The sequence below is a fragment of the Perna viridis genome, chromosome 7 (assembly GCF_037379345.1).
Source record: "Perna viridis isolate PV_CMFRI_1.1 ecotype Kerala chromosome 7, ASM3737934v1, whole genome shotgun sequence".
Lineage (NCBI taxonomy): Eukaryota > Metazoa > Mollusca > Bivalvia > Mytilida > Mytilidae > Perna > Perna viridis.
In genome coordinates this window covers 10,369,472-10,631,700 of record NC_142451.1, presented here as the reverse complement: position 1 = coordinate 10,631,700, position 262,229 = coordinate 10,369,472, and the positions used below count along the sequence as shown (strand labels likewise).

General features: G+C 33.3%; 8 protein-coding genes, 2 long non-coding RNA genes and 1 pseudogene across 12 annotated transcripts; 5 read left to right on the top strand and 6 right to left on the bottom strand.

The window, feature by feature from the left end:
- Positions 1-21,107: 21,107 nt before the first annotated feature.
- LOC148611285 (uncharacterized) lies at positions 21,108-28,366 on the bottom strand. Of its 2 annotated transcripts, none has more exons than XM_088591683.1 (4): positions 28,193-28,366; positions 23,741-23,858; positions 22,666-22,845; positions 21,108-21,755 (listed from the first exon to the last, which is right to left on the bottom strand). In XM_088591683.1, exons 2-4 carry the CDS (start codon positions 23,754-23,756, stop codon positions 21,295-21,297), a joined length of 657 nt encoding a protein of 218 aa, XP_088447809.1. In that variant the 5' UTR covers positions 23,757-23,858; positions 28,193-28,366; the 3' UTR covers positions 21,108-21,294. The 2 variants fall into 2 exon arrangements, with proteins under 2 accessions (XP_088447809.1, XP_088447808.1); XM_088591682.1 differs by having other exon boundaries at positions 23,741-23,818.
- LOC148611286 (uncharacterized) lies at positions 21,534-22,483 on the top strand. Its single transcript, XR_015924100.1, has 2 exons — positions 21,534-21,675; positions 21,956-22,483. It is a non-coding gene; the product is annotated as an uncharacterized LOC148611286 (long non-coding RNA).
- A 43,060-nt stretch (positions 28,367-71,426) lies between the features above and the next one.
- Positions 71,427-90,253, top strand: LOC148611284 (uncharacterized). The gene is made up of 2 exons (XR_015924099.1): positions 71,427-72,369; positions 87,600-90,253. It is a non-coding gene; the product is annotated as an uncharacterized LOC148611284 (long non-coding RNA).
- Positions 90,254-126,637: 36,384 nt separating this feature from the next.
- Positions 126,638-163,230, bottom strand: LOC148611283 (uncharacterized). 2 transcript variants are annotated; one of them, XM_088591680.1, is made up of 12 exons: positions 163,091-163,230; positions 161,188-161,318; positions 150,814-150,886; positions 148,812-149,087; positions 145,662-145,799; positions 145,282-145,404; positions 141,117-141,413; positions 139,684-139,818; positions 137,779-137,879; positions 133,874-133,956; positions 130,668-130,722; positions 126,638-128,752 (listed from the first exon to the last, which is right to left on the bottom strand). In XM_088591680.1, the coding sequence occupies exons 3-12, from the start codon at positions 150,818-150,820 to the stop codon at positions 128,705-128,707; spliced, it is 1,263 nt and encodes a 420-aa protein (XP_088447806.1). In that variant the 5' UTR covers positions 150,821-150,886; positions 161,188-161,318; positions 163,091-163,230; the 3' UTR covers positions 126,638-128,704. The 2 variants fall into 2 exon arrangements, with proteins under 2 accessions (XP_088447806.1, XP_088447805.1); XM_088591679.1 differs by lacking the exon at positions 163,091-163,230 and adding an exon at positions 162,879-162,963.
- A 76-nt stretch (positions 163,231-163,306) lies between these two features.
- On the top strand, positions 163,307-194,735 carry LOC148611282 (uncharacterized). Its single transcript, XM_088591678.1, has 11 exons — positions 163,307-163,449; positions 166,086-166,235; positions 176,247-176,450; positions 176,957-177,163; positions 179,123-179,284; positions 180,488-181,048; positions 181,897-182,066; positions 185,064-185,211; positions 186,326-186,462; positions 186,946-187,078; positions 187,791-194,735. Exons 1-11 carry the CDS (start codon positions 163,404-163,406, stop codon positions 189,284-189,286), a joined length of 3,414 nt encoding a protein of 1,137 aa, XP_088447804.1. The 5' UTR covers positions 163,307-163,403; the 3' UTR covers positions 189,287-194,735.
- Positions 194,736-196,093: 1,358 nt separating this feature from the next.
- On the bottom strand, positions 196,094-205,812 carry LOC148611281 (uncharacterized). Its single transcript, XM_088591677.1, has 5 exons — positions 205,625-205,812; positions 204,277-204,389; positions 202,943-203,019; positions 201,403-201,550; positions 196,094-199,227 (listed from the first exon to the last, which is right to left on the bottom strand). The coding sequence occupies exons 1-5, from the start codon at positions 205,725-205,727 to the stop codon at positions 199,120-199,122; spliced, it is 549 nt and encodes a 182-aa protein (XP_088447803.1). The 5' UTR covers positions 205,728-205,812; the 3' UTR covers positions 196,094-199,119.
- Positions 205,813-218,762: 12,950 nt separating this feature from the next.
- LOC148611280 (protein CFDP2-like) lies at positions 218,763-226,877 on the top strand. Its single transcript, XM_088595236.1, has 3 exons — positions 218,763-219,692; positions 220,032-220,163; positions 226,815-226,877. The coding sequence occupies exons 1-3, from the start codon at positions 218,763-218,765 to the stop codon at positions 226,875-226,877; spliced, it is 1,125 nt and encodes a 374-aa protein (XP_088451362.1).
- Positions 226,878-227,229: 352 nt separating this feature from the next.
- Positions 227,230-229,181, bottom strand: LOC148611279 (uncharacterized). Its single transcript, XM_088595286.1, has 3 exons — positions 228,925-229,181; positions 228,227-228,373; positions 227,230-227,697 (listed from the first exon to the last, which is right to left on the bottom strand). Exons 1-3 carry the CDS (start codon positions 228,992-228,994, stop codon positions 227,477-227,479), a joined length of 438 nt encoding a protein of 145 aa, XP_088451412.1. The 5' UTR covers positions 228,995-229,181; the 3' UTR covers positions 227,230-227,476.
- A 1,590-nt stretch (positions 229,182-230,771) lies between these two features.
- On the bottom strand, positions 230,772-235,603 carry LOC148611278 (uncharacterized). Its single transcript, XM_088595235.1, has 3 exons — positions 235,531-235,603; positions 234,643-234,819; positions 230,772-231,487 (listed from the first exon to the last, which is right to left on the bottom strand). The coding sequence occupies exons 1-3, from the start codon at positions 235,601-235,603 to the stop codon at positions 231,222-231,224; spliced, it is 516 nt and encodes a 171-aa protein (XP_088451361.1). The 3' UTR covers positions 230,772-231,221.
- Positions 235,604-240,483: 4,880 nt separating this feature from the next.
- Positions 240,484-255,406, top strand: LOC148611277 (uncharacterized). Its single transcript, XM_088591676.1, has 13 exons — positions 240,484-240,594; positions 244,333-244,438; positions 245,002-248,453; positions 248,703-248,812; positions 249,099-249,166; positions 249,706-249,881; positions 250,578-250,692; positions 251,138-251,154; positions 251,635-251,764; positions 252,316-252,434; positions 253,103-253,140; positions 253,360-253,414; positions 254,364-255,406. The coding sequence occupies exons 3-12, from the start codon at positions 245,066-245,068 to the stop codon at positions 253,405-253,407; spliced, it is 4,209 nt and encodes a 1,402-aa protein (XP_088447802.1). The 5' UTR covers positions 240,484-240,594; positions 244,333-244,438; positions 245,002-245,065; the 3' UTR covers positions 253,408-253,414; positions 254,364-255,406.
- A 6,218-nt stretch (positions 255,407-261,624) lies between these two features.
- Positions 261,625-262,229, bottom strand: part of LOC148611276 (serine hydrolase RBBP9 pseudogene) — a 781-nt pseudogene continuing 176 nt past the window's right edge.

Here is a 262,229-nt window from a genome sequence, read left to right as displayed (position 1 = left end):
CTAGAGGTTTAGACGGAGTTGCGCTTAAAGATAATGTGGACAGACGAAATATGTTCATTTGACATAATCCGTTAACATAAATACTGTTAAAATGACTATTAAATTTAAACCTCAATGATTAGGATTATTTAAATAATAACACAAATTTTGTATCATCAGTTATCCTGACGGCGTTTTTTTCTATGATCATTGCGATAAATGTTTATATGGTATACCTCAAAAATTGCTTTTGGATTTTTGATCCGTGGAAAAAATATTACTGCCATATCCATTCATAAAACAAACATAGCAAATAAAGACACTTATGTCAAGGTATATCTCAAAAACTTTGACTCCTTTGCATGCATTTTGATAACAATAACCGACAGATAACAAATTCAATTGATTATATAATCCTTACAATAAGGCCAAATTCCTTATTTCGTAATTATAGAATAATTAACAAGTTTAAAAATAATGATGGTTGCAGTGTTTAGCCAATGTCATGAATGATAGATAGAAACTTCATACAGATGATATTACCTACAACAATCTCAAAGATAAGTCGAACGATATCTTCTTAGATGTAGAACCACTAAAATGTAAAACTGATCTTTCTGCATTATATGAAAATATTTTGAAACAACTGAAGATCGAGAAACATTTCGATTTGTGAAATAACCCTAGAGATTATCCCTAAATAAAACTAATTAAATCGTGATCAAAAAGACTGTTTCTGGCTTCTATTTAAACAACCAAACCTGTAAAGGAAAGGGTTACAATCGATGGAATTGTTTTTCATATTCCTAAATAATATTAAGGGGCAGACAAAATGGTTACAGGTGAGCAATTTAGTCTCAGGCTCTCAATGACCTCTAGTTTGTGAAATGTAAAATATTGCATTTGATTGAGTCAAACTCTTTCGAAAAGCCATGAGTTTTAGCAGAACATTATTATTTCCAATAGGAGTGTTGCAATTTACGTTGAACAAGAATTTGTGATTTACAATGAAAAAAATGAGAGTAGACAATGGAACTACGATTCTAGCGGAAATCAGAAGAATGTAATCAAGTGACCAGACAGAGAAACAGACACATACAACTAAGAACATTAAACAACCAAAATAATACATACAAAGCAAAATAGTAAATGAGCAACACGGACTCCACTAAAAATGTAAAGCATGGACCATGGGGCATGATAACAACTTACCTACAAACAATGATATTCATGTATTTTTTATAATGTTGTGCTTTCAAGTTCTATTAACTTTGCCAAATTCATTTATAATAAGTGAGTTAGTAGCTTGTTATCATTAGAAGTAAGTATGAATAACTAAAATAATGCAAAAGTTCGTGAGACATTGGAGGGATACCATAACAATCACTAATACAATGTAGGCTCGGCTAGGCTACAAAAATAATTACTTTATGTGAATTTTTCTTTTTTTTAAACCAATTCATTTAATTTTAGTTGAAACTGCTTAGGAACTTAACTGAAATACATTTAACTTATTAACACACCAATCAATAAAACCAATTTCTAAAGTTTTTGAAACCAGTTAAATGCATACAAAAGCTAGTAAAACCAATCCTTAAAATAATTTTTGACAATAAAAACTGAGCAAAGGTCACTAAATGCTCCTCATCACAATAACAGGTTGTCATGATATCTGCAAATATAAATCTGATATTGCTATGTACACTCTGAAATCAAATCCCACATGTTATAAAGCTTAATCTAAAATCCGCTCGAATCATAGTTCGCTTGATTACACTTTCAAAAAGATATATAAATTATTGTAGAATTGCAGAAAAGCTGTAACAAATCAGTTTGTTGGACGGAAGGACTAACCACGATCACTACATACCTCCCGGATCCGTGCAGGTCCGGGTGTCAGAAGAATAGGCCTGCAGCAGCGCTAAGCTTGTCGTAAAAGGCGACTAAATAGTGCTCAGAACCTTAGCCGTGGGTTAGGGCGCTCTGCCCACAGAGCAACTGGGTTGTGTGGCTCAGGTGGTGGAATGGGGTACCCCTGGTGTGTTACATGCTGGGGTTGTCAGGCTATAATACGGAAAACCTGACCGCAAACCATAGCGGTGCACCGTGTTGGGAAAGATGCCACGTTCCTTGCACGTTAAAAAACCCTACTGTGGTATTCTCCCGGAGTATGAACCATAGGGCTCGACAAATAAGATTTCATTTATTTTTTTACCAAATGCAATCATGACTCACTATTTTAGAAGACACTGTGTTTTTTTTTTCAACCAAGAACTGGTATCTGAAAATTTGGTAAGAGACCTTTTGATGCGCATTTCATCATACCCCTGATTCAGGAGTCTGTAAAGCAGATATTTATGGCGTTCTAGGAAATCAGAGTCGTCAGTACTTACTATAGTGTAGCGAATCAATTGTGAAGTATAGAGATGAAGATATATTGTTACATAGGTAAGGACAATTTCTGTTATTAAACTAAAGTCTTCTCTTTTTCTTAAATCTTAGTGCTGAGATGATCACAGTTGTCAAATTCGAGATGTAGGTAAAAAAAAAAGGTACAGAACAATCTGTTTCTGTAGACTTCTTTATATCGAGCTCTGGTGGATATATTGAAGGTAACCAATTAAAAAAAGAAGGTTTGTATATGGACAATTCATCATCAATATATCTGTATGTAAAGTTAAAAGATATAGCAACGAAATTCTGAAGAATTTCATGGTCGTAAAAAAATATAACCAAATAGACTAGCAAAGAAGCACATTTAGTGTCCATTGGAATGCCAACTTGTTGAAACATAACCCCTCCGAATATGACAAATATGTTATCAATGAGGAAAGCTTTTATAAAGAGATAGCTATTGAATAATATTAAATATGACTCACTAAAACAGCCACTCAGAGATAAATACTTGTGGAGTTGAAATGACTTATCCGTATTTCTCCGATGAATCTGGAATTTGACACTCAATTACACCCAAATGCAAACCTAAAATCTATTTAGTTCTACGATTTTCCTTTTTCTTTTAAATGACCTTAAAAATATCTGTTAAGTTTTTGCTTACAAGTGATTATACTTCAATGTGAATTCGAACGAAGTGCATTATTTAACATTTAGTTGAGGCAAATGGAAATGCTTCTTACTGCAATTTGGACCTTTTTTTTTTACAAAAAATCGTAAGAGTAAAATTAGTCCTAAGTTATGACGTCATAAAACTTTTAGTTACTATGATGTCATAACTTACGACTAATTTTACACTTACAATTTTTTGTTCTGTAGTAGATAAAACATAGAGTCTGTTTATAGCTTCTATATGGAGAATAAATTGAAGAGACAAATACAAAATTGATTTATAAAAGAGATAGCGGAAGCTCATCTATAAAAAAATGAAAGAAACTTTTTGAATCCATAAATCATTTAATTTTTATTTCGAATAGTGGTTGAAGTTTTTATAGATAGTATCGTTTACATGACAGGATAATAGCTTTTGTTGTTTCTTTTATCATGTGTTTCATCACAGCGTTGCATCACCGAGCAACAGAACCCCTGGCAATAGATACTTGTTTTGTTTCTGTTTGTATCGTGGGTAGATTCTATGTACATAAACTTGAACATTTGATTATGTAGTACTTTGTTTTAATTTTCAAGTCCCGATCGTTTTCAAGGAAAGGAAAATGTGTCAAACGAGCAATGAACATCCACATATCAAAGTTGTAAAATGAATGACAAATATAATTATTGCTTTAAATTTAATTCACTAGATATTTATATGCAGAAGGCATTTCAAGACGTTAATATTCTGTATCCGGTCGGACAATCAGTTGACAAAAAATAATATTACATCTGTCGTTGATCAAACGTGGTTTTCTGTCCTCATATGTATTTATATTGGTCTCACTTTGTTAAAATTTGGGCAGAGGTCCCCATGTCCAGTTCTACCACCTTTACTTAGAAGGCATTTTCCCAGTATACATTTTCTAAAAAAGAACATAATATGAAGATAACCCATGGCTATATAACACATTAATCATCAGCATTTAACTCAGAATACCATGTTTACTATATAGACCAAATATCGTTGAAATCAAAGCACGTATAAAAATTAGCAGGAAAATAGCAGCCCAGAACAAAATTCAGTCATCACCATTCAAATTAGAACACAATGTTTCTTTAGGTCTCACTGGGAATGCCTGGAAAAATGAAATCTCAAAGTTGCATACCATTAGGAAGCTTTGAAAACCCAAACAGTCATTTTTTGCAGGATACCCTAAGAAACAATCATACAATTTACATTGAATTCTGTACAATAGTTTCTGATGAGATTTTTGAAATGACATCAAAAACAGCCAAAAAAAATTCCAAAAAGGGTAATACATGTAGCTCCAACATGGTCAACAAAATTTCCCAACATTTGACCACAGACAGATCTCATCATGCTGAACACTTTTACCTGTGTCAAAATATAGTTAAACCTAACGGTTTTTGAGATATATGGAAGAGTAATCAAGGGAACCAAGATTAAAGCGACAATCAAAAGAACGCAATCCAGGGACAAAGACCAGACATGGAAAACAGACACACACAACAAAGAACATAAAGTAACTAAAATCATACATACAAAGTAACAAAAGTAAATGAGCAACTCGGACTCCTCTAAAAAACTGGGAGCATGGACCAGGTGCATGGAAAAATGCTGTCTGACTCCTATCTCCTATTTTCTATATTTATTAACATCGACCATGTTTTACGACGGATCAAAAATCCAAACAGTTAATTTTTTGCAGGATATCCTAAGGAACAGCCATACTAAGTTTAATTCAATTCCATACAGTAGTTTTACAGGGGAAGATGTTTGAAAATTGTTAACGACGACGACGAAGACGAATGTCAAGTGATTGCAATAGCTCACATGGCCTATGACCAGGTTAACTAAAAAAAAAAGGTTTTTGTGTTTTAGCATATAACCTGAAATTCGTGATAAAAAGCAATTTCCATTTTTAGGTTGAAATTTCCGGAAGGACAAGGCAAGACATTTTTGCGTTTGAAGTTAATAACTTGCAAACTGTTATAGGTTGAAATAAACTTAAATTGTTTAAACGATCCTGATAACAAGGCTTTAAAAGTTATCAAAACTTCAAATTGAGTGATAGCCTCTTATCAAAATGTTGCTTTCGTAGCAAAAAAAAAAGAATATTTCAATTTTGTGGTTAGCATTAGGTGGTAGCTATAACACTGCAATAAAGGACGAAGTCCTGTTCACTTCAACTAGAGAAACACTGAGAGTCCGATTTCAATCTGACAGGAAGTCAACGCGTAATACCGAATAAGGACTTTAACTTGTTTTGTATCTATTACAAAAACAAAATGATTAACTGTTTATAGTCAACATCTTAAAGTTATGTTACATTATGAAAATAAATAATGTTAGCCTTGATGAAAAACTGTAAAAGTCATGATATCTTCAAGATATTAATATGTTCAACTTCACCTTCTCATGTCTCATATTAGAAAGTTGGTACATTTTAGCTGTTATGTTGAAATAAAACTTGTGATCAGACATACACATTCTCCTTGTATTGTTAAAGTTGTTGCCCTTGAAAGACAAACAATGACGTGTTTGCAGTTGTTAGCTAGTAATTTGAAAACTATAATAGATAGAAAGAAACTTTCAATTGATAAATTGATCCTAATGATAAGGCCTGCAAATGTTTCAATAAGTCGAAGTTGTAGAACGTCTCTTTATTACAGTTATTAACCTCAAAATACTAGAAAGGATGTTTTACAGAGTTTAGCCAATATCATAAAAAACATATTCTACTGATGTATTGATCATCACGGTCAGCCCTACAAAAGATTTATCTGTTGTGATACGAAAAGACTTCTATTAGGACTAACTGGCATAGAGAGTTAAAAAAAATAGCCATTTTTGCAGTTCTTGACATTTATAAAAGAAACCGAAAGATATAGGGAAAAGTTTCAATTGGTAGAAAATTCAAACGTATGAGTTCAATGTTAGTGAGGCTGGTCTTGTAGGGCTTTATAATTTGAACTTATACGAGAAATGTTGTTTGATTGTGGTAACAATGGTTATGGCTATTACCACAATACTTATCGTCCATTCAATTTTACATGTGTTACAAAGTCATGCAATGGAATTGAGTTGGTTCAAAACAAATATGTGTTATTGAAAGTTTGTTCAGACATAAGGTTTGAAATAATATGCAAAATTACTAAAGATGTAATGCACTACTGACTATTAACGCAAAAGTGAATTGGTAAATTAGTTTTACATAAACTGGACCCAAGGTTTTCCCAAAGCAATTTAAAGAATAACGTTAACGAACGGACAATACATTGTTATTAAAAAGTGTTGTCGTTATAAGGGCGGTATCTCGATGAATGGGAGTTTCTGTTGGAAATAGAAACGACCTTGTAACAAATATTTTAGATCGTTTTTACCATTTATTTGTGTACATTTCAATAAAGTAGAATCACTTGTGAATTGATTATATCACTTAAAATAAATAGTTCAAACCTATCCTCCAGATAAAAAACAAACAAAGCAGAGTTGCAAACATTCTAATTGCCAATGGAATCCTTTTATTTCTCACAGGATTTATTGGTTTTCTAGAATGTAAATATCGAGCCAATTTATAAAATCAATTGTAAAATCATGCTGGAAAAGGGAAACGAATGTTTTAACCATAAGCCAAGTAAACGTGGTGTGTTATCCAAGGAAATGTTGTTTAGGTCTTTTTTTAATTATGTTTGTTCTTTCAAAATAATTTTGTTCGAAATGAAATTGATCAACTACATTTATTTTTCATTTTGATATATTTAAGTCCATTTATTGAGAACTATACATTTAGATACTTGAGTCGGAAGGGAAATGGTCTTTTTTAAAGATGACAGAAGCTTGTTACCAGATCTTATTTTTTTCCGATGTAGTCAGTATAGTTTCGCTTTTTACCCTTTGACCTTAAAGTCGTTCTTCCATGGAAACGCAAGTCACCTGACCACACTTCTGTTTCCCGATTGGCCAAATACAGATAACTTAGTGGCGTTCAAAAAGCCTGTATCGAAAATCCAAATTGCGTGCCATGTGTTATTTCCTGTATGTAATGTAGAAAATTATAAGTAAAAGGAACAAATTTTGTTGCGTCGGCTATCTTTATTTTTAAAGATAGTACTTGTTTGTTAAAATATATATTGTACTTTCGTGTTCTTTGATATTTTACAGTTCAATGTGTTTAAAATGACTGAAGAAGTAATAATTAAAACTTGTGAATTATTATTTTACGATACTAAAAAAAAGTAACTCAAACAAACAACGCCCATAAAAATGTAACCGTCGTATTTGACCATCAGGGATCTTGAAATTAGTAAAATCAACGACAAAGTGAAGTGAAAAAACATAATTCATTTTTATTATTTTATCATTGAAAGTCATACCACACCTCCTATTATTTATTCATAAGGAAATACGTTGTCCTTTCAATTCAACTCTTCAGTTGTAAGTAGATTGACATATATTGTTTTATAAAATGTATCTTTAAAATGTATCTCTAAAATAACAGTAACAACATCAAAGCATATCACGTTAAGAATATCTGTGGTAAATAGTATATTTTCAACACCAAACTAACAACAAAATATGAATATTAATTGCGTACAGTTAGATAATTGAACGGAGCTAAAAACAAAGTAGAAAAATCAACTGGCACCCTAAGAGCTGGAACGACAGTAACACAGTGTAATGACAGAAATATTTATTGCATCTGGGCATTTCTTTTCTGATGGTTTTAACAACCAAGAATATCGAAGAAAGCCGCATAAGATAGTTAGGATTGGTCAGAAAAATCTTTATATGATGCCTTAAAATTTCCAGAACTGCTTCTAAATCAATAACGAGAGCAAATGACCCACATGAAATACCATTAATATACATATTTCTTCTGACCTTCTATGTTTTGGCATCTATGGGCTGTGATTTGATTGGTCTTCGTTGAAGCAAATGAAAGTAGTTCTTTAAACTTTCTGTGTTTTTGCAATCGGAACCAATCTTTCAGCTAAAAAATTATCACCTTTTATAACTTTTTTTACAAAAGAAAAAAATGAAACAAATTAAATTTGACCTTGACTACGTTAACTTGTTTGCAAAACCCTAGTCAATTCCTGATCAAAATTATTTAAATTGTTTTCAAAAATGTGAAGTTCTCCAGCAAATGTCACCAACATTAAAAACATAAACGTATGATGAGCGATTCCCAATCAGCGAGGTAATTGATTGTGTTTTTGGCAGGAAGTGTATAGGAAGCCAATATACATTATTTATGTTTAAAAAGTAGAAAAAAAATATTAGTGAAATGTATAGAGGTTAAAGTAGACAGAACATATAAAAAAAAAACTAGGAGCTTACTGCTTGTAATCATTACATTATTTAACCATAAAAACTCTAGTGTATTCCTTCCGTTAATGTATATGAATCGAGCTTTCATTGTGAGTTCATTTTATTCCAAAAAAATTTCATTGTCAACTTCTCATAATAAAAATTACGTAAAAGCCTTATTCCCCGGGAAATATATCATGTTATGTAGTGTTTAAGAGTATTATCTAGCTATTACAAACACCAAAGACAATATTGATATTTTCCAGTTCTGAATAAACGTAACTATGCTCTAAAATAAAAAAAAAAATCTTCAGTCCTCGCTACTATTTAAACTAAATGAAACGCGATAAGAATGCAATGTACGGTCTGCGTTGGTGGATTGAAATCATTATTCCATACAAATTCATCATCGGAAATGAAAAGCTTCTTTGGAAATGCATTGCTTTGTTGTAAGGATAAAATGCTTGGTAGTGAAACGTAAAAACGACAAATGGCAATAGATTGGCCCTACAATAACTAGACACGTTTTCAGTGCACAATTCCTTTGATACCGGTTATATATAACGTTTTTTATATAAAAAACCTGGTTTTTTTTTTGTTCTCAATCGATTGCTTTTTGGAAATAAAATTCAGAACTAATTTGATGAGTAAGCACTTTAAAAATTTTTATCTTCTGATTTTTTTTTTTTTTTTTTTTTGGTTTGCTTTTTTGAAATTCTCAGACTTTGAGCTATATATGGTTAAGACACACAAAGCGGCGGTTGTTCGTCCCTTTCTTTATTTCCTCTGCATAAGGGTCTACGAAATGAAACATATCCAAAATTAAAACAACTGTTTCCGATTTTATGAACATGACCTTTCTTAGACCTCTTTGAAATTGTTGGAAGGTATATTGCCACTTTACTTAATCTCTACCCAATCTACCACATCACGATCTGGTTGGTTTTTAGGAAAAATTCAAAATGTTTGCTTTCATTTCAAGTGTGATGTACGTCCACCAAAACAATCGATAGGTTGAATAAAAATAAAAATTAAATTCCTACTTTATTTACCAGGCTAAGTATTCCAGTTTTCTCCCATGAAAAAAAATTCTTGACAAACTGCTTAATGAATGAGTACGTCCTTAAAATTTGACTAAAGTATATTCCCGGAAACTGTTCGTATCAAACGTAATTTGACAATCAGATTATGTTGTGTAAATCATTCCTATTCCTCAAAATATTAAGTTACCTGCAATTTCTGATTCATTATCATATTCGCAATCTTTCTCGAAACACATTACTCAGAAAATATGCGATGGTACTAATAGGATCAAAAACAATCAACACTTTTTCAAAGACCAAATATGTTTCCATTTTTTTTCTTACGTTTAAAAATCATACGGATTCAACGACTCATCATATATACTTTCCATGAAAACCCTTTAAACGCTAGAGAATTATGAAATTTTAAAACATATCATTTTTAAAAGATATCAGTCGAAATCAGTTTTGAGTAAGTGTTGCGGAGGAAAAAATATTGCCTTAATCGATTTAGAACGTTTACACGGAAATCGCGTCCTTATATGAAGTATACCCCCATCATTATCAAAGTCTTCCAATCACCTAAAATAGATATTTTTATACCACATAAAACGTTGCTATGACCGGCCTGGTTTTTACTACTTTTCTATTGATTCATTTACAAATCTCTTCTAATTTCTATTAATCAAAAGAGTTCGCTTCGTGTGCATCTTTAAACTTGGTTTTGTGTAATCAAGTTTTGGTATATATGACCCTCCAAGTTTCAGTCTGAATGAACATACTAATTTTAAATGTTTATGTCTAACTGAGTTTTACTGTTTAATTTTGTGGAATTGTTTACTTCTCGTAAATGAAGTATTTGCAGAAAAAAAGGTAATTTCAACAGTTGTATATCGTTTTATCATTTTCATAAAGGTTTCCTCTCCAAATATTTCTGTTATATGCAAATTTGACAAATAAAGCATTTACTTTTCCACCCCACCCCCCCCAAAAAAAAAATAAATAAAATTGTCTTTCATACGATAATGGTTTGTATCTTCTAAAAATATCAATAAATTTCTTAACATGTTTTTATTTTTAATGAAACATGCATTTTAAAACTGTATAGTCAATCGAAGTCGAATGCTTTAGCCATTTCAGTGTTCGTTCTATACGTCGCATACTGAATATCCCTTATTTATTTTCTATTTCTCGACCAAAACTCTTTTTATACTTTTCGATAGTAACAAATGAAAAAAATTATATATATTGTTTTACTCAAAATGCTCCCATCTAACCTTTCATATGTACCAAAAACAACCATCATATTTTTTTTCTTGTCCGCCTAACCTTGTTTCTCTGAAATAATGACATTTAACCTGGTTTAAAACCAATCGTCCATTCTACATTGTTGAAAAAGCACGAACACCATTGTCTGGTCAAAGTTTCCAATTAGCCCTCTTATTAGTTTAAAAATAAAATTAAGTAGGTACTGAGGTCAACCAAATAATATTTTCATTGTCAAATCAAAAACACGAAATTCCAATTAGGAATTGATTTTACAACAAAAGAAGCAAAATTTCTATCAACAGATGGAATAATTTAAAGCAGACCATTGGAAAGATGACTGGGAAGTAAGGTTCTCTAACATAGACTTAAATTATAACTAAGGAATTGATATCATGTATATCTAATAAATATTTTGAATTGCTTGAAAAATCCACCGAATCACGATGTCAATATGATCTTTTGACAATGTAATACGCTGTTATACAACAAGAAAAGAAGATGTTACATCTAAAAATTATTCAAATCATATTGTTCGATCGCTAAAAAGTAAGCCATTATTGATACGCCATTGCTAAAGAGTTCTAAAAATCGAATAAAGCAGACTTCAAAGAAGTAGGAGCAATACGAAAGAAGTTACAACCGATAGAAGTCCGATGATTAAGAGTAATCAAGGGAACCAAGATTCTAGTGGAAATCAAAAGAACGCAATCCAGGGAAAAGGCAAGATAGGAAAAACAGACACACACAGCATAAAATAACACGTTCAAAGAAACAAAAGTAAATGAGCAACTCGTACTCAACTAAAAACTGGGAGCATGAACCAGGTGGACCGGTATGATAAGTGTTCCCTGCTTTTCTAGAAATACCCACCGGGATGCTTATAAAAAGTCATATACCTTTTAAGTGGTGTATATTTTTAACATTTAGATTTAGTCATCTTTAAAAGAACGATTGTTTTATAGTTATTACTGGATAACAATTTTAAAAATAATGATGTTTAATGTTGACAAGCATTTATTGACAGTCACTTTTGTCTGTTTATTTTCTAGTGCGCATGGTGTATGCAATTGGGTATTTATGAATGTTCATTAAATAAATGAAAATATTATAAATTGTGTAAACATGTCTTCATGATGCTAGATTCTTATTTAACTGACAATCAGACGTATACATTAAAAGACATAAAAATGAATTAAAAAACCTCAGTTTTATATTGCTTAAGGAAATTGCGCTTTTAAGATATCTCGGTTTCTGAAGCTGACTAATGTTAACAATCAAAAACCATTTCCGTGTGTTAGAACATTTTAGTTGAATGAGTTACAAAGAAAACACAACATTTCAATTAGAAGTAAACGTTAATAACAAAGGAAAGCCTTAACAGAAAAAGTAGACGGTAAGTACACACGTAATCAAGATGAAGAGAAAGAAGTTATATTTATGCTTCTAGCATGACCGGTTTTAACATGTACAAGAAATCTAAAATAAGGATTATCTGTTTTTAATTGTTTAGCTGATTTTTAAAAAAGATATATATAGCAAAAAAAGATTTTTGATTTATCCACACGGGTTGAAAGAGTAATCAAGGGAACCAAGGCCACAGCGGTAATCAAAAGAATGTAATCCAGGGACAGAGACCAGACATGGAAAACAGACATACACAACAAAGAACATAAAGTAACTAAAATCATACATACAAAGTAACAAAAGCAAATGAGCAACTCGGACTCCACTAAAAACTGGGAGCATAGACCAGGTGCACCAGTAGGGTAAGCGTCCTCTGCTTTTCTAGAAACACCCGCCGAGTTGCTCATAAAAAGTCAAGTCAGGGGTAGACAGACGAGGAAAGGAAAACTATGAATATGAATAAATCAGTTTTCATGGTGCATATGGATACACCATAACGATCCACGAGTTCATAATGACGACCATAAAACCTCTGTAGTGATGCCTTCAGCCCTGTTCCAGAAGCCTATTTATTAGAGTTCTAGCGCGATACAAAAAGTCTGCGTAGTTTCGGCAAGCTCTGGCTCTGAGTTGTGATATGAACACTCCAATAGTGAAAAACAAGAAGTCGGAAATGCACTGTTTTTTATTTATAGATACAATACAATTAAAAACACACAAATGAATGTATAAAGTGACATCTTTCCTCTTCTACCGGTTTCACTGCTTCTGTAGATAATCATGGTTGAAGATGTTGTTAAGAGTTACTTGGCGACGTCGCGTTATAATTAAAGCGAAAGTGAAGGTGACGTTCACAAAAAAATTAAAATTTGTCCGATTTCGATGAAAATTGATATCTAGGTTCTTTGAGTCGTCCTCATTAATAATCTGCGGTTCAATTGGCGATTTAACCTACGTGCCGGACGCCATGTTTAAAATGGCCAAGACTGCGAGCGAATATTCAAAGTTGTTCTTTTTTTTATGAAAATTGATATCTAGGTTTTTTGAGTCGTCTCGATTAAAAATCTGCGGTTCAATCGATAATTTGAACTATGGATAGATCGCAATTTTCAAAATGGCCGGCACCGCGATAAAAATTTGAAGTTATTCGATTTCGTTGAAATTTGATATCCAGGTTCTTTACGCTGCCTCGATTAATAATAACCAGTTCAATGACAATATAATTCTCAAAAAGATAGATCAGGAAACGGGAATTCGCTTGTCATAAAAATAGTTGAAAGTGTCCGCCCTTTTTCTCAAAAGTGGCCTGTTTGATTGACATGAAACTTTTCAATAAGTTAGAACTATTCTTCGAAGGATGCAGAACTTTGAAAAAAACATTTCCAGCTGCCGCCATTTTTTACACCGGAAGTAACATCAAATATCTCATAAACTGCTGATCAGAAATTGACCAAACTTGGTATATATATTAAGCTCAATGGTCCAAACAAAATCAAGAAAAAAATCACGTGCGTCTCGGCCGCTATTTTCAAGATGGCCGGCAACGCTGTAGAAAATTAAAATTTGTCCAAATTCGATGAAAATTGATATCTGGGTTCTTTGAGCCGTCCTGATTGCAACTGGAGCTACAGGTTGGCCGACATTTTGAAAATGGCCGCCACCGCGGCGGAAAATTCGAAGTTATCAGATTTTGATGAAAATTTATATCTTGAGTTTTAAGACGCCACGATTAAGAATCTGCGGCCCAATCGATAATTTTAACTACGTATTGACCGCCATTTTCAAATTGGCCGCCACCGCGAGTAATAAAAACTCTAAAGTTAATCGATTTCGACGAAATTTGATATCCAGGTTCTCTACGCTGCCTCGATTAATTATAAGCAGTTCCATTGACGATATGTTTCTCAAAAAGATTAATCTATATACGGGAGGCGACTTCAACACGTTTCGTGGAAAAGTAAATTTCAATTGATAATGTATTTGTTAAGCATTCAGGTTATAGTATCATATTTAGAAGTCTGAAAAGCTAGGATTCTTATATAATATTATACAATAAAAATATATATATTTGTCAGTCCGGCGGCCATTTTTAAAAAATGGCGACAGCTAGAAATATTTTTTTTGAGGTTCTACATCCTTCAAAGAGTAGTTCTAACATCATGAAAAGTTTTATCTCAATTGGACTAGCCACATTTAAGAAAAAAGGCGGACACTTTTAACAATGTTTATGACAGGAGAATCAAAATAATAATAATAACAAGTGATACTGTGTTTGCAATCAAAACATAAAAGTCGCCAAAATCGGCAAATGGTCGGCTACGGCCAAATTCTAAAGCCGCCATTGAATTTAGAATGCAACGTTTACCCTAGAAATCAATTTTCATTGAAATTCAACACTGTTTACATTTTGCCGATTTTGGTGGCAATTTGAAAAAAAAATGGCGGCTATTAGACTAAAGCTGAAGCCGACATTGAATTAAGAATGTCATGTTTACCACAAATACCAATTTTCATTGAAATCGAACAATGTGGAAATTTTGCCGACTTTGGCGGCCATTTTGAAAAAAATGGCGGCATTCTAGAAATTGTTTTCAAGACTATGATGTCAGCAAGTCTAGAAAAGCGTTCTGAGTTATTTTCATACATCTAATAAGTCCCACTAATTTTATAGATTTTTTTTCATTCTTCCGGGTTTGATTTTGGCGGCCATTTTGAAATCGGCAGCCATTTTGAAATTCCAGAAAAGGCTTGCAGACCCCCTGAGCGTGCTTGATTTTTAAGCCAAGATTGGTATAAATCGAATAAACGTTCTCCGAGAAATCGCCAGCACATCTTTACGTGCTGAAGAAGAAGTATAATAATAATAATAAATGATATTGTGTTTGCAAGCAAAATGCAATAGTCGCCAAAACTGGCAAATGGTTCGGTTTGGCCAACTTCTGAAGACGCCATTGATTTTAGAATGTCATGTTTACCCTAGATATCAATTTTCATTGAAATCCAACAATGTTGAAATTTTTCCGTTTTTGGCGGCCATTTTGAAAAAAATGGCGGCTTTATAGAATTTCTTTTTTACGCCTATAATGTCAACAAATCTAGAGCAGCGTTCTGAGTTATTTTCATACATCTATTGAGTTCCACTAATTTTATAGAATTTTTTTTCATTTTTCCCGGTTTTGTTTTTGGCACCCGTCTTGAAATCGGCAGCCATTTTGAAATTTAATGAAGTGGCTTGCAGACCCCCTATGCATGCTTGACTTTTTAGTCAAGTTTGGTATGAAACAAGTAAACGGTCTCCGAGAAATCGTCAGGACATCTTTACGTGCAGAAGAAGAAGCATAATAATAATAATAAGAAGAAGAAGAAGAAGAAGAAGAAGGAGAAGAAGAAGAAGTAGAAGAAGAAGAAGAAGAAGAAGAAGAAGAAGAAGAAGAAGAAACGGAGCAAAAACAATAAGTCGCGAAACTTCGTTTTGGTGACTTAATAATAATAATAATAATAATAATAATAATAATCAGAAGAAGAAGAAGAAGAAGAAGAAGAAACGGAGCAAAAACAGTAAGTCGCAAAACTTCGTTTTGGCGACTTAATAAAAATAATAATAATAATAATAATAATAATAATGATGATGATAATAAAACAGAAGAAGAAGAAGAAGAAGAAACAGTAAGTCGCAAAATTCGTTTGAGCGACTTAATAATAATTAAAATTTACGTTTCCACGAAACGTGTACAAGTAGCCTCCCGTTTCCTGACCTGTCTTTTGAGAAATATATTGTCAGTGGAACTGCTATTATTAATCGAGGCAGCGTAAAGAATGTGGATACCAAATTTCAACGAAACAGAAACAGTTTGAATTTTCCACCGCGATGGCGGCCATTTTGAAAATGTCGGTCGATACGTAGCTCAAATTGCCAATTGAGTCGCAGATTCTTAAATGGGACGACTCAAACCCTAGATATTAATTTTCATCAAAATCTGACAAATTTGAATTTTCGGCCATTTTGAAAATGACGGCCGAGACGCACGCGATATTTTTTTTCGTGATCTTGTTTGGACCATTGAGATTAATTTATACACTAAGTTTCTTCTAAATCTGATCAGCGGTTTTCGAAATATATGATGTTCCAATTTCCGGTGTAAAAAAATGGGTAGCTTTAGTCCGGCGGCCATATTTAAAAAATGGCGGGGGCTGGAAATTTTTTTTTTGAGGTCCTGTATCCTTCGAAGAGTAGTTCTAACATCTTGAAAAGTTTCATCTCAATGGAACCAGCCACTTTTGAGAAAAAGGGCGGACATTTTCAACATTTAAATAATAATAATAACAAGTTTTAAGTTGTGCATGCAAGCAAGTCACGTAAGTCCCCTCACGTTCCCCAAATAGTCACAGAACCTAAAATTTTGAAATCTGCATATAATATAAAATAATATAAAATGTTATTAACCTTTCAATGTGCACTGCTTTGGTACATTCAAATTTGGAAAGCGTACTTGTTGGTATGATAACCTCTAAGAAGTACTCTGCAAGTTTTCCGCCATTACACTGAGATTCTATGTATTTATATATTCTGAAATTTCCTGACAGCCAATAGTAAACAAGAGTAGGATTCAAAAATTCCTGGTACCCAATAAATATGTACAATAAATAACCAAAGTCCAGGGTTCACTGTATTCCTTCAACAAATATTTCTCTCTGTATATTCCATAATTTGACAGACTAGTCACTCCCACAGGTAATACAATAGTTACTAACCCTTCTTAAGATAATACTACCAGAAGGCGTTTCACTGTTCCTGCTAAATGTGGTTTTATGGGCCAAGTGGTTTTCCGAGAAGAAGATAAAAATATGATTTCCCAATTTCTTTAATGTATTAACAAAATTGTTACAATATAGATTTGGTACTTTTAGTCAATCATATAAGACCAGTGAAAAGCACGTGCCGATTTAACTAGCGTAGATCCCGATTTAACCAGGTCCCGATTTGACCAGGTGTCGAAGTGACTATATCTGGTGCCGATTTAACCAGGTGCCGAAGTAACTAGAATTCACACAAACAGCATGACTGACAGCAAAGTGAAAGCAGGAAAGTTGCGATTGAGAAGTACACATTTCGCAACAGTAAGAGTGTGTGACAAACAATATCCGTGAAATATGTAAAATATCAAGTTATTGAATTGTAATGATTTCATTTATAGAACTATTAATTGTTATTTTAGTTCAAAATGTCAAATATCGTACATGTGAGTACTCATCCCTAACAAATCAATAGATAATTTTGAACCTCATGTTCAATTTCTTTTTCCACAGGTGTTTCTATAATAAATACTGATAAAATTAGTCGTTGTTATTTCCTCTGTTGTCAGTTCAAAGGTATATTACAGTATGAATTCAATCATACTTAGAAGAAAAACATCAGGAAAAGCACAAAAATCAACCAAATTTTTCGTTTTTTTTTGTTACTATGGCAATACATGAAATATCAAGTCACCTTTTTCGGATAATGTCATAGAGATCATCAAACTCTACCACCACACCAATGTTCGAGTTGATAGCTACTAGATTTATGAGATGGCACAATGTCATATATTATGACCTATACCCTTTTTCGACTGAAGCACCCCTCTTTTTAATTTTTCTGTGAAGTGGACAACTATGGGTTAAGATTCCAAAATATTTGAATTTAGCATACAATTTTAAGCCTAAATATTAAGTTTCATAAAATTCTAATGACATTTACATAATTTTCCTCGAGGGTACCTTAATTTGGATAGTGGCCAGTTTAAAATGGCGGCCAACTAAAAAAATCTGAAATGTGCAATCACATATATATGGTTATATATAAATCCCAAGTTTGGTAAAGATATCTCAAAGTATTTTTAATTTCATAAAATTTGGAGACCCTAGCAGGTTCGGGTGTCAAAAGACTGTAGCGGCGCTAAGCTTGTCGTAAAAGGCGACTAAATTGTGCTCAGAACCTTAGCCGGGGTCTAGGGCGCTCTGCCCACAGAGCAACTTGGTTGTGTGCCCCAGGTGGTGGAATGGGAAACCCCTGGTGTGTTATATGCTGGGTTTGTCAGGCTAAATACGGAAAACCTGACCGCAAACCATATTGGGAGACCGTGTTGGGAAAGATGCCACGTTCCTCGCACGTTGAAAACCCCTACTGTGGTATTCTCCCGGAGTAGGAACCATAGGGCTCCGCCACAGGAGGCTAAATTGCCCGACTCTACCCACCTCTCCCTATTTCCAGTGGCAATCAAACTTTGTCGACCCCATTGTCCTTGTTTCCCATCTCAATTTTCATTTCATCATCATTTCATATTCATTTTATCATCCACTTCATGTTCATCGCCTGAATATAGCTGAAATATTGCTGCTCGGGCGTTAAACCCCAACAAACAAACAAACAAACAAACATAAAATTTGGATAAATTTTCCACTGTTTTCCAGTGGGGCACTTTGTTTCACATGGCGGCCATCTTGAATGGCAGCCATCTTCAATAATCCAAATATGAAACTTATTCACACTTGGATCGTATTATATATCCTTTAAGTTTCGGTAAGATATCTCTAGTAATTTGTCCTACATGAAAGAAAAGCATCTGGAAAATCACAAAAATCAACCAAAGTTTTCGTTTGTTTTCGTTACCATGGCAACACATGAAATATCAATTCACTTTGTCTGATAATTTTATCGAGATCATCAAACTCTACAACCACACCAATTTTCAAGTTGATAGCTACTAAGATTTACGAGATATCACTATGTCCTATATTATGACCTTTACCCCTTTGCAACCGAAACACCACTCATTGTATTTTTGTGATGTGAACATCTATAGCTTAACATTCCCAAAATTTTGAATTTTAGCATTCGATTTTAAGCCTGTATAAAGTTTCATAAAATTCTAATGACATTTACACAATTTTTCAAGGGGGCACCATACTTTGGATGGCGGCCATCTAAAAAATCCGAAATAAGCATTCAATTACATTTAGATTATTTGACACACCTATTAAGTTTGGGGAAGATATCTAAAGTGATTTATCTACATAAAGAAAAAACATTTGATAAAGTACAAAAAAATGACAATTTATTTTGTGTTATTTTGTTACCATGGCAACACAATATCGAAGTAACCGCCACCTCGTTGTCGGCGACTTAATAATAATAATAAGAAACACAGAAAAAACAATAAGTCACCGCCACTTCGTAGTCGGCGACTTAATGAAAACATTACAAGTTAGAACACCGCATTGTCTGTTCATTTGCTGTTTCGGAATACGCCAAAAGCAAAAGCAAAAACAAACAAACAAACAAACAAACAAACAAATAAACAAACAAAAACCAACACATTACTTTATCAATAACTTGTAATCTTCTATTTATGTAACTGTAGAAATTTTTCTTTTTGAAACACGAAAAAAAGATGAAGTACTTACATTATGCAGCGAACCGAAAAAAAAAAGATTACGCATAAAAACTGAAAATGAGGGAAAAGGACATTACATTACTAAAGCATTACAATTTTATCTGAATCTTTAAAAAAAATAATAACCCTGCTAGTTTTTTTTCCTTTCCCATATCCTATTCAGAACTGATATGTAGAATTAATATGAGGAAGGTGAAATATGAAACGCTGCCGAAGAAACATACGAATTCAAAACCCTGAATCTTTTCATAATTTGTGTTAACCCTGTTATTATTAACTTCCAAATTGATAAAATGTGTTATGATATACAGTTCTTATTGTCCTTTTGAATTCTCCGATTTTCATGGTCTGAAATAGATAAGGACCGAAATGTCCAGCTTTGGTAAGGAACTGTGGGTTGTTATAATCCGAAATGTGCTAGGGTCGAACTGTCCAGTACTTATTACGTTATTTTCGTAAACATTCGGTGCCATTCGGTGCATTCCAATGGGAACAAATTGTGCTCCTTTACTTGCTGACCTATTCCTTCAGTCTTATAAGGCTGACTTTATAGCTGATCTGATCAGAAAGAAAGAATATCGTTTGGCTAGATCCTTCAATCTCAGTTTCCGCTATATAGATGACGTATTATCTTTAAACAATCCTAATTTCGGGGATTTGATACATCGCATCTACCCAAAAGAACTTGAGATAAAGGATACTACAGACACTGTGAAATCAGCCTCATATCTTGACCTACACTTTGAAATCGATGGTAAAGGAAAACTATTGACAAAATTTTACGACAAACGTGATGACATTTCATTCAGAATTGTCAACTTTCCTTTCATCTGTGGCAACATCCCTTCGGCACCTGCGTATGGAGTGTTCATATCACAAGTCATACGTTATGCCAGAGCTTGCCGAAACTACGCAGACTTTTTGTATCGCGCTAGAACTCTAACAAATAGGCTTATGGAACAGGGTTATGTTGCTACAAGATTGAAGTCATCACTACAGAAGTTTTATGGTCGTCATCATGAACTACTGGATCGTTATGGTGTATCCATATGCACCATGAAAACTGATTTATTCAACGGGTCATAGTTTTCCTTTCCTCGTTTGTCTACCCCTGACTTGACTTTTTTAAGAGCAACTCGGCGGATGTTTCTAGAAAAGCAGAGGACGCTTACCCTACCAGTGCACCTGGTCCATGCTCCAAGTTTTTAGTGGCGTCCGAGTTGTTCATTTGCTTTTGTTACTTTGTATGTTTGATTTTAGTTACTTTATGTTCTCTGTTGTGTATGTCTGTTTTCCATGTCTGGTCTTTGTCCCTGGATTACATTCTTTTGATTACCGCTATAACATTGGTTCCCTTGATTACTCTTTGACCATCCCTATATATGAAATGCTCAGATTCATATCTAAGCTTGTTTATGTTTCCTAGATTGGTGTGGTCCTCAATCACATTTACCAAGTTTACGAAAATGAAGCTGTCACTATACCGTTTTAAGCTCACGATTTTACATGCACAAACCAGATATTGCTTTTTTTACCCATTATTCACAGGACCCAGTCGATAATACAGCCATTTACGCTCTCTTTCGGAGCGTATCACAACATTGAATACGTTTGAAATAAAGTATCAGTATTAAATTTTAATAAAGTAATAATATAACACTATACATCAAAACCACATGTGTTACATATCAATCATAATTTAAAACAAACATCTGTAGCACTTATCACAATACAGTGGTAAATTACCAATGCAATAAGTAAACAAGAAAAATAATGGCACTTCATAACAATAACATTACATGAATTAAGTCACATGTATTGCATGGTGCAAGGACATATCTGCATTTGTACTATTGGGAGTTGGACTTTCCCCCTGACTTTGGTCTGAGGATTGTTCTTCATGTGTGAATGACGGTCTGACTGTGAAGTCGACCTCAAAGTCTTCATCGAAGCCATCATTTACAAATGGCTCACTTGTGTAATAATTTGATGATCTAGTTGGAGCATCATCGTCAAGAGTGTCATCTAACGGTGGTGGAGTTATGACAATTCTAATTTGGGAGGCCGGGACATTATTATTATTCAAGCTGTTTATTGCACCTGTTAAACTGTTTGTCGGCGAAGATAATTGGACAAAATTTCTCGGAACAGAAGGGCGATAGTTGATAAGAATGCAAGCCTGGCTGTAAGTTGGTGGTAATGTCTGAATAGAGAGATCAGAATATCTGGGTGGTGGATCTGTTAATTGTCGTGATCTTGATTCATCTACAAATATGATTTAAAATAATAAGTGAAAGGGAGACAAATGTAATTTCATATGATTTTATATTGCGATAAAGATTCAATTTTGCAATACTTCAATAATAATAATTCGTACAAGTCGGCATTCATGAGGTACATGTGATAATGATGTGAGTGTCTTTCAGACATTTATCTCAGCTCTTTTTAACTTATCATTAATACAGATATACGATGTTGATAATTCAAGAGAAAGACAGTGATGCATAAACAAGATATGCAGATTAGACGACTATTCCTTTAGCGGACTTTGTGAAATCTTTCAGAGACGGAAAGAATTATCTCATAACAATATAAAATATTATTGAATAAAAAATAATTTATTACTTCTAAGAAGTACTAACTTAACAGAAAGAAAATATGAAAATTAAAACAGTTCCAATCATAACATATATAAAGTTGTATTGTCAGATACATACTGAGTGTTAAAGTGTTTTTCATATAACGCCAAATATTAACAATTTTATTAACCTGAAAGGTTACTGAAATGTTTTTGATATATTTCAATGTATATCTTTTGGGAATGTAATTAATTTTATACATGTATTGCAACCGTTCTATTTGATCATTCAGAATACACTGACCGTAAATTAACAAATGGTATACGGTCACTCAATACATACAACTTTATGTTATAATGTCTTACATTTATTTTTCTTTTTAATTTTTGTTCCAGAATAAATATGTTAAAAGTGTATTGACTTGACAATAACTCTGAAAAAGAAATTCGTTTCGAATCGTTGAAAATTTTCGGTGAGGCCTCACATTTTCCCTTGGGCCTAAGCCTCATCCGTACATCTGTTCTATGATAAGTCAGTGCATTGTTATTGTTTTTTTTGATATTTGAGATATTTTTTGATAATTGTACATAACTTACGAATAGGAGAATTGTGTTGAAATCTCCGTCTTGCTCGTTGTATAAAAGCAATAATCAATCGTAAACTCAATATCACAAGAGCAAACGCAGTAGCACCCCACAAGATGTAGCTGAGAGTACTGCCATTCGTTAATACTTGAAAGGGAGGATTGTCCGGCTTAGGCGTTGGTGCTTCTGTCACTGGAATATTGAAGGAAGTTTCCCTATCATTGTTCTCATAAAGATTTGAAAAAAGAGATATATTTAGTTCGGCCCTGAAAAAAACTGTAAATCAACATGGATATTGCATAATATATAAATTGATTTTCTTATACCTCACAAACAAAACCTTTTGTGTTGTTTACTTATTTATAACTTGGAAAACCATAGTCAAACTGGTAGCAAATGCGTATTCTGCCTAATTTGTGAAATAACACTTAATTTTGTTTACCTTTTGTTTGTTTGCAGGTGATATGGGCAACTTTGATCGACAACTCTGAACACTTTTTGTATAAGGACAACTTTTGACAAAATGTTTCTCCAAATGTGTTTTAAATATGTCCGGACCGAAACCACTTTTGAATCTCCAATTTTTGTAGGATATTACAATGTATAAGTAATTGCATAAAACAATAATGTGACGTAATTTTGACACATCTATCATTTTTGTCCGGTTATAGTTATCTTTATAACATAAAAATATGACAATAAGTCCTTATCAAGTAAGCTTAAATTTTCACCGTATAACAGGACCGGAATCTGATATATTCGTATGTACCCCTCTAAATAATAGTAATTGTTAAAGACAAATATAACATAGCGAAAATGAAAGAAAATTCAAAAACAACCTTCATTTGCTTAATTTATTTTTCTTTCTTTTGTTTTGTAAATCTCTTGATAAATCTTTTACCATACACGTAAAATGAATAAAATGAATCAATTTTCGCTGTTAACAAATAAACACGAAAAATAGTGCTCGCGATATTGACTTTTAAGAATTATTTTTCCAAACCGGACCAGTTAATATCCGCTAACATGTTAATTTGCCAAGGTCCGCAAAAACTTGGTTAATATTACATTTTAATTTAAAACTTACCATTTACTCCAAACATGATACACTAAGTCCTTCCAGGTCATTGTTGTTCACCAATTGTGATACTGGATAATCTGTAAGCTGTTGTATTCAGAAACATGTTGGGATTAATTCAATGATACTAGGTTAAAATTGTGTTTAAATTATTATAAATAACATGAATACTTTATATATCAGTCTCGTCTCTTTTCGAATCGGGTAGTATATGGTTTCACCTACTGATGTCAATAACTCTTACAAGGAGTCATCCTATATCGTGATTACAGCACAAAGTATGTTCACATTCTTTTGTACCTATGAATTGTTGGTGATGCTAACGAAATACTTCAACAATCTTCCCGCATCTACGACCCTCTTGGACTATTAGGACCAGTTATAATAAGAGCTTAAATTCCTATCAAGGAACTATGGAAAAGTAAACTAAATTGGGGTGAACCTACTCTCAAAGACATGTATTCGTTATGGACAGATTTGGCGAAGACAACTAATACAATGGACTTTGAGAGATGTTACTTTACCGATTCAACATGAGACAAGAATGACTACAAACTACATGAATTTGTAGAATGACAGCATACGGAGCTGTAGCCTTCATATGCAACGAGAAGGAGTCAAATGGCAAAACATCGTGTAGCACCTGTGAAAACACTGACATTACCTCAAGTAGAGCTAATGACAGCCGCCTTGATTGGAGCACGTTTAGCACAAAACATAAAGCAAACCGTTAAGTAGAAACGGATAACATATTGGGATGACATCCGAACTGTAATACAGTGGCTAAATATAACAAAACAGATGAAGAGATTCGTTAAAAACAGGGTCGACGAGATCTAGACACTGATAAATACAGATTAATGGAGATATAGCCAAAACACCGATAACTTGTAGACTTGCAGACTCGAAGTACATTAGCTACAGAATTCATGCAAAATAAACGATGGTTCAAAGTACCGGATCGGAATGGTTACCAATTAGCGAAAAGTGGACGTCATGAAAATCAAAGAAAATTACAATATTATGCAGTATTTCGGAAATAGAGGATAACAAACGACCTGAAACTGAGCAAATGAACATTAATGAAGTAAGAGGACTAGAAAACATCATTCACATTCCGTCTCGGAAACAAAATCAACAAAAATTCGAAATAATCTATAGAAATATGAAACACAATGACAATTCATTCCAAAAAGAGCTTCTTGGTATGGCGGATTCTAGACGCGGATGACCAGCGTCGCAAAATCATGTTTAAGAAAGACAATCAGGCTATCATATTTAACAATACAGATGCTTCAAACCGTTATAATCGAAACAGAAGCAATAATTAATAACAGACCATTAACATATTATTCGTCAAATTTTTATGACGCTTCCACATCATCTCTTTTATTTTATTTGAGGAGGATAACAAAGTCGCCATATACCGCTATTGACATAGATTTTGATGTTTGGACTGACAAACGTGACATTCGTGCACAAACTCATATACTTATGGAATAGATAGGGTCCGGAATAACTCCTTTACGAGATTTCAACAATTTCCAACAAAAGAATAATAAGCATCGGAGACATTGTGCATATTAAATATGAGAAAAAGTAATCAAGGGAAGCAAGGTAATAGGGTAATCAAAAGAATGTAATCCAGGGACAAAGACGAGACATGGAAAACAGACATACACAACAAAGAAAAAATCATACATACAAAGTAACAAAAGTAAATGAGCAACTCGGACGCCACTAAAAACTGGGAGCATGGAGCAGGTACACCGGTAGGGTAAGCGTCCTCTGCTTTTCTAGAAACATCCGCCGAGTTGCTCATAAAAAAGTCAAGTCAGGGGTAGACAAACGAGGAAAGGAAAACTATGACCCGTTGAATAAATCAGTTTTCATGGTGCATATGGATACACCATAACGATCCACGGGTTCATGATGACGACCATAAAGTTTCTGTAGTGATGACTTCAATCTTGTAGCAACATAACCCTGTTCCAGAAGCCTATTTGTTAGAGTTCTAGCGCGATACAAAAAGTCTGCGTAGTTTCGGCAAGCTCTGGCATAACGTATGACTTGTGATATGAACACTCCATACGCAGGTGCCGAAGGGATGTTGCCACAGATGAAAGGAAAGTTGACAATTCTGAATGAAATGTCATCACGTTTGTCGTAAAATTTGGTCAATAGTTTTCCTTTACCATCGATTTCAAAGTGTAGGTCAAGATATGAGGCTGATTTCACAGTGTCTGTAGTATCCTTTATCTCAAGTTCTTTTGGGTAGATGCGATGTATCAAATCCCCGAAATTAGGATTGTTTAAAGATAACACGTCATCTATATAGCGGAAACTGAGATTGAAGGATCTAGCCAAACAATATTCTTTCTTTCTGATCAGATCAGCTATAAAGTCAGCCTCATAAGAGTGAAGGAATAGGTCAGCTAGTAAAGGAGCACAATTTGTTCCCATTGGAATGCCGACTTTTGTTGAAAAGCACGTCCACGAAGCCACGAAACGGATGGAAGTTAGTTTGTTAGAGAATCTTATCACAGGAAAGGATAGACATGTCCGAGTGCTGTGGTAAAAAAGAACAGTGGACTTACATTAAAAACGATCGTGAAACTGTACCCCATTGAACTGAAAAGCAAAAGTGAAACAGGAGACGATTAAAGTTCGCCAACTACAGATTAGACCATTCGAGCATCACCTCAGCGCAAAGCCTCTGAACGCGTTTAAAAGAATATTGACAAATGGACACATGACTTCTAATTTTTAAAGTGATTAGTGTGATAAGTAATAATAATGAGAAAAAAACAAAAATATATTGATTTGAAGGACAGCTAATTTCGAACTTTCATTGGTTACATTTCTCGTATTTTAATTCATTCATTTATTCAGACATTGATTATTTCTTTTACGGCCCCAAGAATGTATGTCGCAAATACAGTGCGAAATACGTTCACATTCTTTTGTGCCTTAGTATTGTTGGAACGCTAACGTCAGTGACGTCTCCGTGAACTATATTTTTGTATATAAAATGGTTGAACATGACTGTCGACTTGTTACGTTATTCCCTAACGGTACACCTGGTCCATACTCCCAGTTTTAGTGGAGTCCGAGTTGCTCATTCGCTTTTGTTACTTTGTATGTATGATTTTAGTTACTGTATGTTCTTTGTTGTGCATGTCTGTATTCCACGTCTGGTTTTTGTCCCTGGATTACATTCTTTTGATTACCGCTATAACCTTGGTTCCCTTGATTACACAATACCCTACAACTTCGAATGGACATGTTCGTGCGCCAAAACGTATGCCATATGTGAAGGATCATTTCATCAATAAAAGTATATTATTATTGTAAAGATACTAGCTACACTACAAAAAAGTTCATGTTTCGCCTTCCAGGGGCGAAAACAAGGTGTCATCCTACAACTAAATATTTACTACTCAATAGAGACCTTTGTCCAAAAACCAAAACGGAACACCGTTTTATGATTTACTATGAAACAAGTGCCTTATCCTTTATGTTCTTTAGGATAGGAATAAAAATCCAGAAGTAGTTTTTGCGCAGGATACCCCAAGAAACATTCTTGCAGAGTTTCATTAAATCTTGTCTAGTAGTTACATTGATTGATTGTTAGGGTTTAACGTCCGAGCAGCAATATTTCATCTATATTCAGACGATGAATATTAAATGGATAATAAAATGAACATGAAATGATGAAATGGAAACAAGTATGGGGCACAAGGATAATAGGGTTGACAAATTTTGATTGCCACAAGATAAAAGGGAGGGATGGGCAGGGTCGCGCAATCGAATACCACAGCAGGGTTCTTTAACGTGCGAGGAAGCGGGCATCTTTCCCAACACGGTGCACCACTATGGTTTGCGGTCAGGTTTTGCGTATTACAGCCTGACAACCCAAGCATGTAACACTCCAGGGGTTCCCCATTCCACCACCTGGGGCACATATCCCAGTTGCTCTGTGGGCAGAACGCCTAGCCCCCGGCCAGGTTTATGAGCACTATTTAGTCGCCTTTTACGACAAGCTTAGCGCTGCTGCAGGCCTATTCTTTTAACACCCGGACCTGCACGGGGTGTCTAGTAGTTATAGAGAAGACGACTGACGCCAAGTTGTGGTATAAGTTTACATGGACCTGTACAGATATGATATACATGTATATTCATTGTATATACATTTGAAATGTTTTATCAAGGATGTATGCTACGTTCAAAGTTTATCCCGGAAACAATATAAGACAACCCTTATGATATATAATTATCAATAATATTCAAGGTGTAATTTATATATAATGTATAAAACCTTATATTTGAAGGAAGATTTCCCCTTAAAACAATTGAATCACCTTGACCGTCCAATGGACATTTATTTACATGTAAATATAACATAGAATTTATACCTTAAATTTATAACATTGTAGATATGAATATAAACATAAAACTTACCGAGTTAAGATTTCAGTTTTGAAGGCATAAATAGTGTATTTATCACAGGTATTTAATGGCATTCACCGATACAGCGAGTGGGTATAAATAACACTTGTGTTTATATACTTTGTAACACGTAAACACACATCAGTCGTAAATATAATGTATGAACTCTTCCCTTGTCTTACAAAGTATACAAATACTCAATTAAAGGAACACAAACCGGAAGTTTATTAATGCAATATACATGAGAATAAATAAGCTATACTAACTACACGATTAACTTTTTACAGATTCCCGATAATAATTTTCACGGTTTTCTACCTGACAGCCTTACCTTTCCTTTATGTGCTTGTTATACCACTTTTACACTTTTTAAAACTAACTATTCTTCTTTTTTTAACGGACATGTTATAAATGCATGGCCAATCTTTCCGAATATGTACTTTTTAGCCATTTCGATTTCATTTTGAAACAGCCAAATATGTATATAAATATCCAATAGTATTACTTAATTACTGGTTCAATGCCACTGCTGGTTGACAAAGCGTCCACGACGGTCTTCACTAAACCAATAGTCAGAATTGTCTAACCCTGAATTAGATCAGATTTTGCAGTATTATCTTAAACACTGAGGCTTCAATCTTTGTATTGCACATGGTAGAACCTGTTGGTGACGGATTTGGCTTCGAATGTTTTGTTTTAATTATATCTTGTATACAATTAGTTTTTGGATTTAGATCTTCCTATATATTTGATTCTAATACTGTCGATTAGAAATTACTCCTGAAACACGTGTACAGCATGTTGAAATTTGAAATATATATAATTGGTATATTTGTATTTCATCAACTTGTTTATCACAATGAAAATCAGTTTCCTAAATGTGGTATCGGAAGAGCTACCTTTAATGCAAGTGAGGATTTTGTCATCTTAATAGAGGTCGAATTTTATAAAGGGTTTTTGTAAGCTTAATATTAGAATATGGCGTATTGTCTCCTTTACTGATTATGTGACTTACGAGAATAAACGTGAATTATTCATATCAAATTCTGTCCAAATATGTTTCAGCAGCACCAGGTATAGTAACATATTTTAAATCCGCACCATTTTTTGCAAGCTTTGTTGGTATATCAATAAATTGACTAAAAGTTTAGATTTTGTTTTGTTGTTCCTTACAAAAACAAACCCGGAGTTTGATAATGAAACATACTTAAAAATCTATGTTTTGCCTTTTCAACATTGTTTAGCATTTTATTTCATATATAAATTTCATCTTGCAAAATTTTTTTTTCTTTATTCACAAAAACATTCTTATAAACCTTTATACAACTATATTCAATGATAATTCTTTTTGAAATGTTTTAATACAAAATTACCAGACATGAAATATTGCAAATTTCGGTAAGGTGTATACGTATTTCAATGAAACACCTATCATACAACGAATGAACCTCAGAGCCGTTCCATTACAAGTGTCATCGACTCAGAGGTGTATTAATATAAAAATACCAATTATGTAAATATTGCAAATTTCGATATGGCATACATGTGCTTTAGAGAGTAACCTTTCATCAATAAATCTAGAAATCAAGGCAATCTTATCATCAATATTCAGATTAGTCAAAATACAAAATCGATATACTATTTGTATAAGGACGATAGACATTTTGTTTACGGGATAAAAACAACAATTAACTTGACTCATTATTTATTCATATTTATATATATTCACCCACGCAGTTTTTTTTTTTTGTTTTGTTTTTTTTGTTTTTTGTTTTTTGTAAATTTCAAAAGGACACAATTTTCTATTCGATTGGGGTATCATATTATGAAACAATGATGTAGATCATACCTAATATTTCTAGTGGATATTATTTCCGACGTAGTACTTGGTTTTTCTAGTTTTGATATTGAATGAACATTCTTTTGAATTTTAATGTAAACACATAGGTCACCGTACTTATTTCGATATAATTGGGCCTTAATAGAGGCAATATTTATAAAGATTCTGTGGGGAATTTCACTATTCCCCAAACTATAAAAAAAAATGGTAGAAGGTTTTCTTCTAAATTTATAAAAAGAACAGTTAACTGACATTCTGACCTATTAAAAAACAATTTGAGGTTACTAATTTTTTTCCCTATAACAATAAAAAAATATCTCCCGTTACTTTTCCCTGCTAATCATATCCCCTTAAAAAAAGCTTAATGCAATTAAAAAATAAATCGCGGAAAACATTTTATTATTGTTCAACCACGGGTTGGCCGTTTTTGTCGCATTGTTTTTGCCCCGAGCAATAGTGAGGTGTACAATGACGACATAAATGGCCAGCCCGTGGTGAAACAATGATAAAATGGAGTTTCCGTGATTTATTTCGAATCTAATAGGACTAGATTCTTCATATTTTTAAAAGACGCAGCCTATGCGTTGCATGAAATGCTTATCACTTTTTACCATGACTGTGGTCTAAAGAGTTTTGAAGCACGTCATATTAAAATTAATGTTTGTTATTTTACCATACAAAGTTTTATGTCAAACATTCTTTTTAAGTATTTTAAGCACACTGTTTTACATCATTTTAAGTATTATCAGTTCTTTGAAAATATATATGTCTGTATGATTTTGTAAGATGACAGAAACGAATGCTCAGTGTATTAGGTATGTCCATGTAGAAATTAGGCAGGTCCTTTGATATAACTGGTACATTGATTTATGTTTCCCACTATTTTTGTTGTTGCTGTGGAATGTAAAACTAATTCAGAATGTCAGGGATTTTTTGTATCAAAAATGGATAACTCGGAATATATGTAACCAATTCCCTAACAAATTGTCAAAATTATGAACATATCAAAGAGATATCTATCTTGATTTCATAATTTCAATTGCATTGTATGTATTTCATTTCCGTTCAATTTACAAAATTATGAACATATCAAACGAAATCTGGCTTGTGTCCCACGCGCCGAGGTCTTCTATGGTCACCTTTCGGGAAATATTTTAAAAACATTTTTTAAACATTATACTAGTTGTTAGTAATTTGTTTTATCATTCAACTAAAAAAGTAAGTACAACATTTTTACAATGAATTAAAAGAAAAAGATTTTGATACTTTTTTCCTGAATGAATTCAAATACGAAAATAGAGCAAATAACAAAATGTCAAAATATAGAATTTAAGTGAAAACAGTAAATCAAGTTTTGTTTCCAGGCTCCAAACCGAAGACGGATGGTAATGCAGATTGATACTGTAGTTATCTTTTTTCCTTTTGTCAAGAAGACACTGAATGAATTCAAATACACCAGTGAAAACAGAACAAATAATAACAAAATGTCAAAATATAGAATTTAAGTGAAAACAGTAAAGTTTTGTTTCCAGGCTCCAAACCGAAGACGGATGGTAATGCAGATTGATATTGTAGTTATCTTTCTTTTCATACTAAATATAGGTATTAAAGAATTACAAAAAATTATCATATTAATGCAAACAGACATGCACTAAACTATCGATAATACGGACAAATGAGTGAAGCTCAACATGTGTGTTCCTAAACTGATATAATGTCGAATATTTGGATGTTGCTGTAGACGGTACAAACTATTTTTTTTCCCAGGAATTGTCATTTAAACAGTTTTAAAAAAATCGTTTTGAAGTGTTTAACTACGTTGAAAGACAATATAAATAATTATACTGACGCAGAAAGAAAACAAAATTCCAGTTAAACAAGTAATGGTGTTAGGTAGAATGCTGTTGAATAAACCATCTCATCCGTTGTCCATTTTTATAAAAATGTATCTGACAAAAATGATTTCAACTGACGTCATATTTTTGTGTGTGATTGTGAAATCATTTGAATACAGATATTCACAAATTTCAAAACTAATGAAAAGTGTGAAATATAATTTACTATTTATAAATAAACAAAACATGATTCGAAGATCAAGTCTTTATCTTTAGAATGTATTGTTTCTATGATAACTTTTTCTAATTCATAGATAGTTTTGCTAAATTCAAATATTATTGTAGATTATCCGATATCAAAATATGTACCTTTGTTGCTTTTTAGAGCGATCATAGTCAAACTAATCCATTATGTTTTTCACAATCCTAGTTTCGGGTATTTTATACATCGCATCTATCTCAAGAATTTGAGATAAAAGACACTACAGATACTATTAAGTCAGCCTCAAATCTTGACCTACACTAAGAGATCGATGGAACAAGAAAACTCATGACCAACTATGTGACAAACGCGATGACTTCTCATTTCGTATTGTCAGTTTTTCTTTCATCTGTGCAACATCCCTTCATTACCTGCGTATGGAGTTTTCATAGCACAGCTTTTACGTTATGCCTCAGCTTGTCGTAACTACATAGACTTTTTGTACAGTGCAAGACTTCTAATAGTTAGGCAATTAGACCATCTGACTATGAAAACTGATTTGTGTCATGGATTTTCTGTCCTCTTTCGTCTACCCTGGAAGTTATATTTTATGAGCAACTTGGAACAACTTGGTGTTTCTGGAAACAAAATGTGTTGTCCTGAACTACCTTAGTATCTGATGGGATCAACTAATTTTGCATGTAGCATGAGAAATCAAAATTCATTAAGAATACATTCTAAAAGAATTTTGATTTCTTTTTTCTTTATTTACAAATGAAACTTATATAGGTATAATCCATCTTACGTACAGGGCGGTGTTGAATATGAATTGGAAATGGAGCGTATTAAATATGAAAAAAGGCATGAGGCAGTTATTGTGAACAATGAGGAGTTAAGACTGTGAAGTTACCCTACAGAGATGAGCTGTGTATCATTTTAAGCAAACCTAAGCTATGTTGCAGATGTATGTATGGCCTCAGTCTATTGTCGTAGCTTCCGCATTCTCACGATGTCCAGCGGTCCTTTTCACAAAAAAATCGTAAGTGTAAAATTAGTCGTAAGTTATGATGTCATAATAGAGTTAAGTATTGTGACTTTACAATTTACGACTTTTGTGAAAAGGGCTGCAGATTCCTTTGTCCATTTGTGTTTAAGCAAAAAAGGACACAGCTTCCTTGAAATAACGCCGCGTTTACAGGAAGCCAGGTCTTTTCGTATTTTTATATTGGTATGTCTATGTAGTTTGTTGCCTGACTTTTGTTTAATTTGCACCTCATTCGTTCTTTTACCTCAGACTTCATTGTATATCTTTTAAACCGTGATAGCCATTGATAACATTTTTTTCGGTAGTTGTTTCAATTCGGCTACCATTTTTTGCAGATACATCCAACTTTACAAGCTACAATGTATGTAGGTTAATCGTCTTAATCTTGATGTATATACAGATTATATGAAGATTGTGAGAAACAACAAAGAAACATTTTGCGTCATTTGGTCATTTATATTCTTTATGTTCCCAAAAGGATGACTAAAAAGATCGTTTTAAACCCCATAATTTGTGACCATATATTTTTCTTCAAACAGAACTGTCGAGTTCGCTTATGAGAAGATCAGCAATAACTCAGTGCAATCCTAGTTCCTATGTCACCTGATCACTATGCAATGAGAGAATTTACCACTCAGGTAATACTCTGATCCGGTGGCATAGAGACCTTTCTATTTCCCAGAGTCAGTTGTTTTCTGTAGTTCGAGAACTACAATAGTACTGGGTGGACAACCAAGTTTATCACATCATTACCGATTGATTAATAAACAACAAACACATTTATTGCATTTATTACATTCCAATGCATTATTCTTGGTGTTAAGTGTAAAGAAAAAGTATTTTTCCTTTATCAAAGTTAATAAATATTGAATGTTTAGAATTATAATCTTTTAATTTGGAGGATGGAATGGGAGGGGCTTTGTATAAAAGAACCTGGGGTTTAAAGTGATGAGTAGCACTAAGTTGATACCAGGGCTTGTTGACATCTTTTGTGATTAAGTATGGGGTGTGTAATCTTTGGAATGTTGACTTCTCTCACCATTTAAGCTATAATTGTTACAACTGTTTATTAATGTAATTTGCCAAATCGAAATAAGGATTTCACAACATGTCAAAGTTTAGGACTAGTACAGTAGTTAATCTTTCAGTACATCTATAGAAAAGTACATGTTTTTGCATTTTCACTTTATTTCCTTTTATGCTAGACTCGTGTTGATCTTTTTATAGGTGTGTTTTAGTTACATTACTGAAAGATCTTTTACGTACTTTGGATGATAAAACTGAATATGGACAACAACTATAGAAATACACTTTAAAATTTGCTTGTCTGTGCCACAGAATATTTATAATATGTGAAATAATGGGAAATTGAATGAAAAAAACAGCAAAATAATAAAATAGATATAACATATACAATTTAAAAATTTAAAAACCACACTGAAAATATATAACATTAGTAATTTGGGCTCTTTTAAAATGCCGATAACGCTTGTTAATTGTCATCATATGGTAAGTATGCATTGCTTAATGAAAAACAATGCACCACCTGCAAAAAAAAAATGTCTGTGGGAAGCAGCAAGGTCTCAATGCCAAGTGATGTGGACATAACCTGAATTTTTAAAAATACTGAAAACATACATCATTAGCAGTTAGCAACCTGAGCTTTATCAAAAATGTGATAGGACAGATTAATTTCAATGGTATGGTAAGCATCCGTTGCTCAAAAAAAGGAAAACAGAAAAGAATACTATAAATGTACGTTGACCATATGTCAAACTTCTATGCAGCTTCTGTTCCGTATCGTTGATGTTCTTCCACTATTATGGAATGGCAAAAGTAGTGGAAGAGACCAATTATCCGGAGTTTGACCATATGCATAAACATACATTATGTTACATGTAAATGTGAAAGGTGGATATCCATTGGTCGCAGAGACCTGTGAACGATTGTATGGTACGGAATGCTTAGTTGCCGTTTCCTCTACGTAACTACACCTTAATCCTATTGTATACGGTGTCCTGTTTTCTAATAATAAATTAAGGCCTTAGTCGGTTTACACTCATTCCATTTGTTTTTTTTAATATGCAGGTAGTGTGGCTTGTGGCGATAATTTTAGACATTGCCATTGCAGTCAAATATATGCGTTCCGCAGTAAAAGTTAGAAGACACCATCAACAGAGTATCAAGACTAGTATTAAAAGGTGTGAATGTTGCTACTTGAGAGGCAGAAGAAATTTTGAAAAGAATTATATTTAAAATGGTCGGAAACGATCTGGAAAACTTGGATAGAAACAGAATCAAATACTTAGCATCTCACAAACACATGTATTACCCCACAGTGCAGATTAATGTACATGATTCTAAGCTGAAATATTGACCAAATTTATTTTTATCTAGCCTTCAAAGAATAGATGTACGTCACAATATCATTACATCTGTACGTAAAAGGACTTTATTCAGCCTCTTTAATTTCCTTCTCAGTGGTTAACACAATGTTGTCGCTTTAATGTGTAAAGGATGCATTTGTGCATTGGAATAGAAAATATCGCATTCTTTAAAAATATCCGCTAATGTACCCAATTGCATTTCATACCATATATAACAATGCACTTGCATAGAATTTATAAGTAAGTTAACGCAAAAATCCGGTTATTTCCATTTATATCGAGGGAGTATATAGGCCTTGGACTTGGAATCGAAAACCCGAACAAAAAAAATATCGTATCATTTGTGTAGATGAAACAATACATAAAAGCTGTTTGATATTTTGCTATTTGAGACAATGTATTGTTAGTTAACACAAAAATACATAGATTTTAATTATACAACCACAATCCAACTCTTCATTGCCAAACTGTGTACGTGCGAAGTCACAAATTTTTGAAATCTACGATCCGCCCTTGAGAAACCTACAAAGGTTCTGGTTACAAAGTATCAGTGAGAAAATTGGTTGGTATCAAAATGAGACGACTACTTATTTACAAAAAGTATTTGCGGTTTGAAACGTATATCTATGGTGTCATTTAAAATAAGAGCACTTTCGCTCTTCTCCTTTTTTATTTGTAGAAACAATAAAATATCAAAAGGGTTTTTATCAATGGTTAACAAGACCCAATTACAATAAGTGATAAAATAACAGCTAGTTTCATTATCTGTATTCAACAAAGAAGGTCGAGCATTGTTTCACGATAGTTCAATTACAACATAGAGGACAAGAAACGAGTAAATAAAGATATTTATAAGGAAATGGGTGTAACGGGGCACTGTTGTTGATATATATAATAGTTCAGATAGACCAAACAATGAGCACCGACCAACGCCCCAACCGTTCCATTGTTAAACTGCAATAGATTTAATTAATAGCTTTGTCAAACTGTTATCAACGGTTCTACCTTATTCAGACAGGTTTTTGTCATGATTCCTCAACAAACCCAACGAACCCACAACCTATAATTAAGTCTTAAAGAGTGTAATCATATTCTGGCTAAAAATATTGAAATATACTTTAATAGGAATAATCTTATATTGAAAATATATTAAGAAAGAAGAAACGTTGCATACTTTGGTATATTTGTGAATTAAAAGTGAGAGCTTTTGTATACACCCTTTAAACCCATGCATTATACATGATGGATTAAATAGATACCATAATGCATAAAAAAGACTCAATATTTTTTGGCATGTTTATTTAAAGAAACAGACATTTTAACCCGGGAAATTTCATATTCTGGGATTACTGTGACGACTACTTTACATATAGTGTTCATTAATTAATAGTATTTAGATTATGCAGCTGCATATGTATCGCATCAAACTAAAGTAGCTTACAAGTGCAGCTGCAAAATAGCTTTAGTATGCAGGTAGATAACGAGATAGATAGCCTTCTGACTTGGTCAGGTGCTTACAGGTAGATTGACGGTATCGTCTAGTCTCGTTTACCGTCCTTTAAATCACCGAACACGATGTGTTGTATTATATTTTATATACATGAAACGTCTGGAATGTAACTCGACTGGACGTTACAATTCAGGGTCTAGTTAAGCAGGAAGTATTTGTAAAGAGTTTAATTCCCAGTTTTTGAAAACCTAAATGTCCAAATTTTGTTAGAAATTTTGATTTATAGTACTTTGCATTTAATTTGGCAATTCAAAACATTATATTTTTTAGTTTAGTTTAAACAATATTTTATTCAGTATAAGGCTGAATAGGATCCGGTAGCAGGTAAAGCCTATATCAACCCTCTCCATAAATACAAGGTACAATATTTATATCGATAAGCAGTACAATATAAACTGTTAGGTACATTATTTTTTTTCTTATGAATAAAAAATTAAAGACGGAGAAATTAAAAATAAGTAGGCAGGCATTATATTTTGTTCAAATAATGCAATGGACAACTTCCAAAGAATGAAAAAAATAAAAATGCTTCTTCTCGAGACAGAAGCACAATATATCATTCCTTATACGCATATGGTGTTTCCTTTTATATTGAAATATAACCATGCATTGTGTACCTCTGTAAACTGAAAACCTGCTGATAATGACAACTTATCAGCAGAAAGGAGATCAGTTTAAACAGGTTTTACTGCATCATTAGTAAAAACTTTAGATTTTTCTTAAAGTTCTTATTAAAAATTAGCTAAAATATTCAATATATAAAATGTCAAGGAATATTCCTACATGTATAATACATATGAAATAGTTTTCGATATAGCTCTTAAAAATATTGCTGAATTTAGCTTTGTAAAGGAAAACTTTATAAGTAAGTACAATTTACCATTATAAAATCATTTAGCATTATTTCATCGTGCTCGAAAAATTCTATAATTTTAATACATTTTTTCGTCATCCATTTATACAAATAAATATTCCAACTCAGCAACTGGGTGATATATTAGACCCACCTTATTAATTCATCCCCTACACCTAAAGGAAGTGGATATCAATCAGCACCAAAATCGCTTACAACGAAAACTGCATCTAAATAAAGCAATACATCAGATTTAAAACCAATCCAACCATTGGGAACCGAGACTTTAGTGACGAAAATTTGTCTATCATTCTATATAGCGGAAATTGGTCAACTCCCACAAAACAGGAAGTTGTATCGGACATCATGTAAATAGCTTACAACGTATGCCCTGTCTATAAAAAGCGACACACAAAATCTGAAATCAATCCATCTTTTGGGATCCGAGATAACTGTGACGATATTCGGACGTACGGTCGGCACGACGAACGGACGGACAATGTGATTTCAATATACCACCACTCGTTAAGTGGTGGTATCATTTGGTATGAGACTTTATATAGATGAATACGTTGTAAGTGATTTTGCTTGCCGAATGATATATCTTCCTGTTTCGTTGGTGATATACCCAGCACGATAACACGTGCAACTACATGTTCGTGTTATATTAAAATTTTAGGTAAAGTGAGCGAAATATACGAAATACATGGATAATCATTTCTTAATAATAGTTTGCCGACTCTGTTCTGTGTGGTGTAATTACTTGCGCAGAGGACTTATTAGCTATATTACTCTGCTGTACCACTTAAACACTCGGTACCAAACCACGCATTCTTATGCAAATGACAGTTTTTCGTATTCGTAATGGGTAGTGCTCATGTCTTATGAAAATATTCATGTCCTGTTGAGTAGAGCCTACAAGTTAGCGGGGTGATATGTAATAAATTAAGAGGCTGAAGAGGTTGCCACTTATGTGCTAAAAAAATCATAACAAAGTTCTGATGGTTAACTTCTATTCGTTATATTCAAAGAAATAAAAGTAACAAGTTTCGAGTCAACTCGATCAATTCTGATGCACACTTAATGAGCTCTATCATTTTTGAACTATCAAGTAAAGTCGCCTACAATCGTTTGAACAGTACGTGACAATCCATTTTATTATTTACAGTTTTGGCTTATTCATGAATGGTTACCAAAATCTCGTTTTCTTGATACAAACCTATCCCGTGCAGAATGGAATATTGTGTTGCACAGTCAGTTGATTTTATCAAAATGGTAATTGAACAAAAACTACTAGGTAATTATAGAAAGAGCGACGCAGACGACAGCACTATACCATCATACGACCGCAATTTTCTTTTTGCTGTCGAATAAAAGCTAACAGTGTTATAAAAGACACTTAGATATAAATGCACGCCTTATAAATACTAAGTGTTTTGGACCATTTAATTTTTCAAAATTTTCATTTACTTACACCGGTACCAAATCATTATTTTCTAATCCCATGCTTATGTTTTGTGTTTTGTGGTTGGAATTATATTTGAGGATCTTACTTTGATAAAAGTGTTTATACTTGAAAACAAAATATTACGCAAGAGTTACGTATACAGATTTTCTATTCTAGGTGGTTATAAAGAGATAGTATAAAGAATAATCTTAACCAAATAGGGTATAAAACCGAAATTTTGTAAACAGGACGGTATACTGTTCATTTGTTTATAAAGTGTATCAATGTTTACAGAATCCACGGGTAAACGTCGTGAAAACTATGAATGAATGAAGAGTTCATTCATTTTGTTAAGGGTCTCTTTAACCGTACACCATCGTTGCGGGTACCAAGGAATATGAAACGAGGGCTCTGTATTAGTTTGATTGATGAAACTTAATAACATAGAGTTTTTGTCTATTATCTAGTCCAATAACTCCATTTCATTTAATGTATATTGTGTTTTATATTCAATGAATTGAGAACCTAACACTTCGTTTATTGCTTTACGTTATCAGATCTTGGGATTTGTAAAGAAAAGATATCAAATAAACGCCAAGTACAATTTTCTTTAACTAATTTATGAACAGAATATAACGGGTCACATAACTGGTCGTTCTCATTCATAAAACTGTATGAGTGAAATTAAACCTGCTCCAAGTTCAATGGTTTATTTGACATTTTTTTCACCATATTCTTGTTTTGTTACTTACCTTTAAGAGTGAACGAATGAAAAAACAACATTCAGTTTTGTTTTGCCTCAAATAGAAGTACAACAAAAAATGCGGGGAGTGATTTTTTAATTTTTACAAAAGAAAACACTGAAAAGTGTCATGTTCTTCTGACTGCACGGGGATATTCGTGACCTCAGTTGTATAGAGGCAATGCTAAGTAATTGTTTAAAGCGCGCTCCGACACAATATGATCAGTCATACCCCAGTTTTTATTGCAACAAGTCAATTACTGAGTCTGAATAAAATCTATCAAAAATGGTGACCCTATCCAGGCAACAAACCTAAATCATCAATATTGACCTAAGTTCCGTCAAAAATAGTAGTCTACTTTGACAATCTCTTTGAAAATCAATCCCCTCTAGGATATTATTGACAATAACCAAAGCTGGAAGGAAACTAGTATTATAATGACAAATTGAGGCACTATCAATGCAACAGTCATAGATAATTCATTTTTTATTATTCTGAAAAAATCAATCCCATCCAACTACTACTTCTAACCGTTCACCAAAGTTTGAAGGAAATCTGTCAAAATGGAGGCGCTATCCAGGCAAAAAGTCAAAATTATTGATATTGGACCAAGTCGTCTCCCCCCCTCAAAAAAAAGTGGTATTCCTGGGGTGATCTCTGTGAATATAAATCCCATCCAAAACTATATTAGTACAATCCATTCATCAAAGTTTGAAGGGAAATTGTCAAAAATTTGTACGTCTTATCCAGGCGACAAAAAGTGACGGACGCACGGACGGGTCAAAAACATTATACCATCACATCTTTGTTGCGTTGGGTATAATGATTGTTGTCAACGAGTGTAATCCACAGTCCAAAGACAGCACCATTGGTTAATCGAAAAACCAACGTATTTATGCTGGTATATTTTCTGATCCTGAACTTGGTGTAGTTAATCATTAAGTTCAAAATTTAATTGTAGAAGATCTAAATATCAACAGAATTGTTGCATACCTCTTAAAGAATTACATTTTGAAAAAGTTTATATTCATCGTTATATGACCACATTCCATTTGAGAAAAGTTGAAGCAAATGCAATTTTTAGAATTCAGCTTCTTGTGAAATGTTGTCATTCAGGCATCATATGAACGCCACCTACGGAATTTTCCACACGGTGTATTTAATGGCCCCAAAGGGCAATCAGTAAACGAATGAACAAGTTTATCATTAAAATAGCTACAATATGTTACTAAAATCTAGTTCCATTGACTAATTCTGTTCTGTACCGCAGGAATAATACATCGCAGATGATTCACATTGTTAGAAATAGTGTATCACGAGCCATCATCATTCAATTAGTCAGATTTTCTGCATTCATCATAATGTGTATAACATTAGACATCCGATATTTCGGAAAAATAGATTGCTCTTTAACATTATGGTGTAGATGTTCGTGCCACCAGTCTTTTCGTTGATTGAGCTTTATATACTATGTTTAATGTTTATTCTTTTTTTTCCATTATCCTTTTTCTTATTGTCGCTTTCCATTGATTTGTTGAATATATAAGGGATTTTACGAGAGTGTCAGATTAAACTGGTTTTACGTATCTGTTTTACATAAATCAGACAGGAAGTGATTCATATATATCAAAAATCCACCAAATTACCCTTCTTATTTCTTATTTCTTATTCAGAAATATTTAAAGTCTTAGTTTTTCATTGGGTTGTTGCACTTTTTGAGATAAAAATTATATAGTTTGTACATTAAAATGACACTAAGCAGGAGTTATGGGACTTTTTTTTTTTTTGGTTGACGATGTAAGTGGGAGAAGATTTATAAATATTTTCTCCTAAAATGCAGAAAGGACTATAGTAACATATATAAAAATATGCATATGTAAACCCTAATAGCATTGTTTGTTCGATGGGTTTTTCTGCACCATGAATCACCTCAACCATAGACAGTATCTGAACTTTATATAGTTTAATACTAAACTCTTTGATTAGTTTGATGAATAAGGTAACTTTTTGATAAATTTGATGAACAAAAAGGTTGTTTTAAGTACATTCTCATTAGATTGTTATCTTTATTGATTTTGGTTGATGGCTTTACTTACTAAGACCGGAAACTTGGGACTTATGGTACTGAATCAATCAAAAGATTTGAGACCTATTTCCTCTTTTGTTCCTGGCAACGTTATAGACATCTGAAGTGGTTCTGTCACATGTTTTTATTTACATCAGATAGGACTTTATTAGGGGAAGTACAACACCTCCAGCACAGGTGTGGTGTAAAATAATATCTTCTCACAGATCTCATATGAGGGGCACCTGTCTCATCTATTAAAGACACCCTTTGAAACCATTTAAGATAAAATAAAATTGTTATATTAAATCGTTCTTCACATTACAATCAAATACATTATCAGTTAAATATGTTCATTTTATATGTCCATTGATGCAGGCGGTAATGTAACAAAAATAGAGCATTCATTATGTTTACTTTTTATGACAATCAATAATTACGTCTTTATTTTTCATTGGAACCTCCGAACTTTTCATTTTAGATATAATCTAAGAATTTCATAAAAATTAATATGCTTTTAACATATTTGATCACGCGTAAAATAAAAAGTACAGCTATTCTAAGGTCACTATGTACCTAGAAAAGAAAGTTATATCAAGTTCATTATCCTTCTGGCTGGCTTTTACTGTGTTACACTAACTGCATTTATGTCTATCTTGCGTTAATATCATTTGTTTGTAACATAGCCTTTTATACTAAATTGAGATTGTATGTACCAAAAGGGAACATATAGATTTGGATGCTTATAGTGCTGGACTTATTATAAGGAGTTCTAACGCCTTTCTGTGTTTAATTAAGTGCCAGTCTCGTTTAGAATCATGCAGTTGGGGAAATGTGGTTTAAAAAACATAATTTGGAAGTTTAGTTTGGTTGAAATTATAAATGGACATTTCAGGGGCAGATAACTCTGTCAAAATTCTCATTTTCTAACATTCTATTGACAAATTTCTGAGACATTGATGCAAGGGTCTTTCCAAATTATAGAGAAAGCATTCTTCAGTGAAATTATATTGTCAGATCGGTGTGTTTTTGACATGCATGCTTCTGATTTTTCCAATTTTGCTTGATTCATACAAAAACGTACACTTAATACAAACATACTAATAACATATATATATGTTTATTTCGATATGTGTGCTCGTGTTCTCATGAGTAACATCTCATCGGCAACTTTAAAATAAAATATGTAGGAAGATCATAAGCCAAAACTCAGTTGTATAGAAGTTCTCAAAACCAAAAATATCGAAATAGAAAACCAAATCCATCACCGGGAAGTTCTACCATTTGCAATACAAGGGGCAAAGCCTCAATCTGACGGAAATTTTGAAATTTGTAATATAGCAACGTATAAAATGTCAAAACTAATTGGAACCATACGTTCCTCGGTGGTTTTCCTATGATTCAACGGCTACATTGAAACTATTGTAGCCTGAATTGACAAACAGGGTAGTTAAACACTCCCTTGAAAGAGTAATCAAGGGAACCAAGGTTATAGCGGTAATTAAAAGAATGTAATCCAGGGACAAAGCCCAGACATGGAAAACAGACATACACAACAAAGAACATAAAGTAACTAAAATCATACATACAAAGTAACAAAAGTAAATGAGCAACTCGGACTCCACTAAAAACTGGGAGCATGGACCAGGTGCACCGGTAGGGTAAGCGTCCTCTGCTTTTCTAGAAACACCCGTCGAGTTGCTCATATAAAGTCAACTTCGTATACCAAACTTATTTAGAAATAAACTGATTATTACAGACAACGGACATTTATTACCCACAAAGATAACTCTGACCCTAAAATAATAGTACTCTAATCATCGGAAGGCGTTCTCAAGTTTTGTTTTGTTTTTGTTTTTGTTTTTTTTATCCATTATTTAACCTCACGACTTATTATAAAGAATATTTTTGTCCGAGTAATAATAATTTAAAGGGTTTTCCTGTAGAAAAAACTTGTCTCTATATATTTAAATATATGTTAAGTACTTGCCTAACCAATTCAGCATGTTAAGTAAATACAAGATTTTTTAATTTCAAAGTTATGGGTAAAAGTGGTTCGAGTTTTATAGTTAATGTTCTTAGTTTCTTGATCAAGATCGTCATTACATTCGCAAGTTAATTGCAGGGCTTTCCATGAAAAACCTCTCACAATGTTTAACTAAGCGTGGAAAATTCGCTTGTAATAGTTGTCGACTCTGATATAGCTTACCAAGCTATTATAACACATTTTGGCTTGCTTAAACAAATTTCAAAAATTCACAGGTCTTTGAGGTTAACTGTTTCCAGGATGACAAAATCCATAATAAAATTTTGCTGACATTGTAGCACTCTTTACCTATTTACCGGCAAAAGAGTTGTCTGTCGGTAAAATATTTTCTCATTTAAGTATCAGTATCATATCTTGTTTCCAACTTGTGTTTTTACATATATGAGAGTTTACATGAATAGATGAAATGATGGGTCAGCATTGAACTTTTTGTAATATAGCTGAGAAACGGGAGTTGTTTTGACTGAGAATCATTTGGGTCATCGCGGTTACGAAGTCACTCGATATCGCAACTTCGCTTGAAGTTTGCCGATCTTAAATCAGTGGCATAGAATATATGACAATTAGTGACTTTGTAGACTTCGGTTTTTGATTTTTTATGTATTTATTCTCACATCCTGCTGAAATAATGTAATATATGTTGAATTAAGACCTGATCTTTTCTTTAGTGACCGTGACATTGGTCAGATTAAGATACGGTGAAAGTTTTATTAAGAAAATACATATGTTTATGAACTTCTCGACCAAGCCACGAATTAAAATTGTCAGACATACATAGATGGTTAGGGAAATATTCAAAAATTGAAAATAAACGAATTTAGCAACGGAAATTTGCAAATTCGCTAGTATTGGTAAAAAAAAACAAGTAATTTGATTTAACTATATTTCTTTTCTAAAACTATAGTCGCCATTTTTTGAATTATTATTTTTTTATTTAATATTGTAATATGTCTATGTTAATAAGAATTCTAAAATTGTAAACAATCCTATTTACAGATATGATAATATTTCCACAAGTTTCTAGCATTGTCAGTCCAAATTGTTTTTTCTGCTTCGAGATCTTTGCTTTTAAAAAAAGTACAATATTTTTTTTAAGAGGTTCGTCGTATTTGAATTTTAAAGTTAACAACGGATAATCAGTTTTCTTAGGATTATCCACCCGTGTGGTATTTGTTAAACACGAATTATTTGATAGCACAATTTACTTGTATTCAATTACTTTAACCTTTGAATTTTATGCGTCTTCTCCACAAAGTGAGGTTTGGCAGCTGATGTCTAGTGCTATTTGCCCATGAAGAAGGCCGGAAATTTGGACCTCCTATTATTTGTTTTATTACATTTTTAAAGTTCTTTTTTACCTTCAAATGTGGCAATTTTTCATATATTTATCATTCATAATTTAATTTTCACCCAGTAACTTACCTCACCATAAAAATTTGTCTGATTTCTAACGAGATATATATATGGCAAGTGTTATTCTGACCACAATCTTTTTCAGTACAGTAACAATAACTATTGAACATTTAGATTTAGAAAATAAATAAGTCAAATGACATAATTTGTTAAAAAAAAACATCAGAAATTTGTCCATTTATGATTATTTTGGTAACCTTATAGTAGTTAGATATGCAGAAGGTCATTTTAGATCTCGGTTAGTTTTTTTGTACGCCCATCTTCTTTCATTCATTCAATATACTTCTAAAATACCAATTAACATTTATCTATGGCTATTGTTTAGTACAGAACAGCTGTATCAGTTAAAACAATGAAAGCTATCAGCCAGGAATGCGAAGGACACAACAACTCAACAAAGAAGAAATATTAAAAGTACCTTTCACATTGTAATAGATATACAAAGAAGGTGTATGGCACAACCTGACAAGGCGTGCCAGTAACTGTAGAACGTAGAGGCGTAGAGAGTATAAGTGTTTGGCTTGTTTTTTTTATTTATCTGTACTAAATCTTAAAAGAAAAAAAATGATAAGTACAAATGGCTATTATATTTATGTCTTCGTATAGAATAGGCCATTGGGGAAGCAGACAAAGGTGTCAGACAGAAAACACTGAAATATACATTACTGGTAACTACATAATATAAAATCATATGACTTTGGTTGGTAAACGGGCTGTTCTTATGTCCCGTTCATTACGATTTGTTTCAAGTAAAAATAACATTGTTCCTTTTTATGCAAAATTTTTCCCACTTTTTTGTAACTAATTTGATATTGGTACACATGAAATATCTTAGAAATCACTGCAAATATATAATTATGTTGGAAAGTGTCTAAAAATTGACACTACGAACTATTTATTTAAAAACTACAAATTGCGTTGTTTTAACGGCCCTCAACATTCTCAATCATCGGACCTGCATTATGAATTCTGCTAAACTGACAGAATATATGTATAGTACTACATTGACCATATTCGTTTCAGTGGAATTTCGGGTGATTTATGTAACTGTTGAAAGTTTTCTTTCCCTAATTCTTTTTGTTATAAAGGTAATGTGAAAAAGGGATTGGTGATAAAAATAAGCAAGATCAACTAAGCCTTAAAGAATAGGCACTCCCTGATAAGAATAATCTGAACATACATGATATTGGCACGGAAACTCGATCGTAAACACTGAAATTTTAAATTTAAGAATGCGATACACATTTTTTCTGGGTACGTGAATTCATAAACAGTCTTTATATATATATATTCTCCAGTTGCTGTTATTTGGAGCAGCTGATCACAATTTCTTAGTGTGTGAAATTTTATGGTATTTTCTATTATTCAATTTTTGAGATAACGCTTTGCATTGAAATCAAAACATTTTTATTGTTACTGGTGATAATAGGACTTGCTTGGCTGAAGAAATGTTAACTTTATAAATATATGTTGAATATTAGTGATACATGGTCATGCTCGTCACGTATCTAAATGTTTGAACTATTTTTGAATAAAAATATGATCAGCTAATTTGGAGGAAAACGGATTAAGAGATATGTGTATTTACTATGACATGGAACTTGAAGTACTGTTTATTGTGTAATGCGCATCATATTCACATGGAACCCAATCCATGTTTTATAAGACTTTTTTTAAATTGACCTTAAAAGTAAGAGACAAAGGATACACCTTTTCTGTTACATACTAATACCTTCACATATACAAAAGTGTAAAAAAAAAACTTGCGGAGCATGACATGCTTGCACCTTCCAGATCACCTTATGACACTTTTTGTTTTGTTTTGTTTTTTGATGTATCAGCATTTTTCTGTTATGATTTTTCCGGTAGATTTTGCCAATATTTAAGTCACTTTAAGAATTACGCAGAAGATGAAACATGGGATGAAAAACCCCAGTACTCTTAAAGTGTAATTTGACTTTTTGCGCCATCAGAATCAAGGAAATAAAGCGAGATTTTCCACCTCATTTTAGTAAATTCAGTTGGCACAGAAAATGGAAATTTCAAAAGGCAGATCACTGTCAAAGATCTCATTTTTCTAACATTTTATTGACAAATTTCTGAGCAGTGATACAAGTGTTTCTGATTTTTCCCATTTTTTTGCCTGATTCTTAGAAAAACTTACATTTAAGTACTCCATCATACCAAGAAAATTCCACTAAAAGTACTATTAAGATTTAACTAAGAGAATAATAAGGCAAACTTTCGATAGTAGAAAATGAATAACAAAACCATATTGAAAAGGTTTATTTCTCACAATCCTTGAATAAATCATATTTGACCCATTTCAAATCGATTTCATATAAGTGTCAGTCTTAAACGTTAGTATGAGGTTAATGCTGTGACATTCAAGACACAAGAGAATGCAAACAATATTGCTACCATCAAAATTAGGAAAAGTGAAGTTAAAAGACAAGTACAAAGATAATGTCAAATCTATACCACTGTGACACTTATCACCTAGATGAAATATTAAGTGTAGTTTCAATATGATAAATATGGCAATATTTGCATAGACTTAAAGAGACTGACAAAATATGAAATGAAAAATACTTCACGAATGAATATAGGTAATCTCTAATTTCTGTGACAAACGTATCACCTCGTTTATAATAGTTTACAAAGTACAATTGTGTTGTCTTTATTTGACACCTATGGAAATCATTTGTCCAAAGTAAGCATTTATATTGTTGACGAAAAGTTGTCAGAAAGTAATGTAAACTGGAAAAATGTCTGAAAACCAAAACGTATATATTGAACTAACACGAATTTTAAGATCTCATTGACTTTCTATTTACAGTTGTATATAACGTGAAGGTCATGTACCTGATTTGGTGACTATTACAAATCAAAGATTTTTATACTTTACATTATAAGTGCGTACAAGACTTTTTCTGACGTAATGTGCATAATCTAATCAATCAAAACAGTGAAACATATTAAGACACCCATGTTGAAAAGTTCCAATATCTGGCTTACATTGAGTTAATGGATAAAAGTTAAATAATTAATACAAGAGGAACCGTTTATATTGCATGCAAGAAATATGGGATTCTTGATTGCCAAACTCCTATTTGAAGTCTTACTTGTAAGTTTCAAATCAGCTATTTAAAATTTGTTTATTAAAAAATCATGGCTCCAAAGCATGTTTTGTCTTTCATAAGGGTAGTAAACTATTGCACTCACCAGCCTAGTAGTCAGACATGTCTGCCACGATTAAGTTTTCAGTGTCACACAGAAGCTTCATCTCGTGTATTTCACATAACAGAACTTGTCTTCCTATTTCAATATGTTCAGTGTTGTATATAAACATTCTTGTGTATATTTATTTTATTTAGATCTACCTTTGTATTTGGTTCTGATGTTTATGGTGTACACCTTGAAATGCATGTACAGCAAAGTTAATTTGCAATATTAATATAAGTGGTGTTGTATTTAGCATTTCCTGTAAAGTGACTAGAAACTTTGACGAAAGCATCATTTGAATGCAAAGATTAACACTGTAAAATCCATATTCTGATTATCCACACATATATATATAAATACAAGTCATTCATATATCACCAAAAGGGCTTCAGCTAGTTAAAACACACATTTAAGCAAGCACTGGAAGGCCCCAACAACATAACAATAAAATCCAAGGTAATTGAACGATGACAATTCTTCAAAATAAAAAAGTATAATGTAACGACACAAAAAAACATTAATGACCAACATTTCCCGACTGTGGACAGCATGAAATCTGCGGTTAAACTAGTAAACAATCAGACATTGAATAGAGCTGTAATATAAATTAAACATACTTTGTTGTTTGTGCATTAGCTAGGCTTTAGATATCAAATTTAGAAAAAAAACACCAACAGAAACATGATCTCCTTAATATTTAAGAAAATAGTTGGGAAAACTATAGGCAAAAAAAAGGATAGTTTCAAAAAGAAAAACAACTCAAGCACTGATTCTGCGAAGATTCGTTAAAGATAATTTGGTTAAATATGCATCTTTTTCTGCGCCTGTACGTTCCTAAAGGATACGAGTTAACCAGGTCATACTATTGACAAATTTTACGTTTTTTATTCTTGATTTATATGTTTCCCAATCATCAAGAGCATTTTATTTCAAAATTGTCAATTATTTTTCAATTCTGAATAGGTGCTGTTTTATGAAATTAGCCTCTAATATATCTCTTCTTCTCGTTACCCTTTTCACATTTAATGATAAAAACCTATATCGGTTAAACCTAATACTGTTCATGTCTTGCCCTCGATGTAAAACGTGTTATAAATATTGTGGTTTAACATGAATAATGGTGTAATTATAACATACGTTCTGTAATACGGTATGACATCTGAACTACACTTTATATAGACCTTATTACAAACGCATTTTACGGTCAATTACCGTCTGATTCATAGATTACATAATGAGAAAATCTATTTTAAAGTTATATATTTGTTTCTGATCGGACAACTATAATCATTAAAACATTGTCTTTATCACAAATAAAGGAGTAATGTAATAATGTAAACATGGGAATAATACTATGGTCTGTTTAAGGTTTTACAGGGTTCATTACATACAAATTTATTTAGAGATTGTTAAAAATTATATTGAAATCTTATTAAATTTTAACTTTTAATCAAGTAGCTATAGATAACTTTACGTTTATTTGTGACATCAAACCATTCAAAGAGAACAGGTTTTGTACTTTAAATGAATCTTCAGATCATGTGATAGTTTATTAGTCAGACAAAATTGCTAGCTAAGTTAAACGTTCGCATGCTCCTGATAAGGTTTAACGAAAGTTAAATATTTCAATTGTTCTGTTAAAAGTATACTTAGTTTGTTATAAAAGAAAATGTAAATAAAGAAGTTGTGTGTGAGCAATGGATACACTTTTCTCCTTTTTTTGTTCAACATCCAATTATATAAAAAAAAAAACGCAAAGAAGGTCAACTTTTTTCTTAAAATAAATTAATTATAAACAGTTTTTCATATCAATTAAAAATTCGGCTTATGTAATGATAAAATATATGGATGAACAATCTGAAGTTGTATTTGAAACAAGTTTTTTTAATAGTTTATTTAAGAGCCTACCCATGAGAAAACCATGCAAAGCATTCAAAAGAAATAAAAAAATGGTTAATAATGTCCCAGCATCCCTTTTTTCTGAGGAACTCCGCATGGCAGCCCTGAATAAGCCCCTGTGTAGAATACAAATACATCAACAGCTGAAGTGCTGCGTTTGCTTTATTTACACAATATAATATTTAATTAGTGAACGATTAGGTGACAGTAAAATAAATGGTAATTCGAATTTAATTTGATCGCGGAAACTTCGAATAAAACGGCCCAAAAATTGTCGTAATGTGGGAATTAAAAGAAATATAACAAGTTTTATACCGAAGCTTTTTTGACAGTTAATGCCAATGCAGCAGTCTTGGGTTTTCAGACAGGACTGATAAAAAACCAACTAAAACATTAAAATGAGAATTTAAGACTCAACTGTGATTTAGGTTCTGATTATTGCACAGATGGTAGAGATTTTTTTTCCCAAGAAAAGACAAAACTGTTTCATAACAATAGCTATGCCATTCGTGGAATTTGATTTCGGATGGAAGTTTCTTTAGGTGACTTTTTTTTAATTAAGACTATATGATTACTGGTGTAGGAGAGTGCGGTATCCCTTAATCAGATTTGCCCTCAAATTTGCTGGTTTATATTTAAAATTTCACGTATTCGGTAATGTAAAAACATTGGAAAGTAATGATATATAATTTACACCCGTATTTATTTGAATAGCCTGTAATTAGACTAATAGACTTAACTATTCTTTTTTATCCAAATAATGAGTACAACAATAATCGATAGACTATAGGAAAATGGTCTTTGAAGCCTGTAAGTACTCTTTGACAAGCTAATGTGACCTTAGGGGCAAAGCTATATATCTCTCGAGCTGATAAAATCTTCTAATTTCCGTCTTGCAAAGGATCGGGTTGACACTTCACAAAGAAGCCGTTTTTCGCAAAGATTTTCAAGATCACGAGGTCTAAATAAAGGTTAACCGACACGAACTATGGACGAGTAATATAGTCCACAACCGTTTAAATAATGTTGCACTTCAGATCATGTGAACTTCAAATAATTTAATTAATCTTGTTTATCAATGTAGTAAATATGACACCCCATAAATTTTTGCATTAGATATATCCAGTATAAAAAATTCTTATTAGGTTTTTGTAGATTAATTTGATCATTATTGACTGATTTCATAATTCATTCAATAATGAAATTAATGGCATGCACAGGAACATAGCTTTAAGATAGAACATTGATAATTGCTATTATATAAATAAAAACTTAAGCACTGAGTACATCTGTACAATGTCATACGTATTTTTGTGTATGTTATCTAAAGGTTTCTTCTCTTTTTGATGGTAACTTGTCAAAATTAAGTCTATAAATTAATAATAAAGTTATGATACCATTTCAAGAGTAGCCTCAAGCTTGCATCCAAGTCGTTTTCAACGACTTCAGTTAAATTCTGTAATAAATATTTCATCAAGAAAACTCCGTATGTTATTTCAATTGTACCATTTTTCTAAATTTTTACAATGACGAACAATATCCCTGTAATCTTCTTTTAACTGTAAGCACCACAGTATTGAAGCACTTCCAGTTTTGTCGTTAGTTTAATTATATATGTATATGAAGGAAGTTCTGTAATTCTTTTTCCACCACAAATTAAGCGTTAGTATGATATATTCACTAAGCACGTGACGAATTGTTACTAATTTCTTTTTTTTTCAACCAATGTTCATTGCCTAATGTCTTTAATTATTTGTGTCGTGTACTGTTCAGTATTTTCATATTTCATTTTAACTTCATAGAAAATGTAAAAAAATGGTTTAATATCTATTTTAATTTGCCTAGTAATATGGCACAATGTTGGTCTATACTCGATTTAATTATACTTCCAACTTTGCATTTGGACATGGCTCTATATGCCAACTTCATTTGTTCTTTTAATATGTGACCGTTTATGTACTACCATGGGATGTCAAAATATTGAATATGAAAAAAGTAGACATAAGCTCACACCCACAACTGCAATAAATTTGTCTCATTAATTCTGTTATTAATATAAACTTATGACCCCTCATCAAAAGTGCGTTTCATTCCGCTAATAAAACTCGACAGTTAAGCATATTATTAATATTTTATACATTGTATTCATAAAGGATTTTCCTCTTTGCTTTTGGGGGAGTCGTGGGTGGTTGTAACGTTGTCAATTATATTAAGTCTTTGTTTCTTTTATGTACAATCACATGGAATTTAATTACCATATTCAAGCATGATATGGTATGTATGAATGAACTAACATTTATGCTTCTAGAAACATTAAATAATTAATTTTAATTGTCTCTGTTACAGACAGTTGTGTTTTTCATTCTTTAAAAGAAAGCAAAACTACAGAATATATTATGTGACTTTTTGAAACATCCTCCCATCAATAGAAAACGTATAGTCAAATACATTTTAGCATTCAATTCTATTAAAATACTCTGTTTTTAAATATTGTTTTCTTTTTTTTTATCAAGAAACATGATAAAGGTTAGAGGTGAAGTCAAGGTTATGATATGATTTTTTTTTCAATTTTAAATGTCAGGGTACGTGTATTTTTAATAAGGTGAGACGATAGAGTGTTTCTACCTAAATAAGCTCAACTCCGCTAAACTGTCATCTTGAAAATAATGGTAGAGAATCCATGAAATGGGAAAATAGACAGCTAAATCCTGATGAGAACCTTGGTTTCTGTCAAATATTTAAAGAAGGGTGATAACAAAATTACCGTATTGATAAAATCTAAGTAGAAGTAGAAAAAAAAATAGAAGAAATAGCCCAAAGGAAAGTCCATATAACAAAAGGCAATATCAGGGTAAAAAACCACAATGATCCTGACTTGGTACAAAATATAGGGTGGATTAAACCAGGTTTTATTTCGCGCTAACGCTCCCGCGCCATTAGATTTAGAAACCGCAAGGGTTTTTTTTTTTTAGTTTTTTAGTAAACCTTGACCAAAAGTCCATGTGAGCTTTTGTCATCACTTTGCATCCGTCGCCGTAAACTTGTCTTTAAAAAAATTCTCCTCTTGAACTTTTCAGTTGACTGATACAAAATATGGCCGTGGCATTCTTGTAGTGTCTGCAATTAAAATTTTATCAGGTTAGCGACTCAGACTCTCTAGAGTATTTTTTTTTTCTTTCTTTTTTTTTCGTTTTAATTAACAGCATTTATTAATATCAGATAGGAGTTAATACACTTATGTCGAAAACCCATCAAATTCACTTTTATTTTTCTGCCAGTTTAATACCAAATAGCCAGATTTTTTCGTTCGGTTGTTGTCACTTTGAGAAAAAAAATATTTAACATGGAGTTATCATACTTTGTTGTTAAAAGGGAGATGAATATATGTTTTTTCTCCAAAACAGAAAGGACTATAGGTACGAAATTATGTTACGTATGTATACCAAAGAAAAACTTTGTAAGTTTGTTGGGTTTTTCTGAACCTTGTATCATCTTTATTATAAGCAGTGTCCGAAAAGACCAAACAGTACATTAAAGTGTAGCCGCATTTTAAGATTATAAAAACAAAGGTTGGAACAAGTATTTATTATAAAAATGTATTAAGCAAGCTTACATAATAATATATATATCACCACACTTTAGATTATAATCATGTGGTCCTTTTCTTCTTCTTCTTTTCTTCTTCAACTCGGTGGGTGTTTCTAGAAAAGCAGAGGACGCTTACCCTACTGGTGCACTTGGTCCATGCTCCCAGTTTTTAGTGGAGTCCGAGTTACTCATTTGCTTTTCTTACTTTGTATGTATGATTTTAGTTACTTTATGTTCTTTGTTGTATACGTCTGTTTTCCATGTCTGGTCCTTGTCCCTAAATTACATTCTTTTGATTACTGCTATAACCTTGGTTCTCTTGATTATTCTTTCTTCTTTTATCTGAAGATAATTTTGACAAACACGGTGCTGGTGCAAATTGTAAGAAATAATTTGATTCATATAATTAACAAAATATAGCAGGGGCTGATTCAGGCGTTGGCGTGGCGGGCGTGCGCCTTCCCTAAAATTTGCAAAGCATGGGTTGTCAGGGGTAGATTTAGGCGGTTTTAGGTTAAAACTTTAATTTCTCGCTAATTTTACCACCAAAGGTATCTACATTGCACCCACTCTAGAGAAAAATTTTAACTGTGCCCCCCCCCCCCCAGCCTAAAATCCTGGATCCGCCCCTGGATAGCACTGCATGACATACAAATTATTCTACTTGAAGTTGACTATAAAACGAAAGCATTTCCACATGCAAGAATTAAGACATTTTGACATTGTTATTTGTAAGGCATTTCATCCGAGATCATCAACTAAATACATTTTGTTGAACAACTGTTCTCAGAGTGAACTTAGATAAGCCTAAAGGAAATTAATACTACAAGTAATTTACCAATTGTCCTAACATTATGTTTAAGTTAAATAGGGTTATTACCAAAACCATTTTGGTTGCTCTAAACATATATTTAAATGTTCAAACAATCATAATGAAAACTGTCGAAAACGTTTAACCGCAGAAAAAATAGACAGACCTGAGATGTTATCACTTTTCTTATTAATATAACTAAATAGATTATTCGGGGTGTAAACAAATCACTGTCAGTATTTCTTTAGGAAATCTAGTGTTTAAGTCGTTCATTTTGTCAATTGATTACTTACCAATCTTCTGGCTGATCGGGCACGTGTAGAAGACTTTCACAGGGGAGCTCAATTTCCGTCTATCTATATAAAGTGTTTTAATCACTGTCGCCGGCTACAACAGGGAGACGTATTATATCTCTGACTGGTTACCTATACAGTATAATAGTAAGGCGTTTAACAAGTGACGCCTCTGATACTTGCTTGGTACCATTACTGGTGATCTGATTGCGGGAGATCCTTTATATCTGTGTACAGATTAATGTCAACATTGTCAAAAATGTTTTAAAGGGTGACGCATTGGAAGGCGAACGTTTTAAGACTTCCTTTACCGAGCATATTCTCCTTCGACTGCTGATAACTTAAAAACACATATGATGTATTTCAAAGAAAATGGTAAAATTGGTTAATTTATGATAAATACGGACGACCCACTCCCAAAAAGATACTTTACACTAAGAAAGTCATACAATACTTGTCATTCTTAATGTGACAACTTAAATGTATATAAGCAATTCAAAATCGTTCCATTTATTCCGCGCGAAAATAATTCATATTTCATTACTCGACAATATCTACATCGATAAATTGTAAACGTTCAATAAATAAACCATCAGTTTTGTGAAAACGTATACAGACTTAGAAAATAAAACACATATTAATCCAATGTAAAGTATAAAATTACGTCAAAAACTGTATTGTCAAACGTTATACCGTAACATGTCAAATCCCCTTAATCCAATAATAAAACGTAATATGTCAACAAGAGACAGCGTGAGACAGTATGTGTTCCTTTAAAACTTAAGTAGAAAATTTATACCGTACAGACTAAGCTAGATGAGCAAACGACAGTATTTTAAATTTATTTTCTTGTTTGAAATATTGGCCAATTTACTCTATTAAGTTGATGCCAATATATAAATGATTTTTTCAACATTTTAATTAAAATATTTTTCATATAAAAAACAGTATTTTATTACCTACGAATATCATAAAAATTATGATACCTCATGAATCATGCAAACATACTTCTCTAAAAACTAAAGTAAACCAATACTATCCCATATCAGGATTTGAATTTCCAAAGACTTCTCTTAAATTGGTCTCATTTAAAGTTTAAGGAAAGTTTGGATTTTGTTTGTTTTATTTTGGGTTGGTTATGGATGCTTGTACAGCATATGTATAGCATAGTAACAACTGAAACAAATACCGCATACATTTTTTTTCAGGAAATTATTAGTTCAAAAAGTACATGAATACTTTATGAACTTACCGATAAAAACGTTTATGAGTATCGACTTGTATTTGTAAAACGTGAAACTTTGAATGATTACCAAAATAGAAAATCACAAAAATATATTTCCTCTATGCGACTAGAGATGTTGCGGTTACCCATAATAATTTCTTAGATGGTAATTTTCATCATACGAAATACGTACAACTCATAAATATATTATAAAGACTACCATGTTCGTGATAAAATAAGATAATTGAAAGAAAGTGAGATCAAGTTTATATTTAATGATTGGACAAAAGTAAAATTTAAATTTGCCAGTCCTATTTATCAAGGTTGACACTGACAAGAGAAATGGTCATTTCTGATCACTTGATGCTTCCGAACGTCAACACTGTCCTTGTCAACGATAAGATCAATTGTTAAATAATTGTATACCTGTCGAAGTGTATTAAAGCAAAAATAAAATATGTAATTATGTATTTAATATCCAAGACTGTCACATAATCAAATGTTAATTTTCTGAAAATTTTACATTTTTACGAAAGAAACATTTAACTAAGAAATATTTTATAAAGGATAAGAACTTAAAATTAGTTTGTCTCCAAAACTATTCTTTAAGCGTGTTCAAATTTAAATAAGTATCGTTTATTTGTCACTTTCTACATAAGTAAAAGGAATTATGTAAACTTTTAAGTTAAACAATATGTATACTGTATGAACATATTGAAATTGTGAGCTGTTCTTTGGTTGCAGAATGAATTCTTTCTATTAATTAGTCGCAAAGTTTTCTTCAAAACATGATATATGAGCCGCATAAGCACAGTGTTGATTAATGAGCATAATGAATAAATCATCAGATAATAAGCATTTTAAAATATGACTTTATAATTAACTAATACAAACTATCAGTTGAACTATTATCTTCTACAAATGTAACACAACCATTGAGTTGCTATTTTAATGCTACTCGATTATATGTATGTTGTATGATTATCTTGAATTGTTTTGTTATTTTTTGTTTTTGTTTTGTTTTGTTTTGTTTTGTTTTTTTTTTTTTTTTTTTTGCTCACCAATTGTTCAAATTAGCTTTTTAATTGCTGATTTTCTTTGCTCGATTTTCTTTCGTTAAATTTGTTAGTTTTACTTTGCCGTTTTAGTACTCAAAGTTCAGAAAAGAATTTTGTTTACAAGGCGACAAAATATCCGAAGAACACCTGTTATTGTTATCAGAATAAATTATGTATATAGCATTGAAAAAGGTCACTTATAAATTTTATTAAGTGTGAAAAGTCTTTAAATATGCTACAAGTGACACTTTTCTGAACATTCCTTGGCCTTTCAAATACCAGTGTCAACAACTTGGTTTCAAAATTACGACTTCGGAGGATGGCTATGCTAAATATAGTATCGAGTATATCAAATAAGCTGAGACTTCCTGTCTCCAATTTTCTTAGATTCAACATCTCCTAATCAAACCCGTAATTTTTCGCACGAGGCGTATCTAAATTTAGAATAGCTGTAGAAATGACGCCATTAAAAAGTTTAATGCAATATAAAATGTTACTATTTTATCGTCGGAACTTTTGTCTGGAAAGGTGATGCCGTAGGAAATACAACAATAATCATTTCATCACCTACAATCAACGAAGTAGAAATGATAAAACCGCTCTGAACTGGACGGACATAGAAGTTATACTCTGTTATCGCACACACCAACGCCTTCTCTGCTGTCATGCCTAACATGTGGAAAGAAAGATATAGAGCAAAAATCAAGCAAAAGATAAACTACATCAAAATGTCAAAGATGAAAATGAATTATTTCAAATTTAGGTTAAAGATTCGGGGGATGATAAGAAAATAATTGTATTTTTTTAAATCTTTTTAATTGATTTAACAGCGTATTTTGTTTCCATGGGAGCAAATTGTTGAAGTTTTATAAATCCCATAAACTATGACGTTTCAAAATTATTTTGAAAACCATCATACAAAATAAACAACAACAAAAACACACAATGAAATAATCATTCATGTAACAAAAAAACAAAATAAAACAAAAAATATGTATATATTTTAAACGTTCCAATCGAGAGTTGACTGTAACAATTTACTCAATTGGCATTGCTTGAAACGTAAGAGTTTTGATCCAGGGAAACCTTTAAAAACGTTTTCTGTAACCATTTGTTGGATAAATAATGTCTGTTTTTTCATTTCCTATTTGTGGAAAGTGTCTTCTCGAAGACTGATTTTTGATTTGCTGATGGTCGACAGACAATGGCATGTGCATTGCCGATTTTTTTGGCATGTTTTACCATAACTCTATTTTTTATCATTTTATCTATGAAAATACAACAGAAGTGGTTCATATTCATATATATTTTCTTAAATTGATTGAATTATTTCCTGAGGGAAGTTTAGTGGTAGCGCACTCTCCACCAGTTCGAAGACTCGTGTGGTTTTGGTCAAATGAAAAGCGCGTGTGTTGTAAGAAAGAATTATGACTGTCATTTTGTTGGGTGATATTGACCATTCTGTGAACTGTAAATATCCGCTTGTATCAGTACTAACATATTGAAATACTAAAATATTTATTATTTATAGGACGTCAATGTGTGATTGAAGTAACAATTCAGAAAGAATTCTATGCAGGATGGTGCATGGCATTTTCACCGTTAAGACAATATTAACGCATAAACAGAAAAAAAAAACAGTTTAGAAGCCAAATGAAAAAATGTCACCATCAGCCCGATATTTCGAAATGTGATGTTATATGAAGATGTTCAAAGCTGACGTTATTTTGATTATCAACGATGTTTTGTTGATTTGACGTGACGTTGTCATTGGATATTGCCGGTTTAGTATGACGGAGGTAGAAAATAACAGGCAGTAATGATAATGATAAGTTGCTGAATAAAATAGGTATGTCGCTTTTATCGAGGTTTGTCCTTAGCCGAAATTATTAAGTGTGTGAACTTACACTTACAATAGTTAGTGAAAGTTTCTACAAGAATGTAAAATGCCGACCTTCATTGATCGTGGATATTGAGTAACTGGACAAATGATTGATAATAAAATATGTATGCAAAGAATCAAATTATAGGTCTGAGAATGTACTTGGTTGACTGCTGAGAGTTGTGAATTTGAGGACATTGAATTATTCGTTAGAGTGCTAACATTGATTGATTACAAAAAATAATAGAAGTCAGATATAGGGACTGAGCGTCTTCAACGTCCTTTATATGTAGATTCTCTGTCATAAATAGTTCTTTTTTTTTCTCTCGGAAATTATGTCAGCAGTAAGGATCTGTTTTAGCTTTAACGCAAACGTACAGCGTGCGTTCAATGAGGTCTCGCAAATTTTCGATGGTCGAGACATCAACAATATAACAACATAGAGGTGAATTATCCACAAAGTCGATGTTATTAGAGAAAAAATAGCTCGGTCTCTCATAGGCGCAACATGACTTCATATTAGATGAATTGTATGTGTAGACTTATTGTTTTTTCCCTGCGTTTAGTTCGATAATTTTGTTATTGCCCTTAATGAGTACAAATACTCTGTCCTTCATACCTAAACCTATGTGGCAGAGTAAAAAATTACGGTTTGTATATTTTAGTGGAGTCCGAGTTGCTCATTTGCTTTTGTTACTTTTTATGTTTGATTTTAGGTACTTTATGTTCTTTGTTGTGTATGTCTGGTCTTTGTCTCTGGATTACATTCTTATGATTACCGCTATAACCTTGGTTCCCTTGATTGCTCTTTAAGTATAAGATGTCTTTATTTCCGTAATATTCTATTTGTATTGATATTATTTATTGCTTTGCATATACTCGTATGATTAGAACATGATTACTTAATATTCATTTTTCTTCAGTGGTAGTCTAAGTTCAGTTTATTTGACTTATTTGATGAAGATGCTGGTAATAAATGATTGACAACACGGATTTTGGATATTTGGTTGAAATGCAAGAATGAAAATAAAGAATTGATTTTAAAAGAAAAACAAAGACTGAAGTCTTCAAAGTCGCTAATCGTCAAATATTCTTTGCCACTGATATTTGCTTACTTTCAACCTGGCACGCTATGCTCTAAACTCGGGTGACTTCCGCTAGAATCCTGCTTCCTTTGATATGATTACTCTTTCGTAACCGTGATATGCCGAATGTTTTCAATAAATACGACTGGTTACAAGGAACCAGATTAAATATATGGAAATATATATTTATATAGATATCGAAGCCCTTATGATGTACATGACATGTATATTCAATAGTAATAGGCCCTGCGTCAGAATCGGAAACTGGGTAAAGTTCAGTGCTAACCGATCATTTTATCTCTTGGCGTAAACTTTCCGTTCTTATATAAGCAAACAACACACTCACAACATTTGTGTATGATATTTAAGAGGTACATTTTGATCTCGTATGAAGCTAGAACTACGAAGCTATGACGGTAAACACGGCACCGATCAGCAGCTTAATGTGGAGTGGTAATATATAATTATGCAAATCATATGCGAATGTAAAGTACTGAAATAACGAGTGCAAGAAGTCGCTAACAATATTAGAAAAAAATGCAAGAAATAATACATCATCGTAGTAGAACATGCTTTTTCATTCTTAAATTTCGTGTATTAAAGTGAATTGAATATCGGTAATTTGTGAGATTGTGTTCTGCATTTAAGTATTGTAAGAATACTATAATATGGATGTGTCTTGAGGTAATAGACCTTGGTTACCCTCATTATTATCCCATAATTCAATTTTTTGAATTTGTACATTCACCGTGCAGACTGAATATAAGGACTCAAAAATTGCTATTTTCAGACATCTGAATCATTGGCTAAACTGAATATCTAGGGTCAGATTTGCTAGAGCATTTAAATAAACAACACAATGTTAAGTCAAATTTACTTAAAAAGGTTTAATATATAAGATCTAATATAAATTGTTTTATACTAGTTATATTTTTGGAAGAGAAACTGGGCTTTCATTTTACTAAAATAACAAAAAAAGGGGCCAATTTTGTGTTATTTGCTTATATAAAAACCTCTATTTTGCAAAAAAATCAATTTTCGTACAAAACTGATCTTATATGGACCATAATACATGTACGAAAATATAAAAGACATTTTAGAAAAGTTCACCGTGTAATTGTTTTAAATGTTTAAATGATCTTTAGGTACAGCAATGGAAACATTTCTTTACCTAATATCAAATTATGATTATTTATATTAGAGAAAGAGCATTGCCAAGCACAGATAATGCAAAATAATGTCAAACAAATATTCATTTTCTGTTTTTGGACAAATTTATATGACATGGTTAAATAATTGGATAGAGTCATATGCTGAACGCTTCTATATAATGAAAGCAGAAAGCTTTTAAATAAAATAGGATCTTTTTTCAACTCTAAAAGATTAAGGATTATTAAAACTGGTAATGTTATTGGTAAGCCGTACTGTTTTATATTTCACATTTTAATTTTAGGAAATTTATCTCAAGAAATCTTTGTATGCAATAGATGACGTCACTTCCAACATTTTCCAACCTAATGAAATATATATTCCTCAATGTATGCATTTGAAACATGTATCTCTTAGTTGCAGGAGGCTGATTTCTTTGTTCTAGAAGTTGAACCCTTGCCTGGATTTGTAGTATCATCTTGAGGCTTGAATATGAAGAGTCAATCAAACGTTCTAGTGACTGAAAACATTTCTTTCTGGATTACATCCCTTATTCAAGGTCTACCTTAATATGTAGGGAGTATGAGCACAGTGAAATACCCATTTTTGGGGTAGTTAACGCTTCATGAACCGCAAGGTTCAAGTTGATCAAAGATCAAAAATACATCTGAACCAAAATTAAGTTCGGGATATTTTTAATCGCGGACTGGGTACCAATCGAGCTGATGTCACAGTACCAAGGTAGTCTATATAAAATAACTGAGGTAGCCCATAGAACACCAACTAATCAAAAGGCATATTACAACTCAAATCAAATAATTTGAGAGAATCTGAGCATTAAATTACGGGTTGACTTTTAATGGTTGATGACAAAGTTGATGGTGGTTATTTGATGGCATGGTGGTCATTGTATGCTTTAAAATGTTGGTATAGATACTTGAAAGTAGTATAGGCATTAGAAATTATTCGGTAAAGGTGCTGACATTTTTAATATATGAGATTGTGAAAGGTATAAATGTTGATAAAATTTGGTAAACGAGATGGTAAAAAATAGTTATTACATTGAAACAGAGTGCCTGGTGTGTGTGGTTTAAAAATGAATTATAAAGATTGTTTTAAATAACAATTTGATTCGAATAAAAACATATACATTTTAAATCATAATAAAAACAAATTTCAAATTCGGATGTCACAGGGGGTTAAGGGAAAATCAAGGAATAACAACTAGACAAAGAAAACAGACACACAACCATATCAAAGAACATGAGCTAACCAAAATGACACGCATATATATGAAACAAATGTAAATGAGGCCCTCGAGCTCCACTAATTATGAACATGAACAAGGTACACCGGTAGGGTAAACGTCTTTCTCTTTTCTAGAAATACTCGTCGAGTTGTTCATAAAATGTTACGTCTAGGTTAACGAAAGTGGAAAACAATGACACGTCAAATAAACGAAATTACAATAGTTTCAATTTATAAAGAAAGTCTTTATGAATCGTTCTCTATACAATTCAAAAAACGCAAAGTGCTTTTGGAAATGACATGTTGTGGATTTTGCAACATATCGATATCCACGAGTTTGTGGTGGCAATCATTAAACTTTCGTATTGATGACTTGAAGCCTGATTGTATGAAGTCTAGCAAAAAGTCCGCTTACTGTAGTTTTGGCAAGCTCTGGCGGAACCAGAAGTCAAAAAGCGTTTGTCGTATAATTGAATCATGAGTTTTCATTTTCATCGATATATAAGAGTAGGTCAATAAGTAAGGCTGACTTCATAGAGTTTGTTGTATGTTTTATCTTAAGCTATTTAAGGTAAATGCGATGTATAAAATACTCGAATCTAGGATTGTTTAAAGACAAAACGTCTTCTGTATTAAGAAAACTGATATCAAAGGATCTGGATAAACAATTTTTTTTTTTTTTTTGGATGAGATCAACTATTAACTCAGACTGATAAAAAGTGAAGGAATAGAAGGAACAAAGCCAAAATGCATCAAAAAGATAACATGGAATCCGCATAATCACAGAGACTGAAGGCTTAAGCACAGAAAAATCAAACAGACTCCCCTTAACACTAGAAAAATAGATGATGTGCACCGGTAGGGTAGGTGACATGGACTTGGTATAGTCCACTATTTAACTGAGGACATATCTATAGGTAAAAATCATCTACTTCCACTTGCATACTTATTACATATCTTCAGTAATCCGTCGGATTTGAATATGAAATGACAAAAATCTTAATACGACCATGACAAAAGTAGTACAATGAGTTTTAAATTGACAAGATAATGACAAGAAATTATGATCATGTTTTAAGTACGATGTGCAAATCAAAATGAATAATAATTGCGTCAGTATTTTTTTTTAATGATGAGAAAAAAACAAATATTATTGAACATGAAATGTTTTATTACTGACAATTTAGTAAAACCAAACATTAATTTATAATTGAGTCTTCAAATGTATATCCTGTTGCACTAGCGAAGAACGGAAGAGAAGTAGTAGGGATACACCCTCGCATTCTACCAATTTACTATTAAAATAATTATCGTTGCGGGAGTTCTTTGTAGTGTATGAAAAAGAAAATACACTAACTAAATGTCGAATATGGTTTCTAAACATTCTAATTACTACCTTTTTTCTTTTCCTTTTTTCTTCTCTTTAGATTGTCATCAAACAACATTAAAGAACTGATATTAAAACCATGCTGAACTGTTTCACGAAACTACCATGATGACCTCTGTAAATCATTTGATATCCTTGATCGAGCAAAACGTACAACAGAATTGATTTTATTCGATAAATAAATTTTTAATGACGTAAAGACTATACATCATCTAAAATAATAAAAATGTAAAAAAAGAACTCTGTGCACAATTTAATTGATATAAATTATATCCAGCGGTATTTTGGAAAACCCGGACGTCCGAGCATTTTATTCTTTTAGTTTTTTCATTTCCTTTCACATGAATAAAAGTTCCAATTTATAGAGAAGAAGTTACGTGCTTCATTCTAAAGAGAACATTTCTATAAAAATCAAAGAATGTAACGTACCTTTGGAAATGGCATACCAGATTTTGCTCCAATTTTGTATATTTTACTGCTACCATATTTTGAGATAAAAAAGCTCCTGAAAATATTTTTAATCGGTTGCTATAGAAAGGTTGCTACCATATTTGGACCAGAAATGACGCTTAGAAAATTCACTTTATGTGATGTTTTCGATATTACACTTTCTTTTCACATAAAATGCTACAATGTAGCACAGAACTTTCTTGAAAGGTTATAGAAATTTGTGTATTTAATTAATATATAAATTTTGATTTTTTTTTCACAAAAAAATCATCCTTTGCAGAAGTAATGTCCTTATAGAATTTCGACTTTTTCTAATGTATTAATTTTCAAAGTCATAGATATTTAATTCTAAGCTATTGAATATTGCCATAATATCATCTATTACAAACAAACCTGGAGATATAAAATATCTAAATAATTTTCAGGACTGCCACAAATGCTGTCTTTTCGTTTACTGAATTTTCTTTTAATCTGTGGTAAATCCCTTCAGCACTTGCGTATGGAGTTCGGACTTGAAACTTTTTATGAGCAACTTGGCGAGTGTTTCTAGAAAAGCAGAGGACGCTTACCCTACCGGTGCATCTGATCCATGCTCGCAATTTTTAGTGGAGTCGAATTTGTTCATTTACTTTTGTTTCTTTGTACGTGCAATTTTGATTATTTCATGTTCTTTATTGGGAGTGCCTGTTTCCTCTGTCTTATCCCTGGATTGCATTTTTTATATCCGCCAGAGTCTTGGTTACGCTGATGCTCAATTTGTGCCTCCAGTGTGAGATGGTGCACGGTCGTGTACATTGAATGGATATCTGGGTTCGTTTTACTAAGTATAATGTACATATTGTGTCTTAGGTCAGTGGGCTACCTTATGTAAAGCGATGAGATACGTAACCATATTTATTTTGCTGGAAGTATCCTTGATTTTGAACTTAGTCAACATTGCCAATCCCATTACATATAGACAATTTTGATTTTACGATGGGAAAATAAAGGCGCCAGTATGTCGACAGATTTACATCGAATTTCACAAATTAATATAAAATGTATAAGATTTGCCTATAGTAGATTTTCGCAAGTAACACTGACTTTTGATGTTCAAATAATCACTAGTACAGAAAAACGACGTATTTGAAAAGATAAAATTCTTTTCAAATACGTCGTTTTTTCTGTACTAGTAATTAAGAAACTTAAAATCTGTGCAGGTTCATTCGGAAATGAACTACATGTATAAGTACCTGCAAAAGAGCATTTTAATTTTGTTTTCAAGTCGAAAGTTACCTTTTTGGAATCAATTAACGTCAGTATTGAAATTGTTCAGATTTAACGGACGTTAGAGGGTGTATGCACAATATAATTTGACTTTCGGAATTAGATCTGTCGCTTTAGAAGGTTTACATCATTCAGAGTGACCATCATGCCACAATCTGTATCCAGCATTTATACAGAAGAGGCAATAACAAGTTAATAGTTCGTAGTACAAGTTATAATCAGATTGGACTATGTAAACATGATAAGTACATGATAACACAAGTATAACTGTCAAATTGACTATATAGTTGTTATAAATTATCTTAGGGTATCATTTAGTTGGTTCTTAACATGGAGTATATTGATATGATAAAACTATATCACCTGCCAATCATTTCGTTATGACACGTTGAACGTTAAAGCTGCTACTTCAAGTAATAAACTTTCATTAGCCAACTTCGCTTATTTGCACTATAATACATTGACTTTTACATGTGCGGCGGTGCACGTATGTAAATGTATTCCTGGTGACTCAATGCTTCCATTTCCTGTATGTATCTGACCTCGACATGGGCATATTGCTAAATTTAATTATAGATTAAAATCAGGCACCTGTATGTATGTTTCTGTTGTGTTGACTTAGTTAGCTTTCATTGATCTCGACATTTAATGGAAGTGAGATTTTAGAGGCTAGTAGACAGATGGTTCAATTTTAGATTGTTCCGCTGGGAGAGCATTAGGTTTTTTAAGAGACAAATAGTTTTAATAAATTGATTTAACATTTAGCATTTTATACTCATATGTAAATACAATATGAATATATACATGTAATCAAAATTGTTTAAATAATGTGAATATCGGCAACGAATACTTATATATCGGGCAAAACGAATGACAAGAAAACTGATCTAAAAGAAAATCAGAAATTTGAACGATAAGGGACAAAGACAAGCAATTACATACAGTAATTGAAACAAAGAGAAGTGAATGAGCAACATGTCATTGTCGAACATGGATCATGCGGTTGTTATAATGCATTCAACAAAAGTTTTATTGAAAAAACGAAAAAAGGCACAAATGAGAAGCAAATTACATCTTCTGTTGGCAATTTTGATTAATGTACCCATATATCATAATCCTTGATTACAGACGTGATATCTACGAAAATCATTAAAAGTGGGGGGGGCGAACAGACGATACTATTAGAATTAAACGCGAATTTATCTATAACTCACATGGCATCATGTCCGTATTAACTATTTTAACTTATCTTATCCTAATGTCAAAACAGCGAACGACCTCGTTAGGAGGTATCCTCGCTGACATATTCAAAATAAAAGCAAACAAGATCATCCTGTGACGTCAACAGCGATTCCCAAAAATTTTGCATTTGACAATATTTGATAAAAATATGAAACGGGATATCCGGAGCTGTGACCACTCTTAAAAAGACTCTATTGTATTTGCCCGCTTCTTATCACACCATTTTACATTTAAGTATAATACCCCGACTGTACCATCAGTTCAGAAAGGTCATCAATATTCCTATGATAATAAAAAACGTTAACGCAAGGTTTCTAAGAACAATAGTTTTATGTTTAGGATTTTAAAATTGAACGAACGCATTCTGTTTTCAATGGAGAGTACATCATCACACAAAAGTAAAATGTCTCCCTCGACTTCGACTCAAGCGATATGAATCCTCGTGCAGAAATCTTGTCTAGCATTGATGATTGGTAAGGTAATTTTTGTGTCCTCTGCTTCTATAACAGCAGAAAGACAATCTGGCATCTTGATCTAAGAGAATTAAGTAGCAAAAAAAATTGTTAATTTTTAGATTACAGTACTGATATAATTATGCAAAAAATATGATACATTTTTATTTATAGTGCATGGAGGTAAACCAATTAACTAACTGCTATGCAAATAAAGTACTTTTTTAAATTGACGAAATCAAAAGCGAAAATCATTTAAATCGCGCGAACATTGAAATTTCATGAGGGTGAATCAAATAGTGCACTTGTGATTTATTCGGAAATCATGCCAATATCTTTGTCTAGTTCCAAGGTAGAAGGCTGTAGACCGACACCTGTCATCCATTTAGGTATAAACAGCTGACTATCTTTCAATTCACGTTCTGACACTACTTGTCAATGAGAAAATATAATGGCCACATACACATGATTTGGACATAGTCCAAACTTTTGAATTACTTCATTTAAACTTATGAAAATCAACTGAATTATCTATATGTTCATGTTTGTACAGGTATAAAATGTAAATTTCACTGCGATATATTATTATATAGGTTTTTATGTATTGGGAAATTTACGATACACGGGTAATATTAATGAATGAATCGAAAAGTAGGTCAGCCAACAACATATGAATGGCTGGTTTGTTATCTGTTAGCGGTAGTAAATATTTACGTTGAAGTAGACAACGTATTAGGGTGTGTTAAACTCATATAACTGCTCATATTTGTTATAAATACAATCTTAAATGGGCTGAATTTAACAAATTTAGTTTGTTGTTAGTATAGAAAATAACGTAGAACTACCGTAATAACTACCGTGTGGTCGTTCAACAAGGCACTTGTTATCTTAGACCACGATAGATAAGTCAGAGAAAGATGAGGACCGAAAAAAGCAAATCCATTTGATACCTAAGTAATACATGTAGAACAATGTCAAGACACACACATCATAGGTTGTATGGAGATCACCTTTCTGCAAATATACTACTTTCTCCCCCACACAAACCGAGGTACTGTCTACAAACATTAATTTTATTAACACTGTAAATGGTCAGCCTTAGATTCAAAGGCATATTTAATGTATGAGCAATTTGAAACATTGTAAATAAAAGCAGCTGGACTACCATCATTCTGGTGATTTCATGGGCTATCTCTATTCTCCCATACTATTAAATATATTTTCGTTTCATATTATACTCTTTGCTTCTTTTTGTATGCACCAATAAAACTACATTTTAATTTACTGCTTACTTTGCTAATTAAATATGAACCATTCATCCACGTTCCTTGACATTAAGAAAACCATTCTATCTTTTTAATGTACTGGCATGTTAATGCTAGAAAGTATCTAGTTTTTGATCAAATATCTAAAAAGTCAATTTTTGTAGATAACACGTATTATTGGGACTTACATGGGATTTCTAGACCAAATATTCATTAATAAAATGTTGATTTTATACTTTGGCTGTTTAAATGTAGATTTTGTTAGTCAATTCAATTTTAAATCTTAAAGTTATCAAATAATAGTACGTATGATTTTATTTTAAAACGGATATAGTTTTATCAATGTAATGAAAGTACCCACGAAAAGTTTTGCACGTACATCCGTGCAATATTATGAAAACTTATTTAACAATACTTGGAAATAATTATGAACAATAAGAAATGTTGAAGGTATCTATTCACTTTATGTATTTCAATTTAGTACGAACTTATGGCTTACTAACTCTAGGATAATACCCAATAGCCCGATCATGATAAACATGTCAGGAAGCCTACTGCAGTATATTTCACGCACAAAATTTGTTAGTATTTCAATATTCGAACTAAGTACAATTTACATAAACTTGATTAACATTTCTAGAAAAGAGGAAGGTAAAGCGTTGCTTTGGGACATTCAAGACAAGCACGTGCTCCTGAGAATATAGAGTTAGCACATTCTTTAGAGATTGCGTGACTAAAATTGTTAAAAGAATGCATGGCTATTAAAATGCCATGGCGGCCGAGTACGCGCAAAGTTCTTGCCTGTTATGTTTTAACCACAGATGCCAAGTTACTCACAATTCTAGGCGGGTTCAAAATAAAGAAAATTGTCACTAATCTACATTTTATTACGAGTATACATAAAATACATGTTACAGGATGAAAAGTTATCTTGACATCAGAAAATTATGAAAAACTCACATATACTCAATCAAATTATCATCTAAAAGTTCTCAAATTCCTTCATACGGATAGGATCCATATGGTACAGGGGAATAACACAACAGACATCAACAAATCGAGGAATTCTCCATATAGCGATAACTTCCTGTTAAGGCAAGTTACACTATCGTCAACACATACAATCTACGACCTCGGACCATTGTCCGGAACACGATAACTTCCTGTTAAGGCAAGTTATATTAACGTCAATAATTCACAATAGCATCGGACAATTGTCCGGAATACAAATACTTCCTGTTATTGCAAGTATACGTCAAAACGTCAAACAAACATCATCAACAACAACGAGTTAACTTCCAGTTACGGCAAGTTAGAACTCTCAAAAATAATATTCCTCTTGAATCACTTGTCTTGAAAAACACATCCCATAACCACATAAAAATAAATTCCAATCTTACATTCATTCTGCAACCGTATATTCCTAAACATAAAATCTGCAATCGTCCTCCTCTCTCTCTCCTTCTTCTCTCCTTTTTGGCCACCTATCCCATTTTATTCCACTACTAAACTTCAATCTCCAATCTTTTTTTAAAACTGAAAATCAAAGTCCGTATATACTTTTCAACACCAATTTTACACAAACTATGCACCAACTATTTTAATTATCACAACTTACATAAATGATCTAAATTAAGCACCAATTCAACACCAACATATCACCAATTTCCATTAAATCAAAAACCTTGACAACTACTTAAAAACATCCTACATGGGTAACATAATACTGTACTTCATCAGCTTTCCTATAGTAAAACACTTAAAATCATAATAAAGATTAACTTCTGGATATAAGACTAACCGTATAATGACTTAATCAAAATGTGCTTATCTAGACATGCAACTAATTATCATGAAAATATACACCTCTACAAAATGTTTTAGAGAATGCAGGGCTAGCATATTCTTTAGAGATTGCAGGGCTAGCACGTGTTTTAGAGAATGCAGGTCTTGCACATTTTTAAGACATTCTCTCTTCTAATATTTTCCTTAGAAACAACTAGCTCCGTCAGATATTTTTTAATGCGGAAGGTGATCCGTGTTCTTTGATACTTCAGTAGATTTTCAATTTGATACACAACCATAAACTTTGAACGTGAGAGACTAAAACTCAAAGACCAAGAACAACTGCAAGCCTTCGCGTCTTCACTATAACACTATATTTAGCTAAGTAAATAATAACACATTAGTTTTCTTCAATACGTTATTTGAGGATATAGATAAAAAATGTCCTTATACATAACAGTACTTATACGGAAATAAATTGTTGAAATAAGCTTAAAAATTAAGAATAACAAATGTTGACCTTTTAAAGATCGTCGCGGGTGGCGCACATAAAAACAATGAAGAAACTGTAAACCACAAAAAATGACCGAAGGTACATAGCCTATGTGCAGAAATCTACCTAGCTAGACCTGTCTCACAGGTGTTATCATTAAAAATCCAGGTGCATCGAGAAAAGATTGTTTACCAAACCGATATTGTGTAAATGTATACTTCTCATTAATGTCTTAGTAAACCGCAAACCACTCTCCGTTAGACGGACTGTGTCGCTAGAGTTTTTATTATCGAATAATGGAAGATTTATACCTAAATGCTCTTTACCATGGGATTTTTGGATTGAACTGAATATCTACCTTTCAACTCGGCCGCGTGTGCCGTACTTGTGGATATAACATTGAATGAAATCAGTGTTCCAGTTTAAATTAAGTTGAGCTAAGAACATCAAAGTAAAAATGAAATTCATTTACGTTTTAATTCATACAAATGTCATAAACAGACCTAAATGACACGAATTTACAACCTTCCATTCTAAAAGAAAATTTCATTGACAATCCTTGATTTGGGAATATGATTGACGTTTGGTAGTTTAATTTTAGCCACGCCCCTTTTGAGCTGACGTATGGATAAAGTGGCCGTTTGTCGACTAAAAAAGAAGCGTCGGAGTACCACGCTAATATTCAAAATGGAAAAATGATGAAAAAATGAAATTCGCAACTACAGATTTAGTGCAGAGAATTTATAACCTGTGCATGCCTGTGATTATATTTTACAAAGTTGCAAGGTGACAAACGTAGTAGCAGACATAATGTAAAAGACGAGGATTTTAAACTTTGCATTGATAAAAACATGTGGATACGCCAATTTCACATTTTTATATTATTGTTATTACCGCACGTATATTGCTCTTCTATTTTTATTCCGTCTGAAGAAACAAAGAACAAGGCTTTAGCAAACTACAGAAATTCTACAAAGGATAATACATCCGATCATAAAGGTAAGGCTCAGTCACTTTCAATACAAACTTTTAAATTCAAAACGGAAAGCAATAAAACCTGACTGCCATAACCTTCCAGTGTAAAAATAGGATTTCTGTGAACCTTGGATAAACGTTTTTTTTTTGTTTTTTTTTTATTATTATTATTATTATTATTATTATTTGTTTTGGTTTCTTTTTTATTTGCTAGTCATCTGTCTTTTCAAAATGCAAAAATGAAAAGCGCTTAAGGATTTGATAGCAAGTAAATCTTTTAACTGTATAGAGATTGAATGGAGGGTATTGTACATGGATTGGTGTACGTGAAAAAAAAACTTGTCAAAATGTAAAATCTATGAAAGAAGCTATATATTGCAGTGTGGTTTTAGTAGAGTTTTAATACAGTATATATTATCGGATTGATATTGAAAATTTATGTTTAATTCCTTTGTTGAAAGATATCAATGATGAAAAAATATATTGCTATCTGAAGTGACATCAGTGAATATGTAGTTCACAGTTATAAATTCTATTTTATCGCATGTATATTTGCAGCAATGATATGAAACAACTGCTTTTCTATATAAACATACACCTGTACAAAAAATAAATTGTAATCTAAAATTTATTTACTTGTTTAAGTCAACAACTATAATTTGGAAGCTTTGTCAAAACTTTGACAGATCTGCGTTTCTACTTTTTTTTTTAGTTTTTGCAATAAAATAAAACAGTCAATGACGTCTTTGGACTCTTCAAATTACATCCACGTGTTTAATTCAAACGTTTTTAATGACTTCTATCTCCTCAAACTGCTCACAGTTAGGTTCCAGAGTATCTAAATATTGTGTTGTTACCGTAGGAGTCTATCAAACTGAGCAGAATATAAAAACTATAACTAAACGTGAAGGTCATTGTCAAAACGATAAACATATACGCGCAACAGCACTTTTCAATTACAAAAACCTCTGTCACTTTAACCAATAATATACGAGTGTAAATATACACACAAATGTCAAAAGATCTATAAAGTCTAAAGAGTACACTTCATGAACCTATTATTTCGCCGAACGTGCCCTTTTTATACAACGTTTTTAATCAAATCCCAATTCACCTGACAACTGTCGTCAGATTAAATTAATATTAGCCAACACTGAAGTAACCTATCCCCGCTTGTTCTCTACAACAAAATTATGAGAAAAACTTTCCACTTACAATCATAGGGTGGTCCACAAATTTATATGAATATAGAACACAAATACACAGCTATCTCCCTCTTATAAACGTGCCAAATTTAATATGTTGTTCATTGATAGAAAAGGGTAGTACAGCGTTCATTATGCTAGGCCCCGTTTAAAGAATACTTGCTTTCGTTGTATGTACAATGTAACAGTAGTTAGCTACCAGTGTTCGTTTCTTACCTCGCGTTACCGAAAAAAGTGCTTGTTAAAAAACAGCTTATTTACAAATTTTACCTCTCTCAAAGTTTACTAATTAAGTTAAAGAAACAGTGGGCACATGGAGCTCACAAATCGAAATGAAAAAATATTTGGTTATTAATATCTGTATATTACACCATGGCGGGTATAACGCAGTAATTAATTGGAAGTTAGTAATGATCACCTACGGAAAATCACATCATACACGGTATAAAGCACTAGAACACTAATTAATTGTATGTTGTAGCTGTGTTAACCGGTGCCTAGTAGGTTAACAAGACATTTATACTTGTCTTGGTGCCCTTATACTCTTAGTTGAGTACAGAGTTTTCCAGTCAAGTTATATACAGTGAATAGATTCCCACAAGACGTGTTCGTGCCCTGTATAGTGCGAGTTGTATTAGAGGCGATTAAATGTCAACACATGTATATATATACTCTTGCAACAAACATACACAAACCAGTCAAAATGCAAACAAACCGATGTTTATAGTCCATCTGATAACAATATATTTGCTTGGTAGGTGAATTGAATCTATAAATGTATTTCTAGATAGCCTATTGCAACTTTGCACTACTTCTTGTATGCGCTGGTAGAACTAATGACCCAAATTAGGCCGGGCCAATGGCCTACGATAACTTAATGACCAAAACACTCATTTGTAAAAACAAAGAAAAGCTTGATTTAAACATAACAAAAATAATCCTTAGATGCTCATCGCATTCAAGATATTTTCTGGATTTGTTTAATAACTTTTGATTCATGCTTTATGTTAATAGCTTTAAAATGTTTCAATGTAAAGTATTTTAACATTTTGATGCAGCATTCGTTTTTCCGACGGTTTGTTTCTTCTTTGACACTATAGTACGATTAGGAGCTACATACGAGTTAGCTATGATATTTGTTTATTATGTTTGCACTGATGTTTCGTACGAAATTGTTATGGTACATGTAAGAGTTGTGCCGCTAGCGTTTGCTTACTTTTCGTAGTCTATACGCTTGTTTTCGAATGTTAAATGTATTTTCTCTTATTTCCTTGGTTTGTCTTCAATCTCTGGAGTTCCTGTGTTCTTCCATGTTTCCAGCTTTTAGTGGAGTCCGAGATGCTCATTAGCCTTTTTTCGCCTTGTACGTATTGTTTTGGTTCTGATTGTGCATATCTGTTTTCCCTGTCTGGTCTTTGTCCGTGGATTGCATTCTTTTGATTTCCGCTAGAATCTTGGTTCTCTTGATAAAACCTGAACATTCTTCGGTCCCCTGGTTCATGTAGAACTTCCACTTATGACAATTGCGATAATGTAATTATTCGATTCAATTACATTTGATATAGTGTCTCCACTATATATCATCCATGCTTGCGTAAAGACCCTTTTTATACCAAAGGACTATTAGCTAATTTTCAGGGGCAGGAATGAAATTCAAGGATCTATAAAGACTTTAAAACTATTTCAGAATCCTTTACAATTGATGTGTCCTCCATATTCAAACATGTACTTTTAGAATGATTAATTCATCCAATCTACACATGTATGAATTAATTTCTGCAGTATCAGGTAGACAAGGTTAAATACATACATATGCCTGCTACAGGTATACATTGTTTGACAAATACTTGGTCACCGATATTTCAGAAGACCGTCCAGTTACAACATTCTTGTTGAAATCAATGTATTATAGGATATAGGGATTTTCCCTCATTTTCTCGGTTTGATGCTATACCATAAGTTATAGTAAGTAGAAGAACAGAAACAGTGAACATCCAATTGAAAGACCCGTGAACCATCTATCATTCCATATGTCAACTACTTGAAATTTCTAGTTAAGAGTTTCATTCATTTCATACGATCAATCATTGCCGGTTTATACGTCTTTTGTTACTTATTGTGATTTATAACTGTGTGACATAAACAACCATATTCTGTATAAACTATTTCTTGTTCATCTTGCAGTACTGTCGAAATTTATAGTGCTAAATGCATCATCGTAAAATATGACCATACCTAACTATAACTTAGTTGCATTATGGCATTTGTTTACAAGTAGTAATAGTCTCACCAATACGATTTTGATATTGCATCATCTTAAATCACAAACAAAAAATAAACAATTCAATATCGTTTAGTTTGTCAATTATAGGAGGGTTAATCGACAACATTATTTTGCATCGTAAAATGACAGGAATAAAATATTTGAAATGAAAGGTTTAATCTCATATTATTGAAAGAAACTTAGGGAAGTGTGATTTAGGTAGATAAATCAATGCTTTTTTGGAGGTAACGCCCACCACTCTTACACTTATGGCGGGAAAAGTATTTGTAACGGTGTAAAATTACAATGTCGCGTGTCCACTGGCGCTGTTAATACTGTCCTAATGTCTATATGACAATTATATCACTTGTTAATATCTACTCGACAAAATCATGTTTTGTTTTACAAAATAAAGTCGGCTGCACTAGTCATGGTGAGTCAGCCGATGATTTAACCCCAATTGTTTTTCTGCTAAACGGGTCGATGATAACAGTTAAGCGATAAGTATTGTAATTTACGGGTAGTTTATTTCTATCCAGTCGTTCCCGTCAGGATATTGCAATGTTTGGTGCACTTCCTCTTCACTGTTTCCATGAGTCACTGACATGGTTCCAAGGAAGTTGAATCATTCAATTTGATTAGTTTCTATGATGAATTAACACGACATGTGTTTTACGTTGACACCAGTAACATCACACAAGTTTACCAGCATTTATTAAGCCACTATCGTTCAGTCTTGATCCAAAGTTATGATGTGGTGAAAGATCTCTAAGAGGAAATTAAATGCGCACTTATCTCGAAAAAAGTGCTTCGATCATCAATCTTGCATTTTAAAGGAGAGATTTCTATTTAGGTACTAAAACTGCTATTAATACACGTTATAATGTTGACAAAATATCAGATACGATTTTAGAAAAGGATCTATTTACAAACTTCCTTGTAAAATTCATCAATAATAGATTATATTCGTTCCATCTTCGTGTAGGATTTATTCTCTAGTAGTCTGTGTACAAATCACTACTACATTGAAAAAGACAAATTATAGGGTAAAAAAGTTAAAGGTCATAAAGATACAATACTTATTGTTTCACATGTTTTGTATGTGTACTGACAAATGTACAGTCAACGTTTGTAAATCGTGTATGTATTTTGTAGATTTTCCCATTGACATAAAAACTGTGCAATTGACTAAGCGTATCCTACTCTTATCACAATATTATTTCTTTACTACTTAGTTATTCATCCAATGAATAAAACGAATATGTAATTATCGCTTTAAAAATTTTCAATTTTTATGATATCCATAAAATTTCTCTTTAAAGAAAATGTCTTATTAAGAGTCAAAATAAATGTAAACATTATTCGATAGGTTAACTGTGAGATAGAGGGCAAATGTTACTCAACAAGCTTCTTAAAGCATATTTGTAAATAAAAATGACATTGGTTGTGTTGCGCGTTCATTATCCATTGTAGGGTGACGTCATTGGTTTTGTGATGGTTGCTTATATCCGTCATGGTATGTGCACTTGTCCTTATCCAACGATTCATCCGAGACAAAAATCCTTCTTATCGAATGGCAAGATACAATTTTCATTGTTTTCTTGAACTGTGTGGAGTTGCAATTTTGACCTCATCGACTGTTTCCATTGTTTTTATTTTTTGTGTGTTTTTCGAAGTTGATAAAAACATTACCCTCTGGTGGTATAATTCAAATAAGACCTCTTGTTGAGAACGGATAAATGTCTCCATTTCACGTCTCTAAAGAAATCTCACTTGCTCTTTTTTCCCTTAGATGTTTTTTAATTATTTTCTGTCATTGTTTTTGTTTAGTAATGTCTCGGTTCACAAAGTCTTCTTTGTTGATCTGGTTGAGTTTTCTTATAGGTGGTTGGTGGTTCTGTTGTTGTTTAGTTTTTGCTCGTTATGTTTGCTAAGTTTTGGTTTTGTTTGTTTTGTTTTCTCTTCTTTTGTTTAAAATAATTTAATCGAACGTATGTTTCACATGAATGAAAATTAAGTTATGAATCATCATAAATCTTACAGTATGTTGTTTTTTTTTTTTTTTTTTGCTTTTTTTTTTTTTTTTTTTTTTTTTTTTCGTTTTTTTTTACTTTTCTATGTGAATTCAGTCTTCTTCATGCTCTATTTCAACCCACCACAAGTCCATTAATTTTACTTAATACATTATATCTCATGCCTTTTTATGGTAAACATAAAAATTCCATTCATTTCTTTCTTCCTTTAAAAACAATTAAAGAGTATTTGGAAAGAATTTGAAATGACCCTTCTAATCATAAACTGTCTTTGATACATCTTCGAATGGAAAACGATTTTGCATCTTCAAATTTTCGGTGTCCTTAAAATTGCCGCAGATTTTACATTAACAAAACGTTGGTACCTCTGTCATTTGGATTCATCCTGCCACCAATGCTTACAATCTTTATTGGACAATATTCTAAATGTCAGCATACAATAGACAACAGTATCGTGACGTCGGTCAGAGCAGGAAAAGCAGCTAGTTGCATAATTATTCATCATCTCTCAGCAACATATACTGACATGATTGTGACCCAAATATCAGTAAATGTTCCAGTGTAAATAGACCTTGATGACAGAATGACAAGACGAGAGACAAATATTTACACAGCCGTTTCATAGTAGTGACGCCAACAAGTCCCTGCACTACAGTAGTATCTGACATATTTCAGTACGACATGCTTCGTTCTTAGTTTGGCACTACAAGTCGGCGCCCTTTCGTGCTTGTAGAATCTGGCATATTTCAGAATACACCATATTTGGAATGTTGTCATCATCAATACGTGTAACATGTCTCTTAATTGACTTTCCTCTCAGTACACATCGGTCCAACACTGCAAGTCAGTTAGATGTACACTGAAGTATCTTGAATAATGAAGTAACACCAATAAGATTGTAAGTTCCTTATCTGTCTCCAAAGTACCTGGCATATTTCTATACACTTAAGTATTGGTCGACCTTAGTAAAATTTTAGTTTGCATCATTAACTGTTCGATGAATCTATGTAAACTGACGTATTTTAGTACATATTGTTTCTTTCGCTTCATATTTTGGCAATGCATACGGATGTCCGCTGATGTTTATCTCACTGTAATATCACGTCTCCTACTCTACATGAATACAAAGTATCTTACTTATTTCAAACTCGCATTTTCAATTAGGTTCATAGCATCTATTGGCTATCCAAATTAATTCTGTTGAAAACGAAAACTTGCCCCATTGTCACCATATCTTATGTTCTTTGTATGATTACACCATGTTTTAGTATTGCCAGATAAATTAAAGCAAGTGGTTTGTTTTGGTATGTTTAAGAGGAATATTGCGACTTGTGATCTTAAATATTTTCGTTCCAAGCACAATTTGCACATTTCGAATACATTAGAGCAACAACTTTTAATATAAGACGTCATTTAGAACAGTGTATACTGAACTAACAGCTAGCTGTTACTATAATAATGCACGATATTTATTCAAACGCCGGTTTATTTTTTAGGAAATTTTCGTTTACACTTTTACATATACAACATTTAAGTTGGTTTGTATGGAAAAGGTCGAATGTAAATGCAGCAAAACACGACCAATGAACGACCAACTTGAATAGAATACAAATCTGGAATAAATGAATGTAGGTCAAAGGCATTGCCACAGTAAAACACCCGATGGGTTTCAAAAATCGTAATTCAGGCATTATAGTTAACGTTATTCTTCATCTGAATAAACACAAACTTGAAAAGACCAATCCGTATCATGTTGAAATACAGTCAAGGTATACACCACAAAGGTTTTGTTTGCGAGCTCAGATGTCTCAAGGTAGCGCATGTCAAAATGAAACCCATAAAATGTACACAAAACGACTGATAAATGATTAATCTGCAAATAGACGAGTATATCTTCTTCATAAATTTGATACACACATATGCAACTTAATATTGGGCAATGTTCCAAATCTTTGGAAAGTATATCTTTCCAAATACATACAAATCATTAATATTTGAATAACCTCCAACCATTACCTTATACAAGCTTTATATTCGTAATCTTAACCTAAATTTATCCTATCCCGTTCTGGATGAGATTATGGATGTTTATGGGTAGAATATTTACCGTGTATATGTGGGGTTTTATTTATCATATCTTGCAAGGTTACTTTTCAAACTTTATATAATACACCGTGCATTCACAACTACAGAAGGTCTTTTTCACCACCATCAAGGGGATGCAGAACGAGCATGTATTGACACACGATTTAGAATTGAGATATCGTAATTATAATAGTGTTATGTCAGTGTTCTATAAATGTATACTTTTGGTTACCAATGTTAGATGCGTGGTGAATAAATCGAATGACAGTGGTAAGGATAAGATATTATGAGTATTGGTGTTTCTGCTGAAATGCTCCGTGTTGTCTTACATTGCACCCTTAAGAGCTATAATTGTCATGTATGGATAAATATCAATAAATGATATTTATTCAAATTGAAATTTTACTTTATTTGCTTATTTTAGATCATAAGTTTACGCTATCGGTCGTGTTAAAGACCCGGATGATCGAAACAAGGTTATTATCAAAACCATGAATGGTACGTTATAAACACTTCAAGTCATTCATAAAACCTGAGTGAACAACAACCCTTTTATTCATTGATAAGTTGACGCGTGGATAAATACGTTGGTGTATTTACGCTTTAACGGAATTGTTTGCCTATGTTAGCGTAATGGAGATCTGATTTCATTGGTCCGCCATTGGTGATAAAGTGTACTATTGAATTTAATTCACATACAGTGGTGAACCTTGACTCTTTTCCATGTATATTATATTTGTTTAAAAAGTGGAAGGGGTCGAATCACCAAAACTTCTCATTTAATTGACTTTAATGTTTTATTTTGGAATAATCACGGGCAATGTTGTTAGGGTCTCGTCTATGTACTTATTCAACAAATATCAATAGGCATAATCAACAATTACACGAGTTTCACTTAAATATAGGTGTTTCAGAGGGGAAAATATTATACTCTATCCAGAAGAGTGATATTTTTTTATGAACGAAAGCGCACAACGTACGTTAGAATTCTGCAGTGATATCGAAACATTGGTCGCTTTTGTAAAAATACTTACACAATTTCAGAGAGGACAGTCATATGATGAATACTTGAAGAACACTTACTGTTACAAACCTGAAATTGATCACTACCAGATGCTATTGTTTTGTTGTCTTCATGCACACCCTGTAATCAGGCTACGTTCTCTTTGCAGTTGTATACCGTAATGGATTAAAGCAGAATAAAAGTAGTACAATGTTGAATCGACTCCTAAATTTCATTTCTGTAACGAATTATTTTTACTGCTATCATACGAGTCGTTCATACTTCATGAAGCTTGCTTATTATTGGAAATTGATGCATACTAAAATGTTTTAATATTATAATTTTTTTGCAATGTGACACTGTTGAATAATTGAAACTTGAGTGTGAAAAGACTAATTCTTAGAAAAAAATGCAAGGCAAACATATATGATTGATTCATACATGTAATTACCTTTATGATTAATTTTACACCTTCTCTTCCGATGGAACGAATTGATGTTAGAAGTTTTCCTTGTTTATTCTAGTTTTTATTGCTTCCGTTTTCTCTGTTTTCGACAACTACGAACAAGGTCTTGGGTTCTGATGTCACTCTATACGCCACAGACGTCCTCCGAAGAGGTTGCATGAATCATAAAGTATCAGAAGTGGTAAATGATTAACTCGATGTTTTCCAATAGTCAAAGAGTAATCAAGGGAATCAAAGTTATAGCGGTAATCAAAATAATGTAATCCAGGAACAAAGACCAGACATGGAAAACAGACATACACAACAAAGAACATAAAGTAACTAAAATCATACATACAAAGTAACAAAATCAAATGAACAACTCGGATTCCACTAAAAACTGGGAGCATAGACCAGGTGCACCAGTAGAGTAAGCGTCCTCTCCTTTTCTAGAAACACCCACCGAGTTGCTCATAAAAAGTCAAGTCTTGGGTAGACAAACGAGGAAAGGAAAACCATGACCCGTTGAATAAATCAGTTTTCACGGCGCAGATGGATACACCATAACGATCCACGAGTTCATGGTGACGACCATGAAACTTTTGTAGTGATGACTTCAATCTTGTAGCAACATAACCCTGTTCCAGAAGCCTATTTGTTAGAGTCCTATTGCGATACAAAAAGTCTGCGTAGTTTCGGCAAGCTCTGGCATAACGTATTAGTTGTGATATGAACACTCGATACGCAGGTGCTGAAGGGATGTTGCCACAGATGAAAGGAAAGTTGACAATTCTGAATGAAAAGTCATCACGTTTGTCAATAAAGTGTGGTCAATAGTTTTCCTTTACCATCGATTTCTAAGTGTAGGTCAAGATATGAGGCTGACTTCACAGTGTCTGTAGTATCCTTTATCTCAAGTTCTTTTGGGTAGATGCGATGTATCAAGTCCCCGACATTTGGATTGTTTAAAGATAATACGTCATCTATATAGCGGAAACTGAGATTGAAGGATCTAGCCAAACGATATTCTTTCTTTCTGATCAGATCAGCTATAAAGTAAGCCTCATAAGAGTGAAGGAATTGTTGAAAAACATGTCCACCACACTGGACAAATATGGTGTCGATTAAAAATTACAGCATTTTGTAAACATCTTCTCTGTATATTTGGAAGATGATTTGGAATTATTTCTTACAAAGTATGAGGAATCTCTACCAAGAACTATATATTTGTATTTAGGTGTACCATGTTTTTTTGAAAAACAACGATGTATAATGTTTCTAAGTTCGGATTTTAACTGAGTAAGCTACGTTTGTTTGCATACGGTCCTCGACTTTTGAAAGATCTGTCTGGAAAGAGAACGCACGTCTGCGGCTGCGTAGAGCTTATGTTTTATAATAATGGTGGTATTTGATAAAATTACGAACGTATAAAATTTTTAAGTGGGTTAGCCCTCAGAACACTATGTATACACGTACTAGATATGACCCGAGTTATTATATCAATCACACTGGGTGGCCCGAAACCTAGTGTCCATTGCAACTACTACCTATATTTTATTGAAACGAACTTTTATTACTATCGAGCTATGGTGACAATTGGAGAAAAAGATATAAAAATGTCAAAAGTAATAAGTTTCATTCTTTTCTAAATCGAAGACCTTGATGTGAAGTTTCAACATAATTTTCTAATAAAATATTACCATCTTTTTACAATCATTTAAATCTGGAAAATTTTAAAATGAACTCAATATATTGATGGTTATATTAGCATCGAAATAAATGATTTCCATTTACGGATAGTTGATATACAAATAATGAATGTATTTGTTACCATTTTAGGAGATACATAGTAGCTTTACATTGCACTATTAAGACGTTAGTGGAATATTTCAGGTTTCGACACACGGTAGTAACACTGTGATAGGAGAACTACATACCTGTAAGGGGGATATGCAGGAATCTTCTTAATTAACACACACATCTCGTATTTCGTGGCCTGCTCTATAGCCGTTTAAAAGCTGTGTTTTTAGTATCACAAGAATTGACATGAATAAATGACACCATTGCTGTTCTGAGGTCTGTTTTGTACTTAGGTATTAATTTTCCGGTAATTGCTGAAGATTAAGATATATGACTATCTTCGACTCCTCCGAGATCGAACCTATTATTGCACCTCAAGTAGAGTTAACTGTGTTATTTGTGGTCATTTCCGGTAAAAGTGTCATTTTCTGTACATCCCATTCCCCTGCATCGACAGCAAAATAACTGCTATACATAAACTAATCGTCATTTTTTTCTTTGGGAGATAACCTGTGGCGTAATACTTCAGACGGCGAGGCGGGTGGTGACATAGATGAATCGGTTCGTATTTTATAACGCACTGGTCAGTATTTGTTAACAATTTTTTGCACAGCTACCTGTAATTTACAGTAGACCATGGGGCACATATCCGTGATTGATTAGTGAGTGAACGAATAGGTTTAAACGAAGGAAAAATGTACTGTGCAAAAAACTTCAGTCTAGTATTAAAAAGATAGGAGCATGCTTACTATACATGTACCCTCGTTACATCAACAAAATACTCTATGCTGTTTTAAGAATCATCTCTTGCTCATAGGTCTGATGAAGTCTTTCTACTTTATATACCAGGAAACAAAAATAGATAAGGATATTGTTTATACAAGGCTGTGATGACTAAATGATGATCAAGTTCTTTCTTCCATATGCTTATCATGCAGATATATCCTTGTGGTGCGGTGATGCTTTCAATTTATTACTTTCCCTTTTTAGTAGAATGTATTTATTGTTCAAATCACGTACAAAAGGCAACCTAAATTCGATCTATGGAAGACGTAAAATCTACACGCTTCGATACGCAACGGAATATAGATTATGATAACAGAAGAAAAATTGTAAAAGTCTGTCAAAAAAAATAAATTCAATGGATAGAATCATTGTTGCGTATGCCATAGATCATCCTAGAACATAAATTACTATTTATATGGTATCGTACATTACTGCGTCTCAAAAGTTACTCTACAGGTCCGTTAAAGGTGCCTAAACCGTGTTACTTAAATGTATTTTAACCAAAACAAGCAGCTTTTGAATTAAGGTCATAATGCAGGCTAGTTGCGTTAAATAGATAATAGCATTAGACAAAAAATTACGAGCCTTCAGCGCCGCGCTACTGGTATTAGAGGAAACTTACACGTGAAGGGACGACGACAACGTGGCAAAACAGAGCCAAAATAATAGTACAAGACTAATTCAAAAACATGTACACAGAAAGGTGGAAAAATATAAACTCTGACTTAGTCTTTGTTCTATATATTTGACTCTCGAGTTTAAATTCTTGTTTTATCGTGGTTTCCTTGTTGGTTATTAAATCGTATTGGTGGCACGTTTTCTGTAAAAAAAAAGTCTTCCTTTCATTGTTCTTTAGTTATCTTTGCTATTGCCGTAGCGAAACAATGGTGGGAAAAGATAAGCCATTAACACTATAGAAAAATGAAAACGTGTCTCAAAGTAGCAATAATTAGCGATTTGTTGGGCTATTTCCTTTTCTATTTTACTTTTAATAATGTGAGCTATTGTAAATCACGTGTTTCACTCTACACTTAATTCAATTGAAGCGAATTTTAAAAAGCCAAAAGAGGGTTTCGATAGGAATCGTGATACAATTATCTAAAGATCTTTTCCCTACTTCTTTCTTGTTTGCTGAGAGAACGTCCCCAAAGGTCGAGAATAACATGGACTTATCTTCTTCCATAAAATATATTAGATAAAAAGTATAAGATGGGATTTATTGAAGGCTTAAAAAGAAACCTGTAATTTATAAACTCAAATTATATCAGAGTATTTTACATTCGGATGACATTGGTTTTGACACGAAAGGGGTACATGAGTTAGTTAGAGGGTTTCACAGAGTCAAAAGTGAATGGAAATGATTACGTTATTGAAATTTTAGGGGAAATTTCCCATTGTGATCTTTAAAAGTATTGAAGTCAATCACTGAAACTCATTATCAACTTTAATGCTTTTTCAATACCTTAACTGAATCAATAATATCCGTTCCCTTATCCGTGCCTCTTTCGAAAGGGAAAAAATCTTATTCACGCTGATTACGTCCGGCTGGGTAGCTATCAATTCAACGTATATGTAAATGGTATAGAAAATAAGCATGTGTATTCTTCCACTTTGCATTCACGATGTTGAGTCTACTTTAAAATTTTACTTAAATTATAAATTAATTCAATAAAAAGTATTGACATGGTAGAATAAAAAGATTACCTTTATAGATCTCCTTGCATTTAAATTAAGCGGGTAAGGGAAACTTTCTCAACAGCTTAATATCAAATCTTACATCTGAGCTCAAATGGGTCATTCAGGAGGACAATTTGGCACCCACCAAGATATTCTTCATACAAACATAACATGATATAACGAAATTTTTATATTATGTCAACAGTTGAAAATAATCGACAATAAATTGTACTAGTAACCATTCTACAAAATGTTTATGCCCTTTTACAGCTATTAGGTGCGATACGTGTATATACTGTAAGTTGACCATATGACTGATTATTTTTTTTACAAGAAATACCTAACATCGGCCCTTTTGAACCGACTTTGTTACTCACCTATATGATTAAACTGATCCATGTATTAAATCTAATACTATTATCATTTGTTTCGATGAGTGTGAATATTATATTAATGACTTCCGCTTTTTCACGTGAATCAAATTGAAAGTTTCTAATTGTGGTATTTGACGCTGATGTATTACTAATTCGATCCATACTTGTAAATACTAGTTAACTTAAAGTAGTATAACTTGTAAAACTGCCTACCAAAAGCAAACGAGCAAATTCCTGAAAAGTCACTTTTGTCCACTCAAAGGTGGATCCAGAGTTTTTGAGAAGTTAGAGAAAAAGGGGTTTCCAGCCAATTATTTGCCAATTTTTGCCCAACTTTTCCACGAAATGAAAAAAAAATCCATCGAAAGAGATATTTCAAACCCTGAAACTTCTGGATCCACCACAGTTACTTAACATCTTATCTTTATCCAGTTTTGTTTTATACGTGTGAATTTTCTTTAACGGTGATTTTTTGCTATTTGTCTGCACTTTCCTGTGTTCAAATAATGATTCGGGTTTAGTTTAATTGATTCATTTTCAATTTAGGCGTTTTTTTTTAAGTATACACAAATGTATGTATAGTGATATACTTGTTTAATGAGCAGCAATTCGGTCGCTTTTCTAAGGATTATTTCATTTGTATGTCCCTTTTTGTTACCCTAGACATCACAAGGTTAAATATACTTTCACGTGGATAGTGCATATATATGAGAACACTCCTATTACCAACCTTTGACTCGGATGGATTTAGTTGATATATTTATTAATAAAATTTTACACAGATCGCTGCACAACGATGGTTTGCATGAATATACTGAAATAGAATAGAAACCCTATAACCTTATTCGATAACAACTTATCTTGAAATTAAAAAAAATGATATTAAACTGTCACAAACTTTTATTCTGCGTTTCAAAGAACAAATGAAAAATTCATATGCAAATGGTCGTTTGATTTTTGATGTGTATGATACTATGCTCTAAGCGTTATTAGTGGGAAAAGAACGGCTTTATAGAAAAAAATCCTGACATAAGATATTAAGAAGTATACATGTATGCCACAACCACTTTTAACATAGTAACGAAGAAACTAAATCTGAAAGACAGGGTTAGGGCCCTTGAACAATGTCGGATAGTGACAGCGGTATAACGAACAAACAAACAAAAAGGCCACGCCCACTTCAGTGTAATTGTACCATTCAAGAGTTGCTCACAGTATCAGTAATACATATACTTTTTATCATCTTTGGATTCTTAGACCAGTAGAAACGAAAATAAGTGAGCTATTGTCATATGCCTTATTTGAAGATAGCTCAAAAGGTTTATTCGCTGTTCACTTTTGGTGTCGCTGTTACGAAGCTACACATATTGGCCATACTCTGTATTTGCCTTTCACAGTTTTATAATGAGTATAGTGCTCGTTAGTAGAAACCTTGTAAGAATTCTACATCTGGGATAACTCTTGCAAGCTTTCGAGTTTGCGTAAATCAGGGAACGGTTAATGAATCTAAGACGGGCAAACATGACTATTTAAAATATAATTTAAGAATTAGTATTGATCTTTTATCTGTTTCATATTTGCAGATACTGATTCCATGATGTGTGTTCAGAAGTTTCGGAAGAAATCTGTCATCAAAAGTTTGCAATGCAGTTTCGCAGAACCGGATTTCGTTATTACAGAACCTGTTTGTATAGGACGATGTGCTCCGAAGGGTACACACCCTATTGAATCAATAACAGGACAATACTACCGGTGTAAGCCTGGTGAAAAAGTGACAAAAGAGATTAAAATGTTGTGTCATCCGAAATCAACGTTAATGAAAATTAAAGTCAAAGTTGTGGAATCATGCAAGTGTGTATTGACTAAGAAGACAAAAGGTAATAAAAAGAGGCGTAAAAAGAAAAATCGACGACGGAAAGGGAAAAACAGGGAAAACAAAACAGACAAGAATAAAAATAAAGGTGATAGAAAAAGGCGGAGGAGAAAAAATAGACGGAGACATAATAAACACAAAAAATCAAGCAAATTAACGAATAACGATCGGTGAAACTTCGAGGCATCTTAGGGAAATTATTTCAATTTGTTGCCCCGAATTTCATTGGATGGGATGTACAGCACGAGCCGAGTGATTGGCCAGACACTGTTGTACTACACAGGGGTATCGAACTATATGTGTTCCGAGTGTACGGACTGGAGCCAGTAAAACGAATTGAATTCGTGCCTGATGGCGTATTAATCTGTGATCAAACTGAACGCTTTCCATTTGTTGCTATAAGGTCTCTAAAATTGGTTTGCTGTATCATATCCACTGTAAAGAATCATACGAGTTTATCTTTTCAAACCTAAAAAAAGTTTTCATTGACACATATTGGAAGATTTTAATGTAGACAATGAGTTAAACATTCTAAAGTTCTTGAAACGTCAGATTAAAAAAATATAAAGCTGTATATAATTTCAAACATTGAAGGCAGGACTTTTTGGGAGACCTTCTAGCAAGCTGTTAAAGTTATGTTTGTTTTATTGTTTTTTTTTGTTATGTAAAGAACATGTGTTTGCGCTGTTGTGCGTGGATGTGATCATTGCTTTCATTTATCATCTTAAAGGAGTAGATAATTATTAATCACTGGGAAATTTGTCGTTTTTGCTTCTACAAATTTTGTCCCTTTCCAAACCTGGAAGTTATGTTGGTTTTTATTTCAAAATCTACATGAAATTTCGAAATACGTTGACATAATCATGAAAGGTTCGAAGCTATTTTTATAGTTCCGTAGTTACAAAAGGTATCATCATACTATTGAGACGGTAACCTTTCAGTATACATTAGTAGAGAGTTAAATTCATTACTTACCATATACGAGTATTTATTGTCAAATTATTGCACATAAACCATTGGCAAGTGTGTCATTGCCATCTTATCGTCTTTCAATATCTCTGACCTTGCCAAGTTTATTTCTAGCTTGAATCGAGGTTATAAGCCCGAGTCGTTCCGTTGCTTCTAAATTGCTGAATTTTTATTAGCGATGGGAAATGATAGTAGTAATGGTGCTGATCATATGCACTCTGACAAATGTAATAATGCTATATCTGAAAATCTACAAAATATATCTCTGCCAGTTTAGGAATAAATGAATTTAAATTTGAAAAAAGTTAAATATCTTGATATAGAGTATATTTTTTTATAGAAACCCATTCATAAGCGTTGTAATAGCGTTTTAATAAACACTGCCAGATAGAAGCGGTCGACGTAAAAACAGCTTTATTACGGTAGATTTTAAAACTGTTAAAGAAAATTTATGATCTTACTGCCAACTGCATCGTACGAAAATAACAAGACAAACTGAGACACGCACAACAACAGTGAATATATCAAATTATTTTCAGCTCAAGTCCCTTTCTAACTTATTTTAATTGCAAAGTGTTACTGGCATTTTATATACCCAGTGAATTCAAAATAAGAAAGTGTCAATTTACACTGTTGACATTGGTCGGGAAATTCAATGGTTATGACTAATCAATTTGAAATATTAAAAAATAATGAAGTAAATGACCTGATTTCTCTCCTCCAATCCTCATTTTTTTCTATGGGGTCTTAAAAAAGAGTGATGATTTCATGTAACGTTTTAAGTTAACCATCATTTCTATTATTTATTTCATTGATTATTTTCCTCCACTTAATTTTGTTCGAGGTTTCATTGTAAATTAAGCGTGTATATATGTTAGCATCTCCAAATTGTTATGATATAAATTTCTAAAGAAAACCTCTGCTGTTGTATGGTTATTAAAATTGTAAACTGAACAAATTTGTTGTTACAATTGAAAAAAAAACAGAAATATAAATAATACCCACAAGAGTACAACTCGAACATTAAATTGTGTCTAATAAAAAAACAAACCAACAAAACTTGATCATATAACTTCATCAAGGGTGGGATTTACATGCACGAACTTCATCAACGGATGGGATTTACATGTACTAACTTCATCAACAGGTGGGATTTACATGCACGAACTTCATCAACGGGTGGGATTCACATGCACTAACTTCATCAACGGGTGGGATTTACATGCACTAACTTCATCAACGGGTGGGATTTACATGCACTAACTTCATCATCGGGTGAGATTTACATGCACTAACTTCATCATGGGGTGAGATTTACATGTACTTACTTCATCGGGTGAGATTAACATGTTCTGTTAGGAATTGTAATGCAAAATTATACGAGCTACATTTGTAGATTGTCTTGCTCTGTCGGTGCATTTTTCTCCATTTCTTGTTTCACTCGTTTCTCTATTTACGTCTTTTTACATTCGGTTTATTGGATGATTACAACTACTGCATTCTTATTGACCGTCGAAATCCAGGGACAAAGATATGGTTTTAAAAGATATCAGATGTATTCTATTCAAACGTTTTGTTTAGTTTGGTGTTTGGATTTCAATGTAAATACACTATTTTTTTTCACATTTTCACTTTATGTCTAGTTGCAACAAAAGGTAAACCTTACATTGTAGATATGGACAAAAAAGGCTCAGTGCAAGTAAAAGCAAGATTAGAACGAGGAACAATGCATCCGTAATGCGGAGACAAACAATAGTTTAAGAAATCAGACAAAACATTATAAATAACAAATATAAACTAAAAGAATACCCAAAGAAACTAAACAATAAGTGAATAAACCTGGATCGGGTGCCCCGGGAGGTTAAGCGACCTCGTTCTTTTTTCTAGAAACACCCGCCAAATTGCTCATATGAACTCCGGATTAAACCTAAAGAGGAACTTGCGGACAATGTGAACAAATATATGCACTTGTGATGAAACTACCAAAATGCAAAGGAAACTTTGTTTAATATTAGTCCTTTAATAATGCTTTTATTGGCAGATAGATATAAACTTGGGTAGATATAAATTTGCATGCAAATGTAAATATCACTCAAATAAGACATGGCTAAACTAGTGAAAAGGTTACAGCAAAAACCTTGAAAAAAACGCACAAAATGAACAAGACTAGCATTTAACGAATTCCTTAGAAAATGATTTATGTGTACTCGTGATGGCTAAAGGCTGTCAACCTTGCAACTTATAGTTCAATGGAAAAGGTCGATATTTACATCGCATTCTTAAGAGCATAGTAGAAAAGGACGTCAATGAAGGCTGATGTCAAACTACAAAATAAATAATTCAATACTCCATTTGAATAGTTACTTTATATTCGAACTACAGATTCGACTTTTCAATTTGTCTTCAATATACACTGACATTTGAAAAGGGGTAAACTAGCTAGACGATTATTTAGAAAAATCCATTAATTTCAAGATTAAGACTTCAACGTAAAAATAGAACCTGTCAAGCTATTAATTCAGAATAAAATTTCAACCCCCTTGTGAGCGATTAGACTCTATATGTATGTTAAGATCTCTACGCGGGGGAGATGGTTAACTGGACGATGTATATTCCATAAACAATTGTCCATTAAAATAGTTTTACTAAATTCTAATGCTAACTATTAAAGAACAAATGGATTTAAGTTTTAATGCCCTCTAAATCTTGACACCTGGCAAAGAAAAACCTTAAATAAGAGGTGTAATTTATCTAATACAACATGATGTCATAAAACCAAGGTTACAATGACACGGTGCCACTATCTCCAGGCTAGTTTAACTACGTAAACGGTTTTGAATTGAACACTAAATCTAAATATTCTAACACCAGAGGTACACCGTCCGTGGCCTGGTCATGTTGGCAGACTAACTGCAAGTTTTAGTCCTGTTGTACTCTAAATAAGGGTAACAACAAAATTACCGAACAATAATCCGATCCATAATTAGGTCAAGTCAAAAATAAATCGAGCAAATTAGATATTACACCGCCGGAGCAGCTGGTGAAGCAATGGTACTGACTTGGTACAGGCATTTCAAACAAACATTTCTAATTCAAGGAATATAAAGCATCGTTTGTTAAAAGAAAGACACTCATGGTTTCTTCCTCCGCAAGAAATGAATAAAACTGTATTAATAACGACTATAAAAAATGTCTAGAAATCTCAGTTCACGTATACACATCGCAGATAGTTACCATACTGCAATGAATAATACAATTTCCTTTTGAATGCAGATTTTGATTTATTTATAAGTACAAAATTTCAAAATCTTAATAGTTATGCTTTGTTTTGTTTGCAAATATATTTCGTTAACTGAGCACAATTCGGGTAAGCGTGTCTTTGTTGACAACGAGTTCAATGACAAAGTTTCTTTGGTGAAATATTCATTGTTTATATAGAAAGATTACATCAAAAGCAAAACTACGTCATTTGAAAAATCTTCTCTCCTTATATCCTGAAAATATTGCATCATCATGAAACCAATAATTAGAAAATATTCAATGTTTCCAGATATGCAGTTGAGCACGTTCTCAGGTCATTCGCACATATGTTATAATGCCATTAAAGAAAACATCGGGTCTAAGATCAAAGTAAAATGCAGCTGACAAGAGGTAAAGCCAAAATCTAGTTCCCTTCAGGTTCCAGTTTTCACACCGTAATGATGACAATGTAATTTTGTTTTCGGTACTCTAATCCGAACAACAATGACGGATTTAAATTCCGAATGTTCTGTAGTGGACGCATGCGGCGGGTTACGGCCATCATCATAATTTTAATAAAAAGGAAGGGTTCATCACTGTTTATGATAATAATCAAAAGAATTTATAATTATATAACTCGGATGAAAAATTTAAAAATAATTCCGATAAACAACCTTTTATAAGGCATAACAGCGCCCTACGTATGACCATCGTAATAAGTGGTAACACGTAAAAGCCAACGTCTTGGTTAGGGTTGATATCAGAATATAGTTGTCATGCAAGTTTACCTTTTTATATTATCTGAACTTCCAATTATAGAGGTAAAAAACTACTACGCCCAATACGGTAGGAATTACCACCGTCCTTGTTAATTAGGGCATAACTTTGTCTGCTGGTTTAATGGTTAATGAAACTCTCGAGTTTTAAGATGCCAAAAATATGTGGATCACGAGCTTCGATGAGACCTTGATACCTTGACCCTTGTTAAGATAGAAGCCACAATGAACCAGGGTTTCTCTATCCACCCGGCCTTTCCAAGTTTTATGGGAAAAGAATTATGTTTCCCAAAATCTTTTCAAATCTATACTTAAATACCTCTGGTTGTGCATTTGAAAATCTTTGGAACTTCATCTTCGTTGGTATAAGAAGATTTAGAATAAATATACTAAAATAATTTACATAGGCGGCGTGTAATAACCCATCTTGAGTATTTATAATATTGGTCAATTTAATTAAAGGCCGATCTCGTAGCTTCCGGTTTTCTGTTGTGTCGCCTGTGACATAACAGAAAACCGGGAACTGTGAGATCGGCTATTAATTAGATCGAGTATTGGTTCAACTCTCCTGAAAACTGTTTCATGACCTTTTTTTCAGTTTTTTTTTTTTTTTTTTTTTGCAAAATTGATTTGAGCTGCCTTTATGGTATAAGAATATACTCTGAAATTGTTAATTTAGGAAAAAGCCTACGGTTGTGCAACAGGGTATTATGTCATAGATTCTTCACTTTATCGTGCATGATTTGCTTTTTTTTTTAAATTGAAGTTCAAACTTAGGTAGCTCATAGACGGTAGAACTACTTATTATTCAAAAACAATTCCAAATAACTTCGCCTAACATTTTTAACTCACAAGCCAATATAAAAGATAATTTTGACCAGCCCTACTTCAGTTTATAATCGTTCACATGTGAAAACAGTATCATTTCTTATGACTAGCCTTAAGAAAATGTCGAACTTCCAAAAAGAGTATGTTGTATTATGGGTGGTAGATAGCTCTCCTTAAAATATGCTCAAGATCACAACTTGATTAATGAATGTCTTATTATTTGACAGTTATAGTTTACTACAAGTGCTTTAAGATCTGTTCAAGTACTACAACTGCTTGAAGTTTCATAACTTGTAAATAGGCATGGAATGTCAACCTTCACAACTCTTTTACCATCATAATTCGAGTTTCACTATCTAAGTTAGCATTATATTTTATGCACGAATATTTTTGAGAAAATTTCGAAATTAATGAAATAATAAATGCAGTGTGTTATTAAGAATAGAAGGGAACACATTATTCAGTCATACAACTTAGGGAAAGGTTTTGAAAAAAATAGATCGAAACTTACCTTCATACCATTAAAAGATTCAGACGGATATGTAAAAAGTGGAAAACTTTCAATATAGACGATAATTCGAAGGATTTATTTAAGTGTCTAGTTTAAGTATATCACTAAACTCTAACATTCTTGAAGGGACTATACTGTAAACGGATTAATTTTCGCGGATTCTATCAAGTGAGCATATTCGCGGGTATCAATGTTCGAATGTACCATTTTTGCCTTATCTGTTTTCTGCAAAAATAGCGAAAATCAATACGTTTACAGAAACCACTTACCCAGACGGACAGACGAACGAATGTTGATAAGTTAGTTTTCCACGTCATAACTATTTATTTTTACGGTTTGACGAACGGAATTTGATAAGTTGGTTTTTCCACGTCAAGGGAACTTTTGAGTGAGATGATATCGAATCTCTTTCTTTTACTCTCATGGGACTTCTGCATGTTACAAGAAATCTGAGCTTGATGCCAAACAATTATGAATACTAACAATAACGAGCGATTAGGTGCATTCTATAGCATGATATATATGACGTTACATATCTTGGTTCGCAAACTATCCTATAGATATTAAACAAAAGATTTTAAGGATGGTTTCCGTACTTATATCTATGCACTACTTTCATTATGTATGGATTGATAATGTTCTCTTTGTAGACTCTAGCTCATCTGTTATCATACGCAACATCCAACCTTAAGTATCACTGACATTAGATTAAATCATAATCATAATTACACAATGAATATAAAATACCTCTAACCTAGTTGCCTGTTTGCTACCTGTGTTGCTCATGACTGAAAAGGCAACCAAGCGACGATATTATGCAGTGGAGGAATAAAGCTTTGTGTCATTCGACACCTTTTATTTGATTTGTATAGTAGAAAGCTTTGTTGCAGGATAAAGTATTGAAAATGACTCCTACCAAAACCTTTCAAGAAAAAAGTCAGAAGTCAAAAGTCGTTTTAAAACCACAACGTAAAGATTAAAGATCTGAGTGCATCAAAAGTATACATTTAACTTAAAAATAAACAGAAATAATTTGGAAAATTTACCATATTTTCTTGCAAAAGATACAATTTGTCCAAATCAAAATTGTGCTGTAATCATCGACCAAAAACAAATATTTAATCAACCCTTAAATTTGTTTGCACAGAAACCAAGACGGTCTATCAGTTCTACACAAACATGTAAAGGTGTCCTTAAATCGTCTGAAATTAAATTACAATCATCTCGGAACGACAAGTAAAAAAACGTTAAATGTTAGCAGTGATATATGGACTTACTTTTACATGTTACTCGTATACTTCATTTCCAGGGATCTGCGACCAATGTAGAGAGAAAAAAAACTACATTCAATGTGTGCGTCCTTTCTTGTTGAGCCTTGATCTGTTGGATTCGTCATTTCAGTCATTCAAACGCGCTTAGTTTTGAAAAGAAATGACGTCATCAGTGAAGAATAAGAAGAAACAAAGCAATTCTTTTTAGATAAATGTCACAGTACCAACTTTTATCATAAGAACAGACCAATTTATTGTTTATAGTTTATTAAAAGGAAAATAACTCTTAAATAAAAATTGAGATGAATTTGACACGGTTCCAGCTCTCCCATTTATTGTCATTGCAGTCAGATAATGTGAATTACTGACACGAAGTATGTCAAATAAATACGACTGATACATTTATTAAACAGAGAAATATTACGATATGCGTAATTCATCTGATTCACAATTTTCGAAGAAGAAAAAATCCAAAAATAGCTTACAGGTCAATGACATCATGTGATGTTCATCTGCTAGGCGTATTGACAAAACATTAAAGTCTCTTTATTTGACAGCCAAAAAAAAGTTTCATATAAAAGGCAACATTTAAAATGGTACATTTAAAGAACATTTTGTGAATAGAGGTAAAAGAAGTTCCCCGTATCTATTAAAACATTGCGGTTTACCACAGAGTAGCATTTAGGTCACCAGTGAATCAATATCTAATATATCTGTCTGACTTAAAGAAAAAATATGATAATACAACGAAATAAATTTTAAAATTATTGGACCATTTTGAGACATATTTAAATAATACTCTGTAATTTTGATATGATTTTCTTTAATGAATTTCTCTGGTTACTGTTTGTTATAAGGATAATATTTAACAAGAAAGGGTAACAAAACACATATTGAGACATCGTTCTACGACTGCAGATTTATCTCCACGGCAGGTTTGAAAGGGAACAGTTATCATCACAACTTCATGAAGACAACAACAGTAGAACGATCGACGAAGACCAAGTCAAGCATAATAACCGAAACAAGAACCGAGGAAGCTACAATGTATCATTAAGACTGACAGTCCCTTAGCTTACTCAAAACTTGGAGTATTGTTCGGGTGTACCGACAATGTCCTCTGCAAGTAAACATTGACGAATTGCTTATGCTTTTTCTAGTGTTATAGAAATTTGTTCTTCTATCAATTTATATTTAGGTTGTGTGTTCTTTTTTCGTTGTTGTGCTGTGTTAAGAATGTGGTGTTTTGTCTATCCTTATTTGTTTCTGCTAGGGTCTTTCTTTCTAGTACCTGCATTCTTGAATTTTAAGTAAAAACGTAGAAAGTGTATGAAGAGATGTAAACAGAACTTCTAAAACTCGGCCATGTTATTTGGTTTTAAAAATGGTGGAGTGCGCATGTACAAGCAACAAGTGTTGAGATGTTGATGTTATTATTTCTGCTCCCGCTGAACGCCTCTATCTAAAACTACTTTAATATATAAAGAGGTGAAAATTGTATATGAATGCATCTGAAGTTTATATCTTAATGACTGTATCCAAGTTTATACCTAAATGACTGTATCCAAGTTTATACCTAAATGACTGTACTATATGTTTATATCTAAATGACTGTATCAAAGGTTAGTATCTAAATGATTGTACTAAGGGTTTATACTAACACAGTTGGTATTTAGTTCGCTTTGACATCACGTGACACCCATGATGCTTAACCATGGCAATACAACCGATGAAGCTTACAACCTCTCATTTTATTGGACAAAAGTGCTGGTCACCGTAAAATTTAAGGCTCCATTGGTGGCATCGGCGTCTGGAATAATCTCAGTCGCTTTTACATATTTTATAACCTTTTATATATTGAATAATTGGGAAGTTTTTTTTTTCTTGAACCAATGAGTTTATTGAAGTACGCATAGCACATTGATCACACAGTTCACCTAATAAAGTCTAATTAAAATCATATGTTTTTAACATAGAGAAGATGCGTCGGTTATCTTTATAAAGGTAGTACTTGTAAAGAATACTTTTTATAGTATCAAAAATAAGTTTGTATATGATTGAAACCAAAGTTTTGAAAGTATTAATTTGATCTAAAAAAATACGCAAATTGATTAAAGCACGTTTAAACGAAATGTAAATTTGTATAAGTGTATAAGACCAGTGTACTAAACGTCCAACCTTGTACTAGAAAGTAAGAGGACGGTTAGGTGGTGTCAAGAGCTTATTACACACAGCTGGCACGTTTCCTACATTTCTTTTGCATGACACTTACCAATAGTCCATTTAGATTTCGCTTTAATAAGAAAGGATTGGAATCCAGTTACCAATATGCTAAGATAGAAGAGAAAAGATAGATAAAGCAGAAAAATAAAGCCCATTCATAAATTACAACAGTTTAATCCTACTACCGAGATTCTAGAAACAATCAACAAAAAGACGTCATGTAGGTTTTGTTTACCCTGGTTTTTCTGAGGACTTCAGACAAATCTCTAAGTCTCTATATATAGATCTATGATACATACTGTCCTCTTTCGCATGGCATGGATAAAAGATTATTTGTACTACATAATCTTCAAATTGCTAAACAACCAACCTATTATTTAATTTCTTGATTTTCAGAGTCATAAAAATTGAAATAAATGGGTAATAGCTGAACTTTCTCTTCAAGTGTCAATTGAAAATCGATGAGAGGGTTTACAAGTTAAAATGGTTTTCTTGCTTAGCTACTTACAGGGAATTGGTGACGGCTCAATGTCAGTCTGCTTAAGTAGATTTAATAGTGATCCCATTCAAAATAAGGGAGCGGAGTTGTAATATATGTAAGACAAATACCATAGTTTCCGGACTTCAACGCTAGATCCCATTCGATAACAACTTAATACGTAATCCATAGGAAACTAAGACAATATCATGTTAAATTCCAAATCAAATACACCCATATTACATTTTGCAGTATTATTACCGATTTTTGGGTTCCCAATACGATAAGCCAAGAGAAATGCCAAATTAGTCATAAAACAAGGTCTAAAACGAGAAGTACGATGAACTTTACTGCTCCATTTATGCTGTAAAGTTCAAGGTAGTATAGAACATCAAAACACATAAATTGCTTCATGATTTTTTATTAACCAATTATTATCTTTGTTTCAGTAACATCGATGTTAAAAAAGCACAATGACAATCGTCAGTTCTCTCTGTATTTGATAGGTTTTAAGATAAAACGTAAGAAACCTTAACCACTGATCTACAGTCTAATATATAAGGAATATAAAAGGCAAATCATGAAACATTTAATACTGATAAAACACAGTGGCGGACACAGAGTTTTAGGTAAGGGGGCTCCAAAAAAATTTCTTGACAGGATCACCGGTGAGGATCACGAATTGATCCGAATTTACTAGGGGGGTTGGGGGTATGTCCCCAGAAAAGTTTTGAAATATTAAACCTTGGATCCGCCAATGAAACAAATATACTATGAATGAAAAAAATCGAAAGCAAACTAATGACAAAGTAAAGAAATTACAAACAAAGAAAGTTGTGAACAAAACAATGCAAGGGACACAAAAAGTGCAAACAAGGAAAACAAGCCGCTAAACAAAAAGAGTAATCAAGAGAACAAAAAATCTAGCGGAAATCAAAAGAATGTAAACCAAGGAAAAGACCAGACATGGAAAACAGACATACATAATTAAGGACATAAAATAACCAAAATAATACGTACAAAGCAACAAAAGTAAATGATCAACTCGGGTTCCACTAAAATCTGGTAGCATGGATCAGGTGCACCGGTAGGATAAGCGTCCTCTGAATTTCTAGTAACTCCCGCCGAGTTGCTCATAAAAAGTCAAGTCCGGAGTAGACGAAAGAGGAAAGGAAAAGTATGACACGTTGAACAAATCGGTCCTTATAGTACAAATGTATACCCCGTAACGATCCACGAGTTCATGGTGACGACCATTAAACTTCTTTAGTGATTACTTCAATCTCGAGCAACATAATGCTGTTCCAGAAGCTTAATTGTAAGAAGTCTTGCGCGGTACAAAAAGTCTGCGTAGTTACGGCAAACTCTGGCATAACGTATGAGTTGTGATATTAAAAATGCATACGCGGGTACTGAAGGGATGTTGCCACAGATGAAAGGAAAGTTGACATACGGTATGAAAAGTAATCACGTTTGTCGTATAGTGTGATCAATATTTTTCTTTACAATCGATCTCTCAGTGACCCTGTGCAGGTCCGGGTGTTAAAAGAATATGCATGCAGCAGCGCTAAGCTTGTCGTAAAAGGCGACTAAATAGTGCTCAAAACCCTAGCCGGGGGCTAGGGCGCTGTGCCCACAGAGCAACTGAAATGTGTGCCCCAGGTGGTGGAATGGGGTACCCCTAGCGTGTTGCATGCTGGGGTTGTCAGGCTATAATACGGAAAACCTGATCGCAAACCATAGTGGTGCACCGTGTTGGGAAAGATGCCATGTTCCTCGCACGTTAAAGAACCCTACTATGATATTCTCCCGGAGTAGGAACCATAGGTCTCCGCCACAGGAGGCTAAATTGCCCGACCCTACCCACCTCTCCCTATTTCCAGTGGCAATCAAAATTTGTCGACCCCATTGTCCTTGTGTCCCATCCTTTTTTCATTTCATCACCATTGCATCATCAATTTCATGTTTATCGTCTGAATATAGCTGAAATATTGCTGCTCGGACGTTAAACCCCAACAAACAAACAAACAAACAATCTATAAGTGTAGGTCAAAATATGAAGCTGACAAACGAAAAAGTAAAACAAACGAGAAGAACCCCACTAAAAGCCGTGATTTAACCTGGCTGCTTTGGAATTGTAAGAAGTACCTGCTTTCCTTGATAGACACCAGCAGTGCTATTCACAATACACAAGAAAATGGAATGATTTAAACGATATAAAAGTAAATATTGAACAACGCAGACATTTTTTGTTTCAAAATTTCTCTCAACTAGTTATTGCATGAAATTTGTTTAATTGGTGTCGATTTTAATGTGAGTAAAACCAATACCAGAGCGATATCAAAATGACAAAGTAGAGACACTGAAAAACAACCAACACAAAGAAATATAGGGACTTATAACTACAACCAACCACCAACATATCCAACCAAAAAAAAACACAAGAGAAGACGTAAATAAGCATCATGTGCTTTTCAAAACTTTGACACACATTGGTATAGGAAGACAGATTCATGGTGACAGTCGTAAAATCTTTCTTGAAAGTAGAAAGGCATCGACAAGCAATCGTTAAAAATAGTTAATCTTAGATAAATTTGATGAAATGGTGTTTGGAATTCAACTGGTCAATGTAAATGACCTACGCATCGTCTACTCACACGACTTTTATTATACGGGGATTATATAGTTATCGGCCCCTGTAAAAATTGGTTTACAAAGTTAACAAAATTGGAAACAAAATAAACGATTGACATTGTACAAATAGATATAAAGGGAAATAATACAATATAGCAAGTTCTGTAATTACAACCTAAGCTCAGTACAACAGCTAACGTAACTTTACCTAGGCCTTTAGAAGTGCAAATTAATGTAATTTGGACGAGATAAAGCAATAGTCTCTGCTTTGCTTACCTACACTCACCAAGCTTATGTCTTGTTCAACACGAAATGATATATACATTTGCGTACGATTAAGAACAACTATCGATGAAAACTAGTCTAACTTATGCCCGCCTAAAATGTCTCAAATCTTATACTTTCCTACACCATTATTGATTGGAAAATTGGCAACCATTCTATGTCGTATCAATTCAAAATGGGACCATTCAATCAAGTTCAGAACAGCGTCTGATGTTTTAAACTCAATTTAGACGCCATGCACAGATATTTCTAAGAGAAGTCAAGAATAAAGGGAATAATTTTACACGACACCACCCGACTGTCGAAGGACATTTGAGTTGAATAATGTCCGAGAATTTCGATAGGCGTTAGTAAGAACGGAATTGAACGTCTGCCATTGTGTTGAGTTACCAAGTACCGATAAACAGGAATTGTTTAGAAAAGATCGCATTTCGAGAATTTGTAGCAAGTAATCACAAATAAGTTGACGAAAAGAAAGGTATTGGTAACCTAAAGTCAATTAAAAAACACAAGTTATACTGTTAATGACAACGCATTTTGTATATTTCATCTTGAAATCAAGATTTCAATGAAGATTGGAAAATGCAAATGTACGACAAGTGAACGATCTAGCTGAAAGAAAACATTTACACGTCGTTTGAAAAGGCCAGCAAACTATCGGTGGAAAATCATGAAATAATAAAAGATCCACAATATATATGCAAAACATGTTGCATAAGTTATAGATAAGTGCGTAGAACGCAACCTTCACATCTAGTCCATTGTGTTTTCATGAAAAGATAGATTGAATTTTAAAATTGCTTTCAAAAATACGTCCAAATGAAAGTGCTGAAGTAAACATTTATTTTCACGGGATAAATAATATTTCATTGTAAAAAGTGGTAAAAACAACACCCAATGGAAAAACGCCAATTTATAACGTCAACCTATCGTTGAAGGTTATCGATCGGTCAAATTTTATGAATGAATATAGGGATAATTTTTCAAATAAATGACTGCCTTTACCAATATGAATGATACAATTGTAATTCAAATCACCACGATCGAAGTATTTGATTCAAAGCAATTTAAAAACGATTCATCTTTAACAAGTTATATTTAAGAAGCAGTGAGAATAAGTTACCGTTTAACTACGAATTGAACCCTGAAGATTAGATTTCTAAAATGATTGTCAACGCGTGTCTGTAGTTATAGATTAACAAAAAAAGCTTATGTCGGGGTATGAAATACAAGCTTATTTAGAAGACTAAAACATTAACAATCAAGATGTTCTCACGATAGTTGTCAAAAATTTGAAAAACAACAAAAGAAAATACCTCAAAATTATGACAGCAATCATACAAGCAAAACACATAAACAATGCCTTCAACAGACTGGTGTACATGCTATTGTCTCTAAATATTTAACGATATTAGATAGACAAAACCTAATTATAGTCATACAGTAAGATATTGAAAAATACAAATTGAATAGTTTAAAATGCATGAAAATTGTATCTAATGCTACATACATGTATACTAAACACATGAATCTAGTGCGATAAGACAGAATAATCAAGATTCGAGCAGAAATCAAAAGAATATAATCCAAGGATAAAGACCAGACAGGAAAAATAGCATTACATAGAACATGAAATAACCTATATAAGACGTACAAAGAAACAAAAGCAAATGAGCAGCTGGGACTCTACATATGATGATCATAGTATTTCACTCCTATACGATTATTACGCGTGGCTATGTACTTAACGCTTAGTTAATGAGTTGTACAATTAAGAAGGAAACCATATATATTTGATTATGTATAGTATATGTCCAGTGTAGATAAAGATGCGCCGTAAGGTTTCCATCTTTTGTCCTTGAAAACCGATTCGAACCATTATTATAGTTCAAAATTCAAAGTTTATTAGATTCAAATCAATGGCCCGCTAAGAACACAATAACAATACAAAAATATATGATTCAATAACAATAGGACGTATTTGACAAAATAAAAAAAAAATATGCGATTGTGTACATGCGTATGTTAATAAAGAAATTATAGAAGTTTCGTCATGGAGTGATAGGCAGAATATAGAAGTATCGTCATGGGATGATAGGCAGAATATAGATGTATCGTCATGGTGTGATAGGCAGAATATAGAAGTATTGTCATGGGGTGATAGGCAGAATATAGAAGCATCACCTTAGTTTCATATGTCTGTAACTTTTAACTGATAATACCAGTCCAATACCTTGCTTGTGAATATATCTTTAACGTTGTTTGCACTGTCACTTTTTTATCAATTTAGATCGAAGATCTATATGTTTTACAAAAGAGTAGCATAACCCCCGAAACCGTCCCGATGTATCGTCTCGTGACATCGGAAGCCTGGAGATAACAAATCAAAATGAAATTTTGCTTAGACGATGGAATAAGAATTTTGATAATGCATTTCTCGAGCATGGTGTCTGGTGATGTTGCTTTTTTGTCATAATCATTCTATTGGGCTATTTTGGCCATGCTTCAAAATAATAGAGCTGCAGGTTCTGCGGGTGCTCTATGGCCTTAAACGTGCATGGCTAGTGTTGTCTGCACCATACTTAATTGTTGAAATTGTATTCTAAGACTTTGGCACTTATGTTAATTAACTTGTATCTGGAACTAGATTCCTAAGAAACTAAACACTTTAAATGACACATAGATTTCTATGCGATAACTTGTAGCACTTGAGCTATAAAGCTTATCAACCGAGAAATGTAGTTAGTTGAGAGGGACATGTATCTAACTAAGGTCATGATTTATTTCAATGATTGTGGCGGTTTAAGTTTGAATGATTTTACAGACACAGTTTCGACCTGAAGGTCGATAAATTAAATTTCGACTCGAAAATATTTAGAAATTAGGAAAAGGCTAACTAGATGTTTGTAGTTAAATTACGGCAGTATGTCGGAGAGTTTTGCGTTCATTCATCTAGGTATTCCATGAAAACCGACATCGAACCTGAATATTACGCAAACTGGCCCACTGCAACGATGCATTGTGAAACTAGTGTGTGTGTGTGGTGTGAATTTAAAAAAAGGAACAAAATCAATACTGATTATTTATACCAATAAGCTTATTTCTAGACACATTTGAAGTCGATCTCCGTATTTTCCTTTTATCTCAAATTTTTGCAATTTGACGATTATTTGAGGCGTAAAAATTCAAATGATCGATATAAATTGATTCAGTACATGATTACTTTGATTTATGTTCATTCTGTAAAGCAATTATCAATAAAGTTTATATGTCATGCCAAAATCTGTTTCACATGCTATATCAACCTGAGATTCCTATGTCACCCCAAGGGCCACAGGCCCGCAGGGTGATATATGTCCAGGGTTGATACAGCATGTGATACAGATTTTAACATGTCATGTTCATTATATCATATATTTCAACCAAACTTCAAGTATGGTCTCAGAAGGGGTGTGATGTCTTGGGATGTGATATACGGTATGGAGTATAGGTCAAGTATGGTCTCAGAAGGGGTGTGATGTCTTGGGATGTGATATACGGTATGGAGTATAGGTCAAGTATGGTCTCAGAAGGGGTGTGATGTCTTGGGATGTGATATACGGTATGGAGTATAGGTCAAGTATGGTCTCAGAAGGGGTGTGATGTTTTGGGATGTGATATACGGTATGGAGTATAGGTCTTGAATGTGATTTAGGATAGACGATATAGGGTTTTAACAAACACTTATAATGCAGATACGAAAAAGTTATATTTTAATCTAAATATACGATATAAATCGATACCAATCGGAAAAAGAAAGTACAACCCAGTTTCATATATATTTATACATTACCCCCCCCCCCCAAAAAAAAATAAAATAAAATAAAATAAAATAAAATAAAATAAACATGGCAAAGAACAATGTCATTCTTAAAAACATAAATATGCGGCACATTTAATGCAATTTGACAAAATCGTTTTCCGACTTTCACGTTCATTAACAGAAAGTTATGGCATGACATAGATTTTACGAATCTAACAACTGAGAGAAAGCAAGACTAAGAATACTCAAGGTAAAAACGAATCTTTACCGAGTTTCTTCAAAGAAAGTGTCTAAGGTTTGGGCGGTATTTCATTCTTTTTATCACTCTTAAAAATACTAATTAGTGTCAAGCACGCCAATTCCAATTTACGATGCAATGTTTACTACTAACCCTTAGTATTTACAGGACGATGTGGCATTTAATTTCAAATAAAAAAATCTCGTATTAAAGTGGAAAAAAGACTTACACTATACTTAATAGCAGTTTTCGGCAAAACACGGGTTGTGTCCTGTTTGTATGGATTATGATGTAACCATGGTTCTTAACTCCGCATGGGAGTTACATACGATGGGACATAATTTTTAGGTTGAAACTGGTCTGGATAACCGTTTGTAACCCTTTGTTTGTGTATTTGTGTAATGTATAATCAGTTGTTTTTATTTCTGTTTTAACATGGCACTCAGACCATTTTGAACTGATTTTGACGTGTGTTTAATGGTGTAATATTTTATCACAGTGGCCAGAAGGGGATTGTTGTTTAAGTACTTTAACCACGCCGCATTTTTTTACGCCTGTCCAAAAGTCAGTGGTTTCTTGTCTCCGCATGTATTAATTCGTTTTCAATTCCAGGTTACTTTATATAAGGGCAACTATTTCGCTGTTGTTTTGGTTTGGGGTCATTTTTCACCCCGATGGGGTCTCTTTAGTGGAGTCCGAGATGCTCATTTTCTTTTGTTTCTTTATATGTATTATTTTTTTATGTTATGTTCTTTGTTGTGTATGTCTGTTTTTCATGTCTGGTTTTTGTCCCTGGATTACATTATTTTTATTTCCGCTAGAATCTTGGTTCCCTTGACTACATATTCTCGTTATATTTTGTTCTGGTTATTTTATTTAGGTCACATTTGATTGCTGGCTTTGTCCATATTTGTCTACCTTAATATTGCGTTTTAAGAGTTAATTCATACACTTTATGTTACATATTCACCAAAGTACCACACAAACTCACTTAAAGTACATATAATTTAATCTAAAAGGTACGAAGCTCCAAAAACATTTTACTAGTGTTTTTCATGGACCATCTATATTCAAGGGAATACACTGGTTCAACAACTCTAGTCATAAGACATTATTAGAGGAAAATAAACACCAATTTAAAACTTCAACTGATGACTTTTCATTCAAAATTGTCAACTTTCCTTTCATCTGTGGCAACATCCCTTCGGCTCCTGCGTATGGAGTGTTCATATCACAACTCGTACGTTATGCCAGAGCTTGCCGTAACTACGCAGACTTTTTGTATCGCGCTAGAACTCTAACAAATAGGCTTCTGGAACAGGGTTATGTTGCTACAAGATTGAAGTCAAGACTACAGAAGTTTTATGGTCGTCATCATGAACTCGTGGATCGTTATGATGTATCCATCAGCGCCATGAAAACTGATTTATTCAACGGGTCATAGTTTGCCTTTCCTCGTTTGTCTACCCCGGACTTGACTTTTTATGAACAACTCGGCGGGTGTTTCTAGAAAAGCAGAGGACGCTTACCCTACCGGTACACCTGGTCCACGCTCCCAGTTTTTAGTGGAGTACGAGTTGCTCATTTACTTTTGTTACTTTGTATATATGATTTTAGTTACTTTATGTTCTTTATTGTATGTGTCTGTTTTCCATGTCTGGTCTTTGTTCCTGGATTATATTCTTTTGATTACCGCTATAACCTTGGTTCCCTTGATTACTCTTTCAATAAAGTACAAAGGCATGCACAACAAACGTGCAAAATATCGAAATGGCAATGACAATGTTGACAGTAACATATAACGAAAAAAAGATAACAAAGTGGTATATAATAGTAAAATATCATAGTATATTGAAAGCAGTGAATCGAAGTCAAAACGTATATCTTCTGAAAATCATCAATTACCAAATAAAATTGTACAACTGTACAAACAATAACAAACATGTAAGATTGACTTATGTTTCCTGAAAAGAAAATGGGAGACTGGCGAAATGCAAATTTCAATAAAGTTAATATACATAAAAAAAACAAAGTATTTTATCTAAACCAATAAAACACAAAAATGCTAAAACCGTGTTCACCGTCATCAGCTAATGAAATAAAATGGGTCATTTCATCCACCCACATTAACAAATCAAGCTGATGATAAAATATTTTTTTCCTGTCTTGGAATAAATAGCCGTAATAACCAACTCTAAATTAGGAAGTATTTTTGTTGTGCGTAACGTTTCGGAAAATGTGATGACATCATATTTCACAGCATCTCCTTACACAAGAGTATCAAAACTAAGTAAGAATGGCTTCAAATAAATGAGCAATCTGATAACACAGTGGGCTACATATGATTCAAGTCGTTTGTACAACAATTTTCTGATTGTTATTTCCATGCACAGGAAACAGATAATTGCTTTACATGTGAAGAAATATTTTTTTCTGGAAAACAATAAAACAGCCCACAGCGTCTGATGACGGATGAGTGAAACCTTATCAACGTTACGTAACATTAACAGAATCTCAATTTATCACAAAACAGGAACAGAAAAATTGTAAGATACTTCTTGTTAAAATGTAAAATGTTTTACTGCAAAAGACAGGAGACCGGTAGCAAAGAGTTATCAAGGGAACCAATATTCTAGCGGAAATCAAAAGAATATGATCTAGGGTCAAAGACCAGACATGGAAAACAGACAAACTTAACAAATAACACAAATTCATCAAAATGATACATACAAAGTAGCAAAAGTAAATGAGCAACTCGGACGTCTCTACTAAAAACTGGGAGCATGGACCAGGTACACCGGTAGGGTAAGCGTCCTCTGCTTTTCTAGAAACATCCGCCGAGTTCTTCCTAAAACGTCGAGTACAAGATAGACGAAAGAGGAAAGGAAAATTATGAAACGTTGAACAAACAGTTTTCATGGTGCAGATGGATACAGTGTAACGAGTAAAACCACGAAATATTGGCTGTAAAGAGTAAAGTAATGCTGATAATTTATTAGAATCTTGTGGTTATTTCAGTTTTCACATTCGATCTACATGGGAATTTTAAACCCAAAGGTATATATTGCTGATGTTTTTCATGTGCATGACATTTTTTATTGAGTAAATGCCATATACATGCAGGAATGGTGTGATGTGTTCTAAAACCAGCATAACCTTTCAGAAAATTTGAAAAAAAAAACATGAAAAACATGTCCTCCTACGATACATATTTCTAAGGTGGTAATAAAGAAAAACAATATTGAAGAATATTGGAAAAAGCATATCAAGTCTAACTGGAGATCATCAGCCTACATATTTGTATTTACTATCATATATCATTGTAGGCATCCTTATAACTGCAAAAAAAGAACAGTGATATGACCGAAATTTAAAAAAAATAATTTACTGCTGATTAAAAATTTATATGATGTCTAAAAAGGGTTAGCCCAATAAGTGTATTGCAGAACAATTAAAAATTTAAAGCACAATATGATCTTAATATGATGTACTTATATATTTTGTAATTTCCGTCGTGGTGTAATTTTATCAATGAGTTGAGAGAATTCCTGAATCTGTACGCAAATAGAAATTACGTACATGCGCATAATCGATTCTTTTCTTCCAAACATCAATAACGCCATGCAGACACCAAATAGCAGATTATAGACAAAGTGGCACAGGCTGTCCTATTTTTATGTCGACTTAAAATTCACAAAAGGAGCATCAAAATTGTTTATAAAACATGTGTTGTATTGTTGTTTACGCCTACAATCTTATCTCGGCATGTTATCACAATTTGACTACAGGTTATAGCTTGAGTAGAGACACCAGAAACCTATTGTAAAACGAACCATTATTGTGACACTAACAGATGACCATCAACATAATAGATTTTGTAGAAATAACAAGCAAACAATTCATACCCTTTATTCGTGTACTTCATAGGGACCTGTTTGAGCTGTCAAACATTTGAAAAAGACTGACTTCTTGGTAATAAATGAGAAGATATCCCAGCATGTAACTACGTCAAAACGATAATACTAAAATACAAGTGAATTGTCCTCTGACAACTTGTACCCGTTCTTGCCTTACTCTAACTTGATCTATACCACTGCTACAAAGAATGGTCTTGTTTTCCATGTTACTTGAAAAGGCTATTGTTCACATTATAGTAAGGTGTGACCCATATAAACCTACAAATTATATCTATTGTGGAAAGTGTCAAAACAAATTCCACAGTTGGTATTCCATGTCTATAGTTGCAATTATCTACGTTTTACCATGGAGAGCGCGTGGCATAATATACATGACACGGGTAATGAATAGTTCGTTAGTTTAAGCCAAACATGTACTCAAGTAGAGTGAGTCGCGTGTTTATATACATGGAAAAGATCATTCAACTTTTTTGCAGGTATTAAATACATACTGTTCATTAGTAAGATGCCACAGCCATTCGACCTACTTCGTTGGTCATTATCTTCCAACATATACCACTATGACGCAGAAAATTGTGTCCGAGTACTTAAACTACGAAACAGAGATGACGTACTTTGCGTAAAGGCTCAACCATCTTCATTACCTTTACTTTTTTCTTCCATTTGATACCAGACAGACATTTCACCTATATTTTGTTGGTCAGTGGCGTTATTGGTAAGCAAGGGACATCAAATCCACTGGCAGTGTGTATGCTTTCATCAACCGAACAGTATATCATTTATAGTGATTATTTATATATTGCTGATCTTTTATTGCAAATGATGTTTTTATTTCAAAATGACATGGAGGAAAAGCGAAATTTATTTTTTTTTCCTTAAAGTAGTTGCATTTTCAGACAAGAAAATTAAACCATAAATTTTCTAGCATTTTGTAAGACTTTTGAAAGCTTTCGAGATTGTTGAAATTTAAATATTGAAGAAATGTCAATGATAATTTCTGTTGTTCATATTCTTACATATGTCTTATGTTATGTTTTGACTATGAAGTTACTACTAAGCACCATTTTGATGTGTTATTTGTGAATATTGATTTCTGCAGTTCTGTCGGCAATACAAAGACATTTAACATACCAATACCCGAGAACCTGACACGTCATTGCATCGGTCCAGGATATTTGTTGAATTACGAGATTCTTATCCAGTAATATCTAGATATGCATCTATGTAAAAATGTTTTATGTGAAAAATACATGAATTACTTTTCAAAACACGACATTATTTTTATACCAGTTTATATAGTCATTATCGGCTAATATTTGTTTTATACTGGGCACACCACTGTTAAGTTTGTCTCATTCGTTTCCAGATACAACTTGTCAAATACACTTGTTCTTTAGATGTCTCAAAAGCTAAGACTGATCTGCTACCGGTGCATATGTAATAATTATGGAAGCGATTTTCAAAACGTCAAAACTTTAACTCAAATATTCCGATATTTTTTAGTTTTTTCCCTTCAAAAGGTCAAAAGTTTCATTTAAAAAAATATTCGTATGGCCCTGGAATGCTTCCGTAAACACTGGCTCTACCACAACGAAAACATCTGTTTTATAGGATTGACGAGTTTTTCTGCATTTAATTTTAAAGTAATAATTATTTTGAACATTAAATAATGAACAAACTATACCAGCCTCATGAACAACACATAAAACTTACTAGACAAATAAGTAAGAAATATCTCGTGCTGATATCAAATATATAAACAGTAAAGTTATCTCTATCACTTTTCAATTGAAAAAAAAACGAATATAAAAAAAAGATCAGTACGAAATCATTCACAAACCACGGAGGGTAACCTTGTGCCCCATATCGCGGAAACATTGTAAGTTATCTAATAAGTGCGCATGTTCGCTCTCTTGGGTAGGCAAAATCACTGTCAAATTTCAATACCATTTTCATGATACAATAGCTGCCAATGACCATAATTACCACCCCTGTCGTGCGAATTTGATCGAAGAAAATACTGACACTAAACATTCTGCATGTTTTACCCCCAGCCAATGGCCATATAACCCCACGTAAAAAAGATGAATCTGCAATCGAATACAGGGGGTAAAACAAACAAAACGTCGGTTGTACACTCAATACAGTTAGCACCGAAAACCCATTAGGACTTATTGATCCATGATGAATTTATGTTGGTACGAACACTTAACCCAAAGACTTCAGAGACAAGACGGGGTCCATATAACTATAAGTGGTCCTTTGTCGACCAGTTGATTATGTAACAAAGATTTATGGTGGATCTTCTCTTGAGAATCTTGTGCATCCCAAAGTTTGATTTGTTTAGTTTAAAGTATTCATCGTAAAAAAAAGTTAATTGGTCTCTCGAATTCAGATATAAATGTCCGTAAACCAGATCATTACTCCAAAATAAACAATATAAAAATAACAAAACCTTCTGATATACTTATGTTCATATTTATTTATAAGTAGAGGGTACGATTATAACCCGATAACCGTATTTTTCCTATTATGATTTTGCTTTTTCAGTTTTTTTTAGCTATTGTCAATTAAATTAATGCAATTTGTGAAATGAGTTTCAATACCGTTTATATATTCAAGTCGTCTTGTTAAGAGGTAGTCACTACTCAAGAAACAAAATCGGTCATGTTAGAGGCAATAATAACTATATGAATGTATCACCCAGAATTATTAAATTTGAAAAAAAAACACGTGAAACGATATCCTAGTTTCCAAACTTAAAGCTCGAAAACAGAGATAAAAACAAAAGCAATTTGCAAGCAAGCACGCAAAAAAACCGAATAGACATATCTGTTGGACCAACGCAAATTAAGGCGAATTAGTTATATACCCATGGTTATCATGGTAAACAATAACAACATATACAGAGTGTTCAAGTTAGATTTATCGATGATAAAAACATAACGAGGCAATGAACAACTCCAAAGGAAGTACTGGACGGTCATTAGCACGTAACCCATAACACAATCGTTGATACAACGAGACACAACCTAGGTGCTGAACGGTTATGCCCTTGTACCCTAAATCAAGCATTCAATAAAATATAGATCTTTACACAAGAACGTGATAAATTGGGCCTTTTGACACCTGACATTTTGCATCTTCACGGATTTAAAAACTTGTCCACAATATTAAGTGCCGACACCTGGTTAATTTAAGGACAGGAACACGTGTTACATATAGAGGTATATAATATAAACCATTGATAGGGCCTAATGTTAGCCTGACCAGAATTGAGTAGATATCTATCACCATAACTGATAACTTTCACTGAGACCATTGAATTGTCGGTCGTGAAAATATAATCTACAGTATATGAATACGAATTTCGTCTTGAACTGAGTCAATGGCTTTTTTAAATGCTATATCAATAATATTATAAAATTACATGCGTTATATGAACAACGATATAATGCGTACTGAAAACAATTATCTCGGATTTCTGAGATAATGAAACCCAAATTTGAAGGACTGATATAAAACAATTTTTCAATGTCCATCACAATGTATTTTGTTGGAGATGAAGTTGCTAAATTATGTCTGGTGTTTTCTGGGTGTTGGTTGTTGTTTCGGTCTCTGAATCCTTCATTTTGTCTATGTTCTTAACATTTAGAGTAAATTTAATTAAAAATATCTGCATTTGTGATTTTCCGCTAACCCTTTAGTTTTACTCATATCTTTATTTCAAGTAATTTGGAGTTGAGGGCAGGAAACGAGGAAATATTTTCAATTTAAAATTTGTTTTGCCTTTATTTCACTTACAGTGAAGGACCGTTGATATCAATGAACCAGTGCAAAAAAGGTAAACAATGCAAACATTCGAAAGTCGAATTGATATCATAAAGTAATTGACCAATTACAACGCGAAAAACAAAATTTAATCATATCAGTTCCAATTTAGTATACTGCTATTTCTTAGCATTTTGTTAGCTTTGGTGTCTTTACTTCCGACATTGTAGAATTCAATACCTTTTGAGTGTGCAAAGAGACGATATTCTTCCTAATGGTAAATATTTCACTAATTCGGTTTTCTCTTTAAAATTATACGTTTTTTTTTCAAAACACTGTTTTAAGTACAGCTACGGAAACACCTTACTGATTTCATCAGACTTGCTATGATTGATCAAAAATTAATCTTAACAGAGGTTCATCATCATACCTTTCAATTGTTTTAGAATATTGGAGATAGGTTTAATAAGAAAATCTAATTTTATGTTCATTTCCTCCGTAAAATTTTAAACAAGAAAAACATAAAAACAAGAAAAAATGTAATTAAATGTACTTCGGATCTGAAGTTCTGAATCTGTTCACATTATTATGGTAAATCATATTTGATGACGTAACATAAAGTAAGTAAACATGTAAAACGTGATAGAATACTTTTGAAACAACTTTGGTTCATGCAGTCACAAAAGTTGCTTAATGTTTGAAAAAAATATATTTGTGCAAAGATGCTCCTGAAAACAAAATTCTAAGTAAACCTTCTCGCAATGTGTATCAGATTACAGTCGCCAAATAAAAAAAAACAACTAATTTTGTACAGTATTTAAATCCGTTTTGTGCAAACAACAAAGCAATAACTATTATTTCTTTATTATAAGAACATCCAATACACTTTCATACTCTTCTAAAGCTGTGTCAGATTTTATTCCTTTTTTTACTTTTTTGTATTAATATTTTATGGAATTATAAAAAAAAAATGTCATTCGTGTCAACAGTAAACTTGAGCATCTTCAGACATGATGGATCCAGCACTTTATTATGTGGCGTTCAGATGGACACTGACGCCCCTCGTGGTGGTCCGATTGTGATAAAACTTAGCCTATCTGCCGATTATATTTCTATAACCTCCCCGGTGATGGCATTTGACTTTCACATCGCAAAATATTTGGCACTTCTGATTGTATTATTATTGAACGCTTACATAAATTGGTATTAATTATGAGAAATGAAAGCATTGAAACGAGGATGGACATTTAAACGACGTCGTTGAATGTAAACAGTGAAATTAGTTAAAGTAAGCGTAAACAAACATTGTATTCCATTAATATGGATTTTAATTTAAGGACTATGATTTCAACAACAGATGTTTAGAATGTACATTCTTACATGAATGCCTTAAATTCACTAAAATCATTATTACTTTATCCCCACAATAAAAGTGCTTGTCAACGAAATTTTTACAAGGCTCCATGTTCGGTTCTCTTGATGGCATGTCCGCTAGTGGTTGTATTTATATATGACACAGCATAAATGAGAAGTCCCCTAGTCTTTATTGTTCTTTAGAATTGTAGCGAATACAAGTTAGCAATTAGGTGTTACACGACTAGGAGGTAACCTTCATACTTTACAAACAAGGGGTTACTGATATAACGTTACACTCTGTGAACATTAGAGTACCGTACCGTATTCTGAATATCAACAAAGGCCTTGACTATAAACCTTCAATACTGTATCCATCGTTTGAACAAGAATATAACAACATTCATAGGATTACTTCGTGGGAGTATTTTAGATTCGGTAATTGTATGTGGCATGCCGTTACTTTGAAAACTAGTGCACATATTTTGAAAAGGAGTTCAAGAGTAATCAAGGGAACCAAGGTTATAGCGGTAATCAAAAGAATATAATCCCGGGACAAAGACCAGACATGGAAAACAGACATACACAACAAAGAATATGAAGTAACTAAAATCATACATACAAAGTAACAAAAGCAAACGAGCAACTCGGACTCCACTAAAACCTGGGAGCATGGACCGGGTGCACCGGTAGGGTAAGCGTCCTCTGCTTTTCTAGAAACACCCGCCGAGTTACTCATAAAAAGTCAAGTCCGGGGTAGACAAACGAGGAAAGGCAAACTATGACCCGTTGAATAAATCAGTTTTCATGGCACAGATGGTTACACCATAACGATCCACGAGTTCATGATGACGACCATAAAACTTCTGTAGTGATGACTTCAATCTTGTAGCAACATAACCCTGTTCCAGAAGCCTATTTGTTAGAGTTCTAGCGCGATACAAAAAGTCTGCGTAGTTTCGGCAAGGTAATGTATGAGTTGTGATATGAACACTCCATACGCAGGTGCTGAAGGGATGTTGCCACAGATGAAAGGAAAATTGACAATTCTGAATGAAAAGTCATCACGTTTGTCGTAAAGTTTGGTCAATAGTTTTCCTTTACCATCGATTTCTAAGAGTATGTCAAGATATGAGGCTGACTTCACAGTGTCTGTAGTATCCTTTATCTCAAGTTCTTTTGGGTAGATGCGATGTATTAAATCCCCAAAATTAGGATTGTTTAAAGATAATACGTCATCTATATAGCGGAAACTGAGATTGAATGATCTAGCAAAACGATATTCTTTCTTTCTGATCAGATCAGCTATAAAGTCAGCCTCATAAGAGTGAATGAATAGGACGGCAAGTAAAGGAGCACAATTTGTTCCCATCGGGATGCAGACCGTTTGTTGAAAAACACGTCCACCACACTGAACAAATATGTTGTCGATTAAAATTTCCAGCATTTTGTTAACATCTTCCTCTGTATATTTGGAAGATGATTTGGAATTATTTCTTACAAAGTATGAGGAGTATCTACCAAGAACTATATATTTGTATCTAGGTGTACCATCTATTTTGGAAAAACAACGATGTATAATCTTTTTAAGTGGGGATTTTAACTGAATATGGAGAATAAAAGTACACAGTGTTGAAAAATCATAGGTTTTAATGCTATTATATTCAGATAATAGTCTTGAACTGATTGTCTCCAAAAGATCTTTCGAATTTTTCAGGATCCACATTGAATTAATACCACTACGGGAGTAACAAGTGTTATGGTAGGATTGCATCGACTAAACACTGCAAACAAAACCATCATTTTCGCCTATCTAGAGCAACTTCTAAAACAAAGAGTGGTCCCAAGACTTCGGACCTAAGAAAGTGTTTGTAGGACTTTTCATCATAAGATTAAGTGTATTAATAAAAAGATTCTACAACAACATTCTTAAAAAAACATCGTTTTTGCCTTTTAAGGGCAATATTTCTACCCAGGATTCGACCCCATATGGAATCGTTTGTAGGCCTAAGCACAAGGATCATTTCATCAGTGAAAGTTTTCTATCAATTTTTTTTATGGTTTTCTTGATATAAGCTTAAAGCTGCAAACAAACACCATTCAATGAATATAATGCTAAAAAGGATCATCCCGCAGATCATATGTAGACTTTTTATAGTTGTACAAGTCAGAAAGAGATTCATCTGTTAATTATATTTCTCTACATCTCATAGTTTATTATTAGATATACGTTGAAATCAGCGTTTCAACCTGTAACACTATAAAACAGACACGGCGGCCATGTTTGTAGCATTAACCGTGATTCATGCATGTCAAAAACCCACAAAATTCACTTTTATTTTTAATTCAGAAACAGTAACAGACCACATAACGAGTCTTAGTTTGTCATTTCTTACAGACCACAGAACCAGTCTTAGTTTGTCATTCTGATACAGACCACACAACCAATCTTTGTCATTCTGTTACAGACCACATAACCAGTCTTAGTTTGTCATTCTATCACAGACCACATAACCAATCTTAGTTTGTCATTCTGTTACAGACCAAAGAACCTGTCTTAGTTTGTCATTCTGTTACAGACCACATGACCAATCTTAGTTTGTCATTCTGATACAGACCATATAACCATCTTAGTTTGTCATTCTGTTACAGACCACATAACCTGTCTTAGTTTGTCATTCTGTTACAGACCACATAACCAATCTTAGTTTATCATTCTGTTACAGACCACATAACCTGTTTTAGTTTGTCATTCTGATACAGACCACATAACCAATATAAGTTTGTCATTCTGTTACAGACCACCTAAACAATCTTAGTTTGTCATTCTGTTACAGACCAAAGAACCTGTATTAGTTTGTCATTCTGTTACAGACCACATAACCAATCTTAGTTTGTCATTCTGTTACAGACCAAAGAACCTGTCTTAGTTTGTCATTCTGTTACAGACCACATCACCAATCTTAGTTTGTCATTCTGTTACAGACCATATAACCATCTTAGTTTGTCATTCTGTTACAGACCACATAACCTGTCTTAGTTTGTCATTCTGTTACAGACCACATAACCAATCTTAGTTTATCATTCTGTTACAGACCACATAACCTGTTTTAGTTTGTCATTCTGATACAGACCACATAACCAATATAAGTTTGTCATTCTGTTACAGACCACATGACCAGTCTTAGTTTGTCATTCTGTTACAGACCACAGAACCAGTCTTAGTCTGTCATTCTGTTACAGACCACATGACCAGTCTTAGTTTGTCATTCTGTTACAGACCACAGAACCAGTCTTAGTTTGTCATTCTGTTACGACCACATCACATGTCTGAGTTTGTCATTCTGTTACAGACCACATGACCAGTCTTAGTCTGTCATTCTGTTACAGGCCACATGACCAGTCTTAGTTTGTCATTCTGTTACAGACCACAGAACCAGTCTTAGTTTGTCATTCTGTTACAGACCACATCACATGTCTTAGTTTGTCATTCTGTTACAGACCACAGAACCAGTCTTAGTTTGTCATTCTGTTACAGACCACATGACCAGTCTGAGTTTGTCATTCTGTGACAGACCACATCACGTCGTAGTTTTTCATTCTGTTACAGACCACAGAACCAGTCTCAGTTTGTCATTCTGTTACAGACCACATAACATGTCTTAGTTTGTCATTCTGTTACAGACCACAGAACCTGTCTTAGTTTGTCATTCTGTTACAGACCACATAACCTGACTAAGTTTGTCATTCTGTTACAGACCACATAACCTGTTTTAGTTTGTCATTCTGTTAAAGACCACATAACCTGTCTTAGTTTGTCATTCTGTTACAGACCACATAACCAGTCTTAGTTTGTCATTTCGATTTTCAGATATGATAAGGCAGCACACTGAAGTGAGTTATGTTCATTGTTTCCGCAAGTGTGGATGGTTTAAAGCAATTGTCCATGCTGGGTGAGGTTTGACGGCGGGTGGATTTCTTTAAAACAGCTTAAGTCTATTTCATTCGTAATACAAAAAAGCAATTCATTTTGTTCATGTGATTTTATTGCATTTTTGACGATTGATTTCCAAACACGGCATTAACGAAGTCATCTAAGAATTCTAGCAGTTTGTGTTTTGCCAGTATTTCAAAATAAGTCCGCTGCAAAACCAAATGTATTGATATCACGGTCGATGAAACTGAAAAGTCTTAAAACTAAAACTGAATGATATTGAATTTTGTGGTTAATTGCAGATTCGACCGAAAAAAAAAGTTTCTTTTCACAAAGCATTGTCTCAAATGAAAATCATCCTAAGCTCACATTAATCGAGTGAGGTAACGACATAAAAGTATAATTAGACATGTGGTAAACTTGAAGTAAAAGAGTAGAATAAAGTCCAAGTGAACCAAGAACAGGAGATTTAGAAGTATGAATGAGGAGTAAAGACCTCAGGTCATGAGGATTTCTTTTGTAAATGAAACAAAGGCTGAAAAATCTACTATTATTTTTGAGAATTTTACTTATGAATTGACAGAAGCAACGGGGGATCAGTATGTTAGAGTTTCTCCTTGACAACAAATCTCACTTTCGGAGGGCCACTTTTCTAACAAATTATAGGCATTCCAATGGGCACTAATTGTGCACCTCTCCTAACCGATCTGTTTCATTGTACATATGATTCGGGGTGTCTTAAAAGTCTTGTCAACGATAAGAGGTTCAAAGAAGCTATCTAAATTCATTTTACATTTTCCCTTTCTTGTGTAGTACTGTACCAGCTTCCTATGCTTTTAGTGTTTATATTTCTCACATAAGGTATGTTAGAGCTAGTAGCTACTATTCTGAATTCTGTTCGAGCCATTGTTGCCATAGAGAACGTCTCATACATTGCCTAAAAGTTTTATTTCCGATATCCAGATCTTATCAACTCTCCAGAATTTAACGCTACTTCTCCATAAAGCCCATTTGAAGGCCTCATTTCTCCTTTGCTGCGTCTGCAATCGAGCCTTCTTTGTTTTATTTATATTTTGATTATATTTAGTTTCTTTTTGTCTTCTAAATGTGGCTATTTTCACTAATTTGTTCATATCTTCTGTCCTGGTTATATTACTGATTTTACCTACTTTGACCGCGGTGGCAATTTTATACTGCCCAATTATATTGTAAGATACCGAAAATAATGAACCGTAATTGAAGCGGGGTGTTAAGCGCGCTTTAAAACCTAGTTTAATCCACAATTTCAAATCGGAAATGCCTGTACGGAGACAGGACCATTTCCTTGATATTGCGATAGTTAGGCACCGATCTTTTTTATAGCGAGGGGCCTGTTGCTTAATATTTTTTTTTCTGCTCTTCTTAATATTATTTATTTAGTTTTCAATAGCAATCGAATTATAATTTTTTTCAGGAATCTGGCAGGTTTTTTTGGTTTTTTTTGCTGGTCAAATTTACGATAAACAATAAATGTAAAATATATATTATGTGTAAATATCAAAGGAGGGCATATGACAGTAAAGACTCAGATAATCAATTATTGTATTCTTGTTAAGACCAATAAAATTAATTAATAGGTTTACATCCCCTCCCGCTCCTAAAAATGACATTTTTTTTTAAATGGGACGGGAAGTCCACAATCCAATCAGGTCTTTTTTCACTTCAGTTTCTTGTATTTAGACACTATAATATACAAATCTTTCAATTCTTGGATACTAAAATAATAATGTTTCTTCCCTGAAACTGATGTGGCTATGGATTTAGAACATGTCTATACACCAAAAAGATAAAATTAGACCAGAAAATATCTGGTAAGGAGTGAAAAATAAAAAATAAAATCCTCCCAACCACCCCATATTTTTGGTGAAGGTTTAATGAAATTTACTTGGCCTAAACAAGACATGGCATTGTCTGTAGCCAGGAATTGATTAGGAGCTCCTTCTTTTTTTCTAAACCATACAGAGCATCAGAAAGCCTGGGACTCGTGCGGGCCGGGATTAGCTTCCCCTGCGATAGCACGAGAAAGTCTGAGACTCGTGCAGGCCGTAAAGTTTCCCCTGCGATAGCACGAGAAAGTCTGAACTTTTGCAGGGAAGCAGCCCAAGTCACAATCAATTATGCATGGCAAATCTAGAGTCGATAGCCCTTTAGCACCCCAAAATTATCAATTAGGCAAGAAGCAATCTATGAGTAAATTCATGTTTGTATATTATATCTAATTAAAATTCTTGCACACTTATATAGAAAATAAGGGGGACAGGAGACAACCTTGGAGTATTTCTTGTATGTTCATTGAAGGATGGTGAGAGTGTTGAATTGTGGATGACTTGGCATTTGGTGTTTTGTAGGAGTCCTAGGATAATCTTTACAATTTGACAGGGATTCCACAGTGTCTTAGTACCTTCCAAAGTGCATTTCTATGCTAAGGCCTTCTTGAAGTCCCCGAAGTTTATGTAGAGGCTGATTGCCATTCAATTTGGTCAATACATGATCGACCTCATCAGAATCTGGAGAGTACCTCAATCAATCAATCGAGATGTTGAAGGTTATTTTTTTGTTGATCATCAAGACCTCAGGTGGAAATTTGGTTCGGTTCTGGGGCTTTTCCAGTCCTTATTCGTAGGGCTTTTATGATTTCATCCTTAGACATTAGGCCAGTATCAAATCAAGGTCTTCTCCAAGACGTAGATCAGAAGCATCTGATATATCTTCTCCATTAAAAAGTGGTCGATCTAGGTTTGTTATCACATTGCCATATTTGTCTTTCACTGGTTTGGATGTGTTGGTCTTCCTACCTGTCAGTTGGCGTGTGATGTTTACTCAGTTTGTGTTATTTCTGCATTCTTTGCTTTTGAAGCGAGCTCGTTGATGTAGGTTCTTTTATCCTGTCTGTTCCTTTCTCTTTACTTCTTTCCTAATGCTTATATGTTCGCTCGTCAACCATCTTGTCTTGACCTGGTCGAGTTATATCTTAACAGACCTACGCTTCTCAGTTGTCTCGATTGTATTGTCAGATAACCATGGCTTGTATTCCTTCTTTGAGAATCCAAATTCTTCTTGGCATGTGGTGTTGTATGTGGATTTTACTCTTTTCAATTATTCTACTACTGTGCCTCTTTCTTATGTTATACTTTTGACTTCTAATCTGATCTTGTCTGGTTGCCATGGCTAACTTGATCTTAAATTTAGCCACCACAAGTTGATCGGATGCTATATCAGTACCTCGATAAGAACAGCTGTCATTTTCTTTCTCCATCTCCTGGCGACTGTAATATGGTCTATCTGGTTTCTAGTTTTCATCTCTGGAGACACAAAGTGTTTGTTTTGTTTATATCATTGTGGGGGAGTTGGAATGTCGTACCTCCTATCACCAGATCGTTCTGGGAGAAAAAAAATACATTCTGAGTTCTCCATTTTCGTTGATGTTACCAATTCACTCCTTCTCCGTGATCAGTTCTCTCCATGTGTAATCTTTTCAAACTTTGGCATTCATGTCACCCATTACAATCAAGATGCCCCAAGTGTTATTCAATCTTTGGTAGCTTGGAGCTGGTTGTAAAACTCTTCTTTGTCTTCTGCCTCTGCTGCGTAGGTAGGAGCGTAACATTGAATGACTGCTACTTTTTGTATCTCTGACATAAATCTTGCCGCGATAAATCTTCCACTCACAGGATTACATTCAATGAAATTAATGATGATTTGGCCTTCATGTTGAGTGAGATTTCTACTCCATATTGATCCACGTTTTGTGGTCCAGAGTACAGTAGAGTTTGCCCTGAATATAGTATGACCGCTCCAGATGATGTCCATCTAACTTCGTCCCAAAATATCAAGTTGTAGCGCTCCATTTCTATTGCAGCCTGGGCAGCTTTTCCGGTTTCGTATAATGTTTCCACGCTCCAGCTTGCAATCATTGAGGCAGTCTTAAGGGAGAAAATTTTCATCGGCGGATGAAAATTATAGTTAAGTGAAACCGAATGTATTTTGTAATACATATACACATATCACAAGTACTGGTATATTTCAGGAATGTTGCATTGGTTTCAAATCACATAGTTAAAATATTAATTAGTTTCTCGTAATAAAATGTATTATGTAAAAGATGCATATATAAAGAACGGAATTTACATGTGATGATTTTATCTTCAACAGATAAAAAGTGCTATGGAGTGAGATAGTATTTTGTTACAAATGTTAATAGCTTTTTATTTTTTATTGACTTTTAAGTCTGAGAGCACACTCTCTGCTAGTAGGCAGCATAAGCTGTATATTTTGCAGTCGAGTAACTTTTTAATGAACTAAAATTTTTGAGGTTGTGCATTTGGCACATTGGACAACTATTAAGTCTTAAGTGTCGTAAGGTTTCATCCTATTCCATTTGGATTTAATTACACTTTCTCTAAGAAATTTACTGAGGACTTAAATAATGTACAAATAAATTTTAGTAGTTCAGGTTCTTACAAGCAATGTTAAATAACATTTGAAGTTGATCAAAAGACCCATTAAAGACATTAAAGCCATCATCTCGGAGCTATTTATGTTGTGCTTGTTTGGGAACTTTTCAACCAAAAAGTTAACAAGTTCTTACACTTGTATGTCACATATGTCAGGGCAAGGGACTGTCCTCATTGCACATCGCATGAAGAACTAATTCTAATAGAATGTATGATATTAGAAGTAAGTTATCATTACTCAAAACTATAGCATAGTCTTCTTTTTTCATTTCAAAGTGAACGTATGCAGCCGCCTTAATTAGTTCATTACTGAACATGCTTGTATACATGCGTACATCCAAGTTCCTTGGTCTTTAACTATAGGTAGCAAAAAATAGTCAAGAAGTCTACGCACTTTCCCCAATGGGGAATAATCGGACGGCATGGTTTTCTCATCTTTTCTCTATTGGAGATAAAATCTAAATTGGTTATAATGTTTAGTTGTAGTTCGTATTTTTTTTTTTTTTTTTTGGTCAACATACTAATAGTTTGTTTAACAAACTGGATTAATATAATACAAAAGTCTTTAGATATTGATATCCATTTAGTTGCTCATATAACATTATCAATTTTTTGACTATAAACCGTAAAATGCTAATATTAAAGACATTTGTGACATACTTCTTCATACATAATGTAACATGTTGAATGGCAGTTTATGGTACATTCACTATATGTACATGAGATTCCTCTCCTTTCCTTTTCTTTTTTTTTTTTTTATTTTTTTTCTACCTTAACTTTTTTTAATGAAAAACAGAATACAACATCATTTTTTTTTCACCATTAAAGCAACTTCATTTATTTTTTTCTTGCCACAACAAAAATATTTTTTCTATTTTTCTTCAAAAAGATTTTTTTTTCAAAAACATCCCAGCCCCCCCCCCCTTTCAATATAAAAATGGTCAGTGCCTTATATAGACTATCCTTTTGACTACAATTGCTTAGAGCTTATCAATTCGGTGATTTAAATATTGCCCTACAATTCTTTCCATATGTTATCAATTGAATTTTCGAATGAATCTACATCTAAGTATAGGTTTTTTTCATAACTTTTAAAAATTCAATGTTTATTAATAAAAGGTTCTGAATGTGATTTTCCCTTGAAAGTCCAAAAAGAACTTTAAGCTGAATGATATTTGCCTCTACATTGGAATTAGTCAAAGAAATAATATACATATACATATTATAATTCATGACTTATATAAAGATTGAAAATTGTTTAAGACTAGTGAATGTTTTGATTCCTTTTGTGGAAAAAATAACTGAATTAAATTTCCTTTATGGTGTTTTCTTGTAAATGTGACAATGTTTTGTATTTTCAATAAAACGAGCGACATAAAAGCATCCCGATTATTTCATTTCCCAAGTTTTCCTGGCATATGATGAATCCAAAGCCGAATTTATCTTTACCAAGCTTTTGACCACACCTAGAATTTTAGGCGAAGAGAACGAACCTGCATACAGATGCAAAGCGAGATAACTCAAACCACATTAAATAATTATCTTTCACCAAGAGCTTTTAAACAAAAACAAAAACAATCACTATCTTTTCAGGGTGTAGCATAAACCGTATTTTTTCAATGCACCTCAATTGATCCTGAAAAATGTTTAATCAGTTGTCTTTAAATTCGGGTGGTTGTAATAATCACTCTTAATCATGCTTATTTAATTTGTCAATCCTCATATTACTACCTATTTAAACATTCCATAAAAACAGCTACACTACACATAAAATAATTGAAAAAAAATCCTTTTCCCATTGAAACTATTGGAGAGTTCGCCAATCTTATTAGTGATGTCATATTCACTAATTAGCATATCTTTAAATGTCAAGGTGGTTGCTAAATAAACAATTGACAATTTCATGATTAGAATCCCAATATTCAAAACTTTTATAACTTTGTTATTTTATATCCTATTCTGGTTTTATAAAATGTTTCATTTTGATAAAATTATTCATACTTTGTGTGTGTATTATCATTAAACAATCCTAGTGTATTATTTTGGTTATTTAATGTTCTTTGTTGTGTGTGTCCAGCTGTTTTCCATGTCTGGGTTTTGTCCCTGGATTACATTCTTTTGATTTCCGCTAAAATCTTGGTTCCCTTGATTACTCTTTTACTTGAAAAATAAATTTGAAATGATATTTATATGTAAACCTCAGTCTATTTTATTTAATAAAATTGTTTTTGAAATTTTACGCTCATAGTCGAATTGCCGAATATTTATTTAAAAGTTACATGGATAAAAAGAGTTCTATTGGCAGTGTAGGAACCAAATGAATTTTTTCAATTATATTTAAAATAAAAAAGTTGTGATGATTTAAAGTTGATGTCCCATACCACTCCAAGAATGTTTTGCTAACCGTAACCAAATCAGGTACATGTAAATTGTAACATCGCAAAGGACTCTCCTATTTGACAGTTCATCCGTAACTCTAGATCTACAACTGTGCAAAATTATTTCATCAACACGGATAAAAAGCGTGCGAATCAAATCTGTATTCTCTTTTTAAAACTCAATTAATCATCCAAGAGTGCCAGTATTTTTTTTCCATAAAAAGGTAACGCTTCAATGTATCAATCGCATACCAACAGATCATCTATTGGTTTAATCCCGGTTTGCAGAGGCGTAGCTAGGCCTGTTTTAGTTGTACGCAAAATTACGGCGAGGGGTCTTGGGGGGGGGGTTGCTCAAGGCCCCCAGTGAGTCCGGCAAGGCAAAGCCCTGAGGGAAACTCCTGAATTTTAACAATTATGGCCAGTTTTTCAGAGCCTATACTACGTTCATAGTATGCACATGTGATAAATAACCTTTATTTCATCTTTAAAATATGTGTTTTTATTTTTGTTACTTTTTCCGAAAGTACGCAACTGCGTATTTGCTTATAGGCAGCTACGCCCCTGGTTTACCTACTTTTAATTACACCAATTATCAATATTAAATAAACAAAAAAGACAGAGTTTACTGACCGTAAGATTGTATAGTCTGTTCCAAATATATAGGTTCTATTAAGCAATCCAAGAAAGATAACTCCAATAGAAAAACTTTAAACTTCGCATATTCTTATTCCAGAACGAGAAATCAAGGGAACCATGATTCACAAGGTGATCAAATATAAATAATTCCAGGATAACAACAGACAAGGAAAATAGAAACGCATAACAAATAACATGAAATAACATACGTAGCACGTATATAGAAACCAAATTAAATGAGCCGACTAACTCCACTAAACAGTGATTTCATCCCATGTGTAAATTATTTCTTACAAGTACTTCACAGGTGAGTATTAATTTTGTTACAATGATGAATTATATGTTACAAGTCATTTTCCCCTTGTGTGTATTATTTCTGTTACAAGTGGTTTTTGGGGTTTTTTTTTCAAGTGTAGAAATCTTTTAATTCGTTTTAATGTACAACAATTATCATTTCTAAAGTATATATGTACAAATTACTTTCTTTTCAGAAGTAAATTGTTGAAATACTTGAACACAGATAACTTTCTGATAATCCTGGTTCTATTCCTTACACAAATGTGATAAAATATACTTGCTAATAACTGGACAAGGGGGCAATTTTTTTTCAAGCAGTTGCATAAGTTGCATTGATGATTCAACAGGTGTATGTTCATATTGTAATGCAATTTCTAATGGTAATAATCAAAACTAAGTTTGTTTAATTGTTATACAACATGGGTCATTTGTTTTGCTCTGGTTATACCACTTTGAAACTTAAAGGGTTAATGCTGATTGTTTGATGAGAAAACTTGATGTTGGGTTTGATTTTCTTCTCTTTTGACTCTAAAATTGCCTAGATAAGATCGGACATTGTGCAATCTTGAATTTTCCACAATTAAAATTAAAATAAGGAAAACCTTGGCCTTACCCTAAAAAAAATCCAGCATTAGTTTTTGCTGAAAATTTTTGACATTATTTTTTTTTATTAATAGCTTTCTGAACTATATACAGAAAATTCGCATATTCAGTTTATTTTGACTACTATTCTTTGCTTTTCTATTTAAATATATGTTAGAGTGCCCAACTCTTGAAACAGTTTACTACATGTACAGAAAAATATACATACTGTATTTGGAAATTTGAACAGCCCATAATATAAAATACTAGTACATAGTGATCACGATTGAGGATTTCTGTTGGTCTGTATGTTTGTCTGTCCATGCACCCACTGACCCATCATTAACTCTTCCAAAATCCCTAAATGTTTTGTTTTTTATATAAAACTTTCAGGGCAAGATATTATTGGGTACTGATATTTTGATTTTTTACCTGAATGAATTTGTGAGTTATATTCCCTAAAGATGGACTTTAGCATTGACTTGGTTAAATGTCAATTTTACTCATTTTATTTCTATTACTTCTCCTAAACAGATTGATGAATTATCATGAAACTTTCAGGGGATGATAAATAGGTAATGTCACCATGCACATGGTGTTTTCTATTTTAATATAAATTAAGGACCTAACCATTTTGTCAAGGATTCTAACCACAAGTAAGACCAATTTCAAAAATAGATCAAATGTTTGAAATTTTCATTTGAATTGGTAAAAAAAAAACCTTTTTGTTCTAAAAATGTGAAATTGTGAAAAAAAAATTAGATGGAGGAATAGTACAAAAATCAGCAACAAAAGTCATTGAAAATTGAAATTTGACATTTTTCCTCTAAATTGAACACTTTGAGTCTACAATTTCCAAAGAGGCACCATTGCAATCATTACAATGTATTGGACTATGCGTTTTGAAATATAACACAAATACATCATCTATTAGGGCAAGAGAGTTGGTAATATGTGTATCTTTTTGATGAAAAAAATTAAACACAGAAACATAAAACCTTAAGGAGCTTATTAAGACACAATTGTAATGTATTCGTTGTTTGTAGCTAGCCCAATTGAACAATGTAGTATTTCATTGTTAGATAAAAGGTTATTTGTGCAAGCCTGACCTTTGAATATTTTTATTTTGTTATGTTTTTGGTTTAAGTTTTATCATCATAATGTCATTGCTCAGTGTCATTATTAATTAGATTCAATTTGTCATAGGACAATCCCAGTGTTTCCCAATCAGCCAAATATAATATTGATTCCTGAAGTATTTAAATGACTAATTTTAGCATTAACTCCTGAATACTAAATACCAATAAAGTTGACCCATGTCCTTTGTGGTTTATATTTTCATAACCTTTATTTTGCCAGTCACACATATAGATAGTAAGAGTACTCATATTCATCCCTTATAAATCAATTGATCTAAATGCTTTTTTAGAGAATGGTTATTTGATAGTGCATCTTCTTATCTGATTGTCATCAAAATGCTTTTAGGTTTTCATATAAGATTAGATGAAATTTCTATAGTTTTTTTACAAACATGACAAATGGAAGCTAGTGTATCCTTTTGTGGGGGGTATGCTGACAGTAATTCCTGTTTAATTTGGTACATGACCAACAAAAATACTTTAATTGCTATGTAAGTTTTATTCATGAGGTAGAAACTTCCTAAACTGATAACAATGAAGAAACTTTCAATAACATTAATTATCAATTGAGCATTGATGAAATAATATCACACAAGAATAAGGCCAATCAAATCAAGTTTTTGTTCTTTCAGACATTTAAGATATAATAGTGTCCTAGCAACCAATATGTTTTTTTTCTAATTTGTCAAGATTTGTGTGAAAATTAAAAGTTATGGTAAAGTAAGCACAATTTTTCTTCAAAATATATGTTTTCAATAATATTTCAAAAGAAATATTTCAACCAGAAGAGGAAAAACTCTTTGAATTAAAATGGAAGTTGTAATGATAAAAAGAATGGACTCAGAAAAAAAAAAAGTTTTGTTCGTTTTCAAGTGCAAAAGATTCCAAAGAACGAAAAATTTATTTGGAGTGGCCTTGAGTGATACAAAAACATCATGGTCATTATTCACATAATTAACATATCTGTGCCTTCTTAATGGACAAGTCAATCCATGTGGACATGAGATCTAGAAATATGTGAGTTGATTTACTCTACAGTTAGTATAGTTCTTCATATTTATTTTGTCCCCAGTTCGTCTTCATTGATAGGCTTTTCATGATACATCTGCAACAAACAACCATTCTTGTTATCACTAAAGCCAGGGCGGATCCAGGATTTTGATTGGGGTGGGGGGGGGGAGGTGCACAGTTATTTTGAGGTTGAATTTTTGAAATATCCTTCTAGAGTGGGTGCAATGTAGATATCTCTTGAGGTAAAACTAGCGAGAAATTAAAGTTTCAATCTAAAACCGCCTTAATCTACCCCTGACAACCCATGCTTGGCAAATTTGTTTTGGGGGAGGGGGGCAAGGGGCACATCCGCCACGCCCTCGCCTGAATCTGCCCCAGAACTTAAGGTTCAAAAGAATCTGATTTGCTCATCTGGTGAAAAAACTCTTCTTTAGCCTTTCAAAAGCAACAACTCAAATAAAGAGCTGCTATTTAACCAGGATCCTTCAAGTTTTTTTTATATGGATTGTTTATATTTTGTGCTATAACCAAATGTCCCAATTTTTTTCATTTTTGTCATTTTAAGGGAACAACTCAAACAAGGAATCATCATACTAACTATTACAGTTTTCCAGTTAAAACCAAATGACAACAAAAGATTACTCTAATAAATGCAAATTGATGACAACAGCTCAAATGGACTTTTAATCCAGGTAAGCTAAAAAATTAAAATCCTCATGCACAATCCCCCTTTCTTGCAAATCTATTTTTAGTGTTGATGACCTTTACCTGTGACCTAAAATCAACAAGTGTTTTAAACATCAGAAAAGATTCCTTCAGTGCAAGTTTTATTACAATCTAAGACTACTATACAGAGTTAGAAATAGTAGTCTGCCCGCCAGCCCACGACTGGCTATTTTTTGGCAGGGCTGGCTAATTTTATCAAAAATTTATATAGCCATATAGTAAAAATATTTAAAAATTGTATTCAGGACTGTCTAGAATTTGAGTGAGTTTCCTACCCTGCTACTATAATCATCAAGGCAGTCTGCACTGTGTAAGCCACCAAGCTTTTAAGACTTATGTATACAATTTCATTTTTAATTTATTTTTATGTTACTTGAGTTTAAAGGGGAAACTATTTTGCTGTAGCAGTGTATGAAGATGTTTTGGGGCCAGCTGCAGCCTGTCCTGTGGTGTGAGGGTTTCCTAGTCATTCACTGAAGACCAATGGGTGGCCTTGGGCTGATATTTTCATCCTGGTAGGGTTGTTGTCTCTTTGATATATTCACCATACTTATTCTACTAAAGACTAAAAAAAAGCTATGTCCCAAAGATGGAAAAGTGGTCTTACTACTTGGTGGTAGAAAGAGGAAAAAGTGTATTCAGTGATAACAGTTTAAATTATGTGACAGAAACAAGTTTTCCTATCAAGTCTTTTGTTATATTGACCTTTGACCATCAAACCTCAGAATCAACAGGTTTATTCCTTGTAAGCTTATCTTCTAGATGCGCAAGTTCAGTTTTTCCAAAACTGAACATCAAGGTAACTTTGCATTCATTTATTATTCCTGTCCCTATTGTGGTAAAATTTTGACTTGTTTTACAAGAGGCTTGTTAATCCAGTGCACAAGTTCACATAAAGAATACCCAACGCTTTAAATGGACTTGAACATTAAATTGTAAACCTTTAATTTAGATTTGAAGGTCATTAACAACTCATGATATTCCTAAATGAATATACGACACTGACCCTTTCTTAAAACAATTCTATCAAAATCCAATATGTAGTTTAGGAGGAGTTGTGCTTTATTGGTTTAAACATGTAAACCTTCAAGTAGGATTTTTCCCAAACCTTTCTACAAAATATAAAAATCCCTTGTGTGGATAAGGAGGAGTAGCAATTACAAGACGTGGACAGACAGATAGATAAACAGACATACAGACATACAAGGTTATTCCTATATATCCCAAAACTTTCTGTGAGGTACATGTACAATACATTCTCAAATAAAAAATCTAATAGTTACTTGAATAAGGCGCTGTTCTTCTTCTCTTTTCTGTTTTATTTTTTTCTGCGTGGAGCTGAAAATAAATTTATTACTCAATGATAGGTACACAAAATTTGAGGTGAGGACAACAGATATTCCAGCCATTCACTTTTATGACAAGTGAACTCAAAAAAAATTTACAAATGGGTCTGAGACAGAAATGGCTGTGTTGCCAAATACACCAAGTCAGTTAACTGAAAGCAGAAGTGTGGTGGACCTGAAATCACACCCCATGTTATGGGACATCATATTGAAGTTGCTTAACAAATATCTTGTGACTGTGATTTATGATTGCTGAGAAAATGTTATGAAAATATTTTCCCCAATTACCAACATTCACCATCCTTCAAGCTGTTTTGCTAGAGTACAAACTAACCAAAAATGACTTGAGGTGCTTTTCATGATGTGTTTATTCTTCTTAAACCATAGATGTATGTTCCATTATTGGTTTGTACCCAGTAGTTTATCTAAGACAATGGAAAAGAATTATTAAAAGCTTTAAGCCAGTTTGTACCGGTTAATGTTCTAATGATTTTTTAAGAGTTGTGTCCCTTACCCTAGGTCTACCTTCTTAAGCCAGTTTGTACCGGTTAATGTTCCAATTATTTTTAAGAGTTGTGTCCCTTACCCTAGGTCTACCTTCTTAAGCCAGTTTGTACCGGTTAATGTTCCAATGATTTTTAAGAGTTGTGTCCCTTACCCTAGGTCTACCTCCTTAAGCCAGTTTGTACCAGTTAATGTAAATCAAGAATGTATTTTAGTGCTGAAATTTGGGTTGTCTCATATGTACTACATGTAGTAATCAATGAAATGTATCTTACTTATACACAGTACAAAGATCAATGTTACCCATAATTACTATTCTAAATTGCACTTTTTCAGATTTAGAACTATCGAAAAATATTTTTCTGTTTTTGAAGATGTACCAATTTTTCATGTGTGTTTCTTTGCATGAAAATGTACTCACCACAAAAGTAGTAAATATAAATTCATCAATTAAGTACAAGTCCATATAAAATTCAGACACTGTCCATATTAAAGTTATTCATGATGAAGATAAACCCAACAATATAACAATGCTTTTCCAATCTGCAAATGCTATATTTTTCTGAAAAATTTGTTTTTCCAAATTCAGATCTGCACTTTTGAGAAAATCATACATTTATCACCCACTAAAATCAACCAACGAGAACAAAATCAAGAACGATAACTCTTGCAAAGTGCTAATTTCATGTATAATCTATATAAATTTTATCACAAAAGTGCAACACCAAAATGAAAAACAAAGACTGGTTATGTGATCTACATGGGTTTCTGAACAAGAAATAAAAGTGAATTTGGTGGGTTTTTGACATGCATGAATCACCTCCAGTCTGATTTTACAAATACTGATACTTAAAATCTAGAAAAACTTTGAACTAACTTGATACCACACTCTCACATATGATAACATGCATCTATTGACCTCAATATTCATTTGGATTAAAATCTAAAATAGGAGGTACACAATGGGTGCATGTAATAAAGATTCTGTGAAAGTTTCATTTCAACTCCAATCAGTGGTGTAGAAGGAGTAAAAAATGAGATACGGGTCCACAATGTCCCCATATTCATCAATGACAAAGTCTATGATACCCAAAGTGATTTGGATGAACATCTAAAATAGGTGGTGCATAATGGGAACATCTATTAAAGATCCCTGTGAAAGTTGTCTGTAGATCTCTTCCATTAACCCAATTTTCCAATGAGTCTGTGAAATCAAAATCCATCAAGGAATTCTAAGGTTATGATGTGAACCAATTTTGAATTAAAATCTATTTTTTAAGTAATTCCAGTACTTTACATTAACATATGATTTACATAATTATATATTACAATACCACTTTATGCTGCTGATAAGTGCCATTAAGCTGTCATTTCTAGACTAACAGGAGATGAAATGTACCTCTTAAATACCATACACATGTATTTTATGTGTGTTTTTTACATACATATGAGAACAGGAAGTTTACATTAAAAGATGAAATGATTGATTAACATTGAACTTTCTGTAATACTACTGAGAAACGCCTAGTCTCAGAGGTTGCCAGTTCTTTAATCTGGTTTCTAATTTGTTTCCCTGGTCAATATCATAAGTAATGCAAAAATCGCTAAAAATTCGAAAGAAACTTAAGGAACAAAAACATTACCCACACTTCCTGGTTATAAGTTGTTTTGATCGATTCAGGTCATCAAGGTTATGAAAGAGTAATCAAGATCATGCGAACCAAGATTCTAGCAGAAGTCACCTTATTTTAGAGCATATTGCAACTTCGCTTGAGTTGTGCCATTTTGGATGTTGAAAGCAAGCCAAATTCAGTGGCACAGAATATTTGATGATTGGCAACTTTAAAGACTTCAGTCTTTGATTTTGATAATGATAACCATTACCTATTACCTAAAAATCAATAGGATTTTACCTTGCCAGATAAACATTTTTTTCAAAATTCACAAAGTAAAAGATACATTTTATGTAACATGCAAAATCAATTTTTGACAGGTGGATATAGGGTATGTAAGTATTGTCACATGACTCCGTGATTTCATGAGAATGGGTCCTCATCTCCCATTCAAATGCATAGAGATTCGTCATTAACATAGCACTGAGTTCATTGTTAAAAGCAAAATATATTTTTGTGAAAAACTACTGAAATATCTAGTTCTACTGAATAAAAATGTTAAGAAAAGCAGAAATAGAAGATTTTGCATAGTGATACAGCGTTTTCATTTCCCGGATGTGAAAAATAAAATGCAGACCGGCCTTCGGATTTCAATACGTTCTACATCTAATATTCCAGAAGAAAAACTGAAACTAGAATGAGACTTACAAGCCCTATAGGAGCAAATTTAAGGAGGCAGACCTAGGGTAAGGGACACATCTCTTACAAATCATTGGAATGTTTTTGTATTCACCATTTTACATCAAGTTCATGTAAGCATCAAAGTAACTCTCACTGATTTCACTCCATTTCAAAGGAGAGCTTGAAAGACTGATGAAATTGAATATGATACAAACATATATCACTGATTTCATGAGTTATTTCCCTTACCCTGGGTCCACCTCCTTGAATGGAGATAGAACAAACATACAAACTCAACAAAAGTTATGCCTATAAAAAAATTTTCGTCTGATATTATATACTTACTACCCAAGGAAGCCAGCTATCAGTAATATCAGAGCAGTAAAGCTGATTACTATTATCAAACCAGTTGGTGATTCTGATTCTTTCTAAAAATAAACAATAAAAAAAAGGATTAATAAAATTTATTTGTTCATCAATGTAGAGATGCCAATCTGATATTTTCCTATTTCCATGGTGGTTCTGTTTGAAACATAAGTACTTTGTAACTGTTTTTTTTTTAGGAATCCTACTAGTAGGACTATCAGAATGATCATTTCAGTGATAGAAAGTTTCTTTCTATCTATTATAGTTTCCAAGATATTGGCTGAAAACTGTAAAAAAAAAAAATCTGTCATTTTTTCATCTTTCAAGGGCAATAACTCTTACAAGAAGTCAACTGACAATTTTAATACCTCCAACATGGCTTCACAGATAAAAATGAAAATTTGACCACAGATAGATCTCATCTTGCTGAACACTTTTATCTCGTCAGAAATTGGCTAAACCTAAACGAAAAACTACTGTCTGACCTATAAGTTATATTTTTAATAAAGGCGACCATGTTTTTCGACAGATCAAAAATCCCCATATCAGTTCTATGCAAAATACCCCAAGGATCATTCATACCAAGTTTGGTTCAAATTGGTCAAGTAGTGACAGAGAAGAAGATTTTTGAAAGAGATAACATTAAAAACAACAAAAAAACGTTGAAAAAGGTCAGCAACTCCAACATGGCTAAACAGATTAAAATGAAAATTTGACCACAGATAGATCTCATCATGCTGAACACTTTTATCCCGTCAGAATTTGGCTTAACCAAACGTTTTTTTGGAGATATATGCTAAAAACTACTGTCTGACCTACAAGCTATATTTCTAGTAAAGGCGACCATTTTTTTTTGACAGATAAAAAATCCCCACATCAGTTCTATGCAGGATATCCCAAAAAACATTCAACCCAAGTTTGGTTCCAATTGGTCAAGTAGTGTCAGAGGAGAAGAGTTTTAAAAAATCGTTAACGACGGATGACAATGACAAACAATGATGACGACGGACACCAAGTGATGTCAATAGCTCAAATGGTCTTGGCCAGGTGAGCTAAAAAAACATCCAAAAAGGGCAATAACTCAAACATGGCTTAACAGAGTAAAATGAAAAATTTTACCACAGATAAATCTCATCATGCTGACCACTTTTACCCATGGCAGAAGTTGGCTAAACCTAATGGTTTTGGAGATATATGCGAAAAAACTACTGTCTGACCCCTGTGTTCTATTTTTAGTAACGGTGGCCATGTTTTTTGGACAGATAAAATATCCCCACATCAGTTCTATGCACAATACTCAGCGATCATTCATACCAAGTTTGGTTCCAATTGGTCAGGTATTGACAAAGGAGAAGATTTTTGAAAGAGATAACATTAAAAACAACAAAAAAACGTCGAAAAAGGGCAATAACTCCAACATGGCTTAACAAATTGAAATGAAAATTTGACCACAGATAGAACTCATCAGTTCTATGCAGGATACCCCAAGGAAGGTTCATACCAAGTTTGGTTCCAATTGATCAAGTAGTGACAGAGAAGATTTTTGAAAGAGATAACATTAAAAACAAAAAAAAATGTCGAAAAAAGGCAATACATATGTAACTCAACATGGCTTAACAGATAAAAATGAAAATTTGGCCACAGCTAGACCTCATCATGCTGAACACTTTAACACCATGTCAGAATTTGGCTAAACCTAACAGTTTTAGGGATGTATGCAAAAAACTACTCTCTGACCCCTATGTTCTATTTTTAGTAACAGCAGCCATGTTTTTCGACAGATCAAAAATCCCCACATCAGTTCTATGCACAATACTCAGCGATCATTCATACCAAGTTTGGTTCCAATTGGTCAGGTATTGACAAAGGAGAAGATTTTTGAAAGAGATAACATTAAAAACAACAAAAAAACGTCGAAAAAAGGCAATAACTCCAACATGGCTTAACAAATTGAAATGAAAATTTGACCACAGATAGAACTCATCATGCTAAATACTTTTACCCACAGTAGAAGTTGGCTAAACCTAATGGTTTTGGAGATATATGCGAAAAACTACTATCTGATCCCCTATGTTCTATTTTTAGTAATGGCAGCCATGTTTTTCAACAGATCGAAAATGCCCACATCAGTTCTATGCACGATTCCCAAAGGAACATTCTTACCAAGTTTGGTTCAAATTGGTCAAGTAGTGTCAGAGAAGAAGATGTTTTAAAGAAATAATATTAAAAATAGCAAAAAAAAAACGTTGAAAAAGGGCAATTACTCCAACATGGCTTCACAGATTAAAATGAAAATTTGACCACAGATAGATTTCATCATGCTGAACACTTTTACCACATGTCAGAATTTGGCTAAACCTAACAGTTTTGGAGATATATGCGAAAAAATACTGTCTGTCCTATAAGATATTTTTAGTAAAGGCGACCATGTTTTTCGACAGATCAAAAATCCCCACAGTAGTTCTATGCAGCATACCCCAAAGAACATTCATACCAAGTTTGGTTCAAATTGGTCAAGTAGTGTCAGAGTTTTAAAAAAATTGTTAACGACAACGTACGACAATCACAGACAACGACAATGACGGACACCAAGTAATGGCAATAGCTCAAATGGCCTTTGGCCAGGTGAGCTAAAAATAATGTCGAAAAAGGGCAATAACTCCAACATGGCTTAACAGATCAAAATGAAAATTTGACCACAGATAGATCTCTTTTACCCCATGTCGGAATTTGGCTAAACCTAACAGTTTTAGTACCATTTTTGTCATTTTTCAGACAAATAACATACCATCTAGTATGCACTTGGTAAATTTAACACTTTGAACAGCTGATTACTTCTCAGGTAATCTCTAGACTTTTCCCTCTTGATAAGGAAACCCCAATAGTTTATGATTTGGAGTGGATAGTTAAGTGAAGATGGGTGATTGAAAGAAATTCTTCAGCCATTTTTTAACCAAAAGGATGTCTCACTTTCAAGGAAAATAAAATGATGGCATTTGAGATTGGCTACTTCCAACACTCCCACAAAAAAGAAACATTCTTGCAACTATTCACCAGAACATACTACATTGCACACATTGTCACATGGCTCAAATCTTGTCCATTAGCCAAAGACTCAGCAAACTACCAACCATTCAAATATCAGTGTTATACATGTAGAAACAAATGATGTAAAAGGCATGCAGAAAATGCTGGTCATAAAAAGGCTATTTCTGTTACTCAAGGTCTTGGTCTTGCCACTTTTATTCCATCTAGAATGAGGTAATAAGATGGTGCAGCTGTTGCGTTTCATCACATCTCTTCCTTTTTCTATCGATGTCGAAGCATTCCATAAATCCCCAGAATTAGAGCAGGGACTCTATTCTGTAATTTTGTTGCCGAGCATGACTTACCGGCATATTGTTTGGTAGTGGATCATTTAACTGACTTGTAAAAAAAAAATGTCACCGGATAGTAAAATTGTTGAGAAATTTCTTACAAGGCTTAACTTCTGTGATTCTCATTGTAAAAACTGCATAAAATATAGCAATTCATATTGTTATGTACTGACTTGTATATACACATGAAATATATACAAAATATTGAAAATGTCACAAAAAATCTCATGATTTCCTGCATGGACAGTACAAAAGGTTAACAGGTATTGTTAAAGTATTCATTTTTGCTGTTTTCACTGTGGACAAAAGATCTAAAAAAAATAGTACATGTACCTGCAAAATTTATTTTAAAAATTATACAAGGTAACCATTTTTTAAACCATAAAAATTGATATCCGCCAACATGTTTACTTGACAGAATCCGCAAAAATTAATACACTCACATAATGCCAAAACCATAAACCCAAAACGGTTATTTATATATGATACTTATACAATTATATATACCTCTTTCACTTCAGCAGGTAACGAAGTATTATATATAACGAAATCGTTTTCCTTCTCCTCTTCTTTATTTTCCTGATTTGTAACTGTTTCATCACTTTTACCTACATGAACAAATAGAAAAAATTATATCATTCTCATATAATTCACAAATACTGCAAAATAAATTAATTTTAGTATCGGCTTTTTGTGTGAATTTGAATGGATATCAAAAGAACATATTCCAATGATAAAGACTAAGCAGAGGAAATAGAAAAACACAACAAAGAACATAACATAACCAAAAGAATATGTAAAGTAAATTAGAAATATTAGAATGAATAGGTCAGCAATAAGCAGAGCACAATTTGTTCCAAAAGGAATGCTGACAGTCTGTTGATAAAATTTCCACCACACTAGACAAATATGTTGTCCGATAAAAAATTCTAGCATTCTGACAACATTTTCTTAAGTACATTTACAAAATGTTTTGAAATTGTTTTTTTACAAAGTATGGAGACTCACTACCAAGCACTTCATATTTATATCAAGGTGTTTCAACCAAAAACAACCAAAAATGAATAATATTTTGAGTCAGAACTTCAACTCAGTATGTGGAATAGTAGTATACAATGCTGAAAAATGAGAGGCTCTTATATCCCAATAATAATCTAGCATGTTTCCAGAAGATCTTTTGAATTTTTCAGGATCCACATAAAACACAGCACAGTATTAGCCTGGGCATAACACCTTTAAAATTTTCAATTACACAGGAATAATTATAACATATGTTTCCATATGTTTTTCATATGTATTTGAACATATGAAAAACATGTAAAATTTGATATTGCAATTTGTCCCATGTAAAGTGATAAATTTGAATTTTCTGTGAGCTAAAATAACCAAGTCTTGAGTCGAACCTGAAAATATACAAGTATAAAAGTATTTTTTATATGTTTAAGGAATAGTCTGATGCCAATTACACTGAACTGGTTTATCATGTTAGGGGCCGGTCAAAGGCAAAAGGTCCATGGGCTGTTTGTCTCTTAAACATATTTCCTATTTCCTTTCTTGTAAAATTGTATAAAATTATACAGTATTTGTGATTCAACATTTAAGAAACAACAATGAACTTACTAAGGAAAAGGGAATGCTGTGAATTGAATGCATTGTAATTTGGACATAAATCAACTATAAATATGATCTTAACCTCACCCAAACAACTAGAATCAGAAGTCGATAATTTGAACATTTAAATTAACCATCCTAACATAATTCCTACCATACTTAGAAAGACGTAATACTATCCTCTAGATATTGTTTCACATTAACTTTTTTTCCAGAGGATGAAAAATTTTCCGTACCTATTAAATTATTTCCACTGCTTGATTTATAATATTACTATAAGTTATTATGTTGTCCGATAAAAAATTCTAGCATTTTGACAACATTTTCTTAAGTACATTTACAAAATGTTTTGAAATTGTTTTTTTACAAAGTATGGAGACTCACTACCAAGCACTTCATATTTATATCAAGGTGTTTCAACCAAAAACAACCAAAAATGAATAATATTTTGAGTCAGAACTTCAACTCAGTATGTGGAATAGTAGTATACAATGCTGAAAAATGAGAGGCTCTTATATCCCAATAATAATCTAGCATGTTTCCAGAAGATCTTTTGAATTTTTCAGGATCCACATAAAACACAGCACAGTATTAGCCTGGGCATAACACCTTTAAAATTTTCAATTACACAGGAATAATTATAACATATGTTTCCATATGTTTTTCATATGTATTTGAACATATGAAAAACATGTAAAATTTGATATTGCAATTTGTCCCATGTAAAGTGATAAATTTGAATTTGATTTTTTTTTGGTAGCCAGACATCTTAATTTGCAACATTAAAATAGCAAAACTTACATGTATCTTCTACTACTGAAAAATCTGCCTCTGTTTCTTCTGATGCTGGAGAGCCAGCCAACTGAACAAACACATGACATTTATATAATCCAAGATTCCTCATGCAATCATCAATGTACATCACAATGTGTGGATCTATATATTAAAACAAAAATAATTCATGGATGTTTGACAGATCCATTATCGTAAAGTATACCTGCCAACACTCTGCATTTCATGGTAGGCTCCTGCATTTGAGCCCCATGTCCAACAAAGAGTTGCCTCCCCATAAACTCCCTGGTTAAAAGATTTCTCCCGTATAATAACCTGCAACTGAAAATTTGAAAATATGGTCACCATTTTTAATCTTCGATACTATACTGCAATGCCACCTCACTCAGACAAATTATTCTGACTCTGATTTAACCACTCACCACACTGCAAGTATCCTAAATGCTGTGTGTTGAGATAAATTTGAAGTAAAGCATTTGAACTTTTACTCATAATATCATATCAGTACCATTGCATATAAAATTCAGACACTGCCAGTGGTAGAGATGATAAACAGTAATGGAAGCCTCAATAAACCAATGTTGCTTCTTTTGGTCTTTTACCTAACATCCAGAGCTGCCAACCTGAAGTTAAGAAAAATTGTAAAACTGTGGGTCTGCTGGAGATTTTTTGTGAGGAACAGACATTTTTGTTTTATAAAGCTTCTATGCAAGCTCGATCAAAAAACTGTAAGGTTCATTTTGTATTGTAAAATACATGTACATTATTGGCAAATGCCCAAGACTTTGAAGTGGATTTTACTCTTTTCAAAACCAAAGCAGTCTTGACGATGACAAAAATCCCGATTTTCATTTTTTTTCCTGCTAATTAGTAGCATGAACTTTTGCCAACATTGGGAGACTTACGCTTAAATAGTAGGAGTTGGCAGCTCTGTAAAAAGTCTTTCCCACATACAGATCTGTATTTTGGAAAAAACCATACATTAATTTGCCACTTAATATCAATAAAATCATGAATCAAGAATGATAACTCTTGTAAAGTCCAATTTCATAAGCATATATTATCTCAAAAGTGCAAAAACTAAATGAAAAACTATGACACGTTATTTGGTCTGTAACTGTTTCTGAAATAAAAGTGATTTTCTGACATGCATAAATCTTCTCTTGTCTGACATTTATTAAGGATGTTGGCTGCTTGTGTTCAGCCATTCTTGCCAGTTTTTTTTAATCCTCTGGTTTTAATAATTTCAAAGCATTAATATTTTTTTTGCCCAGTGACCCCCCTCTTTTCTTTTCATTACTCACCTTAAAATGTTATTTGGGAAGTTTTTTTTTATGAAATCCTTGTTGTCTCTTCAATGGTTTTAACAGATAGAACCTACTAAGACAAAACCTATGGAACATCTAGAGAAATCCTTTCACAATCAAACCTCATAAATTTACCATCAACTACAGAACCAAATCCCATTGGACATCTCGTCTTAGGACCACACAGATAGGACTGTCTCCAATATGTTATATCTGACCATACAGTATCCCCTCTATCATTGATTCCACATATTGGCAAAGAGTAATCTTTGGCATATTGTTGGAGCTCAATGACAAAACCAAGAACAAATGTCACTCGCTCCATTAGTCCTTTTGATGGTCTGCATTCTAAGGCATCAAAGGTTCTCTTCTTCCCTTTATAAGAATAAGTGAATTTTCTGTGAGCTAAAATAACCAAGTCTTGAGTCGAACCTGAAAATATACAAGTATAAAAGTATTTTTTATATGTTTAAGGAATAGTCTGATGCCAATTACACTGAACTGGTTTATCATGTTAGGGGCCGGTCAAAGGCAAAAGGTCCATGGGCTGTTTGTCTCTTAAACATATTTCCTATTTCCTTTCTTGTAAAATTGTATAAAATTATACAGTATTTGTGATTCAACATTTAAGAAACAACAATGAACTTACTAAGGAAAAGGGAATGCTGTGAATTGAATGCATTGTAATTTGGACATAAATCAACTATAAATATGATCTTAACCTCACCCAAACAACTAGAATCAGAAGTCGATAATTTGAACATTTAAATTAACCATCCTAACATAATTCCTACCATACTTAGAAAGACGTAATACTATCCTCTAGATATTGTTTCACATTAACTTTTTTTCCAGAGGATGAAAAATTTTCCGTACCTATTAAATTATTTCCACTGCTTGATTTATAATATTACTGTAAGTTATTATAAACCAGCCAGAGGTATTCCTAATTGTAATTAGGGAATTATTTCATATTATTATACTTCAGTGCTTACTTAACTATATAAAAGTAATACAGTAATTTTGCTGTTTCATTCTTTTAAGTCGTCTAGATAACTATTTCCCTATCCGGTGAAATAGTTTTGAATATTTTCCCTCTACGGTAAATTTCACGATCAAATTTCCTGGACTTTTTTTGTCACATTTATTTCATTGGTTTAAATCGAATGACATCATAGGAGAGAACTCAGGAGTTTTCATTGTAGGATAAAATAACGTAACAGCAGAGGACAACAACAAAATGTCTGAGGGATGTAGGTTCGCTTCCCTAGATGAAGGCGATTTGATTAAGATAATCGATGAAAAAGTTGCAAAGGCAACAAAGGAAGTAATAATTGGAGTTGTTCTTACATTACAAGAATATTTACAAGTGAAAGACAATCAATTTAAATCACTAGAGGCTTTGGAGACCACTGACATAAGTGATGTTGCAGGGGTACTGAAGAAGTTTTATGGCGGAACTTGTAAAACGGATGGCCACTTGTATGCCCCTAAATCCTTCACGGCTATTTGTTTCTGCCTTCAAAAACATTTCATTAAAACAAGAAAAGAGGACATTATAAATGATGCAGGCACATATATGCATCATAATATTGGTTCAGGTCAGTTTTAACAGTGCTAATGAAAAACATGCACACAAACTGCATACCAGTAGTTTTTCAGTATAATAAAACACTTATTAACTGGATGTGAGGGTAATAGCAGTTGTATTGTCCCTGAGGTACTAACTATTGTCTGAAGCAATGCTGAGAACAATAGTTAGTACCTCGGTAACAATAAAAACCCATATACTTTACATAGTAACACCCAAAGAGAAATGTGTTAAAAAATCAAAATAGCAGTCTTTATCTGTCCTATTAATAAATTTGGCTGGATTTACTTGTGAATTATTGCTAATAGATAAAGAAAATTATCCTGTCAATTTGGTTGGAATTCAGGCAGTACTTAAAAACAAAAATGGATACAGTATGTTTTTAAAATGTTTTGTCATTGAAAATATTATCCATAATAATATTTTACTGTTTTATAATATCCTGGCAATTAATTACTTTTCTCATATACTTGTACACGTAGGCATATTTTTTCTAAGATAACATTTAACCACAGAATAATATCCTGGACAAAAAAGGTGTTGCATGATAGGACATGCTAGGGCATGCTAAGAATACCCCTATCAACCCTTCCAATCAAAGCTGGGAACGTGATACACTGTACAAGTCATCATGAGAAAGTAATATACCAAGTATTAAAGCAATCCCTCAAGTAGAATCTCAGAAATCTGTTACCAAAATTTCCAATATGCAGCATTTAAAAACTATGAAGTCAATCAGTAAACAGGAAATAGATAGCAACTAACCTGAATGGGGGAGACAAGGTACCAGTCATCATGATAAAGCAATATATCAAATATGTAAGTATTCCTTCCAATAGAAGCTGAGAAATTTGTTATGAAAATTTCCATCATTCAGCAACTAAATAACTAAAAAACATGAAATAGATGAGGGACGATCCTGAAAAGGGGAGACATAGTACTAGTCATGAGAAATCAATATACCATATATTTAAGCATTCTCTCCAGCAGAAGCTGAGAAATCTGTTACAATAAAAAGTGTAACAAGACTGACAGACTGAAGGACAGACAAGGTGAGTGCAGGGGGTATAAAAGTAATTTACAAAACATCCCATAAAATAATGTCCTGATTACTAATTAAAACTACAAAAACTTAATACCCCATTACCCCATTGGATAACTGTACAGTGATCTCCCAAAGGCCATATAGCATCACATTGCCTTGATGCTATATTTTTTACCAGGATGCTATCCAAAAAGAACTTCTCATAAGGTCCAAAATAAATCTGATGATATTATAATTTTTTGATGCAAGATGCTTTATCAAAATTCAGAGGTAACCAGGATGCCATCTGTAAATTTTAGGGAAAACACTGTGTCATGCACCTTTTAACCTTCATTTTGCTTTGGATCAAAATCTAAAGCAGGAGGTGCACAATGGGAACATGTAATAATGATTCTGTGAAAATTTCATTAAATTCCTTACATTAGTATAGAAAGGGTAATGGATAAGATACAGGTCCCCCCTTGTCTCCATACTATCAAATGATTAAGCCCATATTTTGCTAGACAGAAGCCCTAAATTGAGTCAGATCAAAATCTACAAAGGAGGTGCACAATTGGCACTTGCAATAAAAAATCTGTGAAAGTTTCATTCAATTCAATTCTGTGGTATAAGGGAAGTAACAGATATATAGATGGGTCCCCCCATTTAAGTCCATTTTTTGCTATGTGAAACCCCCAAAATTGATTGGGATTAAATTATAAAATAGGAGGTGCACAATAGGAACATTTTAAAAAAAGATTCTATTAAAGTTTCATTCAATTCTTTTCAGTGGTGTTACAGATAAGAGATGAGTCTCCTTGTGTAACAGAAGGACAGACAGACGGACACCCCTATCACTATATACTCCCCACCTGCAGGGTATAAAAATCTCCTGGATACTAATTAATATCTAAAAATATCCTGTCACATCAAAAACTGAATCATAATCACCTAACTTTGTGAACTCTTTTACCCAACAAAAAACCATGCCCCAGTTTTTAAATGGTAATTGTGACCCTAAAGAAAACCCCATCAGACCCATGAATGTTAATCATGATAAGGTTTTGTATATCAACAATCTAGCAGCCAAGGAAAATATTTAACCATTATAAAATATCTGCAGATTAAATATGAAATGAATTTTTTTTTCAGTGTAAAGTATTTTACACAGGATGCTGGTACTACTGGATGTAACATATATTGCCCTGTCTTTCAAAAAAAAGCTGATGACAACCAACAGTTGGAAACAACCAAAACAAAATGCTTACACAAGCGAACTCAACCGTTTGGTCAGGTTGAGTACAAGAACCAAAAATATATTCCCTTGGGTAAAATATGAGCAGAGAAAATAATTTTTTTTTATTTTCTTAGTCAAAATCTACTGGCGGAGAGCACTTCCCTGTTGAGTGTTATATTGGAATTTATATAACCACAGGCACTAATTCAATGCAAACATACAAACAATTATATTACCGGTTACTAACTTTTTTGCCGGATTATGAACACAACATCTATCATTAAAAAATAATTGAATAATAATAAATATTTTTTACACATTTTGTTGGTTATCTAACAAGCTTGGTGCCTTGAGTAAAAACAAATATTTCAAATATCTAACAACTGCTCATGGCATATTTAGAGCTAGGTGAACTTAAAGTGATATAGCAATACTCTGAACTACACACTCTGAGCTAAATTGTCACCAGACACTTCTTGCATTTCAAAAAAGTACTGTTCAAGTTGTTCTGAGTCAGAGCCTCCTTCTCCCCATGCTATCTTGGACTTCAATCTACCATACTCATGCATACCTAAGAAAAAAAATATGGCCATAATGATTGTATACTTATCAATTCATAATAACCTTTATCACATTTCACCTAAAAAATTCACAATAAAATCAGAACATTTTATAAGAATATAATTGCATCAGAAAATTACCCATTCACAAAATTTTACTTTAATTGACTCTGTTACATGACTTATACCCAGTGTCAAAATAATATGATGGCATCATTGGAAAAATAGCTTTAGAGCATGATGCTAAATGGCTACATTTTGCACTTACATGGGATAGTCATCCACTTTTTATGAGCATTGTAGAAGCGAATCTTTCTTCCAGGTTGTCGTATAACGCTAATGGTACATCTATAAAATCCCTGTTGAGTAGCACAACTCTTATTAGTTGCATAGAGATCCAAATGTGCTATAAGGAATAAAGAAAAAAGCAAGGCATCTAATTTAATTGGACATCTAGTGTCAGCCAGTCACATTGCAAAAAAAATTTGGGAAACACAAAAGACATAAAATGGCCTTAACTTTGTGTAAATGATCCAATAAAATCCAGCTGGATATGTATTCTATGAGAGTCAATAACAATACAAAATTTGAAAAGATTCTTGAATATCTTCTCAAGTTATAATCTTTAAATTATCAGGAATGGACAGACAGACTTACCTCACGGAAGTGTATAATGAGCATGCTCATCAACCAACCACACAAGGGTCTATTTCATAAAAAAATCCCTTGAACAGTTTATGAGGAGTTGCACTTACTAGGTTTTAACATGTAATAACCTCAATTTGGATTATCTCCCTTTGGAGTCCTCCAATAGTAATTACATCTATGTATGATACCCAACCTTCCTATAAAATAAAAAAAAATATCTTTACCCGTTTCACAGGAGTGACACTCACAAGGTTTTAACATGTAAAATCCTTAATTTGAATCATCTCCCTTTGGATCCCTCCAAGAGTAATTATATGCCTTCATATAAATCTACATTTGATACTCAACCTCCCATCAAAATCCCATTAGCAGTTTAGGAGGAGTTACAAGAAATGTGGACAGACAGGATAATTCCAATATACCCCTAAACTATGTTTGCTGGGGTATAATAAGATTTGATCCTTCATTTTTGAAACAAGGATCAGGGATTAATTGATGTTAATGATGTCACAGTACCAAGGAAGTTTATATAAAATAAACTCTAATGCCCAAAGAACCAACCAAGAAAGCTTGTTACAAATCAAATCAAATGTTTTCAACAATAAATGTAAAATTTATTCATACCACCACAAATGTGACCAGAATGCCATTCAATTTGCTTCTTCTTTCATGAAATGATTTAAAAAGAACATAAGGGTAACCCAAAGAGATTCTTGGTTAATATAGGTTTATAGAGTTAGGTTTGGATAAGTTTCACTGTACAAAAGTAATCAAGGGAACCAAGATTCAAGTGAAACTCAAAAGAATTCCAAAAATCAAAACCAGACAAGGAAAACAGTACACACAACAAAGTATATGAAATAACCATACATGTACAAAGAAATAAAGTAAATGAGTAATCCTGATTCCACTAAAAACTGGGAGCATAGACCAAGTGCATCGGTAAAGTAAGTTATGTCTGCCTTTCTAGAAACACCCCCTAAATTGCTCATAAAATGTCAAGTCTGGGGTAGACAAAATAGGAAAGGAAAACTATGACACAGTGAAAAAAACGGTTCTAATGGTGCAGATGGATAACCATAGCAATCCACAAATCCATGAAAAGTAAAATCCAGCTGTGAGTAGAATAAAAGTGTTGTGTATCACAGAAAGTTGGAAGGTTACCAACATGCATATGCTGAACAAAATCCATAACATTAAAGACCTGATAAAAAAACAAAACATCCAAAATAAGTAAATATTTATGGACATAAGAAAACATGATTATACATATGAATGGACAGTAGTTAAACCTTCATATCTCCATTACCTAAAAATAGGGCATCTAATGGGACATGATACCTTGCCATGTTGTGTTGTATTTAATAAGGTAAACCCATTAATTTTCACAGTTCAAGAGTTGCTAATTTTTTCTTGTCAAGTAAACATAATTGCAGGTATCAATTTTTGTGCTTTCAAGCATATTATTAGCGTTAAATAGTATAAATAATAAATTTCGTGTTTATCATTTTTGTGGTTTTTGGTCAACCAAGAAAATAGCGAGATTAGTACCTTTACAGCATCCATGGACACATGCTTAATACAAATCATCACTTGGGAACAACAGATCAATGATCTGAAATTCGTATTTCCATTTTTTACTCGGAAGTCATGTGAGTGGCTTCGAGAATTGTAAGTATAAGAATGACAAAAGGGCTTCCGGCAGATAATCTCACGGACAGAAATGCTTTCTTCAAATTAATGTGTGATTCCCTTTTAAACTTTAAATATTTCACTGATATCCAAAATGAATGATATTTCAAACATTTTAAGTGTTAATTTTCAGCTAAATTTTGTCGAACTGGTAAATCGAGACGCCAAACTATTTTTTTGCCATTTGGCCACGTAGTAATTTCATAGAAGATAGTTAAAACCCTATACAATTTAATTGGAGTTATCTCTCTTTGGGTGGTGTTGGATTTTAACTACACCCTGTGAACGGTATTATAATCAAAATCATTTTATCAAGCAGCGTCACAATCAACATCATCAGCCGCCTTTTTTTCAAGTTTAAGGTCTCAAGAACATAAACAAAAGCAATAATCTTATTTTCATGATATTTGTGTACATCTTTGTTTTGTTTTGCTGCAGGTTGCAAGGGAAATATGGGTTAAACACCAAAACATTCTCAAACCTTGGTCCATGTCATGACTGGCACTCTAGCACATTGCTTAAAAAATAACCATCGGGAACCTATCTTGCAGGTTGCACGCCAAGCGACTTTCGAGCTTCAGCACCTTCGGTGCTTTGATTTTAGGATTTGTAGAAAGATAACTCCCAATTAATTGAAGAAAAAATATAAATTCACCTAATCACATTCTAAGAAAGATAGCTCTTAATTCATGGATGAGAAAAAATTGGCAGGGAAAAAAGGAACTGTATTTGTCTAGACTCCATAATACCCACAATTCTCTAACATTCAAAGAAAGATAACTTCATTTCGTCAAAACATTTTTGGGGTAAAAACAATTTAAAATAACCACAACATCTGCGTAAATAATTCTATCAAACTGGAATTCAAACTTGATCTGTATCTTATGATACTCAGTGACTAATAAAAGCTTAAAAAAGATCTTTTGACTTCTACTAAATGTATCATATGGAAGCTGTTGGGTGGCGGACAGAGGAACAGACTGATATGCTCCTGCAAGGAGTTAGATTTAGATTTACAGTATTTCACATAGTCCACTTTCTCCTTAAATGTGAAATAGGAATTCCATACTCTATATACCTGATTTTGCATGGACTTCCCCTGTACCTGCGGCACGATCATCATCCATTATATGTTCCCATTCAGGTCTATTTGACCATAGTACAGTCTTATTACGGAGCATGGCAACCACTCGTTTATAATCTCTATGAAACCCTTTCAAGGTAGCTAATTTAAACTCAATAAAAGCTGCAAGAAATCCTTCCTGAAATTCATTGTTTTTGTCCCATGAACACCTAACTTTCATTGGTCCCTCTTTTGTAATTTGTGTTGATACCTTTGCTGAAACAGTGTGGTCTAAAAGAAATGAAAATAAAAAAATAAGAAATTATGTAACAAAAACGTGTATTTAAAGAAACAAACGATACCTCTTCCATTCACCAGATAACTGTTTCCCCATGCTCATCAACAAGGAAGGGATAGGAGGTCTTCAAGCAGAATATTCATTTTATTTTATGAAAACAAAAAGTTTAAAAGTTAGTACAAAAATTACCTTGAATATGATACTGTAATTTAATATTGTAACTAAAATGAGAAAAAGCTATATGTTAAAATAAGCACAAATAATTAAGTTACAGTTGTAGGCATTCTTGTACATAATGCATGGTACACAACCAAAAGTGCTGATATCATTTTTGCAGGTTAATGTATTGATCAACAATGTAGTCAATGTTTCTTTACAGATAACGGTACAAGCTTTATTCTTATACAACTAGAGGCCCCTTGCATAAACATCTGCAAGGAATACACATATGTGGTGCAAGATTAATATTATATACATTGGAAGTATTATTGTCGGTGGGGTACCAATTTTTGTGGTTTTCATGGGTTTTGTAATTCATGAAAATTGTTTCCCGGCAAAAAGGAACTATTCCATTAGTTTGTATGACAGAGTTGTCAAATCCACAAATTTAAGAATCCATGAGCTGATAAATTTTCCCTAAACCATGAAAATTGGTAACCACAAATAAAAGTACTTTCACAAACAGTAATTTTAAAAATCATGGCACAAAAGTAAGACACCCAATACCTGGAATTGTAATTACTATAAATTTTGAAAAGGTAAACATCGAAAATTCCTGTAATTTTCAAAAATGTTATTTCCCCATTGAAAGTATCATAGTTCTGCACAATGGCTAAAATATGATCAGATCATGCTATATTGCTTAAAAAAACAGAAATAAGCAGAATCCATGTTATTTTAAAATGCAGAAGAAAATTACTGGTATATATGTTTTAATTTCAACTGAAACTGAAATCAAAGCAGTATTTTTGGAAAGAAAAAAGGAGATTTTTGAAGGACAATTGTTGATGGATTGAAAGATATAACTTTACACTACTTTTGCAAAATTGCTTTGAAGCTGCCCAGTCTGACTAACACTCAATTTCGGATTTTTTTTCTTAAAACCTGTAACCAATCAAACTATCTAAAAAATTCTGTTTGACTTAAGGATGTGTGACATGAATTTTCCCATGACTGTTTTAGGTCAAGGCAGACTAAATTACCAAAGGACTATAATCCCCCCAAACCAATCCATAGATAAAGGCAACAAAAATAAGTCTTGTTTCCTTCTACCAACAGAACAAACAGAGTAGGCAGGTATGGAAACAATTATATTTTTTCAAAACATTTTATACTGAGAAAATTAGGAATTACAAGACCACAGACATGGTAAAAAAGTGATAAACACATGACCAACATTTCGAGCAACATATAGGCTGCATCAATTAAAAAGTATGAAGAAACTAGTACTATTAGAATGGAAATAAATCACTAAAACGAAATGGCTGGCCATTTATGTCATTTAACTCCTCGCTATCCCTCTGGATAAAACAATGGGACATAAATGACCAGACCGTGGTAAAACAATGATAAAATGGAGCTTCTGTGATTTATTTCTTAAACAGTCTAGAATTTAAGGGTGTTTCAGCCAAAATGGCCATAAAATGTTTAGGATAGGCACCAAAAAAATAATGTAAAGTAGAATAAGGTAGGGTAGACATATTATAACAACATTCATACCTTTCATTCCTTGTGCTTCTACTTCATACCAAAGATCTTCAATGTCATGTATTGTATGGCTTGATCTCTTAACCTAATAAATTTTAAGTAGGATAAAATTAGGAATAGGATGGATGTCAAATCAATAGCCTTTATTTAGTTCTCACAGCTCTTACATAGTGGATCAAATTGTTGTCTTCCTTGCTAAATTAGGCTCCAAAATATGTGTCTCCTCTGACTAGACAGTGTATCAATATTAAGATATTACATTTTATGGTAGCATTCAATTTTAGAGTTTTGTATTGAGCTCTTTGACTACCACAATTAACAACATTAAAATTTTATGATACTTAAGCTTTCTTGAACACTATTCTTTACAATATTCATGTGGCCTACAGCCTGCAGATATAAGGAAAAAATACTTGAAATTACAATTATTCAACATCCTGAGACGGGCCTGTAAAAATTTAAGACATTTTCAAAGCTTTACCCATATGAACAAGTTCTATTGAGCCTACATTTTGTATTTAACAGTGTTTTTGAAATTTTCGCTATTTTGAGTTTTCACAGGAGTCAATAGTATCTTCCTACAGGGTATGATGTTAAAGATTGTCCTATTTCCTACAGGGTATGATTTTAAAGATTGTCCTATTTCCTACAGGGTATGATGTTAAAGATTGTCTTATTTCCTACAGGGTATGACATTAAAGATTGTCCTATTTCCTACAAGGTATGAAGATTGTCCTATTACCTACAGGGTATGACGTTAAAGATTGTACTATTTCCTACAGGGTATAACGTTAAAGATTGTCCTATTTCCCACAGGGTATGACGTTAAAGATTGTCCTATTTCCCACAGGGTATGACATTAAAGATTGTCCTATTTCCTACAGGGTATGAAGATTGTCCTATTGCCTGGTACAAGTTTAACTACCATTTGGACAAGTAAAAGTTATATTATACAAAACAAAATTTTATCAATTTTTCAACATTCATTTACTAAAGGACAATCTAGATTTCAATTTGGGCAAGTAGAATTTCAAGCCTTAGACCAGAGGCCATAATGTTGAGAACCTGTTGACGTCTGATAGTCAAAAAACAAACAGAAAACATTCTTTGACGACACTGACAGCAGAATTAGAGACGTGTACGAAAGTGTTAGAAACAAGAGTTGACAATCATTTTGACCAATTTTTCGTCCTGTTGAAGGCAGGTAAAGCTTCTAGTTCTATGGAAACTTCAATTTCTTAAATTGGTGGTTTAGCCAGGCAGGAGAATGAAGTCGGGGGGGAAATTTCAAGCAGGGAATGTATGCCTATTTTACCATAAGTCCTTAACTAAGAGGAAGATTTGGGCAGCCCCAGAATTAGAGTCAGAGACACTGATGAACACACTATTCTTTCTTTGCACCTTGATAATCTGGAGAGAGAGCTAATGTACTGGATTAATTGATGTAAGACAAAGACAGTTGTACAAAGTAGAAATCATTGAGATGGAATCCATCTCTGTGGGCCCTGCCATGGTAATTATACTATAAATATGTTTTTAAGAAGCTGATCAACCCACATGCTAAATATCAAAAGCCCACATCAAAAAGACAAAAAAGTTACAGCCTGGATAAGAGTTTGTCAACAAAAAATCAGGAAGTTGACCTTGAGATCAAAGTTCAACGCCGTAGGCCCAAAACCATGGTAAGTGACACGTCTTTATGAGATCTACCCACATGCCAAATATCAAAAGCCCATATCAAATGACAAAAAAGTTATAGCCTGGATACAAATTTGTCTGCAAAAAAACAGGAATTAAAATTTGTGGTTAAAGTTCAAGGCCAATATCTATGTGTGCGACACATCGTCTTTAGGTGATCTACCCACATATATCAAAGGCACACATTGAAAGAAAAATAAGTTACAGTCTGGACACAAGTTTGTCCTTTGACCTTGCGGTCAAAGATTAAGATCATTGGCCAACATCCATGGTGTGTGGGCCTTTAGGTGATCTACATACACAACAAAATATCAAAAGTTTACAACGGAAGACAAAAAAGTTACTGCCTCGGATGGAGTTTGTCAGTGAAAAACAGAATTTGACCTTGAGGTCAAAGTTCAAGGTCATATGCTAACGTGCATTGTACACAATGCATTGTCTTTAGATAATCTACCCATATACAAAATATCAAAAGCCTACATCGAAAGACAAAAAAAATACAGTGTGTACACAATTTACAACAGACGCACAGACAGAGTGATCAAACACCAATTTTAGTGGGGAGGGGCTAATGACTTTGGGAGTACAGATAGTCATAAACAATTTGTCAATTCTAGTAACAAGTCTGATAGGTTTCACCAATTATTACCTTATGATAATTATGTTGAAGTTGTTAAGTGTAAGTGTTTGTAAGAATCAGGCAAATCAGAAAAAATCAGAAACATGCATTTCTAAACTCCATCGATCTGACTATGTAATATCACTCAAGGATACTTTCTCTATTTGGAAAGACTATAATTTGATATCTGCATCACTGGCTTTGCTCAGAAATTTTTCAATAGAATCTTAGAAAAATAAGGTTTTTGACAGAGTTATCTGCCCTTGAAATGTTCATTTTCAGTGCATTCCTATGAAAGTATAACTCAATGCACCAACATGATAAGGAAAATATTGTCTGTTTTCCCTGATTCTGATGGTGCAAATAGTCATATTACATCATCAAAATGATGGGGTTTTTTTTCATACCATGTTTCATCCAATGCCTGATTCTTACAGAGACTGACACTTAAAGGTGGCAATGATCAAAGATTTTCATCAAAGATGAAATTCAAACTGATAATTGTGATTCATATGTTGGGAAAATTTTTGAAGATTCACAAATTAAGATGTTAGCTAAATCATGGAGAACTGATAATCCTAAATATTGAACTTCTTTCAGAGAAGAATGTAGACAAATGTTCCTAATAAGTCTTTATCAGAGTTGCAAGTTCCAGGACTTGATGACATTTTAGAACCTATGATAAGACATTTACATCGGAATAGATGAATAGCTGGTGTAATGGAAATCAATTGTTTTCTGATCCCTTGAAACAAATTGAAACATTTTCTTTTTCTGGTCAGAAATGGCACAATGGGTCTTTCATACATTTCTTTATTTACAGCAGGCTTTAGTGACACTGTTTAATAAATTAGGATCTGACAATGGTGGTGAAGATAGTTAAAGACTTATTTTCAATTTCAATGAAGTCACTTGATCAAAAGGGTTGTGCAGGAGTGTTCCATTACATGGTGAGAAGGAAATGTGCAGCAGCTAATGCAGGTATCAATAAAAACCTTAAAGATATTCAGCTTTAAGTTTTATATTTGCCTCCCACAGGAGAGGGTGTATTTGGTAAGGCTCTAAGAAGAACCCTCAGAAAAACAGATGGAACAAAATGATCAATTACAAGATTGGCTTCCTAAATTTTCTTCTGCTTCTGTAGTTTCGGACAATTCCAACAAATGCGAGTTAGAATATGACAGCTGTGAAGGTTGATCAAATAAAAATCCTAAATATTCAGGAAATCAAGGGGATGCAGTGATGGGCCCAGAAAGAATATGGGGGTGGTCCAAAGTGAAGTTCAACGTTAACGTCAATTTGCCTGATTTGTTTCACCCCAAATCCATACAAAAGCTGTGTTCCAAATAATGGTGTGTTTAGTCTCAACACCAACAAAGGATTTCAGTATTTGTTCATGATTTCTGCATTGTGTGATAAAGTAATACATGGTGCCATTTTTAGTATTACCACATTAAGACAATCAAGTGCCCTATTCTAATAACTTTACATTTGTTTCTTTTATATATTTCCAAATATCATTTGTGAGCTGGTATTGTGCATGGACCATGTATAATTATCAGTCAATGTGGTTATTTATAATGACACCATCTTATCAAAATAAGAAACAGTACATGTAATTGCAAATACATCAACTTTTAAAGGAGGTTAATATTTGAGTCAGCATCTCTTTCTCACCAACTGCAAGAACACTGAGATGTTCTCTTGGGCCCCATACCTAGGAACATCAAAATTTATTTCTGGGACAGATCAAAGAAATTACTTTCTAGAAGCATGGATTTCATGGAAGGTAGAAGTTGGTATTTCTGTTCATCAAAGAGTTGCTGTATACATGCCATGTTTAGCAGGAATCAACAACATGAAGGTTTTATTTTTTTTAAAGTGATGCTTAAACAGATGAGTATTTTAGCTATCAAAAAATTCTATTAAGTTTGAACATTGTGAAATCTTGATTAAGAATACTATCATTTGGGTATTTGTAGAAGTTTTGGGTCTAATCAACTGCATCTGAAGTTTTCTTTGATGAGTTGTATTGACAATGAACTACAAGGTAAAACTCACTGATACCTATACTGTCATTTTGATACTTCTAGGTATAGCAATTAAATCAATTATAACAATGAAAAACTGATACTGTTACTTAAATCATCACCTTTAAAACAACCCCCAGGATCCACTAGTGGGGTGGTTCTCATTCACACCAGAATACCAAGTCAGGAAAGAACTTTCTTCAAAGTTATCAAGACTGACAAGACAGTACATTTGTCTAAGATATGAAGAACAAGAGACTCAAATATGGCAAGAGTGGTGGCATTAGCAGTAAAGGGTCTAGGAGAAATTCTTTTCAAATCCCCACAAAGAAATCTGGTTGACTTTGAAACAGGTAATTCAAGAAGACGCAATAGAGCTGGTTTCAAATGACCAAATGCTTTCAGGTTTTTACGATACATTTTTTCTGTAAAACAAAAAATGCCAAAATGAGACCAGTGATAAATCTGAGACCCCTCAACAGGTATCTCATGAAGAAACACTTCAAAAAGGAAACTATGAGCAAAGTGTAGAACAGGATTGGGCAGTAAGTCTAGATCTCAGTGATGTGTATCTTTATATATTCCAATATTCCCAAAAATTTTTGTGATTTTCAATTTAAGGCAGAGCTTATCAATTCAAAACTTTTAGCCCAATGTCTGCTCCCAGAGTTTTCAGAAAAGTTGTCTCTGTAGTTGCAGCTTATCTGAGAGCAAGAAACATTCACCTAGTAGTATATTCAGACAATTGGTTATTAGTAAATCTAAAGAGATCGCATCTGATATTAGATTGAAACCAATGTTTCAATCTCCTGACCTAACTAGGGTTCTTTGTGAAAAAAGAAAAGTCCAGTATATTACCAAGTCAGGGGTTCATATACTGAATTTAGCAATGCAGGTCTAGTCAAAAGGAGAGACTGCAACAGCATTGGAATTCCTTCATTTGTTAGGGATAATGGCTTCATGCATAGAATTAATTCCTCATACTTGTCTTCTATGAGACCAATTCAATTACATATTTTGGTTTTGGGAACCTACATCTCAAAATTTGACAAGAGGCTCCCAGGAGCTTGAATGGCTCACCTGGTTAAATATTTGCATTTTAAGGGCAATAACTCTAACAAGAAGTTATACAACAATTTTGACTCCATGGTCAGACTTATCATCAGTATCATTTCATCAATTGAAAGTTTCATTCTATCAATTATAGTTTTCAAGATATTGACTGAAAACTGCTAAAAACATAATTTTTTTGCCTGTCAAGGGCAATAACTCTTATATGGAGTCGTTTGACAACTTTGATCCCCAAAGACTTTTGTAGGCCTTGTAATAAGAATCATTTCAGCATTGAAAGTTTCATTCTATCTATCATAGTTTTCAAGATATAGGCTGAAAACTGTAAAAAAAAAAAAGTCATTTTTCACCTCTCAAGGGCAATACCCTTACATGGAGTCATCTGACAACCTTGATCCCTGGAGACTTGTAGGCCTTATAATAAGGATATTTCAGCAATTGAAAGATATTAGCCAAACCTAACAGTTTTGGAGATATACGTAAAAATCTGCTGTCTTCTTCTTCTTTAGTTATACAGCATAACTTCATCATGCCAAAGATTACTTGCTTTCGCATGCATGGAGTAAGAATATAAAAATTAAAGTAACTATTTCAGAATACAATTAGCAAGTTACATCATCAAAAAGGAATTTTTTATACACAAGTTAAAACTATTTACAGTATAGACTTTTGTGTTTATATTATATTGGAGAGAACAGCTGGAGTGAGCTGTTCTCTGAAGGTGTCAACTGTAGTGCATGAAATAACTGTTTGTGGTAGTAGGTTCCATTGAACTATTGTTTGTGGAAAAAATGACCATTTGTAGGTATCTTTTGAGGCTGCTATATGCCTAAATGTTTGATTGTGGTTTTTTCTTGTTCTGGTATCTGATGTAATTAACACAGTCGATAGTATGGCTATTAGCTGGTGTGAAATTTTATATATCATGATTAATTGGGTTTTAAGACGGCGCTCCACTAGCATAGGCCAACCAAGATTGTCAATCATGTTGGTGACACTACTGATGTTGTGGTAGCTATTGCACACATACCGGGCAGCTTGTCTCTGAACCATTTCAATTTTATTTTTTTGTTCCGAAGTCTGTGGATCCCATATAGTGCAACTGTACTCTAGTTTAGGTCTTACTATTGATAGATATGCCTTTGATTTAAGATCTTTATTAGTTAGTTTAAGGTTATGTTTTAAAAAACCAAGTGATTTGTTTCCATTTGATACAATATTTTCATGATGTTGGTTCCATTTGAGGTCTGACTGTAGTGTTACACCGAGGTATTTAGCTGATGTGGCTGGTTCAAGTATGTGATCATGGAAAATGTAATTGTGCTTGAATGGTACTTTTTTCAGCATTACTGACAAGACAGTACATTTGTCTGGATGGAAGGCCATACGCCAATCAGCATCCCATCTTGCAGCAGCATCAAGATCAGACTGTAATTTTATGCAGTTGTCTTGGTTTTTGATTTCTCTGTAAATAATGCTGTTGTCGGCAAAGAGTCTTAATTTGCTGTGTGTCAGGTATTCCAAGAAGTCATTGATGTAAACAAGAAACAGTATCGGCCCAAGGACAGTGCCTTGGGGTACGCCAGATGTTACTGATACTGAGTTAGACTGTATTCCGTCAATTACAACTGTTTGTGTTCTGTCTGTTAGAAAGGCATTTACCCATTTTAATGTGCTGTTTTGGATGCCATAGTATTTCAATTTATAAAGAAGGCATTTGTGGGGGACCTTATCAAAGGCCTTCGCAAAATCCAAAATAACTAAATCAGTTTGGATGTTTTTGTTGTTGTTCTGTGCTAGTTCTTGTATAAATTGGAGGAGCTGACATTCACATGATTTGTTTTTTTCTAAAGCCATGTTGTAGGTCATAAAGTATATTGTTTGTTTCAAGATGTTTTATGATGTTACTTGTGATGATATGTTCCATTAATTTGCATGATATACAGGTTAATGAGATTGGTCTATAATTTTCCAGTTTGTATTTTTCTCCTTTTTTACATACTGGGGCTACCTTTGCATGTTTCCAGTCTTTTGGTATTACACCTGTTGTTAGTGACTTTTGGAAAATGAAGGTTAAGATTTGTGATATTTCTGACTTCAATTCTTTCAGTACTCTCCCATCTATGTTGTCTGGGCCGCATGCTTTGTGTGGATTTAGCTTTTGTAACAGTTTTTTCAACTCCGTTGGTGGTTATTTGTATTTCTGGCATTATTGGGTGAGGGCTTTGTCCTTTATCTGGTATATTTGTAGGTGGTTCCTTAGTGAAGACTGATTGAAATTGGTTGTTAAGGATGTCAGCTTTTTTCAATGGTGCTATGCCAGATTTATCACCTCTGATGCTTTTGATAAAAGGAAATAATTTCTAGGGTGATGACTCATTTTGTGTGTTAGTTTGCCTCATTTATTGGCAATCATATATAACTTGTTCAATATAGTCCCAGTAAGCTTTGCGTAGTTCTTTCTGTACTAGTTGTTTCAGTTGTTTGAATTTCTTCGGATTTTCTTTTTGTTTTTTGTATATTTTATTTTTTTGTTGATCAGTTTCCTTATAGAGTTGATTATCCAAGGTAATCGCTGTTTATATGTCAACATTTTGTGTGGTATATTTATATCTATAGATTTTAGTAGGTCAAACTTGAATGTGTTCCAGAGTGAGTCTGTATCACTTAGGGTGTAATTTGTTTTAATTGTGTTTAGGGTGTTTATTAGGTCTGATCTTATATTTTCCCAGTTTGCTTTATTGAATTTTAGTACTTTTCTAGGTGTTTCACGTATTCTTTTTAGCCATATGTCTGACCCTTATGTTCTATGTTTAGTAACGGAAGCCATATTTTTTAACCAATCAAAAATCCAAACAATGATTTTGTTAAGGGTACCCTAAAAAACAAAAATACCAACTTTCATTGAATTCTGTATATTAGTTTTTGAGAAGAAGATTTTTTAAAGTAATAACATCAAAACCAGCAAAAAATGTCCAAAAAGGGCAATAACTCTTACACTGATTAACAGATTTTCACCAAAATTTGACCACAGATAGATCTCATCTTGCTGAATACTTTCATCCCCATGTCAGAATTTGGCTAAACCTAGTGGTTTTGGATTATATGCAAAAATCAGCTGTCTGACCCGTATGTTCTATTTTTAGTAACAGTGGCCATGTTTTTTAACCCATCAAAAATTCAAACTTTTTTTGTGCAGGATACTTTAAGGAACAAACATTATAAGTTTCATGCAAATCTGTTCAGTAGTTTCAGAGGAGAAGATGTTTGAAGAAATTGTTGACATGATGGACGCCAAGTGATGGCAATAGATTACATGGCCTATGGCCAGGTGAGTGAAAAATGAAAATTCCTGTCACTCCACATCGATTATCAGATCTGACTCGGAAAATTTTAGTGAACACGCTGAGAGACCCATCTTCACAATCTCTGTCAATGTCAATAACCATAACAACGGAAGCTTCAAAAATATGTTATAGGGGTGTTTTGAACAACAAAATTTTCCAGGGAGAGTGAAAGGCTTCAGAAGTCCAAAAGTGCATTAGTTGGTTAGAGATGGAGGCAGTTATCAGAACTATCAAATTTTCAGGAACACAGTCAACACTGATCACATCCAAGAACACAACTGTTGACCAGTACAAAAACAAACAGGGTGGGACAAAATCTCCTCAGTTGTTTTCTGGCCTGGGATCTTTGAAATCTGGCGATTTCAAATAAAATGACATTGAAAGTTGCTCATATAGTAGGAAAGAAAAATGTCATAATGAATAATCATATTATTGAAGCACAAGCAGTTTTTTGTAGTGGTTATTCCACGATTGATGATATATTTATACTTACAAGTATTATTATGAAATATTTATCAAAGAAAGATGGTGTCTTATACTGTTCGTTTATAGATTTCTCAAAAGCGTTCAATGGCATTAACTGATCAAAACTTATTTATTTACTTGGTGTAAAAATTTACATGGAAAAATTAATTGTAATTCTGGTGTAAAGCAAGGTCGTATGCTAAGCCTGTGGTTATTTGTTATGTATATTAATGAACTTGCAAGTGAAATGGAAAAAAATGGAGGAAATGGTATTTTTATCCATAAGGACTTTCATGACATTATGATAGTTCTATTTGCGGATGACCTTGCACTTATAGCCGATACCCCAATTGATCTACAGAGACATTTTAACTGTTTAGAACTTATTGTGACAGATGGAATATATATGTTAATATGGACAAATCAAATATAGTGGTTTTTAAGAATGGAGGTAATTTATCAAGAAAGGAGAGATGGTATTTTAAGAGGGAACTTGTGACTGTTGTTAGTTACTATAAATACTTAGTACTATACTTTTTTAATACTTTAATTGAATGTACATTATAGAACATTAACCACACAGAGTGAAAAAGCTTTGAATATGATAAAGCAGTGTTTATGCAGACTAGGAGCAAGAGACATTAATCTTGGATTTAAACTGTTTGACTCTATGGTATCGCCAATTCTTTACTATGGTGCTGAAGTGTGGGGAATGAGTAAAGTAAAAGACGATGATATAGGTCCTTAAGGTGTTTAGTATAGATCATCTGTGTGTTTGGGAGTTATGGACTGACTCAAGCGAATAATCCATATTGTATTAGTGACAAGTAAGTATTGATATTTAATAAAATTTTAACTTGATTACAAATTTTGATATTTTCAGAAACTTGCCCAATAGGACATAAAATATTTACATCATACCCTGACCTAGTATTAAGCTTTCCAATGCCTAGTTGCAGATTGTTCCTCAAATTTCATCAGAAATTCATAACATTATTTCCAAGGGATAGAGATGTATGTTAGACCATAAAGTCAATATGCAATTGTTAGAACATCTTGAAATGCAAAGGGGAATAATTCAACTTAATACAGTAGCAAATGGAGCATGAGAGAAACATTTATGATCTTAATGACATAACTACTATCTTAATATTACCCTCTTTGTGACTGCTTCTTTGTCTGTAATTCTGGAATCCGAAATATTACCAGTAGTAGATACTAAGTTCAACAGAGTGAGTATTTGGGTAAAGGTGCTGGTGAGTATCAAAGCTTTCTTTGCAAACAGCACTAAAAAACATAAATGTTAGGTTATTTAGAACCAAATTAGAATACATTGACCAACATTGCATGATCAACAAATTGTAAATAACACTACTTTTCCATTGCAAGTAATCAATAGAAAAATAACATGTTTCCTGCTACCCTACATACCCCTTTTGTGCCTAACATAAACACTTTATTGTCCTTTTAGCTCGAGTATCATTAAAGTATAATTGCTTCCACAATACCTCAATGTTAAATGTTTTTGAAAAATGACATTATTTCCCTACCTATACTTTATTTTATTTTTTTAATAATAATAAAAAAAATGTGTATAGATGTACAGATGTAGTTTGAATTTGACAATACAGCATATCAATCAAATATAAAGTGACTTACAGGTACATTCTAAGAGGAATTAATCAATATGTTTAGAAAGGCATAAATTTATACAAGACAAACAATTATCAATGGCCTCATTTATGCTTCTGATTTGAGGAATTGTGTTAATTAAACAGACATACTCTATTGAAACAATCTAGACTTCAACAGTTTTTGAGCCAAAATAAACCTACAATATTTAGGGTAGGCAAGAAACAGACATTTTTAGTAATCCAGTTGAACTGGCAGGACAGAAAAAAAAACAGAAGCTGATAAAACAAAATGCCCCCAACTTTTAGTTGCAGGGTCATAATAAAAACCAAGAGATCAGGGCACTCGTAAGACTTATGTATACACAAATCCTTAACAAACCAATGGGACTTACATGTAGTAAGTCATGCATAAGTTTTATGAAACCAGGGGTAAAAATTAGGAAATACAAGCTGGTAGCCCAGACCATATTTTTGTGCAAAATTTTCCATATGTTCAGCTAAATTTTACCCTAAAACTATGGTAGCCCAGTTCAAAATCTAGTAGTCATGGGCAACTGGGTGACTGCTAATTTTTATCCCTGGAAACAGGGTTGTAGGAAATTCTGACTAACAATGTACCTGTGAACCAAATATTGGAGATGCATGTAAAATTATGAAGATTGTAACTAAACTAATTTATTATAAACAAAATTCAGTTTTGCCTTCAAATTAATTTGCAGGTTAGTTACATTTACACCCATGGCTTCAAGTGCATACTAAAATTTTAGTGCATTGACTATGACATTGTGGTAGTTTCTTACTTCATCAAAAAGTCATGTTATAGGGAAATGGGCCACATAGGGGAAATTGTGAAAATTTAGGTTTGCATAGTATGGCATAGCCGTCATAGTGTTTTGGGTTTTTTTTTTTATTGTTTTCTTTTTTTACTTCCGAAATAATATTGAGGTGCATCAGCTGCATCTGTATGAGTAAATACCATTTTAGTTACCAGGACTATAGACAGAGACATAAAGAAGACTGGAAAGACATAGGAAAGAAGTAGAAAAGATGTCTATGCTATGCCTATGGACAGACACTAATGAGGGATCTGGTACAAGCCTTTTGTGACAAAGGGCACCAAGAGGATAGGTATACTTGCTAAATTTACAAATAGATTTTAATGAAAATATTACAAAAAATATTGAGAAGACATCGGTAAAAAAAATCAGTTTACTATTATAAATCGTGTGATTATCTAGTTTTCGTCTGCTTCAAAGGGGAGTAATTTCAAAATGTAATAACAAAATCGTCCCGGACAAGGTAACGTTTCCGACCTAAATATACTGATACACGCATTTGAACGCGTTTGGAATGGTAGATGTGCTAGTATTAATCGAAATACACATAATGTGAATCAAACAAACTCTGTTAAGAGGAAAAAATCACCTGACAATTAGTGGATAACAAATTATACTGAATCGCCAAGAATCAATCTCACATGTCTGAGTAAATGGAATCGTCCGTTTTAACTTCAATTCGCGTGATTATTATACAGGCGTCTCACGTAATCTGATCATGGTGCTCTTGTGAGCGGATACTGCATAACTTCGATTAATTAACTACAAGGGGACTAAATCAAAAATTGATGGGACCTCGCGTCAGCAACAGGTGCGCTGAAAGCGCATGAAGGACCAAGACAGACAAGTGCCTGAGTTCGCTTACTTTGCACTGCTCACAGAAAAATGAAGCAGCCTGGAAAATGAAAGTAACTCGGCTATGTGTGATTTTATTCACAACGATCATCGGTAAGTTCTGTGTAGATTAAAAATTTAGGTCTTAAGCGATGAAATATCTATCTTCTTTATTTTGATCGTCTTTAATGAGAAGGAATGTATATAATATGCAGTGGAATGCACTTGATTACTGTTGTTGACTGCAGTGCAGTTGCTGCATTTTACCCTTCCACATTGAGTGAGCAGCTGATTCTTGTATGTTAGGAATTTGTTACTTATCAATTTATTTAACTTAACTATTTTATGAACTTAATTTGTGAATAAGAGAAAATTTAAATATTTAGGACCGTAATATTTTGTGTATTGGTTTCTGATCAGACAGGTAAACATTGAAAGGTCACAGATTGTCTCCTGTCTAGACGGTTGTTCGGAACATCTTTACATTTTACATACATTAACCTACATGTAATCAATAATTTAAGATTTCACAAGGAATACTAAAAAAATGTTAGTTTTAATTTACTGTGTAAATAGTGTTTTAATCTTCATAATTTTACACTCCTTTATTTCTCTTAAACAGCTTAATGTGCCTCTCCTAATTTTCTACATTATCACTTAATTTTCATTTTGTGAAGAAATTACTCATTATATATGTTCTATTTTTGTCTTAGATTACATAATAGTAATAAAATCTTTGTGCTGGTGCAAATTATATCACATTGCCTTTACATTTGAAATGTCAATTGCACTTGAATTTCATAAGTTCCTTTATTAATATATAATCTTCACATGTACCTCCTGCAGTTTGAAGTCCATCAACATCATTTTTAGAGCGAATGAATTTTTAACACCCAAAAATGGTATATATTTTTTTCAAATATTAGACAGAGGGTGTTTATTTAAAGTTATCAAATACCTTGTCAGATGAGTTGAAATATTGAATTTTTATTTGTTGATTAAATTAGGTTAATTATCACAGCTAGAGATTGTAGTCCTACTCCCCCTTATCATACTTATTATCTTTGGAGTTTATGGTTTTACACCATTGATCTGTCATAACCCTAACAATCTTATTATCACCCCTAACTTAGGTGATAAAAAACAAAGAAATTACATGTTAAAATCTTTAATCACACAGGTGTGTTGTAATTCATGTTTGTACAATAACTGTGTCAGTAAATCTCCTGTTTATTCTTCAGAATTATCATGTCACATATGCCAAAATTGCAATATGCATCTTATTAGGTTTGATAAGGATTGTTTTATTACATAACATCCAATTTACTACTTTAAATAGAATTAATAACATGTTCATGTAGATCTCTTTTTATCCCAGTTACATTGTTATATATTTTTTTGCAATAAAATTTATTTCCAAAAGTGTACAAACCAAGTTCTGAAAACTCCAAATTGTCCCCTAAAGGTGATATGTTCTAAAATTGTAATATTTTTACAGTTTCCCAAAAAAAAAAAACTTACAGAAAATGTACATGTACATGAATGCAATCTTAATAGAAGGTTTTGTTACTTGACACCACATGGACTCTGTTACAAAGGACAGTGGTTGACAAAACTGGCGTTTTACTATTGCGCCAAATAAAATTATTTGTGTTTCAATGTAATACTTTTGCACCATAGAACAGGTAAAATATAGGTAAATTAGAATATATGAAAGAAACATACAATGCTTAGTATTTCAGTTGTCTTCTTGATGTTGAACTAAAATTAAATTTGTTCTAGTCAGTTGCAACATTTATAAGAAACAGTACTGAAACATGTGACAACAGGTGTAAGTTAGTTCTTATGAGGTCTTCAGGAACCCAAGTTAATGTGGATCTGTTTGAATTCTTCTTGTTAGATATCTGTCATAAAGTTCTTGATAATAAAGGAAACCTTCTTTTATTCACTTTAACATCAACAAGTAGCACTATGAATAAGATGACTTTTCTTCTGAAAAGTGTTACATTTATACACACTTGATCAAATGTTTATTTTATTCACTAAAACATAAGAATGCAGTACTAGAAGTTAATGTCATATTTTTTCTTCAAACATGTTGCATTTATACACTCTTGATAAAATGTTCTTTTATTAATTAATATAGGAATGTAGCATTAAGAATAAATTATCAATATTTTCAAGTTGTCATGGCACCAAGTTTGTATTTGATTGTTCAGATGTATTCCTTCCTGTTTATCTCCTGCTGAGAAAACTATGCATATATGTCCGTTTGAGGAAGTCTGTTCTGTCTTTTTCGCATTTATGGACAATGGCTGTGCATTTTGATATAGATTGTAAGTTGTTGTTTGGACTTTTTTTCATTATGTCTAAATGTTTGGATGGTGAGAGTAACATTGCTCATTAAAATGGCATGGAAAGATTCAGGACTGTTATTGGTCCTTGTAAGTTCCCATTTGGTGCAGATGCCCAAAATGTTTGAGGATATCTACATGAAGCTGTAGCTGGAGAAATTTATGTATTAACGACATGATAGTCCGCAAACTTTATGCACCTCTCATCATTTGGATCCTGACTCCATATTAATGAAAAATAATGAACACCTGTGGCACAAAAGTAATATAGCTTTATTACAAATTAGATGCAAAACAGGTGCCCTACAAATATCATGTTGCATTATGACTTCATTCATCAAAATTTAGTGATACAAATCTAGTAAGTTAATTGAACATGTAAACACCAATTTTCAGAGGTTAGCTGGACCAGAGTGTGTATATCTAGTCACAATGAGAGAGAATTAATGTCAGTAAAGTTGCCAACTGTAAGATGCCATAGTGATTATCAGGCTTGCTACACCAGATGGACTGCTGTCAATGGAACTGATAAAGTTACTGAGCAAGGTGAGTAATGTTGTCAACAGTAAGTTGTCACGATTGTTGTTACTGGTACATCAAATGAACTGCTAACTAATTAAGTTGCTGAGTCTGGTAAGTATAGGTACAGAAAATACAGGTAAGTTGGCCAGTCTTGCCTAGTAGGACAAAGTATTAATGGCAAAACTGATAAAACATTTTGTTGTTACACAAGAAACAGTTAGTAAAGGTGAAAGTAATCTATGTCATAACCACAATGGAAACATGAGGAAACCTCAGGATTTCAAAAGAAAATGCTAATAAAGTCAGGACTAGTTTTACAAATTTTGTTTTTACTTTGATATTGCCATTTGTTATGCAGACTTTCCATTTGTTTATGCTTTTGACTATTTGTTGTCTGTGTATCATCCTTAGAAATATGGTTTTTATATGACCGCAAAATTGCAGTCATATCATTTTATGGTGTTGTCATCAGGGTTGCTATTAAATATTTAATTTCCATGTGATAACATAAGTTGAAGTTGACCAAATGTCATAAAATTTTAATATATTGTTACTTGCTGCTTGAGGAAGATTGCGATTTTAAATGGGTCACTGGCCCCTAACGTTCTGTGAAAAAGTGCCCAAGAGGGGTAAAATAGGTGTTTATTTAATTTTGATGTAGAAAAAGGTTTACATGTATTTCCCATTCAATTTTGACAGTTCTTTATTTTTTTTATTATTTGTTTCTTATAAAATTCTGTTTTAAGAAAATTAAACAGAATTTAAATAGCATTAAGTTTTGCCATTCTATTGGGGGCCAAAGTGGGACCTAACCCTGAAAAGTAAACTTTATTGTTTCTGGTCTGATTTTGAAAATTTTTTGTATCTGATTCCTAATGAAAATTCCTGCCTGCATTTTACAATCATATTTCAGATATCTCTTTAGATTTTTGAGATGTATGAGATCAAAGGTCCCATGTCCCAAAAATCAACTTTTTTAAAATTTTTGATACAATTTAAAAAAAAAAATATTGGATGTCCTTATGAAAATCCTTGCCTTTACATGAGCTTTGAAAAGTGTGCTTTAGCAAATTTACTCTCTCATTTACTGATTTGAGATAATGAGATACAAAAGGTTTCATGAAAGCAACCTGAAACAGAAGTTCTTAAATTGAATTACAAAATATTGTTCAATATTGTATCCAAATGAATTGTGTGAGTAATGAACTGTAAGTGCCTATGTTAAAGTGTGTCAAAAGCTAATATTGTGTTAATTTCCAATAAACAATTGGGGGACAGGTAGACAAGAAGTTTACATGAATAAAACCAAGCAGACTGTGATTTAGAAGGGTTGACAATTTTTTATGTCCGATATTAGAAAATGGTCATCAGTCATTTGCAAAATTTGTCTGTCAATGACCGGCATTTTTTACCATTTCCAGACCCTTGTTGTGTACACTTTCAGCATACTGCAGTTGTATCACGCTGCGTCCAGTAAAGCTTTTTATTGTAATAAAAATGTAGGTCATGGGTCTTGATAATATCTTACAACAACTTGTCAAGGTTCTAAAATACATTTGGAAGATTTGTATTGATTTTAGGGCCAAAAACAAACATTTTCTGGTTTCTGGTAATAACTGGATTTTTATGAAATTGTAAATACATAAAGGAAGTTACGCATTTATTAAAAAGGTTATGACCCTTACCTTTCAGGAATTACGGGTACTGACCAAAATTAAGCATTTTCAAAAACTTTCGGAATATTGATTACCGTCTATGTCTAGTTCCAAAAGATGCAAATTTTAAAGAGTTTATTACCACTTTCATTCTTTTTAGAAACTTAATCAATGTTAAACATTTTGAACCACAAACTCAAAGCTGTATCATACATGTAAATGAAAGACAGTGTCTACATGGATTGTCCAAGTTATTCTCAATTTAACCTTTGTGTTTGTACCAAACTGCCCCCCTTCACAGCATTTTATTTATAGAATTATTCTGTCCTTACTTTTTGAAGATCATTGATTCTGAAAAAGATATCTTATAAATTATTGAAATCTGGTTATAAAACTTAAGTTTCGTAGTGGTACACTCTTTGGAACATTCACGTTTCCCATTTTAGCGTTCAGGCATCGTTTATCTTGTATTTATACATCGTTCAGCCTTCATTTAAACGCACGATAGAAGCATTCATTTAAATGCAAGATACGAGTGTTCGTTTAAACGCATGACAGAAGCATTAATTTAATTTTGTACTTTGATTATTTCCATGATTAAACTTTTATTTATTTATTTTTTGCTATTACTAATCTCTATATTTTCATTAATTTCATTTTCTGTTTTTTCTTCTTCATTATTTGTTAATATTATTATTTTTCATTGTTCGTCTATAATGTGTTTAATCGCATGTGAGTGCCTTCATCTGTTGTGCATTTAAACACACGCAAGGAGCGTTCATTTATTGTGCATTTAAACGCATGTTTCGAGCGTTTAAATACACAATAGAACTGTTTGGTGAGCGTTTAGCGTGCATTTAGGTATTATGCGTGCAGGAAATCTAAACATCTCAAGGAATGTATCTAATTTAGTAAAATGATAAATTCAGATAGAATAGTGGTTTTGGTGTTTCCTCTATTTTGCAAATTCATGTATATATTTACATGTACATTTGTGAAAAAAAGAAGACTAAATTCACCAATATTTTTGAGATCCTCAATACTTATTACTCATTTCCAAGACAGTAACTTCATTGAAACAGCAGTTAGTCATTCATCCTAAATGATATCTTATTCAAACCCACAACTTCTGAGGAAGTAGGATGTAATTGAGATGCTAAATTATACAACAATAACCTGCACTTATATAACCACATAGTTAGAAGTGCAATGATCAATGAATGATTAAATGTGATGAACAAATATAAATTTATCTCTTTTAATTGAGTTTTCAATAGCACAGTGTTTACTGGCATAGGATAGTTCATTAGGTTACAAAAAAAATAATTTTAAAATGTTTGAACAAAAGCAAATTCATCTATACAAATGTATTTACATTTATTGAATGTTCAATTGCACAGTACTTATTGGCATATCAGAGCTCATTAGGTTTTGCCCTAAAAAAATACATAGAAAAAAAATAAGTACATTGTATATGGTATATTATAGTGCTACTTAACTGTAAGTGCCTTTTTTGCTAATAGGGAGAAAGCTGGTTTTAAATCTCTTTTCTGAGATATTTTTTTATTATATCAGTTGACTTCTTTTTCTTACGATGTACATGTACAATGTAACTATACATGCAGATGTATACTGTACATATACATTTGTACATACACTGTAAATTTGTTTCTGAATCCTCCAGCTGACCTTGCTGGTAAAAATGCCACTATCATACATTTCAAGGGATCTGTGGTGAATGAATGAATGAAGGAATGTAAATGTGAATTAATTAGTGTATAATTTGAGCTTAAAGAATAAATAAGTAACTTAAAATTAACAGCAGTTCAAAAATTTTGAATAACACAGGAATTTCTGTTGTCTAGAAATTTTGGAAAATTTTGGGGAAAACTTTGATGTAACATTCTATATTTGCTTTGGATTTATTCATGGAGAGTCTGCTCCTCTTGTTCACCCCATTATCTACCCTCATCTTTCCTTTTTGTGATGTTATCACTGTGAAAAACAAGTCCCACTACAAAAACCAGTATACTTGAAATATCATGTGACATGAAATTGACTGCATACCAGTATATAATGGATGAAATGATGATATGTTTACATGTTTTAGATGTAATGTATGCCATACATGTACATGCACTTGGTAACATAGAAACAGGACACTTATACATGTGTATTATGTAATCCTGCTTCTACTGGTGTTTTAAGTAGTAGGTTATTATCATATTACAGTCATCGCAATAGGATTTTGTTCAATTTTATAATGATTTTCTTTTGCATGAACACAAAATATTTCAATGAAAGTTATTTTGCTTGATTTAAAACAATTGTTTTGACTTCGTTTTTCCTCTTGTATACACACTGTCATAACACAAAACATATCTGAAACTAAATTGTTCCCATTATTCGTCTTATCTGTCAGTCTGTTCGTATGTTTGCACATTTATTGCAAAAAATGAATATTTTGAAATTTCACAAACATTCTGTGAAAAAAATACTACACATTTGGAACTAGCTTTTTTCAACTAATGACATGTAGTGTTCCCTGCAGCTTTTGAAAAGGGTAGGATAATCCATGTTAGCATGGAAGGCACATCATGCAAGCATTATTTGTAACATTGACAAATAGGCAGGGGGATTATTAAACCAATGAAAAAGGGCAGGCTATCCAGGCCCTCCCAAATAGTCTTTACTGACTAACATGGCTATAAATCTGTCATGATAACTGGTCATTTTATGCGGATGTCCTATGTGAACTCAGTAAAAGTCCAGCTAAGTATGTCATGAGATTGATTGATCAACATCCATACAACTACATCCAATCGGTCTATATACATGTATATTGTAACCTATTTAAATAAGAATCCTTTCAAACCAAGATGTTATATCTTTAGTCACCAAAGAGTATAATTTATTTCTACTGTTGGTGGTGGTTCATTATAATATTTCCCAGACAATATGTTTTACAATTTGTTTAACCTAATTCTGCATTCTTGTGCATTTAAGGCCCCTTTTTTTTAATTCAAGAATATTCATAGCCTTATTGTTTTACAAATCCTGTGCATCTTGAGCCAGAAATAAGGTAAACATTTTGAAAAATTTTATTGATTAAAGATGTCATCATGCAAGGTTTACTGTCTTACCCCTTTACAAAATCAGTCACAGATTTTTCAATTCAACAATTCATGTTCATAATTGTATACCCTAACAGTAAGGAAATGGAATGTTTTGTTTTCTAGGTTAATTGCCAGAATATTAAAATTAACAATAATGGACAGTTTAGACCCTATTGTGTTCAGATTTTGAATTGGAGAGCACACATATACACATTGATCTAGGCTGTCTCTTATCTGCACTTTAATTTACAGTTGCACAATAAGTTGTTGGTATATATACTAGAAGGAAGGTTTAACAATCAATAGGAGTCTGTATTATGTTCAGATCAATAGTCTATTGAACTATACAGCAATGACTCATTGTCAACAGTCTACATAAATATCCTCGTTATGCAATTTTCCTGTTTTTATAGCCAATTGTGTAGGATTGAGCCCAATGCAGTGAAATTATTTCCTAGACATTTCATTTTTTTTGTCTTAAATAACATTTGCAATTGTGCAATTCAATTTCTTTGAGAATTAGGAATAAAAAGGGAATGGCTGTTGAGAATTACTAAGAATAGCTGCAATTTCTTAAAGGAACCAAATTGGTCTCTCTGGGCTTATATATAATCCCAATTTGTGTTTTTATTTTAAATTATTCCATGAAGTATTTCCTGTGTATTATGTGTCCCTGTTCTTCAGTCACGAAAAAAAAATAACAAAATGCAAAAATGGTGGACTGTTTTGATGTTTACATGAAAAAATAATGTTACCGAAATTTGTATTTGCTTAGTTAACCCAATTTAAAAAGTCTGCTTAGTATTTTTCCATTCAAGCTCCTAACAGGCTAAATATATTCATTTTCAAATTACAAAGCTAAAATTTAGGCATGGCATCATGAAAATATGGTACAATCAAAATATGTTATTGATGAAAGAGTATGGAAGTTATTGTTTTTTGTAAAATATTTGATATTTCTAAAAGTTTTCACTTTTTAAACAAACCATTTGCCTTAATTATTGGTATCTTTGCTAAATAATAAAATACAAATTTATGGTAATTTTTTTTTTTTTTTTTTTTTTTTTTGGGGGGGGGGGTGGGGGGCTGTCACAGGCTGTTACTTTTATAGAAATATCAATTGTTTGTTACTAAGCATGTCACTATAAACAGAAAGAATACTGGTTAAACATACATTGAATTTTAAGATCAAGGGAGATAAGTTGCTTTGTTAAATTGAGGGGTAGATCTCAGATTTAGGTGCTATGGTGGGAGTAAAAATAGAATTTAAGGCTTAGGGAATCCAGACTAGAATAATGTTTTAAATGAAATTTGCATAAATGCACAAGTACTTCTACCCAATTTTAAGGCGCATTACACTGGGTCCACCCCTGTCAAATCCCACCTTGTTAATGACTTGATAGGAAATATGAAGTTGACTACTTGGGTTATTAGTGGAAACATTTTTTTAAGAGTATGTACCTTTCCTAAATCAATATCAGAAGTATGATAGATATGTTTGTTAATAATTTATGTTCAAATAAATATCTTCTTATATCACATGCCTTTGTCTATTCTTGTCTTAATATTTCTTTTTCTCCGAAAACCACATAAGGTACAGAGAAACATATATGGAAAAAAATATTTGTGCTTGAAAATGTATGAAACGTATAAAGGATCACATAAATGTTTTCAGTTGAAATTACAACTTTAGAAAATAGAATAACATTGACTACCCAGAGGATTCTAATTTTGTGTAGATGCAACATATAAATTTGAACAAGTTGTTAAGATCTGGTAGCCATTGGCTGTTCATTTTATAGTATTCAGTTGGTCATTAAATCAAGATTTCAGATATAGTTTCCTTTCATTACAAAGTGACCTGCATATGTGTATATAGCAATATTCATTGCCAATTTTTTTCCGGCTGGAATAGAATACATTTCCTAATTACTTGGGGAGTGTTATGCCATCTACCAGATTCTATAGGCAACTTATGATGAAGTGTTCTAAATGTGCAAAAAGCCTTATAACATCCATCATCCAAAATTCTACAATAGTTTTGAAACTTTAAGTTTTCCTTAAAAAGTTTATAATTAAGAGCTTTTAGTGAGTTGTATACCTTTGAAACCAGTTTTATTTTAAATGGTCTATAACTGTAAGCTTAATTGAACTACTTAATTATGATATACTTGGTAAGTTTTTATTGTAACATTCATCTAAAATCAATGTCACATATTTAAGCCAAGTGATATTTTCATATTTCTTATGTGACCTGCTATATAAAATAAAAGGTAATTTTCCCTTTTTGCCATGCAGTTACCATTTTTTGCCCAGTATTTGATGATCCAAAGTTTTTTACAATTCCAAAAGGGCATCTTCCCAGTTCACCATAAACCATGAAATCTGGTATAGATTTTTTCATCTTCATCAAAAGTTTGCAATATGTATTTTCTCTGTAACAGAATTATTTCCTGTTGCCCACACTTCACACCTTTAAAGTAAGATAGGATAGACAATCTTATCAAATAGATCTAGCTGACTTTCCAGTGTTATAAAGTTACTGCAAGACTTCGTGCATAGTAAAAGTAGCTTTATAAGCATGGTATTTTTTTGCTTTAAGAAAGCTACCATATCTGGGAAAAAGTACTCCTAAATATGTGAAATCGTTAACGATTTCCATTTCTTTACCATCATAGTTGAATATATTATACAATCTTCCCTTAGAAAATACAACATTAACTTTAAGTTTCCATGATGTACAAAATTCATGCAGCAAGTCGAGTTTCCTTTGTAAGTCTATTTCTGATTCTGATAAAAGAACAGTATCGTCTGCATATGATATTTACAGGGCTCAAGCCACTTGAGAAAAACAGGGAGAAGTGAACATGTATGTGCATCCATCATTCACTAATGCTTTTTAAAAAGTTATAATATATGTGTTATACGATGTTACATGCATGCATAAAATAGTGAAGCATTTTATATGTACATTTTCTTTAATTGAGATACTTGTAATTGTAAATGTTACCTTTTCTTGAAGCTACTTACATGTGTGTGTAAATACATGTAACTTTATTTTTTGACAAAATGAAATCAGACTATTGACTGAATGACTGACTGTATTATATAGACATTGTATATACATGTACATGTAATTGAATTTCTAGCCCCGTGCAGGTCCGGGTGTTAAAAGAATAGGCCTGCAGCAGCGCTAAGCTTGTCGTAAAAGGCGACTAAATAGTGCTCAGAAACCTAGCCAGGGGCTAGGCGCTCTGCCCACAGAGCAACTGGGATGTGTGCCCCAGGTGGTGGAATGGGGTACCCCTGGCGTGTTACATGCTGGGGTTGTCAGGCTATAATATAGAAAACCTGACCGCAAACCATAGTGGTGCACCGTGTTGGGAAAGATGCCACGTTCCTCGCACGTTAAAGAACCCTGCTGTGGTATTCGATACAAGTAGGAACCTTTGCGCTGCGCCACAGGAGGCTAAATTGCCCGACCTTACCCATCCCCCCTTTTTCCAGTGGCAATCAAAATTTGTCGACCCTATTGTCCTCGTGACCCATTCTTTTTTTTTTTCATTTCATGTTCATTTTATCATCCATTTCATGTTCATCGTCTGAATATAGCTGAAATATTGCTGCTCGGACGTTAAACCCCAACAAACAAACAAACAAATTGAATTTCTATACCTTACCCCTTGCCAAATTTATTACGGCAAAATTGATATATGAATGAGCAAGGCAAAGCTTCTTGCAATGCATTGTTTATGACTTATTGATTTTGTCTTTTTAGCACCACTGTCTTGTAAAATTTAAGGCAGAGACAATTCTATTAGAATTTCATTTGTTTTTTGTTTTGTTTATTTTTTTTCTCTTGGTCCCTGTTTATCCATAATGATTTCTTGATCAAATGTCCAGTCTCTTGATATAAGTTGATCAAATCAAGATGGAAACTTTGACACATACTGTAGTGGTTGGTACAAACTGAAGAAATGTTGAAATGGAGATTGACTGCATAATTGTGAAACCAGAAGATCAAATTAAATGCTTTGTGTCTTGTACCAAATTATCAATATTTAGATAAATTAACCCCAAGAGGCCACATTAAAATGTTGCACATTTTTTAAATGAAGTATGAACAATAAAACATCAATTATCATAAGCTGGAGTGAAAATGTGAATTCTGTATCTTGACTTAAACAATTGCTTTGAAAAGCTGATTAAAATACTTGCTTGTAACTGAATGTTCATAGATTTCAAAGATTTTGACAATTTTAGGTATCAGATCTCAATTAACTCCCCTTGACTTTTCGTTGTATACAGATACAGTTCATTTTTTTAGTGTGTTTCTTCTGATTTTTTACTTTGCTCTTCTAAACTTTATTGCTTAGTGTTTGCTGCAGAAATGTAGGGCAAGGATCAAATTTACAAGGGATTGTTTTTCATTTATTAATTTTATGTGAAAGAAGTGATTTGGTTCTGTGGAAGAAAGTAAAAATTTAGGACATTTGACAGTGGTCACTTTTCATGTCTACTGGTCTGTGTAGCATAGGTGCTAAAAATAAAAAATGATGGTGAATTTTCAGACACACCTATAGACATTTACATGGATGAAGTTTTATTGAGTTTGAAGCCGTGGAATTTTTTTAATGTCAAAATGGGTCTGTTGAAATGCACTAAGAAGTTAATTGTGGTCTAGTATCTTTATTTTCTCAAAGGGGCACCATTTTTATTATTGGAAGAGAGACAACTCTAGTCAAAGTGTCACTAAAAGACGGAGTACAGTCCATGTCAGAAAATGAGAGGGCAAATTCACTTCACTTTTCATGTCGTTAGGGTAAAGTGAGCAACCTCATGATGACTATTTCTCCAAAATCACCCAGTAGTGGAAGCCCTGTATTTAGAAAAGGTTTACAAAAATATCAAGTTCTCTAGCTATTTTGTCAGGGAAACATTTGAGGCCATAAACATTACTGGACATAAAATTTTTCTAATCATTAAAATATGAAGAAAACAGAACAGAGGATAAATTTTTCACTCATTCCAATTTCCAAATCCCTGAAAAATTTTTCTTGTAAATGATGCAATGTGCAGTATAATAATACGGAAAACGGTACATGCCAAGTAAGTCAATTTTTTATGTCATGTAAGATTTTAGGTTGTTTAGAAAAAGTTTTCAACTTGTATATACATGTACTATATTTTTCTGTATTTTCATAATTCTTTGGTCAACCCATATAACTGTAACACTTTTCAAATTGAATATGTCCTCTTTTTAGGGTGTTTGAATGTAGGATCCAGTAGGATTTGTTCCAAGACTGATTGTATTGAGAAGACTGATGGGACAGAAGGGCGGAATTTCTGTTGTTGCTACAAAGATCTTTGTAATCAGAATTATACCGGGGCCTTGACTAAAGGGAACCAGGTCACTGGGAGGAAGAAATTAGTCAAATGGTCCAATACAGGCAGAGATGCAAGTTATGGTAAGGGTATTACTGGAGAGCATTGCTTTCCATTTTTTTTTTCACATATACCATTTTAAGTTAAGTAAAAGATTGGCAAGTAGGCAAATGCATATAAAGGCGGCTTACCAATTGTTAGAATAAAAATGCTCTTCCTTAAAATGTTATTATAACCAAGTTTTGCTGAAACTTCATAGATAAGTGAAAAATTATGAATTTTTATAATTGTTATTTACATTTAGTGAAATTGTTCATTCTTTTTGCAATGGAGTATATAATATTGCTTAATTCTGCAGCATGATATGGTATATTTTATATGTAATCTTTATTCGTTGATATAAATACAAAGTTCAAGCAACCTTTCACGGTCAGAGTGAGTTGGAAGTTGTACTCGTAACCTTTCACGATCAGAGTGAGTTTGAAGTTGCACTCATAACCTTTCACGGTCAGTGTGAGTTGGAAGTTGCACTCAGTGAGCTTACTCACAGTTCTGTCCTAGTTTCTCTCAGTTACACTTTATTTATTAGATACTGCTGTGATGGAAAGAACAAGGTGTAGTTACCATGACAGCAACAGGCTCTCTAGTAACACAACAGATGAGTATGAGGTTGATCCTTTGCCTGGTTCCATGCTGGACCATAATACTGTTCTCTGTCCTGGAAATGATAACTGTTTCTCAGTCTGGCAGGTTGTGGAGAAAGGAAATGACTCAGAAATTGTTATTATTAAACAAGGTACATACCGTTTTTATTTACTTTTGAGTCAATATTTTTTTCAGCAAGTTTTGAGCCTTAATTATCAGCCACTTCGGTTTAAGTAAGGATTTTTCAAGAAAATGTTTGTCTTCAATGCATTGCTTTCAATCATAATTTCTTTATCAGGTTTTACAGACGCAAAGAATTTATTTTATAAAGCACTATTTTCAAACAAGTTAATTATTAAGGGCCTGACATTTGTTTTGTCAACCTTTGAACTTTCAAACCCATTTTTGCCGACCTGTACTTGGGTCTTTGCATTGTAAAATGATTTGATATCAATAGATGGATTGTGTTTAATGCTAGTTTGGGGTAAACTGCAATCACTTGTCTCTGGAAAAGAAGAGCAGTCCATTAAAGAAGCTATCAAAGATAATTGATCCACATCCCTATCCAATTATGACAATGTTATATAAAATCATCCCTGAGGGCTTTATTATTACCAGAAAACACAACTTTAAAACTGTTGAAATATTATAAAAAAAAAAAAAAAACTCTCTAAGACGCTTTTACAATATTCTTTACTGGTAAAACATAATCGGATTTAGCATTCCCAAGTTATTGGTCCTTATTCTCTTAAGGTATGTCTGAACATATTCACACATTTTGCTACTTTTTCAACTATAGAAGAATCATAAAGATGAAAGCTACTCATAAGATAAACATGATATTATGAGTGGACCAGCAGCAGTGAAATTTTTTTAGGCAGTTATTTTGCAACCATTTTTACCAGTTGCTCCGATTCCAATGATTTTTGGTTTCTTCAGGAAACATTGTGTTCTAAGTTGAATGGTGATGACGAAAGTTTGTTCTGGGCAGCCATTTTCCCACTAATTTTATTCTTGCTTTGATTTAATAATATTTGACTTACATAATAAACATGGTCTTCTGAGTTGAATGGTGATGATGAAAATGTTGTATAGCAGTGTTTAACTTCATTTTATGTTCTTTTTCATCAAATTTATACTGAGCTAATGTCCCCTTAGACCCCATGGAATAAAGGGCATAGGGGAACCCTGCCCAAATATTTCCCAGTGGTTCTTAAACACTTTGAAGGCATTTCCAACATTTTCCTGTGCATTAGGTACTCAGTTGAACTTACAGCAATCATCAATATATGCTGTTTTTCAGCAATTTTTTGTCAAACATGGTAATAAAACATAATATCTTTACTTACTTAGTTAATCGGGCATGGTTTGCCAGATGAGCGATTCAGGCGCCTTGAGAGCCTCTTGTTTTTTTTTTTATTAATTACCAGTTGTAGTTATGACCGATTCATCAGACTACCATAATTTCTGACCTTGGTGCCCAAGCGTGACATGATTAAAATTTTGTACACTTAATCTAAGCACTTTAGATCAATTGACACCCATTTGAATACAAAAACTAAAACTCACGTTCTAATTATACTTGATTAAAAATATAAACAAACTTAACGATACCATTTTTTAAAGTTATTTCACTGGAATGATATGTTTGGGAAAGATACTTATCTTGGATCTCTGCTGACAGTGTATACCAGTGACTTACAATGCTTGTCTGACCCTCGGTTTATCTTGCAAATTCAAGTTATTCCTATTTTTTTGTTGATTTTGGTAAAAAAAATCAGTAATTTAACTAATACTTCTCATTGACTTTAGGTTGAAAAATATGGTATATTTATTCAGTTTGGTTTATTTGTTTGTTCTTTTTTTTGTATGCTTAGTTAATATATATATTTATTTATTTATATTTTTAATCCTATGTTATATATTTATATGAATCTAAGTGTTTGTATACAATGCTTCAAAATCAGCTTATTCGTCTACAAAATTTGAAAAAAAACTGCCCAAAAATTAATAAAATTAGCATAATTTTCCAAAGAAAGGGTTTTTTGCCTCTTGAACCTGTCAGTGATTGGCCAACCATTATTTTGTTTTGCCACTTTATTATTTTCAGGTTGTTGGCAAAAGACAGAAGAATGCTCATCAGATGGATTGTGTACTGCTAACCGACGGTCAACCAAAGCTAAATATTGTTGTTGCTATGGCAACATGTGTAATGTAAATATTTCAGATGTAGATTCATCACAATTCACTTCAGAAAATCCATTGTCTCATGGTAAGATATTACAGACAGTGTTGTTAATTTTAAAAATTTTGCCAAAGGTTATGAATTAATTTACAAGATTAATTGAGCAAGTGTAGTTCTTCATTGTTCTTCATTCTTTAAAACTGATTTATTCAACGGGTCATAGTTTTCCTTTCCTCGTTTGTCTACCCCAGACTTGACTTTTTATGATCAACTCGGCGGGTGTTTCTAGAAAAGCAGAGGACACTTACCCTACCGGTGCACCTGGTCCATGCTCCCAGTTTTTAGTGGAGTCCAAGTTGCTCATTTGCTTTAGTTACTATGTATGTATAAGTTTAGTTACTTTATGTTCTTTGTTGTGTATGTCTGTTTTCCATGTCTGGTCTTTGTCCCTGGATTACATTCTTTTGATTACCACTATAACCTTGGTTCCCTTGATTACTCTTTGATTGGTCCAAAGTACCATTACCTATTTCTTCAATCTTAAGCCATATGCATCTCTGTAATGATTAAAGTATTACAAAGTAAATGCTGAAAATAAAATATTGTTTTAATGAATTGCATGTACAATGTACACTCATGTAGTCAAATTACAGTACATGTACATGTATCCGTATCATGGCCTATCATCTATCATATTATAGCAATTGGCAAGAAATATTTGTTCTCATACAGAATGAAAAACCCTGAATAATTTTATTACCAGTATTACTTGTTGTTTCTGAGTCAAATGCTTGCAGATTTGCTATTTACAGAGGGTTGAGTTCAGTATTAGAAACAAAACAACTTTTTGTGTAAAAATACTGATAAAAAGCACAAATACCCAGTTTTACATGATAAAAATATTTTTTAAACAAGCATAAAAATAGAAGACTTTGTATTTTAATGCAGTGTTTCGAGATCCTGGAAGTAAACAATAAGATGCAGATAGGTCTTAGGATTTCAGTACATTCTTCATGTACATTGGAATTTTCAGGAAGGAAAATGAAACTAGAATTTGACTTACAAACCCTGTATGAACATGTATGCATGTAGTTTGGATGGACTTGAAAAACAGCTTCTTTCATTTGTTAATTACTGTTTATTCATAATTTTTTGTAAGCATGATTCACTATTATGAAGATGTTTTATTAATGTTGAATCAGGTTTTATTAGGTTTAATAGATCAAAGCTTTTTAAGGAAGCTAGGATACTATTACATGATATGAATTCCATCCATTTCTTTTATTTCAGGTGCTAAACTACTGTCTGAGGCCTACAGCCAATACAAAGAAAAGACTATAATTATCTCCCTTGTCTCAGTTGTTTCTGCCGCTTTGATCATTATGGGTGTCTACTTATTGTACAGACTTTGTTTAGTCTCTAAAAAAACATCAACTGATTCACTCCACCTGGTGGAAGCTCCGCCTCCAAGAGGCTTAGATTTAGAAGGGCTTGAAGTGGAGAAACAAATTTGTCGTGGACGAAACAGTAATGTTTGGCAGGGTACCCTGGGTAATATAGATGTCGCTGTAAAGATGTTTGCTTCTAATCATAAACAGTTGTATTTAAATGAAAAATGTATATATTCATTACCATTCATGGAACACGAGAATTTGTTGAAATTTTATGGCAGTGAGGAACGCCTTACCATGGAAGGATATAAACAATATTGGATGGTTTTGTCCTATTGTCCTGTGGGGAATCTCCAGTGCTATTTAAAGAACAACCTCATTGATTGGTCAACATTTTGTAAGATGGCTTTAACTGCAATCAGGGGTTTGTCACATCTTCACACAGAATTTAGAAAAGGAGGTATGATTATTATGGAAATACACTTTCATTTTCACTTACAATGCTATAAAATTCAGAAATTAATGCCAGCTATTATTTTAGCAGTATATGTATCAAGGGTGAAATGAAACTTTTAATTTTCAAAACTATTACAAAATCTATTGGATTGCTTGAAGTTTAAATTTTTATTGATGCAATTTGCAGTTGCAATTTTTTTATTTTTTTTTCTTAAAAAAATCACTGCCATTTTCCAATTATAGTATTGGTTTCTTGTTATACTCTTCTTAAGCACCTGATGTCACTGCTGTTTTTTTGTGGGAGTTCATATGGCTTGTGCTTTAGTTTTTTGTGTGACATTTTGTTTTCCTGTATTTTTTATGTGCAATCTATTTTATTTGATTCAGTACATTGTGTATTTAGTATGTACAATTTAGATTATCTTGTTTCCTGTGTTCACATTCAGGCCATGTTTGTATTTGAATTATCCAATTGCTGATGATCAGTATTTTTTTGCCGATACCCGGTACCTTATACCCCACACAATAAAGTTGTGAAGGGTGAAGTGATCAGTCTCCAGGATACAACCTTTATATTCATCAGAATTCTTTCAAACATGAGTTAAGAGTTGGTAATCGTAAAAGCTGGCATATGAGTATTCACAGGTACTCCATATTTGTTTCTATCAAATATATAAAGTATGTACAAGGAGAACCATTGCACAAAAACATTTTTTCTCTTAATTTAGTCAATTTTGTTTTCAAATTTGCCAGTTATGTAGGAAATACTGATGATAAAAGTACATGTATGCATGTCTACCTTTACACAGAGTCCAGGGACGATATGTTATATGCTTTTGTATATAATTTCAGATCAATTCAAACCTACAGTTGCCCATAGAGATATCAACACAAGAAATATACTAGTCACTCCAGATAACAGTTGTATTGTTGGAGATCTTGGATTTGCTATAGCCACAGTTGGCTCTAAACTTATGAAAAATGGGCATTATGAGAGTGCTGAGCAGGCATCATTGCAAGACGTATGTGTTTTTTTTTTAATTTTTTTACTCTTTCTTGATAACACAAATTTAAATAATGGTTTATAGTTGGCATACAGAATTATATTTAGAAAGAGAAAATGGCTGTACTCTTAATGAATCTGACAGTAATAGATTTCATTTTTTAAAAATATATACCATATTTTCCGGACTATCAGCAGTGATTTAGCTAGCGCTCATCATTTTCGCCATTTACGAAATGATTTCATAAATGATGAAAAGGCTTAAGATCGTTTTCGTCATTTAAAATTTGAAAAGTGTATTAAAAAAATCCATTCAAAAAGTATTTCAGATAAATTTTCGTCACCTTAAAAAAAAATGTTAAAAACTGTCAATCGTCACTCAGCTTTACACTCTGAAAAGTTTATGACAAGCTTGGTAATTACCTGGTCAACCAGGTGTGAAATACATTTTATTGTTGTTAAACTGGCATCCCTGATATGTGCATCGATAATAATCCTTTAAAATAACAACAATTTATCAATTGTTTGATCATTAGGACCACAAAAGATAATCCGAGGGTTCTCACTCAACTTTAAGCGGTTGTTTTCGACCGCCGAAAAAAAGCCTTGAGTTGACTCAAGACATTTCTGCTTTTAAGTACGTTTAAAATATAACATATATATATATATCCTTATTTTAAGGATTAGTCGTGTTAAACGATTTCGATCTTTAACGGATACCGACCGATTTTACTCCCATATAAAAAACCCTTCAGGAACCTCGCAACGTATATATAGCTATCTATTTTTAGAAATTTAAATGCACACACAAAAACAACGTCTCCGATGTGTGACTGGTCATCTCATGGATTTCAATTCATTTTAACGCAGTAGCGCAATAACCAGTTAGGAAGTATTAATCAACGATGAATATTTATTTTACGATTCTCTTTTCTTCTTGAAACGAGATCACAATGATTACGAACGTCTTAAATTGTACTCATGATCTGGGGACAAAGGTCACTAAAAAATTACCACACAGCAGTAAGATATCACGCAGCAACCGCTTACAGAGTGCAACATTCTACAGTTGACTATGCCAATGTGACCAACCTCCTTTCTATCTGTCTAGTTTCTGTGTTATCTTCTGGTGACTGAGAGGGGATTTAGTAGGTACTATCTGATCAAGACCTATCTTAGAAACAGTCTCAAGGTGTCATCAATCAATTCTCTTCTAAAAGATCTGTCTCTGTCCTTCTGATTTGAGGAGTTTTAGGTCGAAAAGGGCTTTTGAGGTGTGGTATTTGGCAAAGGACAGGAGGATTTTCGCTTATTAGTTGAGCTATTTTTAGACTGAATACATCAAAGCTTTGTCATGATGTAAAAAATTTCTATTTTACTATTTTTCAAATAGTAACTATTTTATTTTATTAAGTAAAACACGTTTTCTAATAGAAAATAATAGTTATTTTGTTGTAATATTTCTTGTTATTCCTGTATCTGTAAACTTAAAATGAATATATTAAGAGTGTTTATGTCTTTAGTTAATGATACTATTGACTATTTACAAAATTCTGCTGCCCATAATATGTCGTTCGTGCTCTACGCAAAAGTGACTAAAGCCCTCAAAATCCTAGCTAAAACCCTGCTATCAGTCGATGTGGAGTATAAGTTGAATTGCCTAATTTTGACCAAAATCGACGAAAAAAACATAGATAAGTCGAAGATCAGAAGTGTACAGTCATAGGTGTCAGTGGAGATTAGAGTTGAGCAGTTTGTTTTTTGTTACAGCATATTATTCCTTGTTTAGTATTTCTGAATTAAATTAATATTTGTATTTTTGTTAAAGTGTACTTTGTGAGTTCAATTTTTTTATTGCATTGTGTGTCAATTGCTCTGAAGCCTTAGACCATCAGGTTTTCAAAATTGTAAACATGTCAGGCGTGGGCACCCAGGTGTGAAATTAGTGAGAAATTAATTTGATGAATACAATAAAAACAGATTGTTACCTTTAAATTTGGTTGCAATTAGCCATTTAGATAACACTTTAACTGATTATGATTTGAGCAACATGTGAATGTGTTACGACATACCGTGAATGGGTATAAAATTAGCATATTAAAGGATTGATAACTTCTGAACACTCGATAATGTCTTACTAATAAAAAAGAGTTTTGTTAACGTTTCTTCTAGACTTTGTTTATATATTTTAATGGTTTTAAAGTTTTTTTTTAACATCGTCGTATTCATTCACAAAGGATATCGGCACTGATCAATGATCTTTGGATTTGATCGCCTGTTTGACTGAGTTACTGCTTTCGTTGATTGTTTACCCAAAATTTTGAATTTCAAAAATGAAATAAACAAATCTAATGAAATGCATTGCAGATGAACATTTTTTCTTGAAAAATCCCTAAGTAAGTCAAATTGGACGATAAGTTGATGCTGACACTTTGCTGAAAAAAGTATTGACAAATAGTCCAGATAATACGGTTAAAGTTAAATCGTACAAGAAATAGAAAGTATCAGGTTAATTTGTTCTCATTATGTAAGTTTGCCTAAAGTATCAAGGAACATAAAAAAACCATCTTCACAAGTAATATGGAGGGAAAAAAACCTGAAGCAATGAAAAGAATTAACTAATGGTACTTTCAGTTTTAATCAGAAGCTAGGAAGGAAATGAAATGTAACATTCTTTGCAAAAGCTGATCAAGGGCCTTTCTTCTAAGAAACAATATTTAATACTGTGAAAGTATTATTGTTTGTGGGGTACCAATTTTAATGGTTTTCGTGGGTCTGGTAAACCACAAAATTTGGTTCCCAGCGAAGAGGAAATTTCCCATTGGTTTGTGTGATAGAGTTTAAAATCCACGAATTCAAGAATCCATGAACTGGTATTTTTCCCTAAACCACAAAAATTGGTACCCACAAATAAAAGTACCTTCACAGTAGTTAATTTGATCTTCCATACTTCATTTTAATTTGTAGCATAATATACCTTCAAATTTTATTTACATATTATAAAAAATGCTTTCAGGTTGGAACCTTGCGATACATGGCACCAGAGTTACTAGATGGTGCAGCAAACCTGAGAGAATCAGAAACATCACTGAAACAGATAGATATTTATGCTTTTGGTCTTGTTCTCTGGGAGATGTCTACTAGGTGTACCTGTCTCTATAGTGGTAACTTCTTATTCTTAATTCAATGTTGCATTTTTTTTTACACCTGTCTTTTTAGAGAGGACATTTAAGGTATTTATGGTGTCCATTGTTCACACTTTGCATGGTAACCCAAAAATGCTGCCTGCAATGTTTGTGAAAGTAGGGGACATTTTTTATATTGATTTAAGCTTTTTTATATTGATTTTTGGAATAAGGGGCCAGAACAAGTTACCGAAAACGGTAAAAAATGCTGGTCATTAACAAATTTCGCAAATGTCCGACAAACCGTTTCCAATATCGGACATAAAAAATTGTCAACCCTTAGAAATTACAATCTGCATGGTTTTATTAGTGCCTAAACATCCTGTTTACCTGTCTCTTAATTGTTTATTGGAAATTAATTGACAGATGTGCATCAATATTAGCCTATGCACAGCCACCTGTGACTGTGATTTACCTGTAACTGATTAGTTGATTGCATAATTAAATTAACAGTTCACTTGCAGCACCATTTCCTATATGAATGAATTGAAGTGACTCAAATGTTTTTTACATTTTATACTTGATTTTTAAAATTCAGATAAAGATTAACAAATCCATCATTTTCCCGCCAATCTTTCAGTTGTAACAAAAGCATGTGGTGCTGAGACTACAAATCAATTTGTAATTATCAATTTATCGATTGTATCCTTTTAACACAGAAGTCAACCACCCATTTAAATCAATATACAAAATTTATTCGCAATTTTCTTTTATTTATCCACATTTTATATCACTCTGAAGTTCTCCGCTGTTAGCCAATGTGATAAAAAAAAGTCATTGAGATACTTGTTAGAATGTCCCATTTGTGTTCAAAACTTGTTCAGATATTTTGGGCATATCAAACTGCATTTCAAGAAGCATTTTATTGTCTATCTGTTTATCATATACATGTAGAATGCCAACACACCTCCTTTGAAACTATTGAACGGAATTTTATGAAACTTGGTGGTGGGTGAGAAGGTCACCATATGTAATTTTGAAATTTTCGTGAAATTTTATTGCCTGTATCCACCCAGAGTAGCCAATTTACAATTTAGTTTGCAACAAGTTATTTAAGATCTATGATAGTAGAGTAATACTTTATATGTTGTAGGTGTACCTGTACCAGATTATTCTTTACCTTACCAGAAAGAGGCAGGTATTCATCCAACATTTGAAGAAATGCAGATACTTGTATCCAGAAACAAAGTCAGACCGAAGTTCCCTGAAGTCTGGAAAGACTATAATCAGGTATTCAATGGCCATTTAATATTTTGGGAATTTTACTGATTTTATGTGAATATCTGTTTGGTGGGAATCATAGACAAAATCATTAACAGACACAGTGTATGTTTGATGGGTCCATGATTCTTTGCTAACATGATTTAGTATATTCCCCTATAAAGTTTGAGGATCTATATCACCATGTCTGTCAGTTTGTTAGCTCATCTTTCCACATTGTTGTAAGCCAACCTCCTCCTGAACTGCTAATGGGATTTTGAAGAAATTTTGTAGGAAGGTTTGGCTTCATATGCTGATCTGCATAAAGGAAAATAGTTTTGGTCTGAATACTCCAGAAGAAAATAATTCAAATTAAGTGTTTAACTTAGCATTTAAGTCCTTTTGAAGAAAGGGGGTTATTCTCTTTGTGAGCTTTATGTATAACAACATTTGTTTCTTAAAAGGGCTTTGCTGTACCATTGTTATTGGCTAACTTGATTTCTATTTATTTAGGCTGTGAGAGCATTGAAAGACACTATGGAAGATTGTTGGGACCATGATGCTGAAGCAAGGCTTACATCAATGTGTGTAGAAGAGCGTATACTGGATATGATGATTCTCTGGACTCATGATTCTAAACATAAAGGTAAAAGAACTGTCACTCAGGACAAGACCTTTTTAGGGATGCTTACCCTACTGGTGCACCTGGTCCATGCTCCCAGTTTTTAGTGGAGTCCGAGTTGCTCATTTACTTTTGTTACTTTGTATGTATGATTTTAGTTACTTTATGTTCTTTGTTGTGTATGTCTGTTTTCCATGTCAGGTCTTTGTCCCTGGATTACATTCTTTTGATTACCGCTATAACCTTGGTTCCCTTGATTGCTCTTTTATCTTAGCTGCAGGAGAGTCATCATGTGCAAGATATACCTCTGGAGTTACATTAGTTTTGAGTAAAAAAAAAGAATTTTTAATTGTAATCTTCTGAAAGGGAAATAAAGCCATACCAACTGAAGGGATATCTGATATATTTTGATCTTGTAAAAAAGGTTAAGGAAAAAAACAGATAAAAACAGGGGACTCAAAACATAGAATCCTGAAATGGACACTCAGAAAACTTGAAGGAAAGGGTACTCTTGGGCTCCCAATGAAGATTATTACTAGCATATAAGAAATCAAAAGATTTAGCATTTATTTATAGATATCACAGCATTCTTACTTCAATTACAGGAGATTCAAACCAGTATTAGTTGTATCATACCTCCGCCTATTGACAAAATATACCTCCTGCTTATAAATACTTTTAAAGTAGTTCATGTTACATGTAAAAATGCCATTTCCATGTATTTCTATTTTTACAGCAACCACTCCTATGTTGAATACAACCAGTAATCTGTTCAGTAACCCAGTAGATGATGAAGTTGAACCCGTCTCGGCTGCAGAACCAGTCATATCTCGGCATGAAATGTCTGATCTGACTGATAGTAGTACAGCCCATTTTATTGTCAACTCTCCACCAAATACTAATGTAAGTCGTGATGTCACTGGGTCATATCCTCAAAGAGGAATGAGTGTATCTAATTCTACAGTGGAGACATTTGTACCCCCATCAACCCCTTCTGAAGGGGAAACATTCCAGAAAAATTACAAAATGATGTTGGAGAAAAATAACTGTGTGCTTCAACCTCACCAGGGTCGTAACCCAACTGTAGAGAGAAATACACACAAGAGGAGTGATGAGGAACTTGCTGTGTCAGGAAATACGCTGCTTTATGGGAATGAAATTCCCGAAAATAATCTGGCGTCTCTAAATGATACTCTTATGGACAATGTAAATGAGAATTTGGATACTTCATTAGTCCAGAGTGATGTTCTAAATATGAACACACGGCACACCAATACCCCAATTCCTTATCTTCAGAACCAAGTTCACAGAACAGATTCAGGAACTCGGCCAAAGAATGCCAATATGAAAAATGCTTGCAATGTGTCTGCAAACAATACAGAAACAAAGAGTAAGTTTCTAACAAAACTATTTGGACCTAAGGGTTACATACCTATTGGTCTTTTCCATCTGGGTTCAAAATCCAGTGGGAAGTCATCTAGCAGTGGGAATGTGCAATCTCAGAATAAAGACAATGGTGTTCCATTAAATGACAGGTATACTACAGAGCAGTCTGATGGAAGACTTAATTTAACTAGTGCCAATATAACTAATCAAACACATAAACCTTCAAATCCATCCCTCTCTGGACAGATGGTACCGAAAGATTTTATGGTTAGTTTACAGAATGGAAAGCCAGTCGCCAGACCTACAAATATAAATTTACTGTATGGGAGTGAGATGTCTGAGGAGTCATCTGAGGGGGACGATCTTCAACTACCGAGTCTGAGTGACGAACTTGGTATTGCTCACTTAGAGTTGTCTCAAATTCCACAACAATTTAAACTTATAATTAAAGACAAAGACAATGTGGAACAGTATTCGAAAAGTACATCTGACCTTTATCCATTCGATCCTAATAAGGATTCAGATGACAGTGGAAGTTTTAAACGAAGTCGTCCAGATTCACTCAAATTAAAGGGACATAACTACACTGTGAGCTCTAGTCAAACATATCCACAGAACAACACACGAGATAAAAAGTTCAAGATCAAACGTAGAGTGAAAACACCATTAAATTTGATCAAGCATGGTCGCTTCTCTCTGTATGATGATAGACTTATGACTCAATATGTGAATGAGGACTCAATGGAAGGCAACTGCTTAAAGCAGTCTGGTGGTAATTTATATGAAATCAAAAAGTGCTGTGATGGTAATGCTAATTCTGTAAGCCTTGCTGATCGAAATTGTTAATATTTCTGTTAATTCACCTTTATATAAGGACTTTGATCATGTGATTCTTACTGAAAACATATGTGATTATTTTTTCCATACTTTCCTTTCTGTACACACTACAGCACAGTGTTTATGGTTGTTTCCATATTCTCATTTTGTTAAAACTGAAAATACAAACATGTACATTTAAGTAAGATTTACTGAATAATATTCCAAATTTGCCAGGTTACAGAATGAATCAGATAGATAGTTATTTTCTTTAAAATTGTCTGCCTATGGTGGCAGCATACTTATAAAATCATGTGTAGTTACTATACATAGTAAAATACTAATTTAATTTGGGTGTTAGATATGCCATAAAATGTCCAAAAGTTAACTCTTCCAAGTATGGGAGATAACTCCTGTACACCACAAGTTGGAAATACTTTTTTTTAAATACCAGTTGAAATAGGCAGCATAACCTCAGTGCTCCGAGTGTGGCCTATAAACAAATCCACATTGAAAAATTTTCCTTATGATTATGTGCTGTCTTTTGCCAGTGGAATTAGATTTTTTTAAAATCACCATGCTGCAGTGTACAGAAACTGTTGCTCCTGAGAAAGTTTGTTTATATGTAAACTTGTATGCTGCTTGTGAAAAGACTCTTTAGATAAATTAATTTTAAATGTAAAGAACTTCTAGAAAACGTTTATTTAATCAGGCATTTTATTGATACAGTAGTGTATAACATTATATCAAAGTTTATATATTTTAATTAACTTAAGATTTTCTTATTTTTATTTCATTGGCAAACCTTTATATTCAACTTGATTTACCAAATCTTATTCTAGTTTCTCTTTAACATATGTCTCTGTTATCTGAGTAATCAGTGCTTTTTCAGACTATAAGAATCTATCAGTCCTTTGCAATCCTGTTTTGATGAATTTGTAGCTAATCCCATTTGTACATGTATATTTGTTAGTTTGATCTCACAGAACTTACTGGATGACTTAAGAGGTAGACCCATGGTAAGGGACACAACCCATACAAATCATCAGAACGTTTGTATTCAGCGTTTTACATCAATATCATGTAAGTGTCAAAGTAACCTGGACTGATTTCATTTGGTGTCAAATGAAAACTTGACAGGCTATGGTGAAACTGAATATGATACAAACATGAGTTATGTCCCTTACCCTAGGTCTACCTCCTTAATTTACATCCACTGTTTAAGCTTTTTATGTTTTAGTACCATTCTGTGTAAGAATCAGGCAGTGAGTGACACATCATTGTTCTCAATTTGGTCTTTTTTACTCATATTCTATACATCTAGGAAACAACAGAAAAGCTATTTAAATTTATCCTGAAGCATCATTGACTTTGATTTTTTTTTTACAGCTTACCGGTATATAGGGAATATGAGCGGGAAAATTATCCTGTCATTTTTCCACTCTGCATCTCAACTAAATTTGACCTATCAATATTTTAAAAAGGCAAACTTCACATACACTTTGATAGTAGTTTCTGGAGGTTATGAGGTATAAACACTTTGATAATGCAATAAAATTGAGGTGTTCTTTCTTCATGTGCCAAATGTTGTACACATTTTGCCTGATTCTTCGACAGAGAAGTACTTAAAGATTATTATGATCTGACAAAAGTTTGTGCTTGTAGAACAAAGTCTTTCAAAATTATTTTTTGAAAACTTCACTTGAATATTACATAAAAAATCAGATCTTTTTTTACTTAAGTTTTATTGCTAAATTCTAAAACAGATTGCCTAAGACTTTAACATCATAGTAAGAATCAATCTGTAATGTTTCTCAGGCTGTCTCTCATGAAAATTTATGTGAGAGGGGGGCATATGTATATACAAATGGGTACATTGTATCTCTCAGAAAGGGACAAGAGTGCTTTTATAGCGAGTTAAACAATAATGAGGAAGGAGAAAATGTAGTACTTTATGTTTTTAATATGGCTACAAAAATGGATAATGTAGTTTAGACACTGAGAACTAGAACATTATACTGTGAAAATACTATTGTTCGTGGGATCCCAATTTTAGTGGTTTTTGTGGATAGGCCAAACCACAAAATTTGGTTCCCAACGAAAAGGAGATTTCCATTGATGTGTATACTGAAAACATCCAAACCACAAATTTAAAATTCCACGAACTTGTACTTCTTCCCTTATCCTTAAAAATTGGTATCCACAAATTAAAGTATGTTCACAGTATTAAGGTTGCCTAAGACTAATTTTTTGTACGGTTTTTTCAGATGTGTCATTCTCACAATAGCAATGCTTTGTGATGGCAAGAAAATTTGTCATTAAGTCATTATAATTACTTACTTAAGTTTGTGCCTAAAGATTTCTCTGATCTACTGGTAAGTTAAGATATCTCTCTTAGGTACATGTATGGTATGTTTAATATACTGCATTGAATGTACATGTATATGATGATGAAATTTTCTGTGGTATTTCTTTTCTCGTGGATATGATTTTTTTTTTTTACGTCTATCATGTATGAACTCAAACTATTGAAACAAGTGATTTTTTATATCCATTGGAGTTATTACCTTGTTTTGAATTGAGCTTATTGCTTTAAATATGACCATGTGATATTTTGTGTAGACAGGACCATTTCTAAGTTCTGTGAGTTATGTATTCTCTTCTATGTGGAAGGTTTGAATGGAAACAGATGTAATGTATTAACTCTTAAAACTATGATACCTTCTCTGTATTTCTCTTCCAAGCTGGTTGTGATTATTCCGGACTTAATTCTTATGCTATTTATTGCAATGTTGCTTTCATGTTTTGCATATTGTCTTAACAGTGGAACCTGTTTTATCTGATACACTTCATGTAGAAGTAGGCCATCATAAAAAATCTTGGATTCTCATCTACATTTTGACTTGGAATTTTATTTATTTTTTTAACAAATTAAGTGAAACATGACCTAAATTGGGAAAAAATCAAATTAAAATTGTTTATGCACGATGAAAAATTGGGTAATTAGGGGATGAGAATCCAGGATATTTTGGAGGGCCATAAGACAGATCGGAGAGAATACGATAACAACAGTTGTATGTAAAACCTTCTAAACTTTAACTCAAATAAACCTGAAACCTGTCTAAAACAAATTTTTTTCTGAAGTTCATCTATTTCAGTGAGAATTGTCTTCTTTGTTATCTTTTAAGACTAAAAATTTCCTGTGTAAACCAAAAAGAATGTTCTGTTTAGAACTATTGGTTTAGTCAGATTCACTGTACTATCAATCGGTCAGTGGGTAAGACATGGAAAACCCCACCATTTTGAAAGTTTATTTGACTATTTGCATCATCAGAATCAAGGGAAAGAGACAAGATTTCCCATATCATTTTTGGTAAACTGAGTTATAATTTCATTGAAATGCACTGAACATGAACATTTCAAGGGGAGATAACTCATTTTTCTAACATTCTATTGGCAAATTTCTGAGCAAATCAAGTGATGCAGAAATCAAATAGTTGTCTTTTCAGAAAGAGACAGCAACCTTGAGTGAAATTATATTGTCAGATCAGTGGATTTTTGACATGCATGTTTCTGAATTTTCCCATTTTGCCTCACATTCATTGGGAGATGGCATTTTTAAGTTGAAATAACTTTTGTCCAATCCGTTTGAACTTTATGCACTAAAATATGTTCATTTCAAACTTAAACTTAATACATAAGAATGTCAGGTACAACAGGAAAGAATACTTCAGTGTCAGTTAAACAGGTTCATCTGTACTAAGAACTTGAAATTATCAGTGTTTTCCTTGGTCCTTTAAAGTATAGTTCACAAGAAGTACCTACTGAATATTTTATTTAATTGTAAAATATGTTACAGTCTGTTACATTTTCTTGTCCTTATATTTAAAAATTATTCAATTATGATCATTATAGAAAACCCAAAACTTTGAACCTCCCCCCTCCTCCTTTCATACTTTTTTTATTGTTCTTTCTATCTTACCTGATTATCAAGTTTAATGTACTTATATGTGATTGATGCATCACCTGCACCTTGATGTGCTTTAGAAATGTAAGTTCAATCTCTGCATTGCTCCTGATGATACGTACAGTATATCATTAAACAAGTTATAGACACTTTGTAGACAGACATGATTTTCATTTAAAATAACAAATAAAACATTGTCAATAAGTCAAACAAGTCAGTTATCAATGATCCTGCAAACTTATCTTTTTTATCAGCAGGGAGGGATCCAGAAATTTATAAAAAGAGGGAGTGTCAATGCATCAATTTATTAAAAAGATTAATTTATTGGCACCTCCTTATGCTTTTTGCTGTAAAAAAAAAAAAAAAACATTAATTCAAGGGCACCAATTTTCATGGTTCAGCTTTTTATTATTCTGCTAGGCTTTTAATTTGTGGATTTCAGAAGCACCTATTAAGATAGCAATTAAAACCACATATTGTTGGAAATTTGTCAGAGGAGTGTCCAGGATTTTAGGTTATGGAGGGACATAAATATAATTAAATGCCAAGCAAAGCCAAACAAGAACATTTTGTAAAAAACATTCAAAATTTCAAGATTTCATGCAAAAAAATTTCCACAATTCTAGGGGGGAGTGAACATCACCTCTGCCCCTCTGGATCTGCCTCAGTGTTTTTTCTTAAACTTTGAAAACCACAAAAAAGTAACACCTATGAACAATATTTCTTCCATAATAAGTAATTGAACTTTACTGACTGAAGACTGCCTACTTGAAAATATTGAAATTAATTTTATTGATTGACAGTAAAACAATCACTAGCTTAGCACATGTTTTACTGTAAATCATTTATTTTTTTTAATATTTTGCAAATTTCACAAGCAAGAAAAAGTGCCATGAATATGTCCAATCATTATGAGTGTTAGTTACAAAAATAAATACTAATGGAATAGAATTAATATCCTGAAAATAAAAAATTATGTTATTTTGTGTTTTGTTAACCAATACACATTTTTGTAATATGTACTGATCCTCATTTCTTTGTCTTTAGAACAGTATTTGTACCTACAGTTTATTGAAAGCATCAGTTTTTATGCCCTTTTGTTTTGTTTGAGAAAGGGAACAACCATTTGATTTTATAAGAGTAGGATCAACTTCTGATCACATGTAAATTTTATCCCATTTTTTTTTAATTTCATTTTAAAGTAATAAGACTAGTTGTATTTGTCCTACATTTGTTTACCACCACAAGTTCATATTCTTCTTAAATGTACAAAATTTGATCCTCCTTTTTATAAATTAAATGGTTGCTCCCTAATAGCACTACTTAATAAATATTGACAAGTTAATGTCTATGAGTACAGTGTATGTCTAAATGGTTGTATGACTAATAATTGTTATAAGTCATTCCCGAGAACTTTCAGTATGACATTTGTGCCATGTTGTTGTGAACAAATATTTTTTGTTATTAGCCATATGCTGCAAGCTATTTAATGCATTAAAGTAGTCAGTTGAAGATTTTGGTTTTTTTTCTTTTATGTTCTGTTTGATTATTTGGAAATCCACTGATTGGTTGTACAGTCATGAGGTATGAAGAGCAGTCAGCTTTGGGTTTCCGATGATGTATTTGATTAAGTCTCAAATTTTATTAATGGTTGTTCAAACGAAAACTTGAGAATTATAATGTCATTGCCATGTTAAGAACCATGTTCATTGAAGCCAAATCAGAGTTCGGAAATTCATAAGTCAGGAGAGATAGTGTATGAAAACAGAAACAATAGAATTATCTACTGTGCAGTTTGATAGGACTACAGGGGTCAAATCCTGAACAATTGTGGCTCTTTGATAGGACTACAGGGGTCAAATTCTGGACAATTGTGGCTCATAATTGTCACTACATTCAAGCTTAATGCAGCTGTGAATCTGGATCGTTACTAATCTTAAACACATATGGACATTTAATTCTAAATATGTGGATTGATTTAGCATAGAATATAACATATGTTGAAAGCAAACAAACTGGAATCTTGATACTGTCACACCAGTCAGATTTTTTTTTAAATTAATAAGTTCATGGTTGCTTTGAACTTATCAACAAACCCTTAATATTATAATTTTGTTGAAATAAACCAAAGATGAATCTTTACCATATTTTTCTCAATTTGAACTATTTCAAAATAGAATCAAAAAGATATCTCATTACATGACTTGCTGCGGCATATGAACCACGAAGAATCAATTGTTTTCTAAAATTCTATATTCTATATAAAAAAATCAAAATTCTACTGGTAAATAACAGGGATATTTAGAGAATTTCTATAATTCAAGACTTCATTGGAATTGTTAAAAAAATGAGCAATTAATACAAGCATCTATTTACAGTTAATTCTGAAACAGTTTAAGTCATGACCCCAAAAATCAGTTCCTTTCTTCCATTGGTGGTATAGAACCTTGTGGTGCTATTTCATAGAATCACATATTCATTCACTAGTTATTTTTTGGAGAAAAATCTGTATGGGCCACAAATACCTACATGGAACATATTTGTACAATTCCACAGAGCTCCATAAACTCTACTCCAGCAATGCTAGAGGTTGTCTGGCAAGCTATTTTCTGACTTGGTGCCATCCTAACGTCGCAACGAGCGTTATGCAATATGGCACTTGGAAGTAAGAGGTTGGGGTATGGAGGAACGGAATTCCAACCTCTTATGTTGTAGGAGTACATAAACTCTTACTCAGTTATGGTGTTGAGGTCTATGAACTATGACAACATTGCCACAAACGTTTTGCAGGCATACAATAAATCATACATGAATGAACCTCAACTAAATGCCTCATTCTGGAATGGATTTAATAAAACAAAAATAACAAGTGATTTTTATTATTTTTAATGTTGTTTTTATTTTTTTCCCATTATATATAATCAAATTTTAACAAATAAACATAATAGATATCATTAATTAACAAACCTTTCAAACATAGGGTATATACTCATCCTAAAAATAGACAAACTATGAAGAAAATCGCCAATATACACTTACTGAAGTTCATGATTAGTAAATTACTGTAAATGTATTAATTTTTTGAGGTGGACATAAAACTGTGAAAAATAGTACCTGCAAAATGGATTTCTAATACTATATAATGCAACTCAAATTTTGAAACTGCAAAATACCCACAATCTAATATGTTTACAGTCCTGGATACTCAAAGTAGCAATACCACCAGAAAACTTCATGTTGTATATAAAGTAGTCTGATGACGTTAGTGAAAGGTAAAATAAATTAAAATTTCAATTCTACAAAGGCTTAATGCAATAAAGTTTCAGATTTACCCAATGATACTGATTAAAAGTCATTGCAATATACAATTTGGCGCTCTCAATAAATGTAATGTTTCAAACCATTGTCAATAATTTAGAGTTTTGTATATCATCCAAGTATGTATGCAAATAGCTTAAATATAAGTGTTTATATGAAACTATGTTCAGCATTGCTGTGTTAATCTACAAAAAAACAGGCTGTGATAAGGATTTTTTTTTCATATCAAACCCCATATCAACCCACAACCCTTCGGGTTAATATGAGGGTCTTTAGTTGATATAGGGAATGATATGAAGAAAAAAAAACATATAGTTTTCAATGTATATTAAAATATCTGAACATTTTTAATCAACTTCACAATTATCTTTGAAAATATTAAATACAATGTAAATTTAATCTACATGAAAACAAAAAAAAAAGCAAAAATAAAATGCCAATATAAAGCACTGCAGTTCTATCAACATAAGAATTACATAAAATTACAATTACAATTTCTAATAGAAACTGATTATAAATGTGCTTCAATAAACAGTTAACTGAAAAAATTATTCACACTGAGTTAAAGCCAAAATGTGCAATAAGATATTTAAAAATAAGAAAAAGACAGAAAAGCAGTAAATTATTTTAGTTTAAATACTCATAACTTACCTTGACCAATATAAATGTTTGTAGAGAATGTAAGATCATATTGCCTATAAATATCTCAAATAATATTTATATTCTACTGAAATGTAACGATTAAATCTATTTTAATAATATTTCTATATTTCCCAAACAAATTAATTTCACCATCAGTCTCTTTGGACACTCGGGACATTTATGAATTCTCGTATCAACACCTTTTATGATTTTTTTTCTAAAATTACCCAAACTGTTATTCTAAATGATGTTGACCTCTTAAATAAATATTATGAGACACTTATTCTAATTCCATTTAAAAAAAACACACACACACACATTTGATCCAATTTTCATACCCCTATATTTCAATGTCAGGTTGACCAATCAAATAACAGGATTACCAGGCATTTTTCAATCCAGTAGAATATTACATCATATGGGATCATATAGAAACAAAGTGAGAGATCCATGATTTACAAATTTGAGTTTTCTCTCTACAGAAAAAAGATATATCTTTTGATCTATATAAAAATTAAATTGAGATTCCTTTGGATATAAGTCCTAAAAAACTTAAAATACAAAAGAAACACTATACAAGTAGTTCTTTTAAGCTGAAACAAATGGCTTTCAATTTACACTACCAACTACTTTTTACAAATTGCCCTATTCATTGTAATACCTAAGAATTTGTACAAAACATGTTAAAGTTTTAATTTAATCAATTACACATTTGTATTGCATTTTATCCACAAAATATCTCTCCATAATAAGGCCATGTGCACCATATATCTTTATAAAAAAATCTTGTTTCAATAATTTGAAATAGAAACATATCTAAAAAATATATAAACACAAATAACTCATAAGTGTTTCATAGTTAATGTTATTTTGAAGACTTCATACCAAACAAATACAAAAAACACTAACTTGAAGTATTTAGGGGTGAATACATTCTACATTAACAACATTTTACTGGCAGAGTACAAATGTGTGCAGACAACCTTTAAGTCTGGGCAAAATAAAACAGGGCAAATTCAGTTGCCTCCCTTTTGAAAAAGTTTCACTGAATTTCCACCTCCTTACCAATTTTTGCTGGTCTTCATCATAGGACTAATGGCTATAAATAGCAAGTGCCTTTATGCACATAAATTTTAAACATGAAGTAAAAAAATGAAAATATATATTGTCTTAGTCATATTACACAGAAAAAAAAATGTATAGCTCAGTAACTTATGTTTCTTTATTTACAAACAGTTTAAAGAATTTGGATTTTTTTTTTTAAACCTGATAAGGTTCAACGGCTTCTTCATGAAAAAATGTAAATGAAATTTCAAAACACACACAACAAAACTTAACTCTTTCAGTACAAGTATATGAAAAAAAAAATTACAAATTGTCTTCTGTCACCATTCTTTATCCTAGTGCAAATACATTCATTCAAGAATGCATTAGGCTTAATGAAAATATATACTTGTTTCACAACTCAATAGATGGACAGGTTTATTTTATTCCCCTAAAAATACTTGTAAAAGAGACATAATAATGAATGTCTCCTTGCCTAAAAAACTAGGGTAGGATTCCATTTATTATTTCTAGGCTTGTTCTTTGAAAGAAAATGTATTTGGGTTAAATCAAATCAAAATGTTGATAAGTGGATTCTGTGACTTCAGTGGCACACTTGTCATGAAGAAGGAGGCAAACAATTAGTTTGGTTTGGCCCTAACTTAAAATGTATCTTCTATTCAGTGTCTTTAATTTGTTAAGAAACTGTCATATCAAAGTATCAAATAATCAAACAATTTTCTACATCCTTAATACACTGAGTTACAAGTAGTGTTTCAATCAAACAAAACAAAGATTTAAACAGTATGATGACATAAGTGTACTTCATCATTGTCTACATGAGGACATATAGTAACAAGTCACATGTTAACATTTTAAAAACCAATCAGAATTATGCACGTTTTTTAGGCTGGAACAACAAAGACCTACTGTTGATACAGAATCTTTGTCCAGAAGGTTCTGGTCCATCAGGAAATACATGTCCTAAATGGGAATCACACTGAAATTAAAAAGACACATGAACACATAACATTGCACATGAATCATTACAAAATACATCTGTAATCTCAGACATTCTAACTAAAATCAAGTAAGAAAAAATAATTCTCAAGTGAGTTTGTTCACATTTCACAAAAATGGTGGGTATAATTTCTTTGCTTGGCAGAGTGTTGTTTGATACAACCACAGAGATCATACCCTGAACAATTGGGGCAAGTATGGACACATTCAAAATTGATACAGCTATAAATTTTGATTACAATTATATATACTGGTATGACACAGGATAAAAATTTGACAAAAATCAAAGTGGTCACTTGGCACTTTCTTTCTAAATGGTTCCTTTAGAAACTCCAAAATCAACCCCAACTTTTCTTTGAGAGTAAGACACTAAGTGGTACAAATTCAAAGTGATCCATTCTTTCTTACTGAAAGAAATAAAAAAAAAAAACTTGTTTCTGACCCCTTTTTATTAATTGGCTCAAGCTACAACCCCTAAATTCAATTCCAGTCTTTCTTTTGTGATGTGACACTTTGTACTACAATTTCAAAGATATCCATTCAGTTGTCTGGTAAATGCTTGTTTCAGAACCCTTTTTGGTTCCTAATTTCTAAAATGTTCAAGTCTTAACCCTCAAAATCAATCCCAGTCTTTCTTTTTTACAGCACCTTGTAATACAATTTCAAATAGATCCATTCACTATTAGTCAAGTTATTGTCTGGACATAATGAAAATGCTTGTTTCCTATCCCCCTTTTTTACCCTTAATTTCTAAAATGTCTAAACCCCAAAATTAAAACCATTGTGGTAAAGAATATTGTGGAACAATATCATATACATTCCTATACTCTTACTGGTGTTGTATATATAAATTCTATGAAATGCTTCTTTCTAGTCACTTTTTGGGCCCTAATTCTGAAATGGTTGGGCCCATAACCCCCAAAAACAATGCCAACCTTCCTTTTGTGGTTTGGAACCTTGTTAAAATTTTAATAAAGATTGACCAACTGATATTCAAGTTGTAGCAAGAAAACCAAGTGTCTACAGACGACAACATTATAACATTATTTGACCATAATTTTGATAGTTGATAATATATTGCATGTAAATTTGATACTGTTTATAAGATTTTAAAAATGTTTGGAAAATTAAATATTAATGTCTCATGATTTTTATAGATAATGCATTTTCTAAGTGGTTATTTGCCATATGGATTCTCCTCCTCAAAGATTTAAGAGGAAATCAAAAGAATATAATCCACCGCAAAATCAGACTCAACAAAGAACATGAAATAACTGAAGTTAATGTAATATGAAACAAAGGTAAATGAGCAACTCGTTCTCCACTCAAAACTGGGAGTTTGGACCAGGTTAACCATTAGGGTAAGCTTCCTCTTCTAAAAACAACTGCTGATTTACTTATAAAATGTCAAGTCCTGGGAAGACAAAAGAGAAAAAGAAAAGTAAGACAGGGTGAACAAATCAGTTCTCATGGTACAGATGGATACACCACAACAATGCAGAACCAAAAAACTTCTGAAGTGATTACTTCAATCTTGTAGCAACATAACCTTGTTCAAGAAGCCTAATAGTAAAAAGTCTATCACATGGTGAAAAAAATCAGCATAGTTAAGCAAGATCTGGAATAATGTACTAGTTGCGATATGAAATGCTGAAGGGATATTGCTACAGGTGAAAAAGAAAGTTGAAGATATGGAATTAGAAGTCATTACATTTGTCAATAGTTTTCCTTTACCATAAATCTATAACTTAACAGTGTTATAAAAAAATTTTTCTATTGTAAAATAACATAAATTTTCCATGTGCATATTGTTTATTGCCCTAAGTGCAATAAACAAAATACCGGTATGCACACGGAAAATTTATGTTATTTTTCAATAGACAAAATTTTTATCATGGCCAATTCTTATACATTAATTTTAAAACATATTTTCATCTTAAAACTTGAGAAAACTAGCTCTGAATTTAACTGAATAGGGGCGTGTCAATATTTTTTTAATCCATTGAGTTATAACAAAACTATTTTAACCAATTAGATTACAGTATTTATCTCAAATTAATTTATTTCAAATTAAAAGCCGATATCTTTTTAATCACATAAATGATAAAAATTTGTTTAAGTGCATAGGAATTCACAATACTTGTGAAAAGCATACCTTTTTGCAGATAACCTCCGTTCTAATCATTCCATGACTGGTGTCAGTGACTCTCAAAACATTTGTGTTTTCCTCGTTTTCTCCATTAGCACCAAGGGGCTCGGTAAAAGATGGCCATCCTGTACCAGAATCATACTTGGTTTCAGAACTAAAAATTGTATATAACAAGTTTGTATTATACCATTTTTGTTCCTGAGTTCCTGCCCTTGGGTAGACACAATCAATAATTTGAGAACTGTATCAAAAGCCATTTTGAAATTTAGCTGCATCATACTATAACCTTATAATAGTTGATTAAGAGTTCCCTATAAAATTTTTGGTACATATAGAATAGCAAAGCAAAGATAAGTGGAAAGTGGACAACCCATTAGAAAGCCACGCTAATACATTAGGTCACTAATTTTATTAAATACAATATATTTATGATAGAACAAACTTAAAAGTTGGTAAAGGCAATTTGTTGGTTAATTTAATATTTTTATTTCGCAAATTTCAAAATCCGTAATTATATCAACCAGTTGTACACATTCAAAAGGCTGAAACCAAATGTAAAGTTCATTTAAACTGCTTTTACAAAGGATTTCCAGGATGGCTGGATTTTCTCATCAGGTAGGTCATTTGTTTTTCTTCAGTTTTGTCACCTTCTCCCATGTTATGGTAAAGAAACTGTATAAAATGTTTTAAATGGTAAATATTTTACTATAATTCTGCCAATTTCAACGAACATCAGAATGAGCAGTATGCAATATGGCACTTGAAAGTAAGAGAGTGGGGTATGGAGGAACAAAATTCCAACCTCTAATGCTGTAGGAGTAGGAGAAGAACTCGCTGTTAATAATATGTTCATTCTCTAAATGAGAAAGTTAACTATTATTGATTATATTTTTTGTTTGTTTGTTGGGGTTTAACGTCCGAGCAGCAATATTTCAGCTATATTCAGACAATGAACATGAAATGGATGACAAAATGAACATGAAATGATGAAAATAATGAAAAAGGGATGGGACACAAGGACAATGGGGTCGACAAATTTTGATTGCCACTGGAAATAGGGAGAGGTGGGTAGGGTCGGGCAATTTAGCCTCCTGTGGAGGAGCCCTATGGTTCCTACTCCGGGAGAATACCACAGTAGGGTTCTTTTACATGTTAGGAACGTGGCATCTTTCCCAACACGTTGTACCACTATGGTTTGCGGTCAGGTTTTCCGTATTATAGCCTGACAACCCCAGCATGTAACACGCCAGGGGTACCCCATTCCATCACCTGGGGCACACATCCCAGTTGCTTTGTAGGCAAAGCGCCCTAGCCCCCGGCTAGGGTTCATAGCACTATTTAGTCGCCTTTTACGACAAGCTTAGCGCTGCTGCAGGCCTATTCTTTTAACACCCAGACCTGCACGGGGCTTATTGATTATAACATTTCCATACAAAAACAATAGAAATATGGCTAACAAAATGTATTTATATGCAACTACAAAATAACCATACTGTACATTTGTTGTTGTTATCTTTTTTTATTATGCTATATGTTTACTATATACCTGAATAATCCTGCCCCACAACATAAGCAGTTGTACACTCCTTCTTCATAATTGTTGACATAAATTCCACTGAATGGCTAAAATTATAAACAAAAACGAACTAAAAATTATATGGTACTGTTTTTAATTTGCCATAGAAGTGACATTTTCTGTAACTTTATGTAGTCAAACCTAGGTAACTCCAAGTGACCATTGAAATGTGTTCGAGTCATCAAGAGTACGAGAAATTGAAGTTCGTATATTTCCGGATTTTTTTCATTACTGGTCTGAGTTAGACTTTTATCATTAGAAATTACTTACTATCTACGAAGTTTTCTTTGGTTGTGGATCTTTTTTATTTACGTTTGGAAGATTATGTTGATTAGTGGATATTAAAATGCTGTGTTCGCTTTTAAAATGTTTAGAGTGCGAATTCCTTGAATTGGTCAATAATATGTTTTCATCTGATTTTCTTTGATGCTTTCATCATACCGAAAATTTTGATACTTTGAATTGTGTTAGAAAAATCCTGAGTGTTCAAGCCATCTGAGTTTGAGCCAGTAAAGTTTGACTGTACACTGGTATTTTCAACTTCCATTGTAGAAGCAGTGGCATTTGAAATTTTTTTTTACTGTAAGTCATTTCTATTAAAACATCTATTTTTAACATACACAGGCAAAATTATTTCACAAGATTTTCACACAAATTTCACATGAATTTGACCTGAACTGAGCAAATAAACTAAGTGACAGAGTTCACGTGAAATTCGTGTTTAGTGAATTTCACATGAAAATCATGTTAATTTCATGTGAATTTCACATGAAGTTCGATTAACATGAATTTCATGTGAAAAATATTTGCTTGTGTACTAGTGGTGATGCTATGTGTTTAGTTCTTTATTGACGAGCAAACTACATGTACAAAATGACATTTTTCCTCCAAACACAGAAATTAATAACCACATGTAGGAACCCTAGATAAACTGTGAGTAAAGCTCACTAAAAGATACCCTAGTAACCATGTATGTAACATGTGCATGTTCAAAATTAAAGTTATCAAACAAGAAGTTGATGTTGCTTCAGTCTGAAATTGAATCCCACGATTTGGCACACTCAAAAAAAGGCTTTTTATCAAAATATCAAGTGGCTGTGATAATGATAAGTAGCTGCAGAGAAATCTATAATGAAAAAGTTGTGGATAACCAAGAGACTCAAAGATTACACATCTGGTGTATTAAGTTTGTCAGGAAAGGGGAAACAAACATTGTTTTAAATGTGGCCTTAGAAGCTGTTGATTGTGGAAAATAATGAAAAAAGTTTTGAAATCATGTCTGATGCAGTGTTAGACAAACATACAGGCTCAGTGAACTTTTCTCTGGTTGTTGAATACTGTTCTGGAGTAAGGCGTTTTTCCCACTCTGAATTTGGCACTGTCCTTGGATCTGATGGGTCAATTTGAGCTGAATACACTGCGATAAATAAAGTGCATATCAAGTTATACAATTATACATTATCAAATTAATACATATTTTTACTTATGCATATACTATAGTATGGAGTGTGCCTATCAGCGAGCACATCATTTCTTTTGGACAAGTATATATTAAAAACGTATTAGGCTTCACTGTGTCTGAAATGACACTTTGTTTTGAAAAGGCCAAAATAAAGATAATTAAGCTAATTATAATCACTTATAAACAAAAATCAGGGAAATTTATTGGATAATAGACTGCCATATCAAGACGCAGTCATTCACTTATCAATTTAAATTATAACTATCAATTATTTAAAAATAATTTCATTAAACAATGAACATTGACATGTAAACATACATGGACATGCATGTCTGTGCAGGTTGATTTGTGCTTTCTATCAATTACAATACAAGTGTACTCATCATCATGTCAGAACAGAGTTAATTTACATAAAATATCTTTACTTATTAATATGCAAGTATAGAAAATGGAATTACACTATTAAACTTATTTGTTTATTATTTAATAGAATAAATGTCCTTGAGATATCAACTTCATATCAATGCAATAAAATATTCAAGCAGTGAAGAATGATTTCTCCCCATTCCAGACTCACTTCTCCCTATTACTCCCGGACGGGAGAAGTCACTTCTCCTATAGGGTATGTGAGTCTCATCATGTGACCGTTGTTTCATGAGTATGGGTTCTAGTCTATCGTTCAAATGCCTTGACATTTTCCATTTACAAAGCATTGAGTTCAATGTTAAAAGCAAAACATCTTCTTATGTAAAAATGCAGATAAAAAATGACAAATTTCAATTTTTTACATGATAAAAGTGTTAAGAAAAAGCATTCAATAGAATATTTTGCATTGCAAAACAGCGTTTCGAGATCCCAGAAGTAGACAATAAAATGCAGATCAGTCTTTGAATTTCAATACCTTGCACATCGGATATTCTGGTAAGGGAAATTGAAACTAGAACGAGACTTGCAGGCCCAATTCACTGAATCCTATATCAATATTAATATTATGCCCTGCTATGGGTCACACCTGTTTTCTGTAATATATTTTTAAAGAAAATATGCTTTAACAGATTAACGCCATATAGAAGGAATACTGTCATGCTGCAAAATAAAGGAATTGATTGAAGAAAAAAAAACGGGAGTTAACCGCATTTTAAGTTTTAAGAAAAAGTTGCTTGATATATCAATTATCATACCGCACGTACCTCTTGCGCATTGCACACGCTGGTTATCCAATACACGTGTGGCAAATATTCGCCTAGAAGCAAATGGTGCAAAACGACGAAGTGACTGTAAAACTTTTGCCATCTTTGAAATAAAACGTACTTAAAATAAGTGGAAAATTTCGATGGAAAAGTACCGGAAACCCCTTCAAACTGGTTTAGAGAGGTCACAAAAAAGAACCAGTTGCAATGTTTGGGGAAATCTAAAAACCGACACATATCATAACTAAGCATTTGAAACTAAAAGCGCAACGAACTCTTTTTCAATTTCAGATATTTCAAAAATTACTGATATGCTAATGTTTCCGTGTGCTAGTATTTCCATATCTGGTCGTTTATGCATTTTTTTTATTATCATAAGGTAAAATTGAACATGTTCAGGGCAAAAGCAAAATGAAAAATAATTTTAAGTTATTAAAGTTGTATAGGGACTTTATATTATTAGCTATACTAATTTAGTTATCTATAGTATTATGTAGTCGTATGAGTTGTAGAATAGCTGATTAAGCGACAATCAGATCAAAACCAACAAAAAGAAGACACAAAAGGTAAAGGTTTAATCACGTTTCTCTGGAACATTTTGATTATTCATACCTCAGATGTTCTTGGTGTAGTTCTTTCAAAATGGAACTGTATAAAAAAAATATCAATCAACGCTGTTTTTGTTTCGTGGCGATAGAGGCCAACAGCTAGACAGAGTTACCTGCCTTGGTGGTTATGAACTATATACATATGATCAATATTTGTGATAATTATGGACATATTACTTGTGATATAGATTTTTATGGACATTGTTTTATATTTTTGATGCTAAGAATTGTTTTGATATAGCATTGATGATAACTTTGCATTTAAAATATGCAATGATACCATTTGATACACTCACATTGAATTTCAACATTATATCAAATTCATCAGTAGTACAGTGCCTTTAATGAAGAACCATATTTGCTAAAATTAAGCTATTCGTCTTATCAGATAGAAAGATACAGTGTATTTACGAAGATCCATATTTGCTTAGGTATCTGTTTTTTTTTTTTGGTTTTTTTTTTTGGTTTTTTTTTTCAGACTAAGGTTTATACAGACTTAGCCTATTTCGCTTTACAAATGTTTGTTCAAACACACTAATCCTGTGCATGTCTTTTACCGACTTCTTTGAAATTAATTTAGTTTACACTGCTATTTTCATAGCTACCTTTTCAATTTTAATAATTGCTACTACTTTACTTGACTTCGTCTCCTTTAGCCATGTGCAATAATGAGGGTACAAAGACTAAGGTCCCCATGTTCGAATCCGAACAAACGCACAAAGTATTGCGAAGTAGTTGATTGCCTGGAGTTGTGAGTGTATATCGTAGCCACTGGAGAAGAAGCTTTGCAGAGATTGAAACTATTAATATGAAATATTTGGCTTGACAGCTCGTTCTCCAGACGTTCAAATGTTACAGTTTGTTTGTTTGTTTGTTTTGTGTCAAACATAATTATCGTGTTTAATGACAATATATCTATTTGATTTGATTTGACTTGAGAAATATATATATATATATTTATATATATAGAAGGATCTGAAAAATTCCCAACGATGTTAGAACTGTCAAATTTGCGAAGCAAATTTTTTGGTCGTTCCCTCCGCGGACTCGAACTCGTACCGCCGTGACATCTATGGCAACACCGCCTGCACTAAGTCCAGCGCCCCAGACCAATCGGCCAGCTAGGCTATATAAAAAATATAGCTTTCGCTGACCGGGTCATTCCTCATCGTAGGACCCTAGGACGTTATTTTCCCTGTATCAATTTGATCCGATGGAGCAGTGTAGCGAATAGAGTCGTCACATTCTGAGACATTATATATATATTTGTATTCACCATTCTTGTTTTCCTAATGATCTTAGTTGACTGGTCCCTCTTTAAATGACAGCCCTTTTGCATAGTTGTGAGGTTCTGTACACGTGTGGAAGATTATGGCAACACGTGTAAGTGGTGGTAGACTTTGATTTATCTGGTGAAAAGACAGCCGCAAGAATTGCATTTGACACTGATATTTACTTGGTCACAAATATTGTCTTATCTTAAATCAGTAACACATAAAACCCATCCTTTGCCTTTGAATTGGGTAAATAATTTTCAATTACTTGGAAATTTCACATGGTTTAAATTTTAGCTGAAGTTACCTATATAAAGCTACACAAACCGCGTAAGACATATTTTGTATCTTTAAATGTTTCAACTTATAGAGACGAATCTAATATGTAATAACAATGTACAATGTGGTAAAAAAAAAATCCAAATCGCTTCTTGAGATTTTTACAAGCTGTAGACTAATATGCATTCAATAAATAATTGTACAGACAAGTCAAATCATTTATAACAATAAACTGTAAACCAACATACAGACAATCTACTCTTAGCTTCTGTATTGGGATACCATAGGCTTGTTGAAAGAAAACATGTCACGCAATCTTACAAGTAAACTAGTTTTTTTTATATAAAATAGACGCAGACCTATTGTTGAACATTTTGCAGGTGGTCCTAATTCATGAACAAAATATAGAATGATGGCGGCCGCAAAAATTGGCGTTGATCTATAAAACTAAGCCTCATATATAGCTTAATTAATTGTTGACAAAGATACAATAGTTTCTAAAAGTTTTGTTCGCTGTTTTCATACTGTCATTTCGTATATTCTGAAGTTCCGATTGACTGGCAATGAAACAAATATTATGTACAATCTATTGACAAATGTTAGGGTCACTGGTTCTATACTATGTACCGTTATGGCACTTAAATTTAATACGTTTCCATTTCACTAACGCTAATTACATTAACTTCAAACCAAATTAGTTTCGAATATAAGTCTCGTGTCGAAAAAAATGGCCCGCGACAAAGAAGTTTTCATCTGCTCTTTTTGTCAATCTCGACCTTCTAAGTGTTTTCGGTGTTTAGATTGTAATGCTTACATGTGTATTGATTGTGAACGAACGATTCATTCGAAGGTAAGAGGGTCTGATAGTCATTCTGGAATTTTTATAAATAATTATACCAAGAGGAGCGTGAGAGAATCCCGCTGGAGAAAATTTGGACTGTCAAGCTTGTCGTTCCTAAAATGTTGTCGATCGGGAAAGCACCACGAAGGAGAGAGAACTATTATACGCACTTTGAGTTTTTCGGATGCTTTGCTTGGTACAAATAAAGTACGAAAGCATCAAGAAAATTTTAACGAAGATCATAACTCTAAAAGTGTAACTCTAGACGAAGAATGTGTCTATCATGATGAAATGAACTATTATGCTAAAACCGACAGAGAACATAAACAGCCAGTAAAAGTGGTGGCGGAATTCCAAGTTGACTTGCCCGTTATAAACCGTCTCGTTTATTGTTCTGATAGCTCAATTTGGCTCACCAGGGCGACACAGTCTTCTCTTCATTGTGTGACCACTGCAAATGGATATGGACTACAGACTTCCACCAATTATGATATAAAAGCTTTTGACATAGCAGCTTTATCAACAGGGGACATACTTATTGCGTCTTCGGATTCTTTAATAAAACAAATAAAGATGGGCGAAAAAAGTATAGAGAATTCAAAATATAGCATAGAACCGTTTCTACCTACTGCTATTCACGTATCTTTGCGCGGTAAAATCATCATCGGCGCGATGAGTGCGGGACAGGCGTTTCCTCCGAATGGAAAACGACAGTTAATGTCTCTGGGTATGAGCGGACAAATCGAGTTTATTGTGGACCAGATTTCTGACGGAAAAATGATTAAAGACAATTTTTCGTATTTGTTTGATATAACATCTGACAATGATGACTTCATGTATATTTTGGACCGATTAAGTACTAATTGTGAAGGTAGAATTGTTATTTTGAATCAACAAGGTTTTTGTAGAGCTCTTTACCAAGGCCATCCTGTGTTTAACATCGAAATGAAATTCAAACCAAAAGGAATTATTGTAACCCGTCAGGGCTCTGTTATCATCAGCGAGGCTCATAACCACACTCTCCATTTTATCAATTCCAGAGGAGACCTAATGCAGTACCTTAACACATTTGATCAGTGGTCTCTGTCATTTCCACAATCTCTCGCATGTGACTTTAGGAACAATTTATTAGTCGGAACTAGCAGGAGAAAGGGAAGCCAAGACAAATCAAAGCTATATTTCATAAAACTTTAAACTTGTAGATATTTCAGTCTTGATCATAAGGATTTTCATCATCTTTTTCAATAGTCTGTCTATTCTTTAGAACATAGGATACAAATACTATATATTGAAGACAAAACAGGATATTAGTATAAAATATATAAAATTAGTAGAATGTCATCCCCACAACTGACCAACAAATATTGTAGGTCAGTGCATGGAACTTAAGTGTAAGTCTTCGTATGAATCAGGCAAGTTGGGCAAAAAAATCAGAAACATGAATGTCAAAACCCACCGATCTGACTATATAATTTCACCATGGATGATTTGATAAGATCACGATTTGATCTCTACATCATTGGATTTGTTCAGAAATTTTTCAATGAAAGGTTCGAAAAATGATGTTTTTGACAGAATTATCTGAAATGTCCATTTTCAACGCATTTCAAATTACACTAAAATAAACTCTCTGTTTTCAATGAAATAAAACTTCACTAAAATGATTTGGAAAATTGTGTCTTTTTTCCTTGATTCTGATGGTGCAAGGAATCAAATAAAACTTTCAAAATGGTGGGTTTTTATTCAATGTTTCACTCATTGCCTGATTCTTAGAGATAAACATTTAATGACCAGTCTTTCTAAAAATCAGACAAGAGGTGATTCATGAATGTCATAAACCCACCAGCTTTACTTTTATTTCCTATTCAGAATCAGTTACAGATCACATAACAAGTCTGAGTTTTTTATTTGGATGTTGCGCTTTTGAGATCGAATTTATATAGGTTGTACATAAAAATTAGCACTTTGCAAGAGTTAGCGTTTTTGATTTGGTTAGATTTGGTTAGATTTAGTGGGAAATAAAGGTATATATATATACACAATTGTACCAAGAAAGTTACGGTAATACTTACGATTTTACCCCTACCCCAACTTGTGTGTTGGTGGCTTAAAAACCACAGGGTAGTGATATGCGTCTAGTGCAGTAGTGATCGAACGTCTCTAGATCGCTACTGACGCTGGCTAGTCTACTTGTAGACGAAAAGGGGAGCAGCGCAAGCAGAAGCCTTCCTCTGCCAGTACATAGCCTCTACACTACCAAGACTCCTTCAATTTGCCTCCCCGAGGTAACACACGGTAACTTGGGTCTAGTACTCAAGGCTAACATGAAGGGGATCTCGGAGTAACAAGGACCCTAGAGGTGCAGAGTGCAGGCCCACCGGCGCGTGGAACACGCCCTGGCTCTCACCAACCTTGCCCCACCTATGGGTTAAATAGATCGCTGCCTTGTGATGGACTGTTGAGTCAAAGGCTACGGGAGACAACCCAGACAGAAAACGATGGTCAGATTGGGATCAAACCTTTGGAAGGGAACCTGTCTAGGAGAGGAAACTCTGATGTAAAACCCGGCTAGAAAGGAGTCGTCACCCATGGTAGGGAACCTATCTAGGAGAGCAAACTCTGATACAAAAGCATGTGAGGGACTTGCTGACCACCACATTAAAATAAAGCTGAAGCTAGAGGGCCAACCCCCCACTAGTGGATACAAATGGTTACAGAAACGATTACAGTAAAAGTCATTCCTCGGACTCGTCAACGACTAGAGAAAGAGAACCAAACCAAACATCGAGGACAGCAAATGACGCGAAAGCCGATGAAGTTGTTCTCACTAAAACAACCAACAACCATAGGCACTTGGAATGTTAGAACAATGTATCAAAGTGGCAAAAGCTTGCAAATTGCGAACGAAATAGATAGATACAATATCGAAATTCTAGGACTCAGCGAAGTAAGATGGAATACAGTTGGAATGACAACACTATCTTCAGGTCATACGGTCATATTCTCAGGAAATCCAAATGAAGACGACATACATGACAAAGGCGTGGGATTCATGCTTACAAAGAAAGCCAAGAAATCGCTTTTGGAGTGGAATCCTATATCTGCAAGAGTGATATCAGCTAGATTTGACACTCGATTCCAGAAAACAACATTTATACAGGTGTATGCACCAACAAACACCGCAGACGAAGATGATAAAAATGACTTCTACAACTTATTACAATCAGTTGTTGATGCCGTTCCTAAAAGAGACATCCTTATCATCTTAGGAGATCTGAATGCCAAAGTAGGTGATGACAGAGGAGGTAGAGAAAGGGAGATAGGACCACATGGAATAGGGCAAATGAATGAGAACGGAGAGATGTTTGCTGACTTTTGCGCTATAAACAGTCTAGTAATTGGCGGTACTTGGTTTCTACATAAATCTCGTCATAAAACCACCTGGATTTCACCATCTGGAGATACTGAAAACCAAATAGACCACATAACAATAAGCCGTCGATGGAGATCTTCATTACAAGATGTACGAACAAAACGTGGAGCAGACGCAGCAGCAGATCACCACCTTGTAATTGGAAAAATTAAACTCAATCTTTTAACAACAAAGAAAAGAGAGACTACAAAAAGGAAGTTTAATGTTGAGAAGTTTAAAGATCAGAAAGTGAAAGAAAACTTCCAAATTACACTCAGGAACAGATTTAGTACTTTATTAGATCTTGACAACGAAGAAATGAACAATGATATTGATGACATCTGGAACTCAACAAAGACAGCCATTCTGGAAGCATGCGAAGAAACAGTTGGTTTCCTTCAAGTGAAAAGAAAGAAATGGATGTCAGATCAAACATGGGATACAATATCTGAAAGAAGGGAAATAAAAGAAAAGTTGATGAGTGCCAAAACCAGACAGCAAAAGAAAAACCTGCAAGACCTTTACAGCGCAAAAGACAGAGAAGTGAAGAAAAGCTGTAAAAGAGATAAAAGAAACCATGCTGAAAAGTTAGCAGTAGAAGTTGAAAACGCCTGCTTAAAAGGAGACATCAAAACATTGTATAACATCACAAGACAACTCAGTGGAAAGATCTCTCAAAATGAAAATTTACCAGTCAAAGATAAAAACAACAATACCCTCACAAAGCTAGAAGATCAGCTTGACAGATGGAAAGAACACTTTAATGAGGTATTGAACAGACCACCACCAACAAATCCACCAATACTTGAAGAAGGTCCAACACTTAACATAGAGACTGACAAAATTACCGAAAATGAAGTAAGAAAAGCCCTAAAACATCTTAAGAATGGGAAAGCAGCGGGAATCGATGGCATACCACCAGAAGCCCTCAAGTCCATGAATGACACTACCATTCAATATCTTCTTGGGCTATTAAACCAGATATGGGAAAAAGAAAAAATTCCAAAAGACTGGCAAAAGGGACTCTTGGTAAAACTACCTAAAAAGGGGGACAAATCCAATTGCAACAACTGGAGAGGAATAACTCTTTTGTCCATTCCTAGTAAAATCCTATGCAGTATAATCTTACAAAGAATGAAAGAAGAGATTGATAGCAAGCTGAGAGATGAACAAGCTGGATTTAGACAAGAACGATCATGTGTCGACCAGATTGCTACACTCAGAATAATTATTGAGCAAACGATCGAATGGCAGTCATCCCTATATCTAAACTTTATTGACTTCCAGAAAGCATTCGACAGCATAGATCATCAGGTCTTGTGGAACATTCTAGGACACTATGGGATTCCACCTAAGATTATTTCCATGATTAAGTTACTGTATGAAGAATTCTCTTGTCAGGTCATACATGCTGGTACATTGACGGATCCTTTCCCTGTAACAACTGGCGTAAGGCAAGGATGCATTCTCTCTCCCCTTCTCTTTCTCATAGTCATCGACTGGATAGCAACAACAGCTTACAACGACCCTCATGGTATACAATGGACACTAACATCTCGTCTAGAAGACCTCGAATTTGCAGACGACATATGCACACTATCGCATCGTCTTCAAGATTCCCAACACCAGGTCAACCATCTCGAAGAAACAGCTAAAAGAACAGGATTGTATATCAACACAGCCAACACCAAAGCCATGAGAATCCAACAAAACCAGATGGATCCAATATTGGTAAATAACCAACAGATAGAGAATGTAGATAAATTTACGTACCTTGGAAGTGTCATGAGTACAACTGGAGGCACTGACGAAGATGTACAAGCCAGAAAGATGAAAGCATTACAGGCTTTTTCCATTCTAAAGCAAGTATGGAAAAGTAGAACACTGAGAACGGCTACTAAGATCAGAATTTTCAACAGCAATGTTAAGTCTGTCCTGTTATATGGTTGCGAGACCTGGAGAGAAACAGAAAACACCATGAAATCTATACAAGTCTTTGTTAACAAGTGCCTAAGAAATATACTGAATATCAGATGGCCAGAAAAAATAACAAACAAGAAACTCTGGCAAAGAACAAAACAACAACCAATAGAAAACACCATTCGAACCCGAAAATGGAAATGGATTGGTCATACTTTAAGGAAGAACAATAAAAACACTACAAAGCAAGCTTTAGATTGGAATCCCCAAGGGCAAAGAAAAAGCGGAAGACCAAAGAACACCTGGAGGAGGGGTTTGAACTCTGAACTGAAGAGAGTAGGACTAACGTGGAAGAATTGTAACACCATCGCCCAAAACCGAAGCGAATGGAGAGAAACTGTAGTCGCCCTATGTCTACCCATGGACGAAGTGGAATAAATCAAAAATCCACTGAAAAATCGCTTAAATTGACACATTTTTCAATGTCAAAACCCCTAAAATATCTATACTTCAGTAAAAAATCGCTTATTTGATATTTTCTGTTTAGTATTATCACAAATAATACTTTCGGGATTCTTCTGATGAATTTTGGCGATCATTCCTGGTCAGAATTTATCCCAAAAAGTGAAAAATGTGATTTTCGATTTTTCCCTTTAAAGTCATATAAATTCAACTCTTCAAGTCATTGTTCAACTAAAACGTCTCAAATTTGGCATCATTTGATAGATAATTCACTTTTCTACATAAATCAACCACGAAAAGCTAATTTTCAAGAAAGAATTTCTCAAAAATGTTCAAAATATTACCCCTACCCCTAGAAAACTTATCTCACTATGAAACAGAATTCTCACAGCATACCGACACCGTAAAACTCATATTTTAGGCATTCCTAATTAAGATAATAGTACCCAATATAACTAAACAATTCAGGCACTTAGACTTTTTTTTTGGGGGGGGAGGGGTACAATTACTGTAATTGTAAAAAGAGCAATATTCAGAATTTCAGAATTTCCTCTATATCACCAGTTATTTCCTTTTTTTCTGAGAACTGTATTTTTAAACAAGCTTTTGTTGTGATACATTTAATTGTGCTCGTTTTGAAGCTAAGACAGTACAATAGTATAGTATCTTAGCTTCAAAATGAGCACAAGTAATAAATATTTTGAATTTTTCCAAGTTAAGTGAAAAATTGCCACCCATACCCATGAAAAAAATGCCTCACCATTAACTAAAATGTTTACTTTTTTTTGGCATATGAACGTATATACTAGACATGTTGGGTACTGTTGTTTTAATTATGGATGCATCCAACATATCTTCTCATTTCAGGCGCGTATTTTTCAGTTTCAATGTGACAATGGTGAGTTTTGTCATGAAAAGGGAATTTTCGAAATTTCATATTTTCTTCCATTTCACTTACAATTTGCATTTTTTTAAATGACCGTACTCCAAACTTTAGTACATTCAAATACAATTATATAGTGAACATGAACAAAATATAGAATGATGGCGGCCGCAAAAATTGGCGTTGATCTATAAAACTAAGCCTCATATATAGCTTAATTAATTGTTGACAAAGATACAATAGTTTCTAAAAGTTTTGTTCGCTGTTTTCATACTGTCATTTCGTATATTCTGAAGTTCCGATTGACTGGCAATGAAACAAATATTATGTACAATCTATTGACAAATGTTAGGGTCACTGGTTCTATACTATGTACCGTTATGGCACTTAAATTTAATACGTTTCCATTTCACTAACGCTAATTACATTAACTTCAAACCAAATTAGTTTCGAATATAAGTCTCGTGTCGAAAAAAATGGCCCGCGACAAAGAAGTTTTCATCTGCTCTTTTTGTCAATCTCGACCTTCTAAGTGTTTTCGGTGTTTAGATTGTAATGCTTACATGTGTATTGATTGTGAACGAACGATTCATTCGAAGGTAAGAGGGTCTGATAGTCATTCTGGAATTTTTATAAATAATTATACCAAGAGGAGCGTGAGAGAATCCCGCTGGAGAAAATTTGGACTGTCAAGCTTGTCGTTCCTAAAATGTTGTCGATCGGGAAAGCACCACGAAGGAGAGAGAACTATTATACGCACTTTGAGTTTTTCGGATGCTTTGCTTGGTACAAATAAAGTACGAAAGCATCAAGAAAATTTTAACGAAGATCATAACTCTAAAAGTGTAACTCTAGACGAAGAATGTGTCTATCATGATGAAATGAACTATTATGCTAAAACCGACAGAGAACATAAACAGCCAGTAAAAGTGGTGGCGGAATTCCAAGTTGACTTGCCCGTTATAAACCGTCTCGTTTATTGTTCTGATAGCTCAATTTGGCTCACCAGGGCGACACAGTCTTCTCTTCATTGTGTGACCACTGCAAATGGATATGGACTACAGACTTCCACCAATTATGATATAAAAGCTTTTGACATAGCAGCTTTATCAACAGGGGACATACTTATTGCGTCTTCGGATTCTTTAATAAAACAAATAAAGATGGGCGAAAAAAGTATAGAGAATTCAAAATATAGCATAGAACCGTTTCTACCTACTGCTATTCACGTATCTTTGCGCGGTAAAATCATCATCGGCGCGATGAGTGCGGGACAGGCGTTTCCTCCGAATGGAAAACGACAGTTAATGTCTCTGGGTATGAGCGGACAAATCGAGTTTACTGTGGACCAGATTTCTGACGGAAAAATGATTAAAGACAATTTTTCGTATTTGTTTGATATAACATCTGACAATGATGACTTCATGTATATTTTGGACCGATTAAGTACTAATTGTGAAGGTAGAATTGTTATTTTGAATCAACAAGGTTTTTGTAGAGCTCTTTACCAAGGCCATCCTGTGTTTAACATCGAAATGAAATTCAAACCAAAAGGAATTATTGTAACCCGTCAGGGCTCTGTTATCATCAGCGAGGCTCATAACCACACTCTCCATTTTATCAATTCCAGAGGAGACCTAATGCAGTACCTTAACACATTTGATCAGTGGTCTCTGTCATTTCCACAATCTCTCGCATGTGACTTTAGGAACAATTTATTAGTCGGAACTAGCAGGAGAAAGGGAAGCCAAGACAAATCAAAGCTATATTTCATAAAACTTTAAACTTGTAGATATTTCAGTCTTGATCATAAGGATTTTCATCATCTTTTTCAATAGTCTGTCTATTCTTTAGAACATAGGATACAAATACTACATATTGAAGACAAAACAGGATATTAGTATAAAATATATAAAATTAGTAGAATGTCATCCCCACAACTGACCAACAAATATTGTAGGTCAGTGCATGGAACTTAAGTGTAAGTCTTCGTATGAATCAGGCAAGTTGGGCAAAAAAATCAGAAACATGAATGTCAAAACCCACCGATCTGACTATATAATTTCACCATGGATGATTTGATAAGATCACGATTTGATCTCTACATCATTGGATTTGTTCAGAAATTTTTCAATGAAAGGTTCGAAAAATGATGTTTTTGACAGAATTATCTGAAATGTCCATTTTCAACGCATTTCAAATTACACTAAAATAAACTCTCTGTTTTCAATGAAATAAAACTTCACTAAAATGATTTGGAAAATTGTGTCTTTTTTCCTTGATTCTGATGGTGCAAGGAATCAAATAAAACTTTCAAAATGGTGGGTTTTTATTCAATGTTTCACTCATTGCCTGATTCTTAGAGATAAACATTTAATGACCAGTCTTTCTAAAAATCAGACAAGAGGTGATTCATGAATGTCATAAACCCACCAGCTTTACTTTTATTTCCTATTCAGAATCAGTTACAGATCACATAACAAGTCTGAGTTTTTTATTTGGATGTTGCGCTTTTGAGATCGAATTTATATAGGTTGTACATAAAAATTAGCACTTTGCAAGAGTTAGCGTTTTTGATTTGGTTAGATTTGGTTAGATTTAGTGGGAAATAAAGGTATATATATATACACAATTGTACCAAGAAAGTTACGGTAATACTTACGATTTTACCCCTACCCCAACTTGTGTGTTGGTGGCTTAAAAACCACAGGGTAGTGATATGCGTCTAGTACAGTAGTGATCGAACGTCTCTAGATCGCTACTGACGCTGGCTAGTCTACTTGTAGACGAAAAGGGGAGCAGCGCAAGCAGAAGCCTTCCTCTGCCAGTACATAGCCTCTACACTACCAAGACTCCTTCAATTTGCCTCCCCGAGGTAACACACGGTAACTTGGGTCTAGTACTCAAGGCTAACATGAAGGGGATCTCGGAGTAACAAGGACCCTAGAGGTGCAGAGTGCAGGCCCACCGGCGCGTGGAACACGCCCTGGCTCTCACCAACCTTGCCCCACCTATGGGTTAAATAGATCGCTGCCTTGTGATGGACTGTTGAGTCAAAGGCTACGGGAGACAACCCAGACAGAAAACGATGGTCAGATTGGGATCAAACCTTTGGAAGGGAACCTGTCTAGGAGAGGAAACTCTGATGTAAAACCCGGCTAGAAAGGAGTCGTCACCCATGGTAGGGAACCTATCTAGGAGAGCAAACTCTGATACAAAAGCATGTGAGGGACTTGCTGACCACCACATTAAAATAAAGCTGAAGCTAGAGGGCCAACCCCCCACTAGTGGATACAAATGGTTACAGAAACGATTACAGTAAAAGTCATTCCTCGGACTCGTCAACGACTAGAGAAAGAGAACCAAACCAAACATCGAGGACAGCAAATGACGCGAAAGCCGATGAAGTTGTTCTCACTAAAACAACCAACAACCATAGGCACTTGGAATGTTAGAACAATGTATCAAAGTGGCAAAAGCTTGCAAATTGCGAACGAAATAGATAGATACAATATCGAAATTCTAGGACTCAGCGAAGTAAGATGGAATACAGTTGGAATGACAACACTATCTTCAGGTCATACGGTCATATTCTCAGGAAATCCAAATGAAGACGACATACATGACAAAGGCGTGGGATTCATGCTTACAAAGAAAGCCAAGAAATCGCTTTTGGAGTGGAATCCTATATCTGCAAGAGTGATATCAGCTAGATTTGACACTCGATTCCAGAAAACAACATTTATACAGGTGTATGCACCAACAAACACCGCAGACGAAGATGATAAAAATGACTTCTACAACTTATTACAATCAGTTGTTGATGCCGTTCCTAAAAGAGACATCCTTATCATCTTAGGAGATCTGAATGCCAAAGTAGGTGATGACAGAGGAGGTAGAGAAAGGGAGATAGGACCACATGGAATAGGGCAAATGAATGAGAACGGAGAGATGTTTGCTGACTTTTGCGCTATAAACAGTCTAGTAATTGGCGGTACTTGGTTTCTACATAAATCTCGTCATAAAACCACCTGGATTTCACCATCTGGAGATACTGAAAACCAAATAGACCACATAACAATAAGCCGTCGATGGAGATCTTCATTACAAGATGTACGAACAAAACGTGGAGCAGACGCAGCAGCAGATCACCACCTTGTAATTGGAAAAATTAAACTCAATCTTTTAACAACAAAGAAAAGAGAGACTACAAAAAGGAAGTTTAATGTTGAGAAGTTTAAAGATCAGAAAGTGAAAGAAAACTTCCAAATTACACTCAGGAACAGATTTAGTACTTTATTAGATCTTGACAACGAAGAAATGAACAATGATATTGATGACATCTGGAACTCAACAAAGACAGCCATTCTGGAAGCATGCGAAGAAACAGTTGGTTTCCTTCAAGTGAAAAGAAAGAAATGGATGTCAGATCAAACATGGGATACAATATCTGAAAGAAGGGAAATAAAAGAAAAGTTGATGAGTGCCAAAACCAGACAGCAAAAGAAAAACCTGCAAGACCTTTACAGCGCAAAAGACAGAGAAGTGAAGAAAAGCTGTAAAAGAGATAAAAGAAACCATGCTGAAAAGTTAGCAGTAGAAGTTGAAAACGCCTGCTTAAAAGGAGACATCAAAACATTGTATAACATCACAAGACAACTCAGTGGAAAGATCTCTCAAAATGAAAATTTACCAGTCAAAGATAAAAACAACAATACCCTCACAAAGCTAGAAGATCAGCTTGACAGATGGAAAGAACACTTTAATGAGGTATTGAACAGACCACCACCAACAAATCCACCAATACTTGAAGAAGGTCCAACACTTAACATAGAGACTGACAAAATTACCGAAAATGAAGTAAGAAAAGCCCTAAAACATCTTAAGAATGGGAAAGCAGCGGGAATCGATGGCATACCACCAGAAGCCCTCAAGTCCATGAATGACACTACCATTCAATATCTTCTTGGGCTATTAAACCAGATATGGGAAAAAGAAAAAATTCCAAAAGACTGGCAAAAGGGACTCTTGGTAAAACTACCTAAAAAGGGGGACAAATCCAATTGCAACAACTGGAGAGGAATAACTCTTTTGTCCATTCCTAGTAAAATCCTATGCAGTATAATCTTACAAAGAATGAAAGAAGAGATTGATAGCAAGCTGAGAGATGAACAAGCTGGATTTAGACAAGAACGATCATGTGTCGACCAGATTGCTACACTCAGAATAATTATTGAGCAAACGATCGAATGGCAGTCATCCCTATATCTAAACTTTATTGACTTCCAGAAAGCATTCGACAGCATAGATCATCAGGTCTTGTGGAACATTCTAGGACACTATGGGATTCCACCTAAGATTATTTCCATGATTAAGTTACTGTATGAAGAATTCTCTTGTCAGGTCATACATGCTGGTACATTGACGGATCCTTTCCCTGTAACAACTGGCGTAAGGCAAGGATGCATTCTCTCTCCCCTTCTCTTTCTCATAGTCATCGACTGGATAGCAACAACAGCTTACAACGACCCTCATGGTATACAATGGACACTAACATCTCGTCTAGAAGACCTCGAATTTGCAGACGACATATGCACACTATCGCATCGTCTTCAAGATTCCCAACACCAGGTCAACCATCTCGAAGAAACAGCTAAAAGAACAGGATTGTATATCAACACAGCCAACACCAAAGCCATGAGAATCCAACAAAACCAGATGGATCCAATATTGGTAAATAACCAACAGATAGAGAATGTAGATAAATTTACGTACCTTGGAAGTGTCATGAGTACAACTGGAGGCACTGACGAAGATGTACAAGCCAGAAAGATGAAAGCATTACAGGCTTTTTCCATTCTAAAGCAAGTATGGAAAAGTAGAACACTGAGAACGGCTACTAAGATCAGAATTTTCAACAGCAATGTTAAGTCTGTCCTGTTATATGGTTGCGAGACCTGGAGAGAAACAGAAAACACCATGAAATCTATACAAGTCTTTGTTAACAAGTGCCTAAGAAATATACTGAATATCAGATGGCCAGAAAAAATAACAAACAAGAAACTCTGGCAAAGAACAAAACAACAACCAATAGAAAACACCATTCGAACCCGAAAATGGAAATGGATTGGTCATACTTTAAGGAAGAACAATAAAAACACTACAAAGCAAGCTTTAGATTGGAATCCCCAAGGGCAAAGAAAAAGCGGAAGACCAAAGAACACCTGGAGGAGGGGTTTGAACTCTGAACTGAAGAGAGTAGGACTAACGTGGAAGAATTGTAACACCATCGCCCAAAACCGAAGCGAATGGAGAGAAACTGTAGTCGCCCTATGTCTACCCATGGACGAAGTGGAATAAATCAAAAATCCACTGAAAAATCGCTTAAATTGACACATTTTTCAATGTCAAAACCCCTAAAATATCTATACTTCAGTAAAAAATCGCTTATTTGATATTTTCTGTTTAGTATTATCACAAATAATACTTTCGGGATTCTTCTGATGAATTTTGGCGATCATTCCTGGTCAGAATTTATCCCAAAAAGTGAAAAATGTGATTTTCGATTTTTCCCTTTAAAGTCATATAAATTCAACTCTTCAAGTCATTGTTCAACTAAAACGTCTCAAATTTGGCATCATTTGATAGATAATTCACTTTTCTACATAAATCAACCACGAAAAGCTAATTTTCAAGAAAGAATTTCTCAAAAATGTTCAAAATATTACCCCTACCCCTAGAAAACTTATCTCACTATGAAACAGAATTCTCACAGCATACCGACACCGTAAAACTCATATTTTAGGCATTCCTAATTAAGATAATAGTACCCAATATAACAAAACAATTCAGGCACTTAAACTTTTTTTTTTGGGGGGGGGGAGGGGTACAATTACTGTAATGTAAAAAGAGCAATTTTCAGAATTTCAGAATTTCCTCTATATCACCAGTTATTTCCTTTTTTTCTGAGAACTGTATTTTTAAACAAGCTTTTGTTGTGATACATTTAATTGTGCTCGTTTTGAAGCTAAGACAGTACAATAGTATAGTATCTTAGCTTCAAAATGAGCACAAGTAATAAATATTTTGAACTTTTCCAAGTTAAGTGAAAAATTGCCACCCATACCCATGAAAAAAATGCCTCACCATTAACTAAAATGTTTATGTTTTTTTTGGCATATAAACGTATATACTAGACATGTTGGGTACTGTTGTTTTAATTATGGATGTATCCAACATATCTTCTCATTTCAGGCGCGTATTTTTCAGTTTCAATGTGACAATAGTGAGTTTTGTCATGAAAAGGGAATTTTCGAAATTTCATATTTTCTTCCATTTCACTTACAATTTGCATTTTTTTAAATTACCGTACTCCAAACTTTAGTATATTCAAATACAACTATATAGTGTCTTAGTTTTCTAATGAGCCCGAGTAATAAATATTTGAACTTTTCCAAGTCCAATTAGGTGAAAAATTGCCACTTCCACCCTTGAAAAGAATATAAGTACCTCAACATGAACTAAAATGTTAATTTTTAGCATATAACCAATGCAAAAAAAAAGAAATATTTAGTATATCGATGTATTCAACATATTTTTTTTTCATTTCAGGCGCGCATTTTTCAGTTTCAAGCGGACAATAGTGAGTTTTTCATAAAGTGAGGAATTTTCGGAATTTCACATTTTCTTCCATTTCTCCTTGCCATTTGTGCAAAAGAAAGGCATGGGGGGCAATTTTCCACCTAACTACACTTGGAAAGGTCAAATATTTATTACTTGGGCTCATTTTGAAGCTAAGACGCTATATTGATGTATCGTATCACACAAAAGCTTGTTGAACTACGGTATTCTGAAAAAAAGACAATAACGGGTTATATAGAAGAAATTCCAAAAATTCCATTTTTTCGATTTTATAGTAATTGTCAAGTTAAAAGGAAAATCTAAGCGGCTGAATTGATCAAATATATTGCTACATAATTATCTTAATTATAAATGCCTAAAATATGAGTTTTACGGTGTCAGTATGCCGTGAGTCAGTTTTCTAGGAGGTAGGGGTAATATTTTTAACATCGAAAAAATTTAATATGTCAACATCGAAAATCCCATTTTTTTTCATTTTTATAAGTTCTGACTACGAAAATCGCCGAAATTCACAAAAGAACCCAAGAAGTATTATATCTGATACTATTAAACAGGAAATACCAAATAAGCAATTTTTTACAGAAACATAAATATTTGAGGGGTTATGACATTGAAAAATATGTCAATTTAAGCGATTTTCAGGTACATTTTTTTCGTTTTATCCCAAAACCCTACGTGTTATCGTAATGTTCATGGTACCATTGTAATGCTGAGACATTTGGCTATATGATGATACATAAATTTGTTGAGTTTGTTTACACATGCTGTCCTAGAAAGGCTTAGACACTTGAGTCACAAAAATCTTGGCTTTTTGGTCCAGTTGGGTACAATATATATAGGCTTAGACTGAAAAGGAATCCGAGAATATCCTTTGGCGATAAATTGCTCCGGTAATAGGAGGTATAAAGGTACTTAAAAATCACCATGAAGTTGATGAGTATGGGGGTGCAAGGTGGACCCTCCCAGCCTAGGACTAAGTCAAGATAAAAAGCAGACTTTAAGTTCAAGGCCTCAAATACTACAATGTTACAACGAAAATACAACTATATGATCCCTATAAAATGAAATGTTAGCAAACCGATCTTTTTGACAGATTTCATAGTTCATTTGCATTATTTTAATGAAATATGAAATTATAACTCATTTTAACAATCACTATGAAATATCTTAATTCATTAGTAATTGTGGTACAAATACTTAGTAGTGAAATAGTGTTTGTATGAAGATTTTTTTAACTTTTCCTTCTCAAAAATGATGTCGGATGAGCATACTTTAGAACTTTAATTAAAATCTTAACCTACACGTAAGAGATCGAAGGTAAAGGAAAACTATTGACCAAACTATACGACAAACGCGATGACTTTTCATCCCGTATTGTAAACTTTCCTTCCATCTGTGGAAACGTTCCTTAAAGGTCTGCGTATGCAATTTTCATATCCCAACTCATACGTTATGTCAGAGCTTGACATAACTATGCAGACTTTTTTGTACGGCGCTAGACTCCTTACAACGTTATGCCAGAATTAATGAAGATTAAACTAGTTCGAAAAAAAAAATATTTCGGAAAATGTGAAACGGTCATAAATTTCACGCACTCTTTGGCTAGCTTAGTGTTATAGTAAATCAATTTTTTACTGCAACCATTATAGTTTTATGACAAATATGTGTCATGAAATTTGAAGTTATGATTAAAAATTGTTGGATTACTTAATCTTAGCACTTATTAAAACTGAAAAGAATTGGTTCGAATACACAATATCAAACTTTCAAAGTTACATTTTATAGGAATTGTATAAATATCAAGTACAGTTATCGTAAAAGTAAAACCAACGTGGCTAAATAACAATATAAAAAATGCAAAGGTTTCACCTTACATTTTTTCTGTACCTATTTAGGATGCTTATCGGATGCGAGATCGGCTTTTAATTAGATTGCAGTCTGATTAAGCGGTACACAACTTGAAGCTTTCCAAAAATAGCTTGCACACCGACATTACTTCTATTTTTGCAGTTCAGGATTGTTTTTTCAACATGACTGGATGTTTTTGTTGTATGCACATGGGAGTTTGGTCATTGGTCATTATTTACCAAATCATATACTCGGAGATGACTATTGAAGGCTGTGAGAATATTTACAACATAAGATGAGTCACGAAACTCAGTATGATTGGTTTTGCAATAGATTTTACATATACATGCATACATGTACTTGTTATTAGTAACTCAAAATAGTGGTAATAAATTTTTTTGTGAATATACGAATGGCTGTCGCAATTTCTATGCCGTAACGAACCTCTTATTTTATTTTCTATCTGAATGACATTTGGGGTTTGATTCAAAACATACACTATGTCATATTAGACTAAGGGTGAGATTTCTTCTAATCCGGAGCTCCTCTGTTCTAAAACCACAGAATAAAATATAATGGAACTCACAAATTCTTTACCACATGATGACACTGTGAACCTATTTCCTTTTCCATCTCTATGACTTTTTGGATTTACTAATGCGATACATAGACAATGACTAATTTGCAACTCCTCTATGAATGCTGAATTGAAGTTGATAAATGTTTCGCAAATTATTTATCAAATGGTGGCATTGCGCACCTCCTATTATTATTATTTTTTCGTCTGAGTGACTTTTGAGGTTTCCTGATGCAAACATGGACTTTGTCATTAGTCTACCAAGTGGGCATCTACTAATCCACAGCTCACTTAAAGACGCTTGATTTTTATGACATGATGTCTTGTCTAGACGTTTATATAAGCAGATTCGGTGTGTTATCTTAAACTGTATCTAATACATGCTTGGTATAATTTATTTGTTTAGAAGTTAATGTGTCACGATTTAGTCTTTTTATCTTTTTTGCACAACCTGTAATCCTAATTATAAGTATGACTGAAGGATCACCCACTCTCATCGCGTAATTTAACATGCGCGCAACTTTATAACCACGGGTGGTGATAAAATTTCCGCGAGAAGTTTTCTTTTATTTAATCATATTTTCCTAGTTTTCTTCAAGTTAAGGGGCTCAAGGAAACTTAACGTCAAGGAAAAACAAGTTCATTTGGCCTTCGTCTAGCATTCGCTTTGCCTTCTTTCTTATTCGTTGTATAACTTGTTTGATAACTTTTTAATTCGTTCTTGACATTAAGAATTTATGTGCAAGCATGAAAATTCTCAACGAACACCTTCGAATTGATGAAAACGTTCAGAAAACGTTTGGTGATCGTTTAGCACGTTATCAAAACGGTTTCTATTCGTTGTGTATGTTAGGTGCTTGTTATCAAAAAGTTAAACCCGTTTACTATACGCTTACAACATGTTTACCATTCGTTCCCATTTTCGTAAGTAAAAAATGGATTTTGAAATATAAGGGTTACTTTCAGTATCTTTATACACCGGATTCATGATACCAGTGTTAGTGGAGATGTAGTTTTTCATGTGTTTTCTTTTGGTTTTTTATGTTGTGTGTCGTTTCAATGTCTGTCTGCGTTGCTGTGTGTGTTCCTTCATTCCCAAAATTTTATATCGCAATAAGTTTGCTTGTACAATGCTAGGTTCCAAACTGGTCAATTATATCAATGAGATTATCTGAAAGACTACTTCTGTTTTTGTTTTAAACAGACAATATATTACACTGGATCTGCATCTACACATAGAACGATTTGTCAGTTTTTTCCTGCATTTCTTGTGAATAGCAAAGGTGGTCGCAATTTCTTCAAAAATGGTCAAACATGTTGGAAGCAAGTCAATGGAATATACTTTCTCATGGTTTCATCTTAATATATAAAGTAAACAACAACAAAAAAATAGAAGCAAAAACAAACATGAATTGATGAGTATTGTTTTTGGTCCATTACCTTAGGAAAACAACAACCTTGCCATCCAACCGGAAGTTAGGCACCCACACCCACAAACAGGTGATTAGTTAACGTAGTGATTCGGCGACTGTACACAGAATGTTGTTTTGTGCTTTTTTTTTTAGAAAAAAGAACAGATATGGCGCAACGCGATAAATACATCGGCATATAACCTAAATCCAAAATAGTAATTACTTTCCAAGATCACCAAAATCTTCAACAAGTATAAACACACCTTTAAGTAAACTCGGAAAGGCCCCGGCAAAAAAAAATCCCGACCCCAAGTACCTGTGGTCAGACTGAAATCAGGCTCTCAATGCTTCCTAGCTATGACTTTATCTCGCATTAAATACCGTTAGGAGGACTTCATACGATTAACCTTAAGGTAAAATATACGAGACAAAATGCATAACAATGTCGAAATTGAAAAGATTTGTCTTTGAAAATAATTTGTGGTTAATAATGTTCGTAGAAAGGGTTGCAGTGTGATTTAGTGGTACATTAACAAATACCGTATATAAATAGCACATGTTCTGTGATTAGTATGGATTTCGCTGTAACCCGTTGCAATACAGTGCAATCCAAAATCAATTGCCAACATTTTAAAATCTCTTTTTTTCGCTTCAAATAATATAGCCATTATCCATTGAGAAATTCCATGTTCATCCTACAGAAGAATAAATGTCAGTAAAGTAAGAATAGGTAATGTTACAGTGTGAATCCGGGTTCCAGCTGATGCATCATCACCATAGAGCTTGGCATTGGTATTGCAGTAGTCATCTTGACAGGTCTCAATGCATACTAGTTTGGCTGGACCAGGGGGATAACACTGAGTCCCTAAATCCTTAATCTGGCATCTTCTAAGCATCGAGACAATCTTGAGGTTGTCTGAAATTTGCGAAAGTACACATCGTTTGTACATGTATTTTTTTTTTATTAATTCAGGTGACACAAGAGCCAGAAGTGCTAATATCTTCAATCTTGAAAACGTTCTTCTGTTCTTAAAAACTGTTTTGATAATGCACTGATGTGTTTTTATACCTCAACCAACGGAAATATGCAAGACTTCCTATAACATTTAACACGCGTTTGCCGGTTAAAAGTTCAACTGCAGACTTCATTTCCAAATACTTTATTTCAGAAAGAGCATCTATAAGTCAATAATATTGCGAGCAAATAAATTTTAGGAAACACTTTGAATACTATGTCACTACAGAGGTACATAACGGATAGTTTAAAAATAAGTCTTTGTATACTAAAAATGCGAGACCGAAATGTATCAATTATAAATTCAGTTAATAGCTGGCCCGAATTCACAACTTGTTATAAGGTTCATTGTGAAGGTTTAAACTGAATTTCGGTATTCAGCTGAAGTTGAGATAGATGACGATTAATTCAATGAAAGCAAAATTTATACCTTTATCGTACTCTATATATGAATAACAGAAACCAGTAGAACAATTCATGACCAAGCTTGTGTCTGTGGCGTTAATACAGGCTGTTGACGGACTAGACTCGCTATGACTACACGAGTAGCAGTAATGCCAGGAACAAGCCCCAAACTCTAGAATTATATAAAGTAATGAAATTTAGATAAACTTTTTCTTGAAATATTTATCGAGTATGTTCGTTAATTCAAACTTGAAATATGAAGCCAATTTACCAAAAACATCGAATATTTTAAGACAGCAAAATAATCTCGGCTGATTTCTTTCCATAAAATGAATAGGTTGAGATTAATCTGTTTAGCAAAATTATTCGTGATTCAAAGAATGGATGAAATCTCTATTTATTCGATCATGAATCAGTTGCAGTTAAATATATCTAAATTGTCGTCTATATGTATAATGTAGTTTAATACAGTGGTAGATTTTTTTTCTAATTAAATATGATGCCCTTGACTACCCTTATGAGCCTCAAAGGGACTTTACATGTCATTATACATTTTCCCAGAAGTTTAGAAAACGTAATCTTTCGCTCAATAAACTGATTTCCATTTTCACAGACCTGTTGTAACAGTATCTGGCAGGCATAACGCACTTGTCACTTGTCAATGATTCAGGAGGACAGAACTCACTGGTCTGTACACGATTAATGAACAAAAAAATAACTTACCAACTTGTAGAAGTCCAACCAGTATGATAAAAGTAACCAGATGTACGGAAGCCACCATAGTTGAACACATAGTAATATCCTTTTGTCGATTCTCTTATGTTTGTTTGTTAGTTTGAAAGGAATTCAACCTTAATGGATGTTTAACTTAATTGATGAAAAGATTACCACAGTCACAGAAGAGACCAATAATACAGAATTATCTTTTATAAATGAATGATCAACTTTCTAAAATATGAAATTAAAGAAAAATCTTCTAAGCTATTATTTAAAAGACCTGAGTGTATCTATGATGACGTTAATATAAATAGTTTCGGTGTGTTATTTAAAACTGTATCGAATACGTGTTTGGTATAATTTATTTGTTTAGAAGGCTACTGTTTTAGACTCTCTTGTTAATGGGTCTCGATTTGGTCTCGTTATCTTCAAAGACATTTTGAATAAAGTTGCACAACCTTAAATCCTATAGTCTTTTCCCATATAACCGACTTTATAATTTAACATGCACACAACTTTATAACCCCGGGTGGTGATTTCCGCGAGCAGTTTTCTTATATTTCATCATGTTTTTCTAGTTTTCTCGACGTGAAACTGATTCTTTTTCAATCAAGTCTTGTTCCACTCTTAACTGTAAAATTTAGATACCAAAAAGTGTTATGAATAGAAGTTTACCAAAATCTAAGGTGGATAAATAATTCGAAGTTGAAACCACTACTACATGATATATAAAAATATATATCAACTGTTGTATACCAGTAAATGACTGCATTCTTTCTATTTCCTTCGAGTAACAATTAGTAGTTCACTCAGAGCAGAGCTTCTGCATTTGTGTTCATACGATGCATATCACTTCGTCTTGAACAAAACAGGCATATAGTGTTAAGAAAATATAATTCATGTTTTTTTTGGTATCAACCACCTAGCCCAATTAACAAATGTTTAAGTTTCAATGTTAGTTTTTCAAAACCTTTCAAAAAGACATGGACCAGGTTCATATTAAAGCACAGCATCATGAATATAAGCTGAAATTATACGGCATGTTTTACCAGACATTATACAGTTTGTTTTACCAGACATTTTGAACTAAATTCTCTGATTTTGTTTTCTACTTTGCTTTTTTTTTTTTAAAGATTTAAGTACTTTTCCCTCTAAGAATCGGGCAAAATGTATATAAGGTGTGGCACATGAAGGAAAAAAAAGCAGATATTTTATTGCATTAACCAATTATACCTGATAACGACCAGAAATAACCATCAAAGTGCTTGTAAAATTTGCCATTTTAAGATATGGAAAGGTCAAATTTAGTTGAAATGCACTACGGAAATATGGCGGGAGAATTTTCCTGCACTCTTTCCCTATACAAGAAATAAAAAAATATCTATTCCACAGATTTAAGTAGCTTTTTGGTTGATGTCTAGATGCACTGAATATATTTTAGGCAAATATGACTGAATTTGGGAAAATGATGTGCCACCCATTACCCGATTCATACGCAGAATGGTACTTAATAAATTTATACAGTTAATATATAGTCTGTACTGTGATATCCTGGGGAAATACATCCCATATAAGCGAATACAATTAAATGATCGTTTCAAACAACTGCATCAATTAACGTATTAACAATAAAGTAAAATCTTTCCGAAATTTAAAATACATTGCAGTGGCTTGTTTACATGCATTTGCTTCAGCATTGCAATTTGTTTAAAATGCAACTACAATGTAATTCTTAAATCTCCTGTAAAGTTAATAGCTAACAATTCTAAAGAAATATATTAAGTATAGATTTATATGATAGTTCTTGCCTGTATTTATCAAGTTGATCGTTTTCAACAATATACTTCTGTAGATCTAATCGTTATTATGTGTAATACCGAAGCAAATTTAGAATCTATATTTTACATCAATAAAAAAAAATCCCAGTTTTGTAATAATTAAATCATCATTTAATAAAAAAAATTACAGTTTTTAATAACCCTACACTAAAACCCATGCTTGTAACTGCTTCGACATTACTGCATGAAAGAGAATAAATACAAATCATATCAATATGTGCTTCAGAGGAATTTCATGACAAATAAAATGTTTTGTACGAAAAATAAAGTAAACTAAATAGTCAATACTGCAGAAACCAACAAGTGGAGTTATGTAAAAGTCTACTGTACATGGATACAGAAAACTGCATGACAAAGAGAAAGTACACAAGGGGACATAATTCAATGTGATTTTTTGGATTACACTCTGTAATAATGTCATGATGTTCGAAACAAAGTAAAAATGAAGTCAATATTAGTGGCAAACTATAAAACAGATGACAAGATGATGAAAGTCAACACTATAAAATGGAGAGTCAGTAGGGAGTATAAGTTGAATGTAGACTGTCCCTTTCCACAATCAAATCTGTTACAGATACTGTCTATATGCTCCTCATCCACTGTAAAGTTATTACAGTAACCCCCTTTGCATGACGTTTTACAGTTGACCACACCAGTGTATGGATCGTCCGTACAATCATTTCCCCAGAAGACACTACAGCTCCGGAATAAAGAGGTTATTCTCTTCGTTTCTAGAAAGCAAAGTTTTAACATGAATTTAGTTTTGTTTACCCATAAATACGATAGATTCAGTTGGTCATTTTTACGATAAGATATTAAAACTATATATACACTGTCATCGTAATCTCTTTAACATAAATGAAAAAAAAATTGAACCGTATTTGTTAGTATTGTCACTTATTCGCAATAAGACCAAACGGAAAGAATAGCACATTTTATGTTTCATGTTTTTACTTCATTTCAATTTCCTGTGAATCGTATGTATAAAAAGAAGATTCTGCATGACCTAAACCATCTTTTTTTTTTCTCTGCTCAAATTTTCAATTCTGTGAAGTACAATGAATTAATGTCTAACATTTCCATCTCATGGCGAACTCATATGTCAGAGCACACGTCAACTTAGAGATGTTCTCCTTGTAACAAATGCAATAGATTATATTTGTATATAACAGTAATTGCCTCGATCTATTTCCATTTCAATATGATTTAAATTTATTTGTGAGAAGCTTTCTGGTTAGTTGGTTCTCTTTAAGCAAACAAGCACTCTTGGGTGTAAAAAAAAAAACAAATTGAGATTCCTCTCAATTCCTTGAGCTTTTCCTCAAATCTTCAATTTCAATCTGTGGCAACATTCCTTCAGCACGTGCGTATGGAATGTTCATATCACAACTCATACGTTATGCCAGAGCTTGCCGAAACTACGCAGACTTTTTGTATCGCGCTAGAACTCTAACAAATAGGCTTCTGGAACAGGGTTATGTTGCTGCAAGATTGAAGTCATCACTACAGAAGTTTTATGGTCGTCATCATGAACTCGTGGATCGTTATGGTGTATCCATCTGCACTATGAAAACTGATTTATTCAACGGGTCATAGTTTTCCTTTCCTCGTTTGTCTACCCCGGACTTGACTTTTTATGAGTAACTCGGCGGGTGTTTCTAGAAAAGCAGAGGACACTTACCCTACCGGTGCACCTGGTTCATGCTCCCAGTTTTCAGTGGAATCCGAGTTGCTCATTTGCTTTTGTTATTTTTTATGTATGATTTTAGTTACTTTATGTTAACTAGATATTTCCAGAAAAAATAACGTTTTCATTACGAATAATATTTAAATAATTCGACAGTGTGGAATTCATTACAAATTGAAATAGATATAGTTGTTAGGCACAGAAAGAGACTAATAATACAAAAGAAGTAAAATCAATGTGTTCCCCAACTCCGTTAGGAGAACATAATCATATGTAATACAGGTTAAAAGAAATGGTCTGGTATACACTTTTAACTCATCTGGACCAAAGGACCATGTGAGCTATTGCCATCAATTGGCGTTCGTCGTCGTCTGTAAACTTTTCTTCTAACATCTTCTTTTCTGGATCTACTGGACGGATTTTAATGAAAGTTGGCATGGGCGTTACTTAGAGTATCGTGCGGAAATAATGCGTTTGGAGTTTTGATCCACAAAAACATGGCCGCCATTTATATTGTTGGAATATGGGGGGTAAAGCCACTTATTTCAAGAAATATCTCAAAAACTATATATGAGTTATAGAGGAAAATGAAGATGACCGTACTCCTTCAGCTTGAAGGGCTCTACAAAAGTTTCTACGGGTCCAGGTTGTAGGACGACTCTTGATCAGAGTAATTGTCTGTTTTATGCCAGTATCTTGAAAACCACAATAGGTAGACAAATTCTTTTGATCGATAAAATGATATTTACGATAAGGCCTACAAAAGTCTCCATAGGGTTGAAGTCCTTGATGGAGTTATTGTCCTTGAAAGGCGAAAAATGAAGTTTTTGCAGTTTTAAGCCAATATCTTGAAAATCATTATAGGTATAAAAAAAACTTTCAGTTGATGAAATGATCCTTATTGTAAGGCCAAAAAAAGTCATTATTAAGTCGATATTGGAGGAATACTGCTTGTAAGAGTTATTGCACCTGAAAGGTGAATAACTACATTTTTGTCATTTTTAGACGATTTCCTGAAAATTATATAAAAAAAATGGTAAGATCCTCCAATTAATGAAATGATTCTTATGATAAGGCCTTCAGAAGTGTTTGCGGGTCAAAGTTGCAGGACGACTCCTTGTTAGAGTTGTTGTCCTTGAAAGACGAAAAATGTACCAGGTGTGCGATTCAGATTTATTGGCACTTATAAAGCTTCGCCGATTATAAGCGTAAACTGTCGCAAACCAGGTAATTTACTCTCCTAAAAAACGGAGTCAACTTCAGATTTTCAATGTTATTTCTGCTGCTATTATTAAAGCCATCCAAAGAATGACATGAACTGGAGACTGTTTACGAAGGTGGCCTTGGAAGACCCAGGCAGAGACTGCATATACTTGCCAAATGCTGCTTCCATAAACTTTTCATTCATAAGAAATTTGTCATAAGTTAATCTGTAATTTACAGCAATAGTAAGAATAACAAAAACATAGAAAGCACTAGAAAATTTAAAATAAAGCGAAATCTTTTATCAGTTTATTATTTAGTTGATTTGTAATGGAAGTTTGGAAATATACTTTGAGTTATTATCTTTTGATACATAACTCATCGTATTCTCTAACATCATAATAGGTTTAATATTACTGTGCAACAAAAACAAAAGATGTGATAATAGTTACTCTGTGCATGATGCCTGGTTTCTACATCGACGTTCTCTTAATTACTAATTCCGTCTTTTCCAAAACAGAAGTAGTATAGTAGCGTGTCTTGAATAGTCTCAGAATAATTTACCATTTAACATTTTCAAGGCTTCAGTTCCGATACGAGAAAAAGTACTGGAAATTTGATAGGCAAAATGTAATAGAAATGGCTGCCTGTGTTGACCCGAAAAAGTTTTCTCGGACTACGTGTCAATCTAAAAAAATGTTAATAAAACCAAGTCATGAACCATCTTCCAATAAAAAAAATAACGACTGAAATAAAGTACTCGGCAATAATGTCTGCACAACAGATACGTTAGTCTAGTTATCAGTGGGATCTCATTGATCAAAACAGATTTGTAACTTCAATTGTAAAAATGCATAATCCGAAATCTTTTAACACATTTGATTTCACAGGACTCATTTTAAAATGAATGTAAACGGTAATATGATAAACCATGGACTGACTTATATGTACATTCTTTACCAGAAGTCCTCGTTGCCATAGATAATAAATACTTACTTTTGTCTAATACTTCGCTTGTGACGCAGTAATTCCCACATTTAACTGAGTAAGAAGGCAACATTTTTAAGTAGTTTGTGTTATTTACGCAATCCATTCCGTTCATCTTTGGGTGCACGTACGAGCATGCAAAGCAGCTGAAGTTTCCATCACTACCAGGGAGTTTCGAACCCTCAACTGTTAAATAAATAACAGGCAACATTATCATTGTAAAATATATTACATTTAAAAAAATATTGAAGACTCTGTCTGGAAAATAAATCCCGGTGAGTGCATTTTTATTGAATACATTACACTTCAACTTACATTACATTGCTAATTGTGGTATATGGTTCGTGCTTGGTCCCATAAAGTGTAGCTAAATCTGGTAATTTAACCTCTCATTTTTGTTAATGATAAGGAATTGGTTGGCATATTTCTTTGAAAACCCGTAAATTCTTAGCATTTGCACAGAGATGGGTTTGCTATCGATTCATAAAATGTACTACTTCGAACTTGGAAATATGCCGCTAATTTTTTTGAAAGAAATTAAATGAACTTAAAAAGTAAAAGAGTTATGGTGACCTTTGAAGATATTTACGGTTTTGGATTTATGTTGTGCGCTGGTGCAATTGTTGCGCTTTACACTATCCGTTCTTAAAATAATTTATTTTGTGGTTTACAAGTCTATTGAAAAATTATATTTTTAAAAGTTTGATAAAGAAATTCTTTGCAAAAACCCATTACATGTAAATTACGCTAGAAATTGCCAAACTCAGGGATTGAAGAATCATTGTTCATAAGTTCAGATTACAAATATTAGGCAATTGTTTTATTGGTAAAATAAAGATAGCAAATTCAACATTTTTTTTAAAACTAAGCATTTAAACATACATACTGCTAACTTACCAAAATAATCATCCAAAACTAAAAATGCAAGTACAAAAAACCCAAATTCTAATCGGTAATAGAAGCCTGTCATTTTTGCCAACTACATTCCCCCTTTTAAACACAAGATATCTGAATGACACTGGTCATCCAAAATGACATTACTTTTCAGGTACGATATACAGGGGTTACTAAAGGTTTTTTTTTAAAGATTTTTTTCTAATATTGGGGGTTTTGTCACTATTTCAAATGATATTTTTTTTTATTCCTTCGATATAGTAACTCGTTGTTTTTTTTTTAATCGGCGTGTAATGTATCATTTGATAATATATTTGTTTTGATATTGATTTTTTTCTTTAACTTCAAGGGCCCCAATAAATTTGAAATATTCGACTTTTATCCCTTAATTTTATCAGACCTAATTTGTAAAGACTATCGTTTACAAATACGGGTGTTTATTCCATCATTATATCCGCTGATTCGAAGTATACAAACAGATAACTAATTATAAAACCTTTTAGTAGTATAATTTCCCTGGCTTGGTGGAAGTAACGGTGATCTAAACCTCATTCCGTTAACCGCCATGTTTGTACTGGTTGATCCTATTGTTTTGGGAGACTTGTGACAATCCGCTGTAAATCAGGACTTCCCGTGTAACAAATGTTATAAATTATGCAGATCGTGATGAAGATCGCAGATATCGGGATATATAGAGGTTGATATTTGCTCAGACCTTTACCTTTTGTTTCCTTCAAAGCAACTTAAAATTACAAAAAAAACTTGCAAGTCACCATAGAGCAGCCTATAATAGGAATATAGTAAAACCCGTCAACCAACTAGGTGTCAATTCACTCATACATTTCCAATTCACATTAAAATCGAGATGAAACAAGCCTTAAACACGCAATGTTTTAAGAAGTCTTTGGTTAATTTTGGGTACAATTTCAAGGTTTCACCGTTTCATCATCTTTGCTTTTTGTAAAGGAGAGTTTGTACATTAAATCACTGCAGCATTGAATCGGGCGTTATAACTCAACCTTTTAACCTACATTACTAGTTTTATATTCATCAAATGTATCTAAATGGATACAATGGGAAAATTTAAACATAAAAATAAATTTCATATTCATTACGTATTGGTAGAATATACTATTCCAGTTTTCCAGAAGTCGACCATGATAGGAAAGAATAGTATATTTGACACGTCTTTTAATTACTGTCAGTAATTACAATAAAATACTACTTTGGATCACCGTGACAGATAAACAGAAAACTAAATGCAAGCACACGTCAACATAAAATCAGGGGCAACCAAGCGACCCCTGCCTTAGTAGACGCGACCATCTCAATACGTTAATCATGTCCGAGGATATAGGTAGAACGGTACTGTTTCTCATTATTTTAGGTTCGCATTTCGTGTACCTTTTTTTCTAGTAAATACTTCCGTACGCTGTGATTGGACAAGTTGTGCTGGTACCCAAAATGTTTTATTAATTCCAAGCTCTAACATTATTGTACCTTTAAAAAAATTGCATTTTATTTTTTGAAAAGCATTTTATTTAAATATTGTTTTTTTTTATTTATGTGCTATTCGCAGAAAAGAGGGGGACTTTGACCCCAAACATCATCTGCTTAAAATATCAAAGAAACGAGACGGTTATGCTATGACTGCTAACAATTTTAGTCAGGGAAATGGAGATATGACTGGAAAAAAGGTCAATTTATAGCTCCGTCATTGTTTAAAAGGGGTGAATAGACCCTTTTGTGGTAAGTTGGTGAGCATGCTCAATACACACTTCCGCGAGGTAGGGCTTGGGTAGAACAAAAGAATTTTCCTCCTGGAAGTGTATATTGAGCATGCTCTACGCATGCTCATCGACTACTCCAACGTTAGCACAAAAAGGGTCTATTTTGCAAAAGTTTTACTATTGTCGCTTATGGGAAATAATTAGTACCGTTCTACCTTTACGGAAAAGGGAAATACGACGAGCAAAATTATTCTCCCGTAAATAACTTTGTCCGGACTAGACAGAGATCTACCGCTTGGTATGACTTTGATATATTTGATAATAGTGAATTTTGAACAATCGAAAATGGATTTATTTTACCTTTTACTTGGTTTAAAATGTTACACCCAGGACATGACACAAAAGTACAACGAAATATGTTTATTTACAAAATGTCACAGCATATCGGTCTACATGCACAAAGAAACGGACATTGACTATATTATACAAAAATACATGTATGTATACATACCGACATTCTCCTTATTCAATGCAAACATCTGCAGTAAACACGAAATATTAACCATTAAACACAATAATATAAATAAAAATAGGGGATTTTATTTTTTTTAAAAATCCCTAAAACTTGAAGACCGGGCATGAAAATGAAAGAATGTTCGTCGTGCTTCCGAATGGAGAAAACTTGGCCTGATACGCAAACCCTTCTTATTGATATGGCCAATAGCCAGAAAGAAAAAAAAATCTGAAACAAGTTAGAATTAAGGAGTGCGTTTATTTAAATTCAGATCAAAACAACCGCTTGAAAAAAAAGTCACCAACGTAAATTTAATCTTCAATACTTTTCTGATTAATTGTTGAAAGTAGCCTTGTCGAATCAATATGATTGGCAACTAGAGCAAAAGTATAATTAGTGGCGAAACGCTATTATAAGATGAGAAAATTAAGTAGGTTTGAAACTATGAATTTCATTTAGAACATCACAATATTTACTGAATGAACAAAACACAAGACAGGTTTAATATTTTTGAGTTTACCATCCAGTGTATTCTCTTGAAATAGTGCTACATGATAATCTTTTAATGAGTTTGTATGACTCAACAGAACAGTTCCATGTGTATTTTGCATGTCATTGACCCAAACAGAACACTTCCGTGTGTATTTGTATGACCCAACAGAACACTTCCGTGCGTATTTTGTATGACCCAACAGTACACTTCCATGTGTATTTTGTATGACCCAACAGAACACGTCCATGAGTAAAAAATTTTGAAAATTAATGGAGTGGTTTTGATTTGACGTCCATATTGCATCAATTTATTATTTGGACAATAAAGGTTGTAGCTTTTGGTATTTTTCTTTGATGTTGGATATTACGAATTCCTCTTTTCAAATGCTTTTTAGTTACCGCCTATACATTTGATTCGTGAATTTTTTGTTGATTTTATTTGTTATGATAAGTTTTGTTAGCAAAGTCTGATAAGATTAAGAAATAGACTCGAACTGTCCTACACCGATTTTGTCCTGGTTTATTATGTATTCTTGTTAAAACTTATTTATATAAGTCGAACTTGGAGATTACAGATCAAATATTGCCTACACTCGCTGGTTGGGTCTCTTAAAATTAGGCCTACACGAATAACTGTATAGATTAAATCATAATATCGTTATAAAAGCCTAATCTGTTTTAACAATATAACTTATTCATAAATTAACATGCAAACAACTGCGGAGCATAATAAGCCATCCTACTTTTAGGATGGTATGACAGGACTCTTGTGATTGGGGGGGGGGCAGGTGTTTGGAAAATAAACTCATTATTTCCCTCTGTTGTTTATTAAATACACGTACAACTACTTGTATTTTCATTTCTGTATAAAATCAATCTTTATCCCTACATCGACAAAAGGCTGTTAAAAGCAGCTGAATGTACAAGTACAATAACGGAATAACATGGGTTAGTCCCTATGTAAATCAGGGAGTAGCATGCACTTGGGATAGTTTTAGTTTAAAAAAAATAGTTCATCACCAAACAAGTCGCTTTTAGTAGGAGCTTTTAGTAGGAGATGGTTTGCTTGTTAATGGATAGTTTCTAATTGGGAAGCACAAAACTTAGTTCAATAAATGATAAAAAAAAATGTCATCATTTTGTCCACTGAACTAGATGAAGACTCAAATTAACATACCAAATACCAAACCCTATTTAAAATATTTTGTATGTTTTAACGTTATAATTTGAAATCAGACGAGGCATGACCTATGACCTTTTCGTGTACCTACGACTCTGAACCATTCCTGTGAAATTACCACATATATTTAAATATTTTTGCTTGTTTAAAGACAATGAAAAATAATCCATTCAAAATATGTACCAAATCCGTTCATTGAACCCTTAACCATTACAGAATATAAAACAACGAAGCTATTGATCGCAATGACAGCGGGTATTGTTGGCTTCTAAATGGGAGCATCCCTTCCATATGAACTACATTATTTAGACCTCGTTTTCTTTTGACAGTTATTCATGTGCGCGATTAAGGGAAATATTTTAACATTATTAGAAAGGTTTATTGCAAACATTTTAACGTTTTAGGGTGCGTTCAAAAATTATTTGAACGTAATGTATTTTTAACGGTGCTTTGATTATCTTGCACGAAAAACGTTTTATTTTCAGTATTTTGAATTTTATCAATTTATACACATTTTCGTGATTTTGATGTTTATTTTTGTGCAAGCTTACACTTTATATATCCGTGTGAAGTTTAGGTGAACATATAAATTTTCACTAATATTCAACTTAACGAAAACTGTTCTGAATGAAACACCCTTTATCCAGTAAAAAGTCCTTAGGCGAAAAAAAATGCAACCGCCATCAATTTTGACCCAAAAAACATAATAGAAATATAAAAACGAATTTTTCATTAGCAAGTCTGACCAGTCATTTCTGAATGATTATTACGGATTAATGTCAAATTTAAATTAATAATATTCCACAATTAAATTCAAAATGAATTTTTTACACATGATTTAAGTACTGGTGGACATGTTACGAATTGCCTTAGTAATGGAAAAGGGTGACGAAACAACAATACTATCCATACAATTGACTATTCAATAAAGACGGTATGCAAATAGGAGAGTCCCACCCATATCCAATGACCTATCCGTTAAAATCCTAAAGCCGATCATGCGAAAAATATCTAAACAATAACTAAATAAAGCACAGTATATAAGCCCACCGTTTTAAATTCCCAAGAACCACTCGTGTTCATTCATAGAAGTGTGGAGACATTACACCCTTTCGGATTTAAAATATTTATAGTCAATCATGTTTAATTCTGTAAGTAAATATTAAATGTAAAAACTGTTATAAAACATATATTCTATTTCAACTATTATTAACGATGTCGGTTTTATTATATACCCAAAACGCTGCATCGTATCAAACAGCTTCGGTCACATATATAAACGGGAAAATTGAGGAATGAATAAAACATTCCATTAATAAGCCATTAACACTACTTGTTTTCATGAATTAGAATATTATCATCGCGTATATCCGTCATAAATTGTTTCGAATATGGCATTAGATGTGAAATACACAGTTTGAACATCATTTTTCTACAACTGTTTGGATACAACCTTACATTATTATTCTCGTTAGATTCGTTCAAACTTTCTCTAAGTCTGACCTATGATTATAAAATAGAATGCAAAGATCATTAACAAACCTGTTCTTAATCAGAAATTGTATTGTCCTGGTGCACTCCAATTTCAATTCGTTTAAAAGCATACTATTTTAAATAGTGAAAAAATGATGTTTTCTTATACAATACTCAGGAACCGTACGAATCGTTCCGGAGCACATGAGTTCACTCCCGTTTTTTTCTGTCTGTTCTTTTTGTGTTGTGTGAGTTGTTCCTTTGGTGTTTTTGTATTGTTTTGTCAACGGGTCCCCTCTCGGTTTTGCTTTGTCCACGGATCCCCCTTCTCGGTATTGTTTTGTCCATCCCCACTTTTCGGTATTGTTTTGTCCACGGGTCCGAATTTCGATATTGTTTTGTCCACGGAGGTCCCCTTTCGGTATCATTTTGTCCACGCCGCTTTTGGTATTGTTATTTCTTTGTTAAGAATACTCGAAACTGCTCTGAAAAATATATCTATCGGCAGTTTGATCTGGTATTTACTCTTTTGTAAAAAAAACTTACTTCAGACAGCAAAACCCTAGTCTTTATATAAGAGGTTGTTCTTGCTCGTGTTTGCTTGTTTTAAATGAGCAATTAGCTGTCTCTTTGCTTGAATCCCCTTTCGTGTCATGTACATTTTTGTATTGACATTAAGTGAGGTTGGTATAACTAGAATATTACAGAGGTGTAAGATTTAAGTTGACATTGAATTTCCTTTAACTTCGCTACTTCTGTTGATATCATATAAATAAATTGCTAATTATCACGACTTTTGTTAAACTGTCCTATATAACTTACACGAAACACATCTTGAAGTACCAATGACAATCCTGTTCTTAAATCTATTTTAAATTCGGATTTGTTTGGTTTTCATTTGTTTATTTGTATTCAGTGAATTTTAATTCAGGACGACTCATAATAACATAGCAGTTTATATGCATGTATCTTCAATACCTTAATCTATATATATATATATATATATATAGAAGAGTTTTAAAATCAGAGGACTACTTCTTTAACTTCTTTAACAAACAGTTGAGTTTAAATTTTATAGTGTTGCTCGTTAGTTAATATATCTGCATGGTATATATATATATCCCACCATTTTGTTTGCAATACTCTATCCTTTAGAACCGTTATAATGATATACAATACCTCGATAGAATCTATAAAGCGTCTTGACATATAGGTGTAGCAGATCAGTGATAATTGTAACACGTAAAAAATGACGAGCCGTTTCGAGAATGTTTTTGCGTAGCCTTATGAGTGTCAAGTTCCTAACAACTAACATTTAAACATCGAAATGTGATGGTTATCAATAAATTACGGACATGCCCAACGGACATTTAAGAAAGACAAGACCTAAGAACCGGTTTCTGACGTATCAATTCGGTCATTCCAAATCTATGAGAAGATGGATATCTGGATTGAAAAGGGTGTTCAACTGGAAAACCCATTCATACCAAGCAATTTGATCACCTATTTAATTACAATAGTACAAATAAGCTAGAAAGGGCGCCAGGGTCAATAAAAACGAAGAACAATCCAAATAAAACTCAATCTTATAATATAAATGAAGTAAAGTTTGTAATATAATTGGTGTGTCACCAGTGTATGTATCTTATACAGTAATATCCACAAGACCTTTACAAATAAGGGTCATACAAAATAACACACTTGTTAAAAGGGTCCCTTGAAATATTGTATGCTACTAAGTGATCTCTGTGCATGTTGCCTTTTCTTTTAAAATGAATACCAATACATGGCAATACGCAAAGCCAAAACCAGTCATTAGTTCAGTTTTGCTCCGCTCGACGAAAGACCCCAATTCTAGAGTTTATCAAATTACGCGAAGACTAAATGTCATTAGATTATGGTTCTGGTATATTTTTGTTTAAGTTCTGTTAACAATGAGAAGATTTTGGCTAAATATTCGGTATTTTCACCTAGTTTAACAACCATAGGGAATGAAAGCTGAGCTTTTTATGTGATAATGTATCATCAGATAAATATAGAGGAATGAAAAAAAAACCTATGAAATTAATCAGCAAGTTATTAAAGAGAAAACTCGAATACAAAATCAACATTATTTTGGAATAGTTAATAGACATTACTGTATACGATACTACGAGATTCTAGAAATGATCAAATATTTTTATTTGCAGATTTAGGTCGTTCGTGTAATCCACTTAGAAAAAAGTCACAACACACACACACACACACACACACACACACACACACACACACACACACACACACACACACACATATATATATATATATATATATATAACAAAGCGTTCCCTTTTTAACTTGAGAAAAACCTTCTACATTCCTCATATTATTTAAAAAAAAACCACACAAATTATGTCTTAGAAGACTGATATATCTTAAGGTAATGACAGCGTCGTACGTGACAATGCCTTGGCTCATAGTGGTTAGTCTATAAGTACAAAACAAATTACAGTAACTCATGCCTACTTCAACACATATTGCAACCAATCGGAAATAAACAAGAAGCTCCCAGGACCCTGAATCGCTCACATGGTTTAATTTTGTCTTTGGTAGGACTTATCATATGGATCATTTCAACAATTGAAACTCTTACTTATTTTTACACTTAGTTTTCAAGATATTGACTGAATTTTTTAAAGAAATAACATTAAAAATAGCAAAAATTGTTGAAAAAGGGCAGTAACTCTAATATGGCTTAACGGATTAAAACCAATATTTAGCTAAACCTAACGGTTTATATGTGAAAGACTACTGTCTGATCCCTATGTTATATTTTTAGTAACGGCCGCCATGTTATTCGTCGAATCAAAAATCCCCACATTAGTTCTATGCAGGATACCCCAAGGAACATTTACACCAAGATTGGTTCTAATTAGTCAAGTAGTTTCAGAGGAGAAGAGTTTTGTATAATTTTTAACGACGACGACGACGACGGACGCCAGGTGATGGCAATAGCTCACTTGGCCTTTGGCCAGGTGAGCTAAAAAGATGTTGGCCTTTGGATACAATTCAAGTTCCAAAAAGGGGAAAGAAATTTCTGGGACTAATCACTTGACTATTTTTAAACTTTTTTTTAAACGGGGAGTGAACTAACTACATACGGTAACCCCACACAATGAAAACGCTAAATTGTCTTGAATAATGCCAGCAACTAACGGATAAACAGGATTTTCTAAAACAGAAAATATTCAATCTAAACTTGAGACCAACCACAGGGCTTTTGTACATACATTACCCTCATTACTCAAAAGAGGTTCATATGTCTTTCTATTACACCCTTTTTTGACGAATTACTATACTACTTTTCTTTGTAGCTTGTATTTTTAATGACCGCGTAAGATTCATCTCACTATGTCATATTTTTGTTACTTTTGTAGGTACACCTACATTTTGATTGACACTGGACTGAAAGACAAAAACGTGGCCAGTGTAACAATTGCATCTACAGACGACGGACTATAAAAACAGTGCAAAAATTTATCGGTATGTACAAGCACATTTATTTTATGAAAATATTAATGATTAATTAACAAATATAATATATTGACAAAAATGTAAATATGTTTTCTGATCGTGATCTGACGCGACTCAGATACATCAGTATACTTGATAAATATGAATTGCTCCCTCAATGTATTTTGTTTTCTCAACACGAACTTTACTGCTTTGTTAACGTGTGAATAATCCATAAGCCTATAGAAAATACCGCAAGAACACCATAATGTAAACAAGACCAACCCAGACACACATAGTAGACTACTAAAAATTTTAACCATATTTCGATCTTTCATTTTTAGTCAGTTAAGATAAACAAAGTGGTGATACTGTTAAAATCATTGTACTTAGTGATTTTAACAAAGTATTTGTCTATACGTCAAAGATCTTGGAACATTATCTTATCGAGCGCAGCAAACCTCATAACAGATTCAATGCGCCTACAAAAAATAGAATAATTTATTTTTATGAAGATTAATGACGTTGTTATTTTTACCACACTTCGTTATTAATTTACACATGGTCATTATTTCAAACTTTTTCTTTCGTAGGACTATCATATCTCTTCGAGCCTGCTGGATTAAAAGAGGGAAGAGATTAAAAGTGCAGTACACCATGTTTACAATCGTTTTACTTATCTTGATTGGTCGGTTGAGCGTGGAAGGAGCAACAACGATGGAACAAACTACTCGTAATGTAGATACAACTACACAGGAAATTTTAACGATTAGTGAAGCAGGAAGTACTGTTACTGGTGCTGAAGTGACAACTTTAGGTGGAGGCTCAACAAATAGTGTTGATGTCACAGGACAGAGTACATCAAACCAAGGCTCAACTGGTGGAATTGAAGCAACAACGATAGATCGTTCAAAAGTCTCAACAATTGGTTTTGGCTCAACCAGTGGGGTAGATGGCAAGACAACCACAAGTGGTTTAGAGGTTTCATCTGTGGGGCCAGATAGTACAACCAGTTTAGATTCTTCAACTAATGGCCAGGGTACAAACGGTGGTGATGGTACGACTAACGTACAGGGTGCAACCGGTAGTGCTGTTAGTTCTACAGCTAGTGCAGATGTTACTATAACAAATAAAGACACATCGACAGGAGCTGATGTCACAACAAACGTGCAAGGCACAACTTCTGGTGCTGCTGCTACACAAGAAAGTGCCGATATGACATCATTAGGACCAGATTCAACGACTGGTGTTGATGTCACAACAGCAGGTCAAGCGACGACAAGTGGTGCCGATGTCTCAACTGGACAAGGCACAACAGTTGATAATGTTGGTACAACAGCTGGACAAGGCTCCACAGCTGGTGCAGTTATCACAACGGCTGAAGAGCCGACGACAGTCGATGCTGGTGTAACAACAATAGGTCAAGGCTCAACGGCAGGTACTGATGCTTTAACATCAGTAGAATACTCCACAACCGTTGCAGAAGTCGCAACAGCAGAACAATCAAGTGCTGGTGCTATTGGCTCAACATCAGGACAGGGTACTACAGCAGGCCAAAACTCAGCGACTGGAAATGACATCACAACAACAGAACAAGCAACGACAATTAGTATTGGTGATGAAACAACTGGACAAGGAGCAACATCCGGTGATGAAGTCACAACAGCTGGTCTAGGAACAATATCTGATGCTGATATTACAACAGCAGAACAAGGAACGACAGTAGGTGCTGGAGTCACAACAAATGAACAAGGAACAACATCCGGTCCTGATGTTACAACAGCTGATCAAGGAACAACAGTTGATGCTATTGGAACATTAGCTGGACAAGTAACAACAGAAGGTGCTTACGTCACAACAGCTAGTCAAGAAACAACATCGGGTGCTGATGTCACAACAGCTGGTGAAGGAACAACAGTTGATAAAGGTGTCACAACAGCTGGCCAAGTAACGACATCTGGTGCTGATGTCACAACAGCAGAACAAGGAAATACAGCTGATGCTGGTGTAACAACAGCTAGTCAAAGAACAACATCGGGGGCTGATGGCACAACATTAGAACACGGAACGACATCTGGTGCTGATGTCACAACAGCAAAACAAGGAACAACAATTGATGCTGGTGTCACAACAGTTGGTCAAGTAGCAACTTCTAGTGCAACAGTAGTTGCAGGTGGACAAGGGACAACTGTAGGCGCTGATATCACAACAGCTGTACAGGGAACAACATCTGGTCCAATTGTAACAACAGCTGGACAAGGGCTTACATCTGGTACCGATGTGACAAAAGTTGTACAAGGAACAACAGGTGGGCAAGGAATAACGTCTGATGCTGTTGTAACAACAGCTGATCAAGGAACAACCTCTCGTGCTGATGTCACAACTGAACAAGGTATAACGGTTGTTACTGATGTAACAACAGCCGGTGCACAAGGGACAGTTTATGCTGCTGTAACAACTGCTGGACAAGGAACAACTGTTGGTGATGTTGTAACAACTGCTGGACAAGTGACAACAGTAGATGCTGCTGTAACAACTGCCAGAGGAGAAACATCTAGTGTAGGTGCTGTAACAACTGTTGGACAAGGAACAACTGCTGGTGCTGATGTTATAACTGCTGGACAAGGAACAACTACTGCACAAACAACAACAGCTGGACAAGGAGCAATAACTGCTGGCACTGATGTAACAACAGCTGGACAAGGAACAACTGCTGGTGCTAATGTAACAATTGCTGGAGAGGGAACAACTGCTGCACAAACAACAACAGCTGGACAAGGAACAATAACTGCTGGCGCTGATGTAACAACAGCTGCACAAGGAACAACCGCTGGAGAGGGAACAACTGCTGCACAAGGAACAACAGCTGGACAAGGGACAACTGCTGGACAAGGAACAATAACTGCAGGTGCTGATGTAACAACAGCTGGACGAGAAACAACTGCTGGTGCTGATGTTACAACTGCTGGACAAGGAACAATAACTGCAGATGATGGTGTAACAACTGTTGGACAAGGAACAACTGCTGGACAAGGGACAACAGAGGATGCTGCTGTTACAACTGCCAGAGAAGGAACAACTGCTGGTGGTGCTGTAACACCTACTGGACAAGAAACAACTGCTGGACAAGAAACAACTGCCGGACAAAGAACAACAGCTGGACAAGGAACAATAACTGCAGGTGATGGTGTAACAACAGCTAGACAAGGAACAACTGCTGGTGCTGATGTAACAACTGTTGGACAAGGAACAACTGCTGGTGGCGCTGTAACAACTGCTGGACAAGGAACAATATCTGTTGGTGCTGATGTAACAACTGTCGGACAGGGAACAACTGCTGGACAAGGAAAAACAGCTGGACAAGGAACAACAACTGCTGAACAAGGAACAACTGATGGTGCTGATGTTACAACTGTTGGACAAGGGATAACTGCTGGTGCTGATGTTACAACTGCTGGACAAGGAACAACTGCTGGACAAGTGACAACTGCCGGACAAGGAACAACTGCTGGTACTGCTGAAACAACTGCTGGACAAGCGATAACTGCCGGACAAGGAACAACTGATGGTGCTGCTGTAACAACTGCTGGACAAGCAACAACTGCCGGACAAGGAACAACTGCTGGTGCTGCTGTAACAACTGCTGGACAAGGAACAACTGCCGTACAAGGTACAACTGCTGGGGCAGGTATAACAACTGCTGGACAAGAAACAACTGCTGGACAAGCAACAACTGCCGGACAAGGAACAACTGCTGGTGCTGATGTATCAACTGCTGGAGCTGTTGTAACAACTGCTGGTGCTGCTGTAACAACTACTGGACAAGGAACAACTGCAGTACAAGGTACAACTGCTGGGGCAGGTATAACAACTGCTGGACAAGAAACAACTGCTGGACAAGCAACAACTGCCGGACAAGGAACAACTGCTGGTGCTGATGTAACAACTGCTGGAGCTGTTGTAACAACTGCTGGTGCTGTTGTAACAACTGCTGGACAAGAAACTACGACCGGTGCTGATCCAACAACTGCTGGAAATGTCATTGGTATGTATATAATTTCAATTGTTTTCGATATTTGTTTTATTTTAGATGGAAGTCGAATCAGATTATAATTTGAATACTAAGTGAAAAACAAAAATATTGGTATTTTTATACTTAAAAAGTAATGAAAGCAAAATTTAAAAAGTTACTGTATATTTTAGATATTTCTGTATTTGTTACATCCTAAGAAGCATCGATGTTGTTTGTCTGTGGCAGCTCTAACAAGAATACATTTCTGTTATATTTCTACAGTGGTTACATACGTCCTGACAGTCACACTAGTTACAGATCAGTTTCAAAATGAGAATGAAATAACTTTGAATGACCCACAGTCTACTCAATACAGTGAAATTAAAAAGGGGGTAAGTACTGCTGTCGTTGGGTTTAATCGTTAATACTAGTATTTGGTAAATTTGCTATCTAAAATTACATTTTCTACCGACCACGTTATTGTTGACTTTTTTGTTTTCACATCTGTTTTTCATATACCTGGATATACTAAAGGGTTGTCGGTTTAATAGCTTTGCTTTCTTAGCTTCGTATTCTCCCCTTGAATTCACGGAATAGCATATCCAATTTTGAAAGAAAATATAATGACTAAGTCACCATCTAACACGCTTAAAGGTAAACTGTTGGTTTTAATTTCAGTTGGAAGACTTTTGGATTGCTGAGCTGGGTGCTGATGTTGTTTACAACATCACAATTGTGTCAATAAGGTTAGAATTTGCAATTGTAACACAACATTACTTATATTGATTCGATTATCACTTTTATGTAAATAAACGCGCGTGACTAAAGGAATTCCTAATTATCCTTTGATATTATGTGATCATGTATTGGATAGGTTTAGCTATAAAAGTGATGCTGGGGTAAGCTTGAAATTAGAATATTTTTTTTTTTCAATTTAAAATAGAGTTGATCATAATGTTTAAATATCAACCAACATTTATTTGCAAAAATAGTTAATCATATAAAATAAAACTACGTGACATGAGGTAGTTGTGGAGCTGTATAAAATGAATTTTACATTGAATTGTCCCGTTTTTCTATATGCGTTTTTCTGTTGTATATATCTTAGTTTTTTTATGTTTGTGTTAAAGCTGACTCGTTCTTCATCTAATGTCTATAATATTCATTTGTGTTTTTTTTTCACCACAAATTTTCCGTGGTTGACTCTTCGGTGTTCCTATTTTTTTCTGCAGAAACCAAACTCGTGTCCTAAATTTTATCGATGACTGAACATTATGTTTTTCAGTAAAGGTAGTTTGATAGTTAACCATAAGGTGAATACCAAACGAGACAGTGCACCGGAAATAGTAAAGGCAAGTAGCAGTCTGGTCGACGGTACTTCATCTGTGTCGATAGGCTCGACGGCGTCTATAACAGCTTCGAAGATCGATGTCAGTAACGAAGCAACGCCAAATAACAAAGGTAGGTATTTATAGATTTATATTAAATCATGTACTACAAATCTTAAATGGAATGAGGAAGATTCTTCAGTGCTGCTTAAATCTGTGAAGATTAATAAAAAAGAACTCATGCATACAACTGAAGTCGTAGTAGCATGGTGAAAGTGAAAATCCCTCGTTTTAAGACCAGGATAATGATCTTCTAACTATCCTTTAGCGACAGTCATTGGGAGTCGAACTTTATTTTGGTCCAATGTTTTTTTTTCATACGGGACGAGAAGAAATGTTTCCGATGGGCGCACTTTGGAAACTTAGAAAGTCAATATGCCAGTCAGAAAACCAGTTGTTTTATTGGATTAAGCGGAGGGAGTGTACTGTTTTACCCTTGTCAGTGTTTCCGTCCGTAACAATCTTTTCTCATCAACTAATCATCACAACAGCTTGAAATTTTAACACATTCTTTCTGTAGATATGCCATATGGTGATATTCGTTTTCGGAAAAATTCGATAACAACTTCATTTTTACCGAAGACTGTGTTTATTTGCCTTAAATCGTGATTGAAAGGGAGTCTCACTAGTGTGCGATCACTCACAGATTTACAAAAAAAACATTGTTTTTTTTCAATTTAACACAGTTTAATGTATTATAATTATATTAACTTTAAATATTTGCACAATTTAGGCTTACTGTAGAGCTAAATATCTGTCTATTCTTCAGCTACAATCACTGGAGGATCAAGCGGGTCCTGTTCTGCTTTACAGACCATTTCACCATGTGGAACTAATTCAGTATGTGTACTACAATCTGATGGAACACCAAAATGTCAAAACCGGTGAGTCATTTCATGTTTTATTATAAAATAAACACCATATATAACTCTTCTCCCATGCTATGCATTGACTTTAATTACTACTAGTACGTGATGCCCCCTTTTCCATTACAGGGGCGGATCCAGACACTTTGAAAAGGAGGGGTGCTAGGACATTATTTGCCTTTTTTGTCCATTTTACACATGAAAATCATAAATTTTCCGATAAAAAGAGGGAGTGTCGACCCCAGCACCCCCTGTGGATCCGCCACTACATTGAGATATATTATTGAATGTGGCATTCTAGACAGTTGTTTTGATAGAAAAAAGAGTATGGGATGCAATAAGTAGATACTAAAATGTATAGTGTGTACAAAAACGTAAATGGAAACCTATGGCGTTTGATAAATCTCGCTACATAAATTCTGAAAGTTGATATGATGCATCATTCTTAACATTTCTATTGCAGGGTTTATTCACAGAATGGTAAGTACTTTATTCTGTGCCTACTCATAATATACAATTAAATAATGAAAGTTTTTGTAGAGTGGAAAATTAATTGAATTAGGAATGCAAGTGGTGAAAGATAAGATGATGTCGCAATAACAGAGGTACAAACAATGAGAAACCCGTGAACAAAATAAGACGGGGGATACCAAAAGAACTAAATACGAATAATAAGTCGTACGACAAAAAATAACCTTAAAAACTTACGACAAAAAAACCTTACAAAGTACACAAAAACGAACAAAACGAATTTCAGATAAAACCGAGATGAACTCAGGTGTACGGTAGGCGATGAGCAATTCTTGCTTCTTGTAAAACACCCGCCATGCTTCTCGTTGAAGTGCGGTGAATAAAGGAGAACATCTACAAGTGATTGAGGGTTGGCATTTTTGTTTTTAAATTTGATTGAAAAAAGTAATTATAGTTTGTAAGAAAGTTTACATTCTACTTTATTTACAGATAATATAGCAGTGATTCTTGGTGTCAGTATAGGCTGTGTTGTGTTCTTGTTGATAATTGCTTTCGTTTTCATCATCGTCGCCTTAAACATGAGACGTAGAAAAGCAAAAGATCTGAAATCATCTAACAGGTATCAATAATGTGACATAATATCAGATTGTTACTCACCAGAGACGTTCTTTAAAGTTGTCTATCAATCTGCTTAAATGTTTTAGAAGTTTCTGAGGTTGTTATGACTTAAACTTGCTACAAGTCCGTCTTTATTATGTACAATACAGAAAATTCATGTAATTCACCTCTGTGATAACTCTACTGCTAACTGCTCCCGCTATGATCAGTAGATTTGGAATCAGAGGGTTGTATGCAATCAACAACATTTTTTCATGTATTCTTTAAATGTAAAGATTCAGATATATACAGAAAGGGGCTTGTAGCAAGTCTAAATTGAATAACAGGGTTTAAGTATTTGTACTACTCTCTAAACCGGAAGGATCCATTGACCTTATCTGCAGACTGTGGACAAGAAGGAATCACAACGCTCTCAAATACACTTAACTCTATAACTCAAGCATAGAAAAAAATGTCAATGTGATCAAACTTGATATTTAATTGAAGTATTTAAAATTAAAATGTACGGTTTAAGTTACTTTCTTAATATTCATTCATTTTATTATTTTTCAGTAGTGAGATAGATTTTGCTTCTGGTATAGGAATGAAGTACCATCCTTTCCATGGAGATATGTACGGTGGAGGTCAAGGAGACTTTCTACATAGATTTTACAATGGTGGAACTTGGTCAGGTAATTAATGAGATACTTTGGTTTTTTTTTTTAATATTCCTTAAAAAAGTTTGTTTTTCGTTTTGAGTACTTCTTGTATACGATTCATTTTGTAACCTCGATCTATTTAGATTTACTACCTGAAACACCTGCAGTAATTATTTATGAACACTGACATGTGATCTTATTTTGACTAAACGAACAGTTCTTTTTCCTCTTTGTCAGTACTTCCATACGGAAGCCGAGAACGGCCACACATTTTTTTCGGGCTTTTTCCTGAAAATTCTAGATAAAAAACCCGAAAAAAAATTCGTGGCCGTTCTCGGCTTCCGTACTTCCACATTTAATTGAATGGCTTTTCGTATTTTTTAAGTTCTGAAGAACTTGATTATTGCAATCTTAACTTGAGGAGACGCAGTTTGATAAACATGCATTAGTGTTATAGAAAAAAATATAACATAAATATTTTACTGGTATCTTGATATGCAACACTTGACTTACAATCGGACAGAACAAAACACAGACAAAACACAGATCACGAAGGGGGATATCAAATGTTACAAACGGACAAAAACAATAATAAACAGGGGAAAGTGAATGAGGTACGATTTTCCAGACTTGGTACAGCATGGCAAAGTGAAATAATAAGTTAAATCATGATTTTATTGTATTTTTTATATCCATTTCAGAAGCTGATTTTGTAAACAATGCTTATATGATGAAAGATGTAAGTATGATTAAAAGTATAAAAAAAAACATCTAAAGGAAAATGATAAATGTAAAAGACAACAGATTCATAATGAACTGCAATTTATTGAATCATATTGATTCATGATGATTTCTATACTTTGTTGACAGTGAATCCATAAGAAATATTCTTTAAATATAAGATTTAACTCTGAATATTCTGATGAACAATTATAACAGTTCAAATTTAATTTTACAGTTCCAAATAAAACGACCTCAAGTTAATAGGGGCTTCAATGCATCTTGACAGTAAGGTACGTATAGCACTTTATTCCAAGATTGGTTGGCCGGAATGAATGTGTAAAGGTTCTAGTACTAACATTACTAGCCGAGATTGGTTGGCCAGAATGAGTGTGCATAGTGTACAAACAGTACTGGGTGAGATGCCTGATTGAATATGCATAGGTTCGTGTACTAACAGAACTGGGTGAGATTGGTTGGCCGGAATGAATGTACGCAGCTTCTTGTCTTAACAATACTGGATGAGATTGGTTGGCCGGAATGAATGTACGTAGTTTTTTGTGCTAACAATACTGGATGAGATTGGTTGGCCAAAATGAATGTAAATACATGCGTGTGTTTTTGTACTAACATTTCAAGGTGAGATTGGTTGGCCGGAATGAATGTACATAGGTTCTTGTACTTTTACAGTACAACAATGTTAATCATATTGCAATCATTCACTACTTTGTCCCATAATGAGTGACGCAAATAAGTAATAAAAATATACAAATGATGAAGACTTTATGTAAGAAAATGTCACTGAACTTACTACATAAATACTATACAGAGACTGAAAGTATATATATCTTTTCATGCTCATTGCATGGGGGGAAAGGAAATTGGAAAAAAAACATTAATTACAGAATTTATATGGTTTTCAGATGTATTTCATATTTTTTGTACTGGACAACTCGTATTGCATTTCCAAAAATAAAATAAAATAAACGAAACTGTGCTCCGGTGAAATAAAATATGAAAAACCTGTAAGATGTAATTGTTTGAAATGAATGTTTCATTTTTTGATGTTTCATTGGTGAGTAGTTTTAAGTGTTGAACGGTCGCACATTTTGGACATGAAAATGTGCTACCGTCAATGGTTTTACACGCCTATGAAACATCAGATATGAAACATTCAGTTCTTAAATGAACACACAATTTTCCTATCTATAATATAGGAGTATGTCTATGTATTTCTTCCAGAGGAGACTATAGATCTCGTTCCGGAACATATGGTGCAATACATTAAACATTAAATATATGGCATTGGTCAGTTTCCTTATTACTGCGACTAGGTACAGTGTAGGACACAAACTTAGTATGGTGCTACGACGCAATACTCAAGAATGAGGGAAATGATGTTGAAGAATTATATTAAACTACAAACGAAAAAGATCGTATGTGCTTCAAGGCTTGTGTTATTCGAAAGCTCTAACTATATCTATCTCTGTGTTCATGATCGAATGGAATGTCTTTTTCATAAAATCTGAACTTTTTACCAATACGAAACTGGTGTTCTATGTTTAACGGGCGATAACTTGAACTTATACACCACAGTATATGATTGCGAAAATTATAGGCTGCAAGACTATCATTTTAACGAATGCCTTATCATTACACCGTGTTAGTATCATTTCATACAACAGGGGAAACCTAGTTCTACAAAGCAACAGTGTGTATACTACATATCCAGGATTACATATTCTATCATTAACAATGCGTGGTATATCTAAGAATCATTTTGGTGTTTTATTTTTATGTTGAGTGTGTTTATTACGGCTTACGTACGAGAACAAAAGATGAGATAAAAAGCTTGTGTCCATATGGGTACTCCTTTTGCTAATATTAGAGTTGTTCAAATATACATCTACATGTGCATTTAAAATTTATTTTGATGTAATGCATTTTTACAACAACATTGTCTATTGCTATTTCCCCCTTTTTTAGTTATGGTAATTTTTTTTCGTTGTGTTGTGCAATGGAATTAGTTGATACAGAGATCACTCTTGAAAAGTGCCCCAAAGAAAGCTGTGTCACCAAAAAAATGAAAAAAAAGGCATTTCACAATAGCAACATTCACCAGTCATTAGTTATATATAGCAGTATATATTGACTATTGTTGAAGTATTGTATCAATTTTGTTACATAATGTATTTTTTTTTGTGAAATGTCGTTTATACATCATATTTATATTTATATTTATATTTATGTTTTATATTTATCATAAAGATATAAAATCAAATCAATTTTTGTTATCTTTCTTAGCCCAAGGGTCTGCAAAAAGTTTGAGACGGTAACACTTCAAGGCTAATTCGTACAAACGGAATTTACATCGTCTGAATATAGCTGAAATATTGCTGCTCGGACGTTAAACCCAAACAAACAAACAAAAAACGGAATTTATATAGGTTGCGCAGTAGAAATGCGTTGATGATTACAAAAGAGGCAAAGACTACGTAAAACAGCAAACACGTGATAAAAAAAAGAACAAAAGAGTAAGACGGACTCAACCTGAAACGCAGAGGTGTAGACGTATTGTCAACTTTCCTTTCATCTGTGGCAGCACCCCTTCAACACATGCGTATAGAGTTGTCATAATATATCACAACTCATGCGTTATGCCAGAGCTTGCCGTATCTACGCAGACTTTTTGTACCGCACTAGACAATTACGATTCTGGAACAGGGTTATTGAATTCATCAATATGTACAGAAGTTTTATGGTCGTCATCATGAACTCGTGGATCGTTACGGTGTATCCATCTACGACACGTTGAACTAATCGAGTTTTCCTTTCCACATTCGTCTACCCCGGACTTTACTGTTTATGAGCATCTTGGTGGGTGTTAGGACGCTTACACTACCGGTCCACCTAGTCCATGCTCCCAGTTTTTAGTGGAGTCCGAGTTTCTCATTCACTTTTGTTTCTATGTACGTGTTATTTTGGTTATATTATGTTCTATGTTGTGTATCTGTTTCCCTGCCAGACGGTCTTTTGCTAAAAACCAAAAAGAATATATAGAAAGTTTTAAAACATAGGTACAAAAAATGAGAGTACGGGACGGGTGATCCGGGAAGGCAATCATCATATACAAAAATTCCGATTAAATATATTGCAAATTTCGATATGCTGTACACGTGTTTCAGGGAGTAGCCTCATCAGCGCTATCGAAAAAAAAAATCTGTTCACGATGGAAACGAATCATCACGTTGGTTGACAAGCTCATGATAGCGACCACAGAACTTTTGGGTGAATAACTGTAGGAATCTAGATTTTACCTAAATCTGTTTTCAAATCTTAAGTGTCATGAACTTTGCGACGTTCAAATGGTCCATGTAACTTCGGCAAATGGCAGCATAATGTGATTGCTTTTGAACCCCATACGTTAGAGCAGAACTTGGAAGGTTACCACAAATGAATTGTGGAAAAGTATAATAATTACGTTGTGTTATCATCGCGTTTATGTTTGAGCTATTCTTTAATCGGTAATGTCTTTTATTTCAAACACTTGTCGGCGAACCAGGGCAGTTGGTTTTAGATCTTTTTAAGTAGCTGTCTTTGTAAGAATCATGCAAAATCTAAAAAATGTGATACACCCTAAAAAAGGCTACATATTTTTATTTTTGTAATTATTTTGTTTCATGGGTCTATACTATGAAATGTGTAATTATTCATTCAAATCTGCCTGCTCTTAGGAGATAATCAACATTGAAAATCTATTAGATTCTGTTGTATTTAAGGGTCATTTACAGAATTATCTCCCTTAATTTTGAAATCTACAGTGCATTCTGTATAATTTTTATCTCCTAAGAGCACGGGTTATATGAAAAACCACATGTTAATTTCTGTTTATTATGACATTTCAAACAAAATATCAAAAATAAAAACATGTAGGCTTTTTACCTATGAATCACATTTTGCACGATTCTTAGCTGGAGTGCTACTTAAATAGTATCTTCCAAAACAAATTGCACTATACTCGGCGTCACATAAATAAGATATTGTTAAAATTTGAATAAAAATATTTTCTACGACTTTATTGACACCTACTGTCGTTTAACTTGTCTTAAATGACTTGCTCATTCGTTTAGCCAAACGGCTTCTCCCTAAACATTGAATCGTTAAATTCCGGTGAGATTTTAATTCTCGGTCCCAATATTTACATTATCAAAAGTCGGCCATGTTTACAGTGATCGGGTTGCTAGGAGATGTTGTTTACGTTTAAATGGTTTGTCAAAAAAAAAAAACAGAAGAACCCAGAATGCATTTCGGCGCTATTTCGGATATCTCGGATTTATTCTACGCGAACATTGTACAACACCGAGAAGTTGATCAAGCAGACGATTGTCACCGGAGTTCGACGGGAACTTACGCACTTCGTTTGTAAACAAATCGTCCCGTACAAACCATGGCGGATATTAGTATAGGTACGAGGACAGAAATAATTTCGTAGTGCATTTCAACAGACCCATCTTGACATATAAAAAAATCCCACCGCTTCAAACTCATTCGAACTTCACCAATATGGAAACATGTATAATAGCAGATTTCTGTAAGAGTGCCAGAAAAAATTCACCATCATTTTTTTATTTTTAGCAACTTTGCTTCGGAGACCCCGTAGACATGAAAAGTTACCACTGCCAAATGTCCTAAATTTTGACCTTCTTTCTTGGGAGAAAATCACAACTTCTACATAAAATTACAGAATGAAAAAAAATCCCTTGTAGATTTTTATTCTTGCCCTACATTTCTGCAGTTAATACTAAGCAATAAAGTTTATGGCAGCAAAGAAAAAAAATCAGGAAGAAACACACTAAAAAAAAGGAACTATATTCAACGAAAAGTCAAGGGGAATTCATTGTGATCTCGTACCTATAGGATTTTCTCGTAAGGATTTGTTACGCACGATTTCAGCCAATGAACGACTCGTTGGAACAATCACGTCATGCATATATGCGAACTATCTTCAGATGAAATGAAAGAGAGACAACTCTAGCGGTAAGTCCCGACAGTTTAAAAAACAGAGGTTCAAATCGAAAATGTGCTGTATGTGACTTCGAGTATAGTTTGCTTCTGAGACGAAGTCTATTTCACAAATGTTAAAAACATAAATAAAAAAATACGCCATTAATGAATTGACCTATAGTATACGAATAATGCAAAATACGAATAATGCAAAACTGGATTTTTTTTGGATTAATTCAATAATGTTGTATTAGAATATTAAAGAAAGACTTCTATGTACAGACACATTGAAACAGTTGGATTGTAGCCTAAATAAATGATAAATCTTTGGTTTTAAAACCAGAATATTTTTTTAAAGAATTTATTGTTATAGTAAAGACCCATAGGTATTAAAAACAGAAGTTAGATAAATAACTGTATTTATTCATATGATACTATAAATTATTTCCAAGAAACGCATATGCTCTGGTACCCCCTACCATATTTAACTCAATGTCAATGTCCATGCAAATGAAAACACCAAACCCAATGCAGAAACTGTAAGCAAAGCTAACAAGAGAATGTCCCCTTTTTCCGCCCAAGAAACCATAGGTAAAAAATAAACAAAGGTTAATAGTCAGTCCCCAATCCAGCGTTATAGAATACCTATTTATCATATACTTATTTACAAATAAAAGCAAAATAAAGAATAGCCACACTGTACCAATAAAGGTGCACTTCCGGCATTTATCGCATGTCTATTTAGTCCATGGCTGGGAGGGTCCACCGTGCACCCCCCACTCATCAACTTTATGGTGATATTTAGGTACCATTTATACCTCCCATTACCGAATCAATTTGTCGCCAAAGAATACTCTCGGATTCTTTTTCAATATAAGCCTATATTTGTACCCCTCTTGGTAAAAAAAACCAAGATTTTTGTGACTCAATTGTTTAAGAGTCTTAGTCTTCCTAGGATAGCATATGTGAATAACTAAACACATACTGGTATCATAGTATAGCAGTACCAAGAAAGTTGTGGTAACACTTAGGATTTTGCGGTAAAATGATCAAATGTACCCCTACCCCGCCGAAAAATCGCTAAAATTGGCATATTTTTCAATGTCAAAACGCCTAGAGTATTAATGCTTCAATAAAAAATGGCTTATTTGGTATTTTCCGTTTAGTTGTATCACAACTTATATTTCTGGGGTTCTTTTGATGAATTTTGGCGATTTTCATAGTCAGAATTTATCAAAAAATGCGAAAAAAGGGTATCTTCGATTTTTCGGTCAACAGTAAACCGTAAACAGTAAATTTGGTATCATTCGATAAATAATTTAATTTTCTAAATAAATGAGCCACAAAAAACTAATTTTCAAGAAATTATTTTCAAAAAAAAATTAAAAAATATTACCCCTACCCCTAAAAAACTGGTTTCAGTATAAAAAAAATTCTCATTCACAGCATACTGACATTGTAGAACTCATATTTTAGTCATTCATAATTAAGATAATGATGTACCTAACATATTTGATCAATTCAGGCGCTTAGATTTTCCTTTTGGGGTGACATTACTAAAAGATTGGAAAACCTGGAATTTTCAGAATTTTAGAATTTTCTACTATATCACCCGATATTGTCTTTTTTCCAGAATACCGTACTGTACAAATACTGTACTTCAAATAATCTTTTATATATTTAAATACAATTATATAGTGTCTTAGCTTTTTAATGAGCCCAAGTAATAAATATTTTTTTCGGGAGCTTTATAACCTTTTTCGATCATTTCCGGAAAATATAAAAATTGTTTACAATTTTAAACATGTTTCCTAATGAATAACTACATCGGGCCTCTGGTATTTATGCTACACCTCTTCGCCATTGTTCGGAAGCTATATCACACATTTCTCAGTCATTTCCCGATATTTTTCCTTGTTTACAAACATGGACACGATGGAGGAATCCTCATGTTCTCAAAGATATTTGACTTAGTTTTTGAGTATATGATACATAGTGTTCCTCACAACATATGCTTTATCTGCCCTCGTTCGTGTTATCATCCATCGAGCCTGACGACTCTTGGACCCGATAACGTGATATGAAAAATGCTATTTTATAATCTTTATATAAAGCTTCTATGAAAATATTACGTGATTGTGATATAATTAAGTAATTGCAAAGAAAACTATAAGGAAAAAGGTATGAGAGGACGGATTGATGAACGAACACCATAATCACTATACGCCTTTTATCAATAGGGAGGGTGTATAATAACATATGTGCAAGTTCCATAAAAAAACTATTTTATACTGATTATCCCTTTATCCCTATTGAAAATCTTCAAACTCTCATATGTAATCACAATTCCCTATCCCAGATTTCAATACCGTCATTGTACGTTCTTTATCTCCACATATACCTTAAAACATGATGTTAACCCCCCCCCCCCCCACAAGAAATGTAAGGTATTTAAAAGATCAAAAAGGTTACTGCAAAGCTAACGTTTGAATATCTGTTTACTTTACGTTAAGCACTTTAAATTACATTTGGTACAGAAAAAAAAATTTATTGGGGTACCAATGGTGTATAGTACTTCACTGCAATATGGATATATGAATAAGATATAAATCTTTAAATTTCAATGATTTCCAGAGTGAATTGACACCGAACGTCACGTTCAAAGTTTTGGTAATTCAAATAAAATCTATACAAATTGTAAACTTTATAACACATATAGTCTTTTTGCATATCTTAGACTGTTTATTTTTTTATCTAACTGAAAGCAGACTATTTTTCGTGCATATATTCAGAAGGTATGTCATTAGCATTGCATATCTTAAACCGTGTAGTTTTCATCTTTAAACAAGTTCAAGTCTAAAACTGTTTTTCTTAATTATAAAAAATATAACAGGTACGCATTAAAATCATTACCTACAAGTTTCATTTAGTTTCAACAAGTCGTTTTGAAGGAATTGTGGATACAAAAAAAAAATGTCAGAGACGACCGGACAATTGGGAAGATAGTAAGGATGGGCAGACTGTACTCCAGCAGTGCTAGAGATTGTCTGGGAAGCTATTTTCTGACTTGGTGCCATCCTAACCTCTAGCCTCTGACACTTTGAAAGTCACCGCAAATGTGAATTAGCTAAATATGTCTTTTAAAATATTTAACGTCTTTTATTGTTATAAAAGAAGTTTAACCTACCGGAAATCAAGCGATAACAATCAGCCATTTTCAATTAGGTTACTAATTTTACAGAATACAATACTTTTTGACAAAACGAACTTAAAGTTGGTAAAGGCAATCGTTGGTTAATTTAATATGTTTGTTTCGCAAATTTTAAAATCCGTAATTTTATCAACCGGAATTACACATTCAGAAAGCTAAAAACCAAATTTGAAGTTCATTTAATTTGCTTTTACAAGATTTAAAAGATCTACCAAGATCTACCAAGATTGCTGGATTTATTAATCATAGGTAATTTGTTTTTCTTCTACTTAGTCACTTTATCCCGTGTTATGGTAAAGTAACTGTATAAAATGTTTTAAGTGGTAAATATTCTACAATAATTCTGCTGATTTCAAAGAAGAGCGAAACGAGCGGTATGCAATATGGCACTCGGAAATAGGGGTTGGGCTATGGAGGAACGGAATTCCAACGTCCTTACGTTGTAGGAGTAGGACAGACTACTGCGAAATCCTTATCACTATATACCACGCGCCAAGTATGGTATGAGGTATTATTGACAATGGGTTTAACCTTTGTTTACAACTTCGTTTAAAAGTTCTGGGAATGTATTGTTCTTGAAATAACCATCATCTTCAAACCTATGCAGTTCACTTAGCAAACCATCAGCAACATCTTGTTGCTCAGCCCATGGGATATGCTGATCATCTGTTGTACCAAACTGCACAATGAATGTTGAATTGGCCCTGATACTGTCCGAGTTCCATGGTCCGTCGTAGTAACCACTTTCTCTCTCATTGTCATCTCCGCAATCCGTCACGCATGCTGATACCAGTATGATGCCTTTTACAGAATAAGTCTCAACAAACCGCATTGCAGCTTCCGCACCGGAACTGTGTCCAACTATTATTGTGTTCCGATCGCAGCCTATCTCG

What these genes read in the sequence shown, in the direction of transcription:
- LOC148611285 (XM_088591683.1), bottom strand. An exon ending in TCAACACAATTCTCCTATTC is followed by an intron (nt 21,756 to 22,665) that starts GTAAGTTATGTA and finishes TCATATTTGTAG; the next exon opens with ATGAATCAAGATCACGACAA.
- LOC148611283 (XM_088591679.1), bottom strand. An exon ending in GGAAGTCCATGCAAAATCAG is followed by an intron (nt 145,800 to 148,811) that starts GTATATAGAGTA and finishes TATTCCTTATAG; the next exon opens with CACATTTGGATCTCTATGCA. An exon ending in TACCTGCTGAAGTGAAAGAG is followed by an intron (nt 133,957 to 137,778) that starts GTATATATAATT and finishes GTTTATTTTTAG; the next exon opens with AAAGAATCAGAATCACCAAC.
- LOC148611282 (XM_088591678.1), top strand. Translation starts at nt 163,404, where the DNA reads ATGAAAGTAACTCGGCTATGTGTGATTTTATTCACAACGATCATCG. An exon ending in AATTGTTATTATTAAACAAG is followed by an intron (nt 177,164 to 179,122) that starts GTACATACCGTT and finishes TATTATTTTCAG; the next exon opens with GTTGTTGGCAAAAGACAGAA. An exon ending in AGCAGGCATCATTGCAAGAC is followed by an intron (nt 182,067 to 185,063) that starts GTATGTGTTTTT and finishes AAATGCTTTCAG; the next exon opens with GTTGGAACCTTGCGATACAT.
- LOC148611281 (XM_088591677.1), bottom strand. Translation starts at nt 205,727, where the DNA reads ATGGCAAAAGTTTTACAGTCACTTCGTCGTTTTGCACCATTTGCTTCT. An exon ending in GAGAAAAGTTCACTGAGCCT is followed by an intron (nt 203,020 to 204,276) that starts GTATGTTTGTCT and finishes TTATAATTTTAG; the next exon opens with CCATTCAGTGGAATTTATGT. An exon ending in CGGAGGTTATCTGCAAAAAG is followed by an intron (nt 199,228 to 201,402) that starts GTATGCTTTTCA and finishes TTTTAATTTCAG; the next exon opens with TGTGATTCCCATTTAGGACA.
- LOC148611280 (XM_088595236.1), top strand. Translation starts at nt 218,763, where the DNA reads ATGTATCAAAGTGGCAAAAGCTTGCAAATTGCGAACGAAATAGATAGA. An exon ending in TGGAAGCATGCGAAGAAACA is followed by an intron (nt 219,693 to 220,031) that starts GTTGGTTTCCTT and finishes ACCCTCACAAAG; the next exon opens with CTAGAAGATCAGCTTGACAG. An exon ending in ACAAAATTACCGAAAATGAA is followed by an intron (nt 220,164 to 226,814) that starts GTAAGAAAAGCC and finishes CCATTACCTTAG; the next exon opens with GAAAACAACAACCTTGCCAT.
- LOC148611279 (XM_088595286.1), bottom strand. Translation starts at nt 228,994, where the DNA reads ATGTGTTCAACTATGGTGGCTTCCGTACATCTGGTTACTTTTATCATA. An exon ending in GGTTGGACTTCTACAAGTTG is followed by an intron (nt 228,374 to 228,924) that starts GTAAGTTATTTT and finishes ATATAATTCTAG; the next exon opens with AGTTTGGGGCTTGTTCCTGG. An exon ending in ATATATAGAGTACGATAAAG is followed by an intron (nt 227,698 to 228,226) that starts GTATAAATTTTG and finishes CGCAAATTTCAG; the next exon opens with ACAACCTCAAGATTGTCTCG.
- LOC148611278 (XM_088595235.1), bottom strand. Translation starts at nt 235,603, where the DNA reads ATGACAGGCTTCTATTACCGATTAGAATTTGGGTTTTTTGTACTTGCA. An exon ending in AGTTTTGGATGATTATTTTG is followed by an intron (nt 234,820 to 235,530) that starts GTAAGTTAGCAG and finishes TTTATTTAACAG; the next exon opens with TTGAGGGTTCGAAACTCCCT. An exon ending in AAGCGAAGTATTAGACAAAA is followed by an intron (nt 231,488 to 234,642) that starts GTAAGTATTTAT and finishes TTTGCTTTCTAG; the next exon opens with AAACGAAGAGAATAACCTCT.
- LOC148611277 (XM_088591676.1), top strand. Translation starts at nt 245,066, where the DNA reads ATGTTTACAATCGTTTTACTTATCTTGATTGGTCGGTTGAGCGTGGAA. An exon ending in ACAGTGAAATTAAAAAGGGG is followed by an intron (nt 248,813 to 249,098) that starts GTAAGTACTGCT and finishes TTTTAATTTCAG; the next exon opens with TTGGAAGACTTTTGGATTGC. An exon ending in ATCACAATTGTGTCAATAAG is followed by an intron (nt 249,167 to 249,705) that starts GTTAGAATTTGC and finishes TATGTTTTTCAG; the next exon opens with TAAAGGTAGTTTGATAGTTA.